A 278,694-nucleotide genomic window follows, 5' to 3' on the forward strand; every position below is an offset into this window, starting at 1 on the left:
TGGTACTTGGACACCATGAGAATTCTAGAGGGGCCGTAGATCAACTTTTTATCTAATAATCTTGACATCAAAATGTCTTCAATATTGTTTCATATTAAGTTTTCAATTTTTTAATACTTCAATTTTTTTAAATGTTCAGAAACATTTATTTTCCACAAACCATAAAATTTATGCAAAAGTGAGATTTTCTTTTATTAATATAAGGAGACTTTTGTTAATATAATGACTTACTCCTTAATTGAAATGTGAGCACCTTCCTTCTTTTTTATTTTGCTTAAAACCCATATAATAGCCTGTATGATAGCCACTCATGTACCCAGAGAGTAACGTATGTCCCAAAGCAACAGGGTCATCAAGAAGTGGGGAGGAATAACTGGTGGGGTGGGGGTGGGCAGGAGCCACTGAATTTCAGACCTGGCTCTCCTGGTCACAGTCCTGACCCTGGCATGGGGCACAGTGGAGAGAGAAAAGAGTCCCATGGAGTAGCTTTTGATTTCATATTATTTGATTTATTTCCAGAAGACCTGGCGTTCTCATTTTCATCCATTAAAACTTGATTTTCATGTTCGTTCTCTTGAGCATTCTGTTCTATATTACTAGTACTTCAGAGGTCGGGGAAGTAGATCAAGCAGATCTCACTCCACTCTCCTTTCCATGTCCCAGTGTAAACCGCAACACAACTAAAAGCAGCGATAGCTGGGGACATGCAGCCTTCTTCTGACCAAATGGCAGAGCACTTGTCACCAACTTACCACTGTTTCAAGGGAGTTGTGGTGTTCTTTTATTTATTTATTGGCTTTTATTCTTAGCAGGTTTTCTTTTAGGTATGCCTTTTGGTTTATCTGAAGTTTCACAAATGTCGCCATTCTTTAGAACAGAAGCCATAGCTTTATCACAAGCTTTAATCAATGCCGTATCCTCCCAGATGTCAGAAGCATCTGTGCCAGCCGGAAGACGGCTGCATGTACCCAGCCACCACCGCCTCGTGCTGAGCTGTGTGGGGCTGTGAACTCAGGGACACACTCACACCCTGGAAAAGCCAGCAACTGGTGCATCTGTTCCATTCTAGCTCAGGGCACCTTTGTCTGTGTTTGGCAAATAAGCCAGGAGCTGGAGACTCATCCCATACTAAAAAGAGAACACGCACTCTAAATAGCAAAGGCAAGGGAAGACTAAAACAAACTGTAGGAAGATGACACCACAGTCGCTGGAACAAAGGTATCTGTTCCCAACAACAGGTAAAGAAGTCCCATGTTGATTTAGATGGCCTTTATTGCTCCCGTGGCACCCTCCTTGGTGCCCCTGGGATCTCACGCTCCTAGGTTTCTACCCAGCATTGTCACTAGGAATTTGCTGTCTGTCTCTTCCACTACCTTGCCTGTGCTTTGCAAATAGGAACCCTGTTTATGCATCACCCTCATCTACTTGGCCTCACTTAGGGGTTGGATCGGAGATGTCTTCCTGATGCAGAAAGGTGGGAATCATCCCTGACTTGAGATATCCACAGCTCAAACATATGTGGATCTGGAATAAGCCAAGAAAATAGGCCAAACCACCAGGAGCTGAGAACTGGAGTAATCTCTACCAAAGCAGACAGATATGGGAAGCAGCTGGGGCAGCCAAGCACCAGGAGAATTGTGCAGGGCCTAGAAGTCCAAGAAACCATGTGGTCAGTATCACAGATGCATAGAGCCCTCAAGGACATTAATGGTCATGTGACATCATTGAGAACCCGAGCACTGAAGGAGCAGGACTTGAACTTCCCCACACCCCAAGGTGAGAAGAACAAGTAGGGTTTGGTCTTCAGAGGAACTGGAAAACTAGCAGAAGAAAAAGACTCAGAAAATTTGGAACTACACCAATCGGATATCAGACTGAGGTGGGGGGTGGGGGAGGGGATGAGGGTATGCCTACACAATGAGTGCATTGCGCACCGTTTGGGGAATGGTAACGCTTGAAGGTGCTGACTCGGGAAGGGGTTGGGGAAGGGAGGGATATATACCTACATGATGGGTGCAACGCGCACTACCTGGGGAACAGACATGCCTGGAGCTCTGACTTGAGGGGAAAGGCAGTACATGGACAACGTATGTAACCTGCAATTCTGTATCCCCCATAACAATAAGATGAAATAAAATAAATAAATAAATAAAAGAAAATTTGGAACTATAAAACTGGGTTCAAGCAGAGATCAAAGTAGGCCTTGGTCATAAGGTATAAGGCAAGAATTCAATTACTAAACCAAATGAAATGTCAGCATGACAAGGTCTCACTGAACACATTGCCAAGCAAAATGGAGACAAGTAGAAATATTTGTTGAATGGACGGACAGATGCATAAAAAGGACTTAAGATGCTAGACCATCCACATACCAAGCTAGATAAATTCCTTAAATTCTTGCCTGCCAGAAATCAGGTTGGTTCCAGATTTTAGACCAGAGCTGAGTTTCCAAGTGAGGACAAAACAGCCCCTGCTGTGGTGATCTCCACACCATAGGATCAAGGGAAGCCCCAGACACAGGGGAGCTTACAGTTAGAGGAAATAGTGTGGAAGCCAACATGGATAGAAAAGACCTCAAGGTTGTGTCAACCCAGGTTTCTCTTAAGCTAGAAATGTTGGTAGCTTGGTCTTACATTCACCTTCTCAGCCCAACCAACAGCCAGTACCCACGTGTCAGCCGTAGGCCTCATCATTTTATACTATTACCACAAAAACGGTTCAGTTTTACACATGATTGTTTCATTGTATTAGCTTCCCAACTAGATTGTCTGCTCTGTTGGGTCTTAGGTCTTCTCCACCAGAATGCACACTTATAGAGGACATTTAATATATACTTAATGTATTGATCGTGTACAAATTAGATGAACACCAATCAAATGAGAACAAGCAGAGTTTCCTCTAGCAAGGGAATCAGTCATGTTACCTGTGTTCTGGCAAAGACTCCAGACTCAAAGGCAGGCAGAGGTGTGGGAAGGGGGAAGGCTTCAGGCACACCCTGATGGAGGCTGTGGGTGTGGGGAAGCTACATGTGGGCTACGTAGAGGTGGGGCACCCTATGAGATTGGTTAGGGGTGCATATTTGGCTTCCTCTGGGTGGTCCTAAGTTGGAAGCAGGAACAAAATTTCGGGAAGCTGTCTGTTATTAATCAAGTCCTGGTCATTTGGGGCCAATTGTTACAAAGGCTATTAGTTATCTCCCTGGATTGTTACTGGAGGTAACAGTCTGACATCCTGCAAGTCTGTCCTAGTGCAGGCTGCTTCCTGGACTAGTTGCTATCGTTGTGAGCCAGAGGACAAAACAAAATTTTCACTTCCTTCAGAGCCTCCCAAACTGCCAATATTACAGGCCACCAAGTTGGCCTCTAGCAAATTATTGATACATTTCACATATTAAATAATGACACCAAGTAAAGATATTACCCAAGCACAACCGTGTATATCCGATGCTGGGGGATACATTTTTAGTTGAATTTAGGAGACTTGAAAAGTGTACAAAAATTTTTTTAACAAAAGAGGAACAAGATTCTAGGACAAGTTTAACCTTTGTAACAATTCCCCTTTTAAAAATAGAAAGTTTATCAGCAAGAAAGCCTCTTGATTACCAATTTGACAATGTTACAACTACATTTTCACAGTATCTGGTCACAAACTTAATTACTGGAATTAAAAGACAGCAGCACATATGGTAAGACTATGTTAAAATGTAAAGTGACAGATGTCTATAAATATTGAAAGTATGTAATTGGCAGTATAGTTCACTAATTACCTGTCATTGGATCTTACAAATAGGAATGATATTTATTCACAAACATCCAACAATTTAATGAATAAGACCTTATATGAGGAAAATAAGATATAGTAAGCTAAAGCTTTTTTAAGGTATCATTTTACTTTTAATAATCATGCAATCAAAAGTATTGTGTTGATTTTTAATATACTTTCATAATTTGAATATTTCAAATCAGAGCTAAATTTAGATTTAAATATACAATGGCCCTCTGTATCCATGGGTTCTGCATCAGTGGATTCAACTAACCAGGAATCAAAAATATTCAGAAAAAAAAAAATGGATGGTTACATCTGTACTGAGCATGTGCAGATATTTTCTTTTTTTTGGTCATCACTTCCTAACAATACAGTTTAACAACTATGTACGTGGCATTTACATTGTATTAGGTTTTATAAGTAATCTAGAAATGATATGAGGTATATGGGAGGATGTGCGTAGGTTATATGCAAATACTACACCATTTTCTATAAGAGACTTGAGCATCTGTGGATTTTGATATCCCCAGGGGTGTCCTGGAACCAATTCCCCACAATACCAAGGGACGTGTGCACCTAATTTCCTAATTTTTTTTTCTGAGGACTAAAGAGAAACAGTGTAACTAGCAGGAAAATATATATATTAATGAAAAATAATCAGGATATTATTTGACCTGTTTGATATCCACATTACTGTCAGAGTAAACAAAATAGTAATGTTCAGCTGCCTTTCTCCTAGAGAATCTTTACAGGGGCATGGTGGGGGTGAACTTCTTCTCAAGGAAGTCTAAACCAGAACTTCTCAAACTTTAATCTGCATACGAATCACCTGGGGATCCAGGTCCAGGTGGGGCCTGAGTTTGCATTTGTAAGAGGAGATGCTATGCTGCTAGTCTAAGCACTTTAATTAACAAGATCTGGACCATCAGCCACCCAAAGACCTTTAACCGGCTTCATACCTATCAACGCCTTTATGCATCTTGGCTTGTAAAATATTTTACAAGCACATCTAAAAAAGACATTCATAATTTATCAGTTCTATAGCAGTGGCTCCCTTAGGGAAATCTGTTCTTCAGGGCAAGCTTCCCAGGGCAGGTCTCTATCAACCTGGCACAGGAAGTTGCTACCTGCCATTGACCACGCAGCACAGATTGGGAGAACTTGGTATCTCAGCTGTATAAGAAACATCACTGTTCATGGCCGGGCGCGGTGGCTCACGCCTGTAATCCTAGCACTCTGGGAGGCCGAGGCGGGCGGATCGTTTGAGCTCAGGATTTCGAGACCAGCCTGAACAAGAGCGAGACCCCGTCTCTACTAAAAAAATATGTAGAAAGAAATTAGCTGGACAACTAAAAATACATAGAGAAAAAATTAGCTGGGCATAGTGGCGTGTGCCTCCAGCTATTCAGCAGGCTGAGGCAGGAGGATCGCTTGAGCCCAGGAGTTTGAGGTTGCTGTGAGCTAGGCTGATGCCACAGCACTCTAGCCCAGGCAACAGAGTGAGACTCTGTCTCAAAACAGACAAACAAAAAAATCATTGTTCAAACTGGTCATCCTAAGTATGCAATTTGAAGGATACTGTAAACTCTGATAATTTAAATAAAGGATTCACTGTACTATGAAATATTTTGAAGTAGTCCAGTAAAAGATTTCTATTTGCCTTTTCAGATGATTCATAAATAAGTGAACATGCTTTGGGCTATGGAGACAGTTTCATATGATCAAATTGATTCCTCTGAACAGGGGAGCCGGTGTGGGGTTACAAGCTGACCCCGTCAGTGTTCGCCTGTCCCTGGGCGTGGGGAAGGCCTGGGTAGGTACCACTCCTTCACTGTTTCCTGCTTACACATCGCCACAGGCAGGATAAGAAGAAGGGACTGTGTGGGTCTGAGACTTGGAGTTCCACAATTGCTCCCAACCACGTTGTGGGACTTAGACACCCGCATACCCCTTTACACTCCCGCTCAACCTGCCAGGCCAGGGGTCCTTAAGGGGCTCTTCACGTCCGACTTTTACCTCTTCTTTCCTAATCCAGATTTACCTGGCCTCTGTCCAACTTGTGAGGCAGAGACCAAATCTGCAGGTGGCAGACACAGGCCAGGAGCACCGTTTCTAGGGGCGGAGAAGGGGGGGAGGCGGAGGGACTGCAGGAGAAGCAGCCAACAACCACCGAGAGCAGGAACCTGAGGTTTTGAGGCACACACACCTGCGGAGCTGCAGCTTTGTTCTAAGAGCACCTGTCAATCGTGTATTTTAATCACCTGGTAACATCCCTCACCTCCCGTGAGCCCACCCCCGGACCAGGTGAGCCCACCCCCGGACCAGGCCAATAAAAGGAAACCGTCTGGGCGTCCTCAAACGTCTTCCTCCACTTGGAGAGACTGACCGGTTCCTCCCCGGAACACACTGTCCCTTCGTATAGCCCCCTTTCTTTTCCTCGTGTGGAACTGCTTCCCGTCTGTGGTCACTCTGTCACACCAGCCTCGCGTGTGAATTTTCTAAGCAAGGAGCCAAAGAACCACGACAACAGTCGGCCAAGAGGCCAGACCTGACGGAATTCCCTCAAGGCAGGAGGGATGACAGGCAAAGTTATCCAAACGTTAGGTGAAAGGAAAGAAAACTACTTCTGTCTGAGTTCTTTTTCTATCTTTCCATATTCGAGTATTCCCTGTCCTTCAAGGTCCCAGTGACTGCCACCTCCTCTTCAGAGCCTTCCTGGCTGCTAACAGCTGGCCATTGTTGGGGTCAGAAAATGATACCCCAAAGTATGACATCTGGCCTGCTGAGTGTCCTGCACTAGAGGACAGTGGAAGGCCCCAGAGGCAGCCTCAGGAGCAAGGTCTCTCTGACCTTCTCCAGCCCTCCCCGGTCTCCCCGTCGCCATCCCCTGAAGCACAGGGAAGAGCTGTCTCTGGACTCCCTTTAACTGCCCAGAGACACATCCTCTAAACAGAAACTGAATCGTCAGGAGTCTCCTCCTGGGAAATCTCACCAACCAGGGAGGGTTAACCACATCACAGAAGAGACCAGGGGTCCACATCACCCCCAGACAGATTTTGTCACAGGCTATCACCTCTTCATCTCCCCCCAAATCATTTACTCTCCCCTAAGTCACCTACGTCTCTCCACCCTCTTTGTAAAGAAGGCATGTAAGCTTCTAAACCTCACTGTGTTATCAGTACTCGCTTTTCTTCCCTGTGATGTCCCCGTGCATGTGATAAACTCTTTTCCTGTTGATCTAACGACTGTCAGTTTATTTCATAGACTCAATTATCAAACCTCAGAAGGTAGAGAGAAGTTTATTTTCCCCACTATACAGTGCTTCGTCCCTACAGGAGGCAGTTATTGCTCTCACGGTGCTCACCACTGTCTGCCTGGTATCCTATACAGGTACCCACGCTCCCCTAAAGGCCTCCACGCTCTCTGAGGGCAGAGCCTGCGTCTCATTCATGTCCTGCAGGCACTCAAGAAGGATGAAGAAATGAATGAAGGCTATTATGTACTAATGCCTGCTAAGGTGTTACTCTGTAAGTAAAGCTTGCCTTACCCTTGTAATACCTTCTACTTCACCTTTGATAATTGTCATGCCACTTATATAGTATGTTACAGTTTATAAAGCATTTTATATACATTTTCCGAAACCAACATTAACTTCCAACACCTTTCAATGCATGTGCTATTTTGAGGACAGTGTACATGCTCTTTTGCCCCAATATTACAACAAGCAATTGGCTGCCTGCACCCCTGATTAGAGAAGTTGTGTGGCTGGCAGCTGTCAGACTCCACAAAAAGCTCACAGCCACAGAATCGTAATGTGAGCATAGCGGTTTGTTCTCTAATGCAGGTGAGGAGAAAAAACCCTTGGCCCTAAAAAGGAATGTTTTTCTGCTTAATATATTATCAGGGTTTTGTGGGAGACTGTCTTTTTTCTTTCTCCTCCTCCTCCTCTTCATTTTTAAATTAACACTCCTTGTTTCCATAAATCTATTCTACTAGATTCAAACTGCCTTTTTTGTTTCATTCTACTTTTCATTTGGATTACCTTCTTTCATTGTCGTTATTTCTCCTTTTTCTATCTCTTGTAAGTTTTTACCTCTTCTTCTCTATTTCCCAATTCTTTGAGCCCTTCACGTATTTATTGTCTATCTAAAATCTGGTATGAACAATGGTTATCTTATTCCCTTTTGCTCAATTTTGTAGTGATCATTTGTTTCTTTTCTTTCTTTAGTGTCTCAATTTATGAATTTTCTATATCATCACTTTCTCTATTATTTCAATTATTTTTTCATTTGACATCCAGATGATCCAAAAACACAACAAAAAATTAAGTTCAGAGAATTATAGTACAAATACCTCTTGTGCCCGCTACTCAGCTTTAATTGACATTTTGCCAAATTTGCTTCAGATTTTTATTTTCCTGAGAAATTAAAAATAGACTAAGGATGTCCTTTTCTATTCCTGTTTTAGTAAAAACAAAAGGGTATCATGAATTGATGCTGAATTTTATCAAATGCTATTTCTGTGTTTTCCAAAATGCTCTTATTTTTTTCTCTTTTAATCTGTTAATATGACAAATAACATAAACACAGTTTTCTAATTTTAAACTATTTTTGCACTCTGGGATAAATCCAACTTGTTCATGATATGTTCTGTTATTTACATTAATTGCTAGAACTCTATTTGCCAAAATTTATTTAGGACTTTTGTAACTATATTCACAAATGAGATTGGTTTGTAATTTTCCTTTCTCGTATTGCTCTGGTCAAGGTTGTATTAGTTCATAAAATAAGTTGGGAAACAGTCCCTCTTTTTCTGCTTAAAAAAAGTTTTTATATCATTCAGAAAACCATGTGTTATACTCAGTACTTCTTTCTAGGGTTGGGTTTTCTGATAGGTTGTTTTTTAACTACTGATAATATCATGGAAGCATAGTTATTGATATATTCAGGTTTTCTGCCTTTTAAGTCCCTTTTGATATGTTATATTTATTTTAGTAAATTGTCCATTTTATTTTATCTTTTTTCCTTTATTGTCATTAAGTTGTGAATAAAATCCTCTTATGGTTTTCAAAACCTCTGCTCCCTCTTTGACAACAACTCATTCTAGTCCTAGCATGGTTGTGTGTATGCTTTATCTCATTTTCTCGTGCTCAATCTTGCTTGCAGGCCTTTCCATTTCATTAGTTTTTACAGCCCATCAGCTTTGGGGTTTATCATATTCTCCATTGTTTCTTCATTTTCTATTTCATCGATTTATGCTTTCTAGTAATTCCTTGCATCTACTATTTGGGGTTTACTCTGTTGAGTATTTGCCTCATTAGTTTTCAGACTTTCCTTTTTTACTAAGATATAAACATCTAAAGATGATACATTTCCCGCTTACTACCCTTTTTGTGTACCCCATATGTTTTTATATTTATTATTTTCATGATCATTCAGTTACATACTTATTTTCTAAGTGAAGAGGCAGTTTGGGGGTGTGATAAAAAGGTTGTGCTCTGCCTCTGGGACAAGTTATTGAATCACTCTGTGCCTCAGTTTCATTATCTGTAAAATGGATGTAAGGATAGTTCTTACTTGGGGTCAGTATAAGGATTAAATTAGCTAATACATGTAAAATGCATAGAAGAATGCTTGGCACATAGTGAGTGCTCAATTACTGTTAGGAATTATTATTCCATTATGATTTTTCAATTCTTTAGTTTTTTAAAGTTTTTTTAATTTCCAAAAATATAAATGTTGTTGTCTATTTATTATTAATTTCAAATTATTATACTGATATAAGAGAATGTGGCCACCATGATAAAAATGTTTTGATCCATGTAAAAGCGTGAGTCACTGTGCCTGGCCAGAATTTTAAAATGCATTTTAAAACTCCCATAACCTTATATGTTATTTTTTACAGTACTTTAGTTACAATATTGTTGTTACATCCTCAAAAGTTATTATTGATTTTGTTATTTGACATACTAATAGTGCCTTTTAGACTTAGCCAAAAATTTATATATTTCTTTGCTTTCTATTTGTTCTTGTGACTCAGTCTTTGCTTCTGAGCACAATTTTCTTCTTCCCGAAGAAGAAAATTAAATGGTTCTTTCAGTGAGAGTCTGTTAAAGTAAATACACTCTAGTGGTCAAAGTATTCCCAAGCCAAGAACTGAACATGAACTGGTGTCCTTGGATGGAGACTACAGGCTTTTTTCTGATCTTTTTCACTGAGGTTATTGCCTTTTAAGAGTCCCAGACTTACATGGGAATCTCAGTTCTTACCTCCTGTCAACAGTGGGTCCCAGGCCCCATCTCTCGTGCCCGCATGAAAGTTAAATCCACGTCCCTATACTCTAAGGGACACTTGCCTGCTGCTACTTCAGACTATGCTCACAGCTCTAGTTTTCAGTTCTGGATATTGAGAATTTCTTGAGTACTCAGCTCTACGTTTTAGAGAACAATACTGCATAATCTCACTTGTATCTGGAATCTATAAAAAAGGGTCAAATATATTGAGATAGAGAAGAAAACCATGGATATTAGTGTGGGGGGGGAGGAAATGGGGAGATGTAGGTCCAAGGATACAAAGTAACGAATACGTAGAATGAACAACTCAAAAGATCTGATGTGCAGCATTAGGACTATAGTTAATAATAGTACATTGTATTCAGGATTTTTGCTAAATGAGTAGATCATAGCTGCTCGTGATTGTGGGAAGGGGAGGATGAGTAACTATGGGAGATGATGACTATGTTCATTTGTTCCCCTACGGTAACCATTTTACTATGTATATTTATCTTACAACATCATGTGGTAATATGATGTTAAATATACACAATACAATTTATTTATTTATTTATTTTAATAGAAGTGTCTGTCTGGGTAGCTCTGGGAAAAAATCGCCACTGCAAAACATTATGGGATCCTCCTCCACGGTCCCCACACTAAGTGAAGTAGCCACATGCAGATAGCGCTGCTCCTGTGTGCTTTTTATTATGGCTTTGAGCAATATAATGCTATAAATGTAGAGTTTAACAAACAGCTATAAAGCAAGCAGGTGTAACCATGACCCAGGTCAAGAACTAGCACAGGACAGCTGTCACCGAGCGGCGCCCCGCCACGCGCCTTTCCTGAGCGCGCTCCCCCCCCCCCCCCCCCGCAGAGGTCACTCTCCTGATTTTGAGGCAATTATTTCTTCGCTCTTTAGTTCCTCCATGTGTTCATTCTAAATAATATAGAATCGCTTCGCCTATTTATGAACTGTATATGGAACTTTAAATAAAATCATGTTTATATTCTTTTGTGATTCCTTTTCCCTTTAGCATCGGTTCATCCTGATTGCCGTGTGTAGCTGGGGTCGCTGTAGAGCAATCACTCTGTGACCATACCATGATTTATTTATTTATTCTGTTGTTGCTCTGCCACATTTCATGGCAATAACCTCCTCCAAGTCCTCTATATTTACCACTATGCTTCCTGTCCCCTGCACCCCAGAGGTGAACTTCTAGCTCTTTAAATACTTGGGACGTACCATGTGTTAGTTTTGTCTCTGGCACCCAAGAGAATCTGAAGTCGTTTATACTTTACTTGAAACTCTTGGAATGCAAAGAGTTGCTTGGTTACTAATGAATAATATTTTTAAAGTCATTTTTTTCACCTGCAATCACAGCACTCATCTCAGATAAGGCACAGAGTGAGCGGTCAGTAAATTCTTGTGGGTGATAATACTGATGCCGTCTGCTCGGTCACTTAGAAATACTGCAAAGTACAGTTTGGAGTTTAAAGCAATCTTTCTTTTCGACACTGAACTGAATAACTAAGGCTAAAAAAATCCACTTAGTTTTTTTTTATTGTGGTAAAATATACATAACAGAAAAGTTACCATTTGAACAATTTTTAGCTATATATTCACATTTTTCTGCAACCATTACCACTACCCATTTCCAGAATCTTTTCATCAACCCAGACTGGAACTTTACCCATTAAACACTAACTCCCCATTTCTCTTCTCCCTCTCCCAGCTCCTGGCAACCACTGTTCTTTCTGTCTCTATGGATTTGACAATTCTAGGTACCTCATATCCATAGAATCATACAATATTTGTCCTTTTCTGGCTGGTTTACGTCACCACTTGATGCTTTTTAACCACCAAAGAATTACGAATGGAGTGTCACAAAGAGGTAGGGAATAAAATTCAAGCCCCAGATCCACTTCCAAGACCAGTCTTGGGCATCAGCCCTTGGCTTCTCCTGGCTCCTTCCCCAGTGTGGGTCCAGGCGCCTGCGATGCTGGTTGCTGGAGAGCTGCCTGTTCCAAACCCACCAGGAAGAATGGAAAGAGAAACCCTAGAGCTGTTTAGCTGGGAGGCTGTGAGGTTTCCAGCAAACTGTTAGCTACTTTTGCCACGGTATTGTCTGGTTGAATAATCATATAGCAGTAAAGTGCTTTAAACTTTTTCTTTTCTTTAACTGTGAAATATATCAAAGATAGAGAAGAATACCTAAAATATCTGTGCAGTTAAAGACAGTCATAAAGTGAGCATCCAGGCCGGGCGCGGTGGCTCACGCCTGTAATCCTAGCACTCTGGGAGGCCGAGGCGGGTGGATTGCTCAAGGTCAGGAGTTCGAGACCAGCCTGAGCAAGAGCGAGACCTTGTCTCTACTAAAAATAGAAAGAAATTATATGGACAACTAAAATATATATATAGAAAAAATTAGCCGGGCATGGTGGCGCATGCCTGTAGTCCCAGCTATTCGGGAGGCTGAGGCAGTAGGATCGCTTGAGCCCAGGAGTTTGAGGTTGCTGTGAGCTAGGCTGACGCCATGGCACTCACTCTAGCCCGGGCAACAAAGTGAGACTCTGTCACAAAAAAAAAAAAATTAAAAAAATTAAAAAAAATAAAAAATTAAAAAAATTAAAAAAAATAAATAAAAAAAAAAGTGAGCATCCACATGCCAACAAGAATCAAGAAATAGAACATGGCCCACTCCCTCAAAAGCCCCTCTCCCACCCCTCCCCTAGCGATAATAACCATTCATCTTGACTTTTATAGGAATCATTTCCTTGCTATTCTTTGCAGTTTTACCATCTATCAATGCAGTTTTGACTGTTTTTGAATTTTATATTAGTAGAATTTTATTGTATGTATTATTTTGTGAACTTTTTTTAAAATTGCGGTAAAATACGTGTAAGTTACCATCTCAACCATTTAAAAAGGTACAGTTCAGTGACATTAAGGACAATCCCATTATTATACTATCATCACCACCAGCCACCCACAGAACTCTTCGTCTTGCAAAACTGTCCCCATTACACAACTCCCCTTTCCCCTCCCCCAGCCCCAGTAACCATTGTACTTTCTGTCTCTATGAATTTGACTATTTCTAGGTAAAGCAAATTAGTGGGATCACAGCATTTGTTCTTCTGTGACTGGCTTATTTCAATTAGCGTAATGTCCTTAAAGGTCAACTGTGTTGTAGCATGTGCCAGAATTTCATTTCTTTTTAAGGAAGAATAATATTGCATTGTATATATATACCACATTTTCTTTATCCATTCATCCTTTGATTGATACTTGCATTGCTTCATCCTTTTGGCTACGAACATGAATGTACAACTACCTCTTCAAATCTCTGCTTTCAATGCTTTTGGATATATACCCAGAAATGGAATTGCTGGATCATACAGGAGTTCTTTTTTTAACTTTTTGAGGAACTGCCATGTTTTCCATAGTGGCTGCACCATTTTACATTCCCATTAGCAGGGCACAAGGGTTCCAATCTCTGCTCATTCTTGCTAACATTTTTTATTATGTTTGTTTGTTTGTTTGTTTGTTTATAATAGCCATCGTAATGAATGTGAAGTTTATCTCACTGTGGTTTTGATTTGCATTTTATTAATGACTAATGATGTTGAGCATCTTTTCATGTGCTTATTGGCCATTTGTATAACTTCTTTGGAGAAGTATGTATTCAAAATATTTTTTAATTGAGTTGTTTTTTGTTGTTGAGTTCTTTATATATTCTGGATCTTAGCCCCTTATCAGATATATGATTTGCAAATAATTCTCCATGCCTGTGCCACATAGTGAGACACCATCTCTACAAAAAAATTTTAAAAATTAGCTGGACGTGGTGATGCGTGCCTTGTAGTACTCAGGAGGCTAAGCGGGGAGGATCACTTGAGCCCAGGAGATCAAGGATATAGGGAGCTATGATGGCACCACTGAAGGAGACTGGGGGAATGACGACCCTATCATTGCAGTTGATTCCTGGGCTGCAGCTGATTCCTGGGCTGCAGCTGTTACTCCTTTCCCTGGTCTGTATTCACCTCATCTTCAGCCATTACCACCGCAGGTCTTGGTGGCTTACCTGGTGGTGTGAACCAAACCTTCATTCCTGAGGGTCTGAGCCCTTGATAATCACACTCTTCTAAGGCTGAGCTTGTTGTGTGTTTCCATTCACAATTGCAACAGGGCTAGGGAATACTGGGCTGCACCCAAGTGAATCACACGGGTTCCATACATATTCCTCCACTGCAGGAGAAGGCCCCTTTGTAAGTTACCACTGAGGCTCCTACAGCTAACCTGTAATAATTTGTCAAGGGCCCCAGTTTCTCATTATCCATCTTCAGGGCATCAACACACTTTAGCTGTAATCAGGGGACTCTACAGTCTTTGTAGACATGGCTTCTCACCCCCTACACCCCCATATCTTTTGAATGCCTGCATCTCTGCCATAGCCCCTTCACTGGGACACTTTTTCCTGTCATTACTGGTGAAATCTTTAGTAATGAAGCCCTCACTTGGTGCCAGGGACTATTCATGCCATCTGCCAGCCAGGATAGGTGTTGTCTTTGCCCACTGGGCAGTGCAGGAAGCAGCCTCAAATCCTCATTTATCATCTATTTTCTTGAATTATTTCGGGTACTCCTTGTGTTAGTCCATGTTCTCCAAGAAGCAGATACCAAGACAGAGTTAGACATGAAAGAATTTATTAGGGGAAATGTCTGTAAGGGAAAATGGAAAGGCAGCCAAGGGACTAGGAGGAGGCGTCACACCACAATGCTGGGGAGAGAGGGAAGGAAGGTTGGGGGGAGAATCTTAAGCTGCAATGCAGTTCTAAGAAAGTTCCCTAAGGCTAATGGGTAGTCCTGGAGCCAGAGCCATTTGTCAGAGGAGTTCCATGTCTCCCAGAAACAGGCCTCCCTCAGAGTCCTGGCTGTCCTCAGTCATCAGCTGGGAGCATCCTGTGGGAGACGTGTCCTCCACATGAACATGGAAATGGAGATCAGGTCACAGCCCCTGGGGCCATCAGCCATTAGTGCCCCCTGAAATCAGAGATCTCAAAGGTGCATCTTCACAGTCACCGCAATAGACACCTCAGAGATGGACTTCTCAGGTGCATACTATAAAACAACCATTTTTATGTATTAAGTAAAAGACCAGCTTGAAAACATCTCTGGGGAATCAGGAGCTATAAAGTCACATTAACAAAAAAATTTGAACTTCTAAAAATGAAAAACTTTCGTTGCTCAGATATAGTTCCACAGCAGGTAGAAAAAGCTAAAGAGAAAATTAGTGAGCTGGATGTTGGTCAACAGAAATTATCTAGAATGCAGTACAGAAGACAAAAACTACAGAAAAGAGGTTAAAAAACATAGAAGATAGAATAAGAAGGTCTAATGTACATTCAATAAGAGTCCTAAAAACAGAAGAAAAACGAGTGAGTAAAAGACAATATTTGAAATGATAATAACTGATAAAAGAGACAAATCCACAAATTTAAGAAGCTCATGAAATCCTAAGTAGGAAAAAAGTCTACATCTGGATACATCAAGTGAAACTAAAACAAACAGGGAGGAGGCAAGTAAAGACATTTTCAGACAAAGAAAACAAAGAGTTTAGCACCAGCAGGACCTCACTAAAGAGAATTCTAAAGGATATGCTTTAAAAAAGGAAAATGATTCCACATGGAGGGCCAGAAAAGATGAAGGAAAGAAGAACACAGGAAGCTATACATGTGTGGATAAATCTAACGAACACTGACCGTATAAAACAAAAATAATGATGTATTTGGGGATTCAAAAATAAACACTAGAAATGTAATTAGTTTAATCTCTAGGGGGAAGAGAAATTTGGCACTACTGTATCTGTCAAAATTACAAATGTACATACCCTTTGATTTAGCAATTCCACCAAGAATTTTAGGAATTTATTTGAAGGTTACATATTTCTTATTGTAATTACTCTTCACAATTGTTTTGATTGCAAGTAAGGATATTTCAGATATGTGTGTACTTACTGGAACTAACAGAATTGTGTAAATCTTCCAAATTCTTTGATCTTTTCTGCTTCTATCTATGTTTACACTCACTGGATTTATAACTAATTCTCTTTCTAAATGCTTTGCAATTGAATCACAATTTAAATGCATTAAGAAGATCATGTTATTTAGAAACTCCATGATAAATTATTTTATGAAGTAACATCTTTTTCTACTATAAACAAAATAACCTCAAATTTATCTTTTTTCAATTGCAGACAATACTCATGTTCAAGTGGACTGCATTTCAAAATCTTCAAAGCTACTTATTTGAACTCAGAATAAATTTTCCCTAAAAATGGTTTTATTAATGATTATACACTAGAAATTAAAAAAATAATAATGATTATATTCACAGATAATCTTAAGAAAGTCAATTTAACCCACATGAGTTGAATGGCCCATACTTATGATGAAAAATAGTAAAAAGCAACATTTATTTTTTCTAGAAAATAAAAAATGGATGAGAACAGGAATGAATCTTTTTCTTCAATGTCAATGCCTCAGGAGAAGTGGATAAAAGCACTGTAGACACACAAGTCAATGAGAAGACAAAAAGAGTCTTTTGTAGAACTCTGGACCCTTTTTAAGTTCTTCAGAAGTTCACAGGAAAATCATAAAATTTATGAATTCCTTTTTTCTTCAAAAAAATGTCTAACAGCATAACACTTTTGCTTTAAAGTCATGATTAGTGTCATTGCTGGTGCACAAATGAAACTCGAGAGAGGAGAAGGGGAAACATCCTTTCTAAGGGAGTCAGGCAGGAGTCGAGAGGGGAAAGGAGGATGGGAAGGGTTTAAGAGAAGATGAGCCCCAATAAAGCAATTGCATGAGATTAAATAAACCGAATTGTAACTGGCAAAACACACAGGAAAAGTAGATGGAGATAGGTCTTTCCCCTGGGTACGAATCACACTGCCCCGCCCTCATGTGAGATCAATAAAGGTTTATTGAACAGAATGGAACTGAACTGAACCAGATGTGGGATGCCCCTGAGAAAATCGCTTGGGGGTAGATGTTAGTTACCCACATTGACCGCAGGGTGGCAGCATCATCTCGGGACCCTCAATCCCAGGTAAAACCCGGATGGGCAGGAGGCGAAGTCCATCTACCAACAGGGGATTTTTCTGTAGATGTTCATTAGTCAAGTGTTCATAATTTGGGAAGAACTTGTATGGTTTTTCTCAAATCAGGTGAAGTACAGCTGAAGTAATCTTATTAATGGAATTTTGGCTCCAAACTCCCCATATATTTTAACCTGAAAGTCATTATTCTTCAAAAATTGCCCCCAAAATCTACATTTCTACATTTTCAACATTAGCGTCAAGCTAAAAACACCTGCAATGGGTAACATAGCAATAGTTTTGATGAACAACATTCAGAAAGAACTATTGCTACAAGATGTTGCCTTTTTAATGGTAGCTGTGAAGTGACCTATTTCCCCAAAATACAATTATTCCAAGCTTTATTATTTCAGGCTTATTCATACATGAATATTCCTCTGGGTATCACTAAAATAAAAATCAAATCAAACAGATTAAAAACTATATTTAGTTGTCCCCAAAGAAACCCTTTTTTAAAAAAAAATTTTCTCTGCCCCATGCTAAAGAGTGATACCAAAATAGTTTGAAAGTTTAAAGCAAGTAATTAGAGAGTAAAACAAAACGTTCTTAGGATGTATTGATGAAGATTAGGGTAAAGTCTTAAGAAGGCAGGAACTATAACAGAAACATGCCCTGTTTTGTTTGTTTGTTGTTTCTCCTTTATCTGAGCACTGATTGCTACATCCCTTGCTCTGCACTGTCAGGACCACATTTCATGAATTCTGCTTTCTCCATGTGCACACTGGAGAGTCAGGCCCTCCTCTCCTACGCTTCACAGCTAACAAAATGTCTACAGGCACAGTTCTGTTTATCTCCAGGATGTAGCGAACTCCAGCATCAGACTCCTCATCCAGATCTCCCCTTCTCCACCAACACTCTGTTCTCTGTCTACTGAACATCTGCAGTGGCAGCTCTGTGGGTGTGGGAGCCCCCAGGAACAAAATTAAAGTGAGACTCCATTTCATTTCCATGATTGCTAAGGATTTTCACACAAGAATTCTAACAATTTATGTAAGGGTCCTTAGCCCACTGGAAATGCATTTGATTGCCATGGACTTGAGTCTTGCACTCTTGACACTTTCCAAGGAGTGGCATTGGGCATTGACCATTAGAAACAGTGGGTGCAGAGCCAGGGTAATCTTGAACTTTTAGAAATAGGCCTAAGAAGAATGAAGGATGCATGCACCCAAATGATTATCCTCAGCTCTATGGATTAATCTGGATAAGATGTGATGAGGATCCATGGAGTTAAAAATAGCACTTATAAAAAGTATCAGAGTTCTCCTTTGTTTCATTTACCATGTGGGTTCTACTTTGAAAGGAAGTCTTGCCATCTGTAGAAGACTGTGGAAATATATTTACAGAATATAAATGATTGTTGTTTGCAGAATCCACAATCTACACTGATTCTGAAATGGTCTCATACGGTAGCAGTGTAAAGTGTACTGGGTGATTCTGTAGAAGCCAGAATTTTAAAAAAATATCCTCTTAAGCTAAAAAAGAAGTATATTTAACAGATCATGGAAAATCATGAGTGCCAATGGAAGTAATTTTGGGCTTTATTTGTTAAATTAGGCAACAAAGTGCTGCTAAGATATTTCAAGAGGGAAATAATATTATTTGTGTTTTGGGAAAACAATTCCTTGAAAAATGGAAATCTGAAACCAAAGGTAGGAAAAATAATTAGGAAGCAATTGCAAAATATTAGGCAGGAGATGATGAGTCCCAGATTTGTGTAGGGCCTGGGAATAGGGAAAGAGTAAAAAGTAAGGGAAACTTTGTGGAAAATGAGTTAAAGGGCTTGGGGGCAAGGGGTGATGAGAAGAGAATAATTAACAGTGCTTGAGTGATTTCATAGCTTGGGTCACTAAGGCAATAATAAAGTCATTAATGGAGGGAGAAGAAACAGGAAGAAAAAGTATGAATGAAAAGACAATGAGTTTGGTTGGGGGGCATATTAGCAAGGTATCATGATGACGTCTAACAGGCATTAGGAAAGTTTGTACAGATCCAAGGTGGAGTGAAACTAGAGCTATAGATTTGGGATTCTTTGGCCTAAAGGTGGCAGTTGGAGCCATGAAAGGGGTAATCACCTTATGAAGAAACAGAAAGAAAGAGGAGAGTGCTGAGAAAGAGCCTGTCTGGACACAGGTCCGCACTTGTAGTCCCAGCTACTCAGGGTGCAGAGGTGGGAGGATTGCTTGAGCACAAGAGCTCAAGGCCAGCCTGGGTAACATAGTAAGACCTCGGCTCTTAAAAAACAAAAATAAAAAGAACCTGGGGAACATTTACATTCTGAGGCAGAGAAAGTGGCAAAAGGACCAGTGAGACTGAGGAGTATCTAGAGAGACAGGAGAATCAGAAAGGTTCAAGGGCAGAGAATCCAATGTTGGAGGGTTTCAAGCATACGGCTTGAGATTGGGCGGTGTGTTTGTTTCTAGGGCTGCCATAACATAGTACCAAAACATTAGTACCACAGACTAGGTAGTTAAAAAAAGAGAAATTTAATTTCTCTCAATTCTGGAGGCTAGAAGTCCAAGATCAAGGTGTTGGCAGAGTTGGTTTCTCCTGAGGGTCTCTCTCCTTGGCTTGCGGATGGCTGTCTTCTCCCTGTGTGTGTGCTTGTCCTAATCTCTTCTTACAAGGACATCAACCCTATGGGATTAGGGTCTACCCATATGACCTCATTTGATGTTAATTACCTCTTAAAGGCCCTGAATTCAAATACAGTCACATTCTGAGGTACTGGAGGTTAGGACTTCAACATAGAATTTGGACGAGGGGTATACAATTCAGACCATAACAGGCTGTAAGATCTGGAAGTCCCTCACTGTTCAGCTAAGTGATGTGCATTATGTTTACAACAGCTAACCTTTCCTGGGCACATACTGTGCGCCGGGCCAAGCAGTGAGCACTTCACATGCATTAACTCTTTTAATACAATAGCCCTATGAAGCAGGAGCTATTATAATCAGCACCTCTTCTTCCAGAGGAGGACACAGAGGCACTGAGCGATATCTTGCCCGAAGTCACAAAGGTAGTAAGTGGCAGAGCCCATGACATAAGCTCAGCCTCTACACAGTGAATCCCGGTCTGCGATTTCCTGGTTCGCTATCAACAGCAGAGACAGGAGCAGTACAGATGTTGCCGAGTACTGAGTGGAACAGAAGCTTTTCACCCCCAGCCGCCACCGCCTATAGTGACACTCTCTCCGGGGTGTAAGGTGAATTCTGGCAGGTAGATGTGGCAGCTTGAGGAGAAAGGAAAAGAAACAATAACTTATAGGTGGCTAAAATGCCTTTGATTAAAGAAGCAAAGAAAGTAACTCTATTATGACTTAAAATATGTACATTTATTTAAATTGTCCTTCTTACCTCTGGGGTGGTAATCCCAGAAATTACTGTAAAATGCAATGAGAAAATATTCAACATTGCATTTATATGCTTAAAAAAAAGATTTTTTTTTTTTTGACTTGCAGTATGTAAAAGCATCTTTTAAATTCTGGATTTTCTATTGATTTTGGCTATATTGGTTTTTAACCAAAGATGACTTTGTGAGCTCTTTTGACTCCAGGTTAGACTTTGACATGAGAAGACAGATGAGAAAGAAATACATACAATACACACACACAGAGATGCATGTGTGCGCGCACACACTCACACACACTCAAACGTGTACACAGAAATAAAAAAAGTGAGAGGAAGAGAAATAAAAATAAGGTTACTAAAATTAAAATTCAAACAGAACCATCTAGCGAGGGTTTCTCAGAGGAGCGTGGTGGCCTGTCATTTGTATCTAGGAGAGAGGTATTCCCAAGACAATGGCACAAAAGCTGGGAAATAGCTCTAGAAATGTCTCAATCGTCCCTTCTTAGCTCCCTCTCCAGAGTAGATCTGGAGCAAGAAGCCACAAGAGCCTGAATGAAACCGCCTGAGGGTGAGAGGAGGCTGTTCGGTAAAAACTGAGAGGTGAGCAGCCCCTTCAGCTACAGCCACCATTGAATGCCTCGTCCCTCACTGCGTGGTACCCTCAGCACCCCGACCCCTGCAGGATTTGGAGGTGAACATTGTCCTTCCCTCCCTCTGCTTGGAATCATTCTTTGCTCAGTCCCGGCCCTTCCGGTTGGGAGCGTCTGATTGGCTGAGTCCAGTTCAGTAGCACATTGGGGGCATCTGATTGGCTGAGCTAAGTTCACATCCTGCCTGTATTCCCTTTTGGTTCCCCTAGGGGGAGGCATTCCCTGCCTTCCATCAAGGCTCTTAAGCCAGAAAAAGGGTTGAGATGTTAGGGAAAAAAGAAGTTGATTATAATTTTTAAATATTTATTGTCAGAGAGACTGAAAAGTTTGAAGTCACAAGATTTCTAAATTATAAACTTAAAAGGTTTCAATTTATTCAGTGAGGTCGAAATATTTAAAAACATTTTTTTTTTTTTTTTTTTTTGCCAAGATAATACGAATTACCTGTTGGGGTAAGGAGATGAACAGAGGAGGATGGCTCAGAGAGGCAAGATTGTTATAGGGCAGAGGTGGAGAAGGAGGGGAAAGGAAAGTGAACTAAGCCTGACTGGGTGGTACCCTATGTCGTCATTTCAATGCCGACTGCAATTCTGTGAGGTGGGTGCTTTTGTTCCGATGTAACATGTAAGAAAACCGAAGCTCAAAGTACAGTGACTGTTAGGGTCACCCGGCTGGTATGTAGTGTAGCCAGGAATCCAGCAAAGATCTTTCTGACCCAAAAGTCCAGGCTTTTTCCCTAGGCTGCTATAGTTTCCTCTGGTGCTCCTAAGAAAAGTTGTTGGGCACATGTATACAAAAACAAATACAACCAGAAAGGGAATGAGAAAAAGGAATGCAAACACACACATTTATATGTGTCTCCAAATTATGCATGTGGATATTATAATCTCCGTGTCATTGAAAGAAAAAGAAGTAAGAAGGGAGGAAATTCAGCAGATTCTGAGGTAATAAACTCTCTAGCTGCATCTTTTCATGCAGCAGGGGTGGATTCAGTATCATCCCTTGTTACGACTGGTGTATTCTTCACAGTTTTTCAACAGCTCTTTATACCTGCACTTGCATGGTCCCGGTTCTGAGCACGTACGGAGACCCATCAGCAGAGGAGCTACTTATTCTCAGTGAAGCCAGACAAAGACATTTACACCCAGGAATCCTTGAATGGAGCCAAAATCTTGGTCAGCAGGTGGGAGGCTGCCTCACCCCTTTGTAGAGGTAGTCTTCCAGCTTGCACCTTGGACTTTTCAAAAGAGGCCAAGAATGCTCTCTGCGAAAAGGAAAAGACCCTGTTGTATCTCTACCACATCTCTTGTCAACACTTTTTGTTTTTGTTGCATTGAGTAACCAGAGCAAAACACACATGTGAACTTTGTAGCTGTTTCATTCGAAAACCAAAGACTGGCCAGATTGTTTAGAAGCTAACAGTGATCAGATAGCTATGACTTTTAACTGTGTGTTTGCAGACGCACTGGTATATTGCCTTGTGTATACCGGCATACAAAATCATTTTAGTACAGATGTTTCTGCAGTTCAGTATAAATCAATACTAGTGTTGTGATACAATTGTCTGCCTTCACTGAGTTAAATAGAAATCCACCAAGAGGTTTAGCTAATATGTGGCTCTAGTGTATATATTTATGTCAAGAACAACTCAATATGCGATTTCTCTGGGCATTAAGCCCAAATTAGTTTTATGTTGGTCAATCTCTCACATTTATTTTTAAGTGGAGGCTTTATAAATTATTATTCTGTTATCCATGATATAGACTTTGATGGGTCTATATATGAGAATGAAAAAGCATGAAACTGTGCAACTTAAAACCACAATGGCAGAAGAATGGACTTTCCATGCCAGTTGTAATATAAGAGCCAAAATAGTCAGGAGAATTTTCTGGCCTTTATGGCAGGTCAGAGTCCATCTGTTTCATCTGCTATTTGGCTGCCTGAACAGTTGGACTTTATTTCCTCTACATCCCACTGAACTTTTAAGAACAAACAAAAAACTTTTATCTAAGGATTGTGCACAGATGTGTCACATTACACATTTAAATAGGCATTTATATACACCTCACTTTTATATCTGAAATAATTTAGTGAATTTGGTCCTTGGAATCATATTTTCTGAACATTTAACCCAGGAATCTCATCAGTTCACCTAATGTACTACACAATGTCTTACACAAAGCAGTCATTCAAGAATACTGGATTTTTGAAAGACATTGTTAGTCCAAATAAATTGGAAAAGCAAGCAAAATTATTTAGAATCAGCACTATTAGAAGATTTTTGTGTGTTTTTAAAATTTTAATTACTGTACTCTTATTTGTATCAAAAATATTATTGCATGAGTTTTGATTGTATGACACAATAAAGGTTATTGTTACTAAGTACACTCTGTTTCAGAATAGTCCAGATGACATATATTTCTTGGCATTCACAGATTACCAGCCAATGTTGCATGAATTGAGTTAAATCAAATTCCTAACAAGTTGGAATCACAGATTTGGAAGAAGTCTCAAGACAGCAGATGGGCCGGGCGCGGTGGCTCACGCCTGTAATCCTAGCACTCTGGGAGGCCAAGGTGGGCGGATTGTTTGAGCTCAGGAGTTCGAGATCAGCCTGAGCAAGAGCGAGACCCCATCTCTACTAAAAAAAAATAGAAAGAAATTATATGGACAGCTAAAATATATATATAGAAAAAATTAGCCGGGCATGGTGGTGCATGCCTGTAGTCCCAACTACTCGGGAGGCTGAGACAGGAGGATCCCTTGAGCTCAGGAGTTTGAGGTTGCTGTGAGCTAGGCTGATGCCACGGCACTCACTCTAGCCTGGGCAACAAAGTGAGACCGTGTCTCAAAAAAAAAAAAAAAAAAAAAAGACAGCAGATGATACAGACTCCTTTCCTGCTAGTAGGCCAACCTACCTGCTGTAAAAAGCAATGATTGTCTTTGCACATTTAAAGATATCTCCATAAAAGGAGATTTCACAAAATCACTCAATTTCTTGTTCCAGGAAGATATTTGATCTTACAGAAAAGAGGTTGTCTTAGGTCTACCTAAGCTATTTTTCTGTTAGTCAACTCTTTACTTTGGAATAATTTTGTATTTCTAGAAAAGCTGTAGGACGGACCATTCACATACATACATCCTCCTAGTTTTATAATAAAATCTTGCAAAACCATGGTGTGTTTGTCAAAGTAAGAAATTAACATTGGCACATTACTGTTCAATTCTAGACTTTATTTAAATTTCATCAATGTTCTTTTCTGTTCCTGGATCCAATCTAGGTACCATTTACTCATTATATCTCCTTAGTCTACTCTGGTCTGTGACAGTTTCTTAGGTTTTTCTTGTCTTTCATGACTTTTTTTTTAACGGAATGTCCCTCATTCTGTGTTTCTCTAATGTCTTTCATGGTGTGGGATTTGGGGGGAAGCCTGAATCGGGATGGAATGCGCTTCTCATCATTTCTTGTCATATCTTATCAGGGAACACGCTATCAACATGACTTATCACTAGTAATATTAACCTTGATCACTTAGTTAAGATAGTGTCTGTCAGGTTTCTCCACTGTAAAGTTACTATTTTTTCCTACTCTATTTTGTAAAAATGTGTCACAAACTCCAGTCCATACTCAAGTGGGAGAGGGTGAGGTTTCATTTCCTGGAGAGAGAAGTATCTATGTGTATTATTTGGAATTCTGTAAGGAAGAGTTGTTCCCTTCTGAGTAATTATTTATATATTTATTTACTCAACCATTTATATAATATATCTGAGTTTTGTATTTTTTAATTTTATTTTGGGCCGGGCGTTTTGGCTCACACCTGTAATCCTAGCACTCTGGGAGGCTGAGGTGGGAGGATTGCTTGAGATAATGAGTTCGAGACCAGCCTGAGCAAGAGTTAGACCCCCATCTCTGCCAAAAAGAAAAAAAAAAACAGCCGGGTGTTGTGGCTCACGCCTGTAGTCCCAGCTACTCAGGAGGCTGAGGCGGGAGGATTGCTGGAGCCCAGGGGCTGGAGGTTGCTGTGAGCTACAGTGACACCACTGCACTCTACTCAGGGTGACAGAGTGAGACTCTGTCTCAACAACAACAACAGCAACAACAAAACACAGAAAAACAGCACCCCTCCTCACAACTCCCCATCCCTTTGTAAAACATAAATAAATAAATATCTTTTTAAAAAATTTTATTTTGAGTTTTAATCCAATTCTACGTATTTATTTTGTTCCTCAAAATTATGCCAGCTTTGACCATTATAGACTTTTTAAAGATGGCTCCTGTGTCCCTTTGATGTATCCGCATCCTTTTGTTCTTTGGGCACTTCCTTATTTTGTGGCACTACAAGATACTCCAGGCTCATCTGGTATTTTCCCTGCTCTATCCCTAGAATAAATCATTTCTCCAAAGATCCCTGTTCCTTCTATTAAAGAATGGTATTTGCAACCACAATCTGAGTGCTGGATATACTCCTTACTACTGGAGAGTCATTGTGCCTAGGTCCTGTAAGGAGACAAGCTAGGAAATAGCTGTGTCTGTGCTAACCCAAGCACACATGCACATCTCTAATTCTCTATTTATCCTCTATGTATCAATCTATCTATCTGTATTAAACTAAGCATGAGCTCATACTGATGTCTCCAACCTACTCCAGTACCATAGGGTTCATTCTAGACATCTCCCTTGCTTATTTGTAACTTCTTTCTTTGACAGTGAGAAATATGACTCAGGTCCACCTAAACTTTTGCCAATACTAATCACTCACTTTTGAATGGAGACAGAAAGTGAAGAGGCAGTTGTCCTCATTGACCGCTACTCTGCTGCAATATGGCTAAGAACACAGGGACTGAAGTCAGCCCTTTGGGTTTGCGTCCCAGCTTTGTCACTTAACAGCTGTATGACCTTGGCAAAGAGGTGAAATGATCTGCGTCTCAGTGTCATCACCTCTTAAAAAAGAGTCATAATAATTCATACCCCATAGAATTGACAGGAAGATTAAAGCAGTTTATACAAGTAAAGCGTTTAGAGTAGTGCCTGGCACATGGTAAGTGCTCAATAATTAACTTTAAAAAAAAAAAAGCCTATAACAGATTTATTTGAGAAAAGTATCCATAGCCAATAGGGACCTGATGACTTTAAATTTTAAGAGTGTTTATAAATATGATTCATAAATCAATATGATACACAAAGAAAAATCATTTCAGTATGGAAAATCTTCATCAGCTTAATGTTTACACTGAATGAATCAATGCATTCCTCCATGGGAAACCCTTTAACCATAACTTCTCCAAATTACACACCGTTCCTTTAAGTGTGTCATCACGGGATCTACTTCTAATCCCTTTTATCATTATTATTGTTTTCAATTGGACTTATTTCCTTTTTGCTTAGAAATTTGATTTTTTTCTTTTACTTTAAGTCTGATCTTCCTTCAAGTCTGACGTTTTTTATTTTATCATGAAGCATTCCATCATTTTAATATTTCCAGTGAGAAAGCACACAGAACTATTAGTATGCAACCTTGGCATTTTAGGAATATTTTAAATCCTTGTGGTGACAGTTTCTTTAAAAATGTAAAAATATCTGAAATAGCCTTGACAAAGATACAAAAGATATGTTCTGAATCTATGATTCATACATACCTCATTTGAGCAATATAGCTGCTCAAAAGTTCATGGCTTTAAAGTTCATGGCTATTGGCCCATAATTAAATAAGGTCTTGTGTGGTTAGGCAAAATCAAAGTATTGCAGAACTGAAGAGAATAATGTTCAGAGTCAATCAGGGCAATATTTACAAAGCTCACTTAAAGGAGTAACGTGGGACTCACTCAAGAGAAGCTCAGGATTATTGTTAAACACACAGATTCCCTCCCTTCCCCTGAAGAGTCTGGTGTAATTAACTTGAGCCTGTGAATCAGAATTTTAAACAAGAGTTCCAGGTGATGCTGATCAGGCAAATTCAGAAAAACCCATTTAATCCAAGATCCTGATTTTAATAAGGAAGCTGAGGCAGAAGAAGGACAGTGCACCCATCCAATATTCATTAAGCACCTACTTTTATAGCACCCTGTGGAAGTACGATGGGCATATATCAAAAGATTCTGGACAATGCATTGCTCTGCATTGCTGGTGGAGTTGTAAATGGGTTCAATCTTTCAGGCAGACAGTGAGCAATACATGTCAAAATGTTAAATGTGCTTATCCTTTGATCCAGTAATTCCAGGTGAAAACAGTATATCTTAAATTGTCATTCAGACCGCTTGAATCAGAAGCACCTGAGCTTCCAGTTGAGACTACAGATTGCCAATGTCTCAGACCAGCTGAATCAGACTCTCTGGAGTGGGACCTGGCATTCTACATTTTTAACAAGCTTACCAAGAAATTCTTACATTCACTAATGTTTAAGAAATGCTGCCCTAAGGAACGTGGAGAGTCAGAGCCCCAGCAGAGTGTCTTAATCTGTTTTCTGCTGCTATAACAGAATGCCACAAACTCCATAATTTGTAATGAACAGAAATTTCTTTGGCTCATAGTTCTAGAGGCTAAGAAGTTCAAGATCGAGGGGCTGCATCTGGCGAGGGCCTTCTTGCTGCATGGCCACATGGTGGAAGGCATCACATAGTGAGAGAGGAAGCACACACATGAGACAGACAGGAAAAGGGGCCCAAACTCCCAAGATAACTATCCCACTCCAGTGATAATAGCATTAATCCATTCAGGAGAGCAGAGTCCTCATGACCTAATCACTTCGTAAAGTTCCCACCTCTTACTACCATCCACGTGAGTTTTAGAGAGGACATTCAAACCATAGCACAGGGGAAGGAGGGCTCCCACACAGAGGGACAGCAGGCATGGGTACTAGAACCCCAGAGGGACATGAAAAGTGTCTGCATGGAGGAGAGTAAGACAAGTAGCATGAAGACAGCAGCCCCTTAGAGGAGTGGCCCAGCGTGGGGTGTCGGACCCCAGAAAATGAGAGGATCATCCACGTGGGGGCAAGGTGCCGTGCTATGGGTGCTGGCCCTGAGTGGAATGAGGAGTGGTGTGGCCTGCAGCAGGGGAGCCCACAGAGGGCAGGAGGGCATCAGCCGGGTGTGGGGTGTGGAGGCCTGAGGGGGCGAGATGGGCATCCCCTTGGGGAAGGGGCAGTGGCAGCCTTAGGAGATTGGCTACATTCCGGGTGTCATTTAAATGCAAAAGTATATTAAGGATAAGGAGAGTCAGGTTCCTCACTGTTGGAGAAGGAAATTACAAAAATAGAAAGGAAACAGAACTAGAATGAGTGGTGTGGTGTTGAATTTGAATGGAAGACATTGGTGTGAACTCATGGTTTCGATAGGTAGATACCTAGATAGACACGATAGACACATAAACGTGTCTAAACTCTGTTTGCTAAGAGTGTGACACCCCAATAGCAATGAGTTCACCCACATGCCCAGATCTTAGTTCCTAAACACCTTTCCCCACTAAGAGGAACTGGGGTCCTTGGAGAAATGTCTGATTCCAGCTCTGGGACAGGGAGATCAGGAGAGGGGCCTGGAGCATCGGAGAGCTGTCTTGTTCTCTCTGCCCTGTGAAGACACAGGGAGGAGTAGCCATCCACAAGCCAGGAAGAGGCCTTCACCGGAGCTGAATCTCCTGGCACTTTGATGTTGGACTTCCCAGACTCCAAAACTATGAGAAAATAAGTTTCTGTTGTTTAAGCCACCAGGTCTATGGTATTTTGTTATGGCACTCCAAACCAAGACAAGTCCCTAATGATTAAAAATAATAATAATAATGATAATGATAACGGCAGGAAGGGATAGGAAAAGTCTTTCGTCATGTACAAATGCTGGCTCGTAAATGAAGAGAAACCCTCACCATTCTGGAGCCCTGAGTGTTATCGTTCACTCAAGCCTGGACCTGCAGTGGGCGCCAAATTCAGTGAGTGAAAGATGCGTTGAGGAAAAGGATATTCATACAGTCTCAAAGTATCACTCCACAGACAGTTATTAATTACAAAGGGAAAATACACCTTTAAAATGGTATGTGATACACCTGTCAGGTGCCACTTTGAGTGATCAAATTTAGCATCACCAATGATGAGACAAAACTGACATCATGTGCTTTCAGATGTGATGAAGAGAGAAGTGTACCACCTCACCATGAAGTTTTCTTGACAAGAATTTTAATCTGAATCTAATCATGAAGACATAATCTAAAAAACCAGATTGTAGTATATTTTTCAGGACTACTGACCTAGACTGTGTGTCACTGTCGTGAAAGATTTTTGTAAAAGGAGGGAGGCTGGGAGCAGTGGCTCATGCCTGTAATCTCAGCACTTTGGGAGGCAGAGAAGGGAGGATCATTTGAGGCCAGTAGTTCAAGACCAGCCTGAGCAATATATCAAGACCCCATCTCTACAAAAAATTTAAAAATTAGCCGGGTGCGGTGACCCATGCCTATAGTCTCAGCTGCTTGGGAAGCAGAGAGGTGGGAGGATCACTTGAGCCCAGGAGCTTAAGGCTGCAGTGAGCTGTGATCATGCCACTGAACCCCAGCCTCGGCAACAGAGTGAGACCCTGTTTCAAAAATAAAAAATAAAAATAAAATAAAATAAATAAAAGGAGGAGGATGTTCAAGATTAAAAGAAACTAAAGAGACATGACAACCAAGTACAATGTGAAATCCTTCATTGGATCCTGTTTTAAATAGAAAAACAAACAACATATAGCTACAGAGGTGGTCTTAAGGCAACTGAGGAAATTTGAATATGGGCTGTATATTAGATAATATTTATTGTATCAATTTTCATTTCTTAGGTTGATAATATTATAGTTATGTAGGAGAGTGTCCTTATTTTCAGTATTGAAGTGTTTAGGAGTCAAGCATCAAATGTCTATAATCTATTTTCAAATGGTTGAGTAAAAAAACCTATATCTCTATAGACAGAGAAATAAAAGCAGTGTGGCAAAATGATAATTTCTCCCAGTGAATCTGAAACACAGACACATAGGTACTCATTTTATTATGCTTTCAATTTTTCCATAGTTTTCACATTTTTCAAAAGAAAAAGAGTCTCTCTCAGATATATCTCAAGAAATACATGAGTCAGATTTCTTATTTTTAAAATATCAAAATAACAGTATTACACCAACAAAATTACTGATCTTTAAAGACATAAAAACAGCACAATATATAGGAATAGCCAAGTACTGAATCAATATTATAATACAATCTAGCAGGGACTTTGCTCTAATTCACATTTTAGTCTCCAGAACTCTGTTCATAATAAAGGCTCGGTGAATGTGGAGTGAGGAATTTGTTGTATTTTGGGATTGGATGGTTTGGGTAACTCCTAGAGAAGGTGATTTGGATGCTTTATGCAGGAAGAGGTGGGGTGAGCCGAAAGGTGTGAGCTACAAAAGCTGGTATGCACAGTGCAGTTCAGGGGGGCCTGGCCCCACTTGGCCCTACCCGCCCCCCGATGTAGGGTGTCAGTGGAACAGCGTTCGAGTTGTTTTAAAATTGAGATTGTTTAATAACAAGATAGAGTCTTTGCTGTGTAAGATTATTGTGCAGAATTTTTGGTTTTAAAAAGTTCTGGTATAGGATAACAACTTGAAGGATATAGCTTAGTTTTATAGATTTATTGTAACTGGATCTTATTTGTGTGTGTGTATATATATATATCCCAAAACCTGTAAGTAAATAAACAAGGGAACTCTGTCTGTTTTTGAAAGAATAACCTTTAGTGCAACATTTGCATTTACGCTAAATGTGTTAATCATAAGTAAAATTTTTATCTATTCATTAAAGCATGTTTGCCAGGTGTTGGGATAGGTGTTGGGTGTTCTTCACATTTCAAGATAAAACCCTAGTATTTCTGTGGGTGTGTTTGTGTGTGTGTGTGAGAGAGACAGAAATGTAGCATACATACGGAGAAGTGTATAAAACAGGAACGTACACTTTAACAAACAAAGAGCAAACAGCTCAAGAAATAGAGCATTATAAGAATCACCCCTGGCATGTTCCTCTCAATTTCAAAATCATCCCTTCCTTTAGAGGTAGGCACTATCTTGACCTTTATTCTAATTATTTCCTTGTTTTTCTTTATGCTTTTAACCTTTATATATGCATCCCTAACCAAGATGGTTTGGTGTTACCTGTTTTTATAAACTTTATATGAATGAAATCATAGTATACAAATTCTTTTGTTTCTTGCTCTGTTTACCCAGCATTATGATTTTGTTTTGTTGTTCTCCAGCTTCCAACACTATGTTTTTAAAGATTTACGCAAGGGGTCTGTGTAGCTCTAGTTCAGTCTCTTTTCTTTGCTATATTGTATTCCACAGTTTAAATAGACCACAACCTAATTATCTATGACATTCTTTATTGGACATTCGCAAACTTCTGTTTTTGGCCGCTGTCAATCAAACTGCCATAAATATTCTCATACATGTGTCTGATGAATATCTGTGTGAGCTTCTCTAGGGATAAACCCAGGAGTTGAATTGCTAGATCATAGGATATGAATATCTTCGATTTTCCTAGATAAGTCCAAGTGGTGTTTGTACCAGTTTGCACTCCTCACCAGTGCTGGTGAGAATCCTGTTGTTCCACATTCTTGCCAACACTTGATACAGGTCCATTATAAACCTTTTTAATTTTTGCCCTTCTAGAGACTACGTATGGGTATCCCATTGAAGTTTTCATTTGCATTTTACTGGTTACTAATGATGTTGGGCACCTTTCCATATATTTATTGGCAAAATATATTTCTTTGAACATGTTTTATTACATAGACCTTTTTGTTTCCCTGTTAAATTTGACAATTCCAAAATCGGACAAATTTGGGAGATTATATTGTAGCTGAATTTCTTAAAGCCAAATTCACAGCATTAAGTCAACATCAGGGAACCAAATAACTGAGGGGGAGAGAGGATGAAGCAGAGACAGAGAGACAAACTGATAAACTATAAGTAAAAACAAAAGATTTAATGGAGAACTTAGAGGGACAGGAAAAAGATAAATTGTTTAAAAGATTATATCTTTTAAAGAAGGCATTTTTCACAGACTATAAAGATTAAACAGAAAACAATCCAAATTAAAGATGGTAAAAGGAAAATAGAGCCCCATATTATTTCATTATATAAGAAAGAATGTAAATGACTTCACCCTGAAAATCTATCTCACAGAGAATGTGAGAAGTGCCCTCTGAGAACCTCATACATGCAAACATGGTATTTCAGCTTCTGTTTCTTTTCATTAATAAGGCAGAGATTTTAAATGTTCACTATGTTTTTAGCAAGCACAGAATTTGCTCAATGTGGGGTCTCCTATCTGCGGTGAATAAGGTGAAACCTAGTTTGTTTGATGTTGCTTATTATTGAACTGGAAGGATTGTTTTTGCCCAAGGTGTTGGTAGAATAATTAACTGGAGGGGAAGTGATTATGGTAATCGAGGATTCTGGTTTGGCCCAGTACTGTGAATTTTTAAAGATCACATGCCTTTCTTCTTAAGGACTGTCTAGACAATAAAATTTAGGAATTGCGGATTAGGGTTACCTATTCACCATAATTAGAGATGTTATTTATTTTAACCAGTTCAGTTGCAAAGACAACCCCCCACCCCCAAAAAAGGCCACTGCTTTGATTCAGCAGAAAGAATGTTCTCTTTATTTAGAATTTGCAGTTTATATAATCCCTGATCTCCTTGAGGAAACAAGGGGTATTAAAATGTTGAAAACCAGTTCATCTTGTCCTACACAGAGTTGATTCACTAGCATAACAATAAAGGTTATAACAATAATTCATTCAGAGATGGTTTACACACTAGCAACTAATTCTACACACATCACTGAAAATGGAGACCACATTTTACAAAGAAATAAACAAAACCATATCAGATTATTGAACAGTTATAGGCAAAAAAAAAAAAAAAAAGAAAAAAAAAATAGGAGTATAGATAGGTTGCTTAATTCCATTCAACTTGCATTGACATTTCTTTTCCAGGATTCAGTCCTGAATCCTCAGCTCTCTCCAACCATGTATGTGTAGTCCTGACCTTTTGTTTGAGCTTTAGCCCTGACCTTTAACTTTCCACTGGGTATCTCTAATTTCTAAAATCCAACCCCATATCAGATCCCCCTTTGGACTTCCTCATTTTTTCAAGCTCTTTGAGTCTCTTTCAACAGCCTAAAATCTTGGAATCATCCCAGATTCCTCCTTCTAGTCTATTCACCTCTCTCTCTCCTTAATCTAATCAGCAGCAAATTCTTGGCAAATCATTTCTTTTCATCCTCCATTGCCTTATTTCTAATCCAGACCTTATCTGTCTCATACATACACTATCATGACAGCCTCCCAACTAGATGGCTCCAGCCAGTCTTGGGCTCTTTCACGCCAGCTTCATCTTTGAACTTTGCACACCCGTTTCTTTCCTCAAACATGCTCTGCCAGGCCTGTCTATTTCAGCATCACGTCTGTGCTCATCTCTCCCCATCCCTTTTCCTTAATGATCAGTTACCATATGTATACTTCTTTGATGGGACCTCCCTGACAGTGCCCATCTTTTATAAAAACTTCCTTCCTTTACTATCTGTGTTCTTCCTTTGACATGAAGGCAGTGTATATAGAGGACTGTGTTCACACTTGATGATGGGCCCCCTCTTAAGAAGTGGATTGTAACTCCACTGAAGTTAGCCACCAAGTGTCTTTCGGTACCTTGTTGTTTTTTGTTTTTTTTTTTTTGCTTAATATATCATGGAGATCTTTCCCTATCAGCACATATATTTTATGTTTACCTAATGTTTTTATTAATAAAACGCCTGCTCACTATGGGTAATCCATAATTCATTTAATCAGTCCCTTACTGATGGCCACTGGTGGTTTTTCCAGTTTTGTTATTAACATACAGCTACAGTGAACATCCTTGCATATCTTTTTTTTTTTGAAAAGTTTTATTGGAAAACCTTTAATTGCATCCTTGCATATCTTGAGGAAATTTAATAGTCATAGGTAAAATCATCCCATTGGGATTGCTGAATTAAAGGTGTGTTTGTGCATATATATATATTTTTATTTATTTTTGAGACAGGGTCTAGCTCTGTTGCCTGGGTGAGAGTGTAATGGTGACATCATAGCTGACTACACGTTCAAACTTGCTGGGCTTAAGTGATACTCCCGCCTCTCAAGTAGCTGAGACTACAGGTGCTCACCACCACGCCTGGCTAATTTTTAGATTTTTTGTAGACACAAGGTGTTGATATGTTGCTCAGGGTGGTCTCAAACTCCTGGCCTTAAGTGATCTTCTTGCCTCAGTCTCCCAAGTAGCTGGAACTACAGGCATGCCTGGCTGTGTATTTTCAATTTGGATATAACAAAATTATCTTTTGAAATAATTTTCACAGTCTACTCCCACTTTCGATGTCACTAATTTTCCTGCCACCTAGGATTTGGACATTGACAGTGGGAGCTTTGTTTACGGGGGCTCATCCCCACAGACTGTTAGGACTGGAGAAAATGTAAAGCCAGGAGAAAAGAAAAGAAAATTTAGAGGGCTAGAGAATAGACTCTTTGGTGGCTAGTACGTGGTTTCATAGGCTAGGGTAATCTGGCATCCTGGACAGCACCGTCTTTCTTTGCCAAGATCAACCAGAGCCCAGATCAAATCTAAATGTAACCATCTCTAAAATGGGGATAATCTTTATGTTTATTTTCTTTTTAGAGATATGAATGTACATGAAATTTCATTGTCTTGACCATTAGGAATTCTCTGAAAGGATGTTACTATGTAAACTGCATGAACTCAGAACAGCAGAGTTCAAACTTGATCAAAACAAAAAAAGCTGTGGAGCAGCAACCTCTTTCTGTCATTTTAACTGCTTTTGTATAACCAAATGTTTCCAGTGCCAATCAGTGGGAAAGAAGAGGAGAGCTTCTCTCTTAATTGTTTTAGAGTGTTGTTTGTCTATTTAGAGTTTCTTTTTGAAGTCTGAAGATTTATGGAACAATAAATGCCATTTAATGCTGTATGCTATTTTGGATTTTTCATTGGTTTTAGAATTTAGGTAAAAATACTTAGCTTAAATCTTGTCAAGTTTGAAATTACACTGAGAAGTACTGTACAGTTCATCCCAGTGAAACAAATTATGGCCACAGCAAAGCGTGCTATTTTGTTTTTTTAAATAATAGGACGTAGGCATTTTAGTATAATAAATGTCTTCAAATTGTTTGGGTGGGGGGGAGCTAGGAAGCAAGGTTTAAGAATGGTTTGGTTTGGCTCCTGAATGATATTATTAATGTACCACAATGCAAATTTTGGCCGTGCAAGTGGGCCAACTTACAGCAGTCCAAAACAAAGCACATTTACTCAGAAGTGTGAGAGATCCCATCTTTTGCACAGTATTCAAAAATCCAACCTTGTTTCATTCCCCTGGGAGCTGGAGAAGCTTGACTTGTGCCAACACCTCCTGATTAATGGAGTGGGGCAGAACACAGATCCGGAGGTGGGGGCTTCTCTTCACTGAGCGCGCAGCCTAGCTTCCAGAAGCCTGGGTGTAAAAGAGGAAGACCTAGAAAGACAACCAAAGTCAGCGAATTTGTCGAGTGCCTTCCTTCCCCACCTCCAGCCAATTCTGGTTGCTCCTTCCCAGGTGCTCCTAGTTCTCCAGAGTTTCTGACGGTTTAAAGTTTCCGTTCTCCGCCCAAATTGCTCCAAGTGCAAATGCGACCCCTTTTTCATCTTATAGGACCCTTGCCTCAGAAGGCAGGTCCAGTCCCCTCCGTGAAGTTGTTCCAAGCCTGAGCGTCTGCCCTTACTCTTCAGTCCCACCTTCCTCCACCTTCGAGGTTGCCCGCCGATGCCCGACGGTCTGGGGATCGGAACCTCGTACCCATCTCCCCGGGGCAGCTGCTACCCAAACCGCGCAGCGCCAGCTCCGCACAGCAGTGAATCGCCATTCACTCGACTCCCGCGCGGGGCTCAAAATCCGGGAGGGGAGGCGGAGGTTGTCCCAAAGCCTCCGGAACCCCTGCCCATCGCCGAGGCCTGCACCAGGTGGGGAGTCATTGCACATTAGCGGGCAGGGTGAAGCGAATTCACACCAAGAGGTGAATGACTGAGCTCCGGGGCCTTCCTCGGATGTTGGTATTTTAAAAGAAACTGCTTAGTAACCCGGAAGAATATGAACGGGGGACGGTGGTGTAGACCTGGTTGGGGTGAGGGTGGGGGCTGGGAGGCTCCCTGTCAGGCTGAGGGGCTGGCGACTCCGAATGCTGTGTCTAGGCCCTGCCAGTCCTGCTGCCCCAGCATTGTTCTACCCGGAGCCCGACGTCCGGCCCTCCTCAGTGGGGAGCAGCACGTAGTAGTTGCTGAATAAATAAATGCTTGTGGAATGAGAGAAGATCCGCGTCCGCTCCCGGACGGATCCGGGCCTAGGAAAATCTGGCCTCCGGCCCGCCGCGTGGGCTCCCTCCAGCGTGGCCGCCCACACCTTCTCGGCCACGGCGGGGCTCCGGGTGGGGCACTTCCCGGCGGGCGGCTGGACGGAAGGGACTGGATGTCGGCCGCGTCCACGTCCAACCGCCCTCACCCCAGCAGGGGAGGCCAGGGCAGAGCGCCCTCTGTGGCCGCCGGGACCCCTGCTGGAGCGCCCGACGCGCCTGGGGAGGCTCGGTGACTCCGCGCCCCAGGCCCGCGCGTGGCGGGGGGTGGCCCAATCGCCTCTCAGGGCCAGGCCGGACTCTCCCCCGCGGGCTCCTGGGGCCGGCGAGTTGCGGCGCTCTCGGACCGCGGGAACCGCCTTCGCTTTCCGCCGCGCGGCCCGCGGTCTCCGCTGAGGTCACCGAAGGCCAGGCGCCCTGCAGAGGCCCCGCGGGCGACGCCGCCCTGGACACGCCACGGACACGCTTCCAGCGCTTTCGGTGCTTTTCACACTTTCCCACTGCTCCAAACCACCCCCGGGGTTCCGAAGGGGCTCTGCGCGCGGCGTGGGGGAGCCTTTGTGCCCTCCCTGTTTGTTGGGACTTTTTCTTCCGAGGAGAGCTTCCCCCACCCCTTTCCTCTCGAAAGTCTTGTGGTTTCCCTAGAAGACGGAAAGAGCTAGAGAGGGTTGCGGAGACTTCTTTTTTGCCATCTTTCACGTCCAAACACCAAAAACCCTAGGCTTTTGGCCGTAGGGAGATATTTGGGGTCAAGGGGAGGGAGAGAGCAATGCATTCCTTCGCCCGCCTCCCTCCCACCTGGTCCCTCGGCTCCCCTCCCCCGCCGCAGGCTCGGGCCGGCGCCCAGGCTCTCCCAGCGCCCCGGCAGCGGTAGGGTTAAGCCCAGGAATGTGGCGGCGAGGAATGTGCATGCTGATGAGCCGCGCGCGGGGCGGGGCGGGCCCGGGGCGGGGCGCATGCTAATAGCATGCAAATGAGGAGGCCCGTCGCTGCCGCGGCCGCAGCTCAGCCGAGCTTCCCGGATCCGATCCCAGACGGCGGCGGCACGGGCAGCCTGGGCGCCGCGACCCTCGGCGGCCACAGGGGGACGGGGAGGAGGAGGAGGAGGAAGAGGCGGAGGCAGCAGCGGCGGCGGCGAGGAGGAGGAGGGTTTGATCGCCTGCTCCGACGCAGACATGGTGGACTGAGCCCCAGCGGGGCCGAGAGCAGGGCTTCCTGAGGCGCCTCCCGCGCGTGGTTCCGCCGCGCCCCGCGCTCCGCAGCCCCTCGTCGGCGCCCGCGTCGGGGCAGCGGCCGGGCCGGGCAGTCGCGTTCCCGCCGCGTCCAGCGCCCGGTCCCTATGGAGGCGCCGCTCGCCGGCGAGGCCGCCGACCATGCCTAGGAGGGCCGGGAGCGGTCAGTTGCCGCTACCCCGGGGCTGGGAGGAGGCCAGGGACTACGACGGCAAGGTCTTCTACATCGACCACAATACCAGGAGGACCAGCTGGATCGACCCCCGGGACAGGTGGGCGGCCGGGCCGCGGGTGGACGCGGGACCCGCCTCGGAAGCGCGGCGGCGGCTGTTGTCCGGGAGACCCGGCCGGGCGGCGGCGCCCGCGGCGCTGGGGGCGTGGGGCGTCGCCGGCCCCGAGGTACCCGAGGGGTCCCGGGAAGGAGGCGCCGAACCATCCGCCCTGGGCCGGGCTGCGCCAGCCGGCGAGACGCCATGAAGGGGCCCGTTTAAGCCGCCCCTCCCAGGGCCCCTTTGCCCACCCCCTTCCCGACGCCCCTCCGGGACTTTTAGACGCTCCTGGCCCTGAGGGAAGGGTGGAATTGGTGCCCTGGGCTGGCACTCCACGTCCAGTTAACGGATCTAGAGGGGCCACCTGGGCCCTGTCCCAGGATCGCCTCCTCCTAAAGTTGGCCAAATTGAAGCTGGAGGGCACGTTCGGCCTCTGGGAGGCGGGGAAGGGCTGGGCCTCGGAGGCCTGTGCAAGGTGGGAACTAGCCATCCAGGCCACCTGTGGCATCTCTCAGGCTGTCCTTGGCTTCCAAGTCTTGACTGCAAGTTCTTGACCGGTGCGCCCCAGCCACGCCAGAGGTCCTGAGCAGGGAAGGGCGTGCTGGGCCCTGGGAGTGGGTGTAACTGGCTTTGCCCCTCAGATTTTAGAAACGCTTGTTTTGAGGTTTTACTACCTATTGTTAGTCTTCACCTGAAAACTTGAACTGACTCTCGGATCCTGAACGCGGGCAGATTCTGTTTGGAAGTAAGAAGTGGTGAAATGAATTGGGTATTGAGGAACTCTGACTTGAGCTTAGCCTCGTTTGTTTTTTTAGTTCTCAACACACACATTTTATTCCCGCCTGGAGGTGAAGAGGAGAAGCGTAACAAAATCATCTCTGAAATTCAGGAGCTGAAGTTTAGCTGAAGGTTCACAAATGTACCTCTATCCCGTCTTTCTTTTTACCCTTAAAAGGAAAAGTTCTTGGAATTATTATAAGAATAATAGGAGGTATTCCTAATTGTAAATTTAAATAATATATCATCAGGGTTAACTCCCACATGTGGACTTTTGTCATTTCTGAAAATTCTTTGCAGCTGTTTATGGAATGTGGCCTTAGGGATTTATAACCTTTTTTAGGTGCTTCTATTAAACATTCCCCTTTTTCTCAATTTGAAGCTGAAACAGTTTCCTGTTTTATGTTCTGTTACTTTTGTCCTAAAAATGGTGTTTTTGAAAGCTATTGAAAAGCAGTTATAAGAAAGTCATAAATGACATTATAAATTTATGGAACAATCCTTGTTCAATTATCCATGACGGTATGGGTTTAGGTTTCCCTCCTGAAAAGGCACCTGTGCCGAGGGTTCTGTCTTGCCACAGCCCGGCCGCCTGTTGCTGACCTGATGAAAGTTATGACAAGCATCACACCTTCACAGTCTCTCCAGACATACTAGTTGTTGTCATAAACTTCACACTCCAAGCCAGTTATTTGACTTATGCCATTGCACTTTGAAACTACTTAACAGATAGTAAATGTCAGTGCTGATGGTGTGCACCCAACAGTGGCTTTTAAGGCACCTGTATAAATATTTGACTTTTACAGTTGTGTGGTAATTCTTTCTGCTTTCTGATACTTGGAGTTTCAGGTTATTGAAATTGCAATAAATTCTTGAAATATTTAGGCATTTTGGGTTCTCTTCTGCTAAGTATACGTGTAGTATATTCTCTTTTGTGCTTACCAAAAAAGATTACAAGAATGTGTATGCCTGGGTCAGGCTGATGGAAAGTGAAGTAAAATTATGAGATTTGGCTTATCCATATCACCACTTCTTTCACAAGTCAAGCATGTCCTTTATTTTAAACTCTTAATGGATTAGCAATTATTGTGAAGTCTGTTTTCAGGAAACTGGGTAACCAGTTCATTTGATAGGGACAAATAGTTTTGAATGAAGTGCCTTATTATTACTCCAGTTTTATTTGAAGCTGTTAGGTCTTTAAGTATTTGGAGCTATACATTTGACTAATTGTAAATATTTCTGGATCTCAGTATTAGAGTTTTAATAGATATTCTTTGAGATCAGCGTCACCATGATATACTCAGTTTAAATTTGATTTATTTTTTTTTCAGGGAAATTAAGTGACTTTAAGTCTTCCTAAATATAATAGCTTAAGCCACGATGGGGGAGGATATTTGGAGTAACTGTTAACTCTTGTCAATTTTGATACACATTTACCAAACCTATGGAAAGAGAGATGTTATGCAGGCCAATAGGAGTGTGTGGTGTGTGGACTCTTTTGCAGGATCAAATTACAAATCCTGAAAGAAAAATGACTTGATATACTATGGGTCTACAGTCCTTTTGAACTATTAAAGCCATTTAATTAGAATGGTCAGGATGATTTACTTAGTCATATTTGTTATGCTAGTCTGTTAAGAGAAAGAATTTTGTGTTTCCGATAGTCTATCAGAATTTGTCAGGTATTTCTGATTATATAGATACTTACGCTGATTTAGTTGGGGGAGTGTGGGGGATTTTACAAGAACATAATTTCATTCAACAAGTAGTGATGCTAGAATACTGAAGCATTATTTTAAAATATATTCAAGCTTTTGGAGGGAGATGACATAATGCAAACTTTGCTGGGATGTGATCAAAGCTTGTATTGCTCCACCTCTTATTAACTAAGCTTAGATGAGTTTCTGAATCCCTCTATAAACCTCCATTTTTCAACTCTGAAATGAAGATAATACCATCCATCTACTTCATAGGGATGTTTGTGGGCCCCTAATTAGGACCCAGTCAAATAGTAGTTTAGTGTTGACATTTAACTGAGTGTTTGATCCCTGAAAATAGTAGGAATACTAGCACATTACAGTATTTACTCAGTGTTTATTATGTGCTAGCCACTGCTAAGCTCTTTAACTGTGATCTCATTTTATTTTCCCATTAGTCCTATGAGGCAGATGCTATTGTTATCTTCCAGTTACAGATGAGGAAATTGAGTCAGACAAGTTGCCATTAATTGTGAGCCAGGATTTGAAGCTAAACAGTTCGACTCTAGAACCTGTGTCCTTAATCATTCCTCTAAACTGCCTCGACTCCTGGACATGTTCAGGGGTCCTTAGGTGGAGTTCATGGAGGAGCAGAACCTCTTTGCCCAGTGCTTATTTTTCAGGCTGATAACCAGTCTAATCCTGGGGAAATCACCCTGTCCGTGATTCCTTGTCCCCTTCCCCAAAAGTGTTATTTTGCAGGTTTACCGCCTGATTCACCTCTTATTTTGCTCACCAGGGACACCCCTTGACCACACCAATTGGTGTTTATGATGGGCCATAGATCTTGACCAAATGGTCTGGTGCTTAAAAAAAACAAAACAAAACTGCATTCAACGAAGGAGAAGAAAGTGGGATGGATTCACTGCCTATTGGAGGATTAGAGGGCTGAGGTGGGCAGGCATCAGAGACAGGGAAAGTGTTTTTATGAACTCCCAGTAGAATTTTGCTCATTTGCTATCCTTGGATTGAATATTACTGAGAGATTACCTAAAAGATTTACTGCCACGCAAAGCGACTTTATGTTAAAGCTTACTGATAGACCCTAATCTGTGGCTTATGGCCAGGGTCAGGTGTTGAGCAACCTGTACCTTCTAATTGAAGAGAAAGAATCTTGGAGAGTGAGGAGGAAAGGGTGCCAGCTGGGTATATCATTGAGGTCAGAACTGGCTTTCAGCTCTCCACACCCCCTTGGTGGCACGTGATTACGTTAAGAAGAACTCCATATTGTCTTTCTTTCAAAGTCAAAATAAGTAATTTCTATCACCCCACTGCTAGAATGTAAACTCCTCAATAGCCCTCATTGCTTATTATTGCTTTTCTTAGCCTTTGAACATGGTTAAGGATGTTAAATAAATGTTGGTTAGGTCAGTTAACCAAGTCAGTTTGTTAAGTTAATGAAAGAATATTAGTTGAGCTACACTTACTTCCAATTTCTTATCAATGAGCTTTCAAAAAATAAACCCATAACCGCCAATAGAGACAATTGATTTTCCAATTAGTTTAAAAATAATGAGAGAATTGAGCTGATACGTTTTGAGTACTACTATAAATATATGAATTACTTATAGAGCAAAAAACCCAAAATGAGCCCTGATGGTTTTGATCACAACTGCCATCGTCATAGATTGCTGGGAATTGTTCCTCTCCAGCAGGCTCAGTCTGGGTGCCAAGTGGTTACTGTGAGTTATTTGAGTGATTTATGGTATCTAAAGTGTGGAGAGGTTGTTAAGAGAGGATTTTTAAAAAATCACTCCAGGAAGCACTAATTTAAACTAAACTATGCTGTCTTCCAAAAATTCCCAGAGAAATATTTCTTCTTTTCAACACAGTTTGCTATAATGCTTGCTGGAGTGAGCACACTATTGCTGTTAGTATATTCGAATGACTAAGATTTCTTCCCTGACTTTCATAGTCCATAGTTTGCAGTTTAATTTTGTTGGAGGACTGAGGACAATAATTGCTTTTTCAAGAAATAACTATTATTTATAAATATTTATGTTATTTGTTTTGAGCTGCACATCCCTAAGTTTCAGCTACAGAGTTAGCCGTGGTGACATGTGGCCTTCAAGCAAGCCGGTATTTAACTTTAATGGGAGGAAGTCCTGGTGTAGAAGCTACTGCAGGTCCTGCACTGCCTGGTCAGTGGATCTTCCTTGCTTGTTTCCAGTAAATGTCTGTAGTCAAATGAGGCTGTCATAGAGGGGCATGACTGGGGGCTTCTTGCTTATTCAAATTACAAAAGACAGTGTTATCCCTAATACGCTGTCATGTCAGTTCCTTGAGATAGGGCCTGAGTCTGGGTATGCTGTTGTCTTGTGAACTTGATTGAAAATGGGTGAACTAAGCTCTTGTTAGAATTTTGGACTAATTTCTTCATTTCTGAAACTCCTGTTATTGGAAAAATTTCCACAGAAGAATGTAGAATAGGAAAGAGATTTTTAAAGGCACAGTATTTATACAAGTTGTGGGTTAAAAGGGATTTAACAAAATACAGTTTCAGAATGTTTTCAATGTCTTCAGTGGTTTTTTTCCATTTATTTTTTTATTGAGATAAAAAAATTACATAGCACAAAATTCATCATTTCAGTTATTTTGAAGTATACAGTTCAGTGGTTTTTAGTAAATTCATAATGTTATGCAACCATAACCACTGTGTAATTCCTGAACATTTTCATCACCCCCAAAATAAGCCCCATCCATGCCCATTAAGAACTCACTTCCCATTCTCCTCCTACCCCTGAAGCCTTTTGCAGCCACTAATCTACTTTTTTCTCTGGATTTGCCTTTTCTGGACATTTTATATAAATAGAATAATATGTGCCCTTTCTGTTTGGCTTTTTTCATTTAGCATAATGTTTTCAAGTTTCATCCATATCGTAGCATTTACTTCATCCTTTTTTATTTATTTGTTTTTTTTTATTTTTTCAGAGGTGGGGTCTCACTCTGTTGCCCAAGATGGATTTGAACTCCTGGGTTCAAGTGATCTTCCTGCCTCAGCCTCCCAAGCCTGGCTTCATCCTTTTTTATGACTTAATAATATTCGGTTGTATGGACATACCATATTTTGTTTATATATTCTTCAGCTGATGGGGGTTTGGCTTGTTTCCACTTTTTGGCTATTATGAATAATGCTGCTGTGAGCATCTCTGTACACTTTTTGGTATATACATAGCTAGCAGTGAAGTTGCTGGCTGATAATGGCAGTTGTATTGTTAACTTTTTGAGGATTTGCCAAACTTTTCCATGGTGGCTGCACCATTTTATATTCCCACCAGCCATGTTAGGAGTATTAAAGTTTCTCTACCTCCTCACCAACACTTTTCTTTTTTTAAAAAGCTTTTCTAGTGGATGTGAGGTAGTATCTTATTGTGTTGATTTGCATTTCCCTCTTCAGAGTGTTTTGATAGCCTTAATTTGACCCAGGCCTTTCTCATTTATTCTAGCCTTTTATAGCCATTGCTATTCTCCCGATCTTTTTGTGTACTCTATTACTTGGCTAAGAAAAAATTCGGTGGGAGAAAGTAGAAGTTCTTTTTAGTTACATTGCTCTTCCTTTTCTGCCACATCTGATGCTTTGAATGATTTTAACACTAACATTGTAGAAATAAATTAATCAATAGTTTTTATTGTATCAACCAGCTAGGTACCCTAGACTCTGGGAGATGCGAAGATGGATAAGATTTGGTCCTGGCCCAGCTTGCTTACAATCTAGTGTGCGTAATCATCCTTTGAAAGGTGAAGACAGTTTTGAATATATCCTGTTACATTTTCTCTATATCCCTTTAATTCAGCGTAATGGGTACCTTCTTCCTAAATACTCAGGGAAAATAGTTGAATGAAAAATAGAATATACTGGCAAAGTGCATATTAATTTTTGTCTTCATGTCAAATGTGATTTATTTTATGAGGCATTGATATCAGTCATGTAGATAAGGAATCATAATGTGTGGTGTATATATATTAGCTTATTCAAAATAATTTGGTGTTTAAAGCTGTTTCTTTTAGGTATTTATATATGCTAAGAATTAAATCCATTTTTGTTAATTGATTTTTAAAAAAGTAGTTGGAGGAAACTTGACACACTGCCTCAGTCAGTTAATCAAGGTAAACATCAGTAGGGATAAGTCATGTTGATTAAACCCTTGATAACAATGGCATTTTATCTTTGTGGTCTTTCTCCAAAAACATAATAGCTCCAGGCTAATTTTGAGAAAAACACTTACTAGATCCCAGTAGAGTGACATTCTGCAAAATATCTGATCGGTATGCCTCAAAACTGTCAAGGTCCTCAAAAACAAGGAAAGTCTGAGAAACTGTCATGGCCAAGAGGAGCCTAAGGAGATGCCATGATTAAATGTAACAGGGTAACCTGGGTGGGATCCTGTAACAGAAAAAGGACATTAGGTAAAAACTAAGGAAATCTGAACAAAGTATGGATTTTAGTTAACAATCTATCAATATTGGTTCATTAATTTTAATAAATATACTAATAGGGGAAACTGTGGAATATATGGCAACTCTCTGTACTAACTTTGCATTTTTCTATAAATCTAAGACTGTTCTAAAAAAAAAGGTTTATTTTAAAAAATTACAAAAAAAAAATCACACAGAACAGTTGGAAGTGTTTTCTTTAGCTAAAGTGTGACCATACTGTATAATTATGGGCTTTTGTGTTTATATCAAAAACAGGGGTGGGCAAACTGTGGTCTGAGGGCCAAGTCCTGGCCTGCAGCCTCATGTTGTATAGCCCTCCAGCTAAGAATGTGTCCTATATCATGAAAGGGTTGTACACAAACAAACAAAAATAAGAATATGTGACAGTGACTGAATGTGGCCCACAAAGCCCAAGATGTTTACTTTTTGGCCCTTTACAGAAAAAGTTTGCCAACCTCTAATGTAAAGTAAGAAGATAAAGTCTTTAAAATATTTTATATAAACATTAAAGGCAATATTAATCTTTCATGATAAAATGGCATGTTTGTCAGTGATCATTGATCATTAATGTCACCAATAATTTGAACTCTGGGTACCGTGTAGTGTAAAGTTGAATCAGACACGGATGCCGGATGCTGAATTTGAGGAGTTGTCTTGCATCTCATATTACTTTTCTTACAGTGAAATGCAGCATGTTGTTTAAAGTTTTCCAAACCCATTCTTCTTTGAAGGGGCTAGACCTGATGATGGTCGTCGAGACAGGTCCCTTACTCTTAAGATGAGAGTGAGTTCATGGGTCCCCAGTCAAATGGAGCTGCCTGCTGATACTATATACCTCATATTTATTTTAACAAGAAACTTTGGAAACCTGGCTTTGCTGTGGCAGGGCCTGAAGTAGAAATTGTTTTTGTGGTATGGAGACAGTTCAACCATGATCTAGTCAGTCAGTGACTAGATACCAGGCATCGTTAGATGATTCTTAAAAAAATTGTACATAGGGACATGAGAAAAATAGGCAAAAATCAGTTTTTGGAGGTACCATAGTTTGTTTACAGTTTGCTGTTGGAAGCATAAATATTATAGTATTATGTTTTGATAGAAATATTGACTTTGCTGTGGCATTTTGATATTTATAAAATCGCAAAGTAGGTGATGCTCAGGGAGAAAATAATTCTGTATATTATCCTTACTGTGCAAAGATATGCCTGTCACAGTCAAGGGTGTCCCAAAGACTACTGTGTAGAGCTAAAATTTTTTTGCTTTGTGAATAATTTTTCCTGTACTGTTAGCCATGATGTCAGTAAAGAAATCCTGGTTCCAAAATGGAACAGGGAAATGGGGCAGTCGTGGGCTTACAGAATTGTGCTTTGGGAACCATTCTTATGAGGGGTTATGACAATTCCAATGGAGAATTTGAACAGAGGTGTACATTTAATGTACTTTGGTTTTACTGGGGGTAGAGGTAGGAAATTGAATTTTAAAGAAATGTAGACATTATTTAGATTATGAAAATTATCATTTTGAACTAAGTACATGTCCCTGGTATTTTTGTAAAAACGAGTATGCCAGGATTTGGAAAGCAAAGAGGTTTCCCTTTGGTGTGAAAGTTGCTGCTTCAACACGTGCAGTGTTTCTTTCTAGTGTGGCCTGGGTTGTGTTGGTCACCAGTTCTGAATGTGAACAACAGAGGTGAATGCTGACTTACAGAGATCAGTACTATAAACTCCTGATAAAATTCTGACTTACCAATGGACTGTGGAATATGCTATGTACTTCACTGACATTTCTGCATTTTATTAGAAGATAATTTTATTAAGTAGTAGTGATAGTCAATGAAGTTTAAATGTGATAGACAACTTTTACTGCAAAAGATTTGGAGCACATGCAGTTTCATTTAGTGCAAGACTTTGCCATTTTCCTCAGTATTATGCTTTTTAATGGAGATAAATTAAAACTCCAGTTTTTTTCTTTGAAACTGTGACAGTGAATGAATGTGTGGAATCCACTTTGTACATAGTATTGCTGGGCTATCAGTTTTGTGGATTTGCTGGTCTAGGTGTAGTTCTGAGCTGGTCAATAATTCTGTCCACACCACATGTTCTTTCCCTGTGTGATGATTATCAGGGTGTTTGGATTTGGTAGAAACAGATCATTTACTTTTTCCCCTCTTTGCTTCCCTTCCCTCTTTTCTGCTAGATGACACAGCTAATGATACTTCTCAAAGGACGGTATGACTATAAACTGGTATTTAACTTGGCAGGATGTTTACCATAACATTAATGCCCTGGTTTGCTCTTGTAGATCCAAAGACTACAAAACTAACTTGGTTGTCTAACTCCCCCTTCAGCCCTTTAGTTACCCCTAGAGGTATGCCTGTAGAATGTATATAGATAATATTTTTGGGAGATTTCCTAGTGTCTCCTATGCGAGGAGTGTCTGTGTGTCTGTATCACTAATGTTTTCATGAAATCGATTCTGTGCCAGTTGAGGATAGTGACCTGCTTTGTATGTACTCCTTTGTGCTTCTGCTTAGATTGCCTGTCCCCATGGGTGCACTTAGGAACACTGCAGAGCCCTGTACCCATATAAATGAAATGTAAGCATTTCAAGGACCTGTATAATTTGTCCCAGCTTACTTTTACGGACGTGACCACCTGGTCATTCACTCACTCATTCATTCAGTCAATCATTCACCAAACATTTATTGGAAACACTATATGCCAAGCACATATATACCTTGGGGACACAGCATTGAATGAAATAGGTAAGGACTCTACTTTCATGGATTTTATATTCTAGTTTGTGGAAAGCAAACGAATTATAAAGGCAGTAGTAAATGTGCTGTGATAAAATAAATAAGATGAAGTGATAACGGTATCAGCAGGAACTACTTTGGGTTGGGTGGCCAGGAAAGGCCTTTCTGAGGAGGTAAGTGAGGATAAGAGCCATCCATGTGAAGACCTGAGCCACTCATGTGAAGAATAGTCCATGCAGAAGAAAAGGCTGGACAGAAGCCCTAGCTGTGCTTTGCAGGATGATAGCATCTGGGAGTATTTGGCTATTTAAATTTAAACTAATCAAACTTAAGTTAAGAATTTAGTTACTCCGTCTCACTAGCCATACTTTAAATGCTCAATAGCCACATGTGCAGATACAGAACATTTCCATCAGTGCAGAAAGTTCTGTTTGGCTGTGCCTTCCTAACGCACCAGGGAGGTTGGTGTGTTCAAGGAACTGCAAGGTGGCTGGGTGATTGTGATGTAGGGGCAGAGAGGGAGGAGGGTCTTATGAGATGAGGCAGAGAGGTAGAAAGGAGTCCAATCATGGATGCCTTGTAGACCGTCAACATTTTAATGGTGTTTGGGAGCTGTTGGAAAGTTTTAAGTTGAATGGAGATATGGTGGGGCCTATGGATGTGTGCACGTATGTGCGTGCAATAGAATCTTAATTCATTTTTAAAAGAGATCACTGCTCTATGAAGAAGGAAATGTAGTAGATGCTTTTGCAGTGAGATAGTCTAGGTAAGAAACAGTCAGAGATTGGTCTAGAATGATGGCTTTGTCAACGGGGAACAGTGAATGGATTTGGCATATGTTTTTTAGATAAAAATGAAAGCACTTGCTCATGATTTGGACATGTGAGGCATGAAGAAAAGAATCAAGGATTTACTGATTTACTGATGGGGAAAGATCAAGGGAGGAATATGGTTGGTTAACATGCAATTGGATTGGTAATCTGGAATTCTATTTCAGATTTATAGATGTGAGATGTCTGCTAAGACTTACAAATGGAAATATCTAGTAGATAGCTGGATATAGAGTCTGGAGTTTAGGAGACAGCTCAGAACTGGACATACTAAATTTTGGTATACGTAGATAGTATATAAAGTTGTTGGAATGGGATGAGATTTCTGGAAAGATGGGGAAAGAAAATGTCCCAGGATCCCAGGACTGAGCTTTGAGGCATGCCAATATTTGTTGTGAAATCTTGTTCCAGCTAAGATGATTTATTTGTTTTTGCTGGAACATAATCTTATACTTTCCACCACTGTGCTAAAGATGATGACAAGTTCCATTTATTGAGCCCTTCACATGTTATCTCAAGCTTCACAAGGGCAGGTACGTGTCTGTCTTGTTCACTGTTGCATTCTGTTGTTCAGCTCTGTGCAAGCTCTTAATAATTCTTTATTGAATAAATGAAACCTTTGAGAGGTACCATTATTCTCTCCATTTTAGGAAACTGAGGCTTAAGAGGTTAAGTGACTTCATTGAGGGCACAAAGCTGTTAAGTAGTGGCAGAAGTCAACCGCTGTCTGTCTGACTTCAGAGCTATGCATTTAAGTACATACTATCTCTCACTACTGCTCAGAAGGTCCTTTGGCCTGCTCTCTTGGGTTTGGTAATCATAGCTCCCTTCAAGATTTAGCTGAAGTATTACCACTTGAAGCTTCCCTAAACAATTTAGCCACACATAATCTTCCAGTGCCCTAACCTTAATTTTTTTTTTTTTTTTTTAATATTTTTAGAGATGAAGTCTCACTATGTTGCCCAGGCTGGTCTCGAACTCCTGGCCTTAAGCCATCCTCCTGCCTTAGCCTCCTGAGTCACTAGTAGGCAAGGGCGCACCCAGCTCCAGTACCTTAATTCTTATGGTACTTGTTTTTAGCATCTGTATTTTTTTTTTTTTTTTTAAGAGACAGGGTCTTGCTCGTTTCCCAGGCTGGAGTGCATTGACACTATCATAGCTCTCTGTAGCCGCAAACTCCTGGGCTCCAGTGATCCTCTTGCCTCAGCCTCCTGAGTAGCTGGGACTACAGGGGCACACCACCACGTCCAGCTCATTTTTTAATTTTTTGTAGAGATGGGTCTTGCTGTGTTGACCAGGCTGGTCTTGAACTCCTGGCCTCAAGCAATCTTCCCACCTTGGCCTCCCAAAGTGTGGGATTACAGGTGTGAGCCACCACGTCTGGCCGCATCTGTATTAAAACTAAATGTGTATTGTGTTTTGACTCCTCAAATTGAAGTACTATTTTTCAGAATTTATTTATTTTCCCAAACTAGGTTTTAGGCTTCATTTAGTTAAATCATACATGATATTTTTTGTTTATGCTACCTTACAGGACATGAAACACGTCTTGTGCATATAGATTGCTCAAATAAAGCCTAATTTGATTCTGGCACTTCTACCTTAATTCCAGTGTTTTATGTTCTTCTAGAGGCTGAGATCTAATATGCTGTACATCCTTTTGATCCCTGAAAACCGGTCGACCTTGTACCACAGCCTCCTCCCAATCCAGGCTTCTGTGGAACATGTCCTTTCCAAGTATGCCCTTACCTGCACCCCTCCGTGCCCTGCCCTTGTTTGAGGACAGGTGAACTGACTATGAAGGGTAGAGAATTGCCAGAGGGATAAAGCTGAGCCCCCTGTAGTGCTTTCTCCTTGATTTAAACCCTGGTGGGCAATCTGTGGTCTGAGAAAGCCTGAGTTTCACTGCAAAGGTGTAAATTACAGACCTTGATTGGGAATCTTTTTTACCTTGAGTCTTGTAGTTGAGCCTAAATCTTGGAGAAAAAAAATAATCTCTTTTAGTAAATTGCCACGTTATAATTTGCTTTAAACTGCTTATATTTGGATCCAGGGTAAAGAACCTTCATAAATAGGAAAAGATAGACACTCAGAGGGAATGTGATGTATTTTTGTTTGGTTTACTTACGTTATGAAACTTACCTGGAAGTATATAAGCAGTCACTAAAATGGTGATCAAAGAGGAATCTTTTCATTTGTACATTCTTTATCCTATCACAGGTTGTTGATATTTTTTTGTCTTTGTAGTAGTTGAATAGTGTATTGTATATCCAGTTCTATTTGGGCATTTAGTTTTCTTACATTTCTACTTTTGACTTGGTTTGAGATCCAAGTTTGTGAATTTTAACTAAATGCCTAGATTATGCATGTGAAAAATCTTTTGTTCCTGTGTTGCTATGAGCAACAGTTGTTAAAATTAACTTTCCTTTTTTTTAAGGAAATGTGGACAAATTTATGAATTTTAACAGATTAAAAAAAGTCAACATTTAGTGTTGTGAATGTTCTGCCTATAAAATAAATGGTTACTATGACCATAATTATGGTGGTGAAGAGAAGAATGCAGAAGTGAATAATCATCAGACACATTGACAAAACATTCCTAAAATACTATTCAAATGAGGAAAGATGTTACAGACGGGGCTGCAGCCCAGTAGCCAAGCAGCCAAGCATTGAGTCCTTTTGGTTAGTTGTCTGACTGGGTTTACTATTGTGGCCCAAAAGAAGCTGTGTATAGTGGTTTGCATAGAAAGGCCATAATTTATCTGAAATATCCTAACGTTTTTTTTAAGCCTTGTCTCTCTTCCTCCCTGCACAACACTTTATCTCATTCTTAAAGACTTCTTTTGTCCTGATGTTATTTGTTTCATTGCTTTCCACCCTACTCCAGTCAAAATTTTACTGACTCTTGGTGATGCCTGAGACTCGTTATTTGATTCCGTTATGTGATTTTGATTTTACTCCTTTGTGCTATTTAGGCCAGTAGTGTTTACCTAAGCTGATGGTAGTGAAGGACACAGGTTGGGCCATTTGAGTGAAAATCAGGAGCATTGCCCTGGTCCTGCCCTGGAGCACTGCTTGACAGATTTCCATAAATTCCCTCTCCAGAAGGGTACTAGGAATCTGGCTGGACTAGGAAGCCAATTCCCCAGTTAAAGGCATGGGGTCCTGGAACAGCCCGGTTTACGGATTAATAGTGATAATATAATTAATTCTTCTTCTGAGAATACAGGACTCAGTGAAGAGACACCCTTTGTCCTCTTCCTGCATTCTCGCCTCTTCCCCAGCTCACTATTGAGAACAAACCCTGAAGCGCTAGTCTTTCATACAGTTTGCAAGAAAATGGAACTTCTCTAAGATTTTGGAAGAACCTGCTGAGCGCCTCACCTTCAGGAGTGGGTGTCAGGCTCCTCTTCACATTGGCTTCTCTATATAACCATGCACTTTGCCCATGTATGTTGGAAAACAGTGATTTTTTTTAAAAACAAAATTCTTATTGTTAATTTTGAAAATTTAAATTGGATTTTAATATTTTTTGTTAAGATATCAGTTTTAAAAACACAGTTATAATTTTAGGATGTTAATTCTGCAAGATATTCTGGGTTATGGGTGGGAACTTAAAATTAGCATGTAGTATTTGAGATGGATATTCATTTAACTCATTAAGGAAAGTTTTTATGTGCAAATCCTGGAGGACCATGCATGTACTAAGTTCATTTTCTTTCTACTATTTTCAATTCTTGTTTAGTCTTTAATACCTAGATTCTTTATTCTGATAAATATCCATAGTGATAATTATAATGTATGGTTCATAATTCATCCATGGAATGTAAATTTGTTTGTGGTGGTCTTTAAGGAAAGGCACAATGGAAATGAAAGTCATTTACACATCTGGTTTCATCAAGTTATCAGAAGTGATGTCCTAGCTGTAGAGATGAAAAGTTACCTTTACAAGTACAGAAAGGATATTTTTGCTACTTTATGATTAAATCCTTCTAAGTTAATTAATAATTTAGGGATTGAAGAAACAGGAAAGCTAGTTTTCCTTTTCTGCCCTTGAAGAGGAAAGTGAGGAATCTTTTGGAAAGCCAGTTATTTTAACATTTTCAAGGTCAGCTGCCAGAAAGGGGGTGTATATATATATACGTTTTATGGAAAAACACTCTATTCATGTTAAATAAATCACAGCACATAGAAAGCAGTACTGTGAATTGATAACAAAGAAAGATGTGTGGGTGCTGAGATACAAAGATCTCTTCTGTGATTATGTTTGGGTTAAAACACACATACACACATACACACACACACGTACACCTATTTTGACATTTGTAAACTAAAACCATTTTGAACAAGGAACCTTTAGCAGTTGGTTACTTCTGGGGAGTAAGACTGTAAGTTAAGAAAAAGACTTGAATTTTATGGAATTACTTTCTGGGCTACTTGAAATGATTATGTGTGTACTTTACTGTTTTTTAAAAAACTTAATTTAAATAACCCCCTTTGCAGAGAAAAACAAGTTCAGATATTTCAAAGTTATAACTAAATAGTAGGCCGGGCCGCTATGGTTTACGCCTGTAATCCTAGCACTCTGGGAGGCCGAGGCGAGTGGATTGTTTGAACTCAGGAGTTCGAGACCAGCCTGAGCAAGAGCGAGACCCCGGCTCTACTAAAAATAGAAAGAAATTAGCTGGACAACTAAAAATATATAGAAAAAATTAGCCAGGCATGGTGGCGCATGCCTGTAGTCCCAGCTACTCAGGAGGCTGAGGCAGGAGGATAGCTTGAGCCCAGGAGTTTGAGGTTGCTATGAGCTAGGCTGACACCATGGCACTCTAGCCCAGGTGGCAGAGCAAGACTCTGTCTCAAAAAAAAAAAAAAAAAAAAAAAAGGAACATATAACTAAATAGTGGAGCGTACAAGCATTTGTTTAAAATCATGTTTCCTGAATTTCCATTTATATTAAATATTATTTAATTTTACCTTGTCTTCATTTTGGGGGAAATTCTTTTAAATTCCTCTGGTGTAAGTTTGGATGTCAACAAATAAAACATATTTAAAAAGGAACCTTGTGGAGGAAAATAATGAAATTGTTGCTATGTGTAATGTTTTGTGATAACTGTTGCCCTAATACAAGTTGAACATCCCTTATCCAAAATACTTGGGATCCAGAAGTGATTCAGATTTCAAAATTTTTTGAATTTTGGAATATTTACATTATATACTTACCAGTTAAACATCCCTAATCCAATCCAAAATTCGAAATGCTCTAATGAGCATTTCCTTTGAGTGTCAAAGTTTCAGATTTTCGAACATTTCAGATTTTGGATTTACAACTGTGACATGACAAAAGACAAAAAAAGTGAGATAATATTTGCATATAACCAATAAAAAATTAGTACCCTGAACAAATAAAGATCTGTATTTTAGTAAGTAAATAAGAAAGAAGAACATGCAGTAAAAAATAACAGCCAGTTCTCAGAAGAAAACAGAATGATTAATGAATATATGGAAAGATCTCAATTTCATTCATAGTAAGGGAAATGTAGAGTTAAATTCCAGTGAAATACCATTTCATTTCCATCAGATTTACGAAAATTAATAGGCCTGATAAAATCATGTGTGGAGAGGTTGTGGAGAAATAGGAATTTTATTACTGTAGATGGAAGTGTGAATTGATAATGCTACTTAGGAGAGCCGTTGACACAATGCATTTCAGGTTAAAACATGTGCGTCCCTATCAGCTCAGGATTCCGCTGGTAAATCTTGAGTGTACAAGCAAATTCATTGTAGCATAATTTGTACAAGCAGAAAATTGGTAACAGTATAAATGTCTGTCAATAGGGGATTGTACTAAACAATTTTTATGGTTTACTTATGTAAGAGTGCTATATGGCAGATAACTGCTATACAGCAGTTAAAATAAATGAACTAGAATCTTCCTACACATATCAACATAGATAAATCTTGGTGACAGTGTTTAGAGAAACAAAACAAGTTTGAAAAGTATATCATTTATGTCAATTAAAAAAAATCCCACAAGACTAAGGTATATAGCATTTATGGATACATACATATGTGGTCAAGATTTAGAAACAGGAATGCTCTGCTCCAACATTAGGGTAGTAATTGTTTCTGGGGAAGAAAGGGTGTAAGAGGGTTGTTCCTAAAAGATATCTACAGTTCTTTATATTTTTAAATCTGAAGTTAAAAATAGCATAATATCATTTCCTAAATCTTGGTGTTATGGACATTAGATGTTCATTTACCTCTATATTTTTTGATATACATTAAATATACATTTTGAATTTTCTACATGCCTTTTCACTATGTAGAGTTATTTTGTGCTTTAAGATATTAATATGATGTATTTTATTAATGGATTTCCTAAGTTTGAATTTTGGTATGAAGCCCACTTGGTTATTTTTATGTGGCTGGATTCTATTTGTTAATATTTTATTTAGAATTTTTACCTTAACATTTGTGAGTGTAGTCTAGTTCTCCCCACCCCCTTCTTCGGATGCTCTGTTTATCAGATTTGGGCTGTAATGTTATGCTGACTTCCTAAAAAGAATTTGGAGCTTTCATTCTTTTCATGTTCTGGAACAGTTCAAGTATCATTGGAATTAATTGTATGTTCCTTACAGTTTGGTAGAGTTCACATAGCTTATTTGGTCTCATAGTTTTTCTGGGAGGGAGTTGCTTGCTCTTGGATAACTGTTTTGGTATCTTTATGGCTGATTTCCCTGTCTTCAGGGATCAGTTTGGTGGTTTATATTTATTTTCCTGGAGAAAAAAAAAATCAATGTTTTCAAATTTATTGGAGAAGATAATCCCTTAATGTTCCGTTTCTTTTTGTTATATCTGTGGTGGGTTTCCTGTTTTCATTTATTACTTCATGTATTTGTGCTTTTTCCTTTTTTTTTTTTTTTTTTTTTCCTCTCTAGGTTACCTAATTGCTCAGTTATTTGGGTATTTTTTCTTAAAGTAACCAGCTCTTGGATTTATTACTATTAACTGCTGTTTTTCTAATTCAGTACTTTTTGCTTTTGTCTTTATTTATTCCTTCTTTCTGCTTCACTTTTCATTTTTTGACAAATTATCAAATTTAAGTTTTGCTTAATTTATTTTCATTATTGTTACTAGCATATAAAGCTATGAATATTCTTTTGATCACTGATCACTACTTTAATTGTATCAGAGCTTCTGATATGTTGTGATTTCATTGTTATTTTGTACTGTACTCATCAGTTTTCAGTTTTGAATTCTTCTTTGTTCAGAACTTAGACTCTGTGGTAGCCCAAACTCCTCCACAAAGCATAGAAATGACTAGTAGACACACTAAATTTTTCTGATGGAATGTGTGGCCAAAGAAATTGTCCCAAGTGCGGAAATGATCCCAGTGCTGCACCCCTGCCATGGCGTTTGAAATGACATGGGGCTATTAGGGCTGCTTTTAGTGTATATGGGACCTGGGATAGGGCTGGTCTGGAGTTACAGTCTTTCAATCCCGGCTTCCTTATGTCGGTGGTGGCTGAGGGCTGAAGCTCTTATGTCAAACGAGGCATGTTTCCTGGAGTGAAAGATGTAGGTGCATCCTCAGTTTTTACCAGTTCAATTGCAAATGACTCACAGTTCAAGGGCACCATGAATCTTCTTTCAGGTGCTGAATTCAAATTATCTGACAAACATTTCCAGCTATACATGGTGCTCCCTGGCAACTGTTCTGTTTTGGTATTGTAGCTATCGTTGCCTATAAAAAACTATTTTTATAATTATTGTAAGATTTTCAGTAAATTTGTTGCTATCATTTTAAAAAATGAATGTTAAAAAGTTTTTCGAAAATGCTATTACTAGTGAAAAATGTGAGGAATTCTATCCTTCAGTCAAATGCTTGTTTGATTGTCTTCAGTTGTGAAGGAAAATGGAAACGAGATTTAGTTTGGCATTGCATTATCTAATACTAGGTCTAAATTTTTGTAATATTGTCTAGTTTTCTTGCTCCCTCCTGCCCCCACTCAACATTAAGCCTGTTGAAAACTTCTCATACTCAACTCAGTATGCCTTTTTAGGAATTATTTTAGTATCAAAGTAGAAAATCTGTACAGTCCTTGCTTGAGTTTACTCCTTTCTCTAGGTGTTTTATATATCTGTGTTTAAGAAAAATTCATGCTCATTCCCATCTAATCTGAATTCTAATTCCAGATTAGAGGGGAGAAGTAGCACCCCACACTCTTGGCTGCATGGTGTCGAAGGCCTTTAGGACTGTCTAATGAATGCACACAGTTGGTGAGATTAGAGGTGTTGGCCTTGTTCACATTCATGGCTAGACTAGGGTGAGGCAAGGCACGTCACTAAGGAGAGGCCCGGGGCGCACAATTTAAGGAGGCACTTACTCTGCCACTCATGCAGTTGCAAGATCAGCATGGCAGGACCCTAGAATGAGCACCCCCTTGAATTTGGTGCCCCAGGACCCTGGCTCACCTCACCTAGTCCTGGCCCTGTTCAGTTCCCCCACTTGTCTACCATTTCCTACTTGTGCAGAGACTGTCTCTGAGCCTGTTTACCCTCAGAGTAACTAAGAAACCACCACCTTGTGTATTCAGGTAACTTCTGTCCACTGCTGACAGAACTGAGTGAGAACCAGTTATAGTTATGGGTTGTTTGAGAGATAATGTCAGTTCTGCTTTTCCAGGGTTGCATATGCAGATATGGTCGTCACTGGGAGCTCATTCCTAAGCTTAGTCTTCTGGGATGCTAGTACGGCAGAGAAGGCTTTCAATTGCAATTATATCCGGGTCTTCCCAACCCAGCTGGTGATATGGGATTCCCCAGATACCCACAACTTGTTTCCAGATGTGACTTGGGCAGTATATATGTGACGTTCTTCCTACCCAATTGTTGTCATTTTCATGGTGAATAAAACTAGGGCTTTCTTAGGAATAGCAGAGGAGCTCTTGTAGGTGAAGTGGAACCAAAGGTTCCTTTGAACTTTCCAAAACTTACATATTGTTTTACTTTCAGATCCGAGGATATATTAGCTTTTACATCAAACCTAGTTGAGTGAATGAGAAGAATAACTGTGATTAGGAAAGTCTTCCATGGCCTGTGTGTGTACACACTAGTTTATTTTTATCTGTTAGAATGGGAGAAGAATTGTCAGAAGGAAGCAGAGTGCTGTGCCAAAATTCTCTATTATTTACTACACTCTAGGATTAGTTGCATTTTGAATTAGCTACAGGGTTGAATGTGTGTATACATTTTTATATTCTTTATTTATTGTTGTATAACAAGCTGTCTCTAAACTTTGTGGTTTAAATGGGTGCTTTCTTGAGTGACACAAGTAGTTATGTGACTCCCATGCTCACTTCACAGTGGACTTCCTTCAGAGTATGACATCACCTTTCTCTACTTGGAGTCAGTGGTTTTTTCCATGTGTGTGGAGTACACACTGATTTGTATTTTAGGTTCTCCATTCTGCCCATCTGGAGTCCTAGCGCTCTTCCACATAATCCATGACCTGGCTGATTCATTCAGACAAACTCTCCTCCTCCAGCTTTTTCTCAGCCTCAGGTCTCTCTAGTTTCCTTTAATCTGAAGCATATATCATCAGTCTTTCTTTGTGTCATGACCCCGACATTTCGAAGGATGCAGGTCAGTTGTTTCATAGTATGTTCCTCAGTTTGGATTGGTTTGTTGCATGCTGCCTCATGTTTGGGTTTTAGATTACACATCCCTGCTAGAATATGCCTAAAATATGTGTCCTTTTCCGGTAGCACATCCAGAGGCACATCACGTCCTCCTCCTTGATGATGCTACTTAGCCAAGGTGTTGCCTTGCTTCTCCATTGCGTAGGGACTAGTTTTTAACCTTGTAGCTAACAATAAGTCTATGGGAAAACACTTTGAGAGTGTATAAAAATTCTATTCCTCATCAGACCTCCGCCTTAGATTTAGCATCCATTGATGAATTTTGCCTGCTCCAGTCTTTACTATGTAGGTTGCAAAACGTCGACTTTCTGTCTTTACCATTCTCTCTACTTTTATTAGTTATCATTGTAGTGTAAGGAAGAGCCTTCCATTATCACTTATTTATATGTATCCATTTGTTATCATTGTGGTTGATAATCTATTACTGTCATGTGGATGCTCAAATTTTTTCTGGTTTGGCTCCTTCAATATGCAGGCTTTTTTGTAGGATAAATTTCTAGACATGAAATTGCTGGCATGTACCTTTATACTTTTTAATAGATAGTGTCAGTTTTGCTATCACACAGTGTGTTCATTTGCACCAGCAGTGTTTGAAAATGCTTGTTTCCTTACAACTTTACTGATTCTCAGGTCTTCAGTCTTCATATCTTTCCTGATCTGATGTGAGTGGGATGGGTGGAGAAAACCACAGTGTTTTAGCGTACATTTCTTTGTTAGATTGGATTCTTTCATAGCTTCCTTGAAAAATTGTTTATTTAAATAAGTAAAATAAATTTAAACAAATTTTATTTAAATAAATTAAATAAACTTTATTTAAATAATTAGAACAGTTGGCCCTTTGTAATGTGCTGTGTATACGTTTTCTATTTATATTTTATGGAGTTTTATGATTGATGTTTTGAATTTAAAAAAATAAGTTTTATTTTCTATTTAATGTTATGAGATATATATAGATAGTAAAATGGTTACTATAGTGAAGCAAATTAACATATCTGTCATTTTACAAAATTACCTTTTTTTAAATAGCAAGAGCAGCCACAATCTACTCATTTATCAAAAATCCTGAATGCAGGGCAGTATTATTACCTATAGTCCTGGTGTTATACATTGGATCTCTAAACTTGTTCATCCTGTACACCTGCTACTTTGTGTCCTTGGACCTACCTTTCCCTATTTCCTACCCCCTACGCCACCCCTGATAACCACTGTTTTATTCTCTATTTCTGTATATGTGACCTTTTTTAAAAAAAGATTCCACATATAAGTTAGATCATGCAATATTTTTCTTTCTGTATCTGGCTTATTTTACTTAGCATAATGTCCTCTAGGTCTACCCATGTTGTGGCATGAACATGAATTTTTATTTAATCAGTCAAATTTCCCATTCTTTTTCTTCTTATCCCTCTGGGTAATGCCTAGAAAAGCCTTTTCTGTGTAAAGATTATAAAAATATTAATCTATTTTTCTCCTTGTAGTTTTTTAAAGGAATTATTTTATACATTTAACCTTCAAATCATCGGGGATATATTTTCCCATTGCTATTTAACATGTTCAAGACCAAACTCATTACCTTTCCTTTGCAAACCAGTTCTGCTTTTCAGTGGTATTTGCACCACTGCAGGTGCCATGACTCAGGCTCGTGGTTGTCTTTGACTCTTTCCTCTTCAAAATCTCTCTCTCCTTGGCTCTTGCTATAAATGTCCTCCTATTCCCCACCTTAATCTTTGACTCCCTACTCAGCTTTTTGATTGGGTCTTCTTCTAATCCCTTGGGTGTTTTCTAGAACTCTGGGTAGGCAGGGGCCGTGTACCAGCACAGTGCTTGGCACATGTGAGAAACTGTGTTTATTGAGTAGGTAAATGTCCTTCTGTCCTTGTCCTCTAGCTATTTTCAGAGATTGACATCCAGATGTCACCTCTGGAATAACATGTCCGAAACAGTTGCATGCAATAGACATAGTATATCTGAACAGGATATTTATAATCTATAACATTCCTATAAAGAACATGCTGAAATATGAACTAATTAGCTTTTTTAGGCATATTAGTAATTGAGTGATCTATTACATAAGTACCATGTTGCCTGGTGAGAGAATAAAGGGAAATGACTTAAACTTTTTAATTGATAATTTGGGCTCAACATGAGTAAAGAGTGTGACCTGATTTCAGAAAAATGCTAAGATGATCTTATATGACCAGAAAAATAAATTCTTCTTTTTCCTATGACACTATACTTGGAATGTTGTATTTGGTTTAGTAATATCAGTTACCTGGAACTCATTCAGAGCTAAGGGGTTAAGGGATAGTGAAGGGACTGGAAATCATGTCATAGAAGTCATGGTCAGTGAAAGGCTCATGCATAGTCTGAGGAAGAGAATATTTTACAGGAGCAGTGTCTCTCCTACCTTATAGCCCAAAACCAGGGCTTTTTGAGAGTGGAAGAGGGCACTATTAATACTTACGCTGGAATGATGGGCATAAATTAGGACTGCCCTAACAAATGGTAACATGGTTACCTACTTGTAATAATCTTAAATATTTGAAGGTTTGTCATGTGAAAGATTAGACCTTATTTGTAGGAGAGTGAGGACCAGTGGACACAAGTATAAGAAAGCCTGCATTTTTCCTTATAATGAGGCTTAATCTAATTCTTCAGTTGTTGAAAAATGCAGGGGCTGCCTTACAAGGTGGTGTGTTTCTCATCACTGCTGATGCCAAGAATTTATGTAGCTGCCCCTTGTAAGTCTTGATAATATACAGGTTAGGTGAATCGATTTGTAGCAATCCATCAAATGTTTGTGTACTTATTCTTTCCAAGTACTGTGCAGATGTGCATTTTCTCATTAAATTTAGTTTAACCATTTGAATACTGTTGGCCTTTTACTAGAGAAGGTTAGAATCCATATCTTTGATGGCTCTTATGATAGACCTAGCTCTGCAGTCATTTGATCTCTTGTATCAGCTGTAGAATCTATCCATTGTATATTACAGCATAGCCCTTTCCCTTCCTATTCAGTGAGTGCAGGGCTTTTGTGTTTTTTGTCTCTGACCTTTTTCTCCACTTTCAGCATCTGCTCTTCTTTTGCGTGGAAATGTAAGTATACAGTTACAGCCTCTACTGCTGTTGCCTTGTTCATTGTAGCACTCTTCTTTATTTTTAAATACCTTTAAAAATTATTAAAATTCTGTATGTCTGGGTTTTTATGCTAAACAAAAGGTGTCTCTTTTGGTCTTAAGGGCAGAACAATTTCTTAAAGGGATGCAAACTTTGGGTCATTCCTTGGCTTCCACAAGGCACTGATTATGTACTTTATTCTTTGGTACCTTATTTAGTCCTTCACAGCAACCCTAAGAGGCTGACTATTTCCATTTTATGAAGAGATTTAGAAAGGTTAAATAATCTGAGGTGACCTAGCCAGTAGGTGTCTAGGCTGGATCTGAGCCCAGGTTTCTTCATTTGTCCACATGTTTATTCATTCAGCCAATGTCTGAGTGGCTGCGTTGTGCCAGGCGTCATGCCAGGACCTGTCTACTTCTCTAGATTTATGACAAGTCACCTTCCCCTTCCCTGTGAACACACACTCTAGTCACATTGGGCATTTTTCTGTACCTCCTGAACATAGACTAAAAAAAAAATTTATTGATCTAAATGTTAATCTCATTTTAAAAGTACTTTCACAGTAACATCAAGACTAGTGTTTGACCAAATATCTGGGTACTGTGTCCTAGCCAAGTTGACACATAAAGTTAACCATCATAGCAATCAAGACAATATGGTATTTGTGAAGGTTAGACGTATAGATTAGTGAGACATAATTGAGAATCCAGAGATAGACCTATACAAATATGGACAGTTGATTTTTGAAAAAGCCACAAATGCAATTTGATGAAGAAGTTATAATGTTTTCAACAAATGGCAGTGAAATACTTAAACACCTATATGCAAAACATAAACCTCTGTGTAAACTTCACACCTTACATAGAAATTAACTCAAAATGGGTCATGGATGTAAATGTAAAATGTAAAATTATAAACATTTTAGAGAAAACATCAGAAAAAATCTTCGTGACCTTCTGTTAGGCAAAGATTTCTTAGCCATGACACTTTGCATGATTCATAAAAGAAAAATAATAACATACTTTATCAAAATTAAATACTTTCGTGAAAGATGCTGCTAAGAGAATGAAGTTGAATGTGTTTTCATATATTTATAGGCCATTTGTTTGCCTTTTAAATTTTCGGTTGGTCCTTGCAGCCCCCTAAGAAGCACAGTCTTGGTCCGTCATCTAGCCTGGAGTACAGTGTGGCACAATCATAGTTCTCTGCAGCCTCGAACTCCTGGGCTCACGCCTCCTGCCTTGGTCTCCTGAGTAGCTGGGACTATAGGTGTCATGTGCCATCACACCTGTCTGTTTGTTGTCGTTGCTCATCTCCTTATTGGTTTATTAGTTTCTTATTGATTCTTAGAAGTTCCTTATATGTTTTAGAAAGAAATCCTTGTAAATTCTCTGTGCTGCATATATCTTCCAGTTTAGCTTATTTTTACTATCTTTATGGAGGTTTTTTTTTTTTATTGCAGCATATTATGGGGGTACAAATGTTTAGGTTACGTATATTGTCCTTGCCCTCCTCCCCCCAGTCAGAGGTTTAAGCGTGTCCATCCCCCAGATGGTGCACATCGCACTCATTATGTATGTATATGCCCATCCCCTCCTCCCTCCTTCCATCTGCCTGACGCTCGATGAATTTTATTCCTATATGTGACTTAGGTGTTGATCAGTTAAAACCAATTTGATGGTAAGTACATGTGGTGCTTATTTTTCCATTCTTGGGATACTTCACTTAGTAGAATGGGTCCCAGCTCTATCCAGGAAAATACAAGAGATGCCATATCACCATTGTTTCTTTGATGGATGGCAGTTCTTAAGTTAATTTAGTAAGATTTGTCCATTTTTTCAATTACGATTGTGCATTTTGTGTCTTGTTCAAGAAACCTGTATGTATCCTGCATCCTGAAGTCATAAATTATTCTACCGTATCATCTTTGCAAAGCTTTAGAAATTTGCCTTTTATGTTTGGGTCTTCAAACCACTAGGATTTGATTTTTGAGTATGGGGTGTACGAGACCAATTTCATTTTTTCCCTGTGTGTCTGACATGTCACAGTCTTGTGTACTGAGAAGTCCAGCCTTTCTCATTGAGCAGCAGTGATGCCTCTTTGACATCAGTTTCTGTAAATCAAGTGACCGTCTTTGTGTGGTTCTGTTTTTGTGTTCCTATTCATTCCTTTGGTCTCTTTATTCAGTCCTGCCTATATCACATTGTCTTGTTATAGTTTTATAACAAATCTTGCTGTTTGGTAGGAAAAGTCTCCCTAGATTATTTATGTGAAGACAGTGATATCATTTACAAATAAAGACACTTTTGTTCTTCCTTGCTTTTTCTTAATCCTTTTATTTCTTTTTCCTGCTGTACAGTACTAGCTTGGATTCACAGTACAGTATTGAATTGAAGTAGTAATAATGAGCATCTTTGTCTTGTTCTAATCCTACAAGGAGTGCTTTCAATGTAAATAGATATTTTGTAGACGCCCTTTATCAGGTTAAGGAAGTTCCCTCTGTTCCTAGCATACAAAGAGGTTTTTCGTTTGTTTGTTTTTTAAATATGTGAATATTGAATTTTACCAAAAGATTTTCCATTCCCTTTGAGATAATCAAATGATTTTTTTTCTGTGAATGGCACAAGTTATATTAAATATATTAATATTCGAATGTTAAGCCAACATTGTGTTCCTGGGATAAACTCAAATTGGTCATGAATTATTGTTGTTATTACTGCATTTGCTAGAATTTGATTTACCAATACTTTCTCATCATCCCTTTCAAATTTAAAATGCATCCCTATTTCAGGGATAAGTTTTCTTTTTTAAAGGTGGGTAATGATCATTATAAGATGCCATAGATTGTTAAGATGTATTCTAGATTTAGATATATTAAAATTTATATCATAATACCAAGTGTTTTATATCTGTGTTCTTAAGTGAGCTTGAGTTACAAATTTACTTCCTTATTTTTTTCTTGTCAAGTTTTTTTTTTTTTTTATTTATTTCATCTTATTGTTATGGGGGATACAGAATTGCAGGTTACATACGTTGCCTATGTACCACCTTTCCCCCCAAGTCAGAGCTCCAGGCGTGTCTGTTCCCCAGATAATGCGCGTTGCACCCATCATGTAGGTATATATCCCTCCCTTCCGCACACCCCCCTTCCGGAGTCAGCACCTTCAAGCGTTACCATTCCCCAAACGGTGCGCAATGCACTCATTGTATAGGCATACCCTCATCCCCTCCCCCACCCCCCACCTCAGTCTGATATCCGATTGGTGTCGTTCCCAGATGTGTATTTAGGTGATGATCAGGGAAACCAATTTTCTGGTGAGTACATGTGATGCTTGTTTTTCCATTCTTGGGATACTTCACTTAATATAATGGGTTCCAACTCTCTCCAGGAGAACCATAGAGATGTCGTATCTTCATTATTTCTTATAGCTGAGTAATATTCTGTGGTATACATATACCACATCTTGTCAAGTTTTGATATTAAGATTATGCACCATGATAAAATTGAGGAATGTGTTCATTTTTTCTAAACTCTGGGATTGGTGGTGTAATATTCCTTTCTTTCTTGACTGGTTGAACAAGCTTGTAAAATCATATGGGTGTGGCATTTTAACTACTTATACAGTTTCTTTAATGCTTATGAAACTATTCAGGGTTTCTGTGCATTCTTGATTCTGTTCTTTGTAGTTTCATTTTTTAGGAATTTGTTCATTTCATGTGTATGTCCAAATTTGTTAGCATAAAGTGATTCATAATAAACTCATGCATGTTTAGTCTATACAATATCTGTCATTATTATGTCTCCCTCTTCCTCATTCCTGTTTTTGTGTATTCATACCTTCAATGCTTTTTTTTTTTTTAATTTGTTTTTGTTAGAGGTTAGTCAATTTTCTTCTTTCAAAGAACTAAGTTTTGGTGCTGACATTGTTTACCCTTTTTATTTGCTTTCTGTTTTAGTATTTTCTGTGCCTGTTATTTCTGTACTTACACTTTGGGTTGATTTTTACTGATTTTTTTTTTTTTTTTTTTAACTTCTAAAAAGGGATGCTTAGCCTAGTAGATTTTGGTCTGTTCTCTTTAAAAATTACACTTATTAGATAATTAACTAAGTTGTACTTGAATCTCATGTATTTTATATGCAGAGTTTTCTTTATCATTCAGTTTTACAAATTTTATAATTGTGAGTTATTTTATTTCCTTTTATACCTGTTTAGAAGTGTCATTCTGAATTTATGGACAAGGATTTATTATTGATTTTGATTTCTAATGTAATTGAGTTGTGGTCAGCGAATGTGTAAGTATGGTGTCAGTCTTTTGACTTTATTGATTCTTTATGGCCTGTTATACCATTTTAATGAATATTCTATGTGTGCTTGAAAATAATGTGTATTCTACAGGTGTTGGGCATATGTTCTATATCTGTTCATCAGATCATATTAATACTTGTTAATTGCATTGTTCAGGTGTTTTATCTTGTTACTGGTTTTTTGTCTGTTTCACCTCTAATACTAAAAGAACTGCTTTAAATCTCTTACTATGAATTCTAATTTGTGCATTTTTCCTTGTAATTCTGATGATTTCTGCTTCATATATTTGAGGGTTTGTTATTAGGTACTTGCAAGCTTTAGAACTATTAGAATTTTCTTGCTGAGTTGTACTTTTTATCATTATGTAATAACCTTTATTTCTAGAGTGCTTTTTGCCTAAAAATTTGTTGTTTCTAATATTAATGTAACTACATCAACTTTTGGTCATTAACTTCCATATTACCTTTTCCTTGTTTTAGATGTGTCTTAAACATGGTATATCTAAATTTTAAAAAGTCTAGTCTGAGACTGTCTTTTAACTGGGCTACTTAGTTTACATTTATTGTAATTAGTAGTATGTTCTAATTGATTTCTACTGTGTTATTTTATAATTTTTGTTTGCCTTGCCTTTTCTTTCTCTTTAATTCAGCAGTCCCAACCTTTTTGGCACCAGGGACTGTTTTCATGGAAGACAATTTTTCCACGGACTGGGGAGGAGAGGGAATGGTATGGTTTCAGGATGATTTAAACACATTACATTTATTGTGCGTTTCATTTCTATTATTATTACATTGTAATATGTAATGAAATAATATACAACTCACTATAGGTTGGGGACCCCTGATGATTGATTAGTTTTCCCCTCTACTAGCTTAGAAATTTTATACTCTCTTTTGTAGAAATTTTATACTCTTTTTCTTGTTTCCTCCTAGAAATGATGAGGTTCATACTTATCTTCCTATGATTCTAATTAGTATCTTTATCCTTGTTTTGAACAAATTTAGGACCTTACAATACTTTATTCTAAGCATCCCTTCCCAATTTATATGCTACTTTTGTCCAGTATTTTAATTATATGTAGATATACGTATGGAAAGAGTACATGAGAGAGAGGGAGGACAAAAGAGCGTTACTGTTTTGTACAGTATGTGTTTGTTTAAGTCACCTATGTACCACTTTCTTGTCCTTCATACCTTCTTGCAACTCAGTCCTACTATCTGGGATCACTTTCCCCAATTTCTTTTCTAATTTCTTTTGTCAAAGACCTCCTGGTTGCAAAATCAGTTTTTGTTGGAAAATGTCTTCATTTCATTATCATTTTTGATAGACTTTTACTAAATACTGAGTCCTGGGCTGACAGTTATTTTGTCACAGTATATTGTTGATATTATTCTACTGTCTTCAGGCTTTTATTGTTGCTTTTGTAAAATCAGCTCCCAGTATGTTATTCCTTTACTAAATTTTCTGTTTTCTCTGGCAGTTTAAAAATTTTTCTCTTCATCTGTGGTTTTCTTCAGTGTGTCTTTGATGTATCTAGGTATAGATTGCTTTTTATTTATCCTTGAGATTGATTAGGTCTCTTAAATCTGTGGATAGATGTTTCTTATGAATTCTGGAAAAGCTTTACACAGTATCTCTTCACATATTGCCTCTCACCCTGTCTCTATCTTCTCCTGTGGATCTCAGTTTAGAAAGATGTTACCCTTTCTTATTCTACTTTCTATATCTCATAACCACTTTTTCATATTTTTAATTTCTTTGTCTTTTGGGGCTTCCCTTTGGGTAGTTGCTTCAGTTCTGACTTTCAGTTCTCAAGTTCTGTCTTTGGCTGCATATAATCTGCTATGAACCTTCGTTGGTTGAATTATTTTTATTTTTTATTTTTTTGAGACAGGGTCTTGCACTGTTGCCCAGGCTGGAGTGTAGTGGCATAATCTTACTTCACTGTAGCCTCAAACTCCTGGGCTCAAGCGATCCTCCTGCTTCAGCCTCCTGAGTAGCTAGGACTACAGGTGTGCCACCATTCTTGGCTAATTTTTTTCATTTTTTGTAGAGATGAGGTCTTGCCATGTTGCCCAGGCTGGTCTCCCAACTCTGGCCTTAAGTGATTTCCCCACCTTGGCCTCCCAAAGTGCTGGGATTGCAGGCATGAGCCACTGTGCCTGGCCAAAGTTTTAATTTCAGTTATCATATCTTTTATTTCTGGGAGATCTCGCTAGTTCATTTTCAAATCTTATCATTTTTCATTTTTAAGTATCTCTTCTTGAAACATAGTACATATACTCATTTTATTGTCTGTGTTTGGCAATTCTTATACAGTCATGCATTGCTTAATGAGGGGCTACATTCTGAGAAATGCATCATTAGGTGATTTTGTCATTGTGCGAACATCATATTAATAGAGTATACGTACACAAACCTAGATAGCATAGCCTGCTACGTATATTGTTCCTAGGCTCTAAACCTGTACAGCATGTGACTACTGTACTGAATACTGTAGGCAACTATAACACAGTGGTAAGTATTTGTATCTAAACATAGAAAAGGTAAAGTAAAAATATGGTATAAAAGATAAAAAAATAGTATACCTGTATAGGGCCTTACTTACCATGAATGAAGCTTGCAGGACTGGAAGTTGCTCTGGGTGAGTCAGCGAGTGAATGGTGAGGCCTAGGTCATTACTGGACAGTACTGTAGACTTTATAAACACTGTACGTTTAGGCTACACTAAATTCATAAAAAATACATTTTTCTTCAATAATAAATTAATGTTAGCTTACTATAACTTTTTTACTTTAAGAACTTTATTTCTTTAAACTTTTTGACTCTTTTGTGATATGACTTAGCATAAAACACACATTGTACAGCTGTACAAAAATGTTTTCTTTGTATCCTTAGTCTATAAGTTTTTTTCTATCTTTAAAATTTTTTGTTTTCTTTACTTTTTAAACTTTTTTGTTAACAACTAAGACACAAACATACACATTAGCCTAAGCCTATACAGGGTCAGGCTCATCAAGATGTCACTAGGTGATAGGAATTTCTCAGCTCCATTATAATCTTATGGGACCACCATTGTATATATAGTTTGTCATTGACTGAAATGATGTTATGCAGCATGAGACTGTACATGACTTTTTTTTGTTGTTGTCTGATTCTTTGATTCTTGCTTGTGATACCTTTGTTTCCTTGTTTAGTGATCTTTAACTGAGCTCCTTTTTAAAATAGAACTTTGTATGAAATTCTTTGAGGGCTGGCAAAAGATAGGTTCTTTCAGAAAGGATTTATATTTTCTTGGTGCTTAGGGGCTCTACCAGTCTGGAATCATTTAAATTCCTATCTTTGCTCTGTTTTAGCCACCATATACTATAAAATTAAGCTGCAAAATCTGTCTGAAAGTTGTGTTTTTATGAATTCTTGGGGGAGGTAGGTTCCCCTCCCCTATAACCATGCTGGAGCTTCAGATTGGCGCTCTCTTTGCAGTCTCCTTGGGTTCTAGTGTGGGGATGAGTATTAACTTACCTTTTATCATTAGGATCTAATCTCTTTGGCATCCGAGCTTAATGGTAGGATTTTGTTACTAGGTTCCTCACATTGGTCAGACTCTGAGTGGGGTCTCAGACCCCAGTCAGGAAAACTCAGCCCAGGGGTTAGCCAACTGTGGTCTGCAGACCCAATCTGGCCTGGTGCCTTCTTTTTGTAGATAAAGTTTTAATGGAACACAGTAACACCTATTCTTTTATGTATTACTTGTGGCTGCTTTTGTGTTTCAACGACAGAGTTGAGTAGTTGCAACAGAGACTATATGATCTGCAAAGTTGAAAATATTTATTTTGTGGTCCTTTATTTAAAAAGTTTGTTGACTCCTGCTCTAACTAACTAATTTGATAGACACCCTATCTATTAATAATTTGGAGAAAGCCTGTTTTAGGGCCCCATTTACTTTTCTAGTTACTGGTTTCTTTCAGTTCATGGCCTGAGCATTCTTACTAAGATAATTTTCTTGCTAGCTCATCGACAGAGGCAAGATTTAAAAATGTAAGTGACACATTTAGTTGTATTAAGCAGGAGAGTTGGTCTGGGCACTTAGTCCTTCATGTAGCCTCAGACTTTAGGCTGACGGTGGTGACTCTTTTGCCTCCTCTCTTTATTCAAATTTTCATTGGGAGTCAGGAGCTGGAAACTGGAAATCAGCCATTGTTCCCACATAAGTGGGGTAAGCAGAATGAGAGCACTCACTCCTTGGTGATCCCATTCATTTAAATTCCACCTGTGTACTTAGGAATTTCCAATTCATGTTGCTGGCCTCAACTTCAGACTCTAATGGCCTACTTGACAGGTCTGCTTTGATGTCCGGTAGACCCCTCATCCATAACATGTCCAGAAATGAACTCCCAATCTACCCTTACCACTGGTTCTTTCTTTTCCATCTCAATAAATGTCAGCGTCATTTCACCAATAGATCAGGCCAAAGCCTTGGAGTCATTCTGTACTCCTTTCTTTCCCCTTTCTGTTGGCCAAAGTCTATGAATGACCACAAAGGACAGAGCCCTCTGTTGACAGGTGATGGGTATCTTAGGGTGAGTGAGAAACAAAGTCTGTTATTTTAAGCCACTGAGATTGTAAACTTGTTTGTGGCCATAGAGTAACCTAGCCTATCCTAACTGATACAATTTATTACGCCATGTGTACACACGCATACACATTCACATATTTGCTTGTGTGACACCCCTTCCCCACCACCACAGTATGTCAGTTCTGAGAACAGGGACTTTGTTTTGTTTATTGCTGTTTTGCTGGTATATATAGGTACTCAATAATATTTGTTAATGTTTGAATGAATGTGTACTGTGTTGTAGGGATTGGGCACTATTCAGGCTATACAGTGGGGAAGAAGATAGATGTTTAACAAATATTCCTCTAAAACAGTGAGCATTTTGTAAACTGTGCCCTTGGTCCAACCTACATCAGAATCATATGGGTTGCTGATTAGAAATAGATTTCTGTGCCTTGCCCAAGACCCACTAAGTCAGGATTTCTAGATGTGGAACATGGGAATCTTCTTTTTAAAGTAGTTATTGCAATGATTCTTTCTTACTGGAGACCACTGTTTCAAGGGGAGAGTGGTCATACTCTCTCCACTCTGTCAGTAGACAAAGACAAAAGCAGATTTGCCTCGTTGTTAGCTAGAAGATATTGACTCACAAAGGAGTCATAAATATGAACTCTTAGAACTGTTCAATACTTGCAAGAATATTTTGGGATAACACCTATATTCGCTGCACACAGAGAGGCATTATTTTTAATAAGCAGATAGAAATGTAGTTTTACTGTTAGACAAAATGATAGATGAGAACTTATCAGAACAGTGTGGAAAAGGAAAAATAAATTACTTTCTTGATTTGTGCCCACCTTTACTTTCTTTACCAATATAGTGTGGTCTTAGTAGTAAGAGCAACAGCCTTCACTGGGTATTACTCTGGGCCATTCCCTGAGCTGAGGGCATGGACCCCAGAGTGAGACTGCCTGATTTCAAATCTCCTGTGCTTAATAACCGCATGACCGCTCTGTGCCCCAGTTTCCTGAAATGTGGGTACTAATTGAGCCCACTGCATAGTGTTATTTTGGAAGTAAAATTGGATAATTGGGCTACTGATGATAGTAGCGAATATTATACAGCATTTACTGTGTGCCACACTTTGCTCTAAACATTTACCATAGATGAATACTCAAAAAAATCTGAGGTGTATTCCCATTTTTAGATTTATTGAGACTTAGAAAGGCATAGAGTAGCAACAAAATCTTTCCAGAACTGTTGTCTTCTTTTACTGAAGTGGGAGAATTTTAACTAGAACAGCTCCTCCCTGAGGGTGGACAGGTTTGTGGGGAACGAAATGGGAGTGTTGAACAGAAGAATGATGGGTTTCTGAAGGATTTCAAGGCTGCTAAGGATCATCTGATTTCCACCCCCCACATATTAGTCCAGGTTGCCATAGACTGGGTGGCTTAAACAACAGAAATTTATTTTCTCACGGTTCTTGAGGCTGGAAGTTCAAGGTTAAGGTGTCAGATTAGGTTTCTGGTGAGGGCCCGCTTGGTGGCTTGCAGATGACCTCCTTCTTGCTGTGTCTTCTGTGTGGCTTTTCTTGCGCATATGCACACGTGGCAAGGGTGTGGGGACAGCATGGCATCCCTGGTGTCTACTCATATTAACATAAGGACACTAATTCTGCCAGATCAGGGTCCTCCTATATGACCTCATTTAACCTTAATTACTTCCTAAAGATTCTGTCTCCACATACAGTCACACAGGGAGTTAGGGCTTCAACATACACATTTGTGGGAACATAATTCAGTCCATAGCACGCCACTGCCACCCCAGGAGGCAAATATGGCATCCTCTAAGCTAAATAGTTTTTCTAGTATCCTCTAGTGAGTGTCAGTTTTGTTTTAATTATTGCCAGGTGGTTAGGTTCACATTTCTGTCACCAAAAGGCTTGTTTAAAAGTATTCAGCATTTCTGTACGTGGTGGTGTATTGCTAAAATAAGGCATGTACACCTTGTGAGTTTGTCTTTCTGTGTGCTGTGTGTATTGTTATGTACACATACAATTCTGATATCATGAATTATACGTGATAGCTTTATGTTATTATACATTTCTAAGTAAATAGATCTCAGGTAGCATTCATTTAACAAATATGTATTTATCCTGCTGTATGCCAGGCACTGCTTGTATGCTTGGATACTGAACTGCAAAGCTTAGCAGAGCAAGGTCCTGCCTTCATGTAGTATGGACTGTAGTAGGGGGACACATGCTTAGCCGGTAAACAGACAAAGAAGTACCTAGCACAGTGTTCCTGTGCTGTGAAGGAAAAACACAGAAGGGTAAGGTGATTGAGGATAGCAGTCTTGGTGAGGTGGGGTGGTATTTTAGAAAAGTGGTAGGAGAGCATGGGCATGAGCCAGGGAAATATCTGAGAGAAGAACATTCTGGACAGAGGGGTATAATACAAATACAGAGGTCCCCTAGTTGGAATATTCTTGGCAAGCAGTGTAAGGGTGACACCCCCAGGTTCTGGGGTTGTATTGTCTGGAAATGCTCAATAAATGTTAAATATTGCTGTTATTAATGTGAATATCGTCCAGATTTAATTGCAATAAAAATTTTTCCACACAAATATACTTTTTTGTTGGAAGCTAAGTTGTTACAAGGATCAACTTGTCACCCCTTCCCCTTTTAAAATCAAGATAACTGTTAAATTTTCCGAGTCAGTCCTCAGTTTATGAGTTTTCCACCAAAGTACAGTATTCTTAATGAAAAGAATTGAACCCAAGAAGAGGGGGTGTGTGTGTGTGTGTGTGTGTGTGTGTTCAGGTTCTTCCATAAAGGGAACATCTCTTTGTAATCTGTTTTCTTCTAAAGATTCATGCTCATTTTGTGTTATTTTTAAATAATATATTTGTGCCCAGTTTAATGTGGTAACACTGTTTTAAATGGGGGTCCGGGGAGTTGTGGATTTGTGGATTTGAATACCCTTGCCCCTAGGCACGCTCTGCCCAGTGTGAGAGCCTGGAAGAGAGCCATGCAGTGTGTGCTCTGGCTGCAGTTCAGCGGCAGCTAATGTTCCCCAAGGGCATTAGGGTGTGGGCTGGGTGGTGTTACTGTTCAGTATCCTGTAAAGCAAAACACAAAAATGTTCCACTTCCTCCCATAAATTATATATAAAGTGAAAACCAAGAAAATGCAGTTTTCTTCCCAGAACTAGCAATATAAAGTGAAATATAAGAAAATCCAGTCTCCTGTCAAGAATGAACAGTGAAATTCATTCTGACACTATCAGAAGAGAATCACCAGATAGAAGGTGTAGCAAGAAGCATTTTTCCCAAACCACTTTTATTTACTTTTGGAATTCATAATGCCACCCTCACTTTTGCAGGCTAATTTTCCTTTTAAATTATGTTTTATTGAGTTATTATTAAGATTAACTTGGCAGTTTCTGAATATTTATTAATAGTGGGTGTAGGTGACTCAAGCATGGCCTTTGGGGTCAGAAGAAAGCCAAACTCATTGACGTTTTGCCAGAAAAAAGTGCTCAAAGTGCATCACGGCTGGCATTGATGTGGCCCTGTGCCACTACACTCCTCACCTGCATTCCGGTCAGGGCTGTCTGCTTCCTCAGGTTCCTTCCCAACAGCCCTCTCCAGGAAGTCATTACTAATTGATTAGAGTTGCCTAGAGATGAAGCTCACTTGCTAACACTGTCCTGTTAAGTATAGATGAACCTCATTTGGATAATTGGGAACTAGCTATAAAGTGGTGAACTCTGATGATCACTTTTTTAGTTTTATATATTTTTAATAATATACAAACATTTTAAGACCAGAATTGTTTTATTTCTAGAATATTAAATAAAATATATTTAAGGTTTTTACTAAAATGGAAAACGGTACATATTTTAAGTGCTGATTTTGTATGGTTTGATGTTCCAAGCATGAACTCTTTCTTAACAGAAAGACCAAACTACTAGTGAATATGAAATGGAGACAAAAGTAAAGAAGGAAATTATAATTAACTATTCTCAAGCATCTTCAGGTTTTTTAGGTATTTCACTAGTGAATCTTGGAGCTTTTCCTCTGGTGTTCATAGGTGTATTGAAAGGAAGTGGTTTCAGAAATAATGTAAGGTAATAGTTTGGTGAAATGTGACCATTTGGCTTAAATAAATAATAATTGCTTACTATGAAACTTTAGTGTTAATTCAGTGTCTTGTGGAATTTCAATTGCAAATTGAAAAAAATTACCAATTGACAGAATATTTTGCTAAGAGATAAGTGCTTAAATGTACCAGGGTAAAGAAAAGTGCTTGGCATTAATTTCATGATCTTGGAGCATTGCTAAATCATTCTTTTGAAGTTTAAAATTAATATTTGAAAGTAATAATTAAGTCCATGGCTGCCAGGACTAATTGAAATTTTTGTAGAGAGAAAATGTATGATCCCAGATGTCATTACTCATTCATGATATGTCTTACTAATAAGAGGTTCTGGTTTCAGTTGTTTTCATACTAATTGTTTATAGCAGGATAAGATCTGTTTAATGATATTTTTTATACATGGAACATTATTCATTGTAAATACACATTGCATTGTAACATCTTAATTTTCCTGTGTAGTTTATGGGGCATGTCTGCCTTTCTTATTTGAGTTCATTACTCTGACTTTACTGTCAGAAATACATGCAATTCTCCAGGTTTTGAAGTTTGGTTTGATTTCTGTGTCTACTTTAAGGACTTAGTGTGACACACGTAGAATAAACTCCTTACTGGGTATCTCATATTGATAGCAGGAAGGTCTTGGTTTGTGTTTAACTCACACTCCACCATGGTAGAAGTTGAAGTGACTTATCTTTCAGAGGCAGTTGGAGCAATTCATTGCCAGGGTGGTGTCTCAGTCCTCTGAGTGGAGTTCTGATGGAACTGGTGAGCATGTGCTAGTAGGGGCCAGTCTCTTGTAGTCAAACAAATTGGACCATGATTTCCTTCTAATTGTCAGCTTTGGGTATGGTAGAACTGGACTTTGAGAGGGCACTATGCCAGAGGTTAAAAGGATATAGGAATATGGATTGCCAGGACCTGGAAAGTAGTCACCAAATAGATGATGGAATGTCTTTCCTAACAGGCAGTGCTTTCAGTCCAAGCCAGTAACTCCTAGTTTGTACATTTCAGGCAAGGGCCCACTGTAATTCTGGTTTAGAGTATTTGTTAGGAGTGCTACTCCCTTTATCTTGACTTGAAGCAGAGGGGTCTGAAAAGATGGAAAGCATAATGAATCGCTCAGGAATGCTGGCAAGGTGTTCACTTAAGGAGTTCGGTAGAGCACTGTCTTGCAGCTGGGACAGGGAAGAGGGATGTGGGTGTGGACTCAGTTATGGTAAATAGAACAGCTAGTTTTTTCAAACCTTCCTTGGTCGACATGTTGGAAAAGCCTTAAAAATGGGACGTAGGGAATTCGGAGTCCTTGGGAGTTCTTTCATGCCCCAGGTACCACGGTTTGCAGAACGATACTTGGAACTTCTTTTCTGGGACAGGATGGGGAAAGATCATGGGATTTGAGTATGTATAGTCTGGGTGAATACCAGGCCCTTCTAGATGTCTGTCTGTGGAACAAGGTAGTTCTGAGGGTGGAGACTATGACAGTTACCACGTTGTCAGCAGAAGACTCTACCAGGAGGGGTAGAAACCATCTCTGGTCTGGGAGGTGTGCCAGTGAAGTCAAAAGATGCTTGTATATATGTATAGCATCAAACATAAAAGTCATATAATCTCTATTTTCTCTGAGGCTGTGGAGGCTCAGAGAGGCTAACTAATTTGCCCAAAGCCAGGCAGCTAATCTGTATTATTACTGGTTTTTTGAGTTAATGCCAAATCTTTATTGTAACTCTTAACATTACTTTCTCTAAAATGGGCCAGTTATACCCAGTGAGTTTCAGAGATTTGTAATTGGTAAAACCCTTTCAATTTTTTTGCTTAGAAATACCATAAAATATAGAAAATCATTGAAATATTGAAAAATGATGGAATTTTAAAAGTTTAGGATCAAGCTAAAATGGTATAGAAATTTCTGATGTGATTTATGTAGGATTTCAGTTTAAATTTTGTCATAAAATATTTTGAGTGATATTAAAACAAAGGATTGCCCAGAATTTATTTCTTTTAAGTTCTGTATTTTGAAACATAAAGACAAAACGTAAAAGCATATCTCAGCAAATATAAGAACAATAAGGTGAAATAAATTTTTCTCCAGTAAGGTATGTATTTGCACATGCATACGTGAATAATACTTTTGTTTTGAATAGTTAAAAAAAAAATAAAAGCAGGTTATAAGAAATTTTAGGGCAGCACAATTCGGTATTGCAAGGATGTGGAAACAACCCAAGTGCCCGTCGATTCATGAGTGAATTATTAAAATTTGGTATATGTATACAATGGAATATTACTCAATTATAAGAAATGACAGTGATCTAGCACCTCTTATATTTTCCTGGATAGAGCTTGAGCCCATTATCTGAAGTGAGGTATCATAAGATCGGAGGAATAGGCTCCACATGTACTCGCCATCAGATTGGCACTGACTGATCAACACTATGGTGCTCACACGGTTGTAATATTCTCCAGGGATTTGGAGGGGGGGTGTAAATTCACAACTAACGGACGTGGTGAGCATTGTAGAGGGGAAGGACATGCCTCTTAATCCTCACTTGCATGAGGCAAAGACATAAAATGTAACCAAATTGTTTGTACCTTCATAATATCCTGAAATTAAAAAAAAGAGAGAGATTTTAGAACTTTGTGAAATTATAGTTCTACCGTTAAGTGATCTTACTAAAAACACCCTTAAACTCTGGTTTACCTCCCTGAATACAAAAGATACATGTAGTGTGTGAGATCATGAATCTCCCACAGTACTTCAGGTATGTACGTTTTCCCCTTCATATAAAAATACCTGTCTTGGCAAAACAGTGGTTTTGTTTTTTAAAATATAAAGCACTATTGAAAAATCCTGCAAAAAAAACTATGCAAGGATTACTCTAGTGATATTGTCCCATATTTATATCACTGCTAATGAATATTGAATTTTGGACTAGGAAGCCTGTTTAACCTTATTTAAATTAGATCTAGATCTTAGATTTTAACTAAGTAAATATATGTAAGATTATCATACTGCTTGTATATCTTGGTCCCCGTTTGAATATTATATAAAGAACATTGAGATCCATTACTGATTTTCTTGTTAAGCCAGCTTAATGTTTAATGAGCTCTGTGTTTTTTCCTCTGTGCCTTGTCCATTTCTCTGCTTAGATCAGAAATGGCTCTCTTCCTCTTCAAAAGTGGCACTGCATAAATGACATAAATAGGCTCAGGATTTCAGAGAAGCATGGTACATCGTTGGTTCTTCTATATCTTTGCAGTAGTTCTTAGCTCATGAAATAATTATCCACGTTTCTGTGCAACTTTTATTTCCAAATTTGAGCTCCTTGCAGTAAGGACTTTATTACTCAACTAGGGATCCCTAGAATAAGCTTCCTCTTTGCTGAGCCAGGGTGTCCTGAATGAGTGAGGTGGATGAGCAGTTAGTTACGAACGGATCCACTCAACTGTCTTCTCAGCCCCACAGTAAAGTGAGAGATTTAGTCTTAAGAAGAGGCAGGACAGATGTAAACCTTTTGGGGCCACAGATATTGTCAAGATTATTGTGTGTCCCTCCAGCATAACTAAAGGGTACTAAACAATAAAGGAAGGTAAGGGCCTCCTCAGAGTTCTGCGTCTTCTCTTATAATGACCTCTTCAGTTCCTTTTTTGTAGCATTAACTCCAAAATTAGTTTTTAAAAATTGGATTGGGGTGTGAGGGGAGGCCCTATTTACTGATGCTCTACATGCTTAGCACATACTTAGCTTAATGGATAATCTGGAATTACCTTTAGAATCTCATTCTTCTTGTAGCTCTTTTTTTATTATAAAAAAGAAAACATACAGAAATCCACAGGAAACAAAGCAGTATAGCTTAATGAATTATCATAAAGAGAATTCCCTTCTGACACCAGCCAGGGCACCAGAAGTTTGCCAGGCACCCCAGAAGCCTTTTACAGTCCTTTCTCATAAAAGTAATTATTCTGACCTTTATGGTAATCATTTCCTCGCTCTTTTCTTTAGGGAAACATGTTTGGGTGATACAATTATAAATACCATAGGTTGTTTCTTTCTTTTTTTGTTTTTAACAAAAATGTCTTTAAGTATTTTTAATCCACGCTTCTCTCCTCATCCTTTTTTTTTATTTTGCTGATAGAATCCCAATTGTGCAATACTATATTTCTTATAAATTAATAGTGGATCTAGAGATTTGATCAAATTCAGGATATGTTTGTATGAATGACCATTTTGAAAGCACACGATGTTTGATATGTTAGCAGCTGTTCAGGCCCAGTGTCTAGATCCCTGAATTATTTGGGGGTTGCAAAACCATGATCTCATTCAGTCATTCCTTACTTATTTGTTAGCTTGAATATTTCTGTTAAGAGGGATTTCCCTTCATCTGCTTCTTGGTTACCTAGTAGTACAGGGTACATGGGAGGCTTCTATGGTGCTGGAACTTAGTAGCTATGGGATTCCCCTGGGGCATCCGTGAAGTTGAGAAGTTGAACATACCTGGAAAGGGCCATTTGATAGGCTCGTGTCCCGTGACAGTGTCTTGGTTCTTGTGTTGGACAGGGAGCAAGTGGTCCTGGCCTGCAAGCTGTTAGTTGTTATCTTCTTGCTACCATTGAGTACTTTTTCAGAATAGTGGACTCTGTGCCTTTGCATTTGAACTGCTGCTGTTTTTGGATCTATTCCTGTTTGTTGACAGGCTTAGAGCTTATTTTGCTATATGAAACTAAATATCATCTGGTCCTCTCTCTTGCCATCGGTGGGTTAGGTGAAGAGATCTCCATTTTACACAGAGTTCAAGGTTATCACAGAGGCCAAGGTCATCAATTTTAATCTCAAAATCAAACAATAAAGTCTAAGTTTACTTTGTGGCACATTAAAATCATTATACAGTATTGAGTTTATTTTTTTAAAAATATTTTAAAAACAAAATAATTTCAAAAATCAAAATTTAAAGTAAACTCTTTATTTTTATATAAAGTTTCATAAATGAAAATAGGGGTGGGGAAACATTGCTTGTCTCCTGGACTGTGGAAACTATCTGTAGTTTGGACTTACTGATGCACAGAGATGGACATTTTCTGTTCTCGTTTTTCTTATAAGAAAAAAAGAATTTAACATTTAAGTTCTTCCTTTGTGTCTGATGTTTTATGTATATTGTATATTTTTATCTTCAGAATAACTTTAGGCTGTTGGTGTTATTTATACCCATTCAGTATGTGAGTGAACCAAAGCTCAGAGAGGTTAAATACCTTATCTGAGGTCACAGAGCAGGAGAATGGACTAGCTTTGATGCAAGTAGTGCTTGAATCCAGAATCCAGAATCTACTGAGAGTCACTGACCCAAGAACACCCTGTAAAGAGAAGCTGAAATAACTTTTTCCTGCTTTACCTGGCAGGGTTAGTGGTTTAAATCAGAATTTTTCAACCTGTATTATGGAGCCTGATTACTTTATAAGTTTATTATTTTTTGAAAAAATTCTGAATTCAGATTTTAAGATGATGTGATATAAGGTCATTCCTGAATTTCCAGTTCCTTGTATTCTTTGTTCTTTATTTATACTCCCATCTACTCTGCAGTGGCCTTGTTCTCTGTGAATGAATTAAGGATTATCAGAAAGTACACATTGGAAGGCTAGGCAAAATTTATTTCTTCCGCTGTTTTTAACTTATTTGGAAATAATTTCATACTTAACAGAACAGTTGCAAAAAGAGTACAAAGAATCCCTGTGTACCTTCACCCAGATTCCTCAAATGTTAACATTTTACATGTTGGCCTTGTCATTCTCTCCCCCTCCCTGCACGCGCGCACACACACACACACACACACACACTCACCCACCCACACCTATCTTCCCTTATATTCATTAATCTTTGTTCTGAACCGTTTAAAAGTAAATTGCAGATATGATACCCTTCACCCCTAAAATGACAACATTCTCTTACGTGATCATAGCATAAGGATCTATATATTTATATAGATCTATATATAGCATAATGATCTATGTATTTATTCAAGTTGTGCAGAATTATCACTCATTGTTCTTTATAAGACCTTTTCCCCCAGTCCAGTCTACAATTCAGGCTGTTTTATTTATATATAGTTGTAATGTCTTTTTATTTTCCTTTAATCTGGATTAGTTTCACAGTGTTTGTCTTTCATAAATTTAACATTTTTGAAGAATACAGACCATTTAACTTGGTTTAATGTCCCTCAGTTTGTGTTTGATATTTAAACATTAGATCCAGCTTATGCATTTTTGGTAGAAATACCCTGGACGTGATTTTGTGTCCTTAACACATCATGTCAGGGGGCACATAATGTCTCTGTCCTGTTACTGATGATGTTAACTTTGGGGTCCTGTTTAGTGCTGGCTGCCTGCCAGGTTTCTGACAGTGTCCCATGTGGTTGCTTTACTGGTTGCTTTTGTGGGAGTGAGGGGAGAGGGAGGACTCAATTTTTAAGTTCTTTTTCTCTTGCCATTTTCTAAATTTCCACCTCTTCTTTTCTCTTAACCATGTGGTTTTCAAAGAGTACCTCTCTTTTCCTGTCGACAAGTCCCAGATGTACTTTTTCCTTCCTTTTTTTTTTTTTTTTTTTGTTAAATAAAGATGGGGTCTCACCATGTTGCTCAGTCTGGCTTCCAGCTCCTGGGCTCAAGCAATCCTCCTGCCTCAGCCTCCTGAGTAACTGGGACTTCCAGGCACGCACTGGGCTCTGGATGTACTTTTAAGTTCCTTCCCTGTTGTGTGTTGTAATGCACCTCCCCGTATCCCCCACCCTTAGTATTTTCACATTTGGGTGGATTTTGTCTTTTAGGTGGTGATTTTAGATCAACCTTCTGACTACATTTAACACCCCCTTATTTCTTCCATTCAGTTTTTCTAGGAATACCCATGACATACACAGTCAGTTCTGCTATCGTGCAACATATGCATTCTTAAAAGTCATTGTGCTATGCAAAATTGCACAATAAAAACCAGAAGACTTACAGGAAAATGGGGTTTGGGCCATGTATTAGTTTGCTAGAGCTGCCATAACAAAGTAGCACGGGATGGGTGGCTTAAACAACAGAAATGTATTTTCTCACAGTCCTAGGGGCTAGAAGTCCAGATCAAGGTGCCAGCGGGGTTGGTTTCTTCTGAGGCCTTTCTCCTTGGTTTGCAGATGCCCTTTTCTCCCCTATCTTCACATGGTCTTCCCTCTGTGTGGGTCTGTGTTCTGATCCCTTTTCTCATATGGATGACCGTCATTCTGGATTAGGCCTACCCACATGACCTTATTTGGCCTTAATTGCCTCTTTGAAGGCCCTGTTTCCAAATATAGTCACATTCTGAGATATTGGGGGTTAGGACTTAAGCATGAATTTTGGGGGAACACAGTACAGCCTATAGCGAGGCACAACACTCAAAAAATATCAATGAGACATTTAAAAAAATAAAGGAACCTAATAAAAACTTTAGCACCATTTTACCCATATTAAATCATTAGATATATTATACATAAGTACTCCAATAAATATGGCACTTTGCCTTGGAAAAGACATGAAGTTTGCTTGTGGGAGTAGGCACAGGAAGGATGGTAGCTTGTGCGTTACTTTGGAGTGCTGGAGAGAGTGTGATCTGAAATCAGATGGAAAGCTGTAACACTAGGCCCCTATCGGTGTGGCTCGTAACTGCCGTGGCGAGCTGAGGTAGCTGGGAGATGTTGAGCTATGCCACGTATGCGAATGTGCACGTGTGTGTTTTGTGTTTTCCTACCAGCTTGGTTATGCTGGGTACAGTTTTCTCTATTCACCTAGTGTTTCTTGCAGACAAAAATGTGCACAAAGAAATGCGAAATTCTTACTTTGTTGAAAGTGTTCTGTAATATATCAGTTACATATGGACACCAAATTTTGCATTTTCAAAACAAACATTATGGCATAGCTCACAGTAGTTCACTAAGATCTGGTCATTGAAATTACCCTAGTCTTCTGGTTATCCTGAGGGCATGGGTTTATGTGGTCCTACTTGTTCTTCTTGCCTTTTAAAATTGTCTTTTTATATTTTTGGAGAATGTGTTGAGGGATCTGACTTTGCACAGCCGCCATTCAGATTCTTCTCATAGAAGTTCTCATTTTCAGAAAACTTTGTCAAATAAATTAATTTTGTGAATCAGTGTACTTCAAAGCAAAATTTTATAACTCTTCCTTTTCCTCTCTTCTCTTTCCATCTACCTTATTTGTATAATTAATTTCTCCCTCACAGTTTAGGGATTTTTCTACTTTTCCAATCAATAAGATTTAAAAATCTTCAGCCTAAATTGGCCTAAAGTAATTTTTAAGTAGAGATTGGAATGAAATAAGGTAGTACTAACTTTTCATGATTCTGATGTGCACATATGTCTGTTATCATGGTTTATGTAAATGACAACAGTTCCTCAGCAACATGGTTCAAATTTCATCTATCACAGTATATTAACTGTGACTGCATTTAGTACAAACTTCGCTTTAGCACAGATAAGGGTGGGAAATTTGCATCCAGACTCCAAGGACTAGTGAAGGCAGGTGATGATCATCATCAGATATTTCATATTGATGAGAAAAGTTGTAAGGCAACTTGGTCAGGAACTTATGCCACAGAAGGTGTGAGAGTGAGAGGGCCTAGAAAGGAGTTACCAGAATAATTCTTTTATTAGACAATGCAAAAGATGACTTTAAATTGAAACCTATGCTTATCTGTCAGTCTGAGAATCCTAGAACATTAAAAAATCATGAAAGAGCATCTCAGCCAGTCATTTGGCATGCAAGTAAAAGATCATGGGTTACAATAACATTGTTCCAAGACTTGTTTCAATTGTGTTTTTGACCAGAGGTAGGCAAAATAATTTAACATTTAGAGCACAACTACTACTATTGAATAATGCTCCAAGTCACCCCAATTATACTGAGGACTTGAGTAAAAATGTGAAAATTTGCTTTTTGCTGCAAACACAAAATGCATAAATCCAGCCAGTGAACCAAGGAATTATTTCAACTTTTAATGCCTGTTATCTTAGATGTACTTTCAGACAGGTTATTGATGTTACAAGTGGGAGATTGTACATTTCTGTAGCTGAATTTTGGAAGAAATATGACACAAAGCATGCATTAGAAAATACTCAAGCATCATAGCAGGAAGTAGCAGTGAGTAACATGCAGTATGGCAGAAACTTTTACTGCACTGTGCAAATAACCTTGCAGGATTTGAATCGAACATAGAGTTTTAGAAGAAATACAGTCATGTGCTGCGTAAGGACGTTTTGGTCCATAATGATCCACTTATATGACCATGGTCCCAGAAAGTTATAATACCATATTTTTACTGTACCTTTTCTATGTTTACATGCACAAATACTTCCCATTGTGCTATAGTTGCCTACAGTGTTCGTAGCCAAGGAGCAATAGGCCATATCATATAGTCTAGGTGTGTAGTAGGCTCTACCTAGGTTTGTCTAAGTATACTCTATGATGTTCACTTAACTATGAAATTGCCTAATGACACATTTCTAAGAACTCGTCCCCATCATTAAGCAACACATGATTGTAGCTGACTATGTGAATGTTCCACCATTTGAGAGACTCCAGTTATTTAGCTATAGATACTTAGTGAAGGTAAATTTTTCAGCATAAATGAGGAAGGATGAAGATGTCCCAGAGGAAGTAATGCTATCAAATATCTTTAAAAGGATTCTTGGAGGTAATTCATGACATTAAAAGGACAAAGGAGAAAATTGTTGACAGCTAATCCAAACTTAAAAAGGAGTTTGTAATTTGCCAAGGCATAGAAAAGATGCTCTGTATCATAAATTGTACAACACAAAGAAGGCGAACTACTATTCATAAGTTTTTACAAAGAAATAACCACTAATTCTCAATGTTTTAAATTACAATATACTAAATAAATATGTTTACTATTTTTTCATTTTCTTATACATTTATAGGGAGTTTTTAATGTTTTGATAAAAATTCTCAAAGGTCATGGAAAAATTGCACCCTTTTCTCATAATTATTAAGATCACACTGCACAGTTTTGGCTTGCACATTCATTTTATGGTGCGACACTACCATGCAAAGCAAAGACTGCTTTTACACAAAAATAAAAGATCTTTTCCTTTCATTGCCATCGCTTCCCTTCAGCAACCATTGTTAACTGTTTTATTGTCTTTTTCTAGCTATATTCTTGCGCTCTTAGTGGCATTTCCTATTAACCATTGCATGTTATCCATTACTCTCTATGGCACCTTGTTCTCCAGCTGCCCCTTACTAATGTTGCCTCATCTTCCTTGTACTGGTCTGCACACCTGACAGCTGTTTTTTGTGGGAACTTTAGGCTGTCTGACTCTAGAGAGACTACCTTGCAGTCACTCAACTCTGCTCACCCCCTTCCTTCTATCCTGCACAAGGCCCCTCCTTCCCTTCCTGTAGCATCATTATCATTTTTCCTTTGTCTGGTTAATCTAGTTTAGTGGTTGTGCAGTTTCTAGAGTGTGTGGTTTCTAGAGTATGTGGTCTCATCCACAATCTCAAGGTCTTATCAAGGGCTTTGCCTTTTCAACTGTATTCATCTTTCTTTTGTGTTCCAAGAAGCATTATTATTTCCTGTGTTCAATTTTTGTTCTTCTCTGTAGTGCCTTGGTGAGATGAGATGACTTCAAAGGAAGGAGCCCTTTTACATGAGTGCCTAGCAGTAAAAAGCCTTAAGATATCAGTGATTTGCATTAGGGACAAAAGAAGGTAGAGCAAGGATGTAAGACTTTTTTCAAGGGGGAAAACTCTGGAAATATGAAAAAGTGGTAACAGTTAAAAGGGAAGCAGGTAGACCCATCCCTGTGGCCACAGAGAGATTAGAAAATAAGCATCTTGGGAGACATGTAGTACTGAGTGTGCTAAGGATTATCCTCACTCTCTGGTCTACACCCCACACCCCCAGCTCACCCCTGCCCTGTGCTGCAGGAGTCACCACGTCAGTGGAGTGGGGCTAGGAGCTGGGAAATCTGTTCTTCCACCACCAGAAGAGAGGCCCAGAGCCCATAGCTTCAGGGGCTAGTAAGAGCAGAACAACAGATCTTCCAGTAGGGAGGATGCAGAGAACTTTATTTAGGTAAACTGTGAGGTTAACAGACTTCTGTAATCTGGTTTGGGGGCCCAACCAAATGAGTAATGTGAGCATTAAACAACTGTGTTACAAATGAACTTTTGGAGCCTAACCCTAGTGTAAAGTAGGGTCTTTGTCTATTTCCTTTATTATTTTTCATTTTGGTTGTTTGACTTGACCTAACCTATGTCAAACGACTTTTTTCATTTTGGTCATTGCCAAATTACTTTGGAAGTACCCTTTGTCTTGATTGTGCTATTGTATGTGGATGGTGCTCAAAATTATTAAAATTAATTTAGATATTTTCAATTTTGTGAAGAGATGGTGAGCATTTTCTAGGTCATAATACAAAAGTGATTTGCGATCTAGCTATTGGGTGCCTTATAATTTTATAACATAATTATAGATAGAATTGAATCATCAAATAAGGTGGCAAGATTAGTGGGAGTGGCTTGCTTGAGTGCCTTGTTCGAGGTTATATTAATTTTAGATAAAATGAAATTAGTGTTCCTATGGACAATTGAGCCCAGTCCCCAAATTACTCTATTCAGTTGGGATTGACTCAATTTAACAAAATGGTACTTTTGAGTTTTTGAAGATAATGAGAAAATGGAACTAAAATTAAAATTCTCTCTTGTAGTTTGGACAAAATAATTTCTGTGAGCAGCAATTAAGAAGGTCCATGTAAGAGATTCACCTTCTGCTCTAATTTCATTTAGTAAGATTCATGGTCTTAAGTTCCTTATTACTTCACTTGGAAAATGTTATGACTTAATACAGGTCAGTGTTCTTGGCATTATGTGATTTGACACTTTTTTTTTTTTTTTTTTTTAATAATAGCACAGAAAGAAGAGACTGGAAGTTGAGACTGGAAGACTCAAAAGGCAAAAAAGATTAGAATTAAGTTAGTGGTCCTACTTTTTTTTTTTTTTTTTTAAACTAAGAATATCTTGGGGGGTGCTTAAGCCAGTGTACACTGTTGGAGAAAAACCTTGTGGTGTGTATGGCTTTGGAGCCAGCAAGAGAAGTCAATCCTTTCTTGTGTGTATGGGCCCTGGACTGGGGTTGGGCCTATCTGACCCACCTGTTAGGAAGATGTTCCTCGGTGCAGCCAGGCCTCATGGGTGTTCCTGGGCATTAATTGGCTTCTGGGGACCTGGGCACATGTTTTCAAGATGCCAGGCACATTCCATGTGTTCCATGTGACAGCCTCCAGGATGGTGACATCCACATTCTCACTTTTATAATGATTTTTTTAATGACCAATAGTATCCTGTAGAAAAGGCATAGTTTAAGCACGTAGTAAACCAGAGGTACAAATCACTGTTACTCCGTGCTGTTACAGAGGTACTAATAACTAACAAATGTTAGACTCATTTAAGCACTGTATTAACAATCTTTACCTCTAACATACCGCAAGCAAACATTCCTGGGCCTGTGCATTTCACATTCCATTTGTGTCAGAGTCATATTTACTGGGTAGATGCCCATGGGAATTCAAACCATGGTTGGGCCGAGTTGATTTGAGGGTAGATCAGGGAGTAGGTGAGAGAGGGTGGAGAAAGGGGTGAAAGGGCCTCTTGTGGCTTGGAGTGTCAGAGCCACATTCATGTCTGATGTTGGAAGGGCTTCTCGATTAGGGTTTGGTATGTGGAGAATGGAAAGCCGAGTTGGTAAGCTTTCTTCTTTTCCTCCCAAATTCTACCCTGATAAGAACAGAAAAGCATATTTGACCTGCATGGCATTAAAATATTTGAGCATTATGGATCAGGTGCTAGGCTCGAGAAGCCATTTAAGCCAGGCTAAATGCAACTTTAGTGGAGATGTGGTGTCTAAGCAAACGGAGGAATAGGTACACTATTTCTTTTAGCAACTAATGTTTCATTTTTAAAGAACACAGCAGGCCTTTTGAAGGCAGTTTAAGGAATGGGTGTGGAAGGGGGTGTGGGGGAAGGAAATCTCAGCAGAATGCTTTTAGATATTTCCTGTTATATAAATGCTACATACTTCTCATGCCTTCAGACTCACAGCAAGTAGGAATGAAGCCTGTTGAGGCTTAAATTTAATTACTGTTATTACAAAGAATGTAGAAACTGTATAGGTAATGAAAGAACCTTAAAAACTGGCACCAAATACAACTTTAAATTTTTCTTCCAAATCCTGTATTGTGGCATTTGAATGTGGAATGATGAAATATACTTGGACAAAAAGTGAGTGTTTGATTTTTAAAAACATGCTTTCATTTAATTCATGAGACTTTCTGTTTTAGTAAAAGAGTCCATCTCCAGGTGGACTTTCCAGATTATAAAGTGCCTCATGTATAGTGTCTCCAAAATAACTTGATACATTTATGTAGCAATATTTTAATGTGTGCTTATGATGAATAGTGCTACACTGGTATTATGAGACTTTTCATATCTACATATAATTTAGTAAATTGGGATTTTGTGTTAGTAATGGGGACTTTAAAATTGAAACTATTTCTAAGTTTGTAGTATATTAAATTCTTTTTTCTGTCATTTATGTCCTCCCCACCCCCAGACATAGCCAGGTTGATCTGTACTAGTGGCTGAAAGAAGCAGCTAATGAAAGTTTGTTCTTTTTCTTCCTTGTTTTCAGGAAAGTGATAGAAGTAGGTGAAGCATTTGCGCCAATTGTCTGTGGCATTCGGGGATGAGAATAGCCATTGGACTTGTAAATATTTTCTTTTTATAAATGCCATATCTGTCAAATTTATTGCAATGTTCTTGTGTGGACTAAGAGTCCTGGCAGCAGAATGTCCAGATTCAGGAACTGGCTCTGTCAGTTGGCAGCTCATTCTGGACAATGTTCCTCATTTCTGTGAATCACAGTATTTTGTAAAATGGAGCCTCATTATATTTACCTCACAGGATTTTGTCACATTAAGGAATTGGAGTACATGAATGAAGCAGGCCTGAGTCACTGAATATTTGAAGCATGCTTCAGCAGGGCTGTGGGAATGCTCATGTCAGTTGTGCACAATCGCAAGTCATTTACTCATTGATTTTTAAAATTAATTCAACCAATATTCGTTGAGTATGTATGATGTGGGTTATTTTCTGTACTCTGGAGGATACGAAGATCAGTGATTACAGATCTAGACCTCCAGGTGTCTGGAATGTATAACTGGAAAGTAGTCGATATCTTAAGAAAGATAGAGATAAAATACTTTAGAATCCAGGGTAGTCAAAACCTTGTTGAATAAAAAGTAATCTTTCAACTCTCTGTCCTGAGATCTAAAGCCTCTCCTAAGGTAGAAAAATGCTTTTCATGAGTTATCTTCCACAAATTGGAATCCCAGAGTTCTGCATATCTTGTATCAGAGCCTACACATGTAATTGTTACCAAGGCACCAAGTGATTGGGTGATGTGATTTCTGTCCCAGCCTAGATGACATCATGTGTGAATTCGTCAGATGTACCAAGGAAGTTTTACATTAGGACAAACCATCCTGGTTTGCAAACAATAGAACATTGCTGAAGGAGATAGATCTTTAACGTGGTTAAGGAGTGTGATTTTTCTTTGTGTGAACTGTGATGTTGATTTTACAAAGGTGGTATGTACTGACTTGAGAGAATGTAATTTTATATGCCGGAGTTTGATATACCTAGGAAATCATTCATCGGATATTTATCAAGAACCTACCGTATGCTAGGCATTTTGGGGAGTATAATACTGAATCATTTTATTACTCAGACTGGTTGGGGAGAGTAAAGCCTTTTATGCACATCACTCAAGTACATGGTAGAAATGATAAGTGAAAGGATATAGAAATTTACAGTGCAGTAGAGGTTTAGGGGAGGGATGGGTTATTTCTAGTAGGTGTGCATTTGAGTTGGGCTTTGTATAGAGCATCATGTGTTCCAGTCTGCTTGGGTCAGCCCCACTTTCCTCCTGGCATCCTGGTGTCCCATCCAATTAACATCCCTTTACATGGGCAAAATTGTCCCAGTTTGGGTGATAAATTATATGGTCCCCCTAGCTTTGAGGATCAGGTAAGATTTGACTCTTTGGAGATACAGAACAGTCTAGGTAAAGATAAATAACATAAATAAAAAACATGGGCAGTGAAACACTTTGGGTGGTTAGAAAAAACTTGTTTAGTTTGTAGTTTTGGGAACAAGAAAGAGAATCATGGGAGATGAAGGTTGGGAGGCGAGTTGAGGTCAGATTTTTTATTTTTTATTTTTTTTAGAAACAAGGTCTCATTCTGTCACCTATGCTGAAGTGCACTGCTATGACCATAGCTCACTGTAACCTCTAACTCCTGGGCCCAAGCAATCCTCCAACTCAGCCACATGAGTAGCTGGGATTACGAGCATCAACCATCATGCCTGGCTAATTTTTAAATTTTTTGTAGAGATGAGGTCTCACTATGTTGACCAGGCTGGTCTCAAACTCTTGGCCTCAAGTGATCTTCCTGCCTTGGCCTCCCAAAGTGCTGGGATTACAGGTATGAGCCACTGTGCTAGGCGAAGTCAGATTTTGAGTATTTTGAATGCCAGACTAGATACTTTGGATTTACGTAGTCGGCCATGGAAGCCTATAAGTGACTTTTTTTTTTTTTTTTTAATTTTAAAAAGATCCTTGTATTTCCTGCCAGATATACTAAAAGGCTCTTTTGGGCAACAAGGGTTTAAAACAAAATTGTTAGGACCCACTGCTAATTAAGGATCATTTAGATTTCTATCTAAGTCAGTGGGAAAGTAAGTAATTACCACAGCCTGCAGTGAAATATCACAGAACCTAACAAATCATTAAGTTTTAGAGCATCAGTTGACTTTGGATTTTTGAATTAAACCCTATGGTTTTATAGATGAAGAAAACTGACAATCAGAGAGATAGTTAAATGTCAAAACTCTCCCAGCAAGTTATTGGCCGAGATGGGGTGAGAACCTAGATGCTCTGATTTCTTGTGCAGCGGGTATTCAACTTCCTATGTGGGGACTCTGTGGTGTATTTTTGGCTAGGTCCCCTCATTGTCTCTGTGTCTTAGATTAGCTGTGATAAAGCAAAGGTATCTACTTTAAGGATGTTGAAGCTTATTTTTTAAAATGTCTAGTGCCTAGAAATTCTATGAAGAAAGCAAACATTAAGAAGGGAGACAACAGTCTTTCTCTTCCTGTGTGCCATTGTCAAAGCATGTGCTGGCTGTGATAGAAACTGTTAAGAATAAAAATGAAAAACAAGGACAGCAGACACTACTCTCACATAGTGAAATAGGGCTTAAATTATGCCATGTGCAAAATACAGAAGTTTTTAAAACTGTCTTTAATGTCATATTTTTGTGGTATACAGACAAAGTCTATATCTGTGTATTTTGAAACATTTGTAAATGCTGAAATTAACAACATTGATCATTTAAGTATAAGCTTACAAATCATTAGCTTGTGAGAACTTTATTTTACAATTATACTTACTCATTATTGATGCTTATTGAAATTAAATGTGTTTTATAAAGCTGTTAATGTTTGAGGAAGGACCAACGAGTATGATTTATATATTTTTTATACCTTTATAGAAAGTTAACTGAAGTTTTTTTTATCATTATATTTTTGGGTGGCTATCAGAGAGACCCTGTAAAATACAATTTTGGGATGACCATGGTATACCCAAGCGATGGGGTGAATATCTGTGTGCATACAACCTAAGTTGTTTATACCATACAGTGTTTATGTTAAAGGATGCAAGTAATTTTGGAGATTGAAGACATGGTGTAAAGAAGTGTTAAATAAAGTGCTACAACTTCCTTTATTAAACCAGTGAATTACTAAATCTCTAATAATTGTATTATCAAATAAACATATCATGTAAAATTATGTTTTCCTTGTACTTTTGAAAACCTGATGCTAGCTTACTTTAATATAAGCAATCAGGTAGACTTTTAATACCTAAATGGAGAAGTTGCTGTAACATCAGTACTTTCTCATGGACACTAATTTGAGCTTCAAAAGAAAAGCATAATTCAAAGGATTATGCTTTTGAATTACTTTGTTACTTAGAGAATAGTAGGGCAAAATGAATCTAAGGCCATAGCAGAAATAATGCTGAGAGGATTTGTATTCCAGATGCTTATTAACTTAAAAAGACAAAAACATTAGATTAACAGTCGCTGTGCCCTTGGCCAGAGAATGATTTCCACTGTAGAAAATAGTAGGTCATTCTTGATCCGTCATCTGTCATAAGACATTAGATTCAGGAGGCAGACAGCTAAAGTCACAATAAGGGGACCTGCTAACCAGGCCAGCCTAACTGTGGCTTGGAGTGTAGAACTAAATTCAACAGCTTTATGTGAGTGTGATCTTCAGACATGTGACAGCAGTTTCAGGGGCTTCCCTGGGCAGACTTCCAGCTGTCAGTTCCTGGAGTTACAGTCATTGGGAAGCTTGTGGGTATGGGGAAGGAGACCACTTCTGAGGGGAGAGCAGATTTGGAAGCTTGTCAGGTATTGCCAAGGGGTGGTACAGGAGCAGTCAGTTCCTGAAGGTGGAGCCTGGGATGTGGAGATGCCCTTTTTGTGACATGATTTTGCATTCCTGTTGATTTTTATACTATTTATTGAGAACATGGTGGAACTAAAAGGGAAGAGAAATGGTCCTCATATTGTGGGATTTTAAAAGAATAATTTCTTCAAATTAAGTTGTCTGCTTTGTAAAATGAAGAAGGTAACCGATGAGAGCTTGCAGTGACAGCCATGATTTCAAATGCACCCATGTGGAAGCCTTTCCTAATCAACTGCCTTCACTACTTCTGTGTACTGTTAACAGGTTCCTAGCACAAACTGCCTTATGCTATAAACATTTCTGCATATGTCTTATCTTTCCAATTAGACTGTAGCCTCTTTGAGAGCAGGGTCAAGTGTTCAAAAATAAAAATAAAAGCATTTATGTTGCACTTTAACATTGTACAGAATACTTTTCATATATGTTATTTGGTATCTCCTTACAGTGTATTGAATGTAACAAGGGCTTCTAAATAAGAGCTAGAAGAACAAGGTGTAATATTTATATATTTTAAAATTTTAATTAAGATTCCCTAAAACTTAGTTTATGCTAAAAGATTACATTGATAATATGTGTGTATTTTCTACATTATGTGTTTTAATTTAGAGTACTGAAAAATATACTTTACATAAGTATATGTAAATACAACTGAGCAAATACAACTTTAAACATTTATGTGAGATTTCTTTAGGTGTAAATTTGAAATCAGTAACTAGAGACAGTAGGGAAAGTTTTCTGACTTTTAAAATGAAAATTGGAAACTTAGTGGCAGATTTTTTTTAGTGGGAGATTTTAAAACTTTATGTTAATCAAAGTTACATCTGTGAATGATTAACAAACACATGACTAGGTTCCCAAGGCAAAAACAGCAGTCCCCTACCCACTGCTCTTCCCAGAGTTGACCACATTTACATATTTAACGGTTTCTTCTGGTATTTACCACTGTGTTTTCAAATAACATATTTATTTGATTTTTCAGCTTTAGATTTTGAGAACTGACTCCCATTGTGGAAGAGGATTCAGCTCTCTTACCCTGCCTTGCCCTGTGAACACACACCCCCCTCCCCTTATCCTCTGATTGTATCACCTTGTAAAGAAGTCAGTAGTCAATGTTTACATTTTTATGACTATGTAAATATTATTCATGGATGACCAATCTAGTGTACTATGATTGCATTTCCTTTTATTTTCTCTGTAGTTAATAATTGTCTCTTTTTTCCATTGGCTCACTTCTCTATATTCCTGTCACCAATTTGCTACTACAATTATTAATATAAATTTCTTTCCGTTACATTCACACAAACCAGGTATTCTGTTAGTTTGAAACCTCCTGCTCCTTCTGTTCTTAGCCTCCAGTTTGGCCTGGTTAATCACTGTAACTGCTGCACACTGTCATCCTAGAATCTCCGTTTACTGCCGTCTTGCAGGTTTCATTTGAAATTTTCCTGTGTTGGATTCTCTATTTTCTGGATCCCATGCCTTCCACTTTTCTTGGTCCATTCTCTCTTTTGATTGAGTTGTGTTAGAAAGGGAGCATAGGAGTTAGATTTGTTGAGCCTTTGCATCTCAGCAAATGCCGTTATTCTACTCTCATACCTCGTTGATGTTTTAGCCAGGGATATAATTCCAGGTTGGAAATAATTTGCAGTAAAAATTTGATGATATTGCTCTACTGATTTATAGCTTCCAGTGTTGTGTTTGAGGAGTCTGATGCCTTTTTCTTGGGTTTAAAAAAAATTTTTTTGTGTGTGTGTGATCTGGTTCCTCTGAAGCTTTTAGGCTTTTGTGTTTGCCGTCCTGTTCCAAAATTTCACAGTATTGGGCTCTAATGTAGTTGTTTTTTAACCATTGTGCTGGGTGGGCCATATATAATCAGGAAACCATGGTCATTCAGTTCAGAGAAATTTCTTGCGCTAGTTCTTTGATAATATTTTTCCCTCTTATTAACTTTGTTCTCCCTCTTTAGAACTCATGCTAGTCAGATTTTAGACCTCCTAGACTGGTTGCTCACTTTTCCTATCTTTTCCCTTCTGTTTGTCTTACTCTTTGGGAAATTTTCTTAACTTCCTCTTATGGCCTAAATAGATGGGTTCATTTCTGCCATTATACTCATTTTCAGGAGTTTTAAAATTCTTTTCTACAGATACTTCTATTTTAGTAGTAACCTCTTCTGTTATATCTTTCTGAAAATGCTAATTGAAATTTTCTTCAATTTCTCCAAAGAAAATTGAAGTTTTCTTCTATTCATTGAATAACCTCATTTTCCTTTTTTCTGCTTGTTTTAGTTTCTGCTTTCATGTCAGGGTACTAGCGCTGTTAGCTTTTGGGTTAGACATAACTAATACCAACCATTCTGGTTCTTCATGCTTTCCAGGCACGTGTAGAAGATTAAGTTCCGTGCTTCCATGTGAGTTGTTTGGCGCAGTGGATTGTGAATTCAAGTGATATTCATGCCACCCCTGCCTGGGTGATTGACGCTTGCGTTGAGATGGAGGTGCCATGAGCACTGGAGATGCAGTCTGGAATGCTCCACTGTGAGGCCTGCGGCTTGAGGAGTCACCCAGAACCACTTTGGACTTGGCTTGAGTGGGAAATAAATGTTTGTTGTGTTTAGCCACTGAGACTTTGGTATTGTTTTTTATTGCAGCATTACCTAGCCTGTCCTGGCTAAGACAGCTATCAGTTATATTTAAGAATGAGGCACAAAAAACTCTATGCTAGGGGTGGGGCTAAGTTGTGTGGTGGTGGTCTGGCTCAGCCTCTCTATTAGGGCACTCCCAGATGTTAATGCCAGCAGATCTTTTTGCTTGGTCTGGTTAGTTTTCCCAGGAAAAACTCCTCCAGTCGCCAACCTGGCAAATGTAAGCCCAGCTCCTGGGATTTTGCAAACTGAGTAATGGAAAGGGGGCTTGGGCAGCTTGCTGCTCAGTGTGTGCATGCTCCCTTTCCCGCATGCTGAATAAGGAAGGCCCTTCTTTCAGCAGTGCCAGCTGCCTGGAAGTCCCCATTCCTTCTGATTATGTCTCTCTAGAGGACAAACCTCAGTTTCTGCCCAGGTTGGATGGAGGCAGGCTGGAGGCTGACTGCGTCTTAACAGATTTACGGAGAGTCTTCCATGCTCTCACACTCTGAAGTCCTGGGTGCTGGGGTTCCTGAGCCACATCAGGCTTCTGGGCTGTTTCTTGCTGACCCTATGTTTTCTAGGTCACTCTGCCATTTGCTTTCACTGCCCCAAATTTTGTTGCTCCTGTCTACTGATCTGCCCTTTGTCCTTTTGTATTTATGCCTTTTAAAAAATCCCCTTTCTACTATTTTCTGGTGAGAATGTACGTAAGCACATATATTAAATCTGTAATGTTTACTGGAAGTTCCTTAATAATGGATTTTTTTTCCTTTCCAAGTTTTTATTGTGAAAATTTTCAAACACATGAAAAACTGAAAACAATAGAATGAACACCATTGTATATATCCTTCACTTAGATATGACAATTAGCTTTTTGCCATATTTTCTTTATCTCCTGCACCCTTTCACTTTATATATGTGTGTGTGTAATATTCTCCAAGTATATATGGTATACATAAGGTAGATGTATTTATATCTGTATTTTCTCTTTTGCTGTAATAGTTGAAGGCAAGTTACAGATATTGTGATTCTTCACTCCTAAATAGTTCAACATACATTTCCCAAGGACAAAAATATTATCTTAGAGAACTGTAATGTCATGGTCATACCTACAGAAATTTAAAAAAAAAAAAAAATGGCCGGGCGCAGTGGCTCACGCCTATAATCCTAGCACTCTGGGAGGCCGAGACGGGAGGATCACTCAAGGTCAGGAGTTCAAGACCAGCCTGAGCAAGAGCGAGACCCCATCTCTACTAAAAATAGAAAGACATTATCTGGACGACTAAAAACATATACAGAAAAAATTAGCCGGGCCTGGTGGCGCATGCCTGTAGTCCCAGCTACTCGGGAGGCTGAGGCAGAAGGATTGCTTGAACCCAGGAGTTTGAGGTTGCTGTGAGCTAGGCTGATGCCATGGCACTCTAGCCCGGGCAATAGACCGAGACTCTGTCTCAAAAAAAAAAAAAAAAAAAGAAAAAAGAAAATAGAAAGTCACATAATATCATCTAACATCTATTATATTTAAATTACACAGTTTCAAAAATTCTTTTATAACTTTTTTTTCTCTTAAAAATTGGGATCCAGTTGAGACAAACATGCTGCAACTGGTGGTTATTTCTCTTTTGGACTAGAAAAATTCCTCAAAGCTTTTGTTTTTTGTATTTGTTTTTTATTTTTAGTTAATCTTGAACAGTATTTGCACCTATAGAACTGGATAAATAACTAAAGATAAGGCTTTGATAAAGTGATGTTAGTGAAAGCATGTGGGAACAGAATAAATTTTATTCTATAAAGTAATTTTAATGATTTGTTTTTCTAACTCAAGTGCTACTAATCTAAAACGTAGCCAAGCTATGCTTTGCACATTCCGTTTATTAACATTTAAAATAAGGAAGCAGTATTTATTTTCACTGTGATAAAGAACTATATTTAGGATTTTCCCAGCCCACCCCACCTCACCTTGCATACTTTGCCAGCATTCAGCCTCATGACTTTTGTTTGCTTCAAATTGAATGTGAGTCTAAGCTCAAAGGGCATGCATTTTTGTTTATGACTAAGGGCTAATCTCTGAAGTTAGTATAGTTATCAGACATTCCTGACATTCCATATGTCTAATTTTTAGTGCTTGGAGGATCTGGTGCTATGCCAGAGGAAAATAGAGGCTAGAGAGCACAAGGAAATACCGCCAAAGAAAGTCTCCCTGTAAGTTATAAAAATTCAATCACATATTTAAATAGCAAAGCAAATGCTAGAGATGGAATTGATCTGTAGCATTTTAGCACCATTCTGCTGCTAAGGAACATTTTTAAGTTTTCTGTTATTTGATTCTTGAAATTCCAACCCTGGAGCTTAAAAAATCTGAACTTCGTTCATTTTGTGTGTTAGTTGTATTCAGGGCCAGGATGAAGAGTTTTTCGATTCCGCAGAACAAATGCGTGCAGAAGCCTAGTACCCTGAGGGTGACATAGTGTGTGTTGATGGGGATGTCAGTGCAGATGAGGGGTAGTCAGCATAAAATAGATGCATTGAACACAGGTTGAATGAGCACCAGATGTTGTTCTTGCCCCTAGGAACTACAGTGGTATACAAAACAAGTCATGGGGAGGTAGGAAGGAGGACTATACCAATAAAGAAGATAAACTCAGACATGATAATAGCATTAAAGAAGTAAACCGTGTGATACGATAGGCAGTGACTGCTTAGACTCGTGTATTAGCTCTGCTGAGGTTATAAGTAAACTATAAATCTCAGTGACTTCCACAACACGCCTCTCCTTGCCCATATTACATCAAGTTAACTAAAGAATAAAATATGTAAAATCATAATGAAAATCATAAATCTCAGGGCTGAGGATCATGCATGATCTATGAAATCATTTGGTCACTAAAATGTGTTTAGAAAAATTCAAATTTGTCTTGGTCAAATATACATATATCACAAAAGAGTAAAATTAGATTCTTATGTTAATTAAAATATAACCTTTGTAAATTTAATAGAAAACAATTTAATATAAAAAATTGAAGATGGAAATTGTAGGGCTCTTGGTTAGAAGTTTTAAATGTTTGTTATACTCCTTTGATGTTCAAGAAGGTTCAAGAAAGACTAAATAAGAAGGGTGTTTTCTCTTCTTAATGAAGACATTATATATAATATATGTGAACAGACATTCTGTAGAAACTGACTGTAATCAAGACTTGTATCTAAGCTTGAAAAGCCTTAGCTGATGTTACAACAAAAAACCAGTGTCACATTTATGAACGTAGGCATACATTTTTTGCATGTCTCTAAATGGTCATCTTTGAAATGTTAAGCCTGCTTTCCAGCATGTGCATTTTCTCTGGCACAAGAAGCTGCAGGTGCAGCAAGATTTACTCATTTACCTTCTCAAGGCTTTCTCTGGAAGCAGTCAGACTTGGTTTAATTGTTCAGTAATCCGGTCAGATGCCTCTGTGGTCTTCACATTCTAGAAGGCCTGGCACGAGGAGCTTCTTCCCCACTTGGGGCCCCTGGAAGATCACTGAGAGCCAAATGCTAGATAACTCCATTTGGGTCAATTATTTGGAGATCTCTTAGTGAAAGACCAGGCTCTGCTAACAGCAGCATTATTACATTAGGAAATTTGTTCAGTTTTATCTGGCAGAAATGCAACATTCATGTGGCCAAACCAACGTAGCTTTCTTCATGCGTTTATCCAGGCAAGATTGACAAAGTTGAGATCTACTGAAACAACACCAACTTTACATTATGAATATTTCGAAATTTATTATGAAATTCATTTGCTTTGTCTCTAAATATAATAATAGCCATAGACTATAAAAAAGTAAAAAAAAAAAATCAGAGAATGGACGTGAAAATCAGATACTTCCCCCATAGATCATCAAGGCTTAATTCTTACTAAGAGGATGGATCATGGAGGGACAAGAGTAGAAACATAGCAACCAGTTAGGAGTTAATCCAGGCAGGAGATGCTAGTAGCTTGGACCAGAGAGGTGGTGATGGAGAAGGGAAGTGTGTGGATTGGACTGTGTCCTGGAGGTGAGCCTGCAGGACTTTATGGATTGACTGCTGGGTGGGAGGCAGAGGCAAGCAGCAAGGAGGACACTGCCCAGATTGTGACTTGAGCCTCTGGCTTGATGATATGCCACTTTCCTCGATGGGGTCATCTGGGGGAGGTGTTCATGCAGGGGGAAATTGAGTTGTTTTATATGCATTACATTTGGTGTAGCTATTAAGCACCACATGGGAATTATCAGGTAGGCTGTCTCTAGTAAGTCTGGATCTCTAAGGAAACGTCCAGCTGGAAATCACTCACTCATTGTTTTCTCTCATAAATATCTGTTGAGCACTACATACCATGCTGTGTGCTTGGCATACAGAGATGAAAAACCAGTAGGACCTTGGTGATCAAAACAGACAAATAAACTGAAAAATGTAAACAGTGTGAAATATATGAATGGGAAAATATTTTCAAAGTTTGTACAATGTCACTGAATAAGAACACAATGGCTTCCCTGAAAAGATGGTGTTTAAGTTAATTTTTCAGTAAATTGAACCTTAGAGGACAACTGTTAAGTGTGAAACTGAGAAAGGGTCAGGATGGTGGAAAAGTGGAGGAAAAGAATATGATCTGGATAGAGGGAACTCCAGGTATAAAAGGACGTTTTTGCTACCTGTACATCAAGCAGACTGGTTTTTCCTCGACCTTTCCTGAGTTCACTTTTTTTAGTAGATTTTTTAGTAGTTGGTGGCGTAGGCACCTGCAATGCAGGTGTTCTGTTTCTGAGCTGTGAAGTAGTATAGCATTTCTACTCTTTGCCATCTTGTCCTATGAGTTCCTGGTGTTAATGAGGGTATCTTGTTGGTACTAGCTGTGCTTGCTTTCTTCTGGGATGTTTAGTATTTGTAGAACACTATGCCAGTAACTCATATCCTGAAACCTGTCCCAGCCCACCAAGCGTGAAGTCTAATTGAAACCCTCTCAAAATCTAGTGTGGGATGCAAATGTTCATAGCAACATTATTCATAGTAGCTAGAAGTGGAAACAAGCCACATATCTATTTACTGGTAAATGGATAAACAAAATGTGGTACATCCATGGAGTGGAATACTATTCAGCAGTAAAAAGGAATGAGTTCTTGATACATTCAATAATGTTACATATCTCAGAAACATCAAGCTAAATTATAGAAGCCAGACACAAGAAACCACAAATCATATGATTCCATTACATGAAATTCCAGAAAAGACAAATCTATAGAGACAGAAAGTAGATTAGTGGTTGCCTGGGGAGGGGGAGGGGAGGAGAGTGACTGCAGATAGCTACCAGGGTGGTAGGAATGTGCTAAACAGACTCCGTGGTGGTCTTAACTGTATAAACTTACTGAAAGTTACCAATTTGTATACTTATAATGGGAAAACTTTATGGCATAGAAAATTAAACTTCAGTAATACAGTTAAAAAAATAGGTTTGGGATTATTAGATTTCAGTGTGAGTGATTACTGCCTAGGTCAGGAAGCCTTCCTGTGGTAAGGATGGTAAGAGGACGTAGGTGGTTACTGTGGACCTAGTGTAGGCTCTGGGCCAGCTGGGTGCCTTGCCTCTGAAAATGACTTTCTTTTTAGCAAATAGGGAGTCTTTGGATCTTAGGGTGTTTTATTGGGGGTTCTAACATTGTGGTGGTGGTGGTATGAGGATTACTTCACCTGAGCTCCTACCGATTTCCACTGTCAGAAAGACCACCTCACTGGTTTAATAGAGTAATTTTCTGATGATGCAACAAGGATACACAGGCAAAGTTAACTTCTTTCCAAAGCAAACATGTCGATGCCACTGTGGTAGCATTTTCCACTGTGAAACCGCTTACTACCTGGAGGACAGTCATTGGTTGTAGAAAAACTGCTTGAGGACTAGGACTGTACTTAACATATCTCATATATCCTGCAAATGAAAGAGGCATTCAGTAAATATTTGATGACCTGATGAACAAATGAATGAAATGTTATTTTGTTGTTCTTGTTTTTCTTGTTATTACTCTATACTGGCAGAAATGAAGAGACTAGGGACTGAAGTAGGATTTTTTTTTCCCCTCCACCAGTTGGAGTTAGTTTTCTCAGCAGTCTTCTTATTGTTATCTCCTCTTGTCCCATAAATGCGGACACATCCCAAAGCCTTGTCATGTTCTTTTTTTTTTTTTTTTTGAGACAGAGTCTCACTCTGTTGCCCGGGCTAGAGTGCCGTGGCGTCAGCCTAGCTCACAGCAATCTCAAACTCCTGGGCTTAAGCAATCCTCCTGCCTCAGCCTCCTGAGTAGCTGGGACTACAGGCATCTGCCACTATGCCCGGCTAATTTTTTTCTATATATATAATTATAGCTGTCCAGATCATTTCTTTCTATTTTTAGTAGAGACAGGGTCTCGCTCTTGCTCAGAGCTGGTCTCCAACTCCTGACCTCAAGCGATCCTCCCACCTTGGCCTCCTACAGTGCTAGGATTACAGGCGTGAGCCACTGTGCCCAGCCCAAAGCCTTGTCTTGTTTATAAATCTCATCCATTATCTGTGGAAGTTTTAGCCCATATTGGCACCTCAAACACAGTGTATTTTAAATTTAATTATTTCTGATGATTTTGCTTCCCCATGCTGATATCATTATATTCTTTAGAAACTACCAAATCATGGAATTGCAGACTCTCTCTGTTACCTCTTCTATGTTCAGTGCCTTGTTTCAGTAACACCCTCAACTTTTCATTGTTCATCTTCTGCTTTTAAATATTCAGGGACTGGGAACTCTTTACTTTTACTAGGAGCCTTTTCTCCTTCATGGCCCAATAACTAGGCAGCCTCAAGTCCTGTTGTTATTTCCTTTGCAGCAGCCCTCCCCACTGCCATCACGTGGATTGCCTTTCTCCTCCGCACTGTGGTCACTGCTACCCTGGTGGTAGAATGTTTCAGCCTCTCTCCAATCCAGCAGCTCCCACACTGTAGCAGGCATCAGCGTCATGTGAAGAGATTGTTAAAACAAATTGCAGGGCCCCACCCTCTGGGTTTCTAATTTAGTAGTTCTGGGAGAAGAACTGAATAATTTGCATTTCTAACAAGTTACCAGGTAATGCTGATGCTGCAGATTTGGGGACCACACTTTGACAACCACTGCTGTAGTATGTTCAGCAAATCACTGTTAGATCAAATTAAAATTTACCCTAATTATGCTATTCCCTGAGCTAGTCTTCCATTGGCCGGATCATGTTTCCCAAGGTAAGCATAGTGGAACAGGCATACTATATTAAATAACTTTTCATCAGACATTTTTTTTCCTCATTACATTTCTTTCAGTTCTTCCTATTAAATCAAGGAGAAAGTCTGTTTGGTGCTTAAAGTCCTTAAAACCTTTCTAATACTAATTGCCCCTTCAACAGGGAACAAAGAGAGCAAAGCCACAAGCTCAGAGCCTTGGCCAGCAATTCTGCTAAAATTTTATAGTATGATTTTGTTTTCACTGTATTTATTTTCAATGGCATGTGTTATTAAAGGACTATAATTTGAAACACTGAGTTAAGGAATGGAACCTAGAAGCCTTGAAGAACTCTTGTACATCTTTTCTTCTAGTAGGTTTCATAAGCAGTTTCATTTTTTCACATATAACTATTGATTTATCTGGAGTTAATTTTGATGTAGGGAAGATACAGCATCTAGCTTTTATCCCTTAATTGGTTATCCTATATGTATGCTAATTAAAAGATTTCTAACTTATTTTGTTCTGAGTAAAGTCAGAAAATGCACATTTTATGAGCCTGTATAGGGAAGATACAGCATCTAGCTTTTATCCCTTAATTGGTTATCCTATATGTATGCTAATTAAAAGATTTCTAACTTATTTTGTTCTGAGTAAAGTCAGAAAATGCACATTTTATGAGCCTGTATGTTTTCTAAAAGTACAGTTGACCCTTGAACAACATGGGTTTGAACAGGATGGGTCCACTTATATGTGGATTTTTTTCAATAAATATATTGGATAATTTTTTGGAGATTAGTGACAATTTGGAAAAACTTGCAGATGAATCATGTATCCTAGAAATACTGAAAAAATTAAGGAAAAGTTAGGTATGGCATGAATGCATAAAAGATATGTAGATACTAGCCTATTTTATCATTTGCTACCCTAAAATATATACAAATCTAATATAAAAAGTTAAGATTTATCAAAACTTATGCACACAAACCCTTACTTTACATAGCCACCATGTACAGTCGAGAAAAATGTAAACAAACATAAAGATGTAGTATTAAATCATGACTGCATAAATTGACTGTGGTACTTACTGTACTGTTGTAATTTCATAGCCACCTCTTGTTGCTATTGTGGTGAGCTTAAGTGTTGGAGTATCTGCTTAAAACTCTTTGTGACACCGATCATCTCTGTGTGAGCAGTTTGTCTCGCCAGTAAATTGCATATTGCAGTAAGTAAAAAGTGATCTAATGATTTATGTGTATTTTTCATTGTGTTTCATGCAATAATGTAAACCTCGAATAACATCATGGAAACCGTATGAAATGCCACTAGTGATGCTGGAAGTACTCCCAAGAAGTGGAGAAAAGTCATGACATTACAACAAAAAGCTGAATTGCTTGATAGGTACCGTAGATTGAGGTCTGCAGCTGCAGGTACTGCCATTTCAGGTAGACGATTATCTGTAAACAGACATTGTAAACTTACAGTATTGATAAACACAGTACAGTACTGTAAATGTATTTTCTTTATGATTTTCTTAATCACATTTTCTTTTCTCTAGCTTACTTTATTGTAAGAATACAGTATATATCCCAGCTGATTGTGAGGGAGAAAAAAAGTATAGTATATAATACATACAACATAAAAAATTGTGTTAATCTACTCTTTATCTTACCAGTGAGACTTCCAATCAACAGTAGGCTATTAGTAGTAGTTAAGTTTTGGGGGAGTCAAATGTTATCCATGGATTTTCAACTGTACAGAGGGTGGCTCCCCTAATCTCCATATTGTTCAAGGGTGAACTATATATAAATTTATAAATGGACTGAAAAATACCAAAATATTGGAATGGATATCACTCTGTAGGAAATTGGAGGAAGGACTTTAATAATAATTTATCCTGTTATTTTATGTATTCTTCATAAATGAGAATGCATTAACTGTATAAAGTATACTTTTTCAAGGCAGGACTCAAAACTATAGTAAATGTATAGTTTATTTAGTTTGATACCAATCCTGTAAAAAGGTGCATAATATACACATGTGTATATATTGTATTTATTTTAAAAACATAACCTAGAATGAAACATATTGTTAACTGGAATTATTCCTATGTAGTGAGGTTATAGTGATTTTAAAAAATCCACTCAGTTCCTTAAGTTTTGATAAGTAATATAGGTTCATTTTAATCATTTAATTCACCTTTTAAAAAGAGAGGTTGGGCATAATGAGGTTCTGTTCGTTCATACAGGTGTGCCATATGTCATTTCTTTGTTTTTCTGACTGGAGCACATTCTCCAGAGTAGGTACTCAAGCCTCTTTCAGTCTTTGTCCTTCAACAATTATTACCCAAAATGAAATTGACTGGCTATATGTTGTTGAACTACAGGTTGGGGAATGAGGTAGGCTTGGTGGATTTTTGTTTATTTGTCTGGACAATGATCCTTTGAGTTCTCTTCCTCTCTCAAACATTCTTACTTTCTTTGCTGGCATAGCCACTTAAATTTTCAAACTGTTTTTCAAAACCAAATAACCCAATGAGCAAACATTTCTTTGGCACTTTGGAGAGAAAAGAGGTTCAAGTTAAAGTGTTTGCTTGCCTGCTCTGTTTTCTTCTGTGGAATAAAAATACTTTAAAAAAAACTTCACTGAATTATTGAAACACCTGAGATAAATTGTTACATCTTTGTAATGTAGAATCTGTTTTCTATTAAGCTATTTATTAGGATATATAATGTAATTATAACAAAATTAAATCACAAGACCAAATATTTTGATGCAGTATTAAAAGATTTTCTCCTGTCCTGTTTCATTGTCAGGGAACATATTTATCAACTAACACCTCAATATCAGCCTTCATGTTGTATTTGAGTAAATGCATTTACTATTACATCTATATAAATTGAAAATTTTAAAAGAATAAATTACAGTCTTTCCATGATATAGTTGTTTTTTATTTCTGTCTTCCTTCCTAATCTTCCTTTCAATTGACATTTATGTGCTGACTATATATGAGGTGGATTTTGTGCCAGAGAGAGAGAAAAGAACGGGGCAGGGTCGCTGCCTTTGAGAAGCTCATAGTCGAGGGCAGACACTACTGCAGGATTCGTAAAACACTATGCAAGAATAGCATTTCTAGGTTAAATGGAATCAACATTTTAATTTTTTTAAACAAATACTGCCAAATTGTTTCTTAAAAGGATTGTATCAAGTTACAGAATCACCAGCAATAAATGAAAATAACTTATTTCCCACATCCTCACCAGAACTGAGTTTCATCACTAAGACAAAGCAAAGCAAAACAAAAACTTGATATCTTAATAGGTTTAAAATTAAGCCTCATTATTTTATTTGGCATTTCTTTTTATGATTAGTGATGTTGAACATTTTCCCATATTTTTATTATTTTACTTAGTCTTACAAAAATATTTAATATTTTATTCACTTAGAGTCTTGGCATTGTTGTATACTTGTTACTATTTTTTAAAAAAAACTTATTTAAAGTGAAATTCACATAACATAAATTAACCATTTTAAAGTGATCAATTCAATAGTATATTCACAATGTTGTGCAACCATCACCTATATTTAGTTTCAAAACATTTCCATCAGTACTCATTAAGCAATTTCTCTCTATTCCCCCCTCTTCTTATTCCCTGGCAACCATCAATCTACTTTCTGCTTTTATGGATTTATGAACTAGATACTTCATAAAATGGAATCAAACAGTATATGACCTTTTGTGCCTGGCTTCTTTGACTTAGCATAATGTTTTGGAGGTTCATCCACATTGTAGCATGTATAAGTACTCTATTCTTTTTTTTATTGCTGAATAATATTCCATTGTGTGTATATACCACAATTTTTTATCCATTCATCTGTTAATGGAAATTTGGGCTGTTTACACTTTTTGTCTGTTGTGAATAATGCTGCTGTGACATGCACATACATGTACATATTTGAGTCCCTGTTTTGAGTTCTTTTAGAAATAGACCTGGGAGTGGTATTACGGGGTCATGTGGTAATTCTGTGATTAACTTTTTGAGGAACCACTCACCTGTTTCCATAGAGGCTGCACCATTTTACATTTCCACCAACAATGTACAGGGTTCCCAGTTCTTCATATCCCTGTCAGCACTTATTCCTGTTTTTTGTTTGTTTTTTATGATAGCCATAAAAGTGGGTGTGAACTGGTACTTCATTGTGGTTCTGATTTGCATATCCCTAAAGACTGGTGATGTTGAGTACTTAAGTGAGAAAATGAAGGAAAAAGAAAACCTTACTTTTAATGAACTCATTTTGAGATTAGTTAAATGTCCTTTGAAGAAAAATGTTTACTTAAAATTAAATGAAGTGGTCTGTTCCAAATCTAAGGATTATTAAGCCATTAATTCGGTTTAAATATTTCATAGTTTTCATAACAGATATTTCTGAAGCACAGTCTTGTGCCTGCAGATTTGTTTTAAAACTGAGATTGTTTTCCATTTCTTCATCACCTGGTTGGACTCAGGCTGTAATTTGTGTCCTTTAAGCAGTGGTTTTCCAAGTGTAGTTGAGGAACCAGCGTCATCAGCATCACCAGGGGAACTTGTTAGAGATGTAAATTTTCAGGCCAGTCCCAGGTCCACCGAGTTAGAAGTCTGGGGGTGGCCCCAGCAGTCTGTGCTTTTGTAAGCCTTAAGCTGAGTTGGATTGGATGCACACTTTGAGAACATCTGCTCTAAACCAACATTTTCAGGTGGGTTCTGTGTTGAAGATCCGTTGTGGAAGGTGTAATCCACAAGTGACGGCTTCATTAGCACCAACTTTTTTAGCTTAAATATGCAGACAATATAAACAGTTAAGTTGGAATCATTTTGTAACCTCCTGTTTAAGAAATACATGTATAAATCATATAATTTCACTTAGAAATTGCTCTTCAGTCTACAAATCATGTAAAAAAAGAGGTAAGTATTTTTTAAAACCTACTTTTGATTTTTGTCCACATATTTAAAGAATTTAAGAATTGTGTGCCCTTGGTATGTATTTTCCTTTTATTTGTGATTGGACTTTATTTTTCCTTCTTGAGAGCCTCCATTGTGAAGGTTACAGTGTGAAGACCTATGCAGCCGAAAATGCAACCACTACTGCCCTGTAGTACAAATGTTGACCAGAGAGGGGAATGTGTTGCCTGAACACATGCTTATTTGATTACAAATAAGTTTTTTCCTGCACAATATATTCAAATGGAGATAATAATTATATCTGCTTTGCAGAGTTTTATAAGGATTTAACTTACATATTTATATATATTAGAGCATGTGTGATACCTGATGAGGACTTAATAAATGTTTTATATTATTGGTATAATTACTATGTATCAAAATTGACTTTTTAAATAAATAGAATATTGTAAGCTTTGAAGCTTTGGCAAATAATATAACTGGATCCCCAGACCCAACAGCATAAGCCATGTGCTCTTTCAAAGGCAAATTACCCACAAATATTGCCTTTTAAGAGTGTATTTATTCCTGAAGTCACTACAGAATTAGGTGTTAGGTGGCAGAAGGGGTATTCTGACAGGGCCTCCCAGAGCCCTCCTGATTTAAAGACTCTAGGTCAGAATGAGGGAGTGGTTAGGAATGGTTAGGAAGTGAATGTCAAAGAGGAGCCAGGAGGTTGGAGGAAAGGCTTTTGGGGCAGGGAGGGATTGAGTATATTTATAGGCTGTGGGAGAAGAAATTAACCATATGAGAGAAGATAAATATTGGATAGTAACTGCTGGATTGAGACTGTAGAGCAGGAAGGAGCAGGTGGGTAAGAGCAGGACAGGGGCAGGCTCGAGTCAGGGAGGGATCGGGGCAGTCAGGTTCTGGGAGAGCAGACGTGGGAGACAACGTAGTTGTGTTCAATACTTGAAAGCTTATCACGTGGAGGAGGTATTAAGCTAGTTCTTCTTGGCACCAGGAGACAAAACTCACACCGGTGGGTAAAAACTGCAAAAGACCAGACCTAGGACCAGCATAGGGAAGAATTGTCTAAGGAGCCAAGCAGAGATGACGCAAACTAAATCTGAAGAAATGACACTGGTTAGACCACCTGGTTATGTTCCTCACCAGCTCTGTAACACTGGGGGAATCATTTGAATCTTGGCGCAGCAGTTTCCTTCTTGACCCCATTGCACTGGGCCAAGGGCCTTCCTGGCCGAGCCCTGTTGTGGGACTTCAGTTACCAACTTGGTGTCCTTCCCTGGGCTCCCCAGGGCAAGGACCCAGTCCTTTCCTTGCTATATGCCACCACTGCACACAGGCAGGGTCCAAAACATACGCCTGCATGACATGTTTTATGTGTTACATACAGAATTAAATATGTGAAAGATGGAAGTAGGAATACTCATTTCAAAAAATTGTGAGGATTAAATGAAATAACATGAAACTACCTTGCATAATTCTGACATATAATAGACAACCAATAAAATTGATTTTTTTCCTTTCTTAGAGAATTAGTATTTCATAAAATGATGTTCAAAATATTGGGTAACTATTCTAATAAGCAATAAGATAAATCGTCAGACACCTTGGAAGGAAGAATATGGGGATGAGGTTGGATTGAAGCCTCGAGATGTTGCCCAGTGTGTTCTCTTGCTTTTAGGTAAAAGTGAGATGATTCTCCCCATTGTGACCTGTTTTAATACCTAATCTTTATTTTCTGGAAATTCTCCCAGTATGACTCCTTTCTAAGAATTTAAGCTAATTTCATTGAAGACACAGAACTGATCTTGTTACTGTCCTCTGAAGTGTTTTATATAATTTCTTTTAAAAGCTATTTTCATGCCAGGTGTAGTGGTACACACCTGTAGTCCTAGCTACTTGGGAGACTGAGGTGGGAGGATTACATGAGGTTAGGAGTTTGAGGCCAGCCTGGGCAACATAGAGAGAACCCCCATCTCAAAAATAAAAAAAAAAAAAGCCATTTTCTTCTTGTTGCCTCTGCTATTTGCTCTTATTTTCGTTCTGTTTTTGTTTCTTTGTATTGCTATTTACCCTGTCAAGTGATAGACAAAAGTTTGTTTTTAAGGAACTAATCAACATCATTATAAATGAAAATTCTTTTAGAACTATAGAAAGATTTTCTAGCATTCTGTTGTCTCTCTAAAATTCAAATTGTGAACCACCGCCTTCTTCCCTGGTCTCTTACAGTGATTCAGTAATGATTGTGTGGCAGATTCTGTAATCATCATAGACAGTTGATAATGGAACTCAGCTTTGAGTAACTTAAACAATGAGAGCAACGGATGCTACGAACTAAAAATAGCTGTTAAGACCTTTAACATTTATGCTAAACTATACATTTGGGAGGCTATGAATTGTAGGAAGAGTTTTGCTAACCTGAAATAGTTTTCTTTGTCAAGTGCATTTTCATTTAGTGCAATTAGTTAGTACAAACTCAGTTTTTCTGGAGTTGTGCTTGCACAGACACACAGTATTCACCATAACGTAATTATGAAGAATAAATATATCTCATGTCATAGGACAGGTATCCGTGGCTTTACGATAAATGCTAAATGACTGTGCCAAAGAATGATATAATGCCAAATAGGAGAGGAAATACCATGCAATTTAAATTTTATATGTAAACTTTGGCAAAGTACTGCAGTAAATTACCATTTTCTTCACATTAGGCACAATGCACAGGAAGACTGTTTTTTAACATGTTAACTGCCTTGTGAGTTGTATTTAACTCATGCTAGTTTTGAGCCCAGGGCCTCGTGAAGTATATGTAACTGCAGTTGGTTTGTGAAAATGTTACTTGTTGATGTTCTTATTGTTACAGTTAATATTGACAATTTAATTGCATTATAATACATGCACAAAAACAATAAAAAATAACATTTTTCATTAAGTTAGAAAGGATTGGTTTATTTTTGAAGTTTTTATTCTATTTTCATAATAAAACACCATGGCCTCAAGGAAAAAAATTTTTTTCTAGGGTGGCATTCATTGTGTTAATCAGAGTAATCTTTGGAATTTAGCATAAAAACTCCTATTCATTTCAGGATTTTTTTTTTTTTTTGCATGATGTTGCTCCTTTGTGAGGAACCAAAAAAAAACCAAGCCCCATCTATTTTTACTTCCTTAACATCAAAGAAAGATTGAACATTTCAGAGAGAACATTCCTTGTGCAAAACAAGAGGAAGAAATTTAGAAGTTATTAACATCTTAATTCACTGTATTTGTTCTAATTTATAGTTTTTAATTTTGGAATACATTTTTTTTGCTTTGTGTTACTTCTTAGTATGTTATAGTAATACTTTCCATTTATCAGGATAGCAGCATAATTGGTTAATTTGGTACCTGAGAATGTTATTCTACATATAGTTTATCATTTGGATAAGAATTCAACCCTAAAATTTTGATATTTATAAATACATGTATAATGGTTTTATTTATTGATAGAATGAAAAGAAATATATATTTATCCTGATAAAATAAATTATTAAATTGATTTTTGAGAGAACATTGCAGAGCAATTTTTATATTAAAATTTTCAGGAATGGAAACTTCTGAATTTTTCACTGAGCTCACAATTACATGTACACTTACAGATATAATTCTAGTCTTAGAACAGTGACAATTAATCTGATGACAAGTTGATGGGACAAACTGGATTATTTCCAGCTGTAATCAAGTTACCGTAACTTGTTATCACAGCACATGTTCTGAAGCTTTCATAATTTCTTCTAAGAGTAACAAATGTATTCATATCATACTGATACTTAAGCATGTTGAGTTGGTGCCAAGGTAAAACTTGTCTAATAATTCTCTTTTGTCACTTAAATTTGCCACTTTCATATTTCCTTATTCTTCATTTCTTTAGGATGCATGTCCCTTTGAGCCAACATTGATAAAGGAGTTAGGAAAAGAGAATCATCAAACAGTACAGTAGACAGGGTGCCTGGCACAGGAGCTTTGTCTGGTCGGCTTTATTGAGGTAGTCAAAGAGGTCATTCTTATGGACAGTGTACATAGACAAGGCCACCCCCTAGGGCATGGGGATTTTTTTGATATGGTATCTGATTCATTTGTCAAAAGAAAGATCAACTTTCCTGGGCGGCTTATGACATAAAATAGAATTTGAGCAAAATTCTAAGAGCACAATTTTTTTTTGGACTCAGATTGAGTTCACATTGACTCCATGTTTACAAAGTTTATATGGCAAGTTGCCATATTTGGGCACATTGCTTAACATGTTTGAGATTGATTTCATTCCTCAGATGTATATTGAAGCTTGCCATTTGTCAGGCATTATACTGTTTAGTTCTCATTTAAACTTTACAATCTCTTCTCCCACCTCCTTTTAAAAAAGAGATTAAGAAACTGGGGCTTTAAGGCTAGTAACTTGCTTTGGGTTGTATAGTGAGTAAGTGGCAGATTAAGGATTTGAGCCCAGATCTCTTTGATACCCAAATTTCAAGCTCTTAACTTCTAAGCCAGTGGTTCTCACACTTTAGTGTGCAGAATTACCTGGAGAGCACACATTGCTGGGCCCTAGAGTTTCTGGTTATGCCGTAGGGCCCAAGAATTTGTATTTCTAACCATTTCCCACATATTGATGCCGCTGGCCCTGGGAACTGTACTTTGAGAACCACAGTTCAGTACTATGTTGCCTGACCTGATGCCTCTGATAAGTAAATGAGAGAGTTCACATGTGCTTATGTTAACAATCACTGATATTTATTGACTACTTATTTAATACATGTCCCAGACACTGTTCCAAGTTCATTCCTTTTTATCCTCGTATTAATCTTAGGAGGTAGTTAAACTGTAGGGAGAGGATGTGGGGGCTGTGATCAACACTTTAAATAGAGAAGGAAACTGAGGTAGAGAGAGGTGCCCAATAAGTGCGTCTCAGTGAGTCAGTGGCAGAGCTGGTTGCCCTCGTACTGTTGTGTCAGCTGAGCTGGTTTGGAACGCTGGTGTCCCCGGAGCCTTCTCCAGAGATTTCATGCTGTGGGAAGGTTGAGAGAAAAGAAAACTCTTCTTTTATCCATCTGTGTTTTGTGTCTTTGGGGGGCTATTGCAGCCTAGGCCTGGGAAGAAAAGATTTCCCTCCTTTTTGTATCATTCTTCCTGCATTCTGAAGGGTAGGTAACACCACACTTTGTTATTCAGATGAATGGTGTGATTCTGAAAATGACCTATGTTTCAGTCGAGCTATGAGATCTTAGATCTTAACTAGCACATATAAGAGGGATTCTAGGAGATTTCGTATGTAAGAACCATGCTAATGGTACCAGGGTATTAAATTAGAAAATGATGGTGGTGGCCACCTTACAACAAGGCATTCACTCATCCTATAGTGTTAACCTTCCCATGGCTGCTCCAACAGCAAGAAAAATCTCAGAATCGAAATGGAAGAGAGTGAGAGGGAAAAAAATCAATCCACAATTAAGTCTGAAACCTGTACTCTGCTTAAGAAACTATGTGGTTTCCCCATTAGTTTTAAAGAGAAAAGTCCTAAAGAAAAAGTGTCTTTTAAGAGAAAGTCGTCTTAATGTGAAAATAGTCTAAGGAGAAAGTCGGTAAGGCTGTTTCAAAAGGTGCAATCACGTTGATATATGAATACTTGTGTTTGGTTCTATTAAAAATTTTGTTGAGTGACTGTTATGTACACGATACTTATAAAAATGAGACATATTTGTCCTTCTTCTCAAGGAGACCTCATAGTAGAGCTCACAATTGAGGGTTTAATTTATCTAAGAGCATCACATCTGAAATAACGTAGCCTGGTGTGTATCTCAGAGGTACTGATATGATTTTCATGATCACAGTGTTTGAATTGTGGGACAAAGTTTTCTTTTTAATGGGATGGCTGTTTCACAGGAGAGCTAGAGCTAGATTCCAGGTCTGCTTCGCTCTCAGCTTAGACTTCTCCCTGATTTAAGATGGCTTTATTTGTTTATTGTATAGATTTATCTCCCAAACTTAAGCTGTGAACTTTCAAAAGGACATTATGACTTATCCTACTTCTTTGCTTTCTCCTTGGTGTTTATTTGTTTGTTTTTGCTTTAAGGTTTCGCATGCAATAGTGCAAACTCTGGAAACAATCAAGAAGGACAAAACAAGGAAATGCAACTAAGGCTCTTAACAGTTAGGGTGCTAAATTTTGACGTATGTGGTGTGACGGAAGGAATCACCGGTGTATCTATTCTGGTTTGTTATAGGTTAACGAAGCCCTTGTCATTTGCTGATTGTGTTGGGGATGAGCTGCCGTGGGGATGGGAAGCAGGGTTTGACCCTCAGATTGGTGTCTACTACATCGATCACATCAACAGTAAGTTCTCCTTTTTGATGAAAGAAAACATATCAGAAAAGTAATCCTCCCAAACCTGTAGTCATACAAAATGGTAAAATTTGCTTTGTAAGTGAATTTCCTTATTTTAAATGCCATTTTCTTAGTGACCGATATTTAACTGAAGTGCTCATTTTGGTGTTTGGGGTATATATCTCGAGTTGTGCTCCTGGGGGCAGAGAGGGAGACAGGGTGTCTGCCTGCCTGCCTGGTGCAGAATGAGTTTTCTTCTTTAGCACAGGTCTAGTGGCCTGTGGAGATCAAGAGTGTTGGGCTCCTGCCTCTGTGACCACTGCACTTCCCATTTGGTCCCTCCTTTTCTTGTGCCTGCCACAGAAGGAGCTGGGTACTGCCACACTGTGGTCTAAAGACACAGCTGTGTTTGATTAGGATGCTGGTTGGGGGGACGATGCTCATCAGCAACTGTGGAAGACATAGCATAGCTGAGGAAAATCCTGAACCCTTTTCTCCTTTCTGTGTCTTGATTTCTTTGTGGCAGGAAAACCTCTCATTTTAACAGCTTTTAAAACTGTCATGTCCCTGACATGCTAATCTAGGGCAGAGGACTACTGTGGCCATGAGCAACTTTATAAAAACACATATTGGAACATTTTTTTATATGTTTTTGTGTGTTTATGTGACTAGTTAGCTCTCTACTCACCCCTTTAAACATTTATTCAGATGGTATAATAGCATATAGTATTCACATTACTCGTTTTGCTTATTTCATTTAAAAATAATTATTTTATTATAGATTTCAGGGACTACACAATGAATTGTATATGATAAATTTTTTGAGAAGCCAAAAACGCCTCTATTTATAGCATTGAGGTACCACCTTACAGGTAGGTGAGATGGGCAAGTGGAAGGGAGAAAGCGCTTTGAGGTGTGAGGCCAGGTTTTCAGTGAGCACATGCAGCGAGTCATCTGTTGTGGTGAACATCTGCTGTACACAGTCTGGGAACCAGCTTTCATGCATACTATACATTAGTTCAACACGACACTACTACTGTCACTTGTAGAAAGTGGCAATACAAATGATACTTTCTACAAGTTGTTGCCTCAGCCTCCTTTATATGATTAGAAGAAATATGGCCTTTTTTGGTAGTGATATTCTCTCTCCCTGAAAGTTTCTAAAAAGTCCACGAAGAATTAATAATATTTTAAAGTTACCTTTTAATTTTGTGTTTTATAATAAACCTTTCTTAATACTATCATACTGTATACTAGGTTTTATTGCTTATCAGTGATTGACAACCAGATGTAATCTGTAAGGGTGGAAGGAACTAATTTTGGTAAAATTAAGTTCATTTTAAACAACTCTGATTCATCCTTATGTCACTGCAAATAAACAATTCAAAGGAGCATCTGAAATGTATAACTGTTTAATTCTCCCTTCTATACTTATTTTAGATGGATAAATGTTTAATATTCTTTCCTTAAGTAATATTTGGGAAACCAGAAACCAACCCTAGCTGTCCTGGTTGAACGGCAGTAAGCTCTCGTGGTACCAAAATGAGAAATGAATTTCCTCAGCTTGCCACCCACCACATACAGACTCTTTGGGATCTAAACCCAGCATTAGGGCTCTCTCTTCTTTTTCAGTGAAAGAGGCATTCTTCTGGACACCCTTACCCCTGCAGATACCTCTTAATAACTTTTATATTTCATCCTTTTCTCCTGTTCGATATCTTTACCAGTTATTTCCTGGTTTTAAAAATTTCTCCCACAATTTCTAATGGTTCATTTTTTTTTTAATGTAAACACTGGAAACTCTCAAAATGAAACCAAAATTACAAAAGAAAAAAACTAATAGATAACAGTAAACTCCCTCCCCGCCTTCTCAAAACCATCCTTCACCCCAGATCCCTGTCCGGCTGTGGTCCTCTCGGTCCCTTCACAGCCAGCATGAGCCCCGCTCCCTCCATTGCTCTCCAACCACCCACAGAACCTGCTCTTGCCCAGTGCACTGGAGCCCCACAAATTCCAAACAGCACTTTAGTCTTGTCTTCTTTGATTTGTCACTGTGAGTTATTCCCTACTGCTCTACTCCTTTGGATTTTGTGACATGGGATTTTTTTTTCCACATACCTGATTGCACCTGCCCAAGTTTCTTTTGCCTGTCCCTTTGTCACCTGCACCCACTGCCAGGATTTCTGCAGTAGTCTTCTGCTGTTGCACCCTGCAGATCTCCTTGGCAATGACTTCCATTACTTCCTTCAGGCTGCTGCCTGCCAAATCTGTCTAAGTCTTAGAGTCCCAGATGCATATGTTTGACCCTTACTTAGAAGGCTCTTCCCATTCTGCCCCGCCCCCCTCCCTTTTCATCTCTTGCCCTGGCCCTGCAGGGGCTCCAGCAATGCCTTGTGCTTCCTTGGCTTCTGCCTTTCTCTGCACCTGCAGCATCTAGCCTGAACACTCTCTGCCCAGCCTCCAGGCCCTCCCTTTGACCGACTGCCACATCCTTCTAGGGTCTGTCTGCTCAGGGGCCACTGCATTCCATAGACTTTCTCTGACAGCCACCCTCCAGCCCCCAAATCCCCACCCCTTTCTGGGGTAGGTGTCCTGTGCAGGTATTTCTATAGGGCCAAAAATCATTGTCATATTGCATTTAAATTATTTATTTTTATGTTTTCCTCACTAAATTGTGAGCTTCTTGAGGGCAGTTGACTGCATGTTTTCTTTATCCTTGGGTAGCTAGTACAGTGATAAACTCCTAGATGTTAAAAGGAAGAGCTTTATTTAACTTGAAGACTAAAAGCTTTCTGTTTTTTTAAAGGAATTAAAAGAAAGGACAACAGTCAGCTCTCATTTCAAGTATAAGTTATGCTTCAGAAAACACCATTCTGAATATTTAAAAACTTGATTATCAGAATATAAATTTTCAAGTCTGCTATTTTGCTTTAGCATAGTAATCATATTCTCGTGGCCTGATGGATTTACTGCACCCTAACATACCCAAATTACCCATAGCAAGTAGTTTGCCCACTGAAAAGGATCTGGCCCATTATCTCATTAATCTTCAAGACATTCCTGTGAAGTAGTTTAGGGAGCAAATGGTATTATCTGCTCATAACAGCTGGTCCACGCATATGTTGTGCTTTGACATTGTATAGTTTCAGCATTATTTTCTCTGTATTTAAATAAAAAATTACATAAGGAATGTTTGGCTGTTAATACTGTTTCCATGAAACACTATTTAGACGTAAAAGATTTGACCTTGACAGTGATAGTTATTTGGGGTCTTAAGTGTTTCATGATAGCATTCACCTTTTAGTGGGCACAAGTGGTGGGGGTGCAGATATTGATGGGAGATGTTTGTATCTAACTAGAAGGTAATTATAAGGTACTGTTTATAAGGTTTTGATATTATCACTACAATCAGAGGTTGATCATCTTTTGGTAGGATCAGAGTTGTACCACAATTTTTTTTCTTTCTTTTGGCAATCGAGGTTTCATTTACATACACAAAAGTGCGCAGATTTTAAGTATGTACTTTCAGTGAATTTTGACAAATATATAATCCCTTGTAACTGCCACCCCAGTCAAGAAACAGTCTATTTTCATCACCCCAGTAAGTTCTATATTGCCCCTTTCCAGTCAGACCTCCTGCTGCAAACGTTGTTCAGATTTCTCTCACCCTCACTTTGTTTTGCCTATTATAGAACTTCATATAAAAGGACTGTGTTTGATTTGGGGAATAGATTCTTCACTCAACATATTTTTAAAGAATACACTACTGATACATATACTAGCATGGCTGAATATTCATAGTAAGTATATTTCACAAAGAACCTTTATCTAGAACATATAAAGAACTCCTGAAAATTAACATTAAAAAGACAACCTAGTTTAAAAGTGGACAACAAACTTAGACACTTCACAAAGATATATCAGTGGTCATATTTATATTCATCAGTGGTATTGTGTGTATCGGTAGTATGTTCTTTTTTATTGTATGAGCAAATCATGATTTTTAAAATCTGTTAAATCTATTCTACAATTTCAGTTATTATTCCAGTTTTGGGGTATTATTAAAAAGGTTGCTATGAACCTTATACAAGTCCTTTTTCATTGTGGTAAAAAATGTAAAATTTACTATCTTTACCATTTTCAAGTGCACAGTGTATTAGTGTTAAATGTATGCACATTGTGCAACAGATCTCTTGAATTTTTTCATCTTGCCAAACAGAAACTCTGTATTCATAGGACAACTCCCTTTCCCGCTGTTCCCTGCTTTTGGCAACCACCATTCTACTTTCTGATTCTAGATGTTTGACTATTTTAGATACTTCATCCATTTTTTAAAATAAGCATTTGTAAAATGCTGTTTCATTGAGTGTAATGTCTTCAAGATTCATTCACATTGTAGCATAGGAAAGAATTTCTTTCTCTCTTGAGGCTCAGTGATATACTGTTATAGGTATATACATTTTCTTTACCCATTCATCTGTTGATAGACATTTAGGTTGCTTCCACCTCTTGACAACTGTGAATAATAAATGCTACAGTTAACATGAGTGTGTAAATATCTCTTTGAGATCCTGTTTTCAGTTCTCTTGGATGAATACCAAGAAGCATGAAGTGGAATGGCTGGATCATATGATAGTTCTGTTTAATTGAGGAACCTCCTACTGTTTTCCATAACAGTTACAGCATTTTGCATCCCCATCAACAATGCATGAGGGTTTCTGCACATCCTCACAAGCATTTATTTTCTGTTTTTGTGACAGTGGCCATCCTAATGAGTGTGAGGTGATACCTCATTGTGGTTTAGATTTGCATTTCCCTGATAATTAGTGATGTTGAGCATGTTTTTATATGCTTCTTGGCCATTTGTATATCTTATTTGGGTAAACGTATAGTCAAGTTCTTTGCCCATACTTTAATTGGAGTATTTGTTTTGTTGTTGTTGAGTTGTAAGAATTCTTTATATATTCTCCATATTAACCCCTTATCTGCTATATAGTTTGCAAATAGTTTCTCCCATTCCATGTGTTGCCTTTTTCATTCTGTTGATTGTTTCCTCTGCTTCCCAGAAGTTTTTAAGTTTGATGTAGTTGCATTTATCTATTTTTGCTTTTGTTGCCTGTATTTTTGGTGTCATATTCAAGAAATCACTGCCAATTCCAATATCATAAAGCTTTTCCTCTCTGTTTTCTTCTAGGAGTTTTATAGTTTCAGCTTTTATGTTTATATTTTTAACCCATTTTGAGTTAATTTTTGTACATAGTAGTAAGGTAAGGATCCAACATCATTCTTTTACATGTAGATATCCAGTTTTTCCATGACCTTTTGTTGAGACAGTCCTTTTCTGGTTGTGTAACTTTGGCACCCTTGTTGAAGATCATTTGACAGTATATGTGTGGGTTTATTTCTAGGCTATCTTTTCTGTTCCATTGATTTATGTGTCTCTTAATTCTGTTATTGAACCTCATTAGGAAATTTTTAATTTTTGTTGCTATACTTTTCAGTTCTAAAGCCTTTATTTTGATTTAAAAAAATTTTTATGGTTTCTATTTCTTCAGTGAGAATGTCTTTCTATTCATTGAATAGCATTTACCTTTACTTCATGAAACATGGTTATAATATCTGCTTTAAAGTCTTTGGTTATTCCAGTATCTATCTGTACCATCTTGGGATTGACTTATGTTGATTGTTGATTGCCTTTACCCTTGAGATTTGGTTAGGTTTTCCTGATTCTGTATATGTCAAGTAATTTTGGTTGTATCATGGACATTTTGAATATTATGTTATGACACTCTTGGTACTCTTAAAACTTTTGGAGAATGTTTATTTTATTTGTTTTAGTAGGCAGTTGACTGGTTAGGTTTAGATGGTCAGTTCTGACCTACCTTCTGTGGGCTCTTATTCTAAGATCAATTTCATTTTCAAAGCGTTGGTAGACTATTTTGGTCTGCCTTGCATTTGCATCACCTGGGGGTCAGTCTAGGACCCATATGGTTGCATACACTGTTACTGAATTCTCAAACCTTATGTGATGTTTATTCAGTAAGTTCCTTTCATGCATGGCTCAGGGGTGAGCCAATATACAGATTATGCCTTTCTCAACTTGTCCTTTCTGTCATCTTTTCTAACACTCTGGCTCCCTAGAGAGAGCCTTCTTTTCTGATATTTTGCCTAGTAAACTGAGGCTTTATCCTTGCTGCACTATTTAACACATTCCATGACTAGGTACATATCTCAGGGCAAAATGGGAAGAAAATGAGCTGGAGGTGGGTTCCTGCTGCCACAGTTGCCACCACTATTGCCTGTCCTGCCTGGGGTTGCAAGGGCTTATCCTGTTCCTGGAGCTTATCTGGGATGGCCCTGGGAGACTCATAAGAGCTTTGTCTTGTAGCACACACCCCTGCCCCCACTCTCTGACAAGAAAGAGTAGGTTTTGTCTTGGATCTTTTTCTCTTCAAGTCCATTTGCTGTCCCAGGAGATACGGGAGATATGAGACACATTATAGGTATAAAATAAAAACAACAAAAATAGGGAACTAACCACCATGTGATTATTCTATGAGTTTTGATTTTTTCCTCCAATCTTCCGTGCTCTTACTTTTTAGAGTCTCCCTTTGATTGTAATCAGTGGGGAAGACTGGATGGTTTGAGCTTATTCCTTATTACTCTGAACCAAACTGCTCTGTATTAGCTTTGAAGCAACACATATTGTGTTCAGATTTGATGAAAATTCCTCTTGTGTATGATGTTTTATATGAAGTCGTTTCTTTTAGATGGAAAGATATAAAATTCTGTCTTATTTTATACTTTATATTTTTCTAGGTGGATAAGCTGTTAGGATATTTTATAAATAAAAATTTCAGATGCTGAAAATGTCCAAGTAAAACGTAATATGGTGGTGTAGTGATACTGACTTCTGAAAGTATGGTAATTTACATATTCCATGTATTTGTCAAATTCGGGGACTTCTTTTCAGACATCCTTTTTTTCCACTTGCATGTAGATTTGACGTAGGTGACTGTGCCTTTCTTCTTAAACCTGGTACTTTCCTTACTTCAGACTCTTCCTTCTTTTTCTCCTCATTGATTCATATCCCTTTAGAGGATCCCTAAATCTTGTCATTCCCCAAAGATGTGAACTTATCCGTATACCTCCGCATGCTCTCGTTTATCTACAACAGTATTTTTCTTTGTGATTACTATGCTAACAATATATCTGGCTTAGATTGTCCTACTCTTTGTCAGACATTTCCAGTTATGGGATACTTCTACCTAGTTTTGCCTTCAAAACTTCAAAATAAATAAGTACAAAATGGAATTCCTCACCTTTCCCATTGATTTTATTATGTTTTTAAACATTAAAGTTCTTATGGGTACTAAATTAAAAAAATTTAGAATCATCTTGTCATTTCCTGTTGATTTTTTTTTTCTTCATAACTCAGATTTTCTCCTTTACTCTTTTTTTCACTACCATTCTTCTAATTCAAGCACATTACCTTGTGCCTTTTTTCCTTTCCTTTTTGTTTTAAAATGTATTTTATAAAAGTAATGGTGTATAGGAGAAAATTAGGAAGTATAGATAAAAGGAAGAAAAATTATGTATGTTCACACAACCCAGTGTTAACTAATTATTCTGAATCTTTTGATGTGTATCCTTTCAGACTTTTTCATGTTACACACACAAAAATGTAAAAAATGTAAAAAAAAAATGTATTTTTTTATCTCAAAGGAGATTATATTGTGCATACTGTTTTATAATTTTTTTCACTTAATGTATAATTTTCATGAAAATATATTTTGTCCCATCATATCAACTCTTTTGATAATAGAACCACATATTTCTGTTGGATGATCTTCCTAAAATATAGTTAAGATCCTTTCAAGTCAGGCATGGTGGCTCACACCTATAATCCTAGCACTTTGGGAGGCCAAGGCAGGAAGATTGCTTGAGGCCATGAGCTCGAGACCAGCCTGAGCAAGAGGGTGACCTTGTCTCTACAAAAAATACAAAAATTAGCTGGGCGTGGTGGCACAGACCTATAGTCCTAGCTGCTTGGGAGGCTGAGGTGGGAGGATCACTTGAGGCCAGCCTCGACAACATAGCAAGCCCCTATCACTTCAGAAAAGAAAGATCCTTTCATGCCTTGGCATAGAAATCTTCTGTGGCACACTATTGCTTACAAAATGAGTTTTATACTTATTTACCTGACATTCAAGAAACCGTAGGCTGGTCCCTGTTGGAGTATTGGGGAAGAAATGAGAATATGTAGTAAAATATGGAAAAGACCACCATTACAGTAGTAGAACAAGGGAAAACAAGTAGAAGCAGCCTATCCATTCTAGAATGTAGACATGGCTACTTAGAGAAAGTGCCTTAAGCTGATACTCAAAGGATGACTGCGTTAACCAGGCTTGGAGAAGAGAAATGGGATAGGGTTCGGGGGTTAGGAGAAGGAGAAACTTTCCGGAAGGAGGACCACAAGTCAAGTCACAGGTCTGAGTGGCTAAGCAGGACTTGATGAAAGAAATAAAAGAAATTCAGTGCACCTGAATACTGGTGTGACTGGGGGAATGATGGTGATGGCTGAGGAAGTGAACACGGACTGAGTCCTCTTGTCTGGAATCTTCCAAACCCTTCTTGAATTACTACCTGTTCCATTCGACCATACATTTTTTTTTTTATTTCAGCTCATTATGGGGGTACAAAAGTTCAGGTTATATATATTGCCCATTCCTCCCCATTCCCCCGAGTCTGAGCTTCAAGCGTGTCCATTCCCCAGACAGTGCACATAGCACTCATCACGTAGGTATACATCTATCCCCTCCCCCCACCCCCAGGGACCATACATTTTCAGCCAGAAAGTAGGCAATAGAAACCCCCATGTGTCCAAACTTTCATGACACTTAACCATTCTCCTCTGAAGGTGCTAATCATATTCTATGCATAAAATAGTTGTTGTTTTTAAATTTGTGTGTCACAATTTCTTCTATATTTAAAATAATTTTTTGTCATATGGCTCTTATAATTTTGAGATATGTTCCTTCTACGCCTAGTTTGTTGAAGGTTTTTATCATGAAAGGGTGCTGGATTTTATCAGATTTTTTTTTTTTTTTTTTTTACTGGATATATTGTGTAGTGGTGAAGTCTGGGCTGAGGAATCAGGCCTGAACATCATGTTTCCTCTATTGCATGTAGTGGATAGTCAATAGCTGTAGAATTCATGAACAGATAATAAAACATAGCAGATACTTTATAAAAAGAAAGATGGGAAAAGTTACATATATTCATTTCATTCATTCTTCCTGAGCACAGCAGGAAGAAGAGAAATATGTATTATAGACAAAAATAATATTCCTTCGAATAGTAATATCTTCCACAATAAGCTCTTGTAACTCACAATGTGTTCTCTACCTATAAAGTTCCACATCTATAAAACTGATGGAATGTGAATTCCCTTGAGGTATATGACGTTTTAACAATATGTGATATATTACTTCTTTAATAAAATAAACAACATGCAAATTACATTGCATTATAATACAGTGATCTCCCAAGGCCACTAGATCTTAATAAAAAAATTCCACATTTGTATAATATACTTTCTTCAAGTATTTACATTTAATAAATATTCTTCACAAATCTATTCAGCAAATATAACGGATGAAGATGAAGCACAATCCTGCTTTATGAAGCTTTCTTCTAAGGTGCCTTTGGGGACCCTCTTTTGTAGTTCATATTTGAATTGTGCAATATTTCAGAAATGTAAATGTTTCCTGCTGAATCTCTCATAGCGTTCAATATTTAAATCAATCTGCTGGTGTGTTTCTGCTGACCTATTCAAAACAAATGCTGATAGTTTGTTGTTATTATTTCATTTTATTCATTTAAGTGTCAGTCAATATTGCAGTCAGTATTTTGTGCCATTTTAGCTGTTGACAAATATTTTATTGAAAGTATACCAATTCCCTAACATGGAGGGAAATATGATTAGCTGAAACCTCTAAAGATATTAAAAGAGATCTGAGAATATCTACCTTGTAAATTATTATAACTTCAAAACATTTCAAATTTTTTGTATATATTTTCAATTTGTGTTATCTCTTAATTTGGTTAGGTTATTAGTTATATATCTTATCATAACAAATTATCCCAAAACTTAGTGGCTTAAAATAATATTTATTATCTCACTGTTTTTTTTTTTTTTTTTTTTTTTTTTTTTTTTTTTTTGAGACAGAGTCTCACTCTGTTGCCCAGGCTAGAGTGAGTGCCGTGGTGTCAGCCTAGCTCACAGCAACCTCAAACTCCTGAGCTCGAGCGATCCTCCTGTCTCAGCCTCCCGAGTAGCTGGGACTACAGGCATGCGCCACCATGCCCGGCTAATTTTTTCTATATATATTTTTAGCTGTCCATATAATTTCTTTCTATTTTTAGTAGAGGTGGGGTCTCGCTCTTGCTCAGGCTGGTCTCGAACTCCTGAGCTCAAACGATCCGCCCACCTCGGCCTCCCAGAGTGCTAGGATTACAGGCGTGAGCCACCGCGCCCGGCCTTATCTCACTGTTTTGATGGGCCATAAACCCGAGTAAGGCTTAGTTGGATCCTCTGGCTCCAGGTCTCCCACAAGGCTACAAACAAGGAGTCAGCCAGGCCGCAGTCATCTCAAGGCTCAACTGGAGAAGGATCTGCTTCCCAGACCACTCTTGTGGTTGTTGGCAGGATTCAATTCCTTGTTGGCTACTGGCCAGAGGCATCCCTCATTCCATGCCCCGTGAGCCTCTCCAGGGGACAGCTTACAACATGGTAGCTTGCTCCATTAGAGCTAAAAAGCCAAGAAGAACCAGGAGGAGATGGAGAGAATGAGCAAGACAACAGCACAGTCCTTTGTAACTTAACCTCAGAAGTGATACCTTGTCACATGTTCCACTCATTAGAAGCTAGTCCATACTCCAGGGGCATGAATTACTAGGAGATGAGGATTATTGGGGGCCGTCTACAGCTACAAAAACTTTTCAAGACCACAAATTTCTGTTTGTTAGAAGATGAATTCTGTACTCTGAGGCAGGTTGCATTCACATATAGAAGTATTAAATGTTAGGATAACTAGAGACTTGAGTTACAGTGAATTAACTACTCTTCCTGGCTGATCTCTGCCCATCCTCCATATTCCCTGCTTGCCTAGGCTGTCCATGGTGATGATATCTTTGAAGATTCTTGCCTGGAGAGTCTGTCTGTCCTGGACTGTCCCTTCTACATCTCTTATTTAGACATTGGCTCTAACATACTTTTTTTTTTTTTCATAATTACATGAGATGTGCATCTTTTGCATATTTAAATGTTTACATCTTTAAAATTAGTGTTCAAAATCCTCACTACTTTAGAGAAAGCTCAACTTTTATTAACCAGTGACTATGAAGCAAGAGCTCTTGCATATGAGGCAGTGGTTGCAGTGTGCCTGGCAAACCCAGGCCATGTTGTTAATTACCCAGGGCCTCTCTTGGCCCCCAGGGTATCCAGGTATCATGTCCTCTCTTATCCCTAGAGGCCAGGTTAAACATTCCTGAACCAGTCTGGCCTCTAGAGATTCTTATGGGCCAGGTCAGATCTCTTTATATCATTCTGTGTGTTTTGAGTTGTTATAGCTCTTGGGGCTGACCAGAAATACTGAGTTGAACTCCATTACGGTTGAGATTCACATGCAGAGCATTTTGAAGACAGTATATACCACTGGACATTCCAGCAAATTAATAAATTAATATTTCTATCCTACTTTATCAGGAACAGCCTGCCGATGTGACCTATCTTGTTTTGATTATTATGCCCAGCATTTCCAAAGGTGACTGAGTGATGGCAGGAAGAGGTCAGTGCTATTGAAAGAAGTTTTATTACTAGAGCTCTCAAGGGACGGAGGCATGCCAGGTGATTCTGGGCCACATGGGGAAGCTTCCGGATTAGTCAGGAGAAGGAAGGAAGAAGAAATCAGAGCCTACAGTCTTTATGGGGTTTCCTTGGGAAGAAATGCACAAGGCAGGGTAGGCAAGTTTGAGCAAGTTTAGGATTGGCTTGACTGAATAATTTCGGCAGACTCTAGGTCTCTAGTTGTGCCATGCCTGGCCGTGAGTTGCTTTAGGGCAGGGTAGATATAGGTTTGAGGTGTGAGAGTTAGATAAAAGAGGAGTTAAGGATTTAGGCTTTGGACTGATTTGCCTATGAAAGGCGGTCTCACAGGAGTCATTTGTTATCTTTTTAAGAATTAGCTAGCCCTGGGAGAGGCAGTTTCTTCCCAGCCAGCAACACCCCAGAGATGTCAAAGCATCATAAAATATAGAAAATTTTTAAAAATGATTAATACACCATTCACTAACAAATGGAAAGTGCAACATTATGTAATACTAAGAAGGCTTGAGAAAGCAATATTTTCTTAATTGTTTATCAGTCACATCTAATCTGCCCCCACATCTTGTGTAAATGCATATGTGGTGGAGAGTGCAAATTCTACTAGGGGAAGCAGAAATGGATATAATCTTATAATCTATTAAGCTACAGGTACTAATGTCTCTCTTTTTTCTGTTTTGCTCCCATGTGCACAGATGGAGGGTGAAGAGTGGGCAGATGTATATGTATGTATATATTTCATTTGTTAAAGCTGACTGTCCCATTAGCATCAACCAGTTCAAACCATGGGTAGGTCAAACATGGGTGCAGAGTAATCTGGGGAGCTTTAGCTCTAGCCACAGATGCTCTCTGGAGCTAAGGCTGGGGGGGGGGGGGATGTGACTTTGTAATTTCTTTGCTCTTGTGATCTGAGCAACAGAGACAGCATCATAGCTAAATAGCATTAAAGAACTTTTGGTATTGCAATATCTCATTTAATCTTCAGAACAGCCCACTGAAGTTAGCTCCATTTTACTGAGGAGGAAATTGAGCTCTGGCAAGGTTTAAGAACCTGCTTAAGGTGACACACTTTGTAAGTGATAAGCCTGGATTTGAACCCCGATAGACTGAACACAGAGTTTATGATTTTTAACCTTCATGTGACCTGAGGCTCAGTATTCTCAATGTGGAATCCATTCAATTATCCAGGTAATAGGTGGGAGGAAGAATCATCCCTCCTTTCTCTGTTTAGTTGTTCACAATGCAGGGACCTCAGCTTTCCTGCCGCCCCGTGACCATGTCACTTTCCTTTGCCTCTTCCTCCTGCACTTCAGTACTTCCTCATCCTCTTCCAGTAATAAATGCTGAGGTTCTTGTTGGAACACTGTCCTTTTGTTTCTGCCCCTTTCCCTTTCGGAGTGTTGCCGGGGCTGACGAATATACACTCTCTCTACTCCTGAGAAACCAGCCTAGAATGTGCTTTGGGGCATCTTCAGTTATGATATGATATGAGGTGCTTAAAATCTAAGAGTACTGTTACTAAAGGAACACAAAAATACTATTATTGAGGAAATTGAGCTGTCTTAATCTAACCAGTTTTATGTTTCACAATAAGCAGGGCAGTTTTTAATTCAGTTCTCCAGTAGAGTCTTAGAAAATGATTGATAGAACTTGCTGTTACATTTCTCTGTTAATGACAGATTTATTTTCCTTTTTGTATTTTCAAGAGTGATTCTTCTTGTTTCTCTGATTTATCCCCCCTCTGCACAGTGTCACTAAGACCATCACACGGTAGTGCCATCTAGGATTACACTTCATCCCTTCCATTTGCATAGGTTATGAAAGGTTATATTGGCTTGGGTTCTCTCAGAAGCAGGCCCTAAGCCAAGAATTTGAGTGAAAGTGGTTTATGAAGGAAATCCCAAGATAAACCAGAAAGAAAGGAGGAAAGAAATGAGGGGAAAAAGCAAACAAGGGTTTTATTTCTGTAAAGAAAGTCTCTGACTCTACTTGTTGGGAGGTGGCTCTGAACTATAATTACATCTGAGTTTCCTCTGCCTGAAGGTGCAGGACAGTCTTCTGGAGTCCTTTAAGGATGAGCAGTCTATTAACAATGAAGAGCAGTTACATATGGGGGACAGGTGCGGACCCAGTAGAGCAGATCTAAGGATATTAGGACAGGACACCAACAGTGTCCACTACAAAGGCGAAGTCAGAAAAACTCACATATTCATCCATATTTCACTTTCCTTTTACAGCTGAGAGACTTGAGAATCAGAGAGGTAAAATACTTTGCCTAGAGTCTCACAGCTGGCTGGTAACTGAAGCAGGATCGGCCCTCCATGGCCTCACTCCCTAACCAGTGCTTGAGCACCAGGCGATAGTGGCAAAGGGTGTTACAGTTGTTCCCGTTACACCTCAGTTCTCTTTAACACTGTAGACATTTGTCTCAACCTTTTAAAGCACATTTTAAAAAAACTTTAAATCAACTTTTATATATGCAATTATATACAATAAATTGTATTATTTTTAGGGTACAGTTCATGAGTTTTTACAAAGATGTGAGGCATTTCCATCCCCTCAGAAAGAGCCTTCTCTGTATTGTAGTGAGTGGTCCAGGCCACTGATCTGCTTTGTCATTGGTTAGATTGGCCTTTGCCTAGTATTTCATGAAAATGGAATGACACAGCATGTACTGCTTTGTGTCCAGTGTGTTTCACTCAGCGTGTGTTTGAGATTCACACGTGTATTAGTGTTTTGTTTCTTTTTATTGCTGAGTAATATTTCATTGTATGGATACACTACAATTTGTTTATCTGTTACCTGTAATGGACAGTTTTTGTCTATCATGAATAAAGCTGTTAATGAACATTTGTCTACAGGTGTTTTTGTGGATCCCTATTTTCATATCTCTTGGATAAATAACATGTAGAAGTGCTGGGTTGTGTGGTAATGGCGAAATTGCTTTCCAGAGTGACTGCATCTTACATTCCCAGTAGCAATGACTGAGATTTCCAAATGCATCACATCCTCTCCAGCACTTGATATTGCCAGTTTTTAAATTTTAGCCATTTAGATAGTATGTAGTATTGTTTTAACTTGCATTTCCCTGAATATTCGTGATGCTGAGTCTCTTTTTATCTGCTTACTGGCCGTTGGCATGTAGTCTTTTGTGAATGTCTGATCAAACCTTTTACACAATTATCAATATATGTGTGGGTTTATTTCTGGACTCTACTCAGTTCCAAAAGCTATATTATCCAGATTATGCTTATTCCTTCAAGTCTACATTTCCAGACTTGTTTCTATTACTGATTTTTCTCCTGATTATGGGCCATATTCTTGTGTTTTTTGTCACATTTAGTAACTTTATAGTGGGTACTGGATATTATAAGGTTTTTCTGAGGGGGGAGGATACTAGATTTTGTCATCTTTTTAAAAGTTTTATACCTTTTTTCCACCTAGCAGTTAAGTTACTTGCTTGGTCTTTTAAAACCTTGTTTTGAAGCTTTGTTAGATCAGGTTCGGGTAGCCCTTACTCGATGTCTTGTTTAGATCCATTACTGGGTGTAACCCTGCTTCAGTCTCCACTCAATTCTCCAGATACTCACTGTGGCCTCTCTCCCCTGGCTGGTCATAATTTGAACCTGTCAAAGCCCTGTGTGAGCTCAGGAACTCATCTGCATGTAGAGTCCCAGTTGTCCTTTGCCTGGCTTTGGATATTTCTCCTCTGCATTTGTGCATCTTAATATTCACCCACAGACTTAACGCAACCCCTCTGTAAGTTTGTGGAATTTCTGCAATCTCCTGTGCTTTGCTCTAATTCCACCAGTCATGGCTTTCTTGAAATCTGCTCTCCCTCCCCCAGCCCCCCAACTGAGCAGGACCCCCTTCCTTTGCTTGGGTTACTCCTCTTTGCACTGCTGTGCAAAAAGTGCTTTCAGGTAGAAATGTGGGGTAGTCTTAGGACACATTTTCCTTCTTTCAGAGATCACAGCCTTGCACTACCTGTTGTCCAACATCTGAAAATCAATGTTTCACATATTTCATTCTGTTTTCTAGTTATTTACAGTGGCCCTGTTATTCCATCATGCCCTTCATTTTTTTTTTTTAAATCTCTATTCTGTGTAACCTTTTGTGTATCCAGCTTCATGTATTTTCTATGTTAGAGACATGCTTCTGTTCGCCCCACATTATGTACTGTTTGTATTTGGTGTTTTGGGGCTGGGATACGGGTACAGTATTCTGCTGAAGACAAGATCTAAAGTCATAATGCCATAGCTTTTACTCCTTTGAATTATTTTACTTTTATTTTAAAATGTTGCCTTATTGAATACAACATACAAAACAGTGTATGGCTTGAACTATGTAAGTCGAATCAATATTTTGAAAGTGAGCAACCATGTCATTGCGATAAGTGAAAGCAGCAGAGCACTGTCAGCATGCACAGAGCCTCCTTTGTTTGCTCCGTCCCAGTCACAGCCCCTCCCTCCTCAGGGAGGTGACGACTGTCCTGTCGTTCACAGTAAAGGGGTCTAATACATGTCCACAGACATAGGGTGATGTTTCCACCTGCACTAACCCAACCTGCACTAACCTTCTTGTGATTCGCTGTCCACTCCCTCGTAAACACCATTGTGTCCCAATGCTAGACACCAACTCCTTGGCCCAACATGTGGCCAAAATCCCCCCAAAAAACCCCAAACAAAAACCATTTGTCTGTTTTAAATTATAAGAAAATGTTTAGGGTAACCTGTATTCTTTTTTTGTTTTTCTTTGCACTTTGTAGCTCCTACTGTAGCTTCACCATGCAGTGAAGAATGTATTTTAATTTTATAAAATGAGGGTAACTGCTGTGAAGCCAGAGGATGGAGAGCTGACTTTCAGATGGGGTGACGTGGGCTTTGCTACAGAGTGGTGGTGCTGGGTCATGGCTACTTACTGGAATTACCTGAGGAGCTCTTACACCTACCAGGGCTGGGTTCTACCTGCAGAGACTCTGATTGGTCTGGGATTTTTTACAGAGTGTCTGCATGATTCTGGTGTGCAGAACCAAGGACCAGGATCTTAGACTAGAGCATTCTCCTTAAACCAGGACCAGGATTTTTTGTTTGTTTATGTTTAAATTTTTAATCTACCATGGACTCAGTGATATTTTTTGTAAAATACTATAAAAATGAATTACTAGAAAAGTAAAAAACACACACAAAAAAACCCCCGAAAAACACCCAGATGCAAAAAAATACAAAGCACAAGCCCCAATGTTATTAGATTCAACAGATATAACAATAATAAAATTGCTATGAAGATTTCAGAATATTTACTGCTGATTTCTGTACTTATTGTCATGGACATGAAACTCGGTTTAGGAACTGGTGCTGGTGTGCACAGTAGACCAGCTTAGAGTAGTGCTGACGTAGGGGCAGCATGAAGCAGTCCTGTCCTCCGCGAATGGCAGCACGTGCCGTGGAAGCAGGTTGGGTTCAGATAAGAAGGGGCCTTGAATGCTGGGACAAATAGCTTGATGTTATTCTGTAGGCACTGGGGAGCCAAAGAATTCTTGAAAGTCATGATCTAATTGGCAACATTGTGTATGATGGATTTACAGTGAGACTACATTGTTGGCAAGAACCTGAAAGGGCAGAGAGGTGAAGGGGCGTGGACTGGGTAAATAAAACAAAAACTATCACATTTTGGGAGCAGTCACTGCAGAAATGCTAGTAGACTCCTCAGAAGATACAAGAATTTAAGCTAGCTGCTCCCTAAAGTTTAAATAATCCAGAAAACAAAACTAAATTGTAAAAAAAAAATTGTACCTAATGTATTTTCAGAAACCACACAGATAGAAGATCCAAGAAAACAATGGAGGGGGGAACAGGAGAAAATGCTCAAGGACTATCTCTCAGTGGCCCAGGACGCACTCAGGACACAGAAGGAGCTGTACCACGTGAAGGAGCAAAGACTGGCATTGGCCCTGGATGAATACGTGCGATTAAATGATGCCTATAAGGAAAAGTCAAGTTCTCGCACAAGCTGTAAGTGCAGTGTGGCTACCCAGACTTTAGAGATGGAGACTGAATGTTGTAGATAGCAGAAGACCACTTGCATTTCTGTGAAATTTCATTCTAAGTCCTTTCTCCTCCTGGGCTGGAAGAAAACCCTGGGAGGTGAGGGCACACCACAGATTTCTCAGTGAAACCCCTCAACCGCATTCCAGATGAAAGTCTTCCCGTTTGGGGACTCTGTGTGCCTTCTGTTTCTGCTCCTCCCTCTGCCTGATTGTCTTTTATTCATTTGAGTTAATTTTTACCATTTCAGAACAAGACCAGTAATTTGACCTTTTTGCTACTCTTGTAGAATATTTCTAGTGGGGAGGAACTGGAACTCTTAGCTAAAGTGAGGTTTCTATTGATGGCCTGAGTTGATTTACTTCCCCCTCATCTCGGAAATTGATAATGTGGAGCTGCTTTTGTTTAAAGAAGCAGCTGTGATGGGCTCAGAAGTGCTACATAAATTATAAATTCCTGGATAATGCAAAGCTCTCACCTACTGCACCTGCAGTATAGTCCTCTAAGGACATAGATGTATAAAATCTAGAAGAAAATTAAGCACCAGGGTCTGTATGACATTCCACTTTACTGATTTTTTTTCTTTAAATTATAGAGATTTGAAGGTTACTTTTTATATTTACATGTTTGGTGAATGACAATAAAGGAATTGTAAAAAGAAATAAGTATCCACAGAAGCACATAAATCTTGTTGTTTTAAGGTCAGTAAATTCTAAACTGAGAACTAGTTAGGCAGCTTGTAAATAATTATTTTTTCTTTTTTCTCTTTCCAAAGTATTCTCAGGATCTTCATCCAGTACTAAATATGATCCCGATATTTTAAAAGCTGAGATCTCCACTACACGATTAAGGGTAAGTTTTTAAGTGTGGCGTTGACTATGTATAGACTCTAACGGCTGTGGAAGGAGTGTTAGTGATCATCTCCCGTCTCCATTCATTGTAGCAAACTCCTCCACCTCTCCCTGATGGGTGATCTTTCTGCCTCTGTTTGAACAAATTCAGTGTTTGGGATCACCTTTGTTATCGAGGTGACATATATTCCATTTATTGCACAGTTTCACTGTTAGAATATTGAATCAAAATTTGAATCTTGATAACTTGTCTTTGCTCATTGTTCTGAGTTTTATCCTCCAGAGTTAAGCCATGTTACTCTTTCATCAGACAACCCAATACTTAAAGATGCCTACAATTTGTATCATCATGTCATCATGTCATGCCTTTTCTAGGTCAGACTTTGCTAGGTCCTCATAATTCCTCTTACAGGGTTATTTCCTGATCCTTGCCATAAATCTTTTTGACCAAATTGCTGTTAAGGCCAGAGTTTGTTTATTCTTGATTTTTGGAGTATTAGACTGTCCACCAAGTAAATAAAATCATGTACCCAAGACCCAGGTCATGAAACAGGTTATTACCATGACATCAGAAGCCTCTGTTGTGTCCTTTCATCGTCCTTACCCTTCTCTCTAAAGATATACCATCCTTATTAACACAGAGGTTAGTTGTTGGCCTGCTTTGCACTGTGTAAAACTGGCATGCCACCATGTGTATTATTTAATGCCTTGTTTTGCTCAACAATGTTTTGAGGTTCATTCACATTCATTTTTATTGCTGTGTAGTATTCCACTTTCGTGTATATACCATAAATTCTTTATCTCATTTACTGTTGATGTACAGTAAAATTTATGTCAATTTCTGATTATTAAAAATTATGCCTTAATGTACATGTGTATTATACATGTCTTTTGGTGCACATATGTACACAGTTTTGTTGGTTTTGCAGCTAGAACTGGAATTGCTATGTCAAAAAATATACCCATCACACAGCGTAGTTCTCCTGGTCCATGATTTTGTAGCAAACAGCAGAATCTCCTTTTTTATGGCTGAATGATCTCACTTATATGTGGAATCATAAAAAAAAAAAAGTCAAATATACAGAAATAGAAAATAAAACAGTGGTTATGGGGAAGGGGTAGGGGAAGAGGAAACAGAGAGATGTAGTTCAAAGGATATAAAGTAAGCAGATGTGTAGGATGAACAAATCCAGAGATCTAATGTTCAACATGAAGACTGTAGGTAGTAACAGTATATTGTATTAGGGACTTCTGTTAAATAAATAGATTTTAGTTGTTCTTGTAACAAAAAAACTGAGTTGATGGATATGTTAATTTGCTTTACTATAGTAACCATTTTACTATCTATATGTATCCCATAACATTAGGTTGTAAACCTCAAATATACACAGTACAATTTATTTTAAAAATACACAGTCATGTGTCACTTCACGACAGGGTTACATTCTCAAAAATGTGTGGTTAGATGATTTCATCATTGTATGAAATGATATACGCACTTACACAAATGTGGATGGTACAGCTACTATACACCTAGTGTATGTGGTACAGCACATTGCTCCTAGGCCACAGACCTGTACAGCATCTGACTGTACTGAATACTGTAGGCAGTTGTAATATGGTGGGAAGTGTTTATGTATTAATATTTAACCATGTCTAAGCACAGAAAAGGTAATGTGTTGTCCTACCAAATTTTTCAACTCCATTAAATCTTATGGGACCACCGCCATATATGTGGGGAAATGTCATCATGAGATACATGACTGTACATGTCTTATTGGATACTTCCTAAGTTTCAGCCCTTCTTACTTTCTAATATCTGCATTTGAGGTTCTAAATTACTTTACATGGCTTTCTCCTACATCCCACAAGTTTTGATTTTTGTATTTTCATTATCACTTAGTTAAAAATATTTTCTTTCTTCGTGATTTCTCATATGAGCGTATTGCTTAATTTTCAGACATTTGGAGATTTTTCTTTCATTGATTCTAGCTCCATTACACTGTACTTTTCAGTTTTAAAAATTTCTATTTGATTATTATCTTTATTGTTTCTATTGTCCAAATTCTGCACATTGATATATAATTTTTGAACATCTTGTCATCTTTGGTGAGAGTCTAGTTTTCCTTCTTGTAGGTAGTTAGGCTAGGGGCAGATAATTTTAATCCAGTCAGGGTTGGAGCTGACTGGAATGTGGGCTTCAGTCCCTTTCTAAAGGTGAGTCTATTTCCAGTTTACCCTTTCTCTTAGGGCAAAACTCTTCAAAGTCCTAGTGAAACGCTTGGAATGTTGTACCAGAGCCCCTTGTGCCTGATCGAGGCTGAACTCCAAATCTCTCCCCTTATGCCTCAGCTCTGGAACTGCCAGAGTTCTCTGTGTGTCAGGCGCTCAGTCACTACATGCATCCAACTTCGCAGTTTCTCTGTGGTGTCAGCAAATACCTCAAAGGGAAAAACAGTGACATGTTTGGGTCTTGACACTGAGCTCCCTTATCTTCTAGATCTTTAACACAAGTTCTCGCTACCTTAGTAGTTCTCCAGTGTCCTTAAATAGATGTTTGTTTCCGCACAACTTTTCTATTTGTTCTCTGAAAGAGTGTGAAAAGGTTTGTCTACTCTTACTGAAAGCCAAAGCTCTCATTAGTTTGGATTTCTTGGTTTTATTTTTGAAGTCATTGATAGAAGTGTTCTGTGTCATTCTACAGTAAGTATCCCTCTCAGGGCCTTGGGGCCGCATGTGGCCTTCTTGGTCCTTGAGTGTGGCCTTTTGACTGAATCCAAATTTTTTGGAATAAATACATTTAATAAAGGATTTGCGTTTGGTCCAGGAGCCTCACGTGGCCTTGAGGCTGCAAGTTCCCCACCCCTGCCAGGTGTCCTGGACCCTTTCCTCTGTTACTCCGTCCATATTTCTCTGCACATTTCTCAATAATGTCATGTGAAGGTTTGTCAAATACCTTAGTGCTGTGTCTCTATATTGTGTTTATACATTTCTGTGATCTGCTAGGCTAGATACTTTATCTTAAAAAAAAAGAAAAAGCAACAAGAAGTGAAGGCATTTTTTGTCAAAACTTAATAAACTCCAGTACTCATTCGAACTATGTGCTTCTGAGAACATTATTACTTATTATTATTCCCCTTTGAAATTTTAATCATTTTTTACAGTTCTTATCTTTGTAAGATACATGTAAATGGAATAACCACAATAAACTTTAATAGTCTGTCCACTTAAATCCCTTGTAGGAATTATGAAAACTGAGGGAGAGATTTAAAAACAAAAACATATTAGGATATCTCATACAATAATCATTGAGAAGGAAATGGAGCCCCCATCGCAATCAGAGATATTACAGGAGGTCCCAAGTGATCACGTTCCCCAGAACTGTCTTCTAATGTAGCAGAATCTCTTATGTAAAGCTTATTCTATGCCAGGTTTAATTTGCTCTTAATGTCAGAGGCCTCCTATGAAGAGGAAGTTCATAGTATGATAGGTTAAAACTTGAACTGTGTATCAGTAGCAGAATGGATGAATGCATTTGGTATGGTCGTGATGGAGAACATTATATAGAAATGAAAATAGATGAACATGATTGCATGCAGTGACACAATGTTGAGTGAATGAAGCTAGGCACAAAAGAATACACACATATGAAGTTCAAAAAAGACAAACTATTTCGAGAGTTAGAAGTCAAGATAGTGGTTACCTTTGAAGAAAAGGGGAAGGTTAGTAATTTGGAGGGGCACAAGAACGACTTCTAGGTTTCCGATAATGTATTGTTTCTTCAACTATTGGCCATTATGTGGGTGTTTTAACTTTGGGGTCATTATTGAGTGGTGTGCTTAAGGTTTTTTTCTTTTCATTATATATGTTACACTTGTAAGTTAGAAGTGGCATAATTTGGAAATCCAGAACTATACACTTACAGATAATAATGGGTCAAACATACATGAATGCTCTTTGCTAAAATTAGTGAGTAAAACTAGGGAAAAGAGGATATTTGCATAGCCTGAAAGTATTTCCTTGCAAATATGTATTATTTAACTGTGATGGTTTTAACGTGTCCACTGGTTTTTTGATAATTTTCTTCTTCTTGAGTGTGGGCTAGACATAGTACCCTCTGATGGATGGAGTGTGGAAGAGAAAAAAATAGTTAATTTACAGTGAGGAAACCTGGCAAACCCTGCTGTAACCAATTGACTAGGGTTTACATCACCAGCAATAAGTTCTGTTGATAGCATGTACTCAGATGTCATTTAATGAGAAGGACACATCACCTGTGTGGTATTCTCCGCCAAATCCATGATCTCAATCTAATTATGAGAGAGCATCAAGCAAACCCAAATTGAGGTACACTTTATAAAACATCTGGTTATCTCTGGGCAAAAATGAACAGGGCCGAGACAAGAAAGGAGTGAGGAGCTGTCACAGACCGAGGCACCTAAGGAGACTTGACAGCCGAATACAATGGGGCTCCTTGGTTGGGTCCTGGAATGAAAAAGGACAAGAGTGAAAAAACTGGGGAATCAAAAAAAAATCTAGTTTAGTTGTGCAGAAAGAGAGAGAAACTTACAGCCTTAAATGCATATACTAGAAAGGAAGAAAGTATTAAAATTAATGAGCAGTGCACTCAACCTGAGAGCCACAGAACAAGTCCAAAGAGAGTAGAAGGAAAATAAAGTTAAAGGCATAAATTATCAAAATAGAAAACATGGCTATGATAGGCCAGCAAAAGCAAAATATGATTTTTTGAAAGAATAATAAAATTGACAGATGCCTGTCAGGATTGAGTCAAAAGCGAGAGAGAAAAGGAATAAATAAAAAAGTACAAGGAATGAAAAGGGATAAAACTACAAATGTTTAAGAACTAAGAGATTATGAGAAAATTTATAATATTACATTTGAATTTTGAAATGAAGTGGTTAATTCCTATTAAAATATTGTTGACCAAAAATGACTCAAGATGAAAGAAAAAATCTGAATAGCCCTGTTACTATCAAAGAAATTCCAGGGAAACTGTCAGGATGAGGCTAGCATAACTTTGACACCAAAGTCTGACAAGACTGTATGAGAAAAAAATGTGTAAGCCAGCCATCTTCGTAGGCATAGAAGCAAAAATCCTAAGCGAAATATTGGTAAACTAAATACAGCATTTAAAAATAATATATCAGGGCCGATGTGGACTTAGCCTAGGAAAGTACAGTTTTGGATTTGAAAATTATTCACTGTACTAACAGAGTGAAGGGAAATAATTAATCATTCCAATAGATACAGAGAAAACATTTTGATAAATTCAGCTTCTGTTGATGTTTTCTTTTAAAGATTCGATCCAACCAGGAATAAGTGCTGTAGAACAGGGTGTGGGGAAGGAAGGAGAGCTGGTTACAGGTTTGAGTGTTGTATTCAGGGAAAGTTTCATTCCGAAGGCAACACTGGACAAAGACTGGGTGGGGTGGTGAAAATGTTAGTTAGGTGGGGAAGGTCCTGATGGAGGAGAAAGTGTGGGACCTTCAAGGATCCACTTGAAGAAATGTGGCCACAATAGAGGGAGGATGGGCAGAGTAGCAGGAGAGGAAGTGAGAGCTGATCAGACAATGAGAGGAAGACACCGAGAGCCTGCAGGCCTTACCACGGTGAAAGGGTTTGGGTGTTCATCTGAAATAGGGAGACATTTGACTAAGTTTTTATCATTTGTATTTATTTTTTGCTAGTTTAATTGACACATAATGATATCGTGGTTTTTGATTTTCTTTGTTAGGTGGTGATTTGTTTATTTTTTTGGTGGTTATCTACCTTTTCTCTTTCCATTTGCCAGTTTATTTTTTTTTTTAATTTAACAGCTTTATTGAGAAATAATTCACATACTATACAATTTACCCATTTAAAATATACAATTTAATGGTACATTCATAGTTATATACACATTATCACAATCTAATTTTAGAACATTTTTGCCGCCCAAAGGGAATTATGTACCCTTTAGCAGTTACTCCCCATTGCCCGCTTGCCTACCCCACTCCCCAGCCCCAAATGGCCACCACTTTCTGTCTTTCTAGATGTGCCTGTTACAGACATTTCATATGAATGGAATCATACAACATACGATCTTTTGTGACTGGTTTCTTTCACTTTGCATAATTGTTTTCAAGGTTCATCATCTTGAAGCATTTATCAGTACTTCATTCTTTTTATTGACAGGTAATATTCCATGATACAGATATACCACATTTTATTTATCCCCTCACCAGTTGGTGGATATTTGAGTTGTTTTTACTTTTTGGCTATTATGAATAATGCCACGCTGAATATATGTGTACAAGTGTTTGTATAGATATATATTTTCATTTCTCTTGGATATATGCCTTGAAACAGAATTGCTGGGTCATGGGGTAACTTGCTGGTTTAATTATTTGTGGAGAGCTGGGGACAGTGGCTCACACCTGTAATCCTAGCACTTTGGAAGGCCGAGGCAGGAGGATCTCTTGAGGCCAGGAGTTCAGGACCAGCCTGAGCCCCATAGCTAGACCCTGTCTCTATAAAAAATGGAAAAATTAGCCAGATGTGGTGGCATGCACCTGTAGTCCCAACTATTCGGGAGCCTGAGGCAGGAGAATTGCTTGAGCCCAGGAGTTTGAGGTTGCAGTGAGCTATGATCACACCACTGCACTCCAGCCCAGGCAACAGAGCAAGACTGTCTCAAAAAACAAACAAAAATAAATTATTTGTGGAGATCTAGCATTGACCTTCCATATTTTTATCTATTATTTGTATCTTGAGATAGTATATATCATAAAATTTTTCTCATTGGCTTTTGTCTTATCTCCTTTTTATTGTTAAACAAAAGGTTTTTTAAAAATAATGTATTTTAACCATTTTGTTTCTAATCATAGTATCCATTTATTAGTCATCATAACTGGTTCTAGCAGCATCTGGGATTCTGTTTTCCTGTATTCTTTAGGAAAATATAAAAAACTTTTAGTCTTATTTCTTTGCCCATCTGGAGTTGATGTCTTGTTTTCTTTAAAGATGCCTGTAGAGATGAAGCAGGGTAGTGAGGATTTTTAGCAACTTTTAGCAAGGTGGACGTGGTAGCCAAGAGAAAGATTTCCAAAGGAGCAAGCTGACAGTTGCCCTTTATTGGCTTGCTTAAGGAGCTCCCTTCAAGACAATGGAGAAAATGGTGAAAAGGGAAGGTAATCATTAGTAAAATACCATTTTGCTCATTATAGCTTTAACGTTGCAAGGTTCACTTTTAGGGCAAACTTTTGAAACCTGCCTGTCTTGTGATACTGCCGAGGTCTATAGGTTTCCAGAATTTACTTTGCCTTCATTGTCATCTTCCTCTTCTTCTAAAATAAAACTTACTACACTAGGATTGGAAGAGGTGGCAAGAAGCTCTAAGATTTCTAGTCATACTTATCACATTTAATCACAGTTATCTACCTGGTGTTCAGAGATAGCTTTGAAATCAATTTAAAATGTCAGTTGCTTTTTGTAGTCAGTATGGAAGGCAGGAAATGTGCAAAACTCATGGGTCTCTTGCCTCCAATTTATTACTCTGGATTGTGAGATTTGATTCAGTAGAAATGGGTCTATAAAAGTAGGTGGTTGGCTACAGCTGCAGAAAGGTCAGTAACTAAGAGAAGATGCAGGCTCTAGGGCTTGTGGGCTGTTCATGTCTTCAATCCAGGTGGTATATGGAAACAAGTTTCTAAGGTAGAATGAGGGTCATAGATTTCATTTAGGTTGTTTTGCTGTAATTCTTGTTTGTCTTTGGTTTTACATGTATTACGATGCCATTAATAAGTAAACTTTTATAATTGTATTTTTAAAAATATTCTCCGAGGTTCTAGACTGGTCTCTGTTGCCTAGTAGCAGTGTAACCTTCACCAGGTTGCTTGCTTTTTCTCTTTAGGTCTCAGATTCCTCACCTATAAAATGAGAATTAAAACTGTCTAGTAGAGTAGTTTTGAGAATTGAAAATAGGCATTTATATTGAGCACAATACCTGGAATACAGAAAAGGTGCTCCTGAATTTAGCTCTCCTTGTTGCTTCTTAGTAGAGTCTACATTATGCTAAGCTTGCAAGTCAGCATTAGCTTAATCCTTTAGGTGTGATCTAAGGACATTTGCTTTAAAAATTCTAGGTCCTACATTTGAGGGTGGGTGGGAGAACGGAATGATAGAAATAGTGATCCTCCAATAGCCAAAATGACGTCAGATGGTTTCAGAGAAGAAAGGTTGTTGAACTACTAGTTATGACCATATTCATAAAATCAAAAACAATTATAAATAATGTCTGGTTGGAAATAATATCTGTTTTCACATGTCAGTATAATGTGAGCAAACTTTTTCATAGTTATTAATAATAAAATGCAACATTGACATTTGGGAGCCAATAATCATTTAGGTAATCCACTAAGAAGACTCCTCAAAATAAAAACTAGCTTATAGCTGATTTCAGGTAAATTAAATAATGTAGAAGAAAAGAATGCATAGGTTAGCTTCCTATATGATTATCACACAGCATACAGTAACATTACATCACCTAAACAGAGGAGAGTCTCCGTTTGTCAAAAGTTAATTTTAGACTTTTTTAAATTCCAATTTTTATTTTATTGTGGTGAGAACACTTTACATGAGATCTACCTTCTTAACAAATTTTTATGTGTACAATATTTGTTAACTATAGACACACTGTTGCACAGCAGATCTCTGAACTTTCATCTTGCATAACTGAACATACCGTTGAACACCTCCCTCTTTCCTCCACACCCCGGCCCCTGGCAACCGTCATTCTGCTTTCTGCTTCTGTGAGTTTGATTATTTTAGGTGCTTCATGTAGGTGGAATCATACAGTGCCCGTCCTTCTGTGACTGGCTTATTTTGCTTAGTATGATGTCCTCACAGTTCATCAATGTCACATTTTGCAGCATTTACTTCTTTTTTAAGGCTGAATAATATTCCAGCTGAATATTATATAAATAATATATTATATATAATACATAATGCATATAAATAAAATAATCATATAATATTTAAGGCTGAATAATCTGAGTGATACACATTATGTACGTAGTACATTTTCTTTACCATTCATCTGTCATTGAGCATTTAGATTATTTCTACAGCTTAGCTATTGTGAATCATGCTGCAGTGAACATGGGAGTGCTAATATCTTCTCAAGATAAAGAATATTTTAAATAATTTTTAAAAATTTAAATTGGTCTATAATCATAATCCAAATGATTTTAAGTAGAATGCTATTTTATGCCAATGAGTTACACTGATTATTTTAATTCAGTTCTAAGTGGGTTCATTATCACCATTGTTTTTATTAACTGTGTTTTCAAAGGTAAAGACAGGTTTCAGCCTAGCTATTTGTGTTGTTATTGATTTTTTTTTATTAACTTTTTTTTTTTTTAAAGATAAAATGTTATTGTCTTTTTGGCAAAAAGCACTTGAGAATGCTGTCCAAAAATAGAAGTACTTGTGGAATGAGCTCTTGATTACTGATGGTTCTTTTGATATGATAATAGTCTAATATTAAAACTGAAATATTTTGTTTTATGATACACTGTGAATGAGCTCGTTGCTCTTGGTCAGAATTACAGCACCTTCAGAATCCAGTTCAGGCATCTCCTCCTCCACGAGGTCAGCCCTCATCCTCGTGCCATAAGTAATCCTCTCCTCCCTTGGCTTCTAACAGAATTGTTTATACCTCTCTTTGTAGTTATAAATTGGGCTTTGAAATATAATTATTTGTATTTCTATTCCCTAATAAAATATAAATGCCTTAGGGCACAAACTGTTACATTAAAATAAATTCAGCAGATAAATTATTGACTATCTACCTTGTCCCAAGTACTGTGCCTTAGGGGATACAAACACGAGTATTAAACAGCTCGTCCTCAGCATTTTGTTCCTCCAAGGGCCTAGTCTCCCTCTTGACTTTTTCTCTTATGTTCTGTAATGCTCTTTTTTGTTCCTCCCACTTCTTTTACCACTACTTCACAGTATATTTTGCCTCTTCCTCTAGTAGACTTCTGAATAATGAAGACGCCCAGGGCTTGTTCCTGAACTCTCGTCTCATCAGAACACACCCTCTTTAGGTGATCTCAGTTATTCTGATGCATCTAAAATATCATCTCTATGCCAATGACTCTTAATTTTCTATCTCTAGTTCAGACACTTGTTCTGAACATGAAGTCCACATATTCCAATTGCCCTTGAAGTCTCATGGGCATCCCAAAAATAAATGCCATAAAGAAAATCCTTGATCCTTACCCCCAAATTTGGTTCCCTTCTCCAGGAAAACACCTTTACCTACCCAGCTGGCAAGCCAACATCCTGAGTGTGATCTTCATCACATCTCCCGCCACCCTCTCATGGAGCCCGCGGCCCAGTCCTGCTGACTCCACCTCTGCATTGTATTCCTCCTCCGGGCTCTGCTGTCTAGCACCTGCCCAGGCACCTGCACTGGGGCTGGCGTCTCTGGTCTAATCACCACAGAGTTGTCACAGTGATCATTTATAATCACAAGGCTGATCATGCTTGAAAATCCCTCCTTGATTCTCATTGTTCTTCGGCTAAGATTTAGAAATCCTCAACTTGGTTTCAAGGCTCTTTATAATCAGGCCTTCTCCAATCCCACTTTATGCCACCCCACCCCCTGGAATCCAGCAGCAGGAGGGAGCATTCTTTAAATTCCACAGGTTCGCTGAGTCTCCCTCCCCCGTGAGGGTTTTTGCATAGACTCTGCCTTTTGAGAACCCTCATCTACCAAGGGAACCCCCACTACTCTCCCTGTCTGCTTAGACATAATTTCCTCAGACAGGCTTCATCCAACTGCTCAGACTAAATTAGGTCCCGTCCTCCTTTTAGATCTCAAATTATCCCCACCTTTTTTTTTCATAGCATCTCTGATCATTGGTAAGATTTATTTCCCTGGGTGATTATTTGGCTTATCTGGCTTCTCCCTTGTTCTGTCAAGATCCCTGAGGGCAGGGATAATGCCTGTTTTGTTCACACTTCAGGCCCAGGACCTGAGGCGTAATGGAGAGTCAATAACTAATTGTGGAATGAGTAAAATAAATAGTCAATACAAGTTTGAAAGCACACTAAACTACTGCACAACAGACTGTGTTTAACACTTAAAGCTATAACTTAACATACGGAAATAAGTTCCTAGCTGTCATGGAAAGACCTTTATGGAGTTCGTGACTAAACCGGGCATGTACTATTTTTCTGATCTGTCAAATTTTAGCATTGTTATTACCAAAGAATATATTTGCCAACAGGAAAAAAAAGTTTTTTAGCAGTTAGACAACAAATATTTATCAGTCATTAACCATTTGCATGGTACTGTTTTAGATGCTCAGGGTGCAGCTGGTGGGACGCAGCTTGCTTTCCCATGGAGGACGGACAGTAGACAAGTACACAGGAGGCTGGGCGAGGTGGCCCACACTTGTAATCCCAGCATTTTGGAGGCCACGGTGGGAGGATCAGTTGAGGCCAGGAGTTAGAGGCCAGCCTGGGCAATATAGTGAAACCCTGTCTTTACAAAAAATAAAAAAATTAGCAGGGTATGGTAGTGTGCACCTGCAGTCCTAGCTACTTGGGAGGCTGAGGTGAGAGGATCACTAGAGCCCAGGAGTTTAAGGTTATAGTGAGCTATGATCAGGCCATTGCACTCTAGCCTGGGTGACAGAGCAAGGCTCTGTCTCTTCAAAACAAAACATAACAAAAAACCCAAGTACATGGGAAATTTCAGCTCTTGAAAAGTACTATGATCTAAATAAAACAGAGTCATAGCATGGATAAGGTGGTGAGAGAGAAGTCCTGCTTGAAAACGTAATGTTTGGCTAACAGCAGAGTGATGAGGAGTCAACCACTGGAGACCTGGGAAGAGCTTTACAGGCAGAGGGAACAGTGTAGGTAGAAACACTAAGGCACGTATCAGCTGAGCATACCCAAGAAACGGGTGGCCAGTGGTCCTCGGCACCGTGAATGAAGGCATGAGTACAAGCTTTTAGAGTTAGACGTGCAGTGGCTCCAAGTCCTCACTCCGCCGTTTATTGGCTGTTCATCACAAAATGGAGACCACGATGATGTCCAGCTCGTAGGAATGTTGCTGAATGAGATAATTAAGGTAAATAGTAGTTATATACATCACTGATAATATAATTATAATTAATATGCCTTCCCAAGAATTTATGTGAAGGAGAAACTGGTAAAGTGAATGTTACTTAAACTAATGGCTTTATTTATGTGTTAATAGTTTACTAATTTATTATCTTTTAAAACAATGTACTATGTTGCTAGATATTTACAAACATTAATATTTACATTGATTTTTCATGAAAGGTTAAAAAGCTAAAGAGAGAACTCTCACAGATGAAGCAAGAACTGCTCTATAAAGAACAAGGCTTCGAAACATTGCAACAGTGAGTATAAAAATACTGAAATCGACTTCAGAATAGGCTCCCTAACCTAATACAAAGAAAATAGAAGTATAGATTACTTAAGGGATTTCTCAAAGAAACATGAAGTAAAAAAAGCTCAGAACTCTGTACCAAGAAAACAAAAACACAATCAACCAACAGACAAAAAACTTGGGAAAAATCTATACACTTGTAAAGGTCTGAAGTTTTTATTAATCATTGGAGATTCAAAGAAACCAAAGTGAAAAACTTAACTTTGTCTCCTGGACCCCTGCCAGCCTCCTCTAGGGTTGTGGTAAAGAGCCGAGAGGAGGCAGAGAAGCGCCTGTCTGTGTTCTGCTCCAGAGGCTGGACTGGCCTGGCTGGACTATGCTGGACCCCAGAGGAGCCTGCGGCTGAGGGCTGGAGGCATCTCTCTGCCTCCCTGTCAGCCCCAGGAATGACCCAACCCTGACTGACCTCAGGGCTGCAAGAGCAAGTCAGGGCTGTCAGCAGAGGAGCTGGGGCATGTTCCTCACTTCCTGCGCTACCCGTCCTTTCCAGCTCGGTACTGAAGTCTGGTGGGCTGTTGGCATACCTTTAGGCTGGGCCAGGTTAAATGAAAACGTAGATGACAGAGGGGCACAGGATCTGGAAGTCTCCCCATTCCCAGCGCCTGGAAGCCACTGTTCCCCCTGCTGATGAGGCCGAGCCTACCCAAACCATGACAGACACACCTGAGACTTTCTAACCCCACAGGGTCTCTCAGGGAAGAGAAGCAGCCTGTGGGTTTTTAGCCACATGACCACAGAAAGGATCGAAGGTGGTATCCCCTGAAAGCCATCAACTGCTCTTCCCTCCTGCTTGGTGCCGCCAATTGTAGTGCAGTATTTCTAGGGATTTCCCTGGTCAGTTTCAGTTCCGTGTCCAGGCGGGTTTCATGTTCTTCCTGGCATCTCCCTCAGTGGCACCTCAGCAGTGCCCAGCTGGTCTCAGGAGCCACCCCTATGGAAAGTACCCAGCTCTGTTCCTTTTCCCTGTAGAATTCTGTTCTGCCTTCTGCTGTTAGGATACTTGGGAGAGTCTGGCAGCAAGGCGTTGCCGCCTCTAAAGACCCCACGTGTCACTGGCCAGACAGATGTAAGCTGGTGGTTCTGTGTGTTTGGGTGACAAGTTGTATCTTGGGACACCCAGTGCTGCTCTTGACCACCAGTCAGGCACATAACTCTCATTTCAGACGTTTGCTGTTACTGCTCAGTCTTCTTTTTTGCTGGCTCGCCTCATGTGATTATGACCCTGATGTTCTTTCAGATGCTCCCATCTAGTGGTTCTCAAACCTGACTGCAAGTTAGAATAATCTGGGGTGATCTTAAAAACACCTGTTTGTGGTCTCCCCCGAGGCATATTTTATGAGATCCTGGGTGCTTCTCAAGTTATAGCCATGTCCTAAAAACCTCAGCTGATGTAGAGCTCTCCAAAAAACCAAGCACACCTAGAATGACATAAATGTTTTTTCTAGTAATTGTTTGTCAGCATAAAGCACAGCTTTGTGGTGGGGATGGGGAGAAAAGACAAACTTTGAAGAGTGCCACAAAATATTTAGCCATATGTTAAACACTTTTAAAGCACTTGAAATTATAACTCATATCACCACCCAGGATTAAAGGTTAGCCAAACTTGCTGTTTTTGTTATATTGATGTAACAGTGCTGTATTGTTTCAAAGCAGTTTGCTTGCAAGAAATTTTTATAGGAATCTAAGGCATGTTTAAGAATCTGTCAATAACATTCCATAAGAAAACAATAGACATTTGTTGTAGAAATTCAGGCATTCTCTTGCAATGATTCTAATCCCTTGAACTAAGAGCAGAGAGATACAGTATCAAACATCAGAGACCTCTCCTGTTGAGCTTAACTATAGACAAAATAAAGCTGTTTTTATTCAAATATTAACCAACATACTACTGTATCACTGAATGATAATTGATTGAACCCAGAGAGCAGACTTTTTAAGAAACCACATTCCTGAATACTAGAAAGGGACTTTTATTTGTGGCTATGACAGAAAATACATTTCAAGAAAAGATTTAAATAGAATCCCATTGTAGGCTTTTGTAACTTTTCATTTATTTGCAGTAGAATGGAATATTTTTGTTGAATCTGGTAATGTAATTTAAGCTTCGGCTTTCATTTTTACTTGGTACAATAGTTTTATGCTGGGTGAACAAATATAATTTTGTTCTCTACATTATTCATTTCAGTTCATGGGCCCAAATTTGACTTTAGCCTAACCAATAGACTAAGTTATGTGTAAATGGATACCAGGAAGGTGCATATTTCCGTCTTGTTGCCTCCAGTGTGTATTAAGAATTGGAAAATGGAAAGTTATGAAACACCCAGCAAGCCACGAGCATATGCAGACTCTGAAAGTTTAGCTCTGGGGTCCACACATTCCAGAGAATGTGTGCAAATGAAAATCTTTTCTTTCCAAGGAGACTAAGATATAGGGCAAAAATTAATTAGAGGGTACATACAAGTCAAGAACTTTTAAAAAATTTTTAAGAAAAAAATTGGTACTTCTCATAAGGAACAAAAAGCGCAGTACTTCATTTTAAAAGTCAGCAAATGATGTTCTTGTTATATTTTATTTTAAGGTAAGTTAGGGTCAAAAGAGAGAAAAGGTGGGAAATGGAAATTGGAAAAGAAAAAGGAAAAGCATTAGAAGTAAAGGAAAAAAGCAACATATAAAGTAAAGTAGAGAGGTTCAAAAGAGGCACAAAAAAGAAAGACCAAAAGGGGTCCCATGGTGAATGCTGAGTCGAGGCAGCTTGCTCTTCATTCAGCATTCTGTTGAGCAGGGGATAACCAAGACATTTTTCATCTGTTTTTAAAGCTCTCTGAAATTTAAATTAGCAGTCCTGAACTAGCTGCTTTTATTTTTGAATGTTAAAAGTTTATTTCTGCTTTTATTTTCAAATGATAAAGTTTATATTACTCAAGTTTTATAAATTCACTATGACACTAAGACACAGTTTCAGATACCTGTATTACTAGCTATTTCATGAAATCTCAGTTTTGTTTTGTTAGTTAAAAAGCACCGCCCTTGAAAATGCCAAAATGCTGTATTTGGAAATAGCACTTGTTGTATTTAATAAGCCTTTACCTCAACTAAGTTGGTGGATATAATATTTAGGGGAGCCAGAAATTTCACTGATATATCCCTTCCCAAATACATGGAATTAACCAATATTCAAAGTACTTTACTGTTCCCACCAGATATTCTAAATATAATAGTCATAAGAGCCCCAAGCCTGAATCTGTCATTTTAGGATAGTTGGCCTACTAGCTAAGTATCTATGCAATTTAGGGCCTAAATTTGCATATACTTTCTGGCCTCAGTTTCTTTGTTTGGAAGAAGTTTGACTAGGGAATTTCTAGGGTCTCCACCCATCCTAGACTTGTGTGTGTGTGTGTGTGTGCACGCGTGTGTAATTCTGTAACTAGATTGGTTGTACTTTATTATCAGATGACCTTATGGTCAAGTTTATTTTATTTTCTTGGTTCTTTAATTGCTTGTTCAGCAGCATAAAATATTTACTAAAATAGTACTTGGGGAAATGTGTTATCTACAAACTGCACTTGTTTGAGTAAACTTTGCCAGAGTAATGAAGATGGCATTGTTTTATTTTTTTCAGATTTTACCTTTTACATTGAAAATAAATATTAATTATTAATTATTTTAAACCAAATGAGCTCAAAATGTTTTCTCTGATTTTGTAGGTGTCATTTCTCTGGAGGGACTAAAAATATGTCTAAGAACATGTATAGAGTTGCTGACAAATCCTGGACAGCATAGGTAGCCAGGGAGAACTAGGGAAGTGGTCATGAAAAGAATGTTAACTATTTTTTAAAAAGATTTGGGCAATTTGGTTTGGGCCCTTTAAACACAAAGAATGGGATTACAGGGAATCCTCTATCCTAGGGTGATGATGTGAACTATAGGGACATTTGGTAAGCAGGTCTACAGGGATTAGCTCATCGAAGAGTTCTTTATTCAATGCGAGTTGACAAAATGAACACATCTGCCCTTCTTCCTTGTTCTAAATTTGTATTCATTCAGCAAGGCAAGCAATTTTATCTCCACTCACAACTTTCATAAAAATAGAGAAAATACTTTCTATAGATTTAAAAAGAAGTAAGTAGCCACACAATCCAAATACTGTAGGATACTCACTAGTATAAATAATGATTCATTTATTAACTATTTATTAAAGGCCTACTAGCTGCAGGCCCTGTGCTAGGTTTTACACAGACATTACAGCAAAGCATGTAAAATTAGCTGGCAGTTTATTGGCATTTCTCTTGTGCTAAAGCGCTTGTCCATGTCCCTCACCTTTCTCAGGGTGGAGATCTGGATCAGCACTCGGTGAGGTTTGGGCTCAGCCCACAGTGGGATCACCCATACAGACTGAAGACAAAAAGACATGTTTTTATTTGAGCCTAGAAGTGATCAGAAATGGACCATGTATGAAGTGGGGGGTGGGAGAAGTCTTAGCTAGACGTGATTAAAAGAGAAGGGAGGAAAACAATCAGCCTGAAAAGGTAATTGCTGGTGTGGGAGTCAAGAAGTAAAATAATCATCCAACTAAGATGATCCGAAAACCAATTCCTACTGTCTGTTTAACTTGTACTGTCATTCGTTGATTTTTTTCTTTTTTTTTTTTTTTTCTCTCTCTTTTAACAGAATTGATAAAAAAATGTCTGGAGGCCAGAGTGGGTATGAACTTAGTGAAGCCAAAGCCATTCTAACTGAACTGAAATCCATCAGAAAGGCTATTAGCTCAGGAGAAAAAGAGAAACAAGATCTGATGCAGGTATGTTATAGAACATTTTATTAAGTCAAACTTCTACCTTCTGAGGCTCCAGAAACTCTCTTTGAGGCAGAATTTCTCCCTCAGAGTCTAGATGACTCTGTATCACCTCTGCCCCATTAGTATAGAATCGGGCCGCATGGGAGATTGTCATAGGCACCAAGGCAACCTGGCTGCCTTGGAGGAGAATAGATTGGCTCCAAGCTTTGATATGCTTAATTGAAGGCAGCCTTTGCATGTCTTTTGAGATGGTGGGTGGTGGATCCTGGAGCCCATATGAGGAGATTAGCATCTTGGTGTACCCTGAAATTAGCTAAAAACTTCATGTGGGACCCAGATAAATAGGGTTCTCTAAACCAGTGATTCTCAGCCTGAGATGCATAAAGGTCACCTAACCCACCATCAGTAGGTAGAGCATATGCCTTTTGGGGGTGAGTCTATATGAGGAGCTTAGAAAAACTGCTTTCTGATCCAGGTGATTGTGAGGTGCTAGCTAAGGGTAGAATGGGCAATGTTCACCTAGCTAGGGAATACCTATTCAGTTACCCTAGGAAAGCTGCATCCTGTGGGTCGTATAACTCCCGGTGATCTAGCCTTGTGTGTAGAAAAAACAAAACAGCCATTTAGTGATCAGTATTCTGAATATCTATACTTATCAGATACAGTCAAGTTGTTTTTAAGGGTGTTTCTCTTCCTTATCTTCCCTTCTCTCCATCTAATAATTATCACAAGCACTAAAGATTCTTGTTTCAGATATTTGGAGTTCTTTACCTAGCTAACTAAGAATTTAGTCTGCATCTTTGGAAAATGTTAGAGCCAATGGTGATTTTTATATTCTTAATAGAACATCTACATTTAAATACTGTCTTTAATTCCTTCATATTGGTTTTCAAAATGTTAGTTGAATATAGGTAAATATTCTTAGATTCATATAATTTTGCATTTTGGGAATTGTAAAATAACTTGCAAGAGAACTAATAGAAAAGACAACAGTAATAATAGACAATACTTAGAAGTACTGACTTTGTATCAGACACTCTTCTGGCTTGCATGTAAATAGTTCCCTTAATCCTCAAAACAACGCCTAGTGGTAAGCACTATTATTATCCTCAGTTTATAGTCGAGGAAATTGCAATACAGTAAAACTAAGTTAAAGTCTTACAGCTGGTAAGTAGCAAGACTGGGGTTCAAACCCAGGCAGTCTTGCTCCAGAATATGTGGCTTTAACATATATATAATACATATAAGACCTTACTTATGTATATATTTTTTTGTTCCCCAGTTATCCTGCTAATTAAATCAGTAATTCCTAAAATGCAAATAATGGGTCCTTTTTAAAAAAAAGTTTATAGAACTTGAACAAATTTATACTAGAACCTTATAATTCAACAATTTTAGGACATCTTTGATTCTTCCTGTAAATTTTGGGTTCGTATGTGGGCCAGATTAAATGGAAAGCTTAGATTCCTTTTCAATAAGTAAAGTACATAGAATAATTAATTAGCAGATACAAAGATTGACAATAGAGCTGGAAAGGACATTGGACAGCTATTATGACTTTTAAACCACTCTGACACAGTAAGAAACATATTTTACATCAAAACCCAGTAACACACAGTTGTGTGGGCCGGGCGCGGTGGCTCACGCCTGTAATCCTAGCACTCTGGGAGGCCGAGGCGGGTGGATCGCTCGAGGTCAGGAGTTCGAGACCAGCCTGAGCAAGAGCGAGACCCCGTCTCTACTAAAAATAGAAAGACATTATATGAACAACTAAAAATCTATATAGAAAAAATTAGCCGGGCATAGTGGCGCATGCCTGTAGTCCCAGCTACTCGGGAGGCTGAGGCAGTAGGATCGCTTAAGCCGAGGAGTCTGAGGTTGCTGTGAGCTAAGCTGACGCCATGGCACTCACTCTAGCCTGGGCAACAAAGTGAGACTCTGTCTCAACAAAAAAAAAAAAAAAAAAAACAACACACAGTTGTGTGTACTTACAGATTCATTTTATAGATGAAAAAATAAAAAAGACTTGCCCAAGGTCCCTAAAAGTTTTCTTTGTTCTTTTTGGTAATATATTATTTGATGTGACTATTTAATTTTTATCCCTCTCATTTACACATTTTGTATAAATATCCCTTTAAAAGAAAAATAGAAAAGGTTAGGTAAAAAACCACATACCAGATCTCTGATATTTCTAATGCCTTATAATAAAAATTTTAAATATCAGGATTATATAGTGGCTGTTCTTAAAGTTGATAATAATGGTTTCTTACCATTTTTATTAGTATTTCTGTAGGGTTTCCTTTTTTTTTTTTTTTTTTTTTTTAAGCAATTCAGATTAGACTTTCCTTTTCAAAACTTTAACTTGCTCACATCATCCCTCTAAAGTACACCCCGTGTATTAAGCCTGCATGTCTACAGCAGGCACATTAGCTTCTGATTATCCTCTTTCCAGACCAAGCATCAGCACAGGCAGTGTCATGAAATAGACCCACAGATGGGCTCCACTGAAGCTTGTGCCACTCATCGGCAACTTCTGGGCCTCAGTTTCCTGATCTCTAACACTGATGTGAGCTCAATAATCTCTTGGGTCCGTAGCATAATTGTAGAAGTCTTCGAAGTAGGAAGTTGTGTTACTATATCTAAAATGAGAGATTGCATTGTAGATATTCCACGTTTCCATAATTTCTGTTGCATAAAGTGAGGTTCCTATTGAAATAGAGACTTCTTCTTAATGAAATTTTTAAAAAGTAAGAAATGCATGTATTACTTCTAAAGATGCAATTATTCATAGGAATATGCTCTCTTGGGAAAGATAAGACAATCTCTTACCTTCAGAAGTATCTCACATGCTTCCAAAGACACGTGTATATGCAAAATTATCTTCTCTTATTTTTTTCAATTGTATAAATAAATTGTTTATTTATTTTACTTTACTACTAAATTAAAGTAATTGTTTTGTCCATTGAGATTATTAGCTCTTTCCTTTTAATTTTACCTGGTAGGGAAGGGTTACTCTTTTACATGTTGAGCTTTACGAAATATTTTGTGTTTCCTGAACAGAGTCTTGCTAAGCTGCAGGAGCGGTTTCATTTGGATCAGAACATTGGCAGATCTGAGCCAGATTTGAGATCTAGTCCTGTGAACTCTCATTTATCTCTCTCCAGACAGACCCTTGATGCTGGGTCGCAAACAAGCATTTCTGGAGATGTAAGTTATCTATGTCGAAGAATTGGCCCAGTGCTGTCCTTGCTGGGCCGTAATTACAATATGCTGGTGAACTGGAACAGGATCTATATGCGATTTGGATTCTGGCTCTGTGCATTGTGTTTCATTCTCATAAGATTAGTTTTAAAAATCATAGCCTTATCTTTTCTGTCTAGGTGCCAGGCATATCAGGATTTGTCCATATGAACAGCTTCGTTCAAACTTTCTCATGCTGTATTTCTTCAGAGACACTATTGAGAGGCTAGAGACACATGAGAATTTAACTTTCTCCTGTTATGTTTAGAGTCTTAGAAATTTAGGTCCTTTCAGATAAACATTCAGGCTAATGAGAAACAAATACATGCCTTTTAAAACTAACAAGAAAACTTGTTTTTGTAAATCCAAAGTTGATTATATTAAAATGTTTATTTGTGATATCTAACATTTGAAAATAATGTGGCTCAGCTATTATTAATTATTTTACCTTCTCCCTTTTGGGATGCCATTAGCAGGTATTTACTTTTCAATAAGTTCTCTATTATTTTCGTATTCTCTTACTCTTCTTTGAAGTATGTGCTATGAATGTAAAATGGATAGAGATCAACAGTAGGGTTTACCTGTTTGAAAATTAATTTTTGAGGTTATTTAGTTTATATTTTGTGTAGTTGAAAGCTAAATGATGGAAATTTTGGCTCATAAAGGCAAAGAAATTAGTTCCAATTCATAAATCTTATTAACCTGTACACTCCTCATAAACTCTTAGATACCAGACACGTTTATCTGATATTTTTTGTTTTAAATTTAATGTGTGGAGAAAGTGATGTTAAAGTCTTTGAAAAACAGGCAGATTTAAATTGAAAGAAATGTTTTGCCCCTACTGAGACTATAAAGTAAGTGCCTTTTTAAATTGGTGTTTCCCAATTTCAGTACCATCTTCTCTAGTTTTTCAATTATTTGTACTTCCTAGAAACAAAAGCAGTTTACTTCATTCATTAGCAGAGTTAATTGACTTTTTTCCCCCCCTTTTGTTTTTCAATAGATCGGAGTGAGAAGTAGATCAAATTTAGCTGAAAAGGTCAGGCTAAGCCTACAGTATGAAGAAGCCAAAAGAAGGTAATGACAGGGAGCTGTTTTGTTACGGCTCATACATTATTTTCTTTTCCTGAATTAATCTTTACTCCGATGGTGACACCTGCTGGGCACTCCCCACACGTTCCTACCAAGGGTACCCTTGGCTTTTTAGCATGTAAGGGTTGCTTCCCCTCTCTGCTCTCTCCCTCTTCCTTTTCCTCTCTCCCCTCAAAGCTGAAGAACAGGGAGAATTAATGAGAAGTATGGGAATGAAATTGTCCCCTTCTCTTCTGGAAAAAAAGAAGCGTTAAGCTTGTACAATACTTATTCCCCATTAAAAGTTAGAAGATTGGTTTCTCAGATGGAAACAGGATACAACAATGGCTCGAGTACAGGACTTAATAGCTGTTGAGGAGTTCTAAGGTAAATAAGTGCGTTCCTTTGCTTTGAAGAGAAGTCCTGCTGCAAATGTCCGTGAAGGTGCCGAGGTGTCACTTCCAGCTGACTTACTTCAGGGAGAACAAGAGATTATTTCTCTCCTTTACCTTAGAAACTTTTATTAACCTCTATGCTATCCTTTTCTTTGTGAGTCTGCTGGGGTGAGGTGTAAGAGACTTCACTGTCCTTATCTAGTAGATAGACTCAAATACTCTTTATAACATAGAATACCTTACTGATTTTGAGGGAGAGGGTTAGAATGATACATTCGATTTCATTATTTGCCTTTTAAGAACTTAAAAATGCTGTTGTTTTATTATTTAGTAGACATGGGGAACACTGCATTGTCATCCTTCAGGAAACAGAAGGATTTATCACATTCCTCCCCATGAGCATGAAAAGCTCAGCTGAGAACCTACCGGAGTGTCATGGTTTCCTACCACAACAAAAACCATCAGATGCTGAAGTATATCTGCTATTATTGATGATGATGATGATAATTTAAGAGTAATTGGCCGTAGTTCTTAGAGGTTGTCTGGCTTTAACAAAGTAAAATAAATACAAATGTTTGCCTCTGTGTAGCCTGGGTCCTTAATATTACTTGGTTCCTCAATTTACTGAAAGAAACCCAAGCTCCCTTCCACAAATTATTAACCATGTGAGCTCCACCAGGTCACTCAGTCATCGTGAACGACAGTTTACTCAGCTAATTTCAATGCCTTTAAATTTTCCCTGGTAGATTTTTTTTTTTAAAGAGACTGAGTCTTGGCCGGGCACGGTGGCTCACGCCTGTAATCCTAGCACTCTGGGAGGCCGAGGCGGGAGGATCACTCGAGGTCAGGAGTTCGAGACCAGCCTGAGCAAGAGTGAGACCTCGCCTCTACTAAAAATAGAAAGAGATTAGCTGGACAACTAAAAATATATAGAAAAATTTAGCTGGGCATGGTGGCGCATGCCTGTAGTCCCAGCTACTTGGAAGGCTGAGGCAGAAGAGTTTGAGGTTGCTGTGAGCTGGGCTGACGCCACGGCACTCTAGCCAGGGTGAAAGAGCGAGACTCTGTCTCCAAAAAAAAAAAAGAGACTGAGTCTTGCTCTGTTGCCCAGGCTGAAGCTCAGTGGTCCAGTCACAGCTCACTACGGCCTCCAGTTCCCGACGTCAAGCAACAATCCTCCTGCCTCAGCTTTCTGAGTAGCTGAGACTACAGATACACACTCTGTGCCCAGCTAATTTTTTATTTCTGTAGAGATGAGATCTCGCTACGTTGCCCAGGTTGGTCTTGAAAACTCCTGGTTTCAAGTAATCCTTTCCAACCTTGGCCTCTCAAAGTGCGGGGATTACAAGAGTGAGCCACTGCATCTGGCCTTCCCCAGTAGATTTTAAATTTCTTGAGGTTAGAAGAAATTGTATTTATATTTTATTTTCCCCTTCTCAGTGCCCAGACTCATGCCTTCCCTTCAATAACTATGGAGGATCAATTTGTGGTTTCGTGGCTGGTGCTGTGCAGGGTAGATGCTACTGTGCTCCTCTTGCTGCGAGCATGCCAGTCCTTCAGCAGCCACAACTCCCAGGTTCTGCTATGGACAAAGCCCAGGATTTATGTATGGTTTTCTGGAGGAGAATGGCCATAGCTCACATCTCATCTTGGAGAACCAAGCCTTATGCCCTTGCTCTTTTATGGGCTTGACTCTACTTCTCTTGGATCAGCCTGAGCTTTTGCTTTACTTTGCCTTCTACCGGTTTATTCAGTGTGGGGTTCACACAGCATTTTTCTTCCTAGGTGCTCCTGAAGTCTTCTTCACGTTCTGTTTCCCAGATTTGGCATATGCCTTCTAAAATAAAAATTTAAGAGCTGCCTAATGCACACAAATAATAAATAGGTGCTATTCTTTCCTGCATTATGTTGTTGTTCCCAGTTCAGTTGGTTAATTTATTCACATCGGAACTTAAAACACTGGTTCTTTCCCATTTGGTTACATTGCTCTCATTTGGGGTTTTATTTTAAAGTTAGTAGTGATGCTGACGAGCAGGTAAATCTCAAGGGTTTATGCATATGTTGAAAATGCTTCTTCCTCCTCAAATCTGAATAAGTAAAGAGGTGGGTTGTGTTTCTCTGAAGTCTGTTTTCTCCTCCAGCCTTTGTTTTATGTGCTTAATGAAGCTAATAATATCATGCTTATTTAGCATTTTGATGATTAATTTTCTAGTACGTTGAGACAGTTGTTTATGGTTTTGTAGTTAAAGCTGAAGAATAGCTGATGTTACATCTATCATAAATGCAGACGGTGGGTGAAAATCACAATTACACTACATATGCAGTGCCAACATAAGATGGCAATTTTAACAAAAGAAACTTACGGCACAAGTGTGTGGATCTGCTTCCGTCTTTGTTCCTGATTGTGTTCTTTGTTCACCTTTTTTCTTCACTTATACAATTTCTTCCATTAAAAAGGAGAAAAAAAATTCTCCCTTTTCTATCTATTTTTCATATTCTGGTGTGCACTATAATAATATCCAAAATAATCATCCAGCTTTTTTTTATAGGAACATAGATTCCTTGCGCCAGTATCAGTTGTGTTCATAGTTCACCCTGATCTTGTGCTTATGACCGAAAGAGCCATGTGCTGTTCACCTTGTGAACAATGCTGATTGTCTTCACAGTGCCACGGAGCAAGTTTCTTGATTCCTGTGGTCAGGACAACCATGTTGGATTGAGAGTGACGTTAACTTCACCATTTATTACGGAGCTCTTGACAGAGTGAAATCTGGCATCAGGCAAAATTAGGAACCCAGAGAAGGCTGCCTTCGGTGCTTCCTCCTCCCTTTCCCGTGCCAGCCCCCTTACCTAAGCGCCTGCTGTCTGTCCAGCTGCCCACGCTGGTGAAGGCCCACTGTGTGCTGCTCACTCCCACACAGCCAAGCGGCTGTGGGCAGAGGCACAGCGGTCAGACGCATGGGTGTGCGAAGTGCCCACGCAGCATGTGCTCGGGCGCTGCTGCATGCACCAGTCTGGCTCGAGCTCGCAGCTGAAGGAGAACGGGAGCCAGAGGCCAAGCCCTGCCCCTTCTCCTTGGCCACTCGGAGCCTTGATGGATCTGTGCTTTGATACCAGCTGACCACGCCCTGCTCTCTGCTCCCTTCCCCTTCCCTGACTTGCTAATAGTCTAGTAGTCTCTGCACAGCTTGCCCTGGGCTACCGTTTTACTAGGGGACAGCATCTTTACCCAGAGGAACAAAATCTACAGCAGTGGCATTTCAGGCATCAGTCACCTCAGTTTTTTTAAAGGGAAACCTCCCAGGCACCCACACAGGCAGTCTCTCAGGGCTGGCTACTCAGGGCTGGCCTTTCACGGCCCCCAGAGCCTCTGCCTTTGAAGCCTCTGTGCACTTGGCCTTTGCCCATTCGTCAGCTGCTGTGCTCAGTTATCTTAAAGGTGAGGAAATGGAGCAGATGACACCTGAGCGTGGTGTCAGGGTCAGGAGTGCAGGGCTGCTGCCCCCGCGCCCCCTGGCCTCTCACCGGGACCACATGCCTCTCTGGTAAGGTCCAGCCAGGAAAGTCCGGACAGGGTTTCAACCCCAGACTTAGCCTGGTTTGTGTTTACCTTTCAGGGCAGTTTTAAATACGTGCATGTCTCTTTTCTCTCTTTATTTTAGCATGGCCAACTTAAAAATCGAACTGTCAAAATTAGACAGCGAAGCCTGGCCTGGGGCGCTGGATATTGAGAAGGAGAAACTGATGCTGATTAACGAAAAAGAAGAACTTTTGAAAGAGCTTCAGTTCGTCACTCCGCAGAAACGCACTCAAGATGAACTGGAGCGCCTGGAAGCGGAAAGGCAGCGGCTGGAGGAAGAGCTGCTGTCCGTGAGGGGAGCTCCCAGCAGAGCTCTGGCCGAGAGGTGTGTTCTCCTGGGGACAGGGCGGCCCTGGGAGGGTGTGTTAGCTGGATGCCATTGTCCCTGGATTTGGAAATCTTAATCACATCTTAGTAGACTGAGACACAGCACATGAGGACTTTCTGTAGAGCAGTACAGCACACCCTCCTAATGCCCCACAGCACCAGTTCTTCAGTGGTTGTTAGGAACTGACAGTGCCCGCGACAGATGTCGAATAACTAAGGAATGCTGACATGAAACCAGGAATGCAGTACATCATTGACTGAGTCCGATAACAATGGCTGGAAACTATTGCACTCTGATGAGAAAGATTATCTAGACTGTTACAGTGACTGAAGCTTCCTCTTCTGGGTTTTATTACGCACAAGAATGCAAAAGTTTATTGCCTTTCATTTCACAAGGAAAAGACAGCTTGCTCCCTTTGATATCCTAACAGGTCACAAAACGTTCACTTGGATTTTGTTTGTCAGTTGAAACTCTTCTCTGAAGCAGGTGAAACTGTAAAGGAAAAGACTGTAGGCAATTTTCTCATCTTTCTATGGGAAGGTGTGAATTGATTATGTAATCTAAAAAATTCAGTTCTATAAACAGATCAGCTGGAATATTAAATGAAGGAGCCTCTGTGTCAGTTTGACATAAACATATCTGCATAGGAGCCTTGTGTACAGCCCTTGCTGGCTGATAGGGTCAGACACTGGCGTCAGCGCAGACCCGTGGCCCTTTAGAGCCACCGCATGTGCATCCTTTAGGCCCACAAGTAAGGAGCAGTGCTTGTCCCAAATCCACACTGGTACAATTTCAAGTGACCCGGAAGTAAGTTTAAAATACCCACCTATAATCCCATTGCTTTTTTTTTTTTTTTTTTAATTCTTGGCTTCTTGCCTTCTAATTCCTTGTCCTGAATAAATATTTGAGGTTGTATGTCTACATAATAACAAAACATTTAATAACCAAGGGGAGAGAGGAAGGGAGGGAGGGAAAAAAATCTCTGACGTTCCCAGTTAGGTGTAGCATGTGGAGTCACCCACCCTGAGTTTAACCGTTTTGGGAAAGCTGACTTTTGTGAGTTTATTAAAATGTTGATCAGGGTAATACAGTGTTGTAGCTTTAGGGAGCATGAAAAACGATCAAAAGGAAAAGCCTCTATGGACTGCATTCTTTTAACATCTTAAATAATTCTTGTCTGAGCCCCCATTTCTCCCTCTTTGCTTCCCTCTTGCTCTGACTTCTCCATCCAGGTGCTGACTAACGGGTCAGCCTAAGGCAGTGTGAGCTTGGCTGGCCGAGTAAGGCCCTGCCTGACAGAAACCAAAAGGAACAAAAAGTGAGGGTGAGAAGGCAGGGCAGAATTAAATTGTTTTTCCTGAATTACCCTGATGTTATGTCTGTATTTGTATCCTTAAGTTTCTGGCACAAAAGTATAATAGTCATCAGTAAATATAATGAAATGAGGGGCTTTTCTGTGGCCCATGTATAAAACACCAATGATATTTTGTGGACTATGTAGCACTTAATGAATGTTACATAATTACACATGTCTAACGTGCCCAGTCCATCTCGGCTGTTCTGCTTTGTAGCAGGTGAATCTAGGAAGGACCTATAAACGGCCTTTAGATTTGTTCTGTGAGAGATAATGTGGTTAGTTTGTTTTAGTCAGCTTTTACAGGTGTGGTGTCTTGCTTGTCTTTTTTATTAGGGGTAGAGCTTCCACAAATTGGCTGATGCAGTAACATTAAAGATACAGTAGTTTATTCCCAGGCCGGGGTGGTGGCCCATGCCTGTAATCCCGACACTTTGGGAAGCTGAGGCAGGAGGACTGCTTGAGGCTAGGAATTCAAGAAGACCCTAGGCAACATAGCGAGACCCCATCTCTAAAAAAAATTTTTTTTAAGTAGCCGGGCAGTGCAGTGTGTGCCTGTAGTCCCAGCTACTAAGGAGGGTGAGGCAAGAGGATTGCTTGAGCCCGGCAGTTTGAGGTTGCAGTGAGCTATGATTGCACCTTTGCACTCCAGCCTGGGTGACAGAACAAGACCCTGTCTCTGAAAACACACACACACACACACACACACACACACACACACTGGTTAGTTCCTAAGTACCTAAGCTTTGACTTTTATGCTTTTATTTGCATGCACATAGTAACTGTCAGAATTCCAGCAGAAACAGTAGACTTGAACTCATCAGGAAAAGGAGCTATAAAGTCTTGAATACTTATATAAAATAATTATATATTTAGTGAGATCCAGCCGTAACGTTTGGTCAGATGGGGAATAAGCAGTGTGGGTGTCCCCTCTAGCTTATGATACCTATGTGGCCCATGATTGGATGTTAGCAGGACGGGAAATGTATATATTTTATATTTGTAATATGTTGACTTTCTGAGTTATTTGGAAGAGTCAAGTCATTTAGTATTCCAAATCAGTAATTACTAATTTCTTTTCCGATGTGTGTGGCCAAGGGAAATCCCCACACTTACGTTGTAGTGAAAGGTTGAGGGACTCACACTTTCTTGCCTGATCAACTTCAAGTTTTCTCACTCTTATCCTGGGATGCTCAGAACGACCCAGCGTTTCACGTGTGCAGAAGAGCAGGACCTGCTGAGCCTTTCATTTCCCGAGTAGGCACACGTAGTCGGGCCTCGGGTTTTGTTGTCAATGGTCTTACTTCATATTTCCCCATACTCTGTCATTTTTTCTTATGCTTCACCCATTATCGTTTCTTCCTACTGCACACGTGTGTTTCTGCTCTACTTGCTGCTGCTGTTGCGCTGAAGCTGGGGCCTCAGAAGGCAGGAGAGTGCCCTTGCGAGCCAGGGTCTCTGCAGCATCAAAGCGGGGGTGGCAGGAGCTGCTTCTGGGAAATAGGAGTCACTGTGTGAAACTCAGTTTCATCAGAGAACAGATTGTGCTCCACCAACACCAAATCCCTCAACTTCTTGTCGGTACTTAGCAAAGAAGGCTGCTTGCTGCATGCCCCAACATTTTCCCTGTTTTTCATTTATATTGTGGGTTCCTCATTATTTCATGGATGACCCCAGGCAGGATTCTGAGTCTGAATTTTGGTCTCTGAAGGAGCTAAACACACATGAATTTTCAGCCACTGTGTGTGATCCTACAGTCCCCCAGCTCTGTTCCTGCCCCGCTTGCAGCGTGGCCCACTTGGCCTGGTAGCAGCGACTGTGCTCGCCACCTGGTGGTGGGAGACACTGGGGCAGGGAGAGGTGCCCATCAGGCCAAGAGAGAAATTGCTCTCGGGTGAAAAAAGCCATGCAGTGGAGGTCTTTCCGTACATCTGTCATATTCCTTCTGTACAGTCACTGCAATTTCTTAAACTTTGTGCTTCTCTATATAGCTCATAAGATCTTGGCATTGCCCCTTATTTTCTCACAAATTTTAGTGGCTTTGCCTTGTAACTGCCAAGGTGTCTTAATTGTTTCTTAATTATTTGAATGTTTTTTCCACTGCTTTTGAAAATTTTTTTAAAGCAAGTGGGAGTGGGAATGGCATTTCATTTTTAATGGGAAAGGGACTTCTTGCTTCTATAGATGGTCTGAAATTTTTCCCTAGGTGCAAAGTTCTGAGTTCAGGAGAAACCAGACTTCTCTCCCTCAGGGCACCAGGGGCAGAGGTGGGGGAGTGTGAGGCCGCACTTTGCAAAGGGGCAGCTGAAAGGGCTCGTGGAGCAGCTGGATAAGGGAGGAATCTTTCAGGGGCCAGGTTGAAAAGACCCTTTCTCATCCAGAAGACCAGAAGGCAGGGATTGGAGAAGAGATCGGAGAGGCGGACATCGGTCCTCTTGAAAGGGCTGATGTCAGCAGTTTCTTCTAAGCCCTGGTGCAGAGGAAGTTGGGGAGGTGGTTTCCCATGAAAGACACCTGGAATCTGAGGAAGACTTCAGGCTCCTGCTAGGAGAGGCTTTGATGATCACATCAGAGACAGACTGCAGTCCCGCTGGAAGGATTCCTGTGCCTCTCCCCAGTGCCTTCATCATGCTTCTCCCGTGAAGGTTTCATCCAGACGCCAGCATGAAGGGAGGCACTGGGGAGGGCGCGGTGCTCTTCAGGCAGCCTGGGTAGAGGAGGGAGAAGGAGCTGATGTCTGCCTTCTGGGACCCCAGGCTCTAATTGGGGAACATGTGAACAAGAACATAAAAGCTAAGCATCAGCAGTTCAAAGTAACCATGAAAGGGCGGGAATAGCAGCCCGAGCCCAGCCTGGAGGAGGCAGAGGACAGGCTCCCTCAAGACTGGAAAAGGAGCCCTGCAAGTTCCAGTGTGGTCCAGGGCCAGAGTCTAATGTCATCCTGGTGCCTCCCTAAAACACTAGAGAGAGGCTTCATTTTAATAAAAGCAATATTTAGTTTTAAAACTTACTTCAAAAGTGTTTCTCTTGTTTTGGAAGACATGGATTTTAGCAGAGTTTTGAGCTTTCTTCAGACCTTTGTGTGCCTTCTAATTCAGTTAATCTACTTTGTATTACTCTTTTTCCTTGATGAGTTTTTATTTATATTTGAGAGATTAAAAAAAAATGACTGTGTTCCTTTTTAAAATACACCTTTGAAAGCTGTGAATTAAGAATTTATCATGCTTTGAAGTATTAAAGAAATGACAGGAATTACCTTTTTATTTTAACATATAAGGGAATGGTGGTGTTGACACATCAAAGGGATAGATACCTACAAATAAGATATGGGCATGTTTTCTTACTGCCTAAAACATACATAACATTTCAAAGAGATTGGAAATTAGGAAAGTTTTATTTTTCTCCAAAGAAAAGTAGCTAATTTTTATATCACCACCTTGCAGGGCATGCGGAGACTTTGAACAAGTCAGATTTGTTCTGCCCGTCTGTAGGGCTCTTTTACATACATCACTTCATTTGATCCCTTTGACAGCCTTATCAGATAGACACAGGAGGTCTGTAATCACCATTTTACAGATGAGAAAGGTGAGACCCTTGATTCTCAGTGACTTGCCTAAGGATACGCAGGTAGAAAGCAACAAACCTGAGACTAGAAACTGAGGTGTACTTTTTTCCTATCCTGCTCACCTGACTACTCTCAGATGGCTTATTTCCATGATGTCTAAAGACCTTCAGGTGACATAGACTATACTTGTGCAAGCTCTTAGTTGCATAAACCCCTGGGTGCTTGATATTCTAAAATGACTTTCTATTCAAATATAAAATTCCGTAATACGGTACTCTGATTTTTAAAAAACTTGTGCAGTTGAATGTGGATGAAACCTTACGGCAATCTGGTGCAGGTGGTGAGATGTGCTGTAGCTAGGAAAGGAGTCACTTTTAGGTCATCTTCTTCCTTAAACAGTTGAGCCCAAATTAGCCCCCAGTAGCAATATGGACTAATTTATTTCTTAATTGCTAAAATTCTCGAAAAGTGAGGATTGGAATTTTCGTCACTAAATATTATCTTGGAATGATCCTTACTAAATTCAGTATTTAGGATGACCTTTTATAATTCTTTATAATTACTGTCGAATGTTTCAGTAACCTGAAACCAAGTCACAGACCTGTGTAAGGATTCTGTAGTCTTTGTTTAGTTTTCTGTTGTCATTGTTTTCCTCCTCACTATTCTTCCCTAACTCATAGGACCATATTATTTACCATTTACGAAAATTTTAGGCTACCAACATTTTTAAATTCTCTGTAACACTGGCCAGGTGGCGTACCTGTCTCTGGTCCTGTAGCTTGGCTGTGCGCAGCTCTGCCTCTGTCCTTGCCGGGCACCCTGCGTGCTCGCTGCTGAGTTCATTCGGCACCCCTCCCACCCCCCAACTCTGTGATATGTAATGTTTGTATAATAAAAATCTTTTAGTTTTCATATTTTATCCTAATCATTTGAGAATAAATAATTTCTATATTTCTTCCTAGATTGAGATTGGAAGAGAGAAGAAAAGAGTTGCTACAGAAACTTGAAGAAACTACTAAATTAACTACTTATTTGCATTCACAACTTAAAAGGTAAGCCTATTAGGTTCTTCAGGGGGAAATTTTCCTCTGTGTTCAGGTGTGTTCTAGTTCATCTTTGATTACTATTTGTTTTATTTTCAATTATTTAAAAGTACATATAAAAGAATAGTACAATTAATATGTGACCAAATTTAAAGTCAGAATAGATTCATTTTTTTCATGACCCCACCCCCAAGGTTATACTTGGAATACTTTTGAAATATGTTGTAGGAAGAAGATATGTTTTAGCTGTCAATACCAACTTAGGAAAATAACACATTTTCCCTATTACCCCATCTTTTAAAAATAAGACAGGGTGGGATAGACTTGCCTTAAAATAGCCATAGATTTCCTTGTATTAGTTAGAAAAATATTCACTCCGTAAATTCATACACAGAGAAGAAGAAAGGTAAGTGAACACAGGGGTCTTTTGTGTAATCTCTTTGTTTTTATAAGCTTTTTTCTCTAAGACTAAAAAACTTTTTTAAAAACAAAGTAACTACATTAATATTTTGTGCTGTTCATCCCTTTTGTTTCCCCCCTTTCAATATTTTTAAATTGCAAACTTGCTTCTGGATATATATGCAGATAAATTTACCAATAAGTATTTGATCCTTTTCTTTAACTTTTGCAAAAGGAGGATAATTTTTAATAAGAATAGAACTGCTTAAAGAGAGTAAGGTCAAAATGGCAGTGGAAAAATATAGTATACAGCCATGAGCTGTTTAGTGTTTCAGTCAAGGACAGACCACGTATATGATGGTGGTCCCATAACATTATAATACCATAGTTTTACTGCACCTTTCTATGTTTAGATACGTTTAGAGACACAAACACTCACCATTGTGTTACAGCTGCCTACAGTATTCAGTACAGTGACATGCAGTACAGGTTTGTAGCCTAGGAGCAATAGGCTGTGCCATATAGCCTAGGTGTGCAGTAGCTATCCCATCTAAGTTTGTGTAAGTATATTCTGTGATGTTCACACAACAATGAAATTGCCTAACAGTGTGTTTCTCAAACCATATCCCCGTGGTTATGTGACACTTGACTGTAATAGTAAGCTCCTCTGCCCCTGGTCATTGATTCTGTTCTTTGGCAGCTTCCTTCCTTATGGGGGTCTGAAGGAGCCAGTAGGGTTGTGATTGGGTTTTCCATACAGTAACAGATTTTACAGTGCGTGCTTTTTTCTCTCAGCCTCTCTGCCAGCACCCTGTCCATGTCGTCTGGGAGCAGCCTGGGTTCCCTGGCATCCAGCCGGGGCTCTCTGAACACCTCAAGCAGAGGGTCGCTCAACTCCCTGAGTTCCAGTGAGCTCTACTACAGCAGTCAGGGTGATCAGATAGACGTGGATTATCAGTATAAACTGGACTTCCTTCTGCAAGAGAAAGGTGGTTACATTCCTTCCGGACCCATCACCACCATCCATGAAAATGAGGTGGTCAAGTCCCCCGGCCAGCCTGGCCAGAGTGGACTCTGTGGGGTGGCAGCTGCTGCAACAGGACACACTCCCCTGCTGACTGAGGCCCCCAAGTCTGTGACCTCCTTGTCCTCGAGGTCCTCCCTTTCCTCCTTGTCCCCTCCGGGCTCTCCATTGGTTTTGGAAAGCACGTTTCCTATGTCTTCTCATGACGCCTCTCTCCATCAGTTCACTGCTGACTTTGAAGACTGTGAATTGAGTAGCCATTTTGCAGACATTGGCCTTGGTGAAAATCAGATCTTGCTGGATTCTGATTCAGGAGGAGCATCCCAGTCTCTCTTAGAGGACAAAGACCTCAGTGAGTGTGCTAGGGAGCCACTCTATGAAGGAACTGCAGGTAAATGCACACCTTTGCTTTCACATGCTCCCTCCTAATTGTTTAAGGTGAATGACTGGAGGGTTACTTTTTCCATATAGACAAATCGTATCATCCCCCTTCTCTTTCTCCTAAGTAATTGTTTTGGCTTCATTTAAGGAAATTTATCTATATACCTAGACATTTTTCTTTATCAAGTGAAAATCACCTTCCTTATTTAATAGATTTAATCATTTCATAACTGTTCTGTTGTCCAGAGACCCTCTGTGCGGTGTAGTTGACTGGGAACATACTTCGTTGAACACACTTCATACTTCCAAATAGATTCTGGTTCTGAAATAGCAAGGCAAAGTAGAGGGCTTTCTTTTAAAAGTTGGCCTAACACAGATTAAAACCAAGGCAATTAGCATACTAGCTAATTAGTACCAAGGTTCAATGTTTAGATTGCTCAGGGAATTCTATATAAATACAATTTTTGTTTCAAGCCAGGCTCTCCCTTTCTGCCTAAAGTTAATTTGGAGAAAGCAGGTTACAGTATGTGGTGTCACCCTGCCATCTTCTGGCCAGGTTAACAATTGCAGCCCAAGGAAGAGATGGCAACAGATGAAGTTCTTATGCCTACATCTGTACCCAGAGACAGAAACAAGGGGAATTTCATTTTTTTGTTTTCCTTTGCAAGACAGAAACTTAACATATCAGATATGGTTGTAAAGAACATAAGATGGTACCCTTGTTGGCAATGATCACTGTTGTGGCCCGAGGAGGATGATCTATTCCAGAGCTAGCTTGACACTAAATGCGGAATAACAGCTCCGATGCTCGTCCGTGGAAGTCCTGTTCTAACCCACACATGTTAACATGTGTCCTTCCACACGGAAGAGGACAGGCCTTTATAGAGCTGTTTTCTTGCTGTTTTGAGAAATATTTTTATTTTTACGTGTGGTCTGAGGAATTCTAAGTATTAATTCATTGGCCAATTCAGATGTTTAAAGGCAGAGGAATCTAACTTGTTTCTGTGGTTTCAAATACAGAAGACTGAAGTCCTGTGTCCTGCCTGGGGCCTGCGGCAGAGGTAGGGCGTGTGAGACATTCGTGTGGCTCGTGTGCCCTCTCCTGGGGAGTTGTCAAAGCTACAAGTAACAGTCACTGAATTACCCACAAGGAAAGCAAGCACGAGAGTGGTGTGTAGATACAACAACGCGAAAGCCACGTTGGGGCCTCACCTCCGATTCTGGGAAGGAGTACACTTATGGGGGGAGTGGAGGTGCCGCCCCTGGAGCCGGCCAAGCCTGTGCTCACGTTGTGTCACCACGTGGACGAGCACATTACCCGGTCTCTCGGGCCTGTTGTTCCTCGTCTGCACAATGGGGATGACGTGGTGATCCCGGTAGCGTACTGGGAGCGTTAGTGTCCCAACACGTGTGAAACATCTCCCCGTGGTTGGCACTCGGCATGCGGTTCATAGTACTAAATAATTATTGTCACCGTGTGCAATGATAAGTAATACAAACTCTGCTAAACACAGTTCCCACCACACACCGCTGGAAGTTGTGAAGGAAGAAGGAAGGAGAGAAAGAAGAGAGTGTTTTTCTTTGTGCCATTCTTGTGTACTTTGGACTTGAAAGATCTCACATTTTCTCAAGCATTTCAAGCTGTTTTTGCTCTTCATGTATTTGGAGTGTTCTCTAGTGACCCCGTCTCAACATTCACTCAATTTGGGGTCCAGTAAGGGAGGCTGATTGCTGGAGAAAGAGGGGGAATCAGCAAAGACATCCCCCAAGGTCTGTCACGCACCCAGCGATCCTGACACCCTGCAATTCCTGTCCTGCAGGCTGTCCTGTCCTGTCTTCGGTTGGTGGCTGCCTTGCTCCTGGCACTTGGGCCTGCCGCTGTGTCTGTCTGAGAAGTTCCTGGCTGGAGACAGGTGTCTCTGAAACTTCTGTGAAACAGTTTTTAACTTTTTAAATGCATATCGTATTAGAAAACTGCTATTAAAAAGTCACCCTAAGGGAAAATACATTCAAGCAGTTTGCTTGCAGATAATATTCAGTTGCATGTCTGAAAACAACTGAAAGCACATATTTAACTGTAAGGACTAATTCTCTCAGGTCAGCAACACTTGTTCTATTCAGGGGACATCTGCCCTTCGTGTGCCCTGTTCATCTCCCTCAGTGCTCTGGAAGTCTTAGGCAGGTGGAGCTGAGTCCGTTTCATGTAAACTTTGCTCTCCAGCACCAGGCCCTGCTGGATGACAGAAACCAAGTTGGAATAACTGCGAAGTCCTCCACAGTCAGTCTCTGTCATTGTCAAAGTCAATTTCAGGCTGCTGTGGTTATTCCTGGGGGTAATCAATAAATCATGTCATCACCTTCACCCCTCACAAAGGGGGCGAGGCAGAGAGAAGGCACTTCATCATCAAGGAGAAAGCATTCCCACTGCCAGAACTAAAAGGGAAAATGCAGCAATCAATCCTGTAATCTGAAGCCTTAAAACTTAAACATCTTAACAAGATGTAAAGTCACGACTCAGGAGGGGGCTGAAATGCATGCCCACACGGACCCCTGCGAGCTCGCTGGCCCGCTGGAGGATGAAAGGACTCCGCAGGCAGGCGGCTTGTTACAGTACCGAGCACAGCTCTAAATGAGCACTCCTTGCTCACTGCAGGATGCTGGCGTATGAATATGAGTTACAGATAAAAGTTAAGTGGTAGTTGGTGCTAAAGATTCAGTAGCACAAAAAGTTTTTTTAATGATATTAGCTGGTGAGGAATTCCTATAAGTCAAAGACATTTTTTTCTTAATTTCTATCAGAGTAGTAGCAAAGGAGATGTAAAATATGGCATGTGGAGAGAAGGGTCGAAAGCAAAAGAGGTGGAAACCTTTTTTCCATTGAGTAGCTAGACACTCTGCGATAGAAATATCTCTAATATTTGAAGAAAGTGGATAGTTTCTTACCCCCAAGTTTATGGTAACTGTAGTGAATGCTTGAAAGAGGCTTGGGACCAATGAGAATTTGTGTAATTCATCCCTTCCTTAAGATATTGCAGGACAAAGAAAAACCATATTTTTTCCTACATAATGACTGAAATAACTGGCATCTCTGGAAACTTACAAGTCATAGTGCCTTGAATTGTCCACCTCTCTTGATTTGAATAGTAACATCCTTGGCTCTCAGAAGGAAGTTTTATTGTGGATATCTTGTGACCAAACTGTGTGTGTATCTTATACTTAACTTTTCCTAGTAAGAAATCCTAATTAGTGCTATCATTCTCCCTCCTTAGATGTTGAAAAATCATTACCAAAGAGAAGAGTAATCCACTTGCTTGGGGAGAAAACCACCTGTGTGTCGGCTGCTGTGTCTGATGAGTCTGTGGCTGGAGACAGTGGGGTCTATGAAGCTTTCGTGAAACAGTAAGGACTCAGCAGGGGTGTCTGTTAGCTGCCCCGTCTCCTCACAGCCGTGCGTGTGGGTTACATGCTGTAAATGTACTGTTACGGGTGGTCCGCCCTTTGGAATAGGAAGGAAGTTAGCCATGAAATAAATCGTGTGCCTGAAAAATTCAGTATACCAGAAACATCTCATCAGCCATGGAAATGATAAACAAATTGGTGTTCTCAGAGGCAACTGATCCTCTTAATAATTAAAAAAACTTGATTTTAGTGGGAATGTTGGAGTGATTCTCCAGCGCCTGTTTGGCTTATGAAGCTTCTCATGTGTATTTCTGGAAGTGGAATCCTGGAATGTCTCCAGGGGTGTGGTATGCCCTGGTAAGGCTCAGGAAAGTCAGACATCAGAGGGTCTTTGCCCTAAAGCTCAGAGGCAGACGCTTCTTGAAAAGGCAAAGAAATCTTCTAAAACCATAAGCTTTCACTAGGATTAGTTCCCCTGGGATGGTTTGGGAGTGCTGTTAATTCAGGTTTTCGTTCAAAATCATTAAGTGGCAAACAGTAACCATGACAATCGATATCCCCATTAAGTAACTGTTCACCTACTCCCTGTCCCTAGGCCTAGTGAAATCGAAGATGTTACATACAGTGAAGAAGATGTGGCCATTGTGGAGACTGCCCAGGTTCAGATAGGACTCAGGTAAAAAATGTGCCTGGGGGAAAGGGGAAGTTCCGAAATCCGCGCAGTGACAGGTGGCCTGTGGTCATTGCTTCCTTCATCCTGGCTTCTCTTCTGACAGATACGATGCAAAAAGTTCAAGTTTCATGGTGATTATAGCACAACTCCGAAATCTCCATGCCTTCTTGATACCTCATACGTCAAAAGTGTAAGTAAAATTGGTAAAGAAACTAAAAGCATGCGCATAGGATAATTTTACATTGTGATAAAGCGTGAAGATATGGGACAGGCACAGCAGGGCTGATCGTGTCTAAATCAATGGTAGATAAAGATGAAGAGAAAAGGAAAATGTGAGAAAGGTGCATTGGGTTTTGGTTCCTTTTCAACTGATTTCATTATTAAGAAAAGGAACCAAGAGTTTTTAATCTCCTTTTTCAACCAGAAATTCTGTATTACGCTATGTTGGGGCCTGATTGTATGAAATATAATTAAAGTTTTTGTTATTGTGCAATAGTTAACTACGGTTGGTTTGGAGTAATTTTCTGATCTTTTACATGAAAATGTAGTGGACTTTTATTTATCATTACAATATTGCCGATCAAGCATTTTATCATGCTGCATGTAAGAGTATGTTTTTATCATGAAACATTCACTTCCCTGTGACCAAAGACTTCAAACCATTCAAAAGTGATGGCATCATGCTATACAGTCCATTGCTTGGGGACTCTTTGTTTCCCAACAGATAACTGTAGAGATCTTCACCACCATTCATACTTTTGGAATCAGAGTTTCACTGACTTTTAAGGGCTGATGGCTGGGTGGTACCAAAATGAAGCCAGATTTTAACTTAGCACCTCTGACTTAGAATCCAGAATATACGTGCCCAGCTTGCAGTTAGCTTCCTGTAAGAGGGAGATCTTAGTAATATTGTGAATGTGCTGTACAAGGGCTTGGAAATAAAAAAGAGCTATTGTGAGGGGTGATCCCTGAGACTCTATGCCCAGCCAGGTGGATGTTTTCCTTAATGATAGAGCATATTCTTCAATGAAAAGGACTTTTAACAGAATAAATGTAAGAGTTCTGCAAGTTTTTCCTGCAGGTTTATTTTAAAGTTCACATCCTAACATTTCAAGAATTGTCAGAAAAAAGAAACTGGATCTAAGCGAAAAAGAGATAGGTGGAGATTATTTAGTAGGCAGTGGAAGGACAGAGATGGGAGATGTCTATGTCTTGGCAAGCATCATACCTGGAGAGGGGTAGGATTCCAGGAGGGCATGGGCTCAGAGGACTTCTTGAAATCAAGGCATGGGCCATCCACATTTGCAAGACCTGCAAAGAGAGTGGGCGTAATGTGGCAGTGCCTGGATCACTACAGAGAGCCTGCTTTCCAGACTTGAGATTAAAAATACCAGTCAGCGGTATTCTGGGAAGACAGGCTTGATATCTGTGACTTCTCCCTACCAATAAATATGCTGTGATATTGGAGTGTGCTATTCTTGGCCTTTTAGTAAGACAGATTAGGGAGAAGACAAGTCTACTAGAGATTGACTCTGAGAACAGTGAGAACCAGTTTACAAGTCCAGGAGAAAACTGCAGAATGGCCCAAGAACACACACTTTCTTTAAACTCCTATTACAAAGGGTGCACCTACCCAAATGCTCCACCTCAACTAAACCCCTCACAGTCATTGTCACTTACCTCATAGGAAGTCACAAAGTGCCCTCTGGAGTGTGGTGACACCCAGGGTGGTTCAGGACTAGTGGGAGCACTCAGCCCAGCTGTGAGTACAGAATGCTCTTTGGCTCCCCAGCTGGTGTGCAGGGACTTGTCAGATTGGTCTGAACTTTCCTGACTTATATAGCAACCTTTTCTTAAACCCATATATAAAAGCCTTTGCCTAAATAATGACACTTCTAAAAATGACAACTAGTTTGAAATATTCTTAAAATAGTTCTTTCCCCCCCCAACTTCAAAACTTATTCTTTGATTACTAATTATGACAAGCAGAGTTTATGCTTTAGCTGGTTGACAGCAGCCTCAGTGGTTCTGTGAGTGGCTCATGGCTTGCTTGACTGCAGTTTGGAGACCCACCCCCCATACACGCACGCTCCTCCACGCCTACAGCAGAATGAAAGGAAGAGCTCTCCTGCCTCTCTCCCTTGTGCCTTTGCCTCTTAACCATGTAAAATGCACTTTTTTAATATAGAAACATTTTTAAATCACTGAAGTGGTTAGGCCACTGGTACAGAGTAAAACTGAAGCTGGAGAAACAGAAGATTCCCTCCCTCCACTCTGACTCTCTAATACACTTCTTTATTCCTTTCCCATGAAGGCAGAGGAAAAGATTTCCTCCTGCTCCATTTTCAGCCTCCCAGGCAGAGTGAGCTGTGTCTTAGTAAGGCTCCCGAGTCAGCAGCAGTGGCCCAAGGCCCACAGCCCACTAGGCTTTTAATGCTGAATCTCCATAATTAATGGTGACATGACATACAAAATAAGAGGACCTTCCTCAGTTCTGCATTTGAATTTGTAGTTTTTCTAATTGGGGAAAGGCATATTTTACAAGATGAATTAGACAAGCCTGGAAATGGGGATGGAGAGGGTAGATTTAGTGGGTATTCTCCTTCTAGAATTTAAAAGAAAATACCTCATGCTGTCTAAGAATTATGAGTCCTTATATAATATGTGCTCAGAAAATTCACTTTAAAGTTATATTAGAAGTTGTTTTTCTATAACTCTTCCTCTGAATTTTACAAAGCAATAGACTCTTTTAAAACAGTTTGTCATATCTGAGATTTTGGAGATGCTAGACAATGATATTTTTGAACTGTTATTTCATCTGTTTTAAATTTTCTTAACAATGTGCTACTTAGCCTTTCTTTCTCTCTAGTAGGATAATGTATTCCATTCCTGGGAAGTGATCATCAGCATCTCTTGTTTAATACTCAGGATGAGGATTCTTTGGGATAAAGTCATCAGTATCTCCTTAGTGTGTTCCTACCTTCCCAGGCTCAGAAATAACTTATTTTGGAATTGGCTGTACATGGGGCAGGTGGGACGTTAAATTCGTCTGCCCCACGGACTTTCTTCCTCTTCACTTTCCTATCATGTGCCTTTGCTGCAGTCCCGTGGTGAGTGGCAGGCTGGGCCATTGCATGCTCAGGGGCACAGTCGCACGGGTGGGTTGAGAACAGGGCATCTATGCAGCTGAGCACGGACTCATTATGGCAGCAACGCTTTAGGTTGATAAGAACTCCATGTTCTCTCATTTTCTCTCTTTTGCAGATAATTTCAAATGATAGCTGTGGATCCAATATAAATGAAGTACCTATGAAATCCATTTTATTCTTGTTCTTTGCAGATATTTTAGGGTTGCTGTACTTCCCTCCTCAACTGATGTAAGCTGTCTATTTCGAACAAAAGTCCATCCACCCACAGAATCCATTTTATTCAATGATGTGTTCAGAGTGGCCATTTCGCAAACAGCCTTACAACAGAAGACACTGAGAGTAGATCTTTGCTGTGTCAGTAAACACCGAAGGGAAGAATGCCTGGTAGGATTCCTCATAATTGCCATTGTCAAATGACACTTACGATCGGATATTCTGAGGATATATTTTCTAGTTGTTATTTTGCCAGCCCTGAAACCACTCCAGACCTGCCTAGCACCTTGGAACACATCCAAAGTTTGTTTCATTTTTTTTTCTGAAGTAGTAGTTTCTCTTCTTCATTCCCTTATGCCAGACATTTAAAATCTGCTTATAAATTGTAGTCTTCTGTACAAGCTACTTTGCATTTCTACCCTTTAACTACAGAAGAACTTGTAACTGTGTTACAACTGTCATTTATGGAGCATGCTCACTACGCCGCATGCCAAGCCTTGTGCCGAATGTCTCTATATATTATCTCATATAATCGTCATGACAGTTGTATGAAAGGTTGAGTATGAAAGGTATGATTATCTGCTATTTTCAGATAAAGAGCTGCTTAGAGAGCTAATGTATCCTGGGTCACACAGCTGGTGAATGATGGGGCCAGTTCTCAAAAAGACATCCCCATATAATTCACTGTACAAATCTAAATTAAGGAAGACACTGAGTACTATATAGTTCCTTTATTCAGCCCATTCTCCCCTGCCATGGCATTAGAGTTTCTAGGAAGACATAGTGTTACTATTTAGAGCAATATGATATTTAAATGCTGCAGCAGAAGACTTCATACTTAACTAATAGTGAGTTTAACACACCGTTGTGCATAATGACCAGAAAATCATTACATCCCTGTAAAGTTATATAGATGTTCAAACTGGCATCTACAGGTGTGCCCATGTGTTCAAAAAACAGTGAGTCTCTCCAGTTGAGCTCTTCTCTACAGTCCAGTGGGAAGACAGAAATAGGCATATTTCATGATGAACAAAGTTTAAAAGGGTCATAGGTTTCTTCTTAATTTTTTCTTTACTTGAAAAAAAATGTTTCATAATATTGTCTGATAAGAAAGTTAGAAAGAAGCAAAGATAATAGACTTGTTAGGCTATCAGAAAGGATTTAGTGTATTAAATGCCATATTTAGTATAATATATGTCAAGGGCTCCAATAAAGTTAGAAAATATGTTAATTGATAGCCTTTAAAGAAAGCGTATAATTTAATTTAGATTCTGGCTTTTTGCGACTTGGTGAAATATGAAAGCCTTAAACATTTACTCTTTCTGACATTCTACTATCTTCCATATCCAAAGAAAAATTTTGCTATCTGATTTCTCATTCAACAACCTAAATGGAATTTTCAATTGTTTGTTTTAAATTTTTCAGTGGATAATGGTTATTTATGGTAATCAAATTACAGCATATTATAAGAAGTTCTATGGTTTGGGCATAGTTACTTATTTTTATTTTTTAACTTTTCATTTAAAAATAATTTCATGTTTACAAAAAAGTTACATGCTTAGTCATTAGGTATTGGCAAAATAGTATCTGTATAATCCCTGGATTGACTTTTAGATTGGGAGTTATTTCTTACAGCTGAAAATAGAAGATTATCTCTGGGTCTTAAAAAATCTACCAGTGCTTTACTGCATAAGTATTGTATCTGTTTTTACCCTAAAACAAGCTCACACAATGATATTTATTATATCAGAGAGAACAAAGACTAATTTAAACATTTTATTTTCTCTTTTCTCTGTTTACTTTTTTTCCTTTGTTTTCTTTCATTTACATAGGCTGGAACTCAGATCAGCCTGGCAGATTTACCATTTTCCAACGAGATTTTCACTCTGTGGTACAACTTACTTCCTTCCAAGCAAATCCCTTGCAAAAAGAATGAAGAAGAAAATGAGGATTCTGTATTTCCACCAGACCAGCCACTAGTAGATTCTATAGACTTGGTGAGTCAAATTTGCAGAACAAAGTCATTAACATGTGATGAAGTCGTATGAAACATAGAATGCTGTGAGACCAGCAGGTTTCCATGCATTTTCACTGTCTTTCCTTCTCTCCCTTCACAGCTTTACCCTTTTCTCCCAGCTCCCTAAATAAAAGGAAAGATAATTTCCAACTTCGTTTCAAGTATGGTTTATAAAAAAATCATTCTTTTCTGCTCACACTTCCCTGTAAAAATAAACTGATATTGGAGACTTCATTGTTTTAAGTGATCACAGAAAACCATTTGATTTAACTTTATATTTTCGTACATTGTAATCACATTGTTTGATACCACTGTCAGGTTATGTGTTTGGCACTTTCTGAAAACTTGAAATTATTAAGCCTAAACATTGTGTTAGTTTTTCATTTGTAATATTAATGGCCATAAGTGTTTTCTATGAAAATGTTTCCTTTTTTTTTTTTTTTGAGACAGAGTCTCTCTCTGTTGCCCAGGCTAGAGTGAGTGCCGTGGCGTCAGCCTAGCTCACAGCAACCTCAAACTCCTGAGCTCAAGGGATCCTCCTGTCTCAGCCTCCCGAGTCACTGGGACTACAGGCATGCACCACCATGCCCGGCTAATTTTTTTCTATATATATTTTTAGCTGTCCATATAATTTCTTTCTATTTTTTTTTTTTTTTTTAGTAGAGATGGGGTCTCGCTCTTGCTCAGGCTGGTCTCGAACTCCTGAGCTCAAACGATCCGCCCACCTCGGCCTCCCAGAGTGCGAGGATTACAGGCGTGAGCCACCGCGCCCGGCCGAAAATGTTTCTTGTAACCAACAGTCATACTTCAATACAGTACTTCCAAAAATTTACAAAGGGGAATTTTGTGAGGCCGTTCATCATTGATTTGACATTTGTGGATATTGTTATTGACTTCAAGTTTATATTAGATTATCTAGAGGAAAGCATTTACTAAGCAAAAGTCAGATAATTAAGCAACAGTGCTTTATTGATCATCTACTATGTGTGAGAAACTATGGTGGACATTGTGGTAGGTGGTGAATGGGGAACCAGCATGATGGTACAGCTTAGATTACCTAGGCTGTGGTAGACCCTGGGTAAGGCACGCAAGATGGTGAAATATGATTTCTATCTTTAAGAATGCTTTTATAATGGTCATATTTATATGTAAGTTTTTAAAAATAGCTTTAATACAATATAATTCATACACCATACAATTCACCCATTTGTTTATTTATTTATTTATTTTTGAGACAGAGTCTCGTTCTGTTGCTGGGGCTAGAGTGCCGTGGCGTCAGCCTAGCTCACAGCAACCTCAAACTCCTGGGCTCAAGCAATCCTCCTGCCTCAGCCTCCCGAGTAGCTGGGACTACAGGCATGTGCCACCATGCCCGGCTAATTTTTTCTATATAGATTTTTAGTTGTCCAGCTAATTTCTTTCTATTTTTTAGTAGAGACAGGGTCTCGCTCTTGCTCAGGCTGATCTCGAACTCCTGAGCTCAAACGATCCACCTACCTCAGCCTCCCAGAGTTCTTAGGGTTACAGGCGTGAGCCACCACGCCCAGCCCAATTCACCCATTTAAAGTGTACAGTTTACCCATTTAAAGCACCCAACTCAATGGTTTTGTTATATGTTCACAGAGTTGTCCAACCATCACTACAATCTAATAATAGAACATTGCCATCATCCCAAAAAGAAGCCCACCTGTGAGCAGTCACTTCCAGTTCTCCCTAACCACCTTCCCCCAAGGCAAACACTAATCTCTCTGTCTATAAATTTTCTTGTTTTGGACATTTCACATAAGTGGAATAATACAATATTTGTTCTTTTGTGACTAACTTCTTTCATTTAGCATAATATTTTCAAGGTACATCCCATGGTTTAGCAGGGTTAGTATTTCATTCCTTTTTATTCCCAAATAATATTCTCTTGCTGATATATCATATTTTGTTTATTCATCACCTGATGGATATACATTTGAGTTATTTCCACAGTTTTACTGTTACAAAAAATGTTGCTATGAACATTTGTATACAGGTGTTTTTGTGGAAATATATTTTCAGTTCTGTTGGTATATACCCATGAGTGGAATTGCTGGGTTGTATAGTAACTCTATGTTTAACATTTTGAGGAGCTGCCAAATTGCTTTTCAAAGTGACCTGACCATTTTACATTCCCACCAGTAATGTACGGGAGTCCCAGTTTCTCCACACCCTTGCCACATGTTGTTACCTATCTTTTTGATTCTTGCTATCCTAGTGGGTGTGAAGTGCTATTTCATTGTGGTTTTGATTTCACATTTCCCTAATGACTAATGATATTGAGCATCTTTTCATGGGCTTATTGGCCATTAGTGTGTATTTTTTTGAGAAATGTCCTTTCATATTCTTTGTCTATTTTTAAAATGGGTTATTTATCTTTTTATTACTGAATTATAAGAGTTCCTTATGTAGTCTTGATACAAATCCCTCATCAGATAAATGATGGCAGATACTTTCTCTCATTCTGCGGGTTGTCTTTTCACTTGATGGTTTTGTTTGCAGCAGAAAAGTTTTTAATTTGGATAAAAGTCTAATTTGTTCTTTTTTTTTTAAATTGCTGTGCTGTTGATGTCATATCTAAGAAGGCTTTGCGTAAACTAACATCATAAAGATTTACTCTTGGCCGGGCGCGGTGGCTCACGCCTGTAATCCTAGCACTCTGGGAGGCCGAGGTGGGCGGATCGTTTGAGCTCAGGAGTTCGAGACCAGCCTGAGCAAGAGCGAGACCCCACCTCTACTAAAAATAGAAAGAAATTATATGGACAGCTAAAAATATATATAGAAAAAATTAGCCGGGCATGGTGGCGCATGCCTGTAGTCCCAGCTACTCGGGAGGCTGAGACAGGAGGATCGCTTGAGCTCAGGAGTTTGAGGTTGCTGTGAGCTAGGCTGACGCCACGGCGCTCACTCTAGCCTGGGCAACAGAGTGAGACTCTGTCTCAAAAAAAAAAAAAAAAGATTTACTCTTGTGTCTTCTAAGACCTACATTTAGGTGTCTGATCACTTGAGGTGTTTATGTGTGATATGAGGAGGGATCCAGTTTCATTCTTTTATAGGTGGATATGCAAATGTCCCAGCACCATTTATTGCAAAAAATATGCTTTCCGCATTGAATATCTTGACACCCTTGTCAAAAATCGAGGGTGAGAGTTTATATTTCTGGACTCTCAGTTCTGTTCCATTAATCTATATGTCTGTACTTAACCCAGTACCACACAGCCTTCATCACTTAGCTTTGCAGTCACGTTGAAATCAGCGTAAGTCCTCCAACTTTTTCTTTTTCAGGATTGTTTCGGCTGTTCAGGGTCCATTGCATTTCCATATGAGTTTTAATATCAGTTTATCAATTTATGTTTTAAAAAAAACTCCAGCTAGGCTTTTGATAGGGATAACACTGGATCTGTAGGTCAATTTGGGAGTTCTTTTCATCTTAATGGTTTTAAGTCTTCTGATCCGTGAATACAGAATGTATTTCTATTTATTTAGGTCTTCCTTAATTTCTTTCAACAATGTTTTTTAGTTTTTAGAGTCTAAATTTACACTTCTTTTGTTAAATATATTTCTAAGTTTTCTTTTTGATGTTACTATAAATGGAATTTTTTTTAAGTTTTATTTTAATTATACATATTTTTAAACAACACAATAATTGTACAATAAATGTGATGTTTCAATCCACGTATACATTGTGTAATGATCAAATCAGGGTAAATTAGCAAATCCATCACCTCAAACTTTTATTATTTCTTTGTGGTAAGAACATTCAAAATGTTTCTTGTAGCTATTTTGTAGCTATTCCTTGTAGCTATTTTGAAGTATACAATGCAGTGTTAACCATAATCACCCTACTGTAGTGTATAATAGAACACCAGCACTTACTCCTCCTGTCTCACTATAATTTTGTTCATTGACCAACCTTTTCCCCATCATCACCACCCTCCCCATTCTCCCCAGCTTCTGCGGAACTCTTTTCTTAATTGCATTTTTAAATCATTTATTACACAATTGATTTTTGCCTATTTATTTTGTATCCTGTAAGCTTACTGAACTCGTTTATTAATTCTAATAGATTTTTAGTGGATTCTTTAGGATTTTTTTAGTATATAAGATCAGCTGGGAATGGTGGCTCACACCTGTAATCCTAGCACTCTGGGAGGCTAATGCAGGAGCATCACTTGAGCTCAGGAGTTCGAGACCAGCCTAAACAAGAGCAAGACCCCATTGCTACTAAAAATAGAAAAATTAGCCAAGCAGTGTGGTGTGCGCCTGTAGTCCCAGCTACTCAGAAGGTTGAGGCAACAAGATGGCTTGAGCCCAGGAATTTGAGGTTGCAGTGAGCTACAATGACACCACTCTACCCAGGGCAACAGAGCAAGGCTCTGTCTCAAAAAAAAGAAAAAAGAAAAAAAATCATATCTTCTGCAAATAGAGATAATTTTACTTCTTTCTTTCCAATCACGTGCCTTTTATTTCTTTTTCTTGCCTATTTGCCCTTGCTAGAACTTCTAATACAATACTGATGTAAGTGGTAAGAGCAGACATCTTTGTCTTGTTCCTGATTTTAGGGGGGAAGCTTTCGGTTTTTCACCATTAAGTATGAATTTTGCTGTGAGTTTTTTGTAGCTGCCCTCTCTCAGGTTGAAAAAGACTTCTTTTCCTAGTTTGTTGAGTGTTCTTATCATTAAAGGCTGTTGAATTTGTAAAATGCTTTTTCTGTATCATGTGGTTTTTGTCCTTTATTCAGTTGATGTGGCTTATTGATCTTCATCTGTTAAACCAAGCTTGCATTCCTAAGATAGATCTCACTTGGTCGTGGTGTAGATCATTTTTATGTTACTAGATTCGGTTTGATAATATTAAATATTTTGTTGAGGATTTTTGTGCCTATATTCATAGTTTTTTTGGTGATGTCTTTCTCTGGTTTTGATATCAGTGTATTTCAGGAGTCATGGAATGAGTTAGGAAGTGTTCCCTCTTCTACCTTTTGGAAGAGTTTAAGAAGAATTGGTATTAATTCTTCTTTAAATGTTTTGTAGAATCTATCTTTGTTTTGTAGAAGCTATCTGGGCCTGGACTTTTTGTTGTGGGAAATGTTTGTTGACAAATTCAAAGTATTGCTTTTTGAGCCTGTGTGATTAGGTGAATATAAATTTAGCATTGTTTGTATCTTTCTGTTCAACTGAACCTTTTGTCATTATGAGATGTCCCTAAATACCTCTTGTTTAAGAATTCTAATTTGTCTGGTATTAGTAAAGCTATATTAGCCTATTTTGTTTAGTGTTTGCATGGTTTATCTTTTTCCATCCTTTTATTTTAAACCTTGAGTTCTTATATAAGTATTCTACTTATAAGCAGTATATATTTGGTTTTGGTTTATTAGACAGTCTTAAAAGCTTCATCTTTAATTGAAGTATCTAGTTCATTTACATTTAATGCTATTATTGATATATTTGGGTTTGAACCTATAATCTTATTGTTTGTTTTCTTTTAGTCCCACCTTTATTCCTTTTTTCCTTGTTTTGGATTAATCAAGTATTTTTTTAAATTTCATTTTCCCCTTTACTAGATCATTAGTAATAGTCTTTTATTTTTTGCTGTTTCCCTGGAGATTGTAGCATGAATCCTTAACTTACCAAAAACTACCTTAAATTAATCCTTTTACTTTTTCCCAAACAGTACAAAGATCTTAAAAGACTTTAACTCCATTTATTTCCTTTCTTCCTTCTGTCCTGTTATTGTCATATATTTTAACCACATAAGAATCTCACAAGACATTATTAATATTATTTTATTAGCAATCAGTGTTCATTGAGATTTCCCTACATCTTTACCCTTTCTGGTGTATTTTATTCCCTTCTGCGTTATTGTGTTTCCATTTGAGTCATTTTCCCTCTGCTTGAAGAATTCCCGTTAGTATTTCTTTTAGTATAGGTCTGTTGGTGTCTATTTCAACTTCATGTGTGAAGGACAGTTTTTTGCTGCATATTCAGAATTCTAGGTGGGTCATTATTTCTTTGAACACATTAAAGATATCATTTTATTGTCATCTGGTTTCCATTGATTCTGTCAAACTATGGAAGGGCAGCCTAACTGTTGACACTTTTACTGTTTGTAAGATTTCCTCTTTTTGGCTGGACACAGTGGCTCGTGCCTGTAATCCTAGCACCCTGGGAAGCCAAGGCAGGAGGATCTCTAGAGGTCAGGAGTTCAGGACCAGTCTGGGCAAGACCAAGACCCTATCTCTACCAAAAAAAATTTTAAAAATTAGCCCAACATAATTGCATATGCCTGTAGTCCCAGCTACTGGGCAGGCTAAGGCAGGAGTAGATCGTGTGAGCCCAGGAGTTTGAGGTTACAGTGAGCTATGATGATGCTACTACACTCCAGCCTAGCGTGACAGAGTGAGACTTTGTCTTAAAAAAAAAAAAAAAAAAAAAGATTTTTCTCTTTTTTCTTTGATTTTTATCGTTTTCACTCTGATATGCTAATGTGGTTTTCTTTGTGTTTATGCTAGTGAAATTCTTCATTGTTTCATTTGTTTTTTGGACATATTAATTATAAAAATTTAAATTTCTTCTCTTAAGTACCTGTAGCGTACGGATCACCTGTGAGTCTCTCTCTTTTGCCTGTTGTTTCTATTGGCTTTCTGTCATTATGTCCTGATGGAATGCTAGATATTATGTATAAATGTATCTGGCTAACACCTTCATTGAGAGGGGATTTCCTATTCTTCTGGAAGGCAAATTATAATATGGGAAGATTGCCTGAATCACTTGGGGGACCTGAATTCCAATTTTTCTCTCCTTATAACCATATGAGACACCTGAACTATCTGCTATATCATTTTTGCCTCCTAGCAGCTGGGTTTTTGCTTTGTTACTCAGCTTCTCTGTGCACATCGGCAGCTCAGGAACAGCAAATGCCCTGACATGAATGTCATGCAGTGTTGGGCCCACTGTACAGTTCGTTGTCTCTGGGCTCTTGTGGACTGAGCACCTTGGTAGTCCTGAACTCAGCTGTAGTCTTCCCATCGTCCGGACACTGCCTCAGTTCTAGGCAGCCTCAGTTCTAGGCAGCTGCAGTCTGTTGGTCTGCATGCCTCACTACTAGAGTTGACAAACGCCCCAAGGAATAAGAATGTCAGTGACTTCCCCTCATTGTATTTCTCTTCTCCCTGGGATCTTGGCCCTCTAGTCCTAATTGCCTTTGTTGCTCTGGATTGCTTGAAAACATCTGAGAGTTTTCATTTTTTATTTTTTTTTAAATTTTATTCAGCATTCATATTTGTTCTCAGCTGGAGAGTTGGGTCCATTACAAGCTTCTTCTTCATAGATGGAAATATAAGTCCCCATCTGATGAGTTTTTAAATCATTTTTCCAAGTATCTGATGTTAACTGCCATATGTTTTACATTCTCTAGGATGCAGTGTCAGCCTTACTTGCAAGAACATCAGCTGAGTTGTTGGCTGTGAAACAAAAATTAGCACAAGAAGAGGAGGATGAACCAGGGCAAGAAGAAGAGCAAAGGGGTCCAGATGGAGATTGGTAAAGCAGTTATTACCTTTCGCTTTGGGCACTCAAAGAGCATGTGTTTAGTTTCTCATAAGAAGCTTCCAGTGAAGCGTTTGGAGGTTCATATTTTATGCTAGAATCATGGAAGGCAATGTGGCTTCAAGGAGCTGTGGCCAGGGAAAGTCTGTCCTTGGTCATCAGAGAGTCGAAGGACGGAACAGCAAGATTGTGGGCAAAGTTAACACATTAGCCAGATTCTCTGTTCTCATTTCAATTGTTAAACACTGTTTTCTGAGCTTTTAAAAGAAGTTCTAAACTATCAATTTTGAAAGATAAGGTAGCTACTGTAGAGTCATAGATAAAGAGTGACTCTCTTTTTAAAAAAAAAAACTACCCAGAAGTACCATTTAGTCTCTGGTAAGACAAATAGAGCCTTTAGCAAACAGCCTCTGAGTAGTCATTTCTGTTTGTTACCACTTTCACCTTCTTTTTCTGTCTTCTTCTCTGTATCTATATCTCATCCTTTAAAAGGGGGGGTGTAGGGGAGGTTATCATAGGTTTTGTCCAGACTCATGTATATATAAAGAGCTATCTTTCCTGGTTCGTGCTGTTTTCTCTAAGAACAAATTTTAGTGAACACTTCATTTTTTAAGTATATGCATAAAATCATTTAGATTAATTTTTTATATATAGTTGCTTATACTATTATGTTTGCCTGAACTACTGTGAACATGTACATGTATATACATAAATAGCATGCATTTGTGTGTATGTATATATACATAGAAAACTATTTAGAAACTCGGAGTGACAAAGAGTATTACAAGTAACACAGTCATAGGCGTTTAGAAGGAAAAGCTACTACAGTGGTGTAAGGTACAGATATATTTTGTGCTTTTCAAGAGCTCTTCATAGTGAATAAAAATCAGAGCACTGCAAAACAAATAAATATGACAGTAATTGTAAGGTTCATTATGGTATCTTTAAATACAAAGCTTTTCTCATATATGTAAAATACACTTAGTGTGTAAATAAAGGAATTTATAATTCATAGTAGTCATCGCCAATTCCTCTTGTGTTCATTTCATGGCTAGACATTTCTTACCTAGCTGGTGCCAATTTGTCAGTATGTTACCAATCTCCATCAAAGCTAGACATTTAGTACATTTAGTTATAAGTGGAAAAACTGTTTCCATTCTGAAAACATGAAACTCAACAAAGCATGAGGCATTTTAAACTATCCTAGTACTGTTGCATTATACATTCTCTATAAACTATATTTATATTCTGAAGCACCATTTGTAATGTCACCCATGGTCATGCCATGGCTTTTGTTAATGATGAGATCACGTGGCATTAAGAGTCTTCTACTGGGCTGGTAGTAAAACTCCCTTAACACAGGATACTCCCTGCTAGACTGTGAGCACAGTCAGTAATAGGTATTTTACCTCTTTATGTCTTTTTTAACTCTTGGCTTAGAGTTACTCCATTCTGTTATATGATTAATTTTATAATAAATTAACAACTAATACCAAATTATTTTATAGTGGGGGTCAGTATTTTTAAATGCTGAGATTAAACTTTTATATATGATTTTCAGAATGTTTCTATTTTAACATCTAGAAATTAGTTCAAATTTCATGAGTTTAACTTTTTAGTACCACATTGTGGTGATTTTGCTGCAGGTTGCTAGAGAGTAAAGTGAGAATTTTATTTTTTATGGGACATTTAGTTAAAAGTACAAGAAATGGCTTGGATGATTCTGTGTGAATCTGTTGTTTATTTCCCAGCCAGTGGGTTGACATGCCCAGGTTGCACTGTTCATGACCATGCCCGCTTGACCAAAAGTGTGTTTTGTTTCTGTTTTATGTTGTTTCACCATAGGTTAACAATGCTGAGAGAGGCCTCTGATGAAATTGTGGCTGGAAAAGATGCTGAAGTAAAATTGCCGGAGGGCAGTAGCTGTACAGAAGACTTAAGTTCATGTGCCAGGGTGCCTGAGATGAATGAAGACAGGAGCAGGAAAGAAGAGGACTGTGCCAAAGACCTCAGGAGTCAGCCGGCCACTGGAATATCAGCCTTGGTGAGTATCCCTCTGTGCCCTCCCAGAACAGACTCCTATAGGCACACATAGACTAGGGAGATGCTTGCCTGTCTCTTCACGTCCATCCACGTTAGGATTTTGTGCCAAAAGCTGGTTGTGAAAGGCATTTGTGGGAAGAGGCTCTAAGATGCATTGTAAATGCTTTAAAATTTTTATATGGGCCCCAAAATATTAAATCTCCACTTATTTTTGATATAGGAATAGAAATAGTACCAGCTACTTTAAATCTCTATAAATATTCTGTGAATATTTTTTAAACATATTTTCTGAATTTTTTGGATAACAGCAGGATGACTGCTTAATTCATATATGTTATAAGTTTATTTCCATTTTAAACATGAAGTAAACATTTGAAGTTCATTTTGGTTAGCTGGTGTTCTGACTGAAATCTCTGGAAGGCGGCTGATGACTTGGTTTAGGCACAGGTGCTGACCAAGTTATTAAACAGGTAGTTTTGCTAGTTGAGTGAGAGATGTGTTGAGACTGCCATCCCCAAATAGGGAAGATGATTTTCAAGCTTGGAGGATTAGCACACTTGGGATGTTGGTAACAGAGTTTAGAAAATTCTAATTCTTTATTCCTGAGAAAATAGTATTATACCCTGACTGAGGACTTCCTTTTACAAAGGTGCAAATTTTCATCAAGAGCCAGATTTGGAATCAAGTGATACCTGTAAGATCAAAAATAGACATCTGCCTTTGTCTACCAAGTTTGTATTTTGAGAACTTTCTAGTTTTACTTAAATTTTATTTTTTACTTATTTATTTTACTTAAATTTTATTTCCAAAGATCCAGCAAAAGTCCAAATTCAGCTTTATAACAGTTGTTATATTCGTATGTGTATAATTGCATATTTTATTTAAATCTACAACTTTGCGGTATATTTTCATTCTCTTATATTTGATTATTTTTTATCATTTATTCTGGAAAAAAATTAATCAGAATGCTGAATAAAGTTTAATGATGATATATTCCCAAATAGGATTCCTTATAGAACCTCTTTAAATCTAAACCTTCATTTTTGTGTTTAACCTGTTGGAGGTGGTCCCTCTATTTATGGGTAGCCCTATTGGGTGGTTGTCATCCTACCCACTATGGTAACGTCCTGAGAACTCAGTAGAAAACCATTACCCGCCCCCCCCCCACTTGCCCTTTAGAAGTGCTGTGCTCTGGAATGCGAAGCCTTTCTCTCAGGACTGGCCCTATTGTTAGATGAGTCTCTATTGTGACATTAGATATTTCTTTCTTAGAAAAAAAGAGCATAAACGTATACACATCTGCCAGCTCCTAACGAATCACTGCCTTCTCTTGTAGGTTGATAAAGAGACAAATACTGATGAAGCAGTTAACGACAACATGGCAGTTCGCCCCAAAGACCGCAGCAGCCTAAGCTCCCGACAGCACCCCTTTGTGAGGAGCAGCGTGATCGTGCGCTCACAGACCTTCTCCCCGGGAGAGCGGAACCAGTACATCTGCAGGGTAAGGTGACCGCGGTGCTCACAGCGAGGCGCCGGCCTGCAGCTTCTCCCCTCTGCTGGCCAGCGGCCCGCTAAGGACAAGAGACCGTGCACCGGGAGTCTTCCACGCTGACTGCAAAGGCTGATGGCTGCATATGCTATCAAATATGCATAGATTATGTTCCTATGGTCCTTCCTAGTTGTTTCCCCCTAAATTTAGTATCTCATTGATTCTAATGTGACTTATTTGGCAAGTAAGTGAAGTTAAAGGATCTGGCTGCTAAGTACACGTATTTGGACTTCAGTCTGTATTTAGAAATACGAAGTGACTTTTGAGATATATGTATATTTCTGCTCTGTATCATACATGCTCCACACCATGTTAGTCTTTCTGAACTAGAAATTGTGTGAGGCAAACGTGATAACCAATACACTGTGGAAACCGCTAAACTAGAAATTGTGAATTGGGTTTTAGAGCAGAAATCATCTCTTAATAATGCTTCTCGACACTGAATCAGATTCATAGTTCTGTGAAGGAAATTGTGGGATTTGCATCAATTTACCAAATTCTAATTCTGGAAGTATTTATGATTTATTTAGTAAAATAGAGTTAATATTATAAAGTGGGTTAGAAATACTTTTAAAATTCTCAATTTATTCATTCAGTTCAACAAATACTTTTTTTTTTTGAGACAGAGTCTCACTCTGTTGCCCGGGCTAGAGTGAGTGCCGTGGCGTCAGCCTAGCTCACAGCAACCTCTAACTCCTGGGCTCAAGCGATCCTCCTGCCTCAGCCTCCCGAGTAGCTGGGACTACAGGCATGCGCCACCATGCCCAGCTAGTTTTTTCTATATAGATTTTTAGTTGTCCGGCTAATTTCTTTCTATTTTTAGTAGAGATGTAGTCTCGCTCTTGCTCAGGCTGGTCTCGAACATCTGACCTCGAGCGATCCTCCCACCTCGGCCTCCCAGTGTGCTAGGATTACAGGCGTGAGCCACTGCGCCTGGCCCAACAAATACTTTTATTAAGCACCCACTGTTAAGCACTTTCTTAGATACTTGGACTTCATCTGGAGACAAGAGGCCCAGAGCCCTGCCCTGGCAGAGCTGACCTTCCCGTGAGTTAGCCAGACCATACGCAGTAGGTAATAACCAAGCTGTGAGGTATCCTGGATGGGGCTCGATGCTATGGAAAACAGTTGAGCAGGTTAAGGGGCTCGGGAGTGATAGCTAGGGTGTGGGCAGGCTTCGTTGATGAGGTGGCATTTCAGCGAGGCCTGAAGCAAGCAGGAGTGCAAGCATGACTGTCCGGGTGCAGGGCCTTCCCAATGGCACAGACTGTGACTTAACTCTGACCTCGACCTCTGTGCTGCATGCAAAGCTTTCTTTAAAGAAATGAATGTCACATATTAACTAAAAGTAGAAAGGATACTTTTATTTCAAAAAATGTGGAAATATCTTAGCATATGACTTTTCGATAACTGCTATCAAAAGACAATTGTTTAAGAAAATGAAGTTATTTAAGAAAAGCATAGAACAGGGGGAAAAACCCTTCTTTGGGAGGATTTTCTTTAAAGAAATAAACTTGTATTATCACTACCTGCTTCATTTGGTAAACTTCTCAGTTCCAAACTTCTACTTGCCTTCTGTTCTTACGCAGTGATTTTTCTTTTATGTTTGTTGCCAGTTAAATCGGAGTGACAGTGACAGTTCAACCCTGGCTAAAAAGTCACTGTTTGTGAGAAACTCCACTGAACGGCGCAGTTTGAGAGTCAAAAGGGTATGTATTCCCTCAGCCCCATCCCCCTGTCCTGGGCCATGCAGAATTGTGAGTTGTGAACCGTTTCCCAGCACTGTTACTGTCAGTGCTGTGCGCTCTCGGGCTGCCGAGTGAAGCCACCGGGATTGCAGAGATGCAGATGTCACGGCAGCTATGCGGGTAGAGAGAGGATGAGGGCGTTCGTTCATCACTGGCCTGGACCCCGTGATAGTTAAGGCTGGAAATTTAGTTTGCAGTGTCCGCAGCAGGGGCCTGCTCAGCCCACAAGTGTGTCAGACAGGGTCGGACACATTTCTAAAGATGGCTCATATGGCCCCACACTGTGAACGGCTCCTGAGCAATTGTGGGAAGTGTGTAAAACCTGGTACCTTTCCTGAAGGAGCACACATCCTGGTAAAGAACACACAGCTTTTCTAACTTGCTTAAGCAGGTATTTTTAGAAGGTCAGAATTAATGTGGCATCTTCCTAGAGGTCATAGGTCTCTGGATGAGCTTTAAGGGCAAGTCTCAGAGAATATTTAAATAAATTAAAAGGTTGGCCTGTTCAAGTCATTGAAAAATTGCTATTTACTTACCAACAGCTGAAATACTGGAAAGGAATAAAGGAAAGTTATTTGTTTACTGTGATCATTTTGGCTAAGATGTGTGGTTTGCTAAGGACAGAGCCTTGCACGTGCAGAGCCCTGTCAGTGGTGAGGTCACCGCCCTCGGGTGTCCACAGCCTAGAGGAGGGACTCACGTGCAGGATCGTTAAAACTGTGCCAGGCAGGAGAGGTAATGAGCTCCTCTTGGAGAGTCAAGGAAGCTCCATGGGGAGGTCTGTGCATTGATACATAAAATTGCAAAAGAAAATGGTAGCTTGTCACGGAGTGGGGGTGATAGATACTAGGTGCTGTGAGTAGGTGGCAGAAAGTGACACGGGTGCAGGGAAACACACAAGGATGAGGTGTGTGTAGTTTGGCCAGAGCTTTGGCACTGTGGACAGGAAGATGAGGCACAAAGACTGGGAAGGCAGGTCAGAAGCATGGCCGTCCCCAGGGCCACTCTGGTCTTGTGCCGCCATGTGCAGAGCACTAGGTGCCTGGTTCGGCAAGATTTGGCTCCCCTGGGTTAAATTCCCAGTTACTTGAAAGAAATAAAAGCATATTCCTTTTTGTTTAAAGGCAGATGTGCTGGCATTTATTTAGCATTCAGTATTTTCAGGAAATTCTGAGGTGTAGATCTTTGAGGTTGCCAAGCACCTAAATTTCCATCATCTTGAATGGAAATTCTTCTCAACTGCTTCCTAAGTCTCCTGCCTTCTCAAGCAGCACATACCTTCAGAGGATGGTTGCTCTCTTCAGAGAACCAGAAGTGTTATGAATTGAGTGGAGGTGAAAAACAGTTGAGTTACTGATAAACTCAGTTATCAGAACAACTGAAACCAGACAAAGTTTAGTCCTGAAGCATGTGTAGGAGATGGTTTTAAATGATTTTTAAAGTAGACATATGTTTTGACAGGGATGAATGGGAAATGGTGCTCTGATTTAGGAATTACAGCATAAAAAAGACATAGGGATATAAGAGAACAAAAGCATGTGCCAAGATCAGCAAGAGGTTTGCCTACTGGAAAAGCACAGTGCCAGGCACGTGAGTGAGGAGGGAAAGGGGTGCCCATTGGCAGTGATGTGCTGGGCCCTCCTCATACTGGCTCATAAGCGTCAATTGTGCATGTCTCTTCCCACTTCGGTGACATCACAGTGATAGCTTGAAAAATATTATGAGGGGAGTATTTACACCAGTGAAAATGGCAAACCCTACAAATCAGTGCTTCTCTTTTCCCCCTAGAGAGCCAGTTGTTAACCACTTACCAGCAGAACACTGCACATAGAGTCGTCCTGCACATGCATGACAACCAGGACAGATTTCTGATTCTGAGAAACGAGTAATGCAGTCAAAGAGAACGTGTGTCTAGATGATTCTTACTGTGTAATGCATTTGTAGAGAGGCCAGCAGTTGAGTAAAGGGAACCTGATAAGAACATTACAGAAGCCTAGCACCCAAACTTCCAGTGAGCATGCAGTAGGTGCTGGAATAGGAGGAGGCGATAGAGTGATTCCAACTTGAGCTAGAGATCTGAAATCAGAAGAGGGACAGATGAGCCCCCTTCCTTCCGTCTGTCATACGCATTACTGTTTACCCAGATCTTCAAACCAGAGTACTTGTCAAGTTTGAGTCTCTCCTCTCTTGTATCAAGTAGTAAAATTTCTTATTGGTAACCACTTAGCTTACATTCCCACTGCCAACAGTCTAGGCAAAAAATACCTCCTTGTTCCCTTCTGCTAATGCAGTCTTACCCAGGCTAATTTAAATTCTCTTCCACAAGTGAGCGTGCCCGAGCCCTGAGTGATCTCCTAACCTTCCTGTACACTTATGTGCTAATTCAGTTTGCTGTTGCTTACAGCTCATGTCATTCTGCAGTTGAAGTCCTCAAGGCTGGAGATTGTGTCTTCTCTTCCCAATGTTTTGCCTACAAACCCCAGCAGACACTGTTCATACATGTTCAATAATTATTGCTTGATAAATGGATAAGATGGCCCCGAGAAGAGCAGTGATGATTCAGTGGTGAGAGCAGATAGCACACAATGGGAAATCAAGGAAGGAGCTGGAATGTAAGCGTACCGATTGGGGCAGGGGGTCAGAATCTCAGCCGCAGTGACCAGCTGCATTCTGGCCAACACTCATGGAAATGGTTGCAAATGTGGCAAGCTGTGGGGATAGAGTTTTATGCCCTGAAACGGAGGAAATGGAAATGTCTTGTAATGTATTTATTTTCCACATAGGGCAAGCTTCACGCAGTAAATTGGTCAGGCTAAGCTAGGCTATATAGTGTTGTAATAACTTAAAAAATCTCTGCTTTAACACAATAAAGGTTTACTTCTTGCTTGGCCACTTGTTCCTTGCAGGTTGACTGGGTGCCAGGCTCCATGTTGCTCTCACTCAGGACCCAAGCTGCTGGAGCCTCCCTCTGTGGATCTTTGCTGTCCCTCTAGCAGGGGACAGAAATGTGCACCTCTTACACTGGCTCTGACAGCCTTCTGCCCAGAAGTGATGTACATCCCTCCCATTCACATTTCTTGCACCAAAGCAAGTCACTTGGCCACTTATGCCCTCACTTCCAGGCAGCAAGGAAGTACAATCCCATCCGGTGCTGGGAAGGAGGGAGAGAATAATCGCTACTCACATTAAAAGTGTGTTGTCGTTGTTTTGTTTCTAACTATCCAGACTGTTTGCCAACCAGTCCTTAGAAGAACAGCACAAGAATGCCCAGTGCGTACATCTCTAGACTTAGAACTGGATCTTCAGGCATCTCTGACCAGGCAGAGTCGCCTCAATGATGAGCTGCAGGCCCTGAGGGGCTTGCGGCAAAAGCTGGAGGAACTGAAAGCTCAGGGAGAGACTGACCTTCCACCAGGTGTGCTGGAGGACGAGCGGTTCCAGAAGCTCCTGAAACAAGCTGAGAAGCAGGTAAAGATCTCAGTGTCTCCATCATCTCTGAGGGGCTTACAGAGTGTGCGTCCTTTTTAAAGCCTGCTATGTAGAAGGTACCCAACTTACTCCTCTATTTTCCTAGAACTTGGAACACTTCTTTTCCCCACTATTACACACCTTTTTTTAAATAACAAGAATATTGCTAAAATAGTTGTCACCCATGTGGCAGTGCTCACTTAGGTAGCATAAAAACTGGTCACTTGAGCTCAGAAGTGCTCAGGAATACTTTGAAGATCATGGGCCTTTCCAGTTTGGATCAAGAATGCAAAGATTTGAGAAGGCCAAGATCTCCTTTGTGTTGCCAACACAAAATATAAACAGGTCTTGTTCCAGCTTTGGAAAATTTTTAAAAAGAGTGATACTTTAGAATTCTCTTTGTAAAATACTGCTTTATTCTTGTATTAATTTACAGTTGTTTAGTCACTAAATGATACCTATTGAATGATTCTGGCCTCATACTAAGCTTTTAATAATGATTATAATCATCCTTATATAAGCTGCATTGGTGACTTAGAAATTTAGTTATATCTTAATAGAGGATTTCTGGTCTGTATTATCTGATGAACCAGTACTTAGTTGGTTTCAAAATTAGTTTGCACACCAAGACAATGAGGGAGAAGAAGAGCTCAGGAAACTTTCTCTTGTGATTGTGGCAGAGCCTCAAATAAATTCTAATGTTGCACCACTTCACTAAGAAGGCACAGCCCCTGGGAGCAGAGAAGAGGCGAGGAGGGAGGTGGCCACTGGCGTGCTGCCTGCTTGCTCCCGTGGGTTCAGCCCCCAGAAGCCTCCAAACCACCTCTCATAGTCTTCCGTCAGAGGGAAGGAAGGATGGTTCTACCATGTGCATATGTGAGTGCCAGACAATTTCATGGCACACTTTGGCTTCAACAGGAAAGTGAATGGCAGAGGCCAGAGAAGGGACATAAGGGGAGACACTGGTTGCACCTTCATGAAGTCCACCAGATCCCACAGAGAGCTGATGACCTCAGGGCAGCGGAAAAGGTCGAGAGCATTTGAGCTGATGTGTTAGAGGTACTTGATTCGGAGCGAGAATATATGTTTTCCAGTTCTCATCAAGAAAATTCCAGCTTAATGAAACATGAAGATATATCTAAATAATTAGAAGCTATGAAAATCTAAGATAGTTGTCTTAATAATTTGCACTCAGCTTTCTCCATACCCTTGCTGTTGTTTTTCTAGATCGTTACTGTGTGAATCGTATGTGGGGATGCTGTTAACAGTTGAGTATAAAACTCCTTTGTCAGAGCAGTTGAGGCTTACATCTAGAATGCTCTATTTTTATACACAATCCAGGGCCCAGACTCTCTAGCTAGCCTGATGACACCCAGTGAAAGAGTCACTGGTATACACCGGAGGTCCCTGTTTAGGGTCTAAATGAAAAGAGACTATACCAGCAAGGCCCGAGACCATGCGTGCCTCTGGCAACGCGGTCAGACCTCCTCGGTCGCTGTTGCTGGCTTTGCTTTCTCGCTGCCCTTCCCCATTCCTTTCCTTCACAGCTCCGTCCTTTTCCTCATCAGACAAAAGAGTCAACAAAAACAAATCAGCCTTATAAAAGTATGCATACCTGTGGCTTATGTGTTTTCCATGCTCTAATAGGATTTCATGTACTTATTTATAAATTGAGAAGATTGAATTTAGATGGCCAACAAGATCCTTTCTAGTTGCAAAATTCTGTGATTTGAGATCAAAGCTAATATGCTTTCAATATAAGTGAGGATTTAGAGATTTCCATGGAAGTTGAAGTCCACACTGCCTAAAAACAACCAAACCTTTAGGTTACATGCAGTATTTTGATAATTCTGAAGTCTAAGGTGAAATGTGATTCCTGGAGACTTTTCCACATCAGGCCATCCACAGTGCAGTCATATGCAGGTTATATAGAGCAGATTTTAGATCACACTACAGGAAACTGCTGTATTATTAGTCCATTTTGTGCTGCTATAACAAAATACCACAGACTAGTTATTCATAAAGGACAGAAGTTTATTTCTTACAGTTCAGGAGGCTGGGAAGTCAAGGAGCCAGCATCTGGCAAGGGCCTTCTTGCTGTGTCATCCCATAGCATAGGGCAGAAGGGCAAAAGAGAACCCACTTCCAAAAGCCCTTTTATTAAGTTACCAGCCCACCCATGAGGGTGGAGCCCTCATGGCCTAATCACCTCTCAAAGCTGTTACAATGCCAATTAAATCTCAGCATGAGTTTTGGAGGGACAGATATTCAAACCGAAGTGTGTCAAGCCCACTGCCCCCCATCTTTGCTTCCTTTTGCCTAATGGCAGTTTGACATCAAGCAACAGTGAAGAAAAGCTCACAAAACAAGGTACATTTATAGTGCTTTTAAAATGACTTGATTCCTCTTAGCACAGATGGTTTTCATCTTTATTTTTACCAGCTCTGTGGATATATAGACTGCTAGAGTTATGTACTTCTTTTCCCACCACTGAAGGTTGCAATAACTAGCTCCGTGAAAGTACAGACCGATTCAGCTGTGTGCCTTTCCTTATGGCCATAGAAGTTGTAATAGCCGGTGACGTACCTCGCCTGCTTCCTCCTCTGCACGTCCACTTGTTGACGTACGCGTGGGCACACCAGCGCCCACAGTCACACACCGCCCTTCCATTCCCACAGGCGTCCCTGTGGTGTTGGAGATTGGTGAGGTTTCCAGCCCGATGATCATAAAGTGCCTGACGATGAGCAAAGAGCCTGCCGATTGCCATAAAAAATAGGGCTCCTGGAAAAGCAGTGACTTGAAGCCGGCAGCAGACGCTGGGTCACCTCCCTTGTCAGGGAGAGCTGTCAGGTCTCAGGGTCACACTCCATAACCCCCTCCTTTGTGGCTGAAAGTCTGTTTTGTAGCTGGGAATAAAAACGGAATCTTATTTAGTGTCCTCATGTATTGTACAACCCCCTCAGGAAGAGAGCAGGAAGCTCAGGACTGTAAATTAAGACCGGACTGTGGTCTCTATTCCATTAGGCTCCTTAGCGAGACTGTAAGTAAAACACTGGACCTTTCTGGCAGGCTGGTGCCCGTCATGTGAACTAGAGATTAATCACATCCTGCTGGAGTCTGGCGCATGAGAAGGAGCCTCCTGTCCTCATGAACTAGGCATCTAATCATGACTTATCGGGTGAGGGGGAAGAGGCAGCCGAGAGAGGACTAGCATTCTTTCAAAGGAACCTCGTGTTTACAAAGCAGAGATTTCTCTTTCTCCTTCCAACTATTTCCCTGTCAAAGTGCCAAAGTTCTGTAGTGCTAGACTTTTTTAAAGCTTAAAATAATACAGATGTTAACACTTGTAAAAGTTATTATAGAATCTACCAAAAAATTATGTCAAAGTTATTAGTATACTTCATTCAACAAAATAAATCTTAATGATTACAATGAAGTATTCAGCATTGAGATTTAACTGCCTACGAAGCGGTTACTGTTAACAGCTAATAGAAATTCTATGATATATTTTATCACATACATTTTTGGAGAAAGATAAAGATACAAATATATAAACACAGAGACAAACACAGTCTTCAATGAAATATGTTCTTACTCAGCAGGGAAGGGAATATCTTCACATGTTCCATGGTCAGTTTTATTTTGCACAAAACACAGCCAAATTTCAAAGTAATTTTGTAGTCACCACAGAAATGCCGATAGGTAAAGATGTTAGCCGCCATTAGGCTGCATAGAGGGCGTGCGGTAGCGGTCCTCCGCCCGGGGTGAGAGAGACCCCCACGGTCACTGACATGGGAGGAGACGAGACTGAGAGCAGGATTCTAGGAGCCTGTGGGATTTCAGATCTGATAAAAAATACATTTCTAGGGAGGAAAAGTTAGATTTTCTTACCTACATATAATCCAGCATGTATATTCCTTCTCTGGCTTTTCCTAATCCACCTCCTATTCACATCAGTTGGCAGTTTTAAGATTGATTTTTTTCTTACAGTAATTTACCAGGAATTTCAATAGCAGCGATATGGTATGATTATTGATTTAGAGATTTGATACAACACAGCATGGTAGAAGTCATTTCTCTGTGTGTACTAGGTCACTAGATCCTTACCTAGGACCTAGTCAAAAATCATCCATTTACTATTGCTAGGACTTCACAAGGTAACTAAAATACTACATTTGTCCCCTTTGAACTGGAATTACATAAATTCAGAAGCTCCAACTAACAACTAAATTATCAATTATAAAATAATCACGAGAGAACTGTTACTTAAATATAGGTTGCTAGGGCTGGGTATGATGGCTCAAGCCTGTAATCCCAGCACTTTGGGAGACCAAGATGGAAGGATTGCTTGAGGCCAGGAGTTTGAGACTAGCCTGGACAACATAGTGAGACCTTGTCTTTACAAAACAGAAAAATTAGCCAGGTGTGGTGGCTCATGCCTGTAGTCCCAGCTACTCGGGAGGCTGAGGCAGGAGGATCGCTTGAGCCGAGGAGTTCAAGGCTACAATGAGCTGTGATCATGCCACGGCACTCCAGCCTGGGCAACAGAGCCAGAATCTCTCTAAAAATAAATAGATAGATAGATGATCATAGGCTGCTTAATAGACAAAACCTTTCAAAAGAGGGAGGGGAGGGGGATGGTAAAAACATCTGGAAAAGGTATCTTGTAGTGAAAAAGAATCAGAAGTGATTCCAGTAGATTATTAGCAAAGTACTAGGGATGCCCCACTGTAGGATATTGAGTTGTCTATAAAGTGGTGTGAATATGTTGGATCCTTTATATACACTTGCTGAACACATAATTTTTATAAAATCTCATCTTTCCTAAAAGTGCCATAGCATTTTTATTTTCAAATTTGAAATGAGTTTAGTATGTTTTGCTTTGAGAATATTTTTAAAATTAAAAAAAATGTTTAACACATGCTTATTATATCAAATAATGCAGAACTAGAAAAAGCAAAAACTAGAAGCCCTCGGTGGGATCCCACTCCCCAGAGGTAACCATTGTTGACAGTTTGGTATAGGCCCTTTCAGCTGTTTTTTATGGCGTGTGTGTATGTTATTTGGAAAAGTTATACAACAATAGGGTTATAAAGATAATATTCTGAAATTTGCTTTTTTCCCCAACTTAATTCTAGTAACATATGAGGAACATCTTTCCATATTAGTAAATGCTGTATGTAATTATTTTTAAGGTATTCACCTGTATATATCATAATTATTGAATTATTCTAATGACAGTTTCCCAAATTTTCAGTTAAAAATAATGTGGACATACACATTTCTATACATATTTTTGTACCTTTCTCATCACAGTAGTGTTAGTGAAGCACAGATTCGTAGGAGGAGAGTTGTGGTGGTATCAGTCTGGCTATGAACCACAGTCAAAGATCTTGTCTTTGTCATGTCTTTTAAGCCTGAAGACCTTATTTGACTTCCTGGCCCTGAAGATGTCTGGTGGGTACATATGGGAAGATGAGATCCTTAATTCCTTTTCTGCCTGCCCAGTCTTATCTCCTTCTAAAGTTTATAACTGCTTAAGTTACAACAGAAGCAGTTGGCTTTTCAGGTACGAAAGGATCCCAATTATGGGGTTGTCCATCAACTTAGATTGCAGGCTGCAGGCTACTACCTTTAGCTAAGCTGTTTTTTCTTCCACTTCTTTGTGCTGACTGCTTAGCTCTGACCTGAGTTATCCTCTCCCACCCCAGACTTTGCGCCAACTTGCAAAAAGCAGCAGAGACACCAATATCTCAGTTTTCCCGAGCATTTCCTTTACATCTCCGTCTGCCGCTGCCATGACCAGCGGCCTCCACTGTAGTGCCACGTTTTATGTTCTGTTACTGTAGCACACCGCTGAGGAGGCCACAGGGAGAGAGGCTGCTGTGTGCTGGAGGGGTCCTCCCAGATGAGCTAAGTCTCCCCAGTCCCTGACTCAAATTAGTAGTGTCCCCTCCCCCAGTTCTCATCATGCCTGCCCGATGAGGGCCAGAAATGTGACTTAGAACACCACCCCTGAGGAGTCCAGCACACAGTTTCCTCTCCTCTTGGGAAGTTATGCATTAGGACATAGGCCTTCCTCTCCCTAGGACTAGCAGTCCTTTAAAATGTCTACCAACTGGTAGGTAAGAAAGGTATCATTTTCTTATTGGTGAGAGGAAGGCCTTTCCTGTTTATTCTCCATTTGCATTTATTCTGTGAATTGCCTATTCATACCCAATGCCCTGTTTTCTGTTGCATTGTCTTTTTCAGCCTGAAAGTCCTCTTTCTATACCTGTCTGTTCTTTGAGTTACAAATGTTTTTGTCCATTCTATCATTTTGTCTTTCAAATGCCTTTCAAATTATGGAAGTTCAAATGTTTACCTGAATTTAAATCTAGCAATCTTTATTTTATAGCTTTCTGGAGAGATTTTGTTGATGCTCAATAATCATTAGAAAAAAAACCGTGGGTGCTTTTAAACTTTGAGAGTTGTTGACGAACATTAGTCTTAAAAAGATTGTCATCTAAAAACTTGGATTTCCCACAGCCCCACTCATTCATTGACTCAACACACGTTGGCCGCCTTGCCTTGCGGAGGCCCTGGGGACGCTGAGGAGGGCCCTGGGGACACTGAGGAGGGCGCGCCGTTCCCGGGGATGAAAGCGCAAAGGAGAGTAAGGCAGGGCGAGGGCTCCTCTAAAAGACGCTGCAGTTCCTGTGCTGTCCGCAGGTCTCACTGTGAAAATGGCTGGTGCTCAGTAATGTGCCAGAAAGGCCTGAGAGGCATGTTTGAATCAACCAAGTCACAGTCCATCTTGGCAGAGAGGCAAGTGGCTGTGGTTTCTGTTTGAGTAGCAGGATGTCCGCTGAGCACATAGCAGCCGAGCCGCCCAGCGTCGCTGGTGAGTCGAGAGAAGTGAAGAGGAAAGTTATCCTGCGTCTGCACCAGAAATTTTGCTTAGAATTCCTCTCTTCAAGTAGCTTTCAAAAAAATGTCAAAAAGCCAACTCATATATTTATAGGGCTCCACTGTCTCCCAAGGCACCAATAAACTAAATTAAATTAGATTTTTATTTCTGTCTGATGAGGCTAACTATGGTTTTTAAGTATGTATTGGTAAGACTGATTTCAGATGACACCACTCCCCCACATGAAGTATATTATATAAGTCTCCAGCCTTTTGATTTAACATATAAGACTAAATTAGCTGAAAATTTACGTCTGCATAAAAGCCTGTACAGGGATGTTTACAGCAACTTTATTCGTAATTGCCGAAACTTGGAAGCAATCAAAATGTCCTTTAGGAGGTGAATGGTTAAATAAACTGATATATCCAGACAATGGAATATTCCCCAGCACTGAAAAGAAATGAGCCATCAAACCATGAAAAACATGGAGGAAACTGAAGTGCATATTACTAAGTGAAAGAAGCCGATTTGAAGAGGCTACGTACTGTGTGATTCCAACTGTATGATGTTCTGGAAAAAGCAAAACTGTCGAGCCAGTGAAAAGATCAGTGGTTGCCAGGGACTGGTGGGGAGAGAGGGAGGAGTCGGTGGAGCACAGAGGGGTTTTGGGCAGTGGAGCTCTTCTGGGTGACACTGCAGTGGTGGGCACGTGGCGTTGTAAGTTTGCCCAAACCCACAGAATTACAACACCAGAGTGGAGCCTAATGTAAATACAGACTTCTGGTGATAAGGACGCATCAGGTGTATTCATCATCATCTGTGACCATTGCGCCCCTCTGCGGGGGATGTTGGCAGCGGGGGAGGCTGTGCGTGCGTGGGGGCGGGGTGTATGTGAGAACTCTCTGTTTTCCACTCAGTTTGCTGTGAACCTAAACTTTAAAAAATAAAGTCTATTTTTTAAAAATACCATGAGGAAGATTTGTTAACCTGAGAAAATACTTACAATATTGTTAATTTCTAATAATTATTAAAAAAATTTCTAATCTTTTCTATTGTTTTTCTCTGCCACTGGACTTCATCTACTTTGTTCACAACTGTATCCCTACTTCCTAGGCCAGTGCCTGGCGTATAATAAAAATAGCAACAGGAGTAGCTTAGCACTGGAAGAGTGTATTTAATGATGTGTTGGGACTGTTCTGAGTGCTTTGCATTTATTAACGCATTTAGACCTCACAGCAGCCCTTTGAAGTAAGTACTTACCCCAAGTTTACAAGTAAAGAGAGTAAGGCACAGGAGGCCGAGCAACTTGCCTAAATGTGCAGGGCTGGGAAGTTGTAGAAATGGAATTTAAACCCAGACCATATGGCTCCCAAGTTTTTGCTCTTTACCACTAACTTATATCACCTTTCCTTAGAAGGTAATCAAAAAATATTTGTTGACTGGGTGAATGAATGAATGTGATTGATTGAATGAATGAATGAATGAATGAAAATCAACTTTTATGCTATAGTATTATTAGTCCGTTTTTATTTTTAAACTGTATTCATGCATAATACCCAAATGTCCATCCATAGTAACACAGATGGTAAATTATGGTAAAGTCACACGTTGGAATATGGTATAGCAGTGAGGAAAATGAGCTACGGCTACGGGTAATGGTGTGTGTTCTCATAAGTATAATGTCGAGCCAAGGAAGCCAGAGCCTGCAGGGTACATACTGTACCATTCCATTTGTGCAAGGACAGGATGGGAAAGTAGCCTGTGCTGTAGAATGCCGGCAACCCTCGGGGGCAGTGACCAGAAGGGCGCTAAGGGGGCTCCTAGAAACTGGGAGTGTTCTCTCCCTTCATCTGGTGCTGGCTACAGGGGTGTGTTCAATTTCTAAAAGTTTTATATGTGCAATTTTTTGGTAGGTAAATTCTGTTATCTAATAAATGTTTTTTTAAATGGCTAAGACAGAAAAAAAGGGGTCAAAAAGAGGAATAACAGGATAAAAGTATATTTGCCAAAATGTTAACTATAGATATTTTTTGGAAACAGTGCTACAAGTAGTTTTCAGTTTCTTTTTTGAGGGTTCTTAGGTTTTCCAGATGTGATAAGATTGTCACATATTGCCTATATAAGATTTCTAAAATACCGTTAAAATAAACCCACCCCGGAATCAGCGCCTGCTCCCACTCAGCGTGAGGTGGGCGCGTGGGTGCTGTCCCTGGTGGGCGAAAACAAGCACCACCCCGTCGGCTGCCGGGCTCGGCCTCCCGACTTCGGTCCATGCCCTTGCAAGCCTTCTGGGAAGTCTTCGGTGATTTCTAATCAGTGTGTTGTGGGTTTCCTGTGTACTTATTCCCTCTGCCAGGCCGAACAGTCAAAAGAAGAGCAGAAGCAAGGTCTGAGTGCGGAGAAGTTGATGCGGCAAGCCTCCAAGGACGTGTGTCGGCTTCGGGAGCAGAGCCGGAAGGTGCCTCGGCAGGTGCAGTCCTTCAGGTACGTAGCCCCGCCCCAGGGCAGCTTTCGGGTTGTCCTCATGTTGTCTCATTATGTAGGAATTCACCTCGATGCAGTGAAATTTAATGTTAGACTATGAGACAAAAATCCTGTGATCTCCAGCTTAAATATGTAATTTTCCGTTTGCTTCTTCCTGAGGTTACAATCTCGACTGGCCGAGTTAAAGCCTGACTAAAGCCTGGCTGCCCAAGAACCCAGGCTGCCTCCAGCTCTTAGTAGCAGTTAGCGCATCTCATTGAGAAATCTTCCCACACGATACAAAATAATCCAGAAAAGCCACGTATCTTTGGGTGTTGTTCACTCATTTCACAGACATTCCTCAGGCACCCCGTAAGCCTGGCACCATGCTAGGCCCCAACATTCGGAGACGAAGATCCTGTGCTTTCTGCTCTGCGGTAGGTCTGCTCTGCAGGCGCGGAGCGGGCGTCCACACGGTCGCGGTGCCCCGTGGAAAGCGCTATCTGGAGCTATGAGCAGGCACCTGAGAGTGCGCAGGGACAGCCGTTGGCGCTGCAGGTGCTAGCAGGGGAAGATAGGAAGAGAGGCAATGTTGGAACCGATGGTGGAAGGATGCCTGCGAGTTCTTCAGGCCCCAGGGACAGCAGTTTTGAGTAGGGCATCGAGGCAGGAGGACACACTGACAGGCGCAGTGCCTTAGTGGTCAGTGCCAGGTTACATGCGCGTGGTGAGCTGCCGGCCGAGAGCCTGTCAGGGAGAGCCAGGCTCAGACCATACCAGGCTTTGGGTGCCGTGCGGAAGGTTGTCACCCATGGTTTCAGATGGTGGGGGAGCCAGGAGGGGTCTCCGAGCTGAAAGCAAAGGATGGGGTGGGTCATGCTTGAGGCAGATCCTAGAGGCGTTGTGGAGAGCTGACCGGGAAGAAACTGGTGAGGGTGGCCAGTTGGGGTCCTGCGAGAGGCGGGAGGGGTGGCAGGGAGTGTGCCCTGTGGTGCTCTGCTCGGGGTGGGGAAGGCTGAGAGTGGGGCAGGTGTGGGGACGGTACCCAGCTCTGCTTTGGCACGTGTCAGGTCATGCCAGTAGGACAGCCAGGTAACTGTGGCCAGTAGACAAGTGGAAGTGAAAGTCTAAAGCCAGGGTTAAGGGTCAGGACAAAGGTCAAAGCTGGGAGTGTCCATCCTCGCTGTGGCAGTCTCATCAATGGAAATGGGCCAGACATCCCAGAAAATGTGGAACTTGGAAAGGGGGCCTGGTGGGCACCAGCCGTGGAAGGACTAAGGACTCAGCACAAAGAGGTTGAGGAGGAGCCGCCCAGGGGGATGAGAGCCACGGAGAGCCGGTGCCCCTGGGGCTGGAGGGTGGGAGGCTCTGTGAGACATGGGAAAGTATCCCCGGTCGGTTGGTCAGGAGGCCATGGTGACCACAGGGACAGTTTGAGTCCAGGCAGAAGGTTGGAGAAGGGTTTGGTTTATTGGTGATTTGTTTTGTTTCTGGTTTGGAGAGTGCAGAGGAGTCTTCGGGAAGCTCTTGTGCGTAGGTGGCAGGAGCCCTGGAAGGGCCTGTGTGGAGTGTGGGGGCCTCAGGGCCACCGAGGGGGATCACGTTGGCATATTTTTATTTTTATCAGACATTTTATAGTAAAGAATTCAGTTTTTCCTGCCTTTATCCAGCTGAAGAATCGCTTTTGTAACTTTTAGGGAGTATTGCTCTTGGATTTTTTGACCCGCAGGGCGAGGGCAGTCCTGCTATGGTCACATTGCAAGTGGCGCGGAGAATCACGCAACTCTCGGTTGTTGCCGAAACTCGAAACAATTCATGAACATGCCGGGCTTCCCTTAAGATACCCATGATACCCCCGGGCAGGTGATGAATGAGTGGGACAGAGCACGACGAGATGGCTGCCCGGAGGCTGGCGGAGCAGGGCTGGGCCGGTCACGGTCATGTCACCGGCCACCTGGGTGGGGACGGGTGGGGACATGGGCGCTTTCCCCGCTGTGCAGGGCTGGCACCCCCCCCAGCTGCTTGCCTCACTGGAATCAGGAGCCCAGTGTTCCCTGGCTGCCTGATTTTTCGAGAGAAGTTAGAAATCAAGAATTTTATGTGAAACATCTCAGATGTAGACACAGGCAACGGATTCAGGAATTTTTAAACACCCCAGTTTTCCACTGTGCCTTAAGGCATCCACTGACACGCCCATGCTCTTGCCTTGTGAAATTCTTATTCTCTCCTATGGAATTGAACAAATTTAAAGGACGCTATACCACGAAAATAGCTCTCATTCCAACGTGCACAGTTTTTTCACTCTTTCTTTCCTTCCCTTCTCCTTTGTCTTCAGAACACCCCTCCTCAGTCTTGTTTCTCACCCCATGCTTCCGCTTCCCGCTCCGTGCACGCCTTCGCTTGGCCAGGGCGGCCAGTGCTTTATTGCTCTTCCCGCTACGGCGCCCTCGTGCGCCCTCGGCAGACATTGCTGATGTGAAATGGGATTCTACCGTGGAAAGACACACTTGCTGCTTTCTTGTCTTTGGCGACTACACAGTCCTAAAAGCTTACTGTTTTAACCACTCTCCTCACCCCAGATCCATTATGCTTTGTCTTTCTCAGCTTTTCCCTGTCAGGTGGTTTCCACCTTTCCCTGCTTCGGGATGCGGGGCAGTTTTTACCTGTCAGGCGGCCAAGTTCCTCCTCCTCCCTGCATCTGAGACACGTGTCCCTGCCTTAGCGTGGTATTGATTTTAAAGAATTTCCCCGGCATCCTGTACTATTCTGTGAGGTCACTGAGAAGTTTCCAAGTAGGATTTAGAATCCTCTACTACCCGGTGTGGAAACCCCCATACCTGGATCAAACCTGTAATGGCTTAAAAACCATCTTCTGTTGGAAATGGCAGAAGGGGACTTACTTGGTTGTAGGTGACTCACTGTGAGCCAGAGCTGCTGTCTCCTTCACGGCCCGCCTTTCACAGCAGGGCGCTCTCGGTTTCAGTGGAGTTCTGCCTGAGGAAGGATTCTTACCCGGGCTGTGGAGACACCACTGCAGCTCTTAGCGACTGTGTTAATGGTCGGAGCATGTTCAGTGTCACATTTAGGTTGGTTTATTTCTCACCCCTGCCCCTAGGGAGAAGATTGCCTACTTCACCAGAGCCAAGATCAGCATCCCATCCCTGCCGGCTGACGACGTGTGATCACCTGGCTTGGGAAATTGTTTTTTTACCTGTTCACTTTCTTAGGACGAAAGACTGAGCATTTGTTTTTTTGTTTTGTTTGGGGTTTTGGGTTTTTTTGTAACATAACTGTCAACTCTTGAACTTTTATTTCACGTCAGATTTTCAACATGTTAATTTGTAAAGTACTTTGAATGTAATTCTTATATGCTTAAAAAAGAAAAAAAAATCAGATAACAAAAATGGGATAATCTGGTACACAAATGTTGTACAGAATGTGTCTGTTGCCAAGGGGCTTCTTTATTTTGTAAGAATGGAATAGAGGCAGCTCCCGGTGTACATCCTATCGAGCTGACTGTTGAGAAACAACTCCGTTCAGCAGAAGGTGGTTTTTGCTTTTCCTTTGTTTTCTTGTGAGTAGACTGTGAAGATGGCAACAGTGCCAAGTGCGGTTTTTGCTAGAGAGCAGCTCTTTCGGCCTGAAGTTACACATGAGTGTAAGTTGAGTGCAGAGTTCCACGTCCCTCTCAAACAGGTGCTGTGTTCACTTCCATCACTTATGTCGGAACCCTTTGTTTCCTTAAAACAATTTCCTTTTTGTCCTTTTGTATCTGTCTAAAGAAAACTAAAATATAAAATACTGAGTGCAAGAATATTAGAATACAAAGGAGCAATACTCCTGGCTACACTTAAGATCTCGTGATTCATGACACTGGGGGTAAGGGAGAAGGAAGGAGAACACCACTTACCCTAAGATACACTAACTTGAACTCATCGGATGAGCGGCTGGTTCATCTAACTCAGCCTGAATTTGCAAGTGTTCAGATGGGCGTTTCTGGCTTGCACCAGTGCTGTGCCCTGGCTGTGAGGATGGTACTCAGTGGGGCCCGTGCTCTGAGGGCAGACAGCGTGGGAGACGTGGAGGGAGACGGGTCAGCACTCATTTGGTGAGACTGAAGGCAGAGGAGAGGGTATCTTGATTGCATTGAAGTTGCCAAAAATAAAAAAAATAGTTTATCAAACAGATTTTTAACATTTACTAGAAATTACTTTGCAGCTCTCATTTTTAGGGGCTCTATCTATAATTTATGGTAAATAGTTGGGAGGCAAAGGGAAGAGTGTGCCTGGGGAGATTATTAATTTGAAGTATAGGCTAAATCATTTGTTTAAAAGAAACTGTTCTGGATGTGCAAGTTTAGACAGATAAATTGACTAACGTCCTCCAGTTTAGGGTTTTACCTTACCCAACCCAGGCACTTCTCAAAAAAAACAAACCCTCAGTGTAGCTCTGCCAGCATAAAGGGTTTTAAAATATATAGTATTGAGGCGATTTAAAGCATACTTATTACATAGTCTGTTATACTGGAAGCAGCAATTTTTGGTTAGCCATCATATAGAGCAAACTAAATGAATTTCTTTTTTTTTTTTTTAGAAATGCAAAATTGTCTTAAAGGAATTGGCCCCTTAAAGAAAAAAAAATGTTTTGTTCTTAAGCTAGACTCCTCACTAACAAGAATTTTTATTTTCTTGAAAGTAATTATACATAGTCTGGAAAGTTCATTTTATCAGAATCAAAGTTCAAATTAAGCAATTTCTGAGCCTAGAACCTTTAATTATTTTTTCCTAAATGTCCCACCACTTATATACAAATTTCTTTGAAGACATAACTGGACATGACACTACTTTGAACAAAACCAGCCTAGTGAATGACCAAGTACAGCCCTTCAAGGCTGCCCAGGTCATTCCATTAGATCTAAGGAAAACGAGAAAAAGAATACCATTCATCCTTATCGAGGTCAAATGTGAAAGAAGTTTATTTAATATAGAGGTAAATGAAGGTCAGCTGTTTTCAGCTTCTTAGTTTGACCATGAAAATGTTTATAGAATTATGTGTAGTTGTACCGTACGATTTTATTTTCTTCATTTATTTATTTACGGTCTTATTTATGTTCTGTTTAATATATAGTTTGGTTCTGGCCATTTTAAATGTTTGGCATAGAAGAGGCTATATTGGAATATTTACAGCTTTATAAATCTTCATCAGATTAGCTGTTAACTTTTTGTAATACAAAAAGTTTCAGACAAGTATTAAAGAATAAAATCTGTCTCAGGCTGGTAGTTAACAGTTGTGACCAAGATGTTTTTGGTTTTATTTTACAAAATTTCCTCATTTCTAACATGAGAGATGAACTTATTTTAAATATTCCTTTTACTACACTTTAAAAATCAGCAATAGTGTTATGTATTTATAGGCAGCTTTTAATAATCTTGTCATATTTGTACTAACCCAAGTGATTCACAGTGACAAAACATTTTAATAACTTGATCACAAAACCATATGGACAAATATGAATTTTAATATTATAAATACTATTTTTAAAAAGTAGACTTTATTCTGCACAGGGTAAAAAGAATGTAATATTTAGTTCTCAAGTTTGACTTATTCAGTATATTATTACAATTTTGTATATCAGAATCTTAAGTGTTACAGGTACAAAAAGAATATTGCTAGCCAAATGAACAAAGTTTAGCTGAATCTCTGTAGCATGCAAATCAAATAAATTTAAAATCTTTTTTTTTTTTGCTATTGCTTTATCTATATTATATTAAATATCAAAAGCTCAGGACTGACCTAAATATTTAATCAGGTTAAATTTTGACTATGTTTCTGTTTTAATTTGTCTTGTTTGTAAAAGTATGCAAATACATCACATAGATTAACTTTGGTTTCTGCACTTTCCATGTATTTGTGGGTGGAAAAAAATTCAGTGTTTTTTTTTTTTTTTCTAAAACAAAGATACATATTGCCTAATACTTTATTTCAGTGTGATTTATTGTTCGGTTAATTTCCCTGATTGGCACAAACACAAGAGTTTACTTTGAACCGTGTACCAGGCAAATATAAAATCCTTCATGAAGAAATCCCCAAGCCAGCAGTTTGTTGTGAATAGTTGTTTGGACTGTATGTACTGCTGATAAAAAAGGATGAAATATTTTCACTGAAGGGCTCCAGACTGTGTGCCCTGTGGTGGCACTGCCTAAGCTGGCAGTGTGCTCAAGGCAAGGCTGCGGGCCCAGGAGGTTTCCTCCCCACACTGCCGGGCCCCGGGGCTGCTCCCAGCCGGGGCGGGTGGGCATGTGTGCCATCAGATCCAGAGCACAGGATGCAGAAGCAGAAGCAGAAGCACATTTGTGTGGCAGGTTCTACATGAATCATCCGGAGCATGAGACTGCCCTCCTCTGCTTCTGACACGGTGCAGCAGGCGTGAGTGCACATGGCTGACTTTTAGAAAAGGCTCCACAGAGGCACTGAGTGCCGCGGTTCAGGAGATGATGTGCCCCATGCCTCTCACCTCTAAAGCTGTTAAAGAGCCTGCAGTCCTTTTAGATAATTTGCATTTTAAATAAATATGCAACAAGATCTTAGTTTTATTATAACAGATTATCTTAAACACCTGAAAGTAAATGATTTCCAAAATGATTCATCTCCATAGGAATGATACCTTCAAAGATACAGAAGGACTAATGTTTCATTTATCAGTTCTGTGCAATCACTGAGCCTATTTTAAAATTGGGGAAACTCATCCACAGTAATGAGTGTGATTACTGTTAAGTCTTGATTGGTTTTGGTCTCAGAGTAGAAGATAAAAGTGGTTTACCAGTCTTAGAAATTATAGTTTAAGAAACTAATAACCACAGGCAGGACAAAATGTATCTCAGAAAGTCAAAAGCACAGTAAATGGATGACTGGAGCGGGAAATCCTACCAAATCCATTGTTGAGCAAGCGTCTCCTGAAGAGTAGATACCACTGGTCCCTCTGGCCTAGATTTTCAGGTTGGTGCTTCTCATCTCCAGTTTTTGACAATGATCTCGCCTCTCTGCCACTGCATAGTGGCCCGAAGCTAGAGGAGCTCGGCTGGAGCAGGCTGCACAGTGGAGCAGGCACCCTCCTAGCAGGAGAAAAAATCCAGCAAACCAGCCCACGAAGAGGGCTTCCCCAAACTCCCACCTGGGGACTATCTCTGGCACGGTCTCATCCCAGAACGCCTGAACCGTCGTGTAGGCGACCCAAGAGACAGGAACCAGGGCTGTGATTCCCGATGTCCAGAACAGAACTCCTCCCAGGATTAACAGCCGCTTCTTGAGATCCTGCTGCCTCTCTCCAATCTTCAGGCAGTCCAGGCCAAATCCAGAGAGCAGCAGGCCCAGGAATCCCAGCCCATTGGACAGGAACATTAAAATCCTGGAGATCCTGAGTTCAGCAGGCAAAGCCAGGAAAGAATCAAAGCCCTTGCATTGTGTCCCCACTTCCTCTTGCATGACACAGGTTTGCCAGAGTCCCATGGTCCAGTTTTCCATTTCATTTAATTCCAGGTTGAGGTTCCTCCAATGTGGCAGGTAGTTTGTAAGACAGGATAAAACCCATCCCAGCAAAGATAATGAAATTCCAGCAAATTGTGCCACAGTTCTAAATACTAAAGCCATTATAAAGTCCTGCGAGCTTTAGCCAAACTAACTCCTGCCCTTCGGTTGCCGGGGAAGTGTGACACTCGTGTTATCACCTGTGAAGCTCAGAAATATTTTTTCATTGTGTATATAGGAGGATTCTTGCCAGAGTTGCTATTGTTTGATTCCATGTTGAATAGGTTTCAGGAAAGGATAGGGAAATAAGGCCACAAACCAGTAATGCCAAGGTGTGGCCAAGATCATGTTCGTGTCCTTTGGGCTGAATTTTATAGAAAGCAGTTTGTCACTGAAATGAAATTACGTACTAACAGTCTTCCTTTCATTGTTAAGGCGTAAATGGCTTTCATGTTGTTCCCAACCTATTTAACACGTCAAAGAATTAAGACATCTAAAAGCAAGATGTTTAATTGACGGTTTTGCTCCAGCTCCTGCTTTATATCTTACTAATTACACCTGTCAGATTTTCATGTTACATTTCTCTCAATTCCTATTCTGTGGTAATACTAGGTGTTGTCATTTTTCAGAATAGGTCCAAGAAAAGTATTTCTTAACCAAATAAATTGATCTTATCAGAAATCTCTCTAGGCCTTAAATCAGGCCTGTTGTTAAAAAATCCCTTCAACTACACATACCACATAGCGTATGAAACAATACTGAACTAAATACCAAGTCTACTTATCTGCGTGCCTTTCTGTCAGATTCATGCACATGTGCATAAACACTTGGGTTTGTTCTTTTCCTCTGCTTGAACATGCTTTGTATGCTGTGGAAAAGTTACGCAGTAGGACACCGTAGGGTAGAATCAACATCTCTGTTCATCACTAAAGTATATCTCCCCATGTTTGTCATTTTTAATTAAATAAAGTTTTGATTCAGGCAAATGAACTGACAATAACTAGATATCAAGAAAAATATCTGTGGAATTGTTTTTCTTTTTTTAATGTGAAGCTTTTGAGGAAGAGATGAGAGAAGAGATTGGCCAGTATTTTAAATCTGAGAGTATCACAATGTACTGAAAACCTTCGCCTCATAAAATCCTGTCACACAAGGTGCCTAGTAATTTCCTAAACACAAACCACTTCTGTTTGAAGAAGACCAAAGTCATTGCTGTGGAACTAACACTTTGGGGTTGGCTTAGCATGTGGTTTTACTAATGTAGAACACTTAAAAGATTTCAGATTGTTAGGTGTTTTTTTTTTTCCTTTAGGAAACAGAAACTAATTGTTTCCTACTACCAACAAAAACAAACAAAAAGCTTTCTAATATAAAATTAACGCCTTAAAGCTTAAGACTGACTATATTGGGCAGCCACCACCACATTGATTTATATAACCAGGTCAATGAAAGTTTTTCATTCATAACTATGTAATGCTTACGTTAATAATTTTCTATTAGATATAAGATTTTCTCTCATTCTTTTCCAGATTTTAAGTGGAGGCGGGTCTAGCATAGAAAAAGAGTTACTCAGTGAGAAAAGGTGAGCAGCACAGATTTCCTTATGTAACAAAGACCTCTTTGTCATCACAGTTGATGTAGGATACATCCCTCTGGCCTTGTCGAAGTCTTACACTTTAGGATCTGCGGTTCCATTTTCCAGGCATGGACACTGAGTTTGCATCTCTGCCACTGCATAGTGGCCCGAAGCTAGAGGAGCTCGGCTGGAGCAGGCTGCACAGTGGAGCAGGCACCCTCCTAGCAGAAGAGAAAATCCAGCAAACCAGCCCACGAAGAGGGCTTCCCCAAACTCCCACCTGGGGACTATCTCTGGCACGGTCTCATCCCAGAATGCCTGAACCGTCGTGTAGGCGACCCAAGAGACAGGAACCAGGGCTGTGATTCCCGATGTCCAGAACAGAACTCCTCCCAGGATTAACAGCCGCTTCTTGAGATCCTGCTGCCTCTCTCCAATCTTCAGGCAGTCCAGGCCAAATCCAGAGAGCAGCAGGCCCAGGAATCCCAGCCCATTGGACAGGAACATTAAAATCCTGGAGATCCTGAGTTCAGCAGGCAAAGCCAGGAAAGAATCAAAGCCCTTGCATTGTGTCCCCACTTCCTCTTGCATGACACAGGTTTGCCAGAGTCCCATGGTCCAGTTTTCCATTTCATTTAATTCCAGGTTGAGGTTCCTCCAATGTGGCAAATAAGTTGTAATAATAGATAAGACCCACCCCAGCAAAGATAATAAAAGTCCGACAGACTGCATCACTATTCTACAGAGTAAAGCCATTGTGACAAATCTTAGGACGTCACCACTCCTATAGGATCTGCAGTCCTTTGTGGTTGACAGTAGTGTGACGATCTTGGTTCTATGCCGCCCTGAATATAAGCTTGGGCATTAACTCTTTAGGCACTCTGAAATACGTTTTTGTTCTTCCCAAATATAATGTTTCATGTAAAGGACGAAGGACTCTGTTAAAACTATGAGTTAGGCTCTCTGATAAGGATTTGATCTGTTACCTTCCAATTTGCTTGGTAAAATTATATCCTCAATGCTTGATGATTATAAGTCTAAGGATGAACAAAGAGGTCTCTATGACCCCTCACCCTAACATACAACAGAAATCTTTGTGCTTCAATATGGATTAATTAGATTTTAAGTGGTGATAAAAGGCCAGCTCTTTCTACAACAGGACTTCATTGTAATAGCTGAATCTGAGATTTCAGGGATGCGAAACAAGGCTTTGTAAAGAAAGGTAGACTGTTTCCCTATAATCTTCATTTTCTCAGACTTCCTTAACCTACACAGGAGCCTGGCCCAGGTTCTTGAGTGTCACAGGAACCCAGTTGGGACTTGGCAGAAAGGTTTCCCTCAGATCCCTTTGAAAGGTAGAGGCTAGTTCACTGGGCTAATTAAAATGAAAAGGACAAGGTGGATGCCCAGAGGTCTAGGTGAGGAAGGGAGCATCCCGTGAGGTCCCCGCTTTCACTCTGCCATCTTCTCCAGCCTTCCTGAGGACTTGGCCTGAAGCACGGTGTCTCAGCCTCCAGGGAGGTGTTTTTTTGTCCAGAGCTGAGCTGTCCTCTTGATCATGGGTCATTTCAGCCACGTAGGCAGAGCAACACCAGGCGTCAAGACTCCTGCTGGTTCCAAGACAAACAAGAGCCGCAGTGGGGCTGACCTTTGGGGCTTTGTCTTGTTTGTTTTTTTTTGGTTTAGGGGCCACACCTTGAGAGCACACATGTGCAGAACATGACCCCTCAGACTACAGGGCCTCACAGGCCGGGACAAGAGGCCACATGCCCCAGGTTCCCACAGCTGCTCGGCTCCAGCACGACCCAGCTCCTTTCCGCAGGGTCCACAGGACACACAGGTTCCTCAAGGGGAGCCACTGCCCTGGAAGATTCTAACCAGGGGAGACAGAACCACTGTCCGTCATGTTGCAACAGTTGAGTGTAGTCCTTGATCGGAGATACTCCTTCATGATGTTGCTAAATAAGAGATTGAGAGGCAGAACCCGGATCCCAACATATCCAAAGTAAGCGTAAGACTGGGCTGGCCGGGCGCGGTGGCTCACGCCTGTAATCCTAGCTCTCTGGGAGGCCGAGGTGGGCGGATTGTTTGAGCTCAGGAGTTCGAGACCAGCCTGAGCAAGAGCGAGACCCCATCTCTACTAAAAATAGAAAGAAATTATATGGACAGCTAAAAAAATATATATATAGAAAAAATTAGCCGGGCATGGTGGTGCATGCCTGTAGTCCCAGCTACTCGGGAGGCTGAGACAGGAGGATCGCTTGAGCCCAGGAGTTTGAGGTTGCTGTGAGCTGGGCTGACGCCACGGCACTCACTCTAGCCTGGGCAACAGAGTGAGACTCTGTCTCAAAAAAAAAAAAAAAAAAAAAAGACTGGGCTGAGAGGGGTGGTACTGTCTTCAGCTTTTCCCATCCTCTTATGTTTAAAAAAAAAAAAAAAAAAAGTTTGCCACCTGATGAATGCTTCCTTGATTTTTGCAAGTTTTCAGAATCCTTCAGGCTATATCGTCCTCAGCGTGCCGCCCAAGGCCAGAAGGGCCAGAGTTCTGTCCCAGCTCCGCAGCAGGAGGTGGGATGGGGCAAGCCAGCGCTGTCCCCCAGGGGCAGTTGAGGTGAGGAGAGACCCAGACAGCAGTCATAAAAGCCACAGGGAGATGCTTGCCAATGTCACATTGAAATGCTTTGTAAGAATGGGATGGAGCGGGCTGCTCTGTGAAGTAGCGGGGCTCAAATTCCAGTGGAAGCGGCCATCAGTAAACAAGTAGATAAATAAGGGAATCCAAAGAAGTAAAAAGAGGACACCTGCTGCAGCCCTGAGGCTGAGCCTGCTTGGGGAGATGCAGCAGCCATGACACATCTGGGGAGGGCTCCCATCTCCGAGGCTCAGTTCACAGATTAGCCGCTCAGACCACCTTGCTCCGGGTGGGGTGGAATGAAATTCAGCCAGAAGACAAATACCACCGCCGCCTTGTTCAGCACATGGAGGACTTACATTATCTCCGTCTCGGGATCATTCACCTAAGAAACATATACGCACATGTCTCATAGAACTGGTAGAAGGTGGGGCAGCCAACCATCCCAGTTTGCCTGGGATTGTCACAATCTCAGCGCTGAAAGTCACACGTCCTGGGAAACCCCTCAGTCTAGGGCAAGAGTTTGGAAATGTCCCATAATAAACCATCCCAAAAGTTAGTCACTTAGTACATCAGTCATTTCTGTGCACTTCGCTCATGCATCTGCAGCTTGGGGTGAGACTTGGGAGGGCCGACGTGTCAGCTCGCGGGAGGGCTGGAGGATCTATTTCCGTGGCGGCTGTGCATGGGGAGTTCAGTCTCTGCATCACCTAAGATACAAAAGCCACACAGCCCGGGCCACCTGATGCTGAACTGTGGCCTGACCACTGCTAAAGGCGGCCCCACGCATCAGCGCCACGGGGCCCTGGGCCCTGCTGCAGGGGAAGGGGCACAGGAAGAGAGGAGTTGAGGGGTGTCCTCTGCAAGCTCTAGATTCTAAAGTCAGGGGAGAGGCACAAATCCCCTATTGTCAAAATTACCCTTAAAAACCCCTTAAGCATTAGAGATCCATGCCTGTCTCCACCCGAGCCCAGCGCCGCTGGTGTCTCCTCCGGCAACGGGCTACGGCCTAGGCCACCCTGGGCAGGGGGCTGAGCACAGAATGAAGTGGTGACGTCGGCTTGCTTTGGGCTCCTGCAGGGAGAATATCCTCCGAGTCCTAAGACGGTAGAATGAGCAGGAGGGCACCGGAACCACAACCAGGGAAACAGCAAACCGCTGCGGGAGAGTCGCCTGCCTCCGCACGGCCTCGCTGGGGTGTATCGGGACTGACTGAGGGGCTCTTCCTGCCACGCACAGTTTTTGTTGGTTAAAAGAAAATCTAGTTTGTTTTTCTTAGTATTTCTTACCCTCCTAAATAGTGCTTCACACCATTAATACTATTAAGCTCGTTAATAAGAATGAGACACCTTGTTACTTCACACCCCCCTGAACCTACTATGTGTGCAACAAATACTCGTCTAATAAGTGGATTAGGAGGATCCTTCTCAATGCTAGAGAAAGCAAACTACAGAACGCCAGCACTGTCACTGCTGTTCCCGTCGCCAGTCGCCCTTCACAGCAGTGAAGAAACCAGCCGTCCTGGCGTGTCCCAGCTCAGCTCGGGAACCTCAGTCAAAGACGTGAGCTCACCCGCCCCTACCGTGGAGAGGAGATGTTGGCAAACCTCACACGTTAGCACACGAGAGGGTCCCGTTCCAGAGGAATGTCGAGAATGACATCTAGGTTTAGGAAAAGACTGGAAGTCTGAAGTTATACCAGATTATTCACAGGGTGCTAGAGATGGGTGCTTTTTTCCCCCCCATTGTGATTATTTATATTTTCTAAATCTTCTATGAAGAAGGTGTGGGACTCTCATAAGAAGAAACAATAAATGTTATAAAAGAAAAACGATGGCCGGGCGCGGTGGCTCACGCCTGTAATCCTAGCACTCTGGGAGGCCGAGGTGGGCGGATCGTTTGAGCTCAGGAGTTCGAGACCAGCCTGAGCAAGAGCGAGACCCCACCTCTACTAAAAATAGAAAGAAATTATATGGACAGCTAAAAATATATATAGAAAAAATTAGCCGGGCATGGTGGCGCATGCCTGTAGTCCCAGCTACTTGGGAGGCTGAGACAGGAGGATCGCTTGAGCTCAGGAGTTTGAGGTTGCTGTGAGCTAGGCTGATGCCACGGCACTCACTCTAGCCTGGGCAACAGAGTGAGACTCTGTCTCAAAAAAAAAAAAAAAAAAGAAAAGAAAAACGATAATCTGCTGAACTAAAGTTTCTTTTGTCAGATCATCATAACGGGGAACGATGATCAAGTGCCTTTGCCTACCAGGCGCTGTTCTGGGGACTGTAACGTGTGCACCTCGTCAGTTCATCCCCACAGCCACACAGCGGGGTGGACACCAGCAGCACCCCCATTTTATAGATGACAGGACTAACGCACAGGGCGGGGAGTAACCTGCCCGAGGTCACGGAGTCATTCACAGAGCTCCGGAGGCAGCCCCTAAATTCCCTTCCTAGAGCGCAGAGGTAGCCCGGGCCCCTCGAGTCTGCAGTTGGCAGCGCTGTGACCAGAAGAGCTTATTCCAGTTGACTTTTGGAATCTGCCCCCACCCCTCCAGTGTGCCGGTAAGCGTCTAACGGGCTTTCAGGTTGTGGTGGCCCTGGGCTGTAACCTCTGCTGACTTCTTGGTGTAGAGACTCTCACCATGGCCAGTGCCGGGCTGCCAATATGAAATCACTGAATACGGAGTTAGGAAGACACGTGCAGTTGCCCACCATAGTGTACACAGTCATGCGTTGCTTACTGACAGGGACACATCCTGAGAAATGCATCTTTAGGTGATTCTGTCATTGTGTAAACATCATAGAGTGACTTGCAAAACCTAGACGGTACAGCCTCCTACAGCCCCGGGCTGTCAGGCCCAGCCTCTATGGCTCCTGGGCTGCAGACCCGCACGGCCTGTGACTGCCGGACACGGCGGGCAGCTGCTACACAACGGGAAGAATTTGTGTATCGAAACACATCTGAACTAGAGAAGGTATAGTAAGGACATAGTGTGGTGTCTTATGTGACCACTGTCACACAGTCCATCCTTGACCAAAACGTCATTATGTGACACACGACTATATACCTATGTTTATTCACTAGTATTTCGAACCTTGTTCTCCAAGTGCTCTTAAGTAGTAATTCTATTCTTATTAAAAATTATTCTCCTTTTACAAAAGTTAAAATTAAAACATTGATATGCAGCACATGACTGTATTTTTGTCATATAGATACAATAGATATAAATAACCCGAGTATAAATAATAGGAAAATAAGTAGGAAGTGATATGTTTCGAGTATTAAATACCTTTGAAACATAATTTATAAGTTCACATAATTCAATCTTTAATGACAGCTGTGTTTAACAGCCAACCCCCAGAATTCCTGAAAAATTAACAATCAGCTCTCTTGAGTCCGTGTGCGACAGCTCCAGCACATCGCTGTGACAAGCCCAGACATCACACATCAGCCCTCTCGGGGCAGTGGGGAGGACAGGACTCTGCAGGTTGACAAGCTCTTCCAGTAATTCTCGAACACACTGATGCTTGTGTGTTTGAAAACCAGACCGGAGGGCTTTGCTGCCCCGAGCTCAGGTCTGAGAAACCCGGAATCCTCCGCCTCAGCCTCGGCCTCAGGGCTGTGGACAAGGCAGAGGACGAGCTGGTCTGGATTCTGCCAACCCCCTTCCTGCACCACCTACCTCTTGGTCTTTGCTGTTTTGCTCGAGGTGACTTGTCTGAAATCTAGATGTGGTACATTCGAAGCCTTTATGGGCTAATCTTCCAAACACCACCAGCTTAGCCTGCAGACACTTAGGACATTGGTAGTTTTGGAAAAATATACACTGTTTTAAAATGTATAGCATTTATCAATTACTTGAATTGATTCGTTTGGTTTTATAATTGCCAGCCAGTCTGTCAGCTGAGTGCTCCTGCAGCTTTACCCCAGAGGGTTTTGGGGAGAGAGGAAATGAAAAAGCTCCAGTTCTTGCCCACTGGAGAGAAAAAAAACAAAGAGCATGTAAGGAAAAATACCCAAACACGTATAAACTGATACTGCTCTGCACACCGGGTCTTCAAGTTGCAGCCAGTGGCTTCCTACATCAGAGACTTTTGGGGGAGTCACCACCAAAAATCATTCCCTCTGGCCTGACACATTTCGCTCAGGACATTGTGGGGGTGAGTGGCGTGGGAGCTGGTGGTGGGAGGGGTTCAGCCCAGCAGAGCGTCTCAGGGATGGATTGGAAGGGAATGAGTGTGGACCCTTCCAGAAGGCCTCATTGCTGCTGCCCCCCCCAGCTCCCAGGCTAGAGGTCTGAGAGACACATGGGGACGTGTAGCCCCCGCATAATCACTCTGCTGTGAGTGACTCCAGGGGTGCCCCTAGTCCATCTCAGGTGACGGCATTTAAGAGAGGAAGGAGGGGAGCCCTAGCCGATATTAACTTGATCTCTGCTTGTGTGTGCTGGCGTGGAGGAATGCGTGGCTCTCCAGCAGCAGGTATGAAAGCCCTTTTTCATAGCTGGGTGTGTGTGGGTGGAGTGTTTCTGAAAGCCTAGTTATCTGATGTTTCTGTCTTCTGAGGCCCCCGCTGAGATTTTATTCCAAACCTTTAAAGGGCTAATGCTCACGAGATGATGTGAGGTATCAGCTCAGGGTAGTGAAGAGAACATCCCGTCATGTGGCAACTGAGGGACAGAGAGACAGAATAAAGCTGTCTTAGTCTGTTTCTCGCTGCTATAATACAATACCTGGGACTGGGTGATTTATAATGGACAGAAATTTATTTGGCTCACAGTTCTGGAGGCTGGGAAGTCCAAGAGTCTGGCACCAGCGTCTGGCGGTGGCCTTCGTGCTGTGTCATCCCATGGCAGAAGGTGGAAAGACGCAAGAGGGCAAGAGGGGGCCACATGGCTTTTATAACAACCCACTCTCGAGGTAATTCACTCACTTGGATGACAACGACGTTAATCCATTCATGAGGGCAGAGTCCTCACGACCTATCACCTCTTAATCAGGCCCCACCTCCCAACACTGTTGTGCTGGCATTGAGTGTCCAACGTATGAACTTTGGGGGGCACAGTCAAACCATGGCCAAAGCACAATATTAATAGTAATAGCCAGTATCAATTGGGCACGTACTGCTGGCCAGGCATTAGGCTAAAAGCTTTATCCAAGTTATCTTATTCTTGAAAGAACCCCATGATATAGGCACTGCTATTACCTACATTTAACAGATAAGGATGCTGAGGCCTAAATGAGTCAATTAGTGTGCCAGACAACAGAGAGAAGAGTTAAGCCCCTGCCTGCCTCACACCAAAGTCCAGGCCTTAATCTTTTAGGCTATAAAAAGCCACCTTTGACCATTGTCATGATCGCCTCTCCGTTTGGTCCTGAAGCTTTACTTGCAAAACGTGGGCACTTGGCAAGGTGCCTCCTCCTTGGACCAGAGTCAGAGCCCTGAATACATCATCCAGTTGCAGGAAGCTCACCTGGCTCTGTGGCTGTGAGGTTAGAAACTGCAACAGCAAAGGGGCCGTGCAGGGAGGACTGTGGAATTGTCCTAGCCAGGGACAGTCTCCACCCACTGCACAAATAGAAGTGAAAAGGCCTCTATCTCAGGATTAACTGGGTTCTTTTCTTTGTAAATCCTTTCTAAATATTAATTTAGGCTCGCAACCCTCATGGCTAAGTTAATTTCCAGTTAACAGATGGGAAAATCATTGCCAGTCAGCCACAGCTATGGCGCCTACTCTTGAGGAGGTGTCTGGAGACGCGCGGAATCCCAGAGGCAGCCGACACCTCGGACGTCACAGCGCCTGCGTCTCCAGTGAGTTGAGGCCTCAAGAACCGAAGCACCTGGCCACAGATGAGCATGGAGACCAGGACCTGGCACCTCTGGACTCCGATTCCAGGCTCTTTCCACTCCGTCACACTGCTGGGTTTGGGCAGGAGTTTGGCGGGGAGGCGTGCCCTGGGTCACCCACTAACGCACACCTGCTGTGCCGGGCTCACCTGTCCACGCACACAGAGGCTCTTTGTTCTCTCAACAGGTTGTTCCACTCAGGTTTCCTGAAAACAGTGCAGTTGGGGTCTGAGGGAGGTTTCTCCTTAAGTTCCCTGCAAGGGAAAGTGTGGGATTGCAGTGGCATGTTTTGTCATGGCTTCTTCTTTCATAACCCCCTGTGTGTCGTACGCCTGCTTGCAGTTCAGAGGTTGCTCCTAAGGCAGCAGATTTCCCCCTATGGGAGCGGCAGGGGCAACCACCCCACCAGCCCGGAGCACACAGGACAAAGCTGCCGCAAAAGGGACACCATGTCACCTCATCAATATAAAAAGACTTTTGAAAGTCCCCACCTAATAGTCACAAAAGTGGTCTTATTTTGGAGTTATTACATGGATGTTTCCCCCCAAGAGGATGAAATTTCCATACGTCACAGGTTTATTGAAGAGAAATGGCAGAGCGTGGCTGTAAGATCAGAAAGACCCTGGCTGAAATCCTAACCTCTGCGCCTTACACCTGTGTGACCTTGGGCACCTTAACTTCTCTGAGCCTGTACAATAGTGGTGATACAAAATAACAATGTGCCACCTTCATGAGGTGGCCGAGAAGGTGGGGGACAATGTGTGGAAGTCCCACAGCACCTAGTAGCTCTCAATACATGGAGTTTCTGTTTTTATTTTGTATTTTGTTTTTCAACCCGTCTTCAGAGGCAGATGTGAAACTACAGTCAGGTTATTTGTTACTGTGCTCTGGCCGACACAGATGCTCCTGTCCAAAGTCTTTGGACACCTGGATTCTTCTAAAATCAGGGGTTGCGCCATCGAAAAGGGCTTGGCAGGCGGCCTGGGCCCGAGAAACCTGCTCTGTCTCCTCAGACGCCAGCGAGTGGTTCTCTGCTCTCACGCCGGGCCATCCGTGGCGGTTTTGGGTTACTGTCTCACCTGCCTTCCAATCAGGAGGATCATATGCCTCACGGTCGTCAATCGTGGTTCCTGTGGCCACTGGCCCACCGGCTCGACCCGGGGCTGCGGCTGGGAGGCTGGACGCAGAGTCCGCGTTTCCTGCCAAGTTTCCCTGAGACCCCGCTGGGGGAGAAGGGCTGTAGACATCACCAGCACAAAGATTTCCCCCAAGCTTTGCGGGAAGAAAAATTTCATTTCTAAGAGGAGAAAAGCTGCATAAAGAGATTGCACGTGTGAACTACTTAGCGCCCGCTCCTGAATCTTTTCATCCATCCATCTGTCCACCCATCCGTCTGTCCACCCATCTATCTGTCCACCCATCCATCTGTCCATCCACCCACCCACCCATTTTGTCCTGCGTCAGGCGTCCCCATGCTGAATGCCCATAATAAGCATGTGAAGCGCAGGGGGTCAAAGATGGAGAGGCGGGTCGCTCTCAGACTGGTCACGTTGCTCACAGACCGGTCGCTCACAGACCGGTCACGGGGACAGACGAGCAAAGAGGCCCCCGCTGTGCAGTGTGGTAAGTGTGGGGTGGGGGAGGGGCCCAAACACCTGCCGAGGGCGCGTATCCCAGGCAGCGCCGCCCGGAGGCTTCATGGAGTGGGCGATGTCTCGTGTCTATCCAAAGTGCAATGGGAGCCAACTGGCTGGAGAGGAGGGAACAGACAACCCAGGCAAAAGGAACAGTGTGTGAGAGGCCAAGAGGCCAGAGGTCATCGCAGATTGCAGGCTGGGGAGAGCTGGGCTCAGGGCTTCCTAGTCTTTTTTGAGCCACGGGCCCCTTGTGCAGCTGTGTGAGGCTCGTGGATCCCTTTTCAGAGTAATGTTTTTAAATACACAAAATAAAATACATAGAATGACAAAGGCAACAATGATATTGAAATACAGTTATCAAACATTTTAAAATAGCAATAGATATCTTTATTAACACATTAAATAACAAGCTCTAGCAAAGGGTCTATGAGTACCACAGTCTCTCAGTGGTGCAAAGTGTAAATATTTCAAGATGTACGCAACAACTGCCATATGATATGAAAATATCTGTGGTTTCCACTGGTGTCAAACTACCGGTGCTACTAAACCACTGCGGTGGTTGTCCACATTAAACGAAATTGTCCTAATTGAAGGAAATGCTAAATTTCAGTTTGACGTTAATAGAAAATGTTATGTTATTTTCCCATTTCCCATCTCCAAGAAGCCCTTTCTCGGAGTTCAGGGACTCACAAACGCCTGCTCTAGCTCAGTTCCTCCTCCTGCCCCACCTCCCAGCCTCCCGTGATGCCATCACCTCAGCCATGTGAAACCAGATCATTGACGCACTTTTTTGTGTCATCACCGTCCTTCCCTCCAGGGTCCAGGAGCTGTGTCTGTCCTTTCACCTCTGTGTCACCAGAGCCCAGCGGAGCAGGTCTTGGCCTATATGAGGTGCTCAGTAAATGTCACACTAAGGATTTTAGACTTTGGAAAGGGGTCTGGGAGTGAGGGTTGGAGGGACGACGAGATTGCCCGTGGATTTCAGAGTGGGAAAGAGTCTCTGAGGTGGCCCATGTCTGTTGCATCTGTTGTGGCCCAGGTGAGGAGCCACGATGGCTGAAAACCAACCTCGTGCTTTCAGAGTTTGTGTGATGTCCTTGCTGTCTCTCTTCTCCATTTATTCAGCCAACATTTACTGAGAGCTTGCTAGATGGAAGGCATTGAGGTAGGATCTCTGCTTCCCACAAAGATGGACAGATACAGTCTCCTTGGGTTTGGGGTATGGCCCACAAGCAACAGTTCACATTCAAGAGTTTGATTGTTCATGAATCGAATACATATATAATGTGTGCCGTGAATATTCTGGGCAGTTGGGTATGGCGCGTCCTTAACAGATGGTATAGGATCATCTAGGGAAAGACAAGACATCCACCCAACAGCTAATATGCAAGATGACGTTGGTGAGCGCCATAGGCCAGGTACAGACTAGAGCAGCTGCGTCAGGGCGAGAGCCAGCTATGGGGAAGGAAGGAACGGGCTGACCGGGGAGCATCATGGCATCGTGAAGGAAGTAGCATCTGAGCTTAGCCCAGGAAGTTGGCAGGATTTGAATAACATTAATTGCAATGATTTACCTTTGCCGGTAGAGAATGGTTCTGTTTGGAATTCTTTGTCCTACTCCTTGAAGCTTCCTTATTGAAGATCCAGCTCAGACATTGTTGAATAAACCTTCCGTATCTGAGTTCAATCTCACACGTCTTCGGTGTGATTACTCTGTTAGGGCAATAGTGACCCCTTGCATAATTCTAAATTTACTTTTATAAGGAGGGCAACGTGCAGCTTTCAAACACTTCCATAATCCTTATAATAAGGAAAAAATAAATATATTTTATTTCACTTATGGAATTCATACAACTCCTACTTGAGTCATTAATAACAAGGGAGAAAATTTCATGGCAAATTTTAAGACCTGCTGTGGAAAAACAGAAGTGCTTTAAGAAATGAAAACAGAAATATCTTTAACAATCAGGGACTTAATGTCAAGGAGTTATCACAAAATATGAGATATAGTGTTAATGTGGCATTAATTTGAAGCTCAAAAAACCCAGAATACAATGCACTTTGAACTCTAAGGGTATGTATTAGAGCAATGTTTCTTAGACTTGAAGAATTTACAGGGAAATAATTTTTTTGCCTTTTCAGAGTTTACTTGTGAACCCCAGTTTGAGAAAACATTGACTTTAAAAACTTAGTCTTTTTATGAAGATATCAAATCGTAAGTTTTCTCTTTATAATTGCTAATTTTTAAAAAAATCACGAAAATGAAAATACAAAATTAAAATCTTGTAGATGTCTAGGCATCTATGATTCCCAGTATAAGGAACTTTGCATTTTAGAAAATTATAATTAAGATAAATAGGATATCTAGTTGCCTGAGAAATAATAGTTGCTGTTATCTTTAATATTGTGATATATTAAAAAAACTTATTCTTTAATTGTAAGTGGCTACCACCTGTGGTTGAAAGAAAATAGAATCAAGGGATTCTATTTTACTTCTTAATTTGTAACTTATATCTCACCTAACCTCCTCCTCTAAAGTTGGCTAAAACAATTGTAAACTCTGCAAAACAACATTGTGCAAGAATTTTTCATTGTATTTATCTCTTCTCCACAGAATATGTGCAACTTTAAAATTTTGAAGATGAAATTAAAACATTGATTTATGTCACCATCTTTAATGTCAAAGGCATGTTAAGTAAAATCTTGCTTAAGTGAAGTCTAATGTGCATCCTGTCTAAATTATTAAATAAAAAGTTACTGTTAATGTATGTATAGTCATTGTTAAAAGTGAAATCAGGCGTGGGGAACTTGCGGCCTTAAGACCACATGTGGCCTTCTAGGTCCTTAAGTGCAGCCTTCTGATTGAATCCAAATTTTACAGAACAAATCCTTTTATTTTATTAATACATTTTTGTTTGTCTTTTATATTTTTATTTTTAAAATGAACATATTTAAAATACCAAAGAGTAAAATAAGTTTCAACACAATACTCCTCCCAGATTGACCGGCACAGTGAGAATATTAGTAAGCCGTAAGGGCTAAATTGACGGCTGCTGTGCTCATGATTTAGCTCTAACTTCCCCCACCTGACTGGGCCACTACTGCACGAGGCTGGTTGGCGAGAGTTTATGGGGGGTCATCAGCTTTTGACAACAGTGCCCTGAGTTTCTGTTTGAAGTGGAATTTGTGAATAGTTGCACAGCTCAACAGTATTTTTTAATTCTGTCTGCTTAACAGCTCATCATGTCAAAGAAGATGAAGAGAACGCTGAAAGAAGAAAACATATTTTTTTAAATGAGGATTGGGACTTGCAATATTATCTTGTATCTGCTAAAGATAAGATGGTTTGCTTGCTTTGTGATATTGCAATATCAACATTAAAGAAATTCAGTGTTCATCAGCATAACACTCATAAGGACCACAAATATTTTAAATTAGAGGGAGAGGTGCAAAAGGTTGTATTGCAGAAAGTAAAAGATAAGAAGCAAAAGCAAAGACAATTCTTTCAAGCAGCAATAAGACCTGGAAATAATTCAGTGTGGATTTGCCATATCATCCTAGAGTACGTTGGCTATTGCAGGGACAGGTGTTAGCCAAAATTTTATCTCTGTAAGAACAGATAGTTAAATTTTATGAAGAACAGAATCAGCAATGTGAATTATTGAAAGAAGATTTCTAAAGGAATGCAGCATTTGATGTGATATCATGTCAAATCAAAACGACTTGAATATTTCTTTGCAAGGTAAAACTAAGTCTATATATAATACATGGAAAAAAAAAAACAACAAGCATTTTGAAAAAAGCTGTCTTTTTTCAAAACACTTCTTCTTTAAAAGGAAATTTCGGATGAACATTTTCCCCAGTTAGCAAAGGTCATTGATGAGCAGGATGATATAAGTGAATCATTTGAAGAATACCCAGCTGTTAGACTTATTAATTGGAGAATACAATGAAAGGTTCGTTGACTTGGAGAATCATGACGTCACACTGAAATTAGCATTTCAGCCTCACCTAGTTGGTATCACCAAGGAACCTAAAGAACTACAGATGGAATTGATTGAGCTCTCAGTAGATGACATTTTAAAGCCATTGTTTGATGCTAAGAAAGATGCAATGGAAATATGGCAAAATGCATAATACCCATGCCTTTGCCAACATGCCCAAAAAATGCTTTCTTGCTTTTCAGCCACTTATTACTGCGAATCTACATTCTCCTACCGAACCGGAATCAAGACGTCCTTAAGGTCACAAATGACTGATTCTCATCCAGGGGATCAACTGAAACTGCGGACCACCATGCTGCAACCAAATATGCACATGCTTTGCAACAAACAGCATGCACAACAAAGTCATTAAAAGGTTAGTTAACTTTAAAATTAACAAATAGTTTTCATTTTTTGAAATTATTAAGTACATAATAGTGAGATTTTTAACAAAATAATGTACATTTTTAAGTATATCTAATTGAGGTTTCTTGAATGTAGCCTCATTTGATTACAGCAAATTAACACGGCTTCCAACGTGAAAAGCTTCCCCAGCCTGGCGTGGTCACAAATGAGAAAATCACATCTGTTTTTACCAGTTCATTCTTTGTACCCTGACTAGTGGCTTGATTGTGAGTCTGCTTTCCCGACTGACTGGATGTTTGGGGAAGTTCCTAACAATAATGGCCATATTCTATTCCCTTCTAGAAACTCTTTCCATTCCTGACACATTTGGCTTTTCTGAGACTATTTTGCGACGGCCACTGCTGAAACGAAGCTTTGGCGGTGCAGCTTCCCGCCGCCCAGCAAGGCCCTACGCCGAGCTCTCTTCCGCTGCTGACCAAATCCTTGCGAGCTCGGCTTTGGGTCACCCTCTGTCTTCCTCTCCTTGTTCTCAGACCTGACTTTCCACACAGTGCTCAGCTCTAATCATTTTGTGCTCATTCGTTTGTTTCTTTGTATTCCCTGCAATAGTCTCAGGTTAGAATTTCTGCACCACGCACAACCCAAGAAACCCCACCGGCGCCCCCACGCACTGTGTCCGGGACGTGGTAATAGCTCATGACGGTTCATGAGCTGCACTGAGTGAAGTATCGTAATGAGAGGACTCGGGGACCTAAAACGGATTGTGACACACGGATATTTCATAAGGTCTCTTTAAACCAACATAAAAGAAAAGGAAATTTACTTCCTCACAACAAAGGGTTTTTTTTAATTTTAGTTTTAATTATTATGGGTACATAACAGTTGTTCACAACAGAGTTTTGATTGATAGTTTTTGTTTATGTTTTATTTTCTAGCCTCATTCCATAAAGGGATCCTGAGGTTGCTGGAACAAATGACTATAGCCTGAAATATGTTCAAAAGCAATGATTCTAATTTTACTAAAGCTGAACGGTAACTGGAGAGCTGGTGGCCTGCCAGGTCCCAGAACACGTCCCTTGTTCCCTACTGGCGTCAGTCTCACTCAGCTCCCCAGGGTGGTTCTGAAATAAAGGCTGAGGGCTCACGGGTCTCAGACATCTCACCAATGCCTGGCTCAACCCTGGGCTGCTGCAAACCACAGGCCCTGGGCCACCGTCAGTACCGGGGTTAATTCATTCACTCTCATCCCCATCATTTCACTCCTCCATCACTTCAGCAAATTGAGCCTGGCCCAGCCACTGCACTGGGGGTTCCCAGACGGTCACACGTGGTTTGACAAACGTAAGGATGAGGAGAGGGCAGGGTGCTAAGCGAGCACAGGAGAGCCACTCCCAACCCAGAATGGGAGGGCAGGAATGGCTTCCTGGGGAAGACTATGTTTAAATTTTAGGTCTTAACAAGAGGAATGAGACGGAGGGGACATGCGGGCAGAGGAAGCAGCAGGGCCGGAGGCTCAGGGGCAAGAAACCCCACAGTGTGTCTGAGGCTCTCCAGTGGGACTATCTTAGCTGACCCTGGGAACCCCCACAGCAAAAACGTGCCCCCGAATTGAAGCAGCCTCCTGTCTGGGGCCACCCAACTGGGAATCCTCTGGGTTCGGTAAAACCTGCATCTGCACGGACCTCCTGGGCCTCAACCGTGTCTGCAGGTGAAAGGTGATTGTTTGCTGTGGGGAGATGCTATTGGGGGCACAAAGGCTTGGCCTCAGCACACAGGACAGGTGGGCTTTTCTCTTTGCAAGTGGGGAGAGGCAGGGACAGAGCCAAGCTCGCAGTCCCTGTGTGGTTCCCGGAGTACCTCCCAAGGCGAAGGGGACTCCATGGTAACGCCCTCTTCTGTAAAAACCAAGCTGGGCACACTAACCCCGACCTCCTTCTAGAAAGTTGGGTGAGGAGGATTTCACTGTCTTGCAGGTCCAGACTAAGATGAAGAATTCTTGGCGTCTGCCCTCAGGCACAAAATACGTGGAGGCCACGTTCCCCGAGCACCCACTGCTGTCTCGCACGTGTGGCACCAGCCTCCTTAGAAGCCAGCCTCATGTGAACAGGGAACTCCAGCTGGGCATGGCCGGGCTGCCTCCTAGCTGACCTCTCCATTCTCCTCTGGGTGCGGCTTGCTGCATTCTTGCGTGCTGGGATCCCTACACAGACCTGGGGACATCTGGGCCCGTGCCAAGTTGGCACATTTCAAACCCCCAGCAATGACAGAAATGTCACTTAAAACAATCTCCCATCTATTAAGCTAGCACATTTTTTTTTTAAAGAATAAAGCACAATATTGGCAGGACTTTAAGGAAATAAACACATCCATACACTGCTGGTGGCTCTTTATAGTGGCTCTTCTCTTTCTTTCTTCAGAAAAATCAGACAATGTGTATGTAACAAAAGCTACAGAACTGTTTGAGCCAGTAATGCCACTTTGGGGAATACACTACAAGAAAATAACTTCAAAGAAAAATATGAACATGTACAAACATAATATACACACAGCAGCTGCAATTTAACACGGCATAAAACTGGAAACAAACCAGACACGCAATAACAGGGGAAATGGCTAAACAAATTATAGAGTGACATGAAATACTTCATGGCCATTAAAAATGACAAGTACAATGGACCATTTCAATGCATGGAGATTAGAATATTTGTGCAACGATAGAATGTAAATGCAGCATGCAGATGCTGGGTGTAACTCTACTTTTTAAAGTATGTAAGTATTCTACAAACATTGCAAGATAGCCTAAAAGGAAGTAAGTTTAATCTAAATGTTCATTCCTTTCCTTGCTTAAGTTCATCATTTACAAAGTGCAGTTTTAAAGAGCAAGTATGTGTCTCTTTAGAAGGACAACAACCCAAACCCTGGGAGACCTGTGGATGTGTCAATACATATGTTTGCCATGTCACTTTGTCTCTGACCTGCTCGTCTACCTGCAGCACAGAGGAGGACAGGGACCCACACAGGCCTGGGCCCAGCCAATGCCTGAGGACCACGATCCCTCCCCTGCTCCCAGGCAAGAGGAAAGGCCAGAGAGGAACGTTCCTCCTGGGGACCTGAACTTGGAATTGGCTGAATATTTACTGGCTAGAAACGGGTTTGAATTGACAGAGACTGTTCAGACTGGAGGAAAGTGAAACCCTGGTAACTAAATGATTTCAGTTCTGTTCCCTTATCTGGAGGGAATTTGCTCAATTATGAAAACAGAGACTAAGAAAGCCGTAACTGCTTTGCACAACTCTGTTATCTGCTATTAATACTGACACGTCCAACAAATGGTTTGGTTTTTTTACAAGAATAAGTGTATACTTCGCACGCATTATTTCTACTCATTTTGGTAAACAATATATTGTGGATGTTCTTCCACACCAGGACTTAAAAGATGTCTCCTTTTCAGACTGCTCCAGAGACTTCCTTGCTACAGTTTTATTTCACCAGTCCTCCATGGATGGGGATTCAGATGAGGCTATGTTTTCCCTTTTACAAGGCAATTCTGCCATGAGCGTCCCTGCATAGCAGCCATCTTTGTAAGAGTATCTTCAGAATCAATTTCTAGAAGTGGAAATTGCAGGAACAAATGGCATAAGTGTTTTAAATTTTTAGGGGTACTTCCAACACTGTTTGATACCGGCGGGGAGTGTGGAAAGTCGCTTAGAGAAGCAATGGTGGAGGGTCGGCCCCGGGGCAGCTGTGGGGAGCGGCTGTACTGGGGGCTTCTGGAAAATGTTTCCTCGGGTCTAGAATCGATCACGGGAGGAGACGGTCCCTTTCTTCACCTGGGTATGGCACACGGCACCGCCCCAGCCGTCTCGCTTCCAGTGTGAGGAGCAGAGTGGAGCCATGGGAAGAACCTGAGCCCCTGACGAAATTATACCCCCGGAGCGAACTGCCATGAGGGCGGCCCAACCTTCTGACTTCCTGCCGTGAGAAAATACATTTACTGACTGCTCCAGCCAGTTTGTATCAGCGTTTCCATGGCCAGCAGTTTAAAATGTCCTAGGTGATATTCACCGGCAGGCCTAGTTTTCTCAGGATTTATTATTAATACAGGGGAACCTGCTTTGCCTACCCAGGAGTAATGATTCTCTCTCTCTCTCTCGCTCTCTCTCTATATATGGTTTTTTCAATCAAGAAATCTCTTAGTGACTTCTACATTTTTCTTTTCACAGGGTAGGAAGTGCAAATTTCAAACTATCTGGCTTCACACCTGAGGCCTGACATGGGAAACTATCATGTCTGTGTGATACTGGGGTGAGCAGAGGGAGGAGCTCCAAGTCCTGCTGTCACCTTGAGACCCTGAGGTGACTGTCTCAGGACGTCTGTCCGAAGTCCGGGACCCAGTGCCACCGCACGCAGCCGCGCAGCTCTGATTTCAGTCTCTCTCAGCCTCAGCTTATGGTAACACGGAGATCATTCTCCCTCGAACGTGGGGATTAGTGAAATAATGGATGTAAAGGCTGTCACATATTAGCTGTTACATATCAGCAGCGTAGGTGTGTAGCTAATGCCACGTTCGGTTTAATTCATGCTATAATTGATCCTCAGCGTGAAACAGAATTACTGCATAGACTCGCAGCAGCTCACACATTATGAGTCAGCGAGGTTAATGAGAATATCATGATTTAAGCTTGCGTGCAGCCAGTTTACAAACCAGTGAGTAGTCCACTGGCTGAGACTGGCCCACACACATGCTTGCTTTGGCTTGCCCATTTTGTTTTTAATTGAGCCAATATTTAAGATTGTGGAGAATCCACATTAAAACAAATAAAACAACAACCACCACCAAAAACCCCCAAATAAACAGATGTCTGGCTTCTGTTGAAGATTCAGAAGTTGTTATGATGGCAGGGGCCACCCTGCCCTATGGCTGTCCTCAGCCACGTCCAGTAGATAGAGCTGCCTGTGTTCTCTGTGTATGGACTGCTGGTCACACACCCACCACTGCACCCTTGTCTGATGCCAAACCCTTACTCTACATCTACTGAGTTCTTTATTTCAACTAAAAGTGTTCATACTTAATAGTTCTACTTAGTTATTTTAAAATTATGGCCTGTTGTCTTTCCTTCATATGGCCAATATCTTCCTTTTCTATTAAAATAAGTACAAATAAGAAATACGTTAAAGTCATATTCAGGCTGGGCACGGTGGCTCACGCCTGTAATCCTAGCACTCTGGGAGGCTGAGGCGGGTGGATCGTTTGAGCTCAGGAGTTCAAGACCAGCCTGAGCAAGAGCGAGACCCTGTCTCTACTAAAAAAATAGAAAGCAATTAGCTGGACAACTAAAAATATATATAGAAAAAGTTAGCCAGGCATGGTGGCGCATGCCTGTAGTCCCAGCTACTCGGGAGGCTGAGGCAGTAGGATTGTTTGAGCCCAGGAGTTTGAGGTTGCTGTGAGCTAGGCTGACGCCACGGCACTCTAGCCCGGGCAACAGAGTGAGAGTCTGTCTCAAAAAAAAAAAAAAGTCTTATTCAGTCTGTTCCAATAATTCTGCCTTAGATAGTGTATGTTGTTCTACTTTCAGGTCTTTTATTATATTGTACTCTGGAGTGCCTAGTTATTTTGGTCTCTAAGCTTATGTTCCCCTGGGGTACTAGCCACTCTGTCAGGTAATGCCCATTAGGGCCAAAGGCCAGATCTAGTCTAGGTGCCTTTTGGGAAGCGAAGGAGCAGGAAATGAAGAACCTCAGGGCAGGGAGGCTCAGGCACAGAACTCCTGGCTGACCATTCCTGTCTGCTGCTGCAATGGCTAATTTTATGTGTCAACTTGACTGGGCTAAGGGATGCTCAGATAGCTGGTGAAACTTTATTCTGGGCATGTCTGTGGGGTGTGTCCAGAAGAGATTAGCATTTGAATCAGTGGACTGAGTGAAGAAGATCACCCTCACCAGTCTGTTGAGGACCCAGATAGAATAAAAAGGCAGAGGAAGGGTGAAGGAAGGGTGAATTCTCTCTCTCTCTCTCTCTCTCTCTCTCTCTGAGCTGGGACATCCATTTTCTTCTACCCTCAGACTTCAGAGCTCCTGGTTCTCAGGCCTTCAGACTCCAGGACTTATATCAGAGCCCTCCTTCCCACCCACCCACTCCCAATCCCCTAGTGCTCAGGCCTTCAGCCACAGACTTAATTATTCCCCTAGCTCTCCTGGTTCTCAGCTTGTAGTTGGCAGATTGTGGGACTTCTCAGCCTCTGTAATGGCATGAGCCAATTCCCATTTTAAATGTCCCCATATATATCCACATATATCCTATTGGTTCTGTTTTCCTGGAGGACCCTGACTAATACGGCCACCATTCTGCCATACAGTGCCTTTCGTCTAGTGTTTAAGCTGTTAGGAATAAGTAACAGGGAGAAGACAGTCTCCCCGTGGAGAGGAAGAGGCTGGAGGAGTGACTGTTGGAGGGCCGCTGAGAAGCCCGTCTCTTTTCCTCCACCTCCCCCCAGCCTGTCTGACTTTGTCCTGCCCTGCCATGGGGACCCCAGACACTAGCACCACGGCCTGGATGGTTGCTGCAGATTTCTGCGGAAAATGGACAAGCAATGATTCTTCCAAAGCATCTTGAGAAACAAGAAAAAGCAGAACTTGTTATTTGTGTTAGTTCCTCTAGTCTGTGCTTCTCTCTCACGAGGGGCGATCTGGAGGTGGAGAGCCAGTGGCTGCTGGGCATCCTCAATCTTACTGAAGTCTTCACCCATTTCTTACGGCAGAAACCCACGTCTTTGTACCAGAGGCAGATTTCCACGAGGCTAATGGTATTAAGCTTCCAGGCCCTTCACCCGCATGAGCCCATTCAGACCCTGGGAGGGACCCTGGCAATTTGTTGATGTGGTCATGCCTTTTTGTAAAATTTACAAGAGTAAGATACTTTAACTGCAACCAATCCAGACTACCGTCTCTTCCCTCCCAGCCTTTCCTCTTGGTGGTTAACATTGGGGCATCTGTGTTTTGGGATCTGACTAAGGAGGAATTGAGTTGGGGGCACACTTAACTGGGGTCAGTGAAACATGGTTCTCAGTTACTTCCACGCGTTAGGCTGTCGGTAGCCGTCCCAGGGTGGGCGCCTCCCTCAGAGCTGACTTGCCTGGCATCGCGGCCTAAAGATGCTGGGCCAAGGTCCAATGGCAAGATGAGTGTGACCTATGGGGCTGGCGGCAGAAGTATTTGGGCAGAGGAGAGCCAGGGTTTGAAATGCACAGCGCCAGCGGCTGCTCTGTAGAAAATCCTCCCACTCTTAGACATACACAATTGTAACCGAAGAGTCTGTCTTCATTAACATCTTGTCAAAATGGAAGGTCTCTTCTGTTTGAAATATCCTTCCCACTGCATAGCACACCACTGTAAATGCACCACAATTCTTTTTTATGGAAATGGCGTGAAATGGAATTTATCACAATTCCCGCGTTTGAGGGCACAAATCTCTCGCAGTACTTCAAACAGAAAGTACGTCTGTACGAGAAGTTGCATGTTTTGTGCATCCAAAGTATCACATCAAGTCTTGGTGGATCTGACACATCTGTTGTCCTGATGAAGTCTGGCAGTTCTGGATAAAACAGCCCACAAAATTATACAAACACAGCGAAATAACCTGAAGAAACAAGTGTTCCTAGGGACAAAACTCTCCTATTCATCAGGAAGTCAATGTATTTCATCTAAGAGTTATTTGACTTCACATCTGTGCAGATCAGCACAACAGAGAGCAATTTAAAATGCACTTGAATTGCTCACAAGTGTGGCTTGGTATGGCATTGCTTTTCTCTCTCGTGTGTGTGTGTGTGTGTGTGTGTGTGTTTGTGTACGCGTGTGTGTGTGTGTGTGTGTGTGTCTGCTTCAGGCCCCACGGAACTTGGATCTGCCCCTGCTCGGTATCCATATTTTGAGGCAAAGTAGAAAAACAAAAGACAGATGGGAGAAGCACATTTTTCAATTAAAAAAAAAAAAAACAGAATAAGGTGTATTTATTTGTGGGTGTCAAGAGTATTCCCATAGACTTAAAAGAAAGTAGAGTGTGTCCGCATTCACTTTTCTTCCTGCTAGCCTCCTCTCCTCATTCTGGTCACCTGCCTGGCCCCTACGAGTATTGAAGTTTGAGATCTCAGTGTCAAAAATAGTGTGGGCTTCACTCCAAGGCAAATGACAGCCATGGATGGTTAGGAGGGATGCGGTGAGCCTGTGTGCTTGCTGGTTTGTGCAGATTCCTGTTCAAGAGAGAGACAAGGTAGCTTGCTCAAGTAGAACAGAAGACTTCCCATCAGACAAGACCAGCCCTGACAGCCATTTAATGACAGTCTCTTACAGTGGGGAGACCTGGAAAATGAGATAAGTTCACCTCAATCATAGTGTTTTACTTTTAGAGACATAGATACACATTCATCCACTAATGTGACAATGCCAGGCCAGGCCTATCCTTTGAGAACGTGTCCTCTGACTGGAGCACCACTCAATTTTAGAGAGTTAGTTCTTGATTCCCACATCATCTATGAAAATTCTGGAGGAGGGCCGGGCGCAGTGGCTCACGCCTGTAATCCTAGCACTCTGGGAGGCCGAGGTGGGCAGATCGTTTGAGCTCAGGAGTTCAAGACCAGCCTGAGCAAGAGCAAGACCCCGTCTCTACTAAAAATAGAAAGAAATTAGCTGGACAACTAAAATAGATAGAAAAAATTAGCTAGGCATGATGGCGCATGCCTGCAGTCCCAGCTACTCGAGAGGCTGAGGCAGTAGGATTGCTAAAGCCCAGGAGTTTGACGTTGGTGTGAGCTAGGCTGACGCCACAGCACTCTAGCCCAGACAACAGAGTGAGACTCTGTCTCAAAAACAAACAAACAAACAAACAAACAGCTTTCCAGAAATGTCACATCCACTCTCACTGCCATCAGGAACGTAGGAGAATGCCTACTTCCTGGGGCCTGTTCTAAGCAACCTCGGTGGATAAATAAACAAGTCAACCCAAAGATCTGGTGGCCCCAGGTTTTGTTACTAAATGCAAAGCTGTTCATTGTGAACATGAGGAGAAAAGAAATCTCCTTTCTGAGTGGTGACCAGAGCTTTCTGGAGTGGAAAAGCATCATAAATGAGAGAAAACCAGGTGCCGCCTCTCCTCCGGGGTTATCGGGAGCTTGTCTGAAATGCTTTGTAATGAATGGTTTGGGTCAATGAGAGAGTGATTCCAATGGAGGAATTTTAGTAGCAGGAGAAGCCAGCTGCCGGAGAGAGTAAGTGAATAGCCATTATTGTCTGAGATGAAAGCCGCAAACCCTTCCAATAGAGAACGCATTGTGTGGAAGAGCTGATTGAGAGTGTGGCTGAAAGTGGACATCAGCGTACCGGGAGGGTTGTTCTAACTATAGAGTTTGTGATTGACTCTGTGACATTGACCTTATCTTGAGTGAGTTATGATATTTTCTGGGTCTCAGCCATGAGCTTTCTCAATGAACTGACCTCATTGTGATAAAATCATCAGAGTTCAGGGTAGTCATCACCATCTATCTGGGCATACCAAGGAAAAGTAATAAACAGGCAACCGTGTAATGCTTAGATTTAATCTCATTAGGAGGCCTTTGTGGTGAAATGGTGGGAACTGACTTACAGAGAACTAATTCCATAAACTGTTCTGCAATCTCAGGATCATTCTCTCCTACTTAAAAACAATTATGCCTAAAATTAAAATACAGCTGTTGCAAACTGGCTTCGTGTTCCCTGCAGCATCCCTAGTGGTTCTGAACCACGACACGCTGGGCCAGCAGAGACACAAGCTGGGACCAAGGGCAAGGGGGTGGCCCCTGAGCCACGATGCCCCTGGGCAGGCTCTGTCTCATAGAGTCCCAGGGACGCAATGTGCCCACCCATGACACTCAGGTCATTAACACATACCCAAGACCTAAAAAAATCAAACTACAGGAAAGAGATGTTGGAAAAAACATTGAAAATAAAACCCACCATTCTAAAGACTCCCCCCACCCTCGGATATGAGCCCACCTGGAGTTAAGCAGGACCCCCAGCTCTTCTCATATCTAACCCAAGTCTGTGTATCCTCCTAGGCTGGCCTCCCCTCCAGCGCCCTCCTTCCTCCTGTCTTCCTTCCTCCCTTCCTGCTCACTTTCCACGGGCAAACCAACGCCCACGAAGGGCCCACACTGTTCTGCAGGCTGAGGCACGGGCCAGGTCTAGAGGGCACAGTCTGCCCCTGCCTTTGCCAGAGGTGTCCAAAAACAGCCATTCTCTGGCCCCGGGGGCGGGGGGGAACCAGAAGAAAGCCCCGCTGGAGTCAGGTCACCGGCTCAGTTCCCTCCTGGGTCAGTTCCTGTCACCCATCTCTATCACCTCTTGCCTCTTCCCCACCTGGATCTGAAGACTGGCAGTCAGATCTAGAAGGGGACAGTGAAAGGGAGGTGCCCAGAGCAGGGGTTCGGTCTGAATAATGTCTGGATGGGAGGGATGGGAGGGACGGGGCATTTTTTCTAAGATGTTGATGTTTGCCTAGCAGTAATAAGCATAAGTGTCTTACATTATTTATAATTTAAGACAATGCACAATCTATACCTATCCCTCTAATCTATAACTATGTATACCCCCCAAAAGGATGAATCGATGAGAAGTTGATGGAGCAAGAAGACATCAGAGGGAAGGAGCAGCCTCCCCACCCCTACCCCACCCACCCCTTCCCCGCCTGCCTTCCAGGCCCCACACACAGGCCCCAGGCCCACCTGAGCAAGGGGCAAGACGCTATAGTGTGTGTGACCACAGAGCTCCAGCTTCTCCACCCCACCCTCCACGCTCGAGAAATAACAGCAGGAAAGACGTCTCTCTATCATGACTTTATTCCTCCATTGACTCACTTGGCCCAACATGGCATTTAAAAATATGGGCTCCGGAGTCCAAGTGCCTGTGTTCAAATCCTGGCCCAATACTTACTAGCTGTATGCCTGACCTTGGGAATATTGCTCCAACTTCTTATGTTCCGCTTTCCTCACCTGAAAAATGAGGCTACTGCTAACCCCCAGGCCAGAAGGCTGTTGAAGGGATTACAGGAGATAAGCCATGGAGAGGGCTTACGAATTTTGCTTGGCACATTAAGCACCTACTATGACCCAGCACCAGGGATACGGCCCCTTCTCTTGGCTGGAAGATGGACACGAAAACCACACAAGACGACCAGTGCAGCCATCGGTGTCTGCAGAGCGAGATGGAGGGACACCCAGTCAGTCTGGGTGACGGAAGAGACTGCGGGAAGACTTGGCCGAGGGAGTGACCCATCAACCGAAACCCTAATGGCAAATGAGATTTCGCCAGGTGACCAAAGGTAGGGTTGGGAGAGGGGAGAACACACCAGAGATCGAGAGACATTTGCTGGTGGTCTGCAAGGTGAGTAGATCGTGGAAGACTCCTTGTGACAAAGAGGATGCAGTCGAACCAGAAAGTGCCTTTCTGCCATTCGAAGGAATTTGAACTTTATCCTGCAAGCCAAGGGAAGACCCGGAAGGAATTTAAGCAACCTGACCCCCTAAAGTATTAACAAACCAGCATTCAACTGTCCTCCCTCATCCTTATCACATATCTGAAAGGAAACTCGGGGTTTTTTTCTTTTGTCATCTCAAAAATATTTGTGGCAGCGTTGTCTGGGACTGACTTTTCCTGCAGCAGTGGTTGTGATTTTATGTAAGCGACTGGCTGGATATTACATGCTTGCTCCTATAAGATTTTCCCCCCATTTCTTTTCTCATTTTGTGCCATCATTTCCAGAAAGGGGCCGCTAATTGCACTTCTCCATCCGAGGGCCGCGGTGCGGAGGGACACACGGCTGGGCCTTTTGCTACGTTTCGGGCAAACCACAAACCACTAGTCTGAGCTGTCAAGGCAGTGCGAGGCTCAGCAGCAGCTTTAGCTGAAGAAACATATTTATGGTACTAAATGGCCGTTCTACCTGGGGCCATTATCCAGCCTTTTCGCTGTTGCTGTAAATGTCCCTCCAGAACCTGCAAACCTGTCGTAAGTCCATCCGTCTCGCGTCCCGGACGGGACACGGGGACAATGTTTACGCGGCCACCATCTGCGCGTGCACGTGCTCACTGCTTGGGTAATTTCAGCAGCGTTTCTTGAACGCTGAGGCGCAAACTCCGTGCCAGATGCTTTATTTAATGTTTCCAGGGCAATCAAAGGCAGAAAGGGGAAAAACAGATTTGTTGCCTAGCCAGTGGAGACCAGAGCTTGAAATGCAGACCTAAATTATTCATAACTTGGAATAAGCTGAGGAGAAATCACAACTAAACATCCCGGGGCCATTTCAAAGGGTATCATCTCTCTTCTGGGCCCCGGGGTGCCCCGTCCACCGGAGTGCGGTGAGAAACAGCCCCGCCGAGTGCGGAGCTGCCGGGCACCGTCTGCGAGGAGAGTGGCAGGGCCGAAGCCTCTGGGCTGAGCTCTTCCGAAGGCCCTGGGCAGCCACGTGGCCGCTAAAATGGAAACGCTGGGTTTCCATGGTTCTAGATTAGACCCCTCCTCTGCAAATACGCTTTGAGACATAGATGCTTCGAAATTTCTTATGACATGTCTGTGCCAAACCCCAAAATACCGTTTCCTTATGTTCTTGTTTTGCTTCTCCACCTCTAAAGCTTGTGCAACAGAAATGGGAACAGATTCTTCAAAAACGTACCCGTTTTTATTTATTTAAAAAACGACTTGTGTGTGTATAGACATACTCATGTGTGTACAGATGTACAGAAGTATAGCAAATGTCAACAAAGCTAGGTGTCTCCAAAATCTGATATCTCTGTACATGTAATGTGAAGGGGAGATTGCTATTAAAAAATGAAGTTACTATAGAATTCTCACACTCTAGGGAAAAAAAATACATTATTCAAAGTAGGCGGCACATAGGCTTGAGAAAACATTGAAGAGCCTTTTAGTCAGGGAAGATGAAGCCCCTGTCTGGGCTAGGGGGTAGGGATTAGGCAGAGGAGGATGGGGAGGGAGGGAAAGAACTAAATTGTTTGGTTGAATGAAGCAATGGGACTTAGGTGTAATCCTCAGGCAGTTCTAGAGGGAAAAGACTTTGTGGGCCTGGAAGGTGGGAAGAAGAGGAAATACAGCACAGAAGCATCTAGAAATGAAGAGGAGGCCTGAGCAGGCACTGCCACAATGAGAAGGACCCTGGGGCAGGGATGAGAAAGGGACTCGGTAGCCCTGACAGCTGATATTTAGTTGCAAGTCATGGCCTATTCTGAGCGGCACCAAACTCTCAGCAAACCTTTGTGCTCTTGGCGCTTTGGAAAATAAAGAAAAAGGGATTAAGAAGACGAACGGGTCACCAAAATTTAGGAAAAGCAGGGCTTTGTAGTGAGACATGACTGTGGGAATATAGGCCTGTATCACCCACCCCCAAATCAGGGAAGTCACCAGAAATCTTGGGAACACCCTGAACTTTCTATATCTAGAGGCTGGCACAGAGCCTCACGTGGGTTTGTTTGGAAATTGAAGGAAAAGGCAATTACCGAGGCTGGAGGACTTTAGGAGCATCCGGGCAGCTGACACTAGATTTCAAATATGTGTGTATCACAAGAAAGAAAGAAAAGAAAAGAAATATTTGTGATTCATCATTTCCAGATTTTCTCTGCTGAGTCTTCACTGGGCACCAAATCAATGCTTATGGCTCCTGTTGTGGACCAAATTGTGTCTCTCCAAAATCCATATGTTGAAGCCCTAACCCCCAATATGACTGTCTTTGGACATAGGGTCTGTAAGAAGGTAACTAAAGTTAAAGGAGGTCATAAGGGTGGGGCTCTAATCCAATAAGCCTGGTGATCTTATAAGAAGAGGAGGAGACACCAGAGACCTCTCTCTCTGCAAGCACAGGGGAAAGGCCATGTGAGTCACAGCGGGAAGGAATCCATCTGCAGGGGAGCCGAGAAAAGAGGCCTCACCAGAATCCAATTTTGATGGAGCCTTGATCTTGGACTTCCAGCCTCCAGAAAATAAATTCCTGTTGTTTAAGCCACCCAGTCTGTGGTATCCTGTTATGGCAGCCCTAGCAAACTAATCCAGCTCTCCTGATACATTTCTTGGTTGTTGCTCTATGGCTTTTTTCAAAAATGTTGCCATAGTTTGAATGTTTTTGTCCCCTCCAAAATTGATGCTGAAACGTAAGCCCCAAGGCTTTGGGAGGCGATTGAGTCTGGAGGGCTCTACCCTCATGCACGGGATCAGGTGCCCTTATAAAAGGGCTTGACGGAGAGAGGTCATCCCTTTGGCCCCTCTGCCTCCTGCCATGCGAGGACATGGGTTCCTCCCCAGCAGCATCAAGGTGCCATCTTGGAAGTGGAGAGCAGCCCTCACTGGACTCCAGACCTTGATCTTGGACTTCCCAGCCTTCAGAACTGTAAGAAATAAATCTCTGTTGTTTATAAATCATGCAGTCTCGGGCATCCTGTTATGGCAACACAAAACGCAATAAGACAAATGCCTTTTCAGTTTCTCTGTTTGATACAAAGGAGAGAGGCTCTAGTAGGCACAGTTCCTTCTTTTTAATTCCGTCAATTAATGCGGTGCTAGTTTCTCGCGTTCTCTAATTTTCCACCTTTCACAAGTGCGGCACATAACTGCCTCGCCACTGAAGCATGGCCAGATGGGCGCCGACAGGAACAATGTTGTTTCAAAATGGAAGTGGTTTATTGGGTTTTCATATTATAAAGGGATACTTTTAAGAGATATATGTTTATTGTTTTTTAAAAAAAATTCAGATAATACAGAAACCTAAAGAGGGAAATAAAAAATACCTCATTTTCTACCATGCAGTTTTTTTACTTTACAAAAATGCGATCGGGTAGATTGTGTGCACCTGTGTAATTGGCTTTAGTTTCCTATGGCTCTATATTGTGACTATCTCTCCACGTCAACAAATATGGAATAGCATTTTAAATGATTCTGTAGTATTCTATTTTATAGATTCCCACAATTCATTTAACTAATCTCTCATTTTTAGACATTTTAGAAGCTATAAAGAGATACGTGGTCTTTTACTAACATCTTTGCACACTTGGCTACTTGTTTCCTGGGGATGAATCCTAGAAGTGGGATGTAGTCAATAATCCTTAAACACGCGGGTTGAGTGTCACAGCTGTAACTAACACTGGAAATGTAGTGGTGACCCCAAGAGGGACCTGTTCTCTCCTTCAGGGTTTTTAGTCCAGAAGAAATGTAAGGTGTTAAACAAAGAGTTAAAATAAAGCATGATCAGCTTTTTCATGGGGGAAGTGCAGAGCATTTTGGTTAAAAGGAAATGCGCTTTTAAAAAGGGACTTGCTACATTTTAGCTAGTTTTTCCCCAGAAACCTTGTGTTAATGTATACTCCGCCCAGCAGGTGTGGAGGCACCTGTGCCCTCTGTCTCCAGGCAACCTGGGAACTCACATTGTTTCATCTTTCTGGCCAGTCCCAAAAAGCCAAAATCACTTCTCACTGTGGCATCATCACGATTAATAATTCACATAGGTTCCTGGTTACTTCTCTATTGTCCTGACCATTTGTAAGAAGGCACTTACCAACATTACCTCCATGCGTGTATGATTCCACAATGCTAATTGCTTAATTTCCCAAAGGTGTGCTTAAATTTCACACCTCTAGCAAATTTTTCAGGAGTGGAAGTTTATCCCTTTTATCCTCCTTTGTCCAAACCTCCCTGACTTCACTATGCTCCACGGCACACAGTCCTCGTGTTTCTTCCATCCGTGCAGGGGCTGTTTCCAGCCCTGCTCTCCCTGAACTGTACCCACCCTGCTTTGGAGAGTTTGGAGCAGGCCTGCAGTGCCTCGGACCCCTTCCCGCTAACTCATGCCTGTTCTTGACTCTTTCTGCCGAAAGTACATCCATGCGGAAGCTTTGGGGGCTGGAAAAATGGAATGAAAAGTATAAAGGACTTAAGTGATAATCTAGTCTGGGAGAACCTGAGGAGGTTGGTTAATTCCACAAGAGACGTATCTAACCATCTTCTGGGGTGCAGGCATATCAATCACATCTGCTCTGTAAATCAATCTGAAAAATGAACCGCCATTCATCCCCATTCATTCAACTAACATTTATTGAGCTCCTAACCTGTGTGAGGCCTCAGGTCTGAGAAACAATGTGCGTTTCTCATTATAAGCACACCTCATTTGACTGTGCTTTGCTTTATGCACTTTGCAGATCTTGTGTTGTTTACTAATTAAAGGTTTGTGGCAACCCTGTGTCAATTGAGTCTATCACTGCCATTTTTCCAACAGCACGTGCTCACTTTGTGTCTCTGTGCCACATTCTGGTAATTCTCACAAAATTTCAAACATTTTCATTATTATTATAACTGTATGATGATCTGTGATCAGAGATCTTTGTTTGTTACTATTGTAATTGTTTGGGAGTACCACAAACTGTGCCCATATAAGACAACGAACTTAATTGATAAATGGTGTGTGTGTTCTGACTGCTCCACTGACTGGCCATTCCCTGTCTCTCCCCCTCCTCGAGCCTGTCTATGACTTAAGACACAACGGTATTGAAATCATGCCAACTAATAACCCCACAATGGCCTCTAAGTGTTCAAGCAAAAGGAAGAGTCCCACCACTTCCTTTGAACTCTCACTTCAAATCAAAAGCTAGAAATGATTGAGCTTAGTGAGGAAGGCATGTTGAAAGCCGACACAGGATGAAAGCTGAGCCTCTTGCACCAAACAGGAAGCCGAGTTGTGAATGCAAAGGAAAAGTTCTTGAAGGAAATTCAAAGTGCTACTCCAGTGAACACATGACTGATAAAAAAGTGAAACAGCCTTATTGCTGACATGGAGAAAGTTTGAGTGGTCTGGAGAGAAGATCAAACCAGCCACAACATTCCCTTAAGCTAAAGCCTAATCCAGAGCAAGGCCCTAACTTTCTTCAGTTCTATGAAGGCTGAGAGAGGTGAGGAAGAAAAGTTAGAAGCTAGCAGAGGTTGGCTCATGAAGTTTAAGGAAAGAATCCATCTCCTTAACATTAAAATGCAAGGCAAAGCACCAAGTGCTGATGTAGAAGCTGCAGCAAATTATCCAGAAGCTCTAGCTAAGACTATTGATGAAGGTGGCTACACTAAACAACAGATTTTCAATGTAGATAAACAGCCTTCTGTTAGGAAAAGACACCATCCAGGACTTTCATAGCTAGACAGGTGAAGTTAGTGCCTGCTTTCAAACCTTCAAAGGGCAGGCTGACTCTCTTATTAGGGGCTAATAAGGCTGGTGACTTTAAGTTGAAGCCAGTGCTCACTCACCATTCTGAAAACTCTGAGACCCTTAAGAATTATGCTAAGTCTACTCTGCCCGTGCTCTATAAATAGAAACACAAAGCCTGAGTGACAGCACATCTGTTTATAGCAAGGTTTACTGAATATTTTAAGCCCACTGTTGAGAACTGCTGCTCAGAAAAAAAAAAAAAAAATCCTTTCAAAAGATTACTGCTCATGCACAATGCGCAAGGTCACCCAAGAGCTCTGATGGAGATGTACAAGGATACTAATGTTTTTATGCCTGCTAACACAACATCCATTCTGCAGCCCGTGGATCAAGGAGTAATTTCAACTTTCAAATCTTATTTAAGAAATACATTTCATAAGGCAATAGCTGCCACAGACAGTGATTCTTCTGACAAATCTGGGCAAAGTAAATTGAAAACCTTCTGAAAATGATACACCATTCTCGATGCCAGTAAGAAAGCTCACGTTTCATGGGAGCAGGTCAAAATATCAACATTAATAGGAGTTCGGAAGAAGCTGGTTCCAACCGTCATGGATGACTTTGAGGGATTCAAGACTTCCGTGGAGGAAGTAACTACAGATGTGGTGGAAATAGCAAGAGAACTAGAATTGTAATTGCAGCCTGAAGATATAACTGAATTGCTACAATCTCATGATCAAACTTGAACCAATGAGGAGTTGCTTTCTGCAGACTTGGAAAGCCATTTCCAGGAGATGGTGTTGGTAGGTCCCGCCAAACAGTGAACAGTTCATTGCATCAATCATCAGGGTGATTCCAAATGTGGAAAACCAGAACTTAGCAAAGGAGCACCAGGGGAGTGGGGTTTTCTTTGGTATCAAGTAAGAGACAAATGGATGACTGACCTGAACTAAGATGGCAACCGTCACGGAGGCCAGTTCTTGTGCCTGTGGGGTTGCACTGTCCTATGGAGGGAGAATTTCATCATGGTAGGATCAGGAATCTGTCCTTGGGAAATCTGACTTTGTATACCACCTATATTTATCTGTAACTATTTCCTTTTTGGTTTTCTTTGTGCATGCCCCTTTGAAAATGCCAACTGTCTCTGTTGTACTAGGAGACACCAAGAAAAGGAACTTTTGTGCATACTCAGGCTAGACAGTCCCCTGGGGACAGTGCAGATTAGCAGATGAATCAAAGCCATGGGACCATGGTGGATTTCATCTTTCTCACAGTAGTACATTCTTCTCCCTCCTCTTTCTTTCTTCATTTCTCCCTACTGTTTTGTAACCCATGGCTCAGTGTTGAGCTGAGAAGTAGCCATACCTCCTGAGACCCCACCAAGGAACTACACAGTACAGGAAGCTTGGCCCTGGCCCCAAGGGCTGTCACCAAAGGGGATCATCCTCTGATAGTGCCAGAGGGGTTTTGCATTAGGCCTTCCTGAATTTTTACACTTTAATGAGAGAATAATATTATCTTTTGATTTCATTATAGCAGAGCCTGTTCTTTCGGTGTAAGAAATCCGTAGTGTTAGGGCCCAATGAGAAAATACAGAGGCTTTTCTAAGCAGACCTGATTACTGGAACCCTGAGCCACATTTGAAGGACAGTGTGTCAGATTTTTAATTAATTTCAACAGAGTTCCTGTATTACTGTATTTTCCATGTGTTTTTGTAAATGAGTTTTCCACAGATGGTTGGGTTGCTTGTGCTGTCACTCTGACGGGAAAGATTTGGGTCTTTGCCCTCTCGGGAACCACACAGCACACCCAGCCTGCAGCAAATCAACACGAGGTAAACCCAACCCTGGGCAAGTGGTTTCTAATGGCCCTGCTGACAGTGGCTCACACAGGGTCCAGTCAGGGGCAAAAGGGGCCAAATCAAACCAAAGTTCCAGCCCTGTTGTCAGTGTTGGCTACAAATTATTGGAATTCAGCAAAGATTCAATTTCGTGTGAGTTATTGTAGCTTGACAATCCCCATTGTTTATTGACTTTTATTTTTAGACTTTAAAAATGTTCCCATTGTCAGCCCCTCCAGGCAGATGTACCATAGCAATAAAGTTCTGCAACCAGCAAGCTGACAACAGCTAGCCAGTTCCAAAAATTGTCTAAAACCCAGCTCAGCTGTTACGTCCTCTCGGATCAAATCCTGAGTAAATATCCATATACTTTGTCTCTGCCACCAAAGGTCAGAACAGATATCAGAGATGGGAGGTTGATAGCACCAGTGCAGTCTGGAACCGAAATCTGCCCTATGGTACCGAAAAGTGAAGGCCAAGTCCTCCTTAAAATTTGTTTGTTAACTGATATCTGAGGGCCAGCGGCTGGAATCCTCTCCCGGGGGCACCAGCGCGAGTGTGGAACTTACGAGCTGTGCAGCCCTGAGCAAATGGGACGTACAGAGCATCAATCCTCCTCTGAAAAGAGGAGGAACAATGCATGTGTGCAGGCTTTGGGGGCTGACTCATCATTCATCCAACAAATTTTTATTGGGTCTGAAATGCGTGCTAGAAATTGTTTTTTTTTTTTTTTTTTTTTTGAGACAGAGTCTCACTTTGTTGCCCGTGCTAGAGTGAGTGCCGTGGCGTCAGCCTAGCTCACAGCAACCTCAAACTCCTGGGCTTAAACGATCCTCCTGTCTCAGCCTCCCAAGTAGCTGGGACTACAGGCATGCGCCACCACGCCCGGCTTAGAAATTGTTTTAAGGACTGTGGATACGATTGTGAACAAGAAAGACAGAGGCCCCGTCTTGGTAGTCAAGGTCATGTTGGTGGCACTGAGAAGCGGACAGACAGTCCTCGGTGGCTTCTCCCTACTCATGACCCTCCTCTCCTCCTCCACCAGCTGAGGCCCCACAGTGGGATCCCTGTGGTGGGACAGGAGACATTGGGATGCCACACAGACTAGGGGCTCGGGACGGCCTTCCAGGAGCAAGCCTGCCGGACTGACAGCTAACGGCTGAATTGGGGGTGGCCAGGCATGGGCAGGGAAAGTTCTGGAGAGCAGCGTTGGTGCCCAGGCCTCACCCAGTGCACTCGCCCTTGCCTGGGCCAGTTCTAGGGTCTGCCCGCCTGTACGCCAGGCAGGCCTGGGGAGTGTGACCCGGCTGAGCATGGCCTGGGTCAGGGTGGCCCCAGGGAGGGTGGTCCAGGCCAAGCTGGCAGGGAGGTGAACCTGCGGGCACCAGTCTCTCAGGGGCCTCGTCTCAGGGCACAGGGCAGCGAGTGGTGCCCTGACAGAGGAAACCCTGTTGGCGGTTCCATTAGTTGTTCTGGGGGTCTGTCACTGGACGTCCTTAACTGTTAAGTGAATTAGTTTCTATTTGGTCCAGAAGATATATCGGTTGTTACACGATTTAGAAGAGCTTGTCTGCTCTAAAATACCCACTGACCTGGACGGGGAAGCAAGTCAAGGGTCCGGGGCTTATTTAACAATTCCCGGAACCCTGGCCGCTGCGGCGCCCACCCAGGCATGACTCTCCCTTCTTACCCAGCGGAGACCCCACAGCCCCCGCCCTGGGCTCCTCCCTGGCTGCTCCCCAGCTCTCGGGCACTTCTCTTCCTTTCTCTGAATTTACCTGGCAACCTCCTCCCCCGGGGCCATCCAGTCCCCCACCACACGCTCCAGCATCCACACCGTTGAGAAGGATGGAGGGACCGACTGTGCTGAGGTCTCGCTCTGAAGCCCTGGCCAGGAACCTCAAGAGGGCCCAGGGATCCTGCTTCCTGCACCCTCAGCCACTGCCCCCTCATCTTGATGATTATTTGGCAAACAGCCCCCTCCCGGACCCCCAAACCTCTTCTGTGGATCTGATGGAGACAATTGGAAGAGAAGTTCTATAAGTGCCACCCACACCCACCCACCTGCCCACAAACTCTTCCCTGTTGCTCCGGGTGGGCAGCTGGCGCTTCTACCTAAGGCCTGCTCACGTATTCCCTGACTCCACCCTGCTCACTGTGGGAGGACATCACGCCGGCCATCAGCAACCCCCCTCCCTGCACCGCCAACTTTTCTTTTTCTATTGCACCATTTCCACCAGTGCATAAACATTCTTCATATTAATATTTTAAAAAACAAGGCCCAGTACAGTGGCTCATGCCTATAACGCCTGTAATCCTAGCACCCCAGGAGGCCAAGGTGGGAAGATTGCTTGAGGTCAGGAGCTCGAAGCCAGCCCGAGCAAGAGCGAGACCCCCGTCTCTACAAAAAATAGAAAAATTAGCTGGGTATGGTGGCGCATGCCTGCAGTCCCAGCTACTCAGGAGGCTGAGGCAGGAGGATAGCTTGAGCCCAGGAGTTTGAGGTTGTAGTGAGTTACAATGACACCACCGCACTGTAGCCATGGTGACAGAGCGAGACTCTGTTTCAAAAAAAAAAAAAAAAAAACAACTAATTAACTTTAAAAATATATAAAATAAAATAAAATAAATTAGAAAACCACATTTCTTTTTCAACCTCGATTCTCCACTCCTTCTCTTTTACATCCAAACTTCTTGGAAGAGTTTTCTCTAGACTCTGTCTCCAAATCCAATCTGTCATCAAATCCTATTGGTCTTACCTTTAAAATATAAGACGACATCTCACCACTGACCACTTCTACTGCCAACACCCAGGCCCATGCCACCAGCAGCTCTAGCCTGGGTGCTTGCAATGCCACTGACTTGGTTTCCCTGCTTCTACACTTGCTCCCTTTCAACAGAAAAAAGTTCCTCCCCAGCTGAAAGGCTTCCAGTGGCTTCCCATGTACATGTAGAACAAAAGCCTCAAGTAAGCAAAGGGCCTGACAGTCCCCTCCCAGCCTCACCCTCATCCTACCTCCTAAGCTGAGCTCTAGCCACAAGGACCTCCTACCGCAAAGTGCTTCTCCCCAAGGCCCACTCCCACCCCCTCACCCCTGCAGGTCTCTGCTCAAGTGTCACCTCATCAGGGGAGCCTTCTCTAGCCAGCCTGTTTAAAATGGCTTCCTTAATCCTCTGCCCTGCTTGGTGTTTCTCCACAGCACATATCACTGTATGATAGTCTATGTATTTTCTTTTTTGACTTCACTACCTTTCTCTCCCACTGGAACACAAGCTCTGTGAGAGAAGAACATTTTGGTTTTGCACCATTCTATCTCCATAGATAGTGCAATCACTCCATGAATGGCAGGTATTAATATTAATTTTATGTTCCCAGGAAGACAGCTGGAAGAAGGAGCTTTAACTCTAATTAAACCACTTTATAATATGAGAATGCATTAAACACACAGTAACAGGCATATAGCCAGGATGTAGCAGCTAAACTCCAAAGACGGGTCTGCAGTGAGCTACAGCTCCCAATAGCCATGCCTTTGGACTGACCATCCCCTTGAATCTAGTTTGGCTTGGCGACTTGCTTATAACCAACAGAATGGTTAAGTGCCAGCCTAAGTGGCACTGAGTGACTTCCAAGGCTAGGTCAGCAGAAGCCTTGTAATGTCTGCCATACTCTGTTGGATAGCTTGCTCCTGGGGAAGCCACTGCCAGAAAGTTCCACCACCCTGACATGGCTGTGCTGTGAGGAGGCCAAAGCTAGCCATGCAAAGAGGCTTCATGGAGAGAGAGGTGCCCAGCCAGCCCCAGCTGTTCCAGTTATCTCAGCTTAGGCACCGGACATGTGACTAGAGAAGCCTTCTGGGACATCCAGCCCAGCCAAGCCATCAGGTGACACCAGACCAACAGCTGACATCTGACTGCAACCGCCTGAGAGACCCCAAGGGAGACTGACCTGGCTGAACCCAGCCAAGCCACTGAACCAAGAAAGACAAAAATATATTGTTGTTTTAAGCCATTTCATTTTGGGGTGAGTGGTCACACAGCGATAGAAAACCAGAACAAAAGACACCCTCAAAGGTAGCTCTTAGCACCTGCTGTGGAGTCAGCTTTGCCAAGGCTGCTCAGCGGAGGTACGCTCTGCGCAAAGACACTGCAGTGTGAGAAGTTTTGTTTTAAAGAAATAAATCAAGGCCTATAAAAGCATTCTCTTATTACAAGTGCAGATTCTAAGGCACTTGTAAACATTCATTTAGAGAGTAATAACTACTTATCAAAAGCCTAAAAGCAGGAAAAAAGACAGGGAAATGTTGGAAATAACTACCTTTTAAAGATAATTAGGTGCCAAGGTAAAGCATCCTAAAATTTATAGTGTGAGTAAATGAGAAAATTATGCAATGACCAAAATTAGATTCACACACAACTTTCCAGGAACAAACACAGATGTTAGACATCATTAAGTACACTTGCACTTCAAAAGTTAAATTTCACGACCATAGTAATCCAGGTCACTTCAATCCCCAACCTGCTTTAACCTCCATTAACCAGCCTAAGGTACAACTGAGCAAGAACAGAATTGAGAGCTGCCTTTTGCAGGTTGGCTATCTGAGCAGCTTCACTGCACGGGACAGTTGCTCGCTTTCCACTTTAACACCTCTGAAGAGCAGCCTGTACTGTTTTGGTTTTGTCTTTGTTTTGTTTTGTTTTATTTTTTGAGAGAGAGTCTCACTCTGTCGCCCTGGGTAGAGTGCAGTGGTGTCATAGTTCACTGCAACCTCAAAGTCCTGGGCTCAAGTAATCCTCCTGCCTCAGCCTCCCCAATAGCTGGGATTATAGGCCTGAGCCACCTTGCCCGAGTGAGCCTGTACTGTTTATGCAAAGTTTAATAATTCAATACAGGTCGAACATCCCTAGTCCTCTGAAAATGTGAAATCTGAACTGCTCCAAAATCCAAAACTTTTGGAGTACCAACAAGGTGCCACAAGTGGAAAATTCCACACCTGACTTCATGTGATGGGTTGCAGTTACAATGTAGTCAAAACTTTGTTTCATGCACAAAATTACTTAAAATGTATAAAATTACCTTCAGCCTGTGTACATAGGGTGTAAATGAAACATAAACGAATTTAGACTTGAGTCCCATCCCTAAGATATCTCATTATGTATATGCCAATATTCCAAAATTGGAAAAAAATCTAAGATCTGAAACACCTCGGGTCCCAAGCATTTCAGATAACGGACACTCAACCTGTAGTTCAATAAAAGCTCTGAACCATTAACCCATGAAACCATCAAAATGCATCAGGGGTAGAATAAAGTTACATGCTTTTTACACCTTATGGGAGATTGCTGAATATTTAGAAAATATTTATCCTTTTTGTTTGTAAACCAAAGCATTTGCCCAACTTTGGATTCTCTGAATAGAGTATCAAAATGCTATGAAAGAACTATAGCAAGTGAATTGTAGAAAAACTAATAGCATTCAGTTCAGGACTAGAAAAATGAGCCACCACCCCACAGGGAAGCTGTGTTGGTGTTTTGAGCAGGAGAGCGTTGGGAGGCCACCTCTGCCGGGAGGCCACCTCTGCCGGGCGAGCTTTGATGGCGTGCATTGGGCAGAAATCAGATGGCGCTGGTGTTCTCATAAGGAAATGGGCTGCGAGATTCTTGTGGCTCAGGAAGAAAAAGATAAAGGATGCTTTGATGTTTTTATGTAAGGCTTTTGCTCGATAATTCAATAAGAAGATCCATTAACCCATGAAACATCAAATGGTATCTGGAATAGAATAAAGTTACATGCTTTTCAGCTATTATTGGAGATTTAGAGACAATTTATCCTTTTTGTTAATTGGCATTTTCCCATAATCAAAGAGAGATTGAACATGCCCTTCTAACTGGCAGGAAATAAATGAGAAAAAGGTAGACATGAGTGACATCTATGAGGAGAAATGGAATTGTCTTCCTTAATAGACTCATTTACATTCTGTTTTATTAATAAAAAAAATGGGTGTCTCCTGGTAAACATCTCTTGCAGAAAAAGAAATGGCTATTTCTGACAAATAATTCTACTTTCAAAGTACTGATCATGCTTAGCTTTGGGGAACTGAAATGTAAAATCGCCCAGGTAAAGGGATTGGTCCAGCAGAAAGAAAACTAATCAGGCATCAAGAGCTTTCAGCTGTACCTTCAGCTGCAAGCAATGTCCTCCTCCTCCTCCTCCTCCTCCTCCTTCCCCCATCTCCCCTGCCTCCTCCTCCAATGCAAACGAGGAGCTTTCTGGGCTCTACACAAAGGCCAGGGGAGGTGGAGAGGGAAGGGCTGTTGGTTATGAATGCTTTGGGGAATTTAAAGACATAAAGACACTTGAGCAGTGAGCATTTCAGAAATAAAATAGATGCAATACAAGACCTGTTGGAGGGCAAATGATGGAGTTGAGACCACTAAAGATATGGAGCTAAGAAGCCCATGGAGAAAAATTAGAAAGAAAAATACAGCCAGAGAAAGTGAGGAGAAGGTGCTGTGAAAACAGGTGGGTATTTTCTCTTGAAATATTCTTGATTTTTGGTATGTTGAGTAATTTTGGTATGTTGCTATTGGATTGTATCTTGGACATTGTGAATATTATGTTGTGGAGACTCTGGATTCTGTTATATACTTCTGAAGAGTGTTGGTTTGTTGTAGTTGTTACATTAGCAGGCAATTAACTTGTTTGGATTCAGGTTGGAAACTCTGTTTCTCGGGCAGAGTTGTTGGTGGAGCTTTGGTTAGCAATGGCTCCAATAGGATGAGGAAAATGAAACAGAATCCATTCAAAATAAAAATCAACTAACAGACCCAAAAAGAGAGATCTTTCATAGCACATTACCATTTTTTCTTCTGATTTTCTTTTTGATTAATATCTTCAGTACAAGGCCCAGAAGAATATATTTATTCATAAAATATTTCTGATGGTTTCCCCCACTTTGAGATAACCAAGATGTGGAAATTAAGACAGAAGGGTTTTAATGCAGCTATAATAGCTATGCTCACAGACTAAACAAAAATATGTTCACAATAAATGTAAAGATAGAAAATCTCTAAAGAGAAATAGAAATATAAAAAGGAACATTAGGCTGGGCGCGGTGGCTCACGCCTGTAATCCTAGCACTCTGGGAGGCCGAGGCGGGTGGATTGCTCAAGGTCAGGAGTTCGAGACCAGCCTGAGCAAGAGCGAGACCCCGTCTCTACTAAAAAAAATAGAAAGAAATTATATGGACAACTAAAAATATATATAGAAAAAATTAGCCAGGCATAGTGGCACATGCCTGTAGTCCCAGCTACTCGGGAGGCTGAGGCAGTAGGATCGCTTAAGCCGAGGAGTCTGAGGTTGCTGTGAGCTAAGCTGACGCCACGGCACTCACTCTAGCCCGGGCAACAAAGTGAGACTCTGTCTCAAAAAAAAAATAAAAGGAACATTAGTCAGGATTCTCCAGAGAAACAGAACCAGTAGGATGTGTGTGTGTATCTGTGTGTGTACTCATTAGCTAGATAGATAATAGATAAATATAGAGATTTATTTTAAGGAATTGGCTCATGTCATCATGGAAGCTGACAAGTATAAATTCTGCAGAGTGGACTAGCAGGCTGGAGACCGAGGGATGAGCTGACATTACAGGTTAAGTCCAAAGGGAGTCTATTGAAGAACCAGGAGGAGCCAATGTTGCAGGTAAAGTCTGAAGGTATCTGCTGGAGAATTTCCTCTTGCTGGGTGAGGTCAGCTTTTTATTCTATTCAGGTCTTCAACTGATTGGATGCGGCCCATCAATGTTATGGAGGGAAATCTGCTTTACTCAAAATCCACTGATGTAAATGTAAACATCATCCAAAAAATGTCCTCACAGAAAGATTTAGAATAATGTTTGACCAAATATTTGGGCACTGTGGCCCAGTCAAGTTGACATATAAAATTCACCATTGTAGGAATCAAGCTGAAATTTTTTCAAAAAGTAATATCTAAAACAAAAGAAAAAGTGTAATATATGAAATAGTAGAAAAGTGTAATAACTGAAACCAAAGAAAAGAAAAGTGTAATGTCTGAAACAAACAATAAATTCACTGGATGGACTTAAGGCAGAATATAGATGACAAAGGAACAAGCCAGTGATCAATATAAATAGATCGATAGAAATTAATTAATCCCAAGAGAAGAGAGAAAATGGTTGGGGGAAAAAAAACAGATGCTTAGAGGCTATGTGACAGTATCAAAAACTCGGGCAAAGTGTTCTCATAGGCTGACCTTGAGTTCATATGGATCCCGAATAATAGCTACGATTTGCAGCCACAGACAGAGACAATTTTACTTCTGTGTTTCTGTTCCGTATGCCCTTTGTTTCTTTGTCTTGCCTTACTGCACGTACTAGACTTCCAGTAGAAATGGAGAGATTGGGCAGCGCTGCTTTGTTCCTGATCTTAGGGGAGGCATTCACCATCCCACCACTGAGTATGATGTTAGCTCTAGGGTTTTCGTAGATGCCGTTTATCAGGGTGAGAGAGTTCCTGTCCCTCCTGTTTGGCTGACAGCTTTTTGTTTGTGTAGTTTTTTTAATCACAAATGAATATTGAATTTTTTTCAAATACTCTTTCTGCATCTATTGAAATAACCATTTGGTGTTTCTTTTTTATCCTATAAACCTGAAAAATGGCACAGATTGTTGAATGTTAAATCAACTTTGCACTCCTGGGATAAAACCTACATGGTCATGATATTTATCCTTCTTATACATTGATGGATTTGACTAGCTAATATTCTGTTGAGGATTTTTGTTTCTATGTTCACGAGGAATATTGGCCTTTAATTTTCTTTTTTGTAATGTTTTGTCAAGTTTGAATATGAGGCTATGCTGTCCTCATAAGATGAGTGGGAAGTGTTTCTGCCTCTATTTTTTAGAGTTATTTTTTTTCTTAAATATTTTATAGAATTCACCAGTGAAATAATATGGGCCTGGAGTTTTCGTTGTGAGGTTTTTGATAAATTCGATTTCCTTAATAAATAAAAGGCCATTCATTTAAATTGTTCAATTTGTTGACATAAAGTTGTTCTTATTATTCTTTTAGTGTTTGTAGGATCTATAGTAATAACCCCTCTTTCATTCCTGATATTACTAATTTGTATTCATCCGTGTTGTAACATAGATCAGTAGTTCATTTATGTTTGTTGCTGAGTACTATTTGATTGTATGAATATGCCACACTTTGTCCATTCATCAGTTGATGGAAATTGGAGGAATTAACACTTTTTGGCTCTTATGAATAATGATGCTATAAACATTTGTGTACAAATCTTGATGTCTCTAGCTTTTAAACTGGTTTGCTGCTTTGATCCCAACAGTCCTCTCCAATTACCACCCAGTCTCAGTTCCTCATTGCTGTGTAATTAAGTAGGGAGATTCTCTTGGATCCTGTCCTGGAAAGGCAAGGGATTATGTAGCCTGAGCTGGATTAAACCTGGGGTGAAATCTTAAGGGGCCCCAGAGACCTGAGCACTCAGGCAGCCTGGACTCGGAGTCACTGAGCTGTTGCAGGAGGTACAGAAAAAGCCACAGCAGGTGCAGAACTTTATTACTTGGTCAAGAACCCTTTCTTAAGAATTCTTGTGCAATATGCAAGTTGTCGATTCATGGTAATTAACTCACATATTGTTAAACAGTATAATTTGCCTTTTTAGATTAGCTTTGCTCATATGCCCACTCTTTTATCCCTGGAAATCCTTCAGAATAACTCTTTACATTCTGGAAGAAGATTTTGCTCCGTGGAATCCATTTCTTCCTCTGCAGTTTGCATACAGCTCCAAAGGATAAAATGCCAATAATTTATTTTTCTTTCACATTTTTATCATGTACCCATTTTATCATCTTACCCAGAACCACTTCCTCTGAAGTCTATAAGGGTGCCTCGTGTTAAATGAGAATTTGGCAAGTTCTTCATTTTCTACTTTCCTCTTAAAGAAATTGTGGGTGAAACTATTGAAAGATCTTTATGTCTGGTAATAGACCAGGTCTTGCATTAACTTAATGAGGAAAGAAAGGAAGGAGAAAGAGGTTAACTATGTGTGAATTTATAGATGTTTTGGTGTCTGGAATCCATGTAATAATATATTACCTCGCTGTAAATATAAACTCTGCTAGAGTCTAGGTCTATAAACACAAATTAACGGGAGCTCCAGGGAAGGAAGAGATGCTTTGCTCTCAGGTACTTAGGACCCTGCAGGGAATTCCTGGAATGTGTACTCCTTAAGATCTGGTCTCCACTGTTGAATAGTGGGAAAAAAGAAAAGGGAATCTTCTACCTATAAACTAAAAATTAAAACACTCAAGCAATTAATACTTACAATAATTACAATCATTACTAATTGCAATAATTGATGTTGGCCTGGAAAATCCAGGCTTTTAAACATTCAGTAGGTAATTTTTTTAAAGGTATTAAAAAGTGGAATCTTTGACCAAGATTATTCATAGAGGCGGGGCTTGTCTGGCTGTGCACGATTCGCATATCCTTCCGGTGTGAATGCAAACTCAGCCTGACTGTCTTTTTTGGTTTTGTTTTGTTGCTTTTATTATCATTTTTAATTGACATATAATAATTGTGTATATTTATGGATTACAGTGGGATATTTCGATAGAGGTATACAATGTATTATAATCAAATCAGGGTAATAACATAGCCATCATCTCTAACATTTATCATTTATTTTGGGAACATTCAAAATTCTGCTCTTCTAGCTATTTGAAAATATGCAATAAATTGTTAGTTCTAGTCACCCTACAGTGCTGTAGAACAGAACTGACTCCTCCTGTCTAGCTGTAACTTTGTCTCTGTCAATCCAGCCTCTCTCCATCCCCTCTCCCCCAGCCTCCCCAGCCTCTGGTAACCACTGTTCTACTCTCTGCCTATGAGATCAGTCTTTTTTTGCATCCACATGTAAGTGAGAACAGGTGGTATTTGTCTTTCTGTGCCTGACATTTTAGCATCCTGCAGGCTGGCCCAGGTGACCATGTTGCTGAGAATGACAGGATTTCCTTCTTTCTTATCCGGCCTGACTTTCTCACCTCTGCTGGCCTCTCTGTGCAAAGCACGGCAGGAGCTCCTGCCTCCAGGCTCTGCCCTCGCCCCTGCTCCTCTTCTCCCACTCCCCGTCCCCCTGTCTACATCCGCCCAGTAAAGATGTTCCCCACTCTTCCATTTCCTTCCTTTTGCAGCCCCCAAAAATGCTGCGGCTCTCTGGGAACCCCTGGCTGCTTCCCTCTTCCTCACCACCGTGGGCCCCACCCCCACCCCACCCCACCCTGCCTCCACCCCCGCATGTGACAGCTGCTCCAGCCCTTCCTCTTCCTCTTGATCACAACTCAGCCCTCCGGGCTGGTGACCCTAGGTGACTTTCATGCCCCATTTTATAGGCTTTGGAGCTGGGCACACCTGGCCCTGATGCTTACTATCTGTGTGACTTTTGCAATTTGCTTAACTTCTCTGAGCCTCATTTTTTTTTCTAGATGAGAATATTCAGATGGTCAAATGAGATATACATAATAGACATATAATGTGTACACGATAAATGGGAGTTTCCCCTAAACGTGCCTGGCACATGAAAGATGCCCGGTAGACCTTAGCTAGTTCTTCCTGCCTCCCTCCTCATTGCGCCCCCTCCTTTGGTGTTGGGACTCTTCCTTCCCGTCCCGCCCCCCGCATGCAGGGTTTTAGAGGTATGTTTCGGGGTTAAGTAATGGGCATAGCTCTGAGTAAGTTCTGAGCTCGGCATGCATTAGGGTGGACAGCTTGACAGCTTGTGCAAAGGCACCGCAGGCCAGTCATTTGATCACAAAATATGTGTTATAGGTTCAGAAACAAAAAGAGTTCTTGGCCGGGCGCGGTGGCTCACGCCTGTAATCCTAGCACTCTGGGAGGCCGAGGTGGGCGGATCGTTTGAGCTCAGGAGTTCGAGACCAGCCTGAGCAAGAGCGAGACCCCATCTCTACTAAAAATAGAAAGAAATTATATGGACAGCTAAAAATATATATAGAAAAAATTAGCCGGGCATGGTGGCACATGCCTGTAGTCCCAGCTACTTGAGAGGCTGAGGCAGGAGGATCCCTTGAGCTCAGGAGTGTGAGGTTGCTGTGAGCTAGGCTGACGCCACGGCACTCACTCTAGCCTGGGCAACAGAGTGAGACTCTGTCTCAAAAAAAAAAAAAAAAAAAAAAAGAGTTCTTTTTTCTCTTCCAATAGCAAATGTATAGTGTCTAGGATTATCGGAGAAGCTGGCCTCTTCTTTCCTTTCTATTCCCATTTGGAAATGTAACCACTACTGATGACATTATTTCTAGGCCCTCAGATGATTGCCAAATACACAATGGGACCCAAGTCTTCCTCGGTCTCACCTAAGTTTGGGGGAGATAATATTAAGAGTAATTACTCGGCATTGGAAGGCTGTCGTTTCTACCTGCGGACACAGGAATGCCACCCTCAGCAGTCCCGCCCAGGCATTCCGGCATGCTTAGGAGGGTCTGCCACGGGGCTCCACTGTGCCAGCAGGCATGCCTTGCTCGTCCCTAGGGTACAACTGTCCCCACAGGAGATGTCGCTGGGTTCTCACGGTTCCAAACCTGTGGAGTAGTAACTGTGCCAGAGGTGGCCTGTGTGAGGAGGGGCTGTCTCAGAGCACTATTGCTTCAGCCCCAGTATTTTACAGAGCGTATCAAAACAGCCTTCCGGCTTCACTCACAGCCTCCTCTCTCTGTCTAGACATGTCTGCGTGTGAGGAAGACCAGGCCAGGGACAGGCCAGAGCAACAGCCCCCACCCCTTTTTAACTTTGAGTGGATTCAGAAAGGATCCGGGCAGTCACTCAGGAAAGCAGGCTCCGGGCACCCGAGGCCCTACACAGTGCCCCCTGTTTCTCGGGGGCTGGGAGGGTGCAGCTCTGGGTCCTGTGGACCAGGATTGTCCTTCGTCCAGTCAGTCAGTTGTCGTCGACCATCATGAAGCACCTGCAGTGTGGTGCACCACGGCACCGGGGTTATTGGAGGGCATTTTTCTCACACTTCCTTCATTGCTCTGTGACACGGTTCCTGACCAGGCAGTTCCTCAGGCTGCTGCCACGCCTGTGACGCTTCCCTGCCAGGGGCATGTGCAGATCCCAGTCAGTGATCTGTGAAGCCACAGAAAAGTCGCCGTCTCCAGAGTGTCCCCACCACGCTGTCGCTCCAGGGGGTCAGCACACGGTCTTGCAGCCTCTGCCTCCCACGTGTCCCTGTGCTGTCTCTGGGACAGCAGCGACGCCTCTGTGAGAAGTTGTGGCTTAGGTGAAGGAACAACCCTCGCTAGCGATCCGAGCCCCCACTGCAGTTTCGCCCACCCGGCCGGAGGGAGACGTAATCCGCCCACTTGAAAGTGAGAAAATGGGAATTTGAGAACGTACAAACTTTGCCCAAGTTCTCATAACTAACAAGTTGCAGAGATAAGATTAAAAACCCAGTTTACTGAGTTCAAAGGAAATAATTAGAGAAACCCAAGTCTGGAATGGCCTGTGACTGATGCCTGTGATCCAGGTAGAAATACAAACGGAATTGAAGACATGATGCATTTTCCTTCTTCTACAAACATGTGATTTCACACACACCTGGATGACAGTCGACTGACTTAAGGGGACAGAGAAGAGGGACAGTCCCCTGGGGTAGGTACCCCCATTCCACTCTGTGTAGTGACAAGCTTGCGGTGACGTGTCATTTCCCAAGAATTCATGTTACAACATTAGCATATTACCGTGCCTAGGGCATCCTGCAGGAGGCCAGTGTCACCTCTCCCTGCTGTGGGGGTTGCCTTTGAAACGCTTCCCCCAAAGTGACCTCTAGCAAAGTCACTAGAATCAATGTGGATGTCCTGTCTTGGGTTCCTGTCCCTCTGGCTCCAGGAAAGAGAAACGGCCAAAATTTACTGATCCGAATCCTGACTACCTGGAAGGCAGAAGAAGAAAATACAGCTTTCTTTTGTTATTTCACATCCCTGGCTAATTAAAAAGGAATTGCCATTTGGACTTGGGAAAATACGTTGAAGGGGAAGCGATTGTTTTTTAGGTAAACTTTGTACTTAAAACACAATCCTTCATTTCCTCTCTTATTTCTTTAGAACAAACCGGATCTCATCTCAACAGATATTGGAGGACAGTCAGATGGGTAAGTCAAAGCCATTGCAAATGTTTTTGTCTCTTGTATAAAAGCGGAACAAAATAAGAGTACAATCTGCAAATCTGCAAATGAACGCAAGTCACCCAGATATTCAGCAGAAATGAAGCTTAGCATAGGTGAACCTGTGACTGCTCCTGGCGGTGAAAGTTTATTTTTTGTTTTAAAACTGGCAGTGGCTTTCCTTCTCCATAAAGCTTCCATCCTACCTTGGATGCCTTTTTTTTCCCCCCCATACTTCAGTGATCCTCCTGGGAAATAAAATCATGATGCCTTACCCCTGGGCAAGGAGTCAGAGCCCTTCATTCTGACTTACTAAGAATGATGGATTTTTGGATCCTTGCTGCCGGCATGGATCTTATCTTGCCTGCACTCAGCAAGATAAAGATCACGTTTGCAGGTGGAATGAGGGCTGCAGGGCGTGGGAGGCTTGGAAAGGGATGACCACACTGGCCCCACCCCTACCCCCACCCCTCTGCTAGCTCCAGGTAACTCCCACCTTCTGGCGCCTGCTGCACGCACCTCACCTGGGCCTCCCAGCCCGCATTCTTTGGCCTGGCCTGACCTGGCCTGGTTCCTGTCTCCTACTTTGGCATATTTACCAAGTTTTCCATTCCTTAAAAGTCTAGCGTTACTGCAAATACCCTGGCTCTCTGGCTACAGCCCAAGAAAGCCTCTCACCCACCCACACAACTGCTCGGTGACCTGAATGCACCCAGGTTTTGGCGCCGGAGATGGAGGGACAAGTAATTAGCTGTGGGGACTGTATTAATCAGCCTCTCCAAATGCAGCAGAGGCAAAGAGCCAAGTGTATTTAGCCCTTTTTGGTTGTTTGCATCTAAATTAAAGTTGTCACTACTTCCATCAATAGCAATTAATATTTCCTGAGTGCTTATCAGTAGCATTGCATTGTATTAAGCCTGCTTAGGGCTTTTCACATCATAGAAGATGTGAAATTTCTGGTCTCGATGAGAATATACTAATAAGCAAAACATGACAATTAATTAGCAACTGCTTATGGAGTGCCTATTTAGCCTCCGTGTTGTGCTAGAAGCTTGTACACCACGACTCAGTAACCGTGGGCGGCAGAGTCTGCTTCTACACTCCAGCACCCGCACTACCAGAGGTTTCCCCCATGAGCAGTACCTTCCTCCCGGGGAGTGTGGAACCGTGTAGGAGCATTTGCTATTTGCTTTCGGCTATAAAATAGCATGTATTGTGTGCAGTATAGGGAGGTGCCAGACGGTTCTTCCCAACCAAGAACTTTCCCATTCAAAATGCCGATAGAACCCCTGTTGAAAGCCGGTAGAATAAAAGTGTGAAAATATTCAGAGGGTTGAGGAGTCCTCACTCAATTTCCCTCCCTCGTATTTTGGGAAACCCCTTTTTAGTGGGGGGCACGGGGTGCCATGCAGAGTGGCCAAGGGCCAGGTTAACCTCAATTCTCCGGAAACGCGAGAGTCTCAGGCATTTGAGATTAAGTCTCCGTGGTCTGTTCTGCTAATATATGAGAAGATGATGTCTTTCATTGTTGTGGCCATGTCACCTTTTTTGGAAGAAGTTAAGCAAGATTCTAAGTTGTTTTCAACTCAACAGTCACATCACAATGTGTCTTTCAGGGTAATTTTTCTTAATAATTGTGACCAATTAAATAAAGCAAAAGAGGAACACGGAATATAACAGGAACTCTAGTGGCCCGCAGTGCGATGTTTACCAGAGACCCCATCACCACCTGCACCCGGGCAGCCCAGGGTGGCCTGTGTTAGGGCCAAGCTGCCTGCAGACTCGCAGCAAAGGTAACCTGAAAGCACAGAGGGAAGTGGGACAAGCTGTGACCAGCCCAGGGCAGGCAACCCGAGGGACCAACGTGCAAGCAAAGGAGAATGACTCCCAGCAGAAGCAGAACGTGGATGAGCCAGGCTGAATCCGCAAGACGGGGCAGAGTGCATGGGGAAAGGCGCCAAAGTTCAAAGCCATAATAATTAAAAATTAAAATTTTAACAAAGTGCATGGGACAGAGCCTGGGCAGAGTCAGCCCTCAATAAATATCCACTATTACTGTGCTCCTTTTAAGGTGGCCCTACGGGGCTCTATGGATGAGCAGCTGCGCTGGGAGTGAAGGAAAAACCCACCCCCTCCAGGCCAGTGGAGGCACTGTCTCAGGTCAGGACTGGCCTGAATCCAAGTTTTCCAGCAACTGCTCTCACCCCAGTGGTAACAAACCTCTGAAACGACTCTGTGTACACAATGCTGGGAGATCTCAGAATCAGGAAACTCTTGCTTCTCATCGTTTTCATGGATATGCTGGGTCTTCGTTTGTTACGTCCAAATGCATCGCCCTGCAGACCTTCCTGCTGGCTGTTCATGAACTAACTCTTGGTGGTTCACTAAGTTCTAATAAACTCCTACCTGGCCTGTCTCTCAAGCCAATGGGATACAATTGAACTTGAACTCCCAAATAATGAATGAGACAAGGAAATCATGTTAGCATCTTCCCATGATCATGTTGAAAATTACCCATACCGTATATGTGTTTATTCTTCTGCCTTGGCCTCTTCAGCCATGCCCCCCGCCCCCTGACCACCACAACCCCCCTGCAAATGCCACAATCCCTGGGGAGTATTTCAGTGTAGCTCAGTCCTACCTTGGAAGTAGCATGAGACAGCAAAACTACTGTTCTCCAAGGTAAGAGGGAAATTTAAGGATCATATTCCAAATGGCTGATGAGAATTTCAGGGTCTCTTGGATTATTGGCTTGGCAACAAGGCCATGAATAACTAAGACTTTTAAAATGTCTTTATTATACCTGCTCCTGTATAAAGCATCTTAGGAAGCAGAAAGTGCTATATGGAGAATGTTGACTACCGTAATTCTAGTGCTATTCTAGTTCACAAAACCAAGATACATTTCAATATGGCAATAAAAACATTGCTCTCTTAGCCATAAATATAGCATTTTCAAAAGCATATAATATGCCCAAAGTTTTGTTTTCAAATTTGGAAATTTCTTCCCCTAATTCCAACCCTCCAGATTTGCAAGTAGAAATATTGTAATTCAACAAAACTTTATATTCAAGTCCATTCATACAGTTGTAAAATATAGGAGAGAGAACATGAGTATTTAAATTAATAGACATGCAGCTTTGAAAAGGAATTCCTGTTATAGATTTAATTTTAATTGTAGCAGAGCCTGGTTTCGCCTTTATTTTTCCTTAGCCCTTGTTCTCTTTTATAATCCACAATTAAATGAAGCATTTACATAAGGACACTTTTGCCTATCAAAAAATAGCTAGAGAATTACTAGCTGAATAAAATATCCCAGCTATAAACAACTGGCCAGTTACATAAATGAATGAACAGGCTGCTTTAGACAATAGGACCAGTGGAGGCTGGAAATTGGAGATAAGGTGCTCTGTCTTGAGGGGCAGCAACTACTCAGCCAGCACCTGCCAGTTGTTGCCATTCAGGCTGGGGGAGGGAGAAGTGACGCAAGATCTTCCAGTTTTTCAAGACAAGTCAGAAATCCTGATTTTTATGAGAAATTTCCAAATTTTTAAATTTTGAAAACTATGCAAAAATCAAAACCAAACACTGTATAGACAAACAAGCAAAACACATCTCTAGTCTGGAAATGTTTTGTGGGTTACCAGATAGCAAGCTCTGCAATTAGAGGCAGATATATGATTTTGGGGGTATTTTTTTATTTGTTTTTTTAGTTATTTTAGATGCTATTTGAGTTTCATAGCAAAAAGAGAATCCTCATAAAGCATTAAATTTGAAGATACAAATGTATTTGAGACAATAACATTGATAGCTTAAACTGGAGATTTTATCCAAATGAGAACTATCCTTAGAAACTGTAATAACATACAGAAGACGTGTAGAATGTTCTGGCATTTTATGAATCAGACTAGCTGCATGGGCAGGCCAGCAAGTTTCTTGAATGAGGGTTTCCCATGATGCCATGTTACAGACCTATGAGAGGATGAGGTTTCAAAGGCACGTCATAGGTAGCCTGTAAATAAGTATTTGAGTCCATGTTGGCATCAAGCATTTCTTGAAGCACAGGTTAAGTTGTTCTGGGTAAATTGATTCAGATTAAACAAGCTGACACTTCCCACTTCACTCCTGTTTCTATTTCCTCTTCCTGTGTCCTAACTTTCTTTTTCCAGATAAGTCAGTTCCCTCTTCCTCCCGGGGCAGTGTCATGGTATGTATCGTACAGGCATTTTTCCCTAATTACCTAAGGTAATTTAGGGTTGGTTCTGAAATGCATTGTCCCATTTTCTTACTTAGTTTATTTACAGTGCTATCCTTGGGCTGATAGTAAGATCAGTCTAAGGAAACTGTGCCACCCACCCAGCCATGCGGTCCTCCTGCTACAGATACTCCCCTCCCCGGTGTGGAGACAATGACAGCAGTTACCTGGAAGTACCAGGAGCCGTTCATCATGGCTCTACACCTGCTCTGGGGCTGACCATGGAGTGGGCTTCTGGTCTACTCGTCCTTAATTTGTTCTTCTAGTCATGTTCAATAGCTGGGCAAGATCCCTATTATCAGTTAGAAACTGTGCACTTGAAACAAATAAATAAACAAATAGCTGGGAAATCCCTGCACGTTCTGCACCTCCAACCGGAATCCTCAAGAAATTTGGCTTTCCCACGAGCAGACGTCTAAGAAAAGGATCAGTGAGGCAGGGGAATTATCAGGTATTAGAAGTGAAAGGAAGATTTTTAAAGGAATAGAAAAAAGGGATTCCCAAGGTCAGGTACTGCAGTTGGTCCTGGAGATACAGAGATCAGTAAGATAGTAAGATATCTTATTACAAGATGATAAACAAGACCTGGGATATTAGAGTCTAGAAAATGGAACAGACAAGTAATTCAGTAATAACCAATTTAATACAATAATATAATAGTATGTACAGCCTTCAGAGGAAGTACAGAGAAGCAAGGGTGACGGCTGTCTGGGGCAGAAGGACAAGTTTTAAAGAAAGTTTAGAGTTCGAGTCTGCAGTGAACTATGCAGTGAGCTGTGAGCTTGCCACCGCACTCCAGCCTGGGCAACAGAGAGAGACCTTTAAATAAAGAAAATTTAGCCTCTAAGCCAGGTGTGGTGTTGTGCACCTGCAGTCCCAGCTACCTGCAGGAGGATCGCTTGAGTCCAGGAGTTTGAGACCAGCCTGGGCAACATAGCAAGACCCCCTTCCTCAAAAAAAGAAGGGGAGGGGAGGGAAGGGAAGGGAAAGAAAGGGAAAAGTGTAGCTCCTGAAACAGGGTATTGAAAGAAGAAGAGTTGGCCAGGAAGACTCATCGAGGCAGGGCATTTCAGCTGTTACGGAGAAGGACATAGCGTCTACAACCTAAGACAGACGACGCGGAAGGCACGCCGTCCCCCTCCCCCCGCCTCGCCCCAGTAAAGACGTGGACTATTTCCAGCCCTAACACGTACATGTGTCTGCTTAGGGGACACTGAAACGAGGAAGATGGAGACCCGTGAGCAGGGAAGGATGCGGGCGAGGAGGCAAGACAGGCGGGGACGCGGGGCAGGAGCCGAACCCGAAGGAGCCCTCGGGGTCTGCGAGGGGGCTTGGCAGCCACGGTAGCCGAGGGAAGGCAATTGGGACAGCTGCCCTGGAGTAGCCTTCAAGGCCAGGTTGCCTCCAGGGGGGTCTCTGTGCCGTCCAAACCAGACAGGTCAGGCCTGCGGGCCCCGGCTGGCCCCGCGGCCCAGGCGCGGACCCCTCGCACCCGGGCTGGGACGTGCGGTCGGCGGGCGCGGGGAGGCGGCGCTGCCTGCGGGGCTCGGAGCGGGGGCGCCACCCGCCCACGCGTCCCCCGCGTCCCCCCGCGTCCGAGGCAGCCGGGTCCCGGGTACTCGGCTGGCTCCCATCCAGCCAAAGCCAGGGGATCTCTCCTTAATCCTCCATTTGTTAATTATTTAAACACTCTCTGTGTAAGCGAGTGTGTTTAATTTCCTTTATTAAAAAAGCACACGAAGCCTACTGGGACAGCGATGCTGGAAGAAGCTGGCGGCCCTCATTCTCGCTCTGGGAGGGAGCCCGCAGTCCCCGAAGTCGCCGACGGCAGGTTCCAGCGGGAACAGAGACGCCTGGCGATGGCCGGGAGGCTCCCGCAGCCCCGCGCAGCCCTCGGGCCTGGCGCCTCCCGGGTCCGCAGCCACCGGGGCTCCATCCAGCCCCCGCCCCTGCCCCGCCGCTCCCCGCCCGGGGACTCTGGGGCCCGATTCACGCCTGTCCTCCCAAGGGCCTCACGAGACAGGCGCAGGGTGGACAGTGGCATAATATTTAAGGTGCCGATATGGATAAGAAGTCACTTCAATGACTTCTTACCTTCCCCTTCCAAGGTGAGTTCTACTGTTAGCCCCGCTTTACAGATGAGGAAATGGAGACGCAGAGAATTGGTAACAGAAATGGCCGGATCTCACGCGGTGACGAAGTCTGACCCCGGGTCCTGACTTTCAGCACGTAGAGTGACTCCGAAACACGCATAACACAAGCGTAGTGTGCCTCGGTTTAGAGTTACCTAGGAGAGAAAGCTGTTTCTAAGCAAGACACAAAACCCACAAAACATCTGGGGAAGAATTGATAGATCTGAGCAAATAAAAAATTTTAAATCTGTTTGGCTATAAAGTAAAACTGAAGAACAGGGAAAATATTCATGATTCTCATTAGGAATGAATGGCTACGTTTCCTAATACTCCAAAAACTCTTAATGGCAAAAGACATAAAAGGGCATTTCAGAGAACTACACACACATTTCAGAGAAGGAACTAAAGCTGGAGGATAAGCAAATGAAACAGATGCTCATTAATCTTTTTTAAAATGTAAAGGAAGACAACGAAGGGAGGGCATTATTCACCCGTAAAGTTTGCAACCATGAGTTCACATCACTAGCCCCATTTTCAGTTTGACATCTAGACTTCAATCCGGTTTTCTCTCTTTCCATGGTTATAACTGTTCTGTCCAATAGTGAGAACCTGCCTCCCATCACCCTCAGTTGTATTTACCTATTGGATCAATCGCCCTTTATGTATCCACCCTCCCCATTCCCACTGTGCCCCCTTCACCCCACCTGGGCTCTGCCCCCCAGCTCTGTCCTCCCCTCCCTGTGCCCATGTGAATACCTGCCTCATGATGGGGGCTCCACATTCCCCTCCATGCAGTTGCCAACCGTGCTGGGCCCCACCTTTAATTCAATTCAGACATTGTCTAAAGATTGATCCACTCATGTGAAATAATTGGTTCAAAGGCCAGAGATCTTGGAATACAAATTGCTAAATTGCTTTCCTAAAGGTTCATGCAGATTCATAGTACTCTGAGAATTGCATTTGAGTGCCTGTTTAAGCATAACTTTGCTGGCACCAGGTATTATCCATTTTTTTCCAGTTTCTTTTTCTTTTGGTTTCTCTCAAAAGGGTATGCCAAGGACAAAGAGAGATAGAATCTCAGAGACCTTTATGGAGCCATCTCATCCAGCCACCTGGCTCACCTATGTCTATACCTAAAGCATCTCAGACAGATGGATTTTGATCTGATCAATTGGTAAACTGCAGAGTACTAAACCATTGGTGTAGTTACCACATTTCTTTAGTGAGCTTATGCTTCCCCCATTCAAAAAGTAGTGCCTAAGCACCGGTATCATGTGCTGGTTTTGCAGGGGTTTGCAAAGATATGTAAATTACAGACTCTGCCCTCAAAGATCTTGCATTCTTGACAAGGCCAGATACTCAGATGATATTACAAATGCAGTGTTCATTTGATAAGTTGCTTCCATTCTTTGGGGTTCGGGTTATTCATCTGGAAAGTGGTACATCCAAAATCCTCTAGTGCCAATCACAATATTCAGGTTGTGATTCCACAATCTCACCCCACTGCCTTTTAAGCTGATCTCCCTCTGCCCCCTGCATAGCCCTGAGTTCCAACCAGACCAGTGGCCTGGCCTCCAAATGCACAAATACACCATTGTCACTATCGATAGTGGGTCTTATCAGAACTCTCACTCCTCAAGCAGATGCATATATTTGTTATCACAGGTAATTCTCACAGCAACTCTGCAGAGGCAGCTATTTTAATCCCCACTTTTAAGATATTGGCACTCAGACTTTAAAGAGGGTCTTACCAAAAGTCTTAAAAATGGAGCTGAAAGGTGGACCCAGGGGAGTCAGAACCCAAAGTTTGAGCCCTTCCCTTGCCAAGGGCAGCCTGGTTGCCACAGTGTCGCCCTCCATCTCCTGCAAGTCTTCCCACAGGGACAGCCCCTCTTCTCCCTCCTCCCTCTTGGTTTATCTAAATCTTATCCATCCATCAAGGCTGAAAATCCAACAAAATTCCCTACATCCTCCTGGCTGAGCTGTCTCTGAGGAAGCCGAATCCCAGCCCCAGTAGACTTTGCTCAAGGTCATGTGACCAGTTTTTGGCAGAGACAGCCAGGATCCCGAGCTGACTTCTGGTGACTTCCTGGACTCTCTCGTCCCTCTGGGTGGAAACTATTTAAAACAAATGTTCACCTTATTCACTGGACTCTATAAATCCTTTCTGGGTGGAGGCCGTGCTGAGGGTCTGCTGGGGGCAGGAGGATGTGTGTGTGTGTGTGTGTGTGTGTGAGAAAAGGAAATTAATTCAATACTTGCAAAAGGAAGAAGATTCTATCAGGAAAATGTGCCAAAGTGATGTAAAAAGGTCACCATGGTTGTTGGCTCAGAGCTACCTTCACCCTGCTGGCCTTGGTACTTAGTATATTTATGTTCTTTGTCACCTTCCTAATTGGAAGGCGTCACTCCACTGACTTGCCATCTTTCTCTCCTTTATAGAAGAGCTCTGGGAGGCACAGTGTCACTCAAGGTCCCGGCTCAGCATTGGCCTGGGTCTGCAGTGAGACAGAGTCATTACCCCGATAGCTGCTTGGCAGCATTTGGAAGGTAAATTAGTGGCTCCAGTTGAAGACCTGCCACACAGATGTCCACCTTAGCTGGCACGATGTCTCACTTCCTTGTCACCACCTCAGAGGGAAGCACCTGGACTGCCTGGGCCTCGTGACTATGAATTTCTGTTACTTTTGAAATAGAATGAAAGAACTAGAAAAAGAAGCTTAAAATCCTTCCGGTATGAGTAACGCACCCGTAACGACAAGAGAGGCAGCGGGAAATCTGCTCTGTGCTTGGCAAGCAGCCGCCTGCGCCGAGGCTGCTCCCACACGCTGACGGCTCTGCCCGGCACTGTGCCTGCCTTCACTCAGGCCATGCTCTTGCCCCCAAATGCCAGTGTCCGACTGCTGGGGACTCCTCGCAACTCTGACTCTTAGCCTGTCTGCCCTCCTGTCCGGCCTTCTGGAAGGGGCAGTGAATCTAATTCCTGACAGCCTTTCTTTCCGCTGCCAGCTTGAGCATGGTGGAAGGGAAGTAGTCCTAAAGATGGAGTGAAGAAAGGAGAGCACAAGCCACGGTCATAACCTTCTGGGCCCAATCCAGTGCCTGGCCCCACTCAGCCCCAACCTGAAAAGGACTAGACTAAGAAAGGCCAAGCAGATCATGAAGAAGCCCATGGGGACAGGGAGCAGGGCCCCTGGTCCTCAGCCCCTGCTTGAGCTCCCAGCCAACAGCCAGTTCCAGTTTTCCAGCCGTGTGAGCCATCTGTCTCGTACGTGGATCCTCCAGCCCCAGGGCAGCTGCCACGTGGCCCCAGCTGATGCCAAGTGGAGCAGAGACGAGCTGTCCAGTTTGCAGGTCTGACGATCTGCTACTGCTGTTAAGTGTGGGATGGTTTGCTATGCAGCAGTAGATAACCGGGGCACCAGGGTTCCAGCATCCCCTGAAAGAGCCCAGAGAGGGACGATGATCATGCTCAGCCCTCCCCAGGAACTGGCCACTGGTCAGCCCCAAAGACACATGATGACATGGAGCCTGGGAGACCAGGTCCAAAGTGCTCGCCCAGCCCAAACACTTTTCACATACTCTCTCCAACCTCCTCTCCCGCTGCCTCCACAAGTATCCTCTGCTCCTGGGAACCCAGGTAGTACTCAGGACACTTGGCCAAGGTTGCTCTAACTTAGCAAATATAACAGGGGATAGAGAACTCCAGTCCCCTTGTCTCCTAGGCCCAAGGCCTTACCCTGCTGGTGGGGCTTTTGTGGGCTCCTTTCCACACCCAGCACAGGGCTTTGTGGAAAACGGATCCCAAGATGGGACCAAGGAAGGGTGGGGCCTAGGAGGAAATCCAAGGGGTGTGAGTGTGGCAGACACCAAAGGAGGAAGGAGTTCAAGAAGGAGGTCAGGATGGTCAGTATCACATACAACAGGCCACGCAAGAAAAGGGACAGAGCATTTTCTGGAGTTGGCAGTGTGGGCAGTGACTTGCAGTGGAACTGGAGGGACAGAAGCTAAACTGGGGCAGATCCATGTGAATAGGAGGGAGGAGGTACAGCCAGTGCTCCCAGACAAGCCTATCCCCAAGTTTGTTGGGAAAGAAAGGGGAAGGCCAGGTAGGAGCTCCAGGTAAGGGTTTCTGGTATCTAGGACAGTTTGGTTTTTAAGATGGAGGTTGCTGAGCAAGCTTATTGAGGAGAGCAGCCCCAGAGGGGTGGGTGACCCCTAAGCCTGGTCCCCGGGGCAGTGGGTGGGACAGGGCTGGGACTTGAAATGCAAGAGATGCCCCAAGCCACTGTGAAGATTCTGGGGACAGCGGGATTGGATGGGTCTCAGGTAACCAAGACAGGAAGTGCATAATCATGCCACTGTATTAGTTGCTTCTACACAGGAGGGGCTGCCTGTGGGCCCCACGCTGGAAAGAGCACAGCCAGGCACCCTGCTGTGAAGCTAAGTTTGCTCACAGCTGGATTTACACAGTTTTAACTGGGATGGTCTGCACAGCACTAACACTGGCACTTTCCAAACACAGGTTGAGTATCTCTTCTCCGAAATGCTTGGGACCAGATCAGAAGTATGTTGGAGTCCAGATTTCATATTCTTAATTATTTATTTATTTATTTATTTATTTTGGAGACAGGGTCTCAATCTGTCACCTGAGCTAGAGTGCAGTGGCGTCATCATAGCTCACTGCAATCTCAAACTCCTGGGCTCAAGCCATCCTCCTGCCTCGGCCTCCTAGAGTGCTAGGATTACAGGTGTGAGCCACTGCGCCCAGCCCGGATTTCATATTCTGATCTCTGCATATACATGATGAGATATTGGTGGGGTTGGGACCCAAGTCTAAATATGAAATTTATTTATGTTTTATTTACACCTTGTACATTGTAGCCTGAAGGTAATTTCATAAAATAGTTTGAATAATTTTATGTACGAAACAAAGTCTGTGTTAAGTACTTATGTGTGAAATTTTCCACTTGTGGCATCATGTGGCTGCTCAAAAAGTTTTGCATTCTGGAGCATTTTTGATTTCGGGTTTTCGGATTAAGGATGCTCAACCTGTAAAAAACATCCTTTCTAAAGATGTGCTTTTATTCCTTTTTTTCTATAAAAGAGAAAATATGGGCTATCCACATTGAAAATGTCTGTGGGAGGCGGGCTGGCCCCATTGTGCTTCCTCGGAGTCACGTCGCATCCCCTCTGTGACTTATGTGCCCAAGGCGGCCACACGGAAGTGGGAGCGCGGGCCTCCTCTGCGATCTCGGCTCCTCGGGCGCCACCCAGTGGCCGCGGAGCGGAACAGCACGCGGGAGCAGAGGGGCCGGCGCCAGTGAAACGGCCCTTTGTCTGCGGAAGGCGCTCGCCTGCCAGAGCAAACCGCGTGCGTTGCAACTGCTGGAAGAGCGTCCCGACAAACAAAGCCCTGATTTTTTATAGCAACGGTGGAAACTAGACCCCACTTCCTTCCTCCAGGATTAGGGGTTTATTGATGCTTGTGGAATAGGTCATCTTGTTTCAGGGTTGACCTGCTGGGAGTGAGAGAGGAGAGAGATTTAAGCTCTCCCAGGAGTTTATCAAAGGTTTTTCTGTTCAGTTACCAAACTGTTACAAAGGACTCTGTTATAGGTGTTTCTTTCTTTCTACTTTTTTTTTTTTTTTTAAGTTTTTTAATAACACTGAGTCTGAATTTCCCTTCCCTGCATGGCCAAGAGCAAGTGGGCAGCTTGGGGTGTGTAATGAGTGACACCTTACATGCCCTTCTGTGCCCTCCTGCAGGGGGACGGCCTCTCCCTCGGGAGGGGAGCTGTCAGGAAGCTCCGCGGACCAGAGGGGGCCCAGGTAGGAGGGTGTTGTGGGCAGGGAGCTGGGGGCAGCCAGGGGCCTTGGTCTCCTTCCAGCCTGTGCACCCCAGCGGGAGCTGTGCCGTCCAGGTGTGGTGAGCAAACCGCGCTCTACAGTGGGTGCTCTACAATGAATTCCATTTCTCATAAAGGAATTCAGGAGAAACCATGTCAAGGTAAAGGTCTAGCCGAATTCACAAAAGAAAACTCCATAACCAATTATTACGCAAAGAAGGATGTTGGGTGGAAGGTGACCCTCCAAGCAGGGGTAGGATTTAAAGCTCTGCCCTGCTACTTAATAGCTGTGAGTAATCAAGTTACTTAACCCTTTGAGGCTCCACGCCCTCTGTGAAATGGGGATGATGATAAGATCTACTTTATAGGATTATTGTGAGTTTTTAACGAGGTGATATATATTTAATGGGGACAAATTTTACTCTAAGACATGGAGTATAAAAAATGCCACATTCAAAACTTTTGTAAATCCTATTAAATCAACTTGCCTGTGTGGTGAGAAATTCAATCTCAGTCATGCTTGGGGTCTCCTCCCTGTCTCTGGGATCACACGTGAGTCACTGGTATATCTGTGGTGTCCAGAAAGCCAGTGTTGGGCCTTCAGTCCATCAGGGTGACTGCCAAGATCCACATGGTGCCCCAGATAGCCTGGTCCCTAAAGACTGTCCGCCCCCTGGGTGCAGGGGCAGGCCTCCCAGGGCACCCTGTCAGCCAAGCCCTCTGGGCTGCTTCCTGTCCCCCAGGGGGCTCGGTGTGGACTGATGGGGTGGCACTTGTCCTTAGCCCTTGGGGAGTCCACACACACATCTACCCTGCTGCCAGCCCTGGGGGCTCTTCCCCAGCCTCTGTCACTCAGCACCTGCCTCCTCTTCCCTTCCAAAGGCCCTTTTCTACCCCTGAAGAAAGATCTCCCACAATCTCCAACCTGAGGCAGAAGAGCCCAAAACGTGGGATAGCAAAGGAAAAAAAACAACAGGAAGAAGATCAACATGGAAAACAAGAATTAATCTCTCAATAAGTCATCCTTTCAAACTGTAGCATGAGTACAAGGTAAACCCTCAATGAGTGGTAATTACTGTCATTGATGCCAGAGGCTAGATTTGGGGCACATGAGCTGTTGTCCCTGGCACTGCATTATTGCTTTGACTGTGGCCCATTCAGCTGTCCCTTTTGTTTTATGCACCCGCCAGCCCGTTGGTGGCCTGCTGCTCTGGGTGTGGTCCGGTGAGCAGGGAGCAGCTTGCTCAGAGCTCACTCAGGGGACCCTGCCCGAGCCCTTCCTGTGTGAGTTTCTGGTTTTTCTTTTTTCAGTAGCTACGGAGATAAATCAATTCAAACAGACTGTGCTGTTTCAGTGACCTGCTCTTGGTGAGCCCTCGCTGCACAGGTGATCTTTCAACCACAAGAGAGAGCAGTGTGCTCCCGTGGAGAGAAGGCGTTGGGTCCGGAGGCCTGGGCTGTCTGTCTCAGCCGTGGCTCTGTCTGCCTCGGCACTGGGACATTTAGCTTTACCACCTTAGGGGTCTCATCTGTGATGGAGGTGGGCTGGCAGGGGATCACACCTTCCCTACCTACTTCGCTGGGATCAAAAGAGGTCATAGATATTCAGTGGACATATTCTGAAAAAAAGTCTCTGAAGAGGTCATTCTGTTTCAGGTAACACCTTTAGTAGGAAAATGCCAATTCCCACAGTTGCCCATATCACGAGGTAGCTTCATGCCTGCCTGGTTTGCAGGTGGCAGCAGCAACTCAGAGTCAGTGGACTCTCTGCCTGGAACGTGCATTCTGCCGCGGCGTGACAGGCCAACCACCTGTTGCACCTACTCTCAGCCTCCCGCCTCCGCCTCTCGCTGCCAGCTGGGCTGTGGGATCATCTTCGCACCTCTCGGCCTGCCTCTCTCCCCTTCTCCTCTTCCCTCACCACCCCAGCTTCTGGGCCTTCTCCCTGCAGCAGCCGTCCCTTCCCCCAGGCCACCCCCAGCAGGGGTGCAGGGGGCTGAGCCTGGCAGAGAGGAAAGAGCCGGTGTGCCGTGGGCTGCAGCATCTCGTCCTTGCACAGCCCTCTGAGCGGGGCCTCTTCATTCTCACAGATGAGGAAACAGGCCGGTAACGTGTTCAGCTCCGTGCCCAGGTTCACACAGCTAAGAAGACACAGAACCAGGCCTGCTCCTGGGCCACCCAAGCCTGGCCTCTGGATGCCTGAGTGGCTGGGAAGCTGGGTGGTTCCCACCGCGTCGCTGCCCCTCCTGCAGGGGCTGGACTGCTTCCCGGCGTGGGTGACACATGGAACGGAACGGCCCCTGCTCAATCACCTCTGAAGTGCTTCCCAGCCCACGAGGAAGACACCTGGCTGAGGAGGCTTGAGTTGCATGGGCAACCGTGGGAATTGGTATTTTCCTGCCAAAGGTGTCTGTCTGAGAGGGCGGCCAGGTGTCTGAGAGGCTTGAGGACGTGGTGGCCCCAGGAATGATTCCCATTGAATCTATAAGAAAAGGAAAGTATTATTTTTTGGTCACTATGGTCAAAAGACAAAATGACAACAAATTAAAGATTTTTTAAATCGTGGCTTTTATCCACGATTTCATCAGGCAGCCCCTGAACCAGTATAGGTCCAAAGAACCCCGGCCAGCAACGTGGCCAGACAGTATTTGTGGATAGAAAATGAAGTGAGGTATAGCCCGAATTGGCTGCCGCTCAGAGTTTGCCGCCGTGAATCTTTTGGCCACTTGGGGTTGACGGAAGCTAGGCTGCTGCGATCCGTTGAGACAGCTGTTTGCTACAAATGTCTCTTCCTAAGTTAGGTTTTCAGTTAGTTTCCATACGAAGCCAGGCTGTGGTTCGCGAGTAAGGACTCAAGTGCGGAGGCTCCCGCAGGCCAGATTTAGGTTAATTTAACGCTACCAAGAGACCACAAGATGAGGAGGGAAAAAAATCTAACATTGACAAGGCACATCTAGAAATTTCACAATGCTTCTCGGCTGCCATGACTGTTGTAAATATTAATTTAACCTGCTGGGTAAATTGGTAATAAAATTCTCCTTGTATTAAGGAAGTGATAAAAGTTAATAGGCTGTAAGCCAAAATAATTCCCAGTGGTTTCACTGCAGAGCATGCTAGCACCCCTAATGGCACCGTAAAGGGCTGAGTTACTGTGCCACATTTTGTGACCGGAATAGCATTATTGTTGATTTATGTGGCATTCCCAGTATTGATATGCAACCTCACAGAATAGGTGTGATAAGTCTAAAATTCAGTTTACATAGCACAAAATCAAAATCCAGAGGCTACAGTTAATCTCTTCATTTGTACAGTATGAAAAAATTAAGAACATCCACTTTACCCCGTAGTCTCGTTGGATCTGAAGATGGTTCCATGCGAAATGGACGCGGCAATGCTGGAAAGGCAATGCACGGGCCTTGGGCAGAGGCCCTTGGCCACTCACCTGCTCACCCTTAGGGTCTCCAAGCTTCAGAAAAGTGGAATCTCGGAGAAGCAGCTCATTCTTCATGGCAATCCAGGGAAGGCGTCTATGGACAGCTTGGTGACATTGAATTTGTAGGTCTCATCGTGAAACTGCAGGACCACCTGTCGAAAAGCAATTATTTCTATGTCAGTGTAATTCCAGCCACATTATAATCTGGTGATAAATCTTCATCCGGTCATTTTAAACCACGTCAGGATGGCATTTAATTCATAAACCCTGAGGTGAAATTTAGGAGGAAAACACTTTTATGTAATTTAGTTAAAATGTCCATATATTAAAATGAACAGTGTTTATTAAATGAAATGACACTTCCTCTCTTTTTTCTTAGATACATTTTTCATATTATGTATTTTAATGTGCATATATATAATTGCCAAGCCCTAGCTGCAAAGAGAGTGGCTGTGACAAGTCATTTGGGGTTTTGACTTTGGGCACCCCACAGCTCGCGCTCTCCGGCCCATCCGGCAGGCACAGGTGGGGTATAAAATGGGAAGAGGTTTTTATTACCCTTAGGCCCATTCTAAATGGAGCTAGTGACTGCAGTCGCCTGTCGATTTGCTGGTGATAAAACCTTTCAAATGAAACCTCTTCAGCAAAGATAAAGAAAACTAGATTCAGAGTCTAATCTCCTTCCCTCTTATAACCACATTTTTTTTTTAAAGGCTGGCGGTGAACATTATTTTTAAAGCCAACGGTGAAACTCTGCACTTCCACAATGCAACCTGGCGCTTCCTGCACACGGCTGCTGCTGCCTCTGCGTCAAGGCCTCGCTCATGCCCCTCAGTCCCCGCAGATGAAGCAACTCCAGGGAACGGGACTGTGTCCTGGTCTCCACCTGTGCCTGCATTCTCCTCCACCGGCCCGGCACGTGGCTGAAGGAGACAGCTCAGGGGAGACGGTAGGGACACACGCTGGAGGATTCTGCCAATTCTGACAAGCAGGCTGCGAGGTCAGTGGAGTTCACCTTCCAAGCCAGATGGGAAGGGAGAGACACAATCTGTTCCACTCACCAAACATCTGGAAACAGAATGGCCCATCTGCCGCTCCAGGAGCCCACCCCTAGGCCGGACTTCTAATGGCTCCTTTCAGGGGCTGCTTTTGCACACACTCCCTGAGGCCAGCTCAAGTGGTTACTCCTGACAGTCATGCTTCGCCACTGCTCCAGCACATGGAAAAAGGAGGAAAGAGCTTCCCGGTTCATCTCTTGACATCAGTACAGCCCTGGACCAGCATCTGGCAAACACCTTGCGGCGTGCACACCCACGCAAGACCGGTGTCACGATAGATGCACACATTCTCAATAATACACTAGCAAAAGTATATTGAATAACAGTGAAATGGAAATTATTTTTTTATATATGTTTGAATATTTTATTTTCTTACAAAAGTCATGCATGCTCCTTCTAAAGAGTCAATTACTGCAGAAATGCCTACAGTAAAATGCATAGTCTTTGCCTCCCATCCTCCCACGGTTGGATTGCACCTCCTTGATGTAATTACTGTTAGTAATTTTTGTATCTCTCTTCATGAGTTTTTGTTTATTTTTGTGAAACATGTACAAACATATATGCATTTATAGATTTTTAAAAATAAAATGGCTGACTTGAGCAAGCGCAAGACCCCGTCTCTACTAAATTATAAAGATTAGCCAGGCATGGTTTTGGTGTTGCAGCTCTCCTGTTGCTGTGACAATAGGTCCGGTTGTCATCTGTGGCATATGTGTCATGCTCTGTAAACCTGTGTCTTGCCCTTGCTCTATACTCCTATCTTCCTTGCCTCAATAAACCTCATTTTCGTGCTTGTCTTACTTTAGTGTGTCTGGCCATTCTTCAGCCATGAGCATGTCAAGAACCGACATTTCAGACTGCAAGCTGACACGTGCGTCCTTACACACACACGTGCTGATAGATGCACCATGCACTTACATCCCACACCCCAGAGAGTTTCTCAGTCCCTTCATAGTTTACCGACTCCTGATTAAAACACAGTTTTAAAATCCTCGTTATACAGAGTATCCGTCAGGAATCCCTTGTTTGCAAGTGACAGAAATCCAGTCCAAACTGGCTTTAACAAAAAAGGAGTTCATTGGTTTGAGAATGAAAAGCAGCTCAGAGCAATCCTGTGTAAGACGTGCAAAACTTACCAGGTCCAGAGAGACGCGTATAGGAGCCGCAGTCACGCTCCCTCCCCACGCCCATCCACCCGTGCCTGAAGGCGCTCATTTCAAGGCATTTTGTTCTTTCTTTCCTTCTCTGTAGTTTCTAGACCAGGTGATAATTTTCCTAAAATGTTACCACAGAGTTGCACAATGTGACCCCCAGCCACTATATTCATGTTCCTGGAATTTGTGACACAAGGAACAATGTACAGCCAATCGACAGCTGATGTGATTTCAATGGACCAATGTAAGAACTGCCTTTCTTTTTCCCTTTAAAAGCCCCCTTGTCACTGTGCTAATGGAAGCATGTATTCAGCTCGACTTGAACCCACGTCTCCTGTGTTGCATCTCGCTACTTATATTAATTTTGCCTCACTTTCTTTCAGTCGACATGTTCATTAGCTGCACTATCTAAAATAGTCCTACTCTCATGCATTTTTCATTCTGTTCCCTTTTCCTTAATAGAACTTACCATTACCAGAATGATCTATTGATCTATATAGCCACCCACCAACCCATCCATCCCTCCATCCGCCTATCTATGTATCTTAATATTTTCTTGCCCAGAGCTTCACAGGGACAGGGGCTTGTTTGCTGCTGAAGCTGTGCACCCCCACAGAGCCCGTGCACAGGACTGACCCTCACTCTCCATTTCTGGGGTCCACAGCTGCCAGCTGCTTCAGGATTATATCCTATGCTCTGCATCCTACGCACCCAGTGGATGGACACATTCTTTTCCTAGTTGCTCCAGCAAAAGTCTCACAACCGGCTCTCAGTAGCCAGGCCCAGGTGCTGTGTCCCCTGGATGGAGGGCTTGGAGCCAGCCCCAACGGAACACAGGGAATGCAAGTGGAGTAGAATCCCAGGGAAATCAGGAAACTGTTGTCAGAATAAGGGGGACCTACTTCGACAATTTAGGAAGAGGTCAACGAGATTTATAGACACAGACACACCGGGGACCCTAAGAGTTGACATCTGACGGGCAGGAGGAAAAGCTTACTCGGGCCACGTACTGTACTTCATCGATGATTTTCCCCTTGCAAGTGTTCTGTTTGTTTTCTTTCTCACTGTGATCCCCTAACTCCAGCTCTCATCAATACACATTCCTTAATCTAATAAAAATCATCTGTTTATTAATAGTAGCACTATTTATCAAACATTCGCAAAATGCTAGGCACCGTGCTAAGAGATTTATGTGGATTGCCTCACTTTACTCTCATAACAATCTAATGAGGTTGTCACCACTATTATCCCATTTTACAGATGAGGCAAGCACAGCTCAGAAAGGTTAAGGAACTTCCCTGAGGTCAAAGAGCCTGCCTAGGAGGAGTTCCTCTTAGGCTTGGAGGCCTTTCTGCAAGGGCAGGGGAGCGCTGGCCTGGGTGTGGGAGGGCGGGGAGAAGGGACTCTGTCCTTAAGACATAGGGCTTTGTAGGGTCTGCACTTGGAAGGCACCTTTCTCAGCCCCCGACAGCAGGCATGAGCTTGACTGACCGCCCAGGAGCCTCGTCAGCAGATGTGAGTGCCATCCCCTAGGAACAACGAGCTTTCCCACTGCCTCTCTCCTCCCACGTGAATCCTCAGCTGTGAGAAAGACCGGGAGAGATGGAGTGTGCCCCAAACCTGCGCTTTGGAGGGGGCTCCGATGGGCACGACTCCCTGTGCACTCCTGCCTGTGGAGGGCGCCGCTTGGGCCCTGGCACTTCCTGCCAGGTGGGATTTCTCAAGACTTCAAAGGAGGCACAGGAGCAGAGGGTTAAACAGATCGACTGGGCGCTAATAAAGAACTAAAGCCTCGAGCAAACACCACTTCCCTGTGAGTCCTGAAAGTTGCCAAAGCACAAAGAAGGAATGAAAGTCTGCGAACCCTGGAGGAAAGTAAAACATCCAAGAGCAGATTCTATAGACAGTACTGTGACAGAATTCACAGAAAAATTATATTACAATTTTAAGTTATTGAAGCTCATGCTCAGCTGTGTTGGGAGAGATATCACTATACCCAAAGAAAAATGGCCTAATATGATAAAAGCTAATGTGATATCATACATATGATCCTGGAACAAAGTAAATAGAATAATACACTTTCTATTTCTAGAGTGCTTTCATTTTTTAAGAATTTCGATACCAGAGCACTTGGCCAACATTATCTTATTGCTTTATCTTATTTCCTTTATAAAAATATCCTTTATTCAAAACCTGTTTGTTGCTTATAGAAAGTCTCAAGAATGCCTTAATAACAATGAAGCTGAGTTTCTAAATGCGAAAGCCCCCCAAGGAAGAAGACTACTCTACAGTTCTCAGGGTACATGTAACTCTCCCCACTGGGCTCACAGGCTTCTGGAATCTCAGGACAGTGGGTGTTTTTGTTAGGTAGACAGCGACGGATTCCAGGTCTCCTAAGGACAAAAGTGGGTGCTGTTGCTTTGATGCAATTGCCCTACCTGGGAAAAAGAACAAGGGTGGGCCCCAGGCCCCCATCTTGTTCCTGCCCCACCCTAATCCTCTCCTGAGCGACTGCTATACCTGGGGGAGGAGGGAACAGCCTACGGATCTGCCAATCAGAACTTAGTGCACCAGCTGCAAAAGAATGCAGAGGACTCTCTGGCCCACCAGCCAAGCAGCATAGGTACCACAGAGTCTGGAAATTGACCTAGAACAACCCGCATACATAGTTAGGACTCGAGTCATGCAACTCCCAACTGTCCAATCAAAGTGGTTCCATGGTGACTTCAGCCACTAGAGAGGTCCAAATCCAGGCACTATAAAACATGCAGGCTGGGTGCGGTGGTTCACGCCTATAATCCTAGCACTCTGGGAGGCCGAGGTGGGCGCATCGTTTGAGCTCAGGAGTTCGAGACCAGCCTGAGCAAGAGCGAGACTCCGTCTCTACTAAAAATAGAAAGAAATTATATGGACAACTAAAAATATATAGAGAAAAAATTAGCCGGGCATGGTGGCACATGCCTGTAGTCCCAGCTACTCAGAAGGCTGAGGCAGTAGGATTGCTTGAGTCCAGGAGTTTGGGGTTGCCATGAGGTAAGCTGATGCCACGGCA

General features: G+C 41.2%; 3 protein-coding genes and 1 pseudogene across 3 annotated transcripts; 1 reads left to right on the top strand and 3 right to left on the bottom strand.

Annotated features, from left to right (window-relative positions):
* Window positions 1-234: 234 nt before the first annotated feature.
* Window positions 235-36,252, bottom strand: LOC138398759 (survival of motor neuron protein-like; annotated as a pseudogene).
* Window positions 36,253-37,644: 1,392 nt separating this feature from the next.
* WWC2 (WW and C2 domain containing 2) lies at window positions 37,645-209,142 on the top strand. Its single transcript, XM_069492910.1, has 23 exons — window positions 37,645-38,123; window positions 113,202-113,311; window positions 131,000-131,203; window positions 132,012-132,088; window positions 144,451-144,530; window positions 149,249-149,378; window positions 152,436-152,582; window positions 153,619-153,692; window positions 157,744-157,986; window positions 163,871-163,960; window positions 165,146-165,765; window positions 169,025-169,154; window positions 169,750-169,830; window positions 169,931-170,017; window positions 173,168-173,360; window positions 175,022-175,186; window positions 182,647-182,771; window positions 184,623-184,821; window positions 186,157-186,321; window positions 187,986-188,078; window positions 191,343-191,585; window positions 200,831-200,958; window positions 204,053-209,142. Exons 1-23 carry the CDS (start codon window positions 37,993-37,995, stop codon window positions 204,117-204,119), a joined length of 3,582 nt encoding a protein of 1,193 aa, XP_069349011.1. The 5' UTR covers window positions 37,645-37,992; the 3' UTR covers window positions 204,120-209,142.
* On the bottom strand, window positions 207,922-208,584 carry LOC138398596 (claudin-22). Its single transcript, XM_069492911.1, has one exon. The coding sequence runs from the start codon at window positions 208,582-208,584 to the stop codon at window positions 207,922-207,924; it is 663 nt and encodes a 220-aa protein (XP_069349012.1).
* Window positions 209,143-210,130: 988 nt separating the features above from the next.
* On the bottom strand, window positions 210,131-210,793 carry LOC138398961 (putative claudin-24). Its single transcript, XM_069493405.1, has one exon. It carries the CDS (start codon window positions 210,791-210,793, stop codon window positions 210,131-210,133), a length of 663 nt encoding a protein of 220 aa, XP_069349506.1.
* Between the last annotated feature and the right edge of the window lie 67,901 nt (window positions 210,794-278,694).

The sequence above is a fragment of the Eulemur rufifrons genome, chromosome 18 (assembly GCF_041146395.1).
Source record: "Eulemur rufifrons isolate Redbay chromosome 18, OSU_ERuf_1, whole genome shotgun sequence".
Lineage (NCBI taxonomy): Eukaryota > Metazoa > Chordata > Mammalia > Primates > Lemuridae > Eulemur > Eulemur rufifrons.

Coding starts and splice junctions, on each gene's coding strand:
- WWC2 (XM_069492910.1), top strand. CDS start 37,993: ATGCCTAGGAGGGCCGGGAGCGGTCAGTTGCCGCTACCCCGGGGCTGG. Junction 113,312..130,999: donor CTACATCGATCACATCAACA/GTAAGTTCTCCT, acceptor ATGTATTTTCAG/AAACCACACAGATAGAAGAT. Junction 200,959..204,052: donor CGGCAGGTGCAGTCCTTCAG/GTACGTAGCCCC, acceptor CCCTGCCCCTAG/GGAGAAGATTGCCTACTTCA.
- LOC138398596 (XM_069492911.1), bottom strand. CDS start 208,584: ATGGCTTTAGTATTTAGAACTGTGGCACAATTTGCTGGAATTTCATTA.
- LOC138398961 (XM_069493405.1), bottom strand. CDS start 210,793: ATGGCTTTACTCTGTAGAATAGTGATGCAGTCTGTCGGACTTTTATTA.